This window comes from Macrosteles quadrilineatus, unplaced genomic scaffold (genome assembly GCF_028750875.1).
Source record: "Macrosteles quadrilineatus isolate MER2022 unplaced genomic scaffold, UCM_ALF_1.0 Scaffold_8__2_contigs__length_117827958, whole genome shotgun sequence".
NCBI classification, from domain to species: Eukaryota; Metazoa; Arthropoda; class Insecta; order Hemiptera; family Cicadellidae; genus Macrosteles; species Macrosteles quadrilineatus.
Genome location: NW_026542601.1, coordinates 80,820,261 through 81,108,618, shown reverse-complemented (window position 1 = coordinate 81,108,618; position 288,358 = coordinate 80,820,261). Strand labels below are relative to the sequence as shown.

The 288,358-nt window shown below is 34.7% G+C and overlaps 7 protein-coding genes across 10 annotated transcripts; 2 read left to right on the top strand and 5 right to left on the bottom strand.

Moving 5' to 3' along the window:
* Window positions 1-52,923: 52,923 nt before the first annotated feature.
* Window positions 52,924-53,931, top strand: LOC129000504 (uncharacterized protein K02A2.6-like). Its single transcript, XM_054427466.1, has one exon. The coding sequence runs from the start codon at window positions 52,924-52,926 to the stop codon at window positions 53,929-53,931; it is 1,008 nt and encodes a 335-aa protein (XP_054283441.1).
* A 12,440-nt stretch (window positions 53,932-66,371) lies between these two features.
* On the bottom strand, window positions 66,372-128,877 carry LOC128999711 (chitin synthase chs-2-like). 2 transcript variants are annotated; one of them, XM_054426353.1, is made up of 23 exons: window positions 128,737-128,877; window positions 107,104-107,212; window positions 94,297-94,541; window positions 93,540-93,833; window positions 92,890-93,117; window positions 92,079-92,278; window positions 91,285-91,432; window positions 90,932-91,134; window positions 90,018-90,206; window positions 89,163-89,427; window positions 88,341-88,603; window positions 87,930-88,140; window positions 85,535-85,735; window positions 75,814-76,040; window positions 75,466-75,633; window positions 74,735-75,040; window positions 73,757-74,010; window positions 73,068-73,255; window positions 72,684-72,844; window positions 71,480-71,656; window positions 68,675-68,842; window positions 68,110-68,362; window positions 66,372-67,408 (listed from the first exon to the last, which is right to left on the bottom strand). In XM_054426353.1, the coding sequence occupies exons 2-23, from the start codon at window positions 107,202-107,204 to the stop codon at window positions 67,116-67,118; spliced, it is 4,743 nt and encodes a 1,580-aa protein (XP_054282328.1). In that variant the 5' UTR covers window positions 107,205-107,212; window positions 128,737-128,877; the 3' UTR covers window positions 66,372-67,115. The 2 variants fall into 2 exon arrangements, with proteins under 2 accessions (XP_054282328.1, XP_054282327.1); XM_054426352.1 differs by lacking the exon at window positions 71,480-71,656 and adding an exon at window positions 72,064-72,240 and having other exon boundaries at window positions 128,737-128,876.
* Window positions 128,878-133,833: 4,956 nt separating this feature from the next.
* LOC128999881 (MPN domain-containing protein-like) lies at window positions 133,834-171,295 on the bottom strand. Its single transcript, XM_054426619.1, has 14 exons — window positions 171,103-171,295; window positions 167,672-167,746; window positions 150,985-151,058; window positions 149,456-149,572; window positions 148,393-148,539; window positions 147,083-147,218; window positions 146,129-146,261; window positions 144,094-144,263; window positions 143,501-143,621; window positions 142,280-142,407; window positions 141,436-141,596; window positions 138,937-139,029; window positions 138,450-138,696; window positions 133,834-137,669 (listed from the first exon to the last, which is right to left on the bottom strand). The coding sequence occupies exons 2-14, from the start codon at window positions 167,685-167,687 to the stop codon at window positions 137,533-137,535; spliced, it is 1,680 nt and encodes a 559-aa protein (XP_054282594.1). The 5' UTR covers window positions 167,688-167,746; window positions 171,103-171,295; the 3' UTR covers window positions 133,834-137,532.
* A 2,257-nt stretch (window positions 171,296-173,552) lies between these two features.
* LOC129001617 (defense protein l(2)34Fc-like) lies at window positions 173,553-176,064 on the top strand. The gene is made up of 4 exons (XM_054428979.1): window positions 173,553-173,590; window positions 174,356-174,662; window positions 175,326-175,417; window positions 175,686-176,064. The coding sequence occupies exons 2-4, from the start codon at window positions 174,357-174,359 to the stop codon at window positions 175,804-175,806; spliced, it is 519 nt and encodes a 172-aa protein (XP_054284954.1). The 5' UTR covers window positions 173,553-173,590; window position 174,356; the 3' UTR covers window positions 175,807-176,064.
* Window positions 176,065-178,485: 2,421 nt separating this feature from the next.
* LOC129001562 (mitochondrial import receptor subunit TOM20 homolog B-like) lies at window positions 178,486-193,557 on the bottom strand. The gene is made up of 4 exons (XM_054428892.1): window positions 193,229-193,557; window positions 183,836-183,939; window positions 182,772-182,945; window positions 178,486-179,519 (listed from the first exon to the last, which is right to left on the bottom strand). The coding sequence occupies exons 1-4, from the start codon at window positions 193,359-193,361 to the stop codon at window positions 179,460-179,462; spliced, it is 471 nt and encodes a 156-aa protein (XP_054284867.1). The 5' UTR covers window positions 193,362-193,557; the 3' UTR covers window positions 178,486-179,459.
* A 6,916-nt stretch (window positions 193,558-200,473) lies between these two features.
* On the bottom strand, window positions 200,474-206,714 carry LOC128999413 (uncharacterized). 3 transcript variants are annotated; one of them, XR_008491293.1, is made up of 3 exons: window positions 206,655-206,714; window positions 204,020-204,178; window positions 200,474-200,614 (listed from the first exon to the last, which is right to left on the bottom strand). XR_008491293.1 is itself a non-coding variant. In XM_054425920.1 (3 exons), the coding sequence occupies exons 1-3, from the start codon at window positions 204,096-204,098 to the stop codon at window positions 200,492-200,494; spliced, it is 366 nt and encodes a 121-aa protein (XP_054281895.1). In that variant the 5' UTR covers window positions 204,099-204,421; the 3' UTR covers window positions 200,474-200,491. The 3 variants fall into 3 exon arrangements, 1 of the variants encoding a protein (XP_054281895.1); XR_008491292.1 differs by lacking the exon at window positions 206,655-206,714 and adding an exon at window positions 205,686-205,823; XM_054425920.1 differs by lacking the exon at window positions 206,655-206,714 and adding an exon at window positions 203,150-203,313 and having other exon boundaries at window positions 204,020-204,421.
* A 13,714-nt stretch (window positions 206,715-220,428) lies between these two features.
* Window positions 220,429-269,402, bottom strand: LOC128999412 (piwi-like protein Siwi). Its single transcript, XM_054425918.1, has 18 exons — window positions 269,284-269,402; window positions 263,679-263,812; window positions 245,366-245,489; window positions 240,174-240,272; window positions 239,319-239,548; window positions 237,766-237,951; window positions 237,085-237,255; window positions 236,632-236,784; window positions 234,815-235,096; window positions 233,280-233,457; window positions 232,137-232,257; window positions 231,610-231,764; window positions 230,117-230,244; window positions 227,050-227,218; window positions 225,046-225,167; window positions 223,967-224,109; window positions 223,482-223,629; window positions 220,429-220,918 (listed from the first exon to the last, which is right to left on the bottom strand). Exons 2-18 carry the CDS (start codon window positions 263,808-263,810, stop codon window positions 220,802-220,804), a joined length of 2,658 nt encoding a protein of 885 aa, XP_054281893.1. The 5' UTR covers window positions 263,811-263,812; window positions 269,284-269,402; the 3' UTR covers window positions 220,429-220,801.
* Between the last annotated feature and the right edge of the window lie 18,956 nt (window positions 269,403-288,358).

Here is a 288,358-nt window from a genome sequence, read left to right as displayed (position 1 = left end):
TCTGCTATGCGATGTTATAAGGGTTCAGAAGTTCAAAAATATGCTATGCCATTAGGTTACCAATGTATTTAACAACATTAGATTGTTCAAGGTCTCAACAATTACGAAAATTTCAATTTTGAAGAACAACTTGTATTATAATGCCTCAAAGAATATATTTTACCTTAGATTACAAATTATACTCCTCAAGACCGATTACAAAGAAATCCGTACCAAGTTTCTGGTGACACCAAACAATTTACTCAACTACAACCATGTTTCAAGTATTGAAGCCGGAATTTCATTAATATCTGTCAGCTCATTTCCAATAAATAACAAGGTTTTCCTCTCATATTGCAGCGCCCTCCACCGTTGATCGATATAGCTATATTGGTGAAGTATATTGCCATTTTTGAACTTTTGTTGATTTAGGGGGAGAAGTGTAGTGTCCTTAATGGTTCATGCGCAGACCAAGATATTTTAATGGTCCTATCATACAACATGTCACTTCCGATTTCTTAAAGAATCATATGACAAACCAAAATAAAGCTTAGTGAGAGTAGATTTGTCAAAAATTATTAGTATGGACGAATTTATAAAGGGCTCTGCCTCACAGGCCGATTTCCAAAGGGCTACGTCTGACATGCTTCCAAAGTTTAAATTATTACTAGTTGTTCTGCCCGTGCTTCGCTACGGGGTGAGAATACAGAAAAGAATAATTCGGTTTTACTTTGAGATACTATAATATACTATAAGGAACAGTTACAACACACTTACCAGGAAACATATAGGCAAAATCTCAATCCTGCTTATTGATTATTTAAATGAAGATCTCTCAATGTATTACAATACTATCATTTTATATAGTGTATAGCATTTAAAATATATATGCTAAAGTATAATTCATTGACCACATGGCACCAAGAAACAATTCTCCTTGTAAACAAATTAAATTAAATAGCAGAACAGCATTTCTGACAACAGCTGGAGATTAATAACAATGTTTGTTTCCCATGTTAATCTTATGGAGAAATATGAAACTTTAAAGGGCCCCAGGGCCTCATTCTTTAATTATTTAGCTAAAAAGAAAGTTTCCTGCACAACTTCACGTTACGCTCTTTCCAATGACACCAAAAACATGTCAATCGGTTCAGTAGTTTAGGAGGAGTAATTGTCACAAAAAACTTGCTTGCGTATTAAATAAGTACTAGTGTACATGTTGCTCGAAATCGAGCAATTGCTAATAAAAACTGTAGTTATTTATAAAGAAATAACTTGTTTAAAAACTAATAACAGCCATAATTTCCGATGATTTTAAAAGAGTCGACTAAAAGATTATTAACTAATGGAAATCCTCATAATTTACACAACAGTCCTACTCCAGTTTAAAGGGTTAATTTATAGCTATCAAACTGCCCATGGACGGGAAAAGGTAAGCTTACAATTTAAGTCAACGTAAACAGGCTGTCAGCTTTTAAAATGTACCGTACCTAAGTTATTTAGCCAATTTGTAGACAATAAGGTGTAGGCTACATTAAACTCTATAGAACTGAGTTAGGTAAAAACTGGCAGAACTCTGAAATGGTGTTATTTATCATAGGCATACTCATGGCAAATCCTTAAAATGAAAAATGCATTAATTAATAACTTATATCAATTAATACAAACTAACATCTAAAACTATACACATTTTTAATACAACAGATAATTTACACATTAACTGTTTACAATTAACATATATTCTTCTTCTCATTTTTTATTTTTCCTTCGCAACAGGAAAAATGTGTTTTATAATCATCGAAATAAATTTTTAATAAATAATCTATTAAAGTTTAAGATTAAATAAACCCAAGGCCCTACCACATAGTTGTTTTATTTTGACAGTTTTGGTTGTTTTTATTTAAATGTCAAAGCAAATGTAAACATTGTGAATTTTCTCATGCTTCCATGGAGACAATCTATACTATTATATAAAAATCCAATGGTGTCTGTCTGTATGTGTGTTACTAATAGGTGAAAAAATTACTGAACCAACTGGGCTTAAATTTTACAAAAATATAGCAACCATATCAAGGACCATTACAGGACTATTCACGTTTCGATACTGACTGTAGGCTTTGCCCCTTTGGCTTTAAAAGTTCTGAGGTGAACATTTTAATAGTAAATATTGATTGGTCTCCATGGCTGCGATGAGAACACTAACAATGTTTGTTTACATTTGATTTGACATTTAAATGTAAACAAGAATAACTGCTAAACTGCATATTTCACAATTTCAGACAGCTGATACAAAGAAATTAAATATAATATTTTTTATAACCGTGAGGTAGGTTTATTTCAATCTAACCTTTTATCATGGATTATTTATTCTAAAACTATGTAAATGATTGTAGAAAAAAAGATTCTATAACCGATGCTGTATCAACTCCGGCTCTGCTTTGGATTTTTTAAAGCGTCTAAGTTATGAAAATAATGTTATTGATATGTTTTCATGGAAACAGTATGCAAATTACAATGAATGGATGTTTTGTATGAATTTGGAGGCTACTTTAAATAAATTCTAACTGCTTAACATGTGTTAGATTAACTTAACATAACTTGCACATCACATTGTTTTTTATATGTATATTTAGGTAAATTAAGTTTTTTTTTGTTTTTTTTACAGCATTTATTTCTGGTTCAATGTAGACAAGGTAAATTAAGTTATTGTGTTTTGCTAAATGTTTAAATTAAACTAAAGAATATCATCAATAACTAAATTGTATATCGTTGATTTTTGTTCTCTAAAATCTGTTGTATGTGTGTAACTATATTTAATTATCAAATGGTCATACAAAATACTCTTATTTTATCTTAACATAGCTTTCAGTTCACATTTACTTTATTTGATACATTTATTATTTTTGTTTTGCCACACCACTTATTAAATTAAACCAATTAAAATATAATAAAACTAAGCAGTACACAGTGTTCTTTTGTTTCTAAAATCAATGAAATATCTGTTACTATGTTTACTTAATGGTAAGTGTGAAAATGTAAAGGCAATGGACAATGGAACTGATTAAAAGAACTGGTTTGTATATTAAGTTGTTTGTTGATATTTTTGTAGAGTAGAATCAGAGATGCAATGAAACGTATACTGTATTTGCTATTACATTTTTTAGTCCTTGATGCTTTTATAACCATATTAGTTTTGTCTGCTGTCTTTAATACTAAATTATTTGTTTAGATTTTTATAGTACCTATAGATATAGCTTTTTTAATATTTCAAAAGACTGTATTTTTAAGGCACAGCAATATTTCTAAAGTTTATAACAGCTGACTTAGTTTTGCTAATGATTTATTGTGAGTGACGAAACTGAAGATGGATGGATTTGTAATTTAATATAAAGAAGAGTGAAATTAAAAAAATGTTCATTTAAATTTAATAATTAGTATTTTTGCAACTTCAAAATTAAAATTTAAAATGTCAATAATAAATTAAAAGATATTTAATTAAGGGAGATGAAGGTAAATCATGTATGTCAAAGTTTTACTCAAAGATTTGGTCAGTTTTTCTCATATCAGCCTACACAAGATTTAAAATTAATCAAAACCAAAATGGTGATATCCAATTCTTACCAGATTTAAAAGTCATAGCTTAAACGTTTCTATTAAGGCCATAAAAGTTGAATTTTGCTTTTAAAAGCGTTGGCGGATGTGTAACTGGTAGGCTATGCAACAGATGTAAAGATTAAAATGTTTCTATTTTGTGTCCTCTTCCCGTTGCAAAGCACGGGTACAACAGCTAGTTATTAATATTTAATTTCTAACAACAGCTGGAGTTTCAAAACAATGTTTGTTTCCCATGTTAATCTTATGGAGAAATATTAAACTTTAAAGGGCCCCAGGGCCTCACTCTCTAATTATTTACCTAAAAAGAAAGTTTCCTGCACAACTTTACGTTACGCTCTTTCCAATGACACCAAAAACATGTCAATCGGTTCAGTAGTTTCGGAGGAGTAATTGTCACAAAAATCCTGCTTGCGTATTAAATAAGTATAGACTAGTGTCCCTGTTGCTCGAATTCGAGCAATTGCTATGTATTACATGCATTATTTTAAAACGAACAACAGTCATAATTTATAGTAAGATTCGACTCAATGGAAATACTTAAGATCTACATAACAGATCGATATAATCAACATTTCTTGTAATTATCTTATCATTTTCCAAAAGCTGATCTTGTTTTTTTAGTGTTTTCTACAAATAGCCTAACTCATTAGTTAATAATCCATTTCAACCAATTCAGTAAATGTTTGTAGCAAGCTATTAAATTAGCAAACTTGTTGACTGTCTACAATTAACATACGTTCTTCTTATCACTTTCAATTTCTGACAACAGCTGGAGTTTCATAACAATTTTTGTTTCCTATGTTAATCTATATAAATAAAATTAGAGTTTTGTCTGTACTTTGCTCAGAATTATATACTTTTAGGTTATTTTTACGTTTTATACATTAAAGAAGCAGAAACGAGTCGTATCTCTATTTCTGTCTGTCTGTCTGTATGTCTGTCTTTCCCTTTGTCTGTAACACTCAAGATGGCATTTTACGCAATCTTCTCCGTGAAAACCAGAGTACCTATCAAGATCCAAGTCATTTTAGTGTATTCACTGGTTTGGCGAGAGTGTCTTTAGTGATTTAAATATAGCCTCACTACTTTGTAAATAAAATTACGGACGTTCAAAAATGCAGTTTTGTGCGATTTTTGTCAAATTTTCGTTCAATTTTTATCACATAATCGTCTATGAAATAACGAACAGCTGTTCGGATCAAGATTATTTTTTCTAGCTGTCAATGATATGTTTACAAATGTTGTTTACAAATACCGCAACCATTTCGAATCACGTTTTGAAAGCAAATCCCAAACAAGTGAGATTAAAAACGTTTTTCTTACATAACGGATTTAATTAATCGCAAGTGCAATAATATAGTCTAATAGTGTAACCGTAAATGAAATTAAATAACTAGACATCGTCCAAATCGGAACCAGAAATTCTTTGAGTATAAAATGTTTCTTGAGTTTTGACAACCAGAAAGAATGCCTTGAATCAGTGTTGTATAGGGCTGGACACTGAAATGATCGTCGCCAATAGCTTACAAAAAAGGTTTCCACTCATTGACGGCGCTTCAATGGTGGTTGTGTAAAGTGTAAAGTAAAAAATCACAACTGCAGTGGGTGATTGTAACAGAGGTTTAACAGAGGAAGTGCTAAACTCGCTTTTCCAATGTGTCACTTTCTGTTTCTACTCACCGTGTGATGCAATCGCTGGACCATACAGCCAATAGGCCCATAGCTCATATCTTGGGTACGTAAGCCTACATATTTATTCATAACAACCTTTTTGACGACGATCCTTGATACCGGTACTTTTCCATAGAATACATGGCCTACCTACTTAAGAAATATAATTACAAATGACCTAAACCCCAACATTGTGTGATTTTCGTCACATTTCCTTCTAATGTTAATAGATATACTAATCATTGTTTAGAGAATGCGTAATCTATTAAATAACAAAAAGTTGTTTGGGTAAGGTTGTTTTTTTTTTCAAACTGACACCGATAAGTTTACGCTATAACTTTTTACGAGAAAATCCAAAAGCAAGAGATCAATAACCTCTGGACTAGATATTGATGTATTTAATTGGTCGGATGTACTATAGTTCTTAGGTAGGTTCTTACGTAGGTACTGGTTCTTTTTCTTAGAACCGTTGGTAGCTGCTAGAAACATTTTTACGAAGGTACCAACACATCACTGTAGTTTACAAATTAGTTATCGTTGGTGTTGCACCTTATTTATTAGAGCCGTCCGTATTCAATTTAAGTGATGTCTTAACTCTGTATAAGTTTTGCTTTTTCTGTCTGGATTCCAAATCTTAGCTTACCCGGTATGCTAAGAAAATGATAACCTATTTGAGTAAAACATTTGTTGGGCAAACCATCATGAATTGTTTACGCCTTTATATTGTTTATGTATCAATAGTTCGTGGCCTTTTTTGGATTGTTGTGTGTATGTCTGTTGGTAACGCATTAATGTCCTTATTTCTCAGTGTTTCACGGAATGGACAAGAGCACCTCTGATACTGAAAATGTCAACCGGAATAAAGTGTTAAATGGTGAGGTTGAGTTAGTACTTTAAATACGTTTAAGTTAACCGATGTGGAAAGTAACTTTCAATTATAGGCCTACTTTAGGGCTACGCTTCATGGATCTATAAAACATTTTTTAGTTTAATCATTGGACATATGGACCATAACGATCCGGGTGACATTTAATTGCGAAGCATTTATTTTGGCTTGAACTGTCAGATACTGTATTTGCGAAGGTTTATATATAATAGTTTTGCCAGCATATCTGCAAATATGCAAACTAACTGCTGTTCTTAATCTTAATATAAGAAGGTTTCAACTGACTACTATAAGATCCCCGTGCGTAGAACGGGCACACAGCTAGTCTTACGGAAAAATACGAAACTTTAAAGGGCCCCAGGGCCTCACTCTATAATTATTTCCCTAAAAAGAAAGTTTCCTGCACAACTTCACGTTACGCTCTTTCCAATGACACCAAAAACACGTCAATCGGTCAAGTAGTTTTGGAGGAGTAATTGTCACAAAAAAACTGCTTGCGTATTAAATAAGTATATTAATAGATAGATTTTTAGCTATTTACCTTACAAGTGTAGTAAGAGCGTTTTTACATCACGTAGGTGAATGTTGCGCAACGAGCGGAAGCGAGTTGCATAATTTACCGAAGTGATGTAAACACGCTCTTGCGTAACGTGTAACGTACAAGATTTTACCTGACTGACAAAATATACAGGAGGTTACGAACAATATTTTTCATTATCCATTTCACTCATCGTCTAACAGTAACGTTCATTTACAAACAAAAGCTAGGTTATGAAAATTCTTCAAAACATAACAATAAAATTCAAGCGCACAGCTGATTTCTAGCGTTGAACGTCGTTGGCTCCATAGAGGTATATTTTTTAAGTTAAGCACTCAATTTTATTTAAATGGGTTTCATTACATCACCGAGTGAGTTTTTTTCAACTTTACATCACTCGAGAAGTAACGAAGTTATATACATCACGCTTGGGATAGGGAAGTTTAACATGGCGGGTTAGGTAAAATTATTTAATGAAACAGTTGGTCAATGTAATTAACTGGTTTTTGTTTATTTACTCGAAAAATATGTTTCTGATGCTTTATTTAAATTGAGGAAATGTGTGCGTTATTTAGTTAGAGGGTTATGTTTGGTTAAAGAAAGGTTATAGGCCTATAAGTTTCTTTAGAGTATTGTAATGATATTGATCACAGTTTTATTAATCTATTTAATAAGCTACGTGTAAAAAAATTAAGAATTGTGGTAAAACATCTCATTCATGAAGCATAAATATGAAGTAAATTGATGTTATTGCTACACTAAGGTATGTTGTCATATCAAAAGTAGGGGTTTGAAAGTAAGTAGGTGTACACTTTTAAATCAGTTTATTTTTTCAAATTAAATCATAGAGTTGCTGTATTTTAAACAAACATCAGCACCACTTATTCACTGTAATGGCTGCATAGACCACATTTTCTTCCCGTTGCAAAGAACAGGGTATATCAGCTTGCACAGTCATAGTTCCAGAGCTATCTATGGGTGGATTTTCGATCTGTTGTCAAAAACAACCAAATGAAAATATCGATCGATAAATTGATTATTCGATATATTGATTATTTCATTCGATATATCGTTTGGTTATCCAACCATACAATTATATAAAAATATCGATCGATATTTTCATTCGGTTGTTTTAGACAACATATGAAAGTTTACCCCTATCTATGTTCTTACTTGAATTTGAGCTAAGTACAAGAGTCTAAAACTGTGTGACCTATTGCCAAATGACTTGGTTTGTAACTCGTTGTTTACTATGTAATTTATTTTTTTTTTATTTAAACCCCAAATTGTTGACAATTTATAAAACACTTTGTGTTTGTGTTAAACTGCAATTTTTTTATTAATCTAATTACTGTATTTCTGTTATTTTCAGGAGTTAATTACAATGTGGTACTAGTAGTATATGTACTTAATGTAGTGCTAAGGGTTTATACAGGGTTAGTAAAAAGTGTGGAGACCCCCTGTTATTTTTTTAACGGCTCATACTAGAAAAACTAAACTCGGCACACAATTATGGCATGTTATGAAGTACTTTTTGGGCATAGCTGCCACTTGGTGTTCATCCCCAAAATGGGGGATTTTGGGGGAAACTAAAAAAATTTCAAACACAAAGACCCAACGAGTGACCCCTCATTTTGAAGGTCCTGGTAAAAGAAAACCAACAACGCAAATTAGAGGTCTCTATCTCAGTTCAGTACAAAATGGCAGCCAATTGAAATTCTCATAAGTTCCCAAACCCAAAATGGGGGATTTTGGGGGAAACTCAAAAATTTTAAATGATAAGCCCCATCGAGTGACCCCTCATTTTGAAGGTCATAATAAAATAAAACGAACAACGCAAACTATAGGTATCTATCTTAACACAGTAAAATATGGCAGCCAATTGAATATAAAATTGTAAGTTATTTCCGATTTCTAAAGATTTCAATCAGCTTCCATTTTTTACTGGATTGAGATAGAAACCTCTAGTTTTCGTTGTTAGTTTTCTTTTACCAGGACCTTCAAAATGAGGGGTCACTCAATGGGGCTCATCGTTTAAAACTTTTGAGTTTTCCCCAAAATCCCCCATTTTGGGTTTGGTAAGCAAGTGGCTATTAGGCTTAAAAAGTACTTCATTACATGCCAAAAAGGTGTGTATAGTTTAGTTACCCTATAGTGAGCCGCTACAAAATTTACAGCGGGTTTCCAGACTTGGAAAGCCGTAAGATAAATTTAACTTCTGAGAATTTCAATCAGCTGCCATTTGTTACTGGATTGAGATAAAGACCTATAGTTTGCGTTGTTGGTTTTCTTTTACCAGGACCTTCAAAATGAGGGGTCACTCAATGGGTTTTTGTATTTGAAATTTTTGAGTTTCCCCCAAAATCCCCCATTTTGGGGATGTACACCAAGTGACGGTTATGCCCAAAAAATATTTCATAACATGTTATAAAGGTGTGCCGAGTTTAGTTTTTCTAGTATGGGCCGTTAAAAAAATAACAGGGGGTCTCCACACTTTTTACTAACCCTGTATAGCAAATTGCACGTAGGCCTACTGTGTAGTTTTAGAATTGGAATAATTAACTTTTTAAACGTACTCCTAAAATAATTACTATTAAATTAAATTTATGTCTGGATCAAATGAATAAGTAATAATCAGAAATGCATATTCCATATTCATATTCCATTGTAAAATGTGTTTAGAAAAACATCCTTTGATGATAGTTATTTCACAAAACAAAGCTCACTGGAAACAATACAGAGTGTGTGATTGCAAGCTGAGAGTAATAATGACAAATTTAGAAGTGTCATAAAATGTTTCATATACTGAACTTGATTTTGTGTCCTGAAAATATGTTTTTATTAAGCAATTTACGTTCGATTTATGGAATATCAAGGCAGGATTATTAGCAAATTTCACAAACCACTGATCTTAAAGCGTCTTGCTTAAAACGGGAAAATGTCCAATAGTTTGTACCATTAGTTTGTATGACAGGCCTGTTAGTTTTTTAAATGTTACCTATGTTTTTTGTTTCAATGTTCGTGTGTGTTATGTGTTTGGACTTAAACGACGCTATTTCAGCCGAGATTTCGTGTCTGACTATGACATTGCGATGCCGAAACCAACGCTGATACACCATTTGAGCTGGATTGACGAAGGAATAAGTCAAATAATTGTCTCAGAAAATTAAATATTTTAAACATATTTGATTCAATAATTCCCTTTTTTTTAGTTGAGAACAGCTGTACATAAAAATTCTTATGAACTCCTAAGAATAATTGTCCTTGTATAGATAAATGGTAATTAAGATCCAAAAACCATTTTTGGCCAGAATTATTTATTTATAGTATTGTTTTATGTTTATAAATCTATCTAACTAGTGTACCTTTTGCTCGAATTCGAGCAATTGCGAAGCATTACAGGCGACTCACGAAGATTATGGAAATACTCACGATCTACACAACAGTTAGATAATCTTTTGTAAATATCTTATCTTTTCTCAAAAAACTGATCTTGTTTTTTAGTGTTTCTACAAATTTTTCCCTCTCATAGCTGCATTAGGTTGTCTAACGATTATAAATGAAAAAAATAAAAAATTTCTTTTCTTCTACTTGGTTGTGTTCTATGACTTTTTCTTTGTTTCCATGGTTTGCAAATCGGTTATTTCAATGATTGCTCAAGAAATGTAGCATATTGTTAATTCAGTTTTATTTTTAGCCTATTTCAAATTGTCCAGGATTTCTCGTTTTATTCCATTGTAATAATTTCACCAACCCAAGTTTCGTCTACAGATGCAATACGCCAAAGAATATCACCTACGTACAATCTCCAAGAAGTGGTAAAAAAAGGCAGAAACCAAGCCATACAATAGATATAAGTTAACTCCTTAAGAAATAATTTTAAGAGTTGCTGTGATATTAGGATTTTCCACTGATTTGGTAATAGAACATTATATTGCAAAACATGACACGATGCAGAATAAAATCGATTTTAAAATCAGAAAAACCCATTGAAAATACTTGTACTTCATTCAATAAATCACAATTTTAAATATTAACAGCTGTTTAATTAAAAAGTAGTGTAGAATTATGCATATGGTAAACAAATTTGAAGAGGCAACTTTAAAGGCTTCTGGGGCAGAGCCCCAAGGGAATTTACCTCGTTCCTCTTTTGATGGCTCATCTATAGACCAAGACCTTTCTTTAGAGACCCCTACCAAGTTTCTACGCCCAGCCGTTCTCTCAAATTAGCTGGGACAAAGACCCAGTTTTTCCTCCATAAGAATAACATGGGATGGGAATTCAAAGGCCACTGGGGCAGAGCCCCAAGGGAATTTACCACGTTTCTCTTTTGATGGCTCATCTACAGACCAAGACCTTTCTTTAGACACCTCTACCGAGTTTCTACGCCCAGCCGTTCTCTCAATTTAGCTATGACAAAGAAAAACAGTTTCAAATTAATATATAGATGATTGCTGCTTTACAAACCATAGTAAGTTTTCCAATTCCTGGTCAAACGTTCACGCAAAACTATGTTTCGACTATAACGAAAGTATTTAACAAGTAGTAGATCTAAAATAATAAATTGGCTTGAAAATTACTATGATCGCATTTGTATTAAACTGACTGCCTAATATTTTATGCATCGACAAACACATATAAATTCAGACTTATAACTTATGCATAAATCATATATGTTACTAGATTAATTATTGGGAGGTATACATGTATTTTATATTCTTTAAGTCTACAAAATCGAAGCAAATTACTTCGGTTTAAATTTCATTCCTCTCCTCTTATGAATACGGCCAAAAATATCAAACATTCCCAGAATACGTTGGATTACAAAGCAAATGCAAATCGATTTTATATCATCTATGCTGTAACTGTAGCTTCAGGGATTGTGATTATTATTTAACGTTGATAGCTAGCTGGAAGCTAAACCCAGCTTTGTGTGGAGAGGCTTAGCCTTTGTGTTCTTGGGTCACTCACGCTTCAAACTACATATACATTTGTATTTATTGTGCTACGCACCATAAAGCTTTCTATAGACTTTTCATTAACTTAGGCCTACAAAATTCCTATGGCTATTAAGTTAGCCCACATTGAACTCAAAGTCATTTCTTTCTTAATAAAGATAATTCCTAATTTGTGTTTTATTTCTGTCTAATAAGGTAAGTCTTTGTCTTAATCTTATAATTATGAATTATTTTAAGAATAAATAGATTTGATAAGTTACAATATAAATTTATTAATGAAATACAAATATTAGATAAGTTATTGGTTGAATTAGCTACAGGGTAAGTTAACAATGGTAAATTTTCAAAATGGTGGGGTTTCAAAGTGGATGAAAAGATTCTCTAGGCTTAGGCCTATATTGGGTTGGTTTCTTCTTAAGTACTAATTAATATTCAAATAGATGACCTCTTAATCTTAGGGAGGGGTGGTCGTGCCGGTTCGAATGATATATTAGGCTTCTTTAAAATGCAAATAATTTAATTTAGTTGTTGTTCTGAAATAAGTTAAGCTAGGTTCATGATGCTATTAATATAATAATGTTAATGTCCAAAGAAAGATTCCAAATGGTTTCACTGAATTTAATGAAATAAAATAGAATTTGAAGATTAAATTTTGAATAAAAGTTCAATTTGAAATATATATATCTTGATGAGTTAAGTTAATTTGGCCTAGTAGGCTATGCTGATTAAATGTACAATGAAGATTAAATTTGTCCTTAGTTAAATAAGATGGATGATGGTTACCAAATTTGGAGTGACTGTCTTCTTATAAATTGGTACTCTTCAATGCACTTGTCCAATACTTTTGGATGATGAGAAATTTAAATTTTAGGTTTTACTTTGGGATTATGAATTTTAGTTTAAATTAAACACAATTTCCAATAGAATGATGTTCACACTGTGAAGAGTTGGCAGGATCTGGGGAGAGGCAATGGTAGAAGCTCAGGAAGTCCATGTCCATTGTTGAAGTGATGTACAGCTGGTTAATTTACATGAATGACACTTGCCACAGTAATTTTGATTTTCTTTGGATAATTTTGAAAAATGATACTATATTTAAGATATTATTATTATATTGCAATTTTCTTACAATTCTATATTATTCTAAATAAATGATTATTGTTGGTTTTTGATGAGTACTTAATAGGTATGGAGAGAATTTGCATAAATATTATATTGTAACATGAAATAGGATGATGTTTCTGTGGGGTGATGGGATATTATATAACATTTAACAAAATTGGATAAAATAACACATTAACAAGGAGAAACATATTAAATAACTGATAATACATTATCAGGGCATTAACAGACATTATGAGAGAAAATATATAAAATAATAGAGAAATTAATGTTAATGATGAATGAATAACATGTAATATTACAATTGCAAATGAAAAGAGGATTTAAAATCTTTTTATTGATTAAAAATCAAAAATCGCGCGTGTGTCTATGCTCTAGGAGGTGTTCGCAGAATCGTCCACAATACTGAGTTGAGTTATCTGGACATTATTTTATTTTGCCATTGACCCTCACCATCTAGCTTCATTATTGTTTTATACAATTTTAAATTGAGACAATATTTGTTTGGAAATAATTGTTATTGGAGTGATTACAATCTATATATTAATAGGCAAGCATGTTTCTTTAAAACCTTTTTTCTCAGCTCGTGTGCATCGTAGGGAAAATCTACGCATACCGTTAGAAAGCTATTTTCCTGTAGGTGTGCAGAATCCCTTTATAAATTTAAATAGGCTCAAAGATAAGCGCAAAAAATGAGTTTAAAAATTTGAAAAAAATTACATGGATCTTATGCGTTGCCATGCTGGTGACGAAATAACAACGAAATATAAACAGAAAATCAAAACAAATGGAAGAAACTCCAATCACATGTTTTATTTACAGTGTGGGGTGAAACATTAACATAAGTGAGTACATTACATATTTTTGGTCGAGTTTCGACCACTGGACATTACTCGTAGTTATAAATAGTTTCGAGAGAAGAGAAGTAAAAAAAAAACCCAGTGATATGTCCTTTAAGAGGCATCCTAAGCTTAAAACCTCTAGGATGCTGTATCTACTTTTTCTCTAACCAAATGATACAGTTCCAAGTAAGAATAAAGTAAAATCCGAAACAGATTCGGTTTCTATCATTTTGGTTACTGATACAAGATTAACTATGTGCGATGGTAAGTGTATAAATGGAAACACGAACGTTATAGCATTGATTGTACGATTAATTTTGATGAATATGAGCATTTTTTACAAAACCCGTTATATTAAACGTTGATTATCGACTTTTGTGTGTCCAGACCGAGCATTTAAATGCTCATCGGTCGTTCCATTGGAAATCCCGGGTTGAAAATAGCCCATAGACGTGGATCTAACAACGCCAAAAACTGTTCTCAATTAATGGAGTGTTATAAAAATCTACAGTAAAATAAAATGTTCCGTCATAACCTGATTTATATTTTAAATTATTTGCATTAAGCTTGTAGCTTGCAGGTGGCACATTTTACAACCTTAGCCTAGCATATGGTGGGGCATAAAGGTTCAAACGGTTCATAAAAAATCTAAAAATGTTTGAATTTGGAATTTTATATAGTTAATTTGAATGTTTTCTGGTATATAGTTCAGCTGAAAGATACAATTTAGTAATCACAAAATTTGCAATCATGCGAGTGTTTAAATTTAATTCTTCTATTCGTATATCATTCTAATAAGTCTTTGCAACAAATTATAAAAAGGTGGTATTTAATTCAAAATAATTCATTTACAAAATAATCATTCATATGTACCATATTAGCCGAACCATTAATTTAGTAATGATGATGGACGTAATCCTTGTTGTTGGTCTAGTGGAATTATTTGCACATGAACAGACTAAATCTAACGTTACTAGGATGAAAGCTGGGATCGACTTATGATGGTCGCCACTGAATAAATCATACAGCTACTTGTGATTACCTGATAAAAATTACATCCTTATATATAATACGTGAAGGCGATTTCTACGAAACACTACGGATCTTTACAAATGATGTGTCAAAATTAAGTTTTTTTGTGTAGACGGCCCCTTTTACCAATTCCTGTAAAAGTCCTCGGGCTTTGCCCCACAGGCCGTCAAAATCCCAATGTATTTCTTATGGATAAAATTTACTAACCCAGCTGATTAATAAATCTTACTTCAGTAGTGAAATTTTGTCGAGTGTCAAGATATTTTGCGTCATGTGTACATGTTAGTTGAATACAAACAAACACATGGTTTAATATAAAAAAAATATTTGGTTAGATACAAATAAATACCAGAATTCAATTTCTTGGTTAAATAAAATGCCACGAGCAGCAAGAGTAAGTTTTGAAAACCGTAGAAGACGAAGTACGTGATTAGTGCGTGATCTTCAACCAGAGTTTGCGTTGGACGAGATAGTGAAGATCATCATATCTTCTCTGCGTTCTCTCCCCGTGGCGGTACGGGCAGAACATCTAGTAACCATCTACAGGGTGAGTGTCTACTAAGTGCATTAATTTTTACCAGTTATCCTACTCACTAAAAGGAACAAAAGATGTCAAACAAAAATTCCCCAACCCCACACGTTAAGCTTTCATAGCCAAATATGTGTATTAAAATTACTTGTAGTAGCTTGACTAAAACTAGCATAGAAATCAAACAAATACACCTACAGCCTTATAATCTACACCAATGAAAAGAGCGTAAAATTTCCTACAAAATGATAACAACACCTTTAAAACATACAACCATATTTTTATTTTTTTTTTAGTTGGAAAGAAATTCCTAAATTTGATGTTTTTATGGTCAAAAATGGGAAAACCCAGTTTTTACGCCATAAAACCACCCATAAACCCTAGTTCCCATGGTCCGATCATATGGTTCGCGAACTCGTTTTAATAAATGTAGGTTTACACGTTTACCTATAGGCCTAACAAATTTCATCAAGATCGGATCATGCTTAAAAAATATATATGAATTTGAACGGACGGTGTTTTTTGGCCTTTAGGGACCTCAAAACGAAAAAGTAAATCGGTCCCGGGTCCAGATCTTACCATGAGTACTACGGTAATAGCGTATTCCCTATATGGAAAATTCACTAAAATAAGGGATAGCAAAAATTAACAATAATATCAAATCAGGTGCTTCAAAACTACTATAGGCCCATTAGAAAGCTTTACTCTGACATTTTGATATATTTTAGCTAATGTTCAATTCTAACCGCTAGGCTATAGCCAATAGGCTATAGTCTATATATTGACTAATTTGCATGGTTCAAATAAGCTTATTATGAGGGGAAAAAAGGTTTTTTTCAAATAGAAAAAGAATGGAATTACAATTCAAATGAAACCGCACTGACCCGAGCAATAGCATTGGTCTCATTGTTGTCTCTTGGGTCCATCTATTGCCATCTTACTTCCCTTGTCTCTAAATATAAATTTTATTCTTTATTTCAACTATTCAAGGTTCTTGTTGTATTAAAAACCATATATTCCTTCAGTGTAGAATATTTTATATTAGAATATTCTTGGTATAAATTTTGTACTAGAGGTCGTCGAGTGGTCGAAGACTTGACCAAAAATATGTAATGTACAGGCTTTTCTATTTTCACCACACGCTGTAAACAAAACATGGAATTGGAATTTCTTTCAGTCCCTCTTAGCTTACCTTAGTAAAATGACTGGTAAAAATCTATCTTTTTGAAAATATGTCATAGGTTTTCTGGTTAACATTAAATATAGTATATACCCAATTTTTAGGCGTAAAAAAAGTTAAAACACAAATACCACGTCATTGCATTTGCATTCTATAAACCCACCTAATATTAGCAAAATAATCTTCAATAAATAAAATCCTAGTTTTAAAATTCACGCTAGATAATAGAATCATTATTAATGCAATTTTTGTGTACATTGCTGTATGTCCGCAACAAACAAAATCAAGTGCACTATGCGTTAGGCCGTTAGCAGTAGTTGTATAGGATCAACCGTAACAACAAGTCTTGTTTGTCGTAAACTGGCGAGTGAGCGACTAACCAACAAATTGGTTCGTACAGATAAACTACGTAACAACAACAACAACAGCTGTCCATTATAGGGTTAGTTCAGTTGGAAAACGAACCATGGCTGGAAACGAGGTTTAGTGCCCTTCAGTAGAATATATAACACAAAGGATGTGCAGCGTTAGTGTTACTGAAACGTAATTAAAACAAGATAATAATGTGTGATACAAATCAAATGAACCTACACTGTTCAATGGTAATTTGGTTAGAAAAATTATCTGAGAAATTTATATTATTACTGACTACTATTTAAAATGTTCGTACAGTATTTAATATTCTAGGGAATTTATGGACACTATACCTACTCCCTATGTTTCACACAGATTTTAATGATATTGGTGTTGTTCAGTATACTTCAATGATATCCACCACTTGAAAAGTTAAAATAGCATGTCGACGACATTAAAGTAACGACTGTTACAAAAACGTTAGTTTTCGTCTCTTTTCGTCTATGGTTGCACAAGGCTACTTAAAAAGCAGACTTCAACACCTCTCGTTTCAGGGGAAATTTAACAGATGGCAAATTCAACAAAGGTTCAACGGTAACCTAATGGAATAAGAATAACATTCCTTGCAGAGGCAAGTGATAAACTTCAATGACGACTTTGTTAAAGCGATCAAATAAAATGATCAATTGATCAAAGCGTTTGCAAAGTGAAATCGTTAGCCATCAAATTGATTGTAACCAGACTGCAAAATGGTGATTAGAGTTTTTCATGCGGGTGGATTGAAGTAAGTTACCCTTTATCATTTCAAATGCACCGAATTCGTATAAAGAAACTTACAAACCGTGATACATTACTATTTTTCACTCTAAACGACTGCAAAATGAACACCGTAAAGGTAAAAATTCAAACTAGCTTATGATCAAATTATTTAACAAGAAGAGATAATTAATTTTATTACCAGGGGCTTTGAATAAAAATACTGTTGGTTAAATATATTTCAACTAATCAGAAAACCATAAAAGGGCAGTGGTATCTGTATGTGAACTAAAAACAGTGTTATCTGCATGTGAAAATACTTGTTGTAAACTAACATCTTAGTTTTTCCTCAGCAGCTTAACACACTTTTAGACTTGCCTAACCCTTTAACTTTTTATTTGCCAACAAGTAAAATAACTATCCACGTGTGTTTAAGTTAACTTTACAGTCGGAGGTGACAAAATAGAGTATACAATCTTCTTCACGAGGAGTTTTAGTCAATTTCTGAAATTTATAATTGGACAGCAAATATCTAAAAGAGCACGTCATTGAAATGATTCTAAATTGTCATATTAAAAAAATGTTACACTATATTCACGCCCGAAAAAGATTATAACGGTTAGGTTTTTTTCCTTGTATCGCTGCATGAAAACTCATAACCCCTTTATTTATTAAATCACCCTTGTAAAAAGTAAGAAACTCAATAAATTGTGTGAAGATATATCCATAAAGAAGTAACCCTTAGTGATCATTTTTTCTCCTGTAGTGTGACGTACTTAATACATATGTACAGTCATTTTTCCCCATAAGAGACAACTAATTTTACGTTTTTAATACCTTCGTAATGTATTTTATTATTATAATAACCATTTAACTTTCTTCTTATTAAATCTATATTAAAGTTATTTTTATTTACTGTAATTGTTTATTATGTTTTTTTTTTAACAGACGAAACATTTTGATTCTTTTGAACCCAGGACACCTCACGGTCCATAGAGCCTTTTTTGGAATACGTTCAGAATGGTAGTTCAGGACCACAAACATAGATGTTTGTACAACATTTGTACAACAGACATGTATGTTTGTAGTTCTGATGGTAGTTATGCCCCAAACGCAAAACGCTACCCAATAATTTAACAATTTTCATTCCCCCACTTACAGTTGTTGCAACTTTCAGGGATGGTCAATGGAATCGAGGGAGAGAGAATGACGAGTATGTGGGGGGGGGGGTGGTGAAGAGGGAGGCACATTGCAAACGGATGTAAATAAATCCTTGCAATTTCCGGCCTTATATCAAATATTGAAAGGTTTCCGTTTTGTCTTTCATTTTCATTCTCGATTGCTTTGTTTCTGGTCCATTCCACAGTCGGTTCCACAATAGTTCAAATTATAAAAGTATAATCAATGGTTTTCTTGAAAACTACACACTGGTGTAAGCAATGGGTTACTATTTCGCAAAATATATCAAATTTGTGTATATGTTTCAAATCAGTTCTGTATGATTTCAAAAGATTATGTTTGCTCAATGTTTATCAATCACTAAACAAATATTATTAAGAGTCCCCACTAAAATGTACGTTAGGTCGAATTCAAAATGCATCTTAGTGAGTTTTTAGTGATTTGTATCTAACTTATGATAATGTATGGATTTATATTATTTTTATTTTTACAGTATGACTGATCTCAAATTGTTTAACGTGTTTTATGACTAAGTTACAAAAGATCCTGAATTACATTTGTATTTACAGCAATAAAAATTAATTACCTCTGTACTTGGCATATTTAAAAATCAACTTTCTTTTGGTCCTAATATCTTTGCCTCTTAAAAATGCACTTACTAAGTACAACATTGTATTATGACACATACTACTAGCTATTTCAGATTAAATAAAACCTACTAGTATTTGAAGAGAATAAATTTTTAAGTGGGATAAAATCGGACAATTTAATTCGTGTTCAAGGAGTAATAGATATCATGTTTCCGAGTATTTCAATGTGGATCAAGATAAAGGTTTTAGGTTAAAAGATATAGTGATCTAAAAGGAATGTAATACAACTGATTTCAAGTTCTTCAGTAATTGGTATCTCGCTTTTTCAGAAGCCAATACACTTTTAAAGTAATGCAGTGATCGTGATAGCTTCGAAACCCAAGCACATTTTGAGAAAGAGGGGAATATTAAAGCTGTCTCTATGATGGAATACAAGTAAATAAGTAAATTTGGTGGAAATACTTTATGTGAAAGCCAATTTATATCGAGAAGGAGTTGTGTGTTTTTTAATATATAGGCCTATACTATATAGTTTGTGTACTTATTGGGATATAAATTCAGTCGTTGGTAGTCAATATTACTAAATTTAATTGGATATTTATCAGACACCGTATATTATTTAAAGTACGTTTAAACGCGAGTTTTGCCCTGAAAGTTGCTACTTTGTTTTGTATTAAATTGTGTCACAACTAAAGTTTCATTAAACTCTAAAACTATTCTCCATTGACAAAACTTTACAACGAGTGCTATTTAAGTTCTGTAAAACAACTGTAATTTAAAAATTTCAGGCACGATAACTTACAAGGTTTTTATTTAGAATGGAAATTCACAAAAGTGTTGTTTGTGCTTTACTAAGCTAAGTATGCCAAAAAGAGGAATTCATCAAATAAAATATGCGGAAAATTCCATCTACTATGCTTAAACTGAATTTCAAAATTAATGCTTAAAGTGTTTCCATCCAAAAAAATATTAGTTTAGTAAATATTACAGATTTATTTTCCTACTGACAGACACGCTTTGGTTTATAATCAGGAGCATACCAGGTGGCCAGGCCTTATGAAGCTCCTTGCGTATAAACATAATACTAAGCCTAAGTTATGGGGTAGCTTGGGAAACTTACTAGCACCACAGTGGTATTATGAAATCTTGTCCTATTTTGTTACTGAAATTTGTTTGCAATTTGTTGGTTAGGAAAAATACATAAGTTGTTTTGAATAGAAATCAAGTAATTTATGAGGTTTAGTTTATTATTTACAATGATTAATTACAATTGTTCAAGTGTGTAGCAATTGTATTGTAAATTCATTATCATTATCTTTTGAGATGGCAACGCTACCTATGTGCGTATGTAAACTTTGTCATGTTAAATGGATTTTTTACATTTAATATACACGCTTCATAGTGTAATAATGAAATATATCAAACGGATTATGCTATCACTTCAATATGATACCATTGGAACAGAACCGAATGAGTTAGGTGATAGTTCTTACTACTTCTTACTATTTCCACTCAAGTGTGCAAACTCAATGAAAATAGACAACATTTTGAGCTAGCTTAATACTGATTTGTTGTAGACAAATTGGTACGACATATAAGCGAATTACTCAAAAATGTTATATAGCTAGTGATATTTGTATCACATGTCATACCAAAAGCCGATAACCGGCCGAATTTAAAATCGGCTTAACCGATTGTTGGTAATCGGGTGATCGAAACTGTCGGTATCACAAACATATGGAATGATTCCTATGTCAAACTCCTTACAATTTCCTGTATGTTTGCAGCGAGATCCTATATAGCCTGTGTGAAACTGGCAAAATATGTTCAAAGAAATACACGTAGCGGTCGAGATCCTAAATCTACATTACAGGATCACAGTAACTGTTATCAAAGAGTTTATGGGACTATTGGGCATGGAATCGAAAATACCACGGTCTCCAAAAACACCAAATCGTCCAATAACTGAAATTTGCTTAATTTAACATTAGTTTTGCATATCTAAAACTTATTCTGTATCAAGTTCAAAAGTACAAGAACGGAGTATCGAACAGAAACTCAAAATACAGTTTCACAAAATGTAAATCAAACAAATTTATCTCATACGAGTTAGAAAAAAATTATTTAAATCGAATCCATTGACAAACATCAACAATAGTTTTATCGGATTGTTACATTGATGAGACAAAAAAGTGTCATAGACCTACAATGTGAGAAAACTTAAAATGATCTAAAATTATACCTTATTTCCTACAGTTAGTAACCTAAAGTAAACTTCTTTCACCTACTACAAGATGTTTACTAGCTATAAATGGTAAAGAAAAAATTACTTAAAATGTGTTTTTAATGGCATAAAAACGAACAATACAAAAATCCATCACGTATTTGGTTCTTCGTTGATGCTTAGAATATCAATCGAAAAATAAAATAACTTAACTTTGAATCCATAAAAACTATTCATTTCGGTACGGTATTGAAATGAGTATAATTTTTGCGATAATACTAAAACATGTTAGTAGAACACAGAAATAATTAAAAATATACCAAGACTTATCAAGTTGGTTAATAGTGCACAATAAACATAAAAAAAAAACACTGTGGTTGCAATTCCATAGAAAGTGAACGGCATAGTCGATTGAAAAAGTTTAATAGTTGGGTTTCACCAACAGAATAAAAATATTAAACATCAGCGAAAAACATCAGATAAAGTTTACTTATTTGTGTCTGAGCTCCAAGGAGTGTTGTTCCAGTTTAGTAAGGGTTTTAGATTTTATCAACCAGTTGAGGTCGAGATAAGAAGAGTGGAGAGGCGCAAGGGACACTTGGGGCGTATCTTTCCCCAGTGTTTTGATCATTGATGTCCTTTCCTTTGCATCAATTTCAAAACAAAGAACACTTTTATTTTGTGTTCAAAACATAGTATTTTTTACTTTCTCCCTTAACACATGTATGGAGAAAGGATTCTTTTCGTCAAAATTTTCGAGTTTGAGTTTTGAGTGGATATATCGGTTTTGGGTCCCCCTGAACCTAAACAAGTTTTTCGAAGTGACATCTGTCCGTGTGTGTGCCTGTTAAGTGTCTGTAAGTGTGCATGTGTAGTCCATACCACATCTGTAGTCGGATTTTGATGAAATTTGGTATGCAAGTACTAATCAATAATATCTTCAGGCATTTGTTTTCAATTTTTTTTTAAATTTGGATTTTTTAATGGTGATTATAATTTAATGTATAGAGAGATTGTTATATGAATATTTTGCATTCAGACTAATGTAGACTAACTACTTGTGACTAAACTATCAGTCAGATTTTTAAACAAAATTGTTTTGATATTTCATGTAGAGATACTGTACCACAATATCTTTAGGATCAAATATTATGGAATAATCCAGCAGTTTGAACCAACAAAAAGAAAATTTAAATTTATTTGAAACTCCTCAGACAATTTTTATTACAACCGAATAAAACAACAATAGCTTGTATTAATATACGATTAAAAGATCAATATTTCAGTTTTATTTATTTTTATATAAGAAATTCCATGCTTTACACATAAATATGAAAGGCTATTCTTATAATATGAGTTTGAGAAAGAGTAAACATGTGCTAGTGTTACTGGTCATTAATTAATGAGCCTAGGGCAAAATTATCATATGGGCTCAGTGGTAAAGCGGCAAACATAATCTGTTTGTTTTTTTGCAGTTTAAATTTCAGCATGGACGTCTCTTTAAGCATTTTTTTCCTTGTAAAATATTTTATTTGTTCTTTTGAAAATAGTTTAAATGTATCTTTCATGTCATGAAATATCCGGTTTGAAGATAATTGTTGTTCAATACACAATGGACACGGTGGAATAGTGGGTTAACAAGTAGTTTAATATACATTATCATCGCAATTAGCGTTGTTTCTTTTGAATTACTAGTGTTATAAAAAACTTGTAAAAAGAATTTCGTCGTCATTTAGGCTTAGGATTGAAAAGTAGAGAGTTGTCTGAAGACTTGTTAAACGGATTACACTGTGTAATTTAAGGCTAAAACTAATATTTTGATAGTTTACTCTAGATTTTTTACCTCTTGATGCAAATGATAATGCAGGATTGATAGTGCATTTAGTACTATATTTAATTCAAAACTCTGACAATTATTTCAACAAACCGCCGAATCATTAGTTTTACTTTCACAATAAATTTTACCGGTGCTGACACGCGTATGATAAATGTATTTTTCATCCCTTGCGAATTCCAACTGATAAATTATGAGACCCTGGAATTGGAATTTCGTGGAAGAGGAACAGGTGGATTCGGGATGTATCCAAAAGTACGGACGTTTATCGATCAGCTGATACACACTCCCTCCAAACTTCCACGCACAGCTGATTGATTCTCTAAGGACACATCATCAAATACATTAAAATTTCAATAATTTCAATTTCAATTTCAAATTTCAATACATTAAATTCAAACATCTTAAATATATACTGTGTAGAATACAGTAAAATATTTTTTCCATTTATATTTTTTACAAAACAAATCACTTTGCCGGAATAAAAGGTGTCCAATATTTCAACCTTGCATTTTTTTCGGAAGCCTAATGAAAGGATTTAGGTGTAGGGACCCGTACCATCTTCACTATATCACTATATCAAAGCTGCTTTGTCGCTATATCAGGAAACACCTGTGATATATCGAGACTTTGATATCACAAACGACCTCTCAGATCATCACCTCTCCTCGAGCATTTCCGGACTTTATCACACATCAACTGCCTCTACTTTCTCTCTTTTCCTCACCTTCCCTGTTTGATAAAACTGATATGCTGTGTACTTATTGCTTGAAACTCACTAAAAAGTCACAATATTGTCAAAAAATATTACAATGTTATCAAAAATTTAACTTGTTAGTTTAGACAATCTACCAATGTTGATAACACCTTAAGACACGATTGCAGTGGTATACCACTGCAATTTGTTAGTGTTAGTGTTATTGTAATTTGACAATACGAAACAAATCTCTAGTCTGGGTAGCCGAGTGGTTTTGGAAGCCTTCAAATCTTAAGTTTTCTGGCTCAATCCAAGGCGTAGTCGTTTTTTGACTAGATACGATTTTCATTTGGCTATCAAAATTGATGATGCCATCCAACAAAATAATAATCCCTTCCCTTAAAAAAATACTACTGGTGTTGAAAATCACAAATTAAACACACACAAAATTCTGTGTTACATGAGAACCCAAACCAATTGATACACAGCTGCATGAGTTTTTCATTTCCAAACTGAGTGATCTGAAACATTTTATTCCTCTAACATTTTTAGTCTAGTTGAAGAACTTCGTGAGAAATATCCCTGTATTGTAGACAAGACTCTGTTGCTCTTGCAGCTGGGCTTTAGAATGATGAGTCTCTTGGGACAAATCAGTTGTGGTCTACTCGATAGCATGGTCCAGAGGCGGTTTATCATTCTATACCCTGTATGATGGGCAGATGTGGTACAACCGTAAAAATCTAAATTTTAACACCTTTATTTCTTAAAATAAAAATTTCATTAATCTGTGTATTTCAATTCGATGTTTGTATCAAAGTATTGATCGAAGTATTTTATCAAAGAATTGTTTGAATGAATATACTACACGAATACTGTATACCCTTTTTATACACACTAATTGATCTAAGTAAATTTTTAGTTATTGAAAATCTTAAAGCCGTTGATGCACTATTCAGGGACACAATAGTAACATAATAATCAGCGTAACAGTGAACAAAATGACGTAAAGCTCGTACACGCTTGTTGCATATTAATAGACCAACTTTTAGTTTTAATGTATCGCATTCTTTGGTATGATCTTTACTTTACTGTAGCAAACTAACAATAGGTAAGAACTTTATTACATTCGTACCAACTACCAACTACAAATGGGTTATTTACTATTTGAATGTAGTATAGTTCGTTGGCTTTGACGTTGCTACGCTATAAGCTTACTGCTATATGACGTCACTACGCTATGAGGTCTCTTCTTTATAACGTCACTACAGTATGAGATCATTGCTTTATGACGTCACTACGCTATGAGATCACTGCTTTATGACGTCACTACGCCATGAGCCTACTACCTTATGACGTCACTACGCTATGAAATCACTGCTTTATGACGTCACTATGCTATGATATCTCTGCTTTTCGTCGTCAATATGCTAGAAACATACTGCTTTATGACGTCACTAAACTATGAGCTTACTAATTTATGACGTCACTATGCTATGAGCTTACTGCCTTATGACGTCACTACGCAATGAGATCACTGCTTTATGACGTCACTACGCTATGAGCACACTGCTTTGCGATGTCACTACACTATGAGCTCACTACATTATGACGTCACTACGCTATTAGCTTACTGCTTTATGACGTCACTACGCTATGAGCTTACTGCTTTATGACGTTACTACACTATGAGATTACTGCTTTACGACGACACTAAGCTATGAGGTTACTGCGCTTTAATATTACGTTGCACTAACTCACTAACATTACAGCACCATGACGTTGCTTCGCTAAGAATTCCTTCTTTAAAAGACTCCCTATGGAAATACTGCGCTGTGATATTAGGCTACGTCCCTATTTCATTAACGTGCTATGACGTCTATTACATTAGGCGTACAAGGATAGACGCTATTTCCAACCCCGCTGTAAGTTCGGCTGTCAAAAGTTGTGACAAGTTTAGCTTGTGGCTTAATCTACATGCGGCAAGTTTTAACGAGTTCCGCCACAACTAACTCGCTCAGTCCTTCCCAGAATTGGAATTTAAATATCAAACATTACAGGCAGTCTGGTAATATCTAAATATAATTTGCAGGAATCAAATAAGTAAATAATTACAAAACAAATAATTTATAAATAAAAAACCTTTTTTAAATAAAACGTTTTTAAACGCACTAAAAAGTAGAAAATAATTTTTAAATATGTAGAGAGAATAAATACTTGTAAGATTTAAAACGAAAAACGTGGGGTGCATGCAATTGATAACAATACATTAGTTCAATAGGTGAAGGTAATTGTAAATTATCTATTGCATGCACCCCACGTTTTCCGTTTTTAAATCTTACAAGTATTTATTCTCTCTACATATTTATAAATTATTTTCTACTGTTTGTTTAAAAACGTTTTATTTAAAAAAGTTTTTTATTTATAAATTATTTTCTATTTTTTAGTTTTTAATGTGTGAGGATGTTAAATCTATTTCAAGCATCTATATCAGATTAAGACAGAGGAATGTGGGAAATCTAAGGTTTATTTGAGATTCTTTTCATATAATTATGTATTAGATTGAATGTATGACCTACCTACTACAGTAACTATAAATACAGTACTGCTATTTAATTTATTGTTCACTTTATAGAATACTAAATAAATAACAAATGACCTTATTAACAAACACCTTTATATCTGCAATCAGATTGTTTATCTTAATTTTGAAATGTTTGTTTGTATAAAGAATCTCTTGGGAGCATAACCTGTACCTCTTAACCTCTGCTCTTCGAACTGTCAAATTTAAGTATTTACAGCTGACTTAGGGCCTAAATAATTGATATATTTACATTCTTACAAAATGTAAACATGGAAAATATGGAAGCCAGTGGGGCGTAGCCCAAGGGAAATATGAAAATTAAATGATTTAATATTGCATTGTCATCCATTTGTGAGCTATATTTCAAGTTTCAAGTCTCTAGCTCATCGGGAAGTTAGTATAAAATTGATTTCAAAATTTGTACCGGACAAGAAAGTGAGCTAATAAAAACGTTTTAAAATAATTATCACTTTGTTAAGATATTAATGTTATTTATCGAACTATGAGACTGCCCGCCGTGTCCGAGAGTTTTAAGGTTTCCTAATATATTTTATAACTCCGCTCTTTTTTTATCAGTCATAGAATAAATAAGTCAATGTAGTGTTTTCTTAATATCTCTTTTAGAATATCTTCCGACTAGAGTAGTTTTTACAGTGAGATTCAAAAGCCGATCTAAACTCTATTTCAAATAATGATTTAAGAAATAAATCTTAAAAACAACTTACAATGAAACGCCGTTCGTTCAACTTGTCGCGAACCAGCCCTATTCGATCACGGGGCTTTGGGTAAGATGTGCTTATGTCCTCAACAATCCGCTTTCAACACATTGATTCCAACTCTTCAAACATTCTAAAATGTATTTCACCATTCGAACAAACTTACAAATAATTTTATTATGTTCTATATTTTATTCTACACTTATCCAATGCATAAAGGCTTAACTGAATAAGAAGATTTTTATTTAGCAATAGCTTCTTGATCAGCATTGGAGAGTATTGTAATTTAATTGTTGTGGATTACAGTACTTATAAAGGGATAAACCTTGTACACAACAGTTTGATAAGAAGCCTCGTCCTAATGGTTTGATAAGTAGCCAAGCCCTGTTTTATGCCCACAGCCCACTCACCACAATCCCAGATATTGTTTTTAGGTCGACCACAACAACCTTACTCATCTGGTTGTCTCTCTAACAGACTTCCTCGATAATGTCTTTCAGGTATGCATCTCATTGTTATACAGAAATGTGAGGGTTAAAATTACATTATTTACCACAGTATAGGTATGCACTACAAATTTAAATTCGATATTTAATGTTATAATTTGAACACACGCACACAAATAATTTAAAACATGGAAATGACATATTTTTACTCCAGCAGGCTTTACGATTGAAATATTGTAGTAATTTTACAACAATAAATGAATAATTCTACTCTTATGCAAAATTATCCTTAGAAAACATAACAACGTTAAATGTATTAACTGTGTATGTGTTGCTGGATATTATGTATACCACAACAATTAGGACACCGTTAAGCTCTATGCAATGTGATAAGGTTGTGGTAATGCGATATTGTATTAGTACTGAGAGATATTGTATTAGTAGGAGATTGCAAAACCACAGAGGATATCAAAATTAGGTTGACCGAGGCTAGATTCATGCGGTCAAAATTTGTGTTTCTATAGACAACTTCAACTGGATTTGGATATAATAGCAGTCTCAAAACTCTTCGTCAATTAAAATTCACTTTAGGATGTAAATAGATTTAAATTGGTACTAGCAATAATATACTTTAATATGAAAGAACAACTTATAACTTGACGTTATGTAAGAAAAATCATATTACAACAGACCCCAATCATCATAACGCTAAATGCTGGAAATATGAAGTTAAACTAAGCAGTTTGTTACGGTGGCCAACACTACCTTATAGTACTGTAAATTCCTAACGGTAAGAAAACCAGGTTTCATCTCTTGAAAGCAATAAAGCTTTTTTCATATATTATACATTGTTTATAACCCCTGGTTTACGTTCACCGTGCTTCTTTTTCTGTTTTCCTTCCTCCCTTATTTTCTTCTCCCCTTTCCCTATCCTCTCTTCTTTGTTTTTAATTTCAAAACTCCCAAGTAAACCCCACAATAAACGCTTAACACAGAACATATTGGGGTCCATAACAAATCAAATGTTTTATTCAGAGGCAGAGATGTTTACAACCGGAGAGAGGCGAGCCGAATCAACTCAACGGTTAGTTGTACTAATTACAAAGAAGCGGAACTAACTGGGAGTCTATAAATTTACTTTATACAGAGACACAGACACATTTAGAGACAGAATCAGAACTAGAGACTGAGGTTCCGGATCAGAGATTTACCACAATGCAAGTCCTAGTCCAAACATGTGTCGAGCTGTACAAGACTTGTTCAGTTGTTCTTTAACAATTGCTATTGTTTAAAACCGTTTGCCATGTAATCCAAACTTGTGCAATTTAATGTGAGTCCATTCATAATCTCCAATTTTAAAAGTAAAGCTTTTGTTGTGATAAAACTATGTCAACAAGTGAGCATATAACCCATGGTATGGTTAATTTACTAAGTATATTATATAAAGTCGATAAAATAAAAACATTTTTGAGTTTAGAGGACTAGTTCCTGCACACAAAATATCCTGGGTTAAATTTCTTCATTTTTTATAATAAATCATTTACATTGTTTTAATATAAATTGTGCCAGGAACCATTGAATGAAAATAACAATGAGATGTTTTGGACAAGTAACATAAGGCAATCTCAATGAATCATGGCGGCCAGCTGTAGGCGATTATACAGATAATAAATATCTGAAACAGTTCGGGCTGTAAATAACTTGTGCAGACTTATGCCTACCCGACCCGTTTGATGTTCATTCGTATAACTAGTATAACATATTTAGAAACATAACTAATTTACATGTGAGCTTTATAAAACAAATAATATAAATTGGCTGATTTTTATGAGTTAGCATCTTGTCAAATCAATATACATATATTATAGGCTATTAGAAACACGCAATTTTACCATTTGTACACTTTTAGCCTTGTAACAGTATAATTAGACTTGTTATCTATGACAAACTGATTATTTCAAATAATAAAATATTTATTTTATCTATATACGTAGTTTGTATTTCTTACTTCATTCAAAAACGTGAAACACGATCGCTCCGCTCAACTGCCTTCACTGTTCTGAAAGCAATCCTGGTAAGCATTAAAAATTAAAAGTGGATTTTTCTGTTAGTGAAATGTTTTTAGGTTTAACAATTCAGTTGTCACAGATATTTTGGATGAATGGGTCAGTACCATAAAGATTAGAAAAGTAGAACAATGTTTTTTTCCTACAGTTACCTAACAATGTACATGTTCTCTCACTGATTTGAGAAAGCAAAGTGTCCAATTCGCTCATCAGTGAGACAATGTTAACATTGTCTCACTCTAATTACTTTGTCTCACTCCAGATTTGCAACGTGAAGGCACGAAATAGTGAGCGCGTAACATGCATGCAACGTCGTATGCGCGCGAAATACGTTGGCAGCACTGGCTGTAAATCAGCTTGTCAGCTGTTGTACTGTTGTATTTGTCACTTCACATTAAATGTTATATTAAAAGTTCACTTCTGTGTAAAAGTAGGTTATGTTTCTTCACCAATTTATTTGTTTTATGGTAACTGTAGGAAAAGTATAATGTGCAACTCGAGTTCAAAGTACAATTGCTTTTCTCACTAGTTGCACAAATAACTATTTCTAGTTTAAGACAATTATCAACGTGTTTACGATAAGGAGAGACGAAAAAGTAAATATCAACTGTCAACTAATATATAAAATATGTATAATTTCATGAGTTACTAAACTGAAGAGTTAACTAACAAACTATTAATTTAATAGCTTTATTCTACTACAATAAAAAATCCTTCACCATAGCAAACCTGCAGACTAAACGAATTTCCAAGGGTTATTTGAAATAACAATAGTATATTTCATAACAAGAGTGGAAAGTGAGTTATTACCGTACGTATTTGAGAGCACGTTTAATATTGTCGAGAATATGTAATGGCCCACATTCGTGTTTTGAACGTTGCTTTTTTCTGCACTACAATGAATAACAATTTCCTTAATAAAATTAAACGTTGGATATTTCTTTTATTAAAGTTAAGAACATTACAAAACACAGCATTTTTTAGGTTAAGATTTCAATGTAAAGTTAACATTTACATTGTACAGTTTTGGTTGTTGCAAATTGAAACAGTTGATGAAACAAAGACAAGTGTTTGTTTGTTTACGTCGGAAAAAAAAATAGAGTAAATATTACTATTGCATTGTAAACATTATTTTAAACAATGTAATTATGATTTTCGCATGTGATAAACAGAACGAAAACAGATCATTTTACAGTAGTGTAGCGAAAATGTATACTGTATCTATATCAATACTTATTTAATACCCAAGCAGGTTTTTTGTGACAATTACTCTTCTGAAACTACTGAACTGATTGACATGTTTTTAGTGTCATTGGAAAGAGCGTAACATGTGTAAGTTGTGCGGGAAACTTTATTTTTAGAGAAATAATTAGAGAGTGAGGACCTGGGGCCCTTTAAAGTTTCGTATTTCTCCATAAGATTAACATGGGAAACAAACATTGTTATGAAACTCCAGCTGTTGTCAGAAATTAAAAGTGAGAAGAAGAACATATTTTAATTGTAAACAGTCAATAAGTTTGCTTATTTAACAGTTTGCTACACACATTTTACTAATTTGGTTGAAATGAAATATTTACTATATGAATTTAGGTTGGCATACATATTACAATGGCAAAAAGTGAGAGAGCCTAGATAATTTGATATACTAAAAATAAAACTGAATTAACACTGTGATGCATTTCTTAGTAATCATTGAAAGAGCCGATTTGCAAACTATGGAAACATAGGAAAGTCATAGAATACCACCAAGGAGAAGAAATAGAAATAATGTGTTTTTTAAATTTATAATCGTTATTATGGACAACCTAATAAGGCTATGAGTAAGGCTATTTGTAGAAAACACTAAAAAACAAGATCAGTTTTTGAAAAATGATAAGATTTTTACAAGAAATGTTGATTATATCGATCTGTTATGTACATCTTGAGTATTTCCATAATCTTTGAGTAGAATCTTTTTGAGTCATCAGAAAATAAGACTGTGTTCCTACAAGAGAAATTCACTGAACGAAAACAGTATCATGTTATCAGGGATATTATGCTAAATCGTTGTACTTAGACTATTTCGCTAATCAAGTTGATGCAAAGTAAAACGTATTAGCATGCTGATGAGGTGTGGTCGTGTATAATCATAGCAATGAACCCATGTGGAGTACATAGCTTTAAACATGATTGAAACGGAATTAAAACAACTGAAAGTGGAATTGCATTATACTGTATATTATATGGTGTTCTGCTAGCACCCATGGTGTAATAATAATGATTTCTATATTTTCGTAAATATTCTCCTTTATTTATACTCTTCTAAATAATTCTCTTCTAGATTCTCTTCCATATTATATGTATTTCTATAATCTCTTATATTTTTGACGCACTTAGGAAAGCATTTCCTAAAAAACTGTAGTTCAGACTAGCAGCCTACGTCACTTCGTGACTTCAAAATCCGTGGTTTTTATATATATATTTGATAAGGATGAAAACTATTATGCCTCATTATATCCCTATTATTTGCATTGCGAGCCCTATTATTTCCATTGAGTACACCATCTCTTCGAGGCATCTTAGAAAAAGTACAAATACTAACAAAACATACTATGAAAACACAAAAACTAACGTAAGTCATTTTCTTCCTTACATTTTACACAACAAACACTAAAATATATTACTTGAATTCCCTAAAACATCAATACAGCATTATATGAAGACACAAAATTCTCTCATAACACAGTATCTAACGTAGGTAATTTTCATGTTAACATTTTATGCAACTGACATTGCAACATTTTACTTGAATCTTGAATTCACTGAAACATCACCTACAACAGATAACCCCAATTTCGTATGGATGTAAACAAAATTGTATCAATGCCATCTGATTTGATGTAAACAAATGTAAACTTGAAAAAGTTTAGATGATTGACAACAGAATTCAGAACAAACTATGACATTTTAAAAGCCTATAGGACGAAGGGCTTTCACGGGATATCATCCAAACCCGCAAAAGGCACATCTAGAGGATAGCTTTAAATTGATACCAAATATGTCTATAAAAATAAATAATTAGAGGTTGATTCACTGCATACAAAAATCCAAAAAATTCTTTTGTTGAACCCGTAAATTGAAAATACACAATGCCTTTTTCTCAATCCTTGAACCTCATCAGTCCAAACTTGTACTGTAAAGTAACAAAATAATGCTCTTAACTGAATTTTTTTCAATTTCAAGAACTGAATTGAAAAGGTTAGTTTAAAAAACTGTAGTAGGTAAACAAGATTAAGCAATCGCAAAGCGAAATGAGAACTATACATGTATATCTCTGAGGATCGTATAAAGGTAGGCTGCTGTGTAACCATATCAAAGTATTATCACAGACTACAGTCGGTAAAGTAGATCTTTTACGCTCGGAAATGTTAAGTTGACGATTTAAGGTCCCTATAAACCTCGGGCTTGCCGATCTCACAAAAGCAATCTACTTTTGATGTTATCATTCGATTTTACAATTCTGCGTTATCGGTTGATCTAAGTGTTTCCTTTAAAGTTGGTAGTAATGTTTACGACATTTGTTCATCGGGATTAACCTCCTTACACAGTTTATAACTGATTGTTTTAGGCCACAATGCAGGAGAATATAACCCACAGTTTTTGGTGTCTACTTCATTTCATCTTTGTTTGGGAACTTATATCTGAGGTTTCAGCGTCCATATGTTAGGATCAGACGTCTTTCCTTGTAATCTTGCAATACATCCATCAATCTAAGTAATCATGGTTGTCAAAACCGAATGGAAACCAATCAGTTGGCAAACAAACAGTAGGAGAATTATTTGAAAATTTTGGAGGTGCGTGGAAAGATACCTTCAAATTCTAAGTGTTAAATTTGAATAAATTTGAACCACAGTAATACAAAATATTCTTGTAGTAAAATATCCTTCTGCACGCCCAAATCTAAACTTCTAAAATGTATACTAGCAACCTGCGCCACTTCGTCTTCAAAATCCGTGATTTGATAAGAGTGAAAACGATTATTTCTCATCTTATCCCTATTATTTGCATTGCAAGCCCTATTATTTTCATTGCGTGCGCGATCTCTTCGAGGTATCTTAGAAAATTACAAATAATAATGAAACATACTATGAAAATATAAAATCAAACGTATGTCCATTACCTTGTTTACATTTTAAACAAATAACGTTAATATTTTACTTGAATTCCATAAAAAATCAATAAAACATATTACAATGAAAACCCAAAATCCTATCTCGATACAAAATCTAACCTGAGTAATTTTCTTCTTTACATTTTATACAAATAACATTACAACATTTTACTTGAATTCACTTAAACATCACCAACTACAGATAACCAATTAATTTTCGTATGGATGCAAGGAAACTGTTGCTTTGATGTAACAAAATTGTATCATGGCTATCTGTTTTGATGTGAACAAATGTAAACTTGAAAAAGTTCAGATGATTGACAACAAAATCCAACACAAACTATGAAATTTAAAAGCCTATAGGACGAAGGGCTTTCACGGGATATCATCCAAACCCGCAAAAGGCACATCTAGAGGATAAGAGCTTAAAATTGATACCCAATATGCCTGTAAAAATAAATATTTAGGGGTTGATTTTCTGCATATTTAAAATTTATTACAATTTTCAGAATTTACAGTATGAATTTCCAACACCTTCAAATTATGTATATTAAATTTTATAACTTTTGAGCCATAAAAAACAAAATATTCTTTAAGTATTCTATCCTTTTACACACCCAAATCTAAACTGCTATGTATATCGTTACGAATTTCGTGACTTTTATACAATTTGTTGTACATTTATTGTAAATTTTTTGTAAATTGTTTATTGTATTTTGTTGTATTGCTGTTGTAAAATTTTTTTTATAATAATGCGAGGATAAATTGATTGTTGTTGTAGATTCGTCTAAAGTAATTTCTAGAAATATGAGCAAATGAATGCCGTTATATACTTAGACTTTTAAAAATAGTGTTACAAGCGGTTAAAATTTAGTTGGATTTACTTGAAGAAAATCTTGATTTAAAATCTTAATGAAATCCTGGGCCAAGGGGAATTGCAAGATATCGACTGGTCCGAACAAATAACCTCCAGGCTTGTGTCTAGCTCTCCTTCCAGCTAACATCTCCGCAGAAACCAATTAAAGAGTTACAACCGGTGTAGATACTTGTGGTCACGTTATTATCTTTTGGTTAACCTTTAACCTTAGCGTATTTTACGCATTTAAGAAAATAACAATTTACAATAAATTAACCGTATTGTAGAATTTCAAATAGTTGAAAAAATATGAGATTTTAACGTGACTTTAACACATTTTTTTATTTAAGAGATAATGTTTAGATCATTGCCACTTTATGATTTATGGTAGACCTTTTCTTGTTTTTGACACGAGTAGTACCCATTCTCTATGAATAGTTGTAATAGATTTATTATTTGTTAAAGCAAGAAATAGTAACATCCCACTCATGTTAAATAATTTATTCCAGCTCTGCATTAATTAGTTTTCACAGTATAATGTATGTAAGTTATATTGTGTTGCATACTAAATTTTAACAACTCAGAAACAATTATTTTTGTACCAGTTATTTTAACATGCACCAACACGTCATGTTTGCCTAGAAACACATGTTGAGCCTAAAATGCACAAAGCTGATGCAAATTATTTGCACCGTGTGTCATGTATCTCTGTTTAACATGACAGGTGTCTGGTTAACAATAAATCATAACATGTATATTTTTGGACAACAAACACTTTTAATTACAAAACACGACGTCATATATTTTCTTAATTTTTTTATTTTTAATGAATTTCCCTATAGGGAAGTAGCTATTACCGTAGGTCTCATGGTAAGACCTAGGCCCGGGACCGATTTACTTTTTTCATTTTTTATGTATTTTCTAAACGAATGTATCTTGTATTGTACAATGGAGACAATAAATTAAGACAATTTGTGATTAGAAGAAATGTGGGACTCTCACATAGGTGATAAAAAGTTGAATTCAATCGTTTTCTATATGTAAACCCCTATAATCTAGTATAATATAATTTTGAATCCAGAAGGGTTTAATTTCTTATAAATATCACAAAGGGTAAGCCTAGGATGAAATATTAAACTGTTCTTATAGAGTGCGCATGCAGTAAAAATAAAAAGTTTACAAGTAAAACTTAAAATAACATTATTACTAGACCAATAACATTGTTAAAATTGCATTTTATTGAAGATGATAGTGCAATTCCAATTTATGACAGGGGTATATTATTTTTATTTATGAGTTCCGGAGTTGTGATTTAATTTAGAATCCCAGCCATTAACTGTGCCACGTCTTATATAATTAGAGTGCCACATGTAATATTGTACCATGAATATAATTATTTTAGTCTACATCAAGAAAAGCATTTTTTATCAGAAAAAGCGAGGATTGGCCAACCAGCCGTGGATTTCAAGATTAGATTTTTTTTTATCGATTGTACATAAGACGACTCTATTAGTTGTTTTTTGGTCCTATGTTATATGTCATGCGTTGAGCTCAAACACCCCAGTTTAGGTGGGTTTTAATTTTTAATTCAACGAGATTTTGTGGAATGACCAGTATTAAAGTGTTTTATCATTAGGCTTGGTTATTTAATATCTTCTAATAACTTAAAATATTAAGATTGACATTGAAATAATAGATTAAAAATAATTACTAAATGGGTGTCATATTTTCAATATTGTATAAAATACTCTAATAATCTATCAAATCTAACTCGTAAGAAAGTACAAAATAAGGACACAAAGAATGTTGAAATATTTCCTAAAAAATGTTCAGTCATAAATCAAATACAAGAATATTAGTTTACCAATGAAAGTTAATTAGAAATAAATCATTTATTTTAGCTTTGTTCAAAAATACAAAATGAATATAAAAGGTATATTGAAGCTTGGTAAGAAACATGTGGCACTTTGCAAGAAACCCAAACACAACGGGTATCGATGTATTTGAGCCATATATCTCCAGATGATCTTCAGCCATGCAGGACGTGACTCTGGGTTGATAGCTACAAAGATGGACGTTTTACATCACTGGACTCAACAAGACACAGTGGTCTGTTCTGAAGATAAAAGTTTAGTAGAGCACACAACTATACAGTCTACTCAGGGCCGTGGGTTCGGGTAGAAATTCTCTTTTTTCATCAGTTTTATTAAACAATTGTTTTGTATTAGTTAGAGATACAGAGATATAGTTAGATAATCTAGAGAAATGTTTACCTAGTAAATCTAGTTCAAAGATTTTTGACGCGTGATTTACACATTGACGCTAACAAAATATTTATTTTTCTTACTCCGGCTTCAAGAAGATATAGTGCACACTCAATATGGCTACTTTAATTTTCTGGGAATAAATGTTTCAAAACAAGTTTGGTAATTTCCAACATTTTTTATTTATATTCAAAATTTACTATCAATAACATTATCGTAAGCAATAGCTTTGAAACAGTCAGCCTACAATAAAAGGGTGTTCCTTAAGTAAGTAACAAATATTTAAAAATACGTTTAATGGGTGAAATAAAACATAATCCATTCTTGGTTAACATTTTTCCAAAAGCACCTCATCAGCGAGAAATCCACCACTTTTGTATGTTTTTTATAAATAAAAACTAAAGCTAAAAATTATTTAAAATGTCAAGAACACTTTTATTTTATTTAAAATTTCCCATCAAACAACACAAAGCTAAAACAGTATGTTTAATAAACTGAGAAATCACCATTTAGGTGCAACAGTAAGTGCTGCTTTTTTAACGTATATACAACCTAGTGTAGATGAAACGAGCGTACTTTATTGTGTTTTGTGACGAAAATCTGTAGTGCGGAATAGCGAAACAAGCGTGGTTGAGGTATATTAAGCGCGAGTGCGCCAAAATACTATTTAGTCTGTTATAACCAGAGCCAAAAACCCGCTGATAGAACAGACAGTTAGCTGTGTGAAACAGCAATATCTATGTTTTAATATAACCAGGAATATCTGCACTCTACCAACTTAATTGTATAATATCTAAAAATTACTAGTTATGGAACTAACTATAATGTGAAATATGAAGGCATTACTAGTAATATAAACCACGCCACGTGTGCAGAATTGCCTAAAACACCTGTTGTTGCTGTAGCTACAGGTAGTGCATTTGTTACAATGGTCCGGTGCAGACTGCCAAAAGTAAATTAAACCTTTTATAAGCACTAATATAAACTAAAAAATTCTACTTAAATGAATATTTTAAATTACATAGGGGACGATGTTATGCTGGATCCTTCTTTCAATGATTTTTTATACTGTAATATCATCAATTACAGCCACTAATACGAGTAGATTTCTTTATATATTTAATTTATTTATATCCTTATTTATTAATCCAAAATTGGTTGGAGAGTTTTTTTTACGGAGAGTAAATAAAAATATGTTTAAATAATAGTTGAACCTCAGAGTAATAAAACAAAACATATAGTTACAAAAGGCTCGAACTCGCATTGTGACATTTATAATTCGGCTTATATTTCTCCAGCAGATTATTTAGCTGCAGAAGAAGTTTATTGTGCTCTTATCGTGTCTAATAACATCCAAACACAGAAACCTTGCCTAAAATGGCACCTATCTTGACAAATTATTTGTAGTGGCCTATATTACGGACATTGGCCCGTTAGGTTGTTAACATGATTGAAAATAACACGACATTTTGTCTGTAAAAAAATGCACAAAGAGTAAATACTATTTAAGCAGCTACTGTCATGACAGAAAGGTTCCTCAGAGAAAGGTTGACAGAGGTGTTCCTTTTAAACTAGATCACATCATCCTTACGTAACAGCTAATTTACAGTACGTTTGCATTTTTGAAATGCCGCATTGCAATGTCATTTGCATTATTTGTTGCCAATGAAGGCGCAAAACCATACAAACGAGGAGGTCCCTACCAAGAATAAAAGCCAACTTCACTTCAAGCTACACCTAACTTTCCGTAGATGAATTAGTGTAAGCCTTGACAGTAACCATCGATTTCGACGGGTTTCACCTAGTGTAATATATTTATCTAGCAAATATTTTTTCACGGCATTAATTCTTTTAGTTTCGTGCCGGGTGAATTCGTTTTGGTAAATGGAAACTCTTCTCTTACTTTACATAAGATGTAATGGGACAAATATAGGCATAACCTTGTGAGTTCTTATATTATAAGTGAAAGGTGCGATTTGCAGTTATAGTGAGTTTTGGATCTGGATAACACAGCCTGAGTACTAATGTGCATTGAAGGAATGACATACGTGAAAATAATGTAAGTAAAGGCTCCATAAAACATTCATAAACGTACAGCAAAGAGTGTAATATACTATTCAGATAATTCCAAATAGTAGTTTAGTTAATTTTAAACGAAGTTCTTATTTTAACCGCTAGTTGCACTGAAGGTACAACTTTCAGTTGTCAGAGATATTACAATAGACAATGATGTTATGGACAAAAAGATTGTTGTTATGGTAAAAAGATTACCATTATATATGTAAACCATAAAACACATTATATATCGAGAACGTCAACATTGAAACGTATTGAAACGTGAAAATAACGTCTTTTAAGGGCACAAAAACCATAATTATAGGATAGAGTGAAGTTGATGGACTATTAAATATTTTAGAATTAACTATGCAATGTTATTTAACCGATTTATGGAAATAAACTTTTTTTATATGACGTCAAATACAAATGTATACCAAACATTGCTATACTGTAAAAGTCTATCACTCAAAATAATTCTAAAAATAAGCTCCAGAGACTTCTGAATCCGTTTACAAATTTTTCGTATTTGTGTGAGTAAATTTTGAACTGTAATTTTAACAATTACTTTTACTTAGAATATTTGAACTTAAAATATAATTATTTGTAGGCTTAAAACAAAACGCATTGGTTTTATACTATTGTTGGTAGTGGTAATCCAATGTTTTGCAATATGATGCTGTTTTTGCGTTAAATTAAGATGTACTCGTCAAATTTATGGGATGACAGGAAACTATTTCTAATTTTATTGTTTGTGTCTTGGGCTAACCGTTGGCATGAAAAAGCAGAGTGTGTGTACAAAGGAGGGAATACTGGCTGAAATGGAAGAACAAATAATCAAGATACGTACAGATTGAGAACGCATTCGAATTTAAGTAACTGTGGGCCCAAGTCCTGGTTGTGTTAGTTTGGAGGTAAGTAAGTTTTGTCAATACAATTATTTCGCCATTTTTTAGTAGATTTTAATGTTAATGGTACATGTTATCGTTATAGATGTATAATATTATCTCCGAAATTATTCGGCCTTGAAATATTTTTTTTTTTAATCTGTAAAACCCTAGTGTCAGCAATTGCCTGGAAACATACTGTACACATTGCAACTTCCAGAGATATAGAGATACCTTTGTGGTCCAAGAGACGAGAAACAGTATAAACGTCGAGGTATCTATACATGCGTGGGTTCGATTTATGTACATACATGTGCAATGCAAATAGCATACTAATGTATCAGAAAAGCAGTTCCCGGTTCGGTTGGAAGTTGATAGCATTAGTAAGTTAAATAGGGAATACACACAACATAAGAACATAAGGACATAAGAATTGACACTGTGGGAACAAGTCCTGGCGGAGTTGGTGCAGTCCTTTGATTTTGTTTTCACTTTAAAAATCATAATTACGAGCAATGTTGCTGTAATCTGGGGGGGGGGGTATTTCTGCGATCTTAGGATGATCACAGAATCTGCTGTGATCGCGGAAGATGGCTACAATGTTTCTGCGAACGCTTTCCCTATATTTCGTTGGTTTCGAGTTTAAGTTATTTAGACATATGACTAATGAAATTAAATATACAAGCTTGGACCCAAAGGATGAATTTACTCGTAATCGTCTTGTACTGTTGACTCACAAGATTGGTAGTGGGGAGTGGTGATCGATTTTTAATGCTTTCCTCTATTTCAAGGTCAATGAACCACTAATTCAATTTAGACCATTTTGAGAGGAAAGTTAAAAATGTATGCGAGATACAAAGATAGATTAAAAATAAGAGTTTGTATTTTGTATTATACTTATGTACACATTTCACACAGTTATTACAGCGTGTCACGAAGGCTTATTTTAAAATATATTCACCTAGCCTTGTTACCTTTGTCAATAGTTCAGCAACTGTATATACAGAGATTCACTCCAACAATACCAGATAACAGCTGCATAAACTTTGAGATCGAACAAAGGTTGTGTTATCAATGCAGGTGAAACGCAAACCATATTACCATTGAGATGGGATTTGGATTATGTGTTATTTCACAGATATATTCACGCCTTCTATCGTGAGGAATTTATATAGTTATAGAATTTATATTTATACGTTAAAATTTATTGATCATGTGCAGATGAAGTTATATTGATATTTGTACTGATGTTGATACTGATATTGGGTATTGTTATTGGTATTGATATTGATATTGGTATTGGTATTGGTATTGGTATTGATATTAGTATTGGTATTGGTATTGATTAGTATTAATATTGGTATTAGTATTGGTATTGGTATTGGTATTGGTATTGGTATTGGTATTTGTATTGATATTGGTATTGCGTATTGTTATTGGTATTGGGTATTGTTATTGTTATTGTTATTGGTATTGGTATTGATATTGGTATTGATATTTATTCTGATATTGGTATTGATATTAATACTGATATTGGTATTGATATTGATATTGGTACTGATATTGGTAAGATTTCACAAGTATTTAAAGATAATGAAGTTTTATATTTGTTATAAATCCATATCATATTACAATCTAATAAACAAATAAAATCAAATAAGTTAAAAAAAAACAGTACTCTAATACTAAGTTTTATTCTCTATTTAATTTCATTAAAAACTAATAACAATTTAGCACGAATCAAGCAATAATAAAATCCAATAAAAGGTTGTCACCAGAGCTAATCGCTCTAGCGGAGCCAGCGGAATCAGTAAAGGTCGTGATATTTGATTTTCAACAAAAGCTGCTTCGCCAATCCTCACTTTTATATCGCAGTTATTAAAATTCCTCCATGCGTCTGTATAGAAGACTTGAGTAGTTTTTAAAGTCCCTGTAACTGCCCTGTATGGTTTTTGTTCTAACTTCTACTTTTAAACTAGTTTATACAAAATAGCTAACGTGATCAAGTCAATGTACTTGTATTACTACCTATAGTACATGTACCATAAACTTGTATTTATCTTACTATTTATAACTTTTATTCTATCTATTTTAAGAAACTAACAAAATACAGTATACAATTTTGTTCACGATTGAAAGTCACCATAAAACCCTTGTTACAGATCGAACATAGTGCACAATTTACTTTTGATGACGTCATTCTATTTTATCGCTGCTCCACACTCTCCGTATTGTTCATCTAAATTTTGATTCCCATCATTTCATTTTGTGATTGACTGGAACAGTCCACTATCTCAATTCCAGGAATAAGAGTTTTGAGTGTTTTAGTGAGATTTCAATGAGTTTGAGCTTCGGTTTATCAATTTAGTCACATTATATGTAATAGTTTTGACGTTTCATATTTTACATTAATCAAACAAAGATACATTTTTAAATTTTTGTTTTCACTCGTGCTAAATCGCATATTGTATACAAGGTGAACCAAAGTTGTAAGTATTAATGTCCCGTAAAACTTTAAGAGATTCAAACTTGTTCTGATCTTTATTTATTATTGATTGTATTAATAACATATCTGTTTGCATTTAATTTGGATCCAGATGAGGACCAGATTAGATCAAGCTCTTTTTTAGAGTGAAATTAACCTCCATAGTATATATAACTTATTTTACCATCGCAATATTTTCTTTAAGAAAATGAAGTCAGCAGCAAGAAATTTGTTGAATTAAAATTTTTTTAACAAGCCCCTTACAGCCTATGGTACTATTCTTTTTACTAAAAGTCAACAATATCTCAAAATAAAAAATTAACATTGCATACCAATTAACTTATTCATAAACTGTCTGGGCCATAAAACCAATCCTTACGGGCACGTTTCAAATAAACTTTAAAATCTCGTCAAAACGTTTTAAGTTGATTAACATGGTAATTTAAAAATTTTGCTGCTTAGTGAAGTACCAAGTCATAATATGAGTGTGGTTCTATATAAACTACCAGACAAGGGTTTAGTGTAACAGCAGGGACTACTTGCAAGTTTCAGTGATCTGTTTAGCTATAAACCCAGAGGCACGTCCTGCATATCTAAGGATCATCTTCAGAGTTATTGTTTGACTAGATCGACAATACCGTCTTGATTCGGCTCTATTTAAAGCTGGGAATCGAACATGTTGGAACCCTGTTCGAATAGGTTAAAATGTCGATATAGTGAAAACATTTCTGAATAAAAATTTAATGAATGGATGTACAGTACTGTTATTGAGACATGCGCGTGGTTCTTACAACGGTGTAGAAATGATCTACCTGATATCATTGTATATATAACACTATATAAAATGCTGATATGGTTTTCGTAACAGTCATCGGAGAAATTAATTTTTTAGTACAAATCTTGTAATAAATCGCCAAAATACAGTTAATTGATCAGAAGAAATTCATTGGTTTAAGAAAATAGATTATTTGTTCACATCTTGTTTCTTTTTTTGCGTTAATGAAAAGTCAATGAAGGGTTTCTCTATATTAAACAAAAATAGCTTATTTAAACATTCTTGCTTCTAAGACTGATAAATCTGAATAAATAAAGGTTACCACACCTTATCTGTCTTCAGTCTTAGTGATTGGATTACTAGTTTCGGGTAGAGCGACCCCGTGTTAAATTGGTCAGAGTTTGGTTCTGACAAACATCTTCATTCCAAAGAAGAAGGAAATTACCGTACAAGTATAATCAACAAACTAAAGTATTTTATTCATTTTTAAGTGTGAAATACACTAAATGGACATCTGGATACAATGAATATGTAGGGCGCAAAGCGGGTTGAATCTACTTGAAGGATTAGGGGTGATTTTCCCACCTCCTGCGAAGAGGCTTTTGGACGAGTTGTTGAATTTTGCGCTCAAACTAGTACATACGAGGTTTTACGTTTGGTGGTATAAGAATAATCCTGTTTTGATACTGGTTGAGTTTAATTTAAACTGCATCGATTTTAAATCTAATCACTCTGCAGGGAGAATAATTTAAATGCAACTATGTGAAATTTCCAGGACTTACATATAAAGGTTTTAACATTTTGAAACTGTAATCAAAGTCGAAGAGATCAACCATTTAGTTTTTTCTAAACGATTTTACTTACTTTTGCCAGAAGGTGTCCAGAAATGTAGTTAGTTCATGCTGTACATGTTTCGAGCTACTTACAACTCATCTTCAGCAGCATTCTTGTATTTAAAATATCAGATTGTTTACACACAAGACTACAAGATCGCGCCACTCATCCTACACTCATCTCCATTCGTACTTAGCTTAAAATACGTACTTTGTATGGTCGCTATTTAACCTATAGTAAAAATATTAAAGGTGCCAAGCCAAGGCTGATTAATTTAAAACATTTAGTTACGCATCACAGAGGTAATTAAAATTTAAACCCTGACGATTTGACCAAACACATTTGTTTAGGATACTTATATGTCTGAAAAACAAATCTGCGGTAGTGTATTTGTCAAAACTTCCACAGCAGATTTTGCATTAATGGCCTTTGTTGGCTACTTATCATTGAAATGCTTTGATGCTTCGGCCAGCTGTCATTAATGCTGATGTCATTACAAACTGTAGTCTGGCCACGTGCGTCGGACAATTAGAGATGTTCCTGTTTAAAATGTTTAACTGTTGCCCTTGCATTGCATCATTAACATACGGTTTGTCAAAATAAAATGTTTGTCCTTATAAATGTTATAAAATATTCGGATAGTTAATCAATCGAGGGACTGCATAAATGTGTGGAATTTAAATTACAATGTACTTAATTTGTTTACTCTAGTTGCGACAGTTTAAGGTGTGTTTTTATTCATGATTCATCTATACTATTATATAAAAATCTAATGGTGTCTGTCTGTATGTGCGTTACTAATAGGTGCAAAAACTACTGAACCAACTAAGCTTAAATTTTACAAAAATATAGTTAACATACCAAGGACCATTATAGGACTATTCACATTTCGATACTGACCGTAGGCTTTGCCCCTTTGGCTTTTACAGTTCTGAGGTGAGGATTTTAAAAGTAAATATTGATTGGTCTCCATGACTGCGATCATAACACTAACAATGTTTGTTTACATTTTTCTCCAATTCAATGTAAACAAGAAGAACTGCTAAATTGCATATTTCACAATTTTAGACAGCTGATACAAAGAAGTTAAATATAATATTTTCCATAACTATGAGGTAGGTTTATTTTAATCTAACCTTTTATCATGGATTATTTATTCTAAAACTGTCAATGATTATAGAAAAAAAATTCTATAACCGTTGCTGTATCAACTCCGGCTCTGCTTTGGATTTTTCGTCTCAGTTATGAAAATAATGTTATTGATATGTTTTCATGGAAACAGTATGAAAATTACAATCCCTATAGATGTTTTGTATGAATTTGGAGGCTATTTTAAATAAATTTGAACTGCTTAACATGTGTTAGATTAACTTAACATAACTTGCACATCACATTGTTTTTTATATGTATATTTAGGTAAATTTAGTTTTTGTGTTTTGCTAAAACTATGCTTAAATTAAACTAAAGAATATCATCAATAACAAAATTGTACGTCATTGATTTTGGGTTCTAAAATCTGTTGTATATGTGTAACTATATTAAATTATCAAATGGTAATACAAAATACTCTTATTTATCTTAACATAGCTTTCAGTTCACATTTACTTTATTTGATAAATTTATTATTTGTGTTTTGCCACACCACTGATTAAATTAAACCAAGGAAAATATCATAAAACTAAGCAGTACACAGTGTTCTTTTGTTTATAAAATCAATAAAATATCTGTTACTACGTTTACATAATGGTAAGTGTGAAAATGTAAAGGCAATGGATGATGGAACTGATTAAAAGAACTGGTTTGTAAGTTGTTTGTTGATATTTTTGTAGAGTAGAATCCACTGTAGAATCAGAGATGCAATGAAACATATACTGTATTTGCTATTACATTTTTAGTCCTCGACGCTTTGATAATCATATTAGTTTTGTCTGCTGTCTTTAGTGCTAAATTATTTGTTTAAAATTTTTTATGGTATAGATATAGTTTCTTTAATATTTCAAAAGACTGTATTGATAAGGCACAAGAATATTTCTAAAGTTTATAACAGCTGACTTAGTTTGGCTGATGATTTATTGTGAATGAAGAAACTGAAGATTGAAGGATTTGTTATTTAATATGAAGAAGAGTGAAATTAAAAAAAAAGTCCATTTAAATTTAATAATAAGTATTTATGCAACTTCAAAATTGAAATTTATAATGCCAATTATAAATAAAAAGATATGTAATTAAGGGAGATGAAGGTAAATGTGCAAATAAATACTTTTACTTTGACTTTGACTTAAATCGTATGTGAAAGTTTAATTCGAAAATTTGGTCAGTTTTTCTCATATCAGCCTACACAAGATTTAAAATTAATCAAAACCAAAATGGTGGTATCCACTACTTACGAGATTTAAAAATCATAACGTAATCCTTTCTATTAAGGCCATAAAAGTTTAATTTTGTTTCTAAATGCTTTGGCGGATGTGTAATTATTATATGCAACAGATGTAAAGATTAAAATGTTTCTATTTTGTGTCCTCTTCCCGTTGCAAAGCACGGGTACAACAGCTAGTAATTAAATAAATATATTATTTACTCTCTAATACATCAATAGGCAAGTATGTTTCTTTAAACCTTTTTTTCGTTGCATATATCGTAAAGAATTCAGATAGTTGATAAATCGAGGGACATATAAATGTGTGGAATTTAAATTACAATGTACTTAATTTGTTTACTTTAGTGGACAGTTTAAGCTGTGTTTTTATTCAAAGGATTCAAAAATAAATAAATTTATTATTTACTATCTATATACAGTATTAAATAGGCAAGTATGTTTTTTTTAACCTTTATTCTCAGCTCGTGTATATTGCAGGGAAAATCTACGCATATTGAGAAAGATATTTTCCTGTAGATGTGAAGAAACTCTTTTATAAATTAAAATAGGCTAAAAAATAAGCACACAAATTTAAAATTATAAACAATTTACATAATATGCCTTATGGGTTGCCATGCTGGTGACGAAATAACAACGAAATATAAAAAAAAAAGTGGAAGAAATTCGTTATTAATAACGTTAATTCTTATTCAAAACACGTCGAGTTAATCAGTAATTGCATATAAAGTATCTGGAAAATGAAACTTCAATAGTTTAAGTTACGGAGGAACGTGACAATGAAATGAAACGTGACAATTACAATGACATTGGTCTTCTTTGATGATGGAATTGACACTCGATACCCACAATCACCCGTGATAAGTTAACAAGAAAATAAACTCGTTTTGGCATTATTAAAATTAAATTAAAAGAAAGATTTTTGGAAAATGTTACTAATTTATTTCTTATTATTTGAAAAGCTATTTTAATAGCTTATTATAAAGCTATTATATAGACTCTATCATATCACGGTTAACATTCCTTTGTCAATGGTATGGGATGCTCTTGTGTGAAAGCTCCACAAGCTTTTAGCACACATTCATTCACTCCTTTTTTGACATTCCTGTTTTGCCTTTGCTATATCAGTTAATCACAGCTGAACAGTACTCCCTAGGGAGAAAATAACTGCTTAGACCCGCAAAGCATGTCTAACTGCTGTATTTTTACCATACTTGTTAATTAAAAGCTTAAACTGTTAATTGTAAGACTTATTGTCATTAGGACAGTTTAGCAACTCCGATTTTAAAAAGAGCAATACCTTACTATGGATCAAACGCAAAGAATATTAATTACTTAAAACAACATTCAGCTTCAATCTACGAGATGCGTTGTTTATGACTGGAGCTTTCATTTTAATGAACACTCAGATATCTTCTTCCAAGACATCACAACTTTTCAAGCTAACTATACACTAAAGATGAGTTTGTTCTTAGAGTTTAGTAACTTATCAAAATCAAATTGATTAACGAATTTCCATAGTGATAGAGAACAGTGATAGATCCGATATAGAGACATTTCTACTCGTTTGAAGACTAAAAAGTAGTATAAATACAATGAACTTTTTTTGTAAAAACTTACCTTTAACGTATTGTATTTTTCACCATTTGAAACTGTGGTTAATACTACGCAAAAGAGAAGAATAATTTCCATACACAGTTTTAAATTAATTAATTGTACCTACTTATTTAATACAGTCAACATTGTTTTAATATAGTGTTAGGATTTAATTACTACTGCGTAAAGTGATATAGGCAAAGTCTTATCGCTATACAGATCTACAGAAAATTTAATTTTTAGTTTCACACAAGTTTTCCACTTTTTTTAAACAACGCAAATAGGTATGAATTGAAGCATAACCCTATTGAAATGTAATGATGGTCAGTTATTGATAGGGATACAATGTCAGTAGCTACGTATAACTAATTACTTAACTTCGCCGTGATATTGGGGTCAGTTAGGTTCGGTCTGGATATTGTAATAATATCCATTAGAGGGATCAATCTCCATCTATCAGGACGGAGACCCTTTTAAGTCATTTCCCGGGGGAGGGAATTATGGGAGGGGAGGGAATTATAGGAGGGAAGGTAGTGAAAGTTTGTCGTCTAAGATTTTTTTTAAACATCATTGGCATTAAAAAAGTAATACATGAATTGGGTCTTTTGTACCCTTTTTATACCTTTTATACCCCTCGTATATACGAGACTCGTATACCCCCCTCATCAGTAACTTCTGGATGATAGTCTAATTATGGTTATTATAATTTGGTAAGTTGTTTTTTTCACATAAAGTAAGCCATGCTGTACTATATTTTCTCACTATCGAACCATCGAACTTTTGATTACAGACGAGCAATATACGCAAAAAACTAAACATCTGATTCAACGTTCGTCGAAATCCTTCCACGTGAATTTACAGTGTAAACGCTCAATTAGTTTACATGTGTTTGGGTTAATGTTAAAAGTCCCCAATGGGAGGGACCGTAAACAAGTGATAAATCCCGGTCAGAACAATAACCGTTTGATATTGCACATGTGGCTCGTCCATCTGACAATCGGCGACATAACGACCAGATAGCGGCGTATCGACAACGTTCTGTGCCCCATGTTATGTCCCATCGTACTTCGACAATTCAAGCGTCTAATTTTAACGCGTTGAGCTTTTTATTCATTTCGGGAACAGTTTCTCAGCTGCAAGCATTAAAATTTATGTTCTTGGATATGGGTAGTAGTTAACCTCTTTTTACTTAAACTCAAGAGTGAAGTTGATGTCAATTGTTCTCAGAACAGTTTAAACATTTTTGATCCGAAGAACTTATTTTATTTACAAACAGTAAACTACACTACCCCCCCCCCCCCCCCCCACCTCCAAACTATACACTTGGCAATATAGGAGTTCCCCTGAAAGCCGCATAATTTTTTTTGTTCAAGGACACTCACATACCACCATTGTACAAGCAAATTATCATTTTCCTGATTGGATTTTACTGAATTGCCTAAGACAATAAAATGTGTTGTAAGCTAGCAGCTGTGTATGGAATAAATAGATTTGTCAAATTTGATTAAATCTAACAATAAACAAGCAAACTCAAAAGTGTTCTTATTCTCTATGAAAATAACATGGGAATTCCAGATAACAATTGAATCAAATAATACCATAACAATTAAAGAATTTTACAATAAATGATTTTTTTTGCAAACGTCACACTTTCTACTATCCTACGTCATTTCAAATGTCCTTCCAGTAAGAAAAAATACACATTTCACTTACGTTTTATGTTCTATGTTCTATGTTCTATGATGCAATAAGATGTGTTTGGTTTATCATAATTATTGTACTTTCCATAACTGCCAAATATATCGGAATGACTGATAATATATAACACCTGTTAGATAGTTAAATGTATAAGTAATTAATACATCAGCTGATTTATTATTATTAAGTTTGTTAGTAAATATTCTGCTTAGGTTGATGTGTTTAAGAATTCAATAAAATGGTTCTTTTATATTTTGAATATCATTTAGTGTAATTCTATATTGGCGACGATGAGTAAACGAACCAAAAGAAGAAATAGTTATTTCAATGAAGAAGATGAGTATGCAACTAAAGAAGACGCATTGCAATCAAAGATAGAGAAGTTCAAATGTCAAAGCTATGATGAGTCTAGTAGGTGGGATGATTATGAAGCACATTTTCTATTGTTATGCAAGGTAAAAGGATTGGGAGAAGATTCTCAGAGAGCAGAGGATGCTCGAAGGGATCTTTTACTTGCCTATGTGGGTCCTGCACCATTAAGAAAAGTTTCAAACTTTCTGCTGCCTTTAAAAGTACATCAGGCTACGTGGGCAGAACTAGTTAATGGTTTCAGGTCAGTATACAAAGCTAGTAAAACTATATTTTCAGCTAGAATGGAATTTGAAAAAAGTAGGCCTATCAGAGAAAATAGTGAAAGTCTTTCAGAATTTGTAATACGTTTGAAAAATTTAGCAGATTTTTGTAAGTATGAGAACAAGTTTGATGAAAGAATAAGAGACAGATTTGCTGGAGGTATAAATTTTCCAGAGTTTGAAGTAGAAATTAGACAACGATGGCCTGATGGGGTAAAAGAAAATGGTGACAAGTTAACATCTGAAGATGTTTTTGAACTGGCCATTTCAATGGAAATAGCTCGTCATGAGATATTCAAGAATAATGATAAAGAGTTGGAAGTATCACAAGTAAGAAGAAACAATAAGGAGTTTAAAAGAGAAGTGAAATACAATGAAAAGACAAATCATCCATGTAGTAGATGTGGAACAAAGCATGAATTTGGTAAATGTCCAGCCTATCAACAAAAGTGTTTAAATTGTAAAAAAATAGGACATTTTGCAAAGGTATGTCGGCAAAAACGAGTGAATAATTTACATGAAAAGTCAGAAGATGAAGAATCTGAATCGGACTCACATGACATGAGGATAAACGATGTTAAAAAGGAAAGAAGACATATTTGTAAAGCACGAATTCATTTAAAGTTAAATAAGGTAGCTACAAACATGGAATTTGACTCTGGAGCTTGGGCCTCAATGATAGGTAAGCCTCTTTGGGAGAAAATTGGTTCACCAAGACTTGATAAGACTAATTCAAAATATGTGGCATATGGAAACAATATTTTAGATATACTTGGTGAATGTTATGTCAATGTTACAGTAGGTGATGAGAAACGTAGATTAAAAGTAGCAGTAGTAAATGGAAATGAGAAACCGCTGTTTGGTTTACCATGGATATTAGCCTTTAATATGAACCTCCCTCCTGATGTTACTATTAGTAAAGTAAAATGTAAGCAGAATCATAATCAATATAAGATGGATGATGTGAGGGTTAAGGAAGTACTAAAAGAATTTGAAGATGTGTTCTCTGAAGGGCATGGGAAAATCAAGGGTTATAATGCACGAATTCACGTTCGAGAAGATGCAAACCCTCAACATTTTTTAGCACGCAGGGTTCCGTTTCCCTTGAAAAAAAAACGAATTGAGAATGAACTTACAAGACTTGTAAATGAGGATATCATTGAAGAGGTAGATCCTGCTGCTACACCTATTCCCTGGGCTACCCCAACAGTTAATGTAGAGAAGAATGATGGTTCAATAAGAATTTGTGGAGATTTCCGAGTCACTTTGAATCAAAATTTGGTCCCAGAAAATGCAATTATTCCGACATTTGAGGAACTAACAAACAAAGTTGCAGGCGGACAAGAGTTTTCCAAGATAGACCTACGAGATGCATACCTACAAATGGAGGTTGCAGAAGAACACCAAAAGTATTTAGTAATAGCAACGCATAGTGGTTACTATAAATACAAACGTTTACCTTTTGGGATATCATCTAGTCCAGGTATTTTCCAAAGATATATGGAAAGACTCTTAGCTGGGATACCACAGGTTGGAGTTCTTCTGGACGATATTATAATAACTGGAAGGAATAAAAACGAGCATTTACGAAATTTGAGAGAAGTTTTGAAACGAATGAAAGAAGCTGGTATAAAAGCAAAGTCTAGTAAATGCAAATTTTTTGAAGAGTCGGTGACTTACTTGGGACATACAATCGACCGGAATGGAATACATCCTACTGAAGAAAAAATAAAAGCCATTCGAGAAGCACGGTCACCTACTAATGTCAAGGAACTCCGATCATTTTTAGGTTCTATTAACTACTATGAACGATTTATTCCGGGACTTCATGCCATTTGCAGTGATCTCCATAAGCTGACTGGGACTAAATCGCAATGGAAATGGTCCGAACAAGAAGAGGGGACATTTAAAAGAGTAAAAGAAATTCTATCAAGTAAAGACACAGTAGTGCCATACGAAGAAATGAGACCATTGGTAATGGTCTGTGATGCATCAGAAAATGGATTGGGAAGTGTACTAATGCACAGATATGAAGATGGATTAGAAAGACCAATTGCTTTTGCCAGTCGTACACTATTGCCCGCTGAAAAACAATATTCAAATATCGACAGAGAAGCGCTAGCTATTATGTTTGGACTCAGGAAATTTCATCAATATGTATATGGTCGGAAGTTTACTTTAGTAACCGACCACAAACCTCTACAACGGATATTTGGAAATATACGAGATCTTCCAAAAGTTGTAAATAGCCGTTTAGTGAGGTGGGCTCTCCAGTTGAATCAATACAACTATGACATAGAGTACAGAAAAGGAGAAGATAATGGGTGTGCTGATGTTCTATCAAGACTTCCGATTGAAGAAGATCAACCTGAGGAGGCTCACATTGGCTTTTTGAATGTTGATAAGGATGTTAACTCTATCATGTCTTATGACCTCTTGAAACAAATTCATTTACAGATAAAGCAATTAAAATGGCAAAAAACTTTGTATTGAGAAATACATGGCCCCCTGTTGTTCCTGAAATGTTGAAGTCATACAAACAGAGGAAAGATGAATTGAGTGTTGAAGATGACATATTATTGTGGTTTGGAAGAATTGTAGTTCCAGAATGCATGAGAACTGATGTTCTGAAGATATTGCACACAGGACATCCTGGTATTGTATCAATGAGGTCTGTAGCACGGCACTATGTATGGTGGCCCAACATGGATAAAGATATCGAAGTTTATATCAAAAGGTGCACATCTTGTCAAGAGAATCGAGATAATGTGGAAGAAGTACCATTATATCCTTGGAATGTACCTGATAGAGTTTGGGAAAGGGTACACATTGATCTGGCAGGGCCAGTCAACGGATCTATGTGGTTGGTAGGTATTGATGCTTTGTCAAAGTGGGCAGAAGTGGACTGTCTCAAGACAACAAACTCTTCAACAATCATTCAACGATTGAGATCTTGGTTTAGTCGATATGGAATACCAAGTGAAATTGTGACAGACAATGGACCTCAATTTGTATCAAAGGAAATGGAAACATTTTTTGAGAAAAATTCTATCAACCACATAAAAACAACTCCCTACCATCCTAAAAGTAATGGACTTGTGGAAAGACTAATTCGGACTTTGAAAAGACGGTTCTACACAACAAAGCAGGATGTTGGAGATGGAATGCTAGCTCTTCAAAATGTTCTTTTTAGCTACAGAAACTCGCCTCAGAAAACAACTGGTAGGGCTCCTGCAGAATTGTTTCTCGGTCGTAGACTACCAACAATTTTTGACAATATGAAACCTAATCTTAGGAAAAAGATGGAGATGAAGCTTTGGAAAGAACAAGGGAGGGACAACAAAAAAGTTCGAATTTTTGAAGAGGGAGAAGATGTGTGGATTAAGAATGAACATGGAAATGGTTGGTCAGCTGGAATGGTGAAAAATAAAAATGGACTGTACTCATATGATGTACTTTGTGGAGGTATTATAAAAAGGAAACATGCGGACCAGATGAGACAAAGAATGGGAGCTTTTGAATCCGTGTAAAAAGAAAGAGGGGAAAAGTGTTAGATAGTTAAATATACAATGTAGATAATATAATTAGAAATTAGTAGCCTACTTCTGGACAAGCCTTGACAATTACCGTGGATAAAAGTGGACTTCTATAAGCCTAGGTAATTAATTTATTTACTTATTATTATGGTTGTAACTGGACGTATGTATAGCCCGTGGCTTGGCAATCAAATAACAGTATTTATACAGGATAGGCTACTGTTATCAACATTTGAAATTACTGAATTGTTACCAAATTACTTGTTCACAAAATGCAGATTCCATTTTCAGCCGAGCCATTAAAATGAGGATTTGCCGAACAATTATTAATATTACAGAATAGTATTTAATGATATACAACCTTCACATTTCATAAATTACATGTTAGTTTTGCTATGGTCAAAGGTCCAAATCCAAATGTTCCTTTCATTTGGTTTTTATGTAGTAATTTTCTAGAATCATTGACTTTATATAAAGACAATGCTAGAATACCGTAGATGGCTTGTTAATACCATAATGCAAGCATTTTTGTAATCGTTTCCCCGTTTAACCAACTATTCCAAAAGATAAAAATTATATGGTGCAACACAAATAAACAACCCGATCACCTACCTATAACCTACACTTTACCTTCCTAATCTAACCTTACTTCAAAACACTAATACTCATAAACCACGAATACTCATAAACCCCGACCTACCTTCCCCACATGCCGAAATTAGATCAGTGTTCAATCTGCGTTTTATTAATAAGTGTAATAACTTTTTGCACCGTCGATGTAATTCAACATAATATAACCTGTGAGGTATTATCGGATTAAATATCGATTTCGATGCGGTTCGATATATCGCTTATTAGATTCTTATTTCTAACATTGGCTGTTTCTAAATTCTAATCAGCTGGCAACACAAATAGGTTCCCAAGAAAGTAGTCACCGCGGTCCGTATCCCTCCGCTCCTTGTTTATGCTCCGCGCCTTGAGAAAGTAGTTCTGTATATTTTCTCAATTTTCAGTGAATTCCGCGCCTTGAAAAAATGCTTTAACGGCATTTTCTTGTTTATTAAAATCATAGGAATGGTTTAAAAACGTTTAAAAGAAAAGTCTAGAAAGTTAAGAAATACCTTATGATTCTCTTGTTTACATTTTTCTTGTAAACAAAAAGCTGTCATATGGCTACTTTAGACCCATAAGCCTAATGTAAAAAATTGGAAATTTTAAGTTTGTTTTAAATTGCATCAGTATTATCTAATTGAAATTTGCTTGTTTAAAAACCATCTCACTATTAGTCTAAGTAATTTTGTTAAGTTTGGCTGAAATGCGTTCAGCCGTTATTGAGTGATGTTTCTCTATTTGTTGCATTGAAGTTGATCCCAAAGAGCTACGCTCGCTTCGCTCGCTCCGCTCAATAAGTAATTAATACATCAGCTGATTTATTATTATTAAGTTTGTTAGTAAATATTCTGCTTAGGTTGATGTGTTTAAGAATTCAATAAAATGGTTCTTTTATATTTTGAATATCATTTAGTGTAATTCTATAACACCTTTGTCAAGTTTAGAAAACGGCGAAATATAATCTTTACTAGTTAACCGCCCGTGCTCCGCCACGGGAATATTGTCAGCAATAAAAGAAATAATAATTAACAAATAATGTTTATCTTTTTATTTTATTTATGTGTTGTTTGATTTTTTACATGAAAAATAAATGATAGTTTGCCTGTATAAACTATTTTATGTTAATCAAACCGATATATTATTTTAACCAAATGAACTTTTTATATTAATTCGAGTTTCATTTGAAAAAGTAAATAGTATACGAACTGGGCAATGCTGATAACCTAATAAGCAGCTATTTATGCTATTTAGATAATTTGCTTAAGTATATTCCTATATTCGTAGTTTTTTTTCATTACATTTGTTGTATGGAATAAAGATAGTCACTTAGCCTACATGTAAATCACGCATCAGCAGTTGGTCGCATTTCACTAATCTTTGACCCATACTGTGAGTAAAAGCTGTGTTTACGTCGTATATATAAAGTTGGGCATACTTTGTTCAATGTTAGAGGGTATTAACGGTCCAATTTGATGGAAAAGGAGTCGTGGATTTTAAAACTATGTAGACTACCACTACCAGAAAGATGTTGATTCAAGTGAGACTTGGAACTGGCCATTTCAAATGCAGATTTGTATTATATTTTACTCAAATAGTTTTTTGTCTCTTTTGACCCTTAATACTTTTTTTATAGTCGCTGTTGATAAGATTTTCCATAAACTCAAAATGTTGATAAGGAGATCATTTTACCTTCCCCTTGTGACAACATAAGGAAAAAATATTTGTGTCCCAGTTAGTCTGTTCTGACTCAAAATTCATGGATTTGTAGTACTGACAAATCCAATCTAACGACCCCAATCCAAAAAAATTGGTATTTTTTAGAAGGGACCTTCAGAGCACATTTAACACCATCACTGCTCTTTACCTTTTTAGTTTGATGGTTCTCTACATGTTTTTTTTCGTTCTGTATGTCTCTCTACGCCCGGTTAATGATTACCTTTTCTTTTTCTTTTTGTACTTTTCACATCCTGGGGTTAATGATAAAGTTTTATAACGCTCTAATGACGCGAGTCAACATTGCCATTAAACATCAAGTCAGATACTTCTTCGCCAGAACCGAAATCGTAAGTCACAGTTTCTGAAGCAACTTCCCTGTGTAGGCCTACTCGAAAAAAATGTAGTTAGGGTATAGTTCACTGATAAATTGTAGTTCCAAATATCCCAGCGTACTCGCCATCTCGAGAAGGTAAAATTTGGACGTCGAACACTGATCTTGAGTAAGATTAATCACTTACGATAAAATGTTTCTATGTTTAACAATCATTAGCAATTATCTGTACAACTTGCAAGTGGATTTCCCTATGATTGTTCTGGTGGCTATAGAGAATAAATTATATTGATCAAAACAATAAGTTTCCGTCCCCTACTATGGGTATTATTTCACATTCCATACTCAAACTTAAACTCATTTACCACTTTCCTTCAGATCACTTTGCAGGAAAACTAAAACATTTTTGTGTCCCAGTTATTCTGTTCTGACTCGAAATTCATAGATTTGAAGTAGTGACAAATCCAATATAACGACCCCAATTCAAAAGAGTTGGTATTTTTTTGTAGGGACTTCCAGAGCACATTTAACACCAACACTGCTCTTTACCTTTTTAGTTCGATGGTTCTCTAATTTTGTTCGGTATGTCTCTTTACGCCCGGTTGATGATTACCTTTTCTTTTTCTTTTTGTACTTTTCACACCCTGGGGTTCATGATAAAGTTTTATGACGCTATAATGACCCGAGTCAACATTGCCACTAAACATCAAGTCACATACTTCTTCGCAAGAACCGAATGGTAAGTCACAGTTTCTCAAGCAACTTCCCTGTGTATTTGAAAAAAATCACTGATATGTATTGCAGTATTGCATTATGTATTTATGTATTGAAGTCCCACGTATCCCAGCGTACTCGCCATCTCGAGAAGGTAAAGTTTGGTACCACTGAACGTCTAACACTGATCTTGGAGTAAGATTCGTCACATACTATAAAATGTTTGTATGTTCCCCACTCATTAGCAATTATATGTACAATTTGCAAGCGGATTTCCCCATGATTATTCTGGTGGCCATAGAGAATAAATTATATTGATCAAAACAATAAGTTTCCGTTCCCTACTATGGGTATTATTTCACATTCCATACTCAAACTTAAACTCAATTACCACTTTCCTTCGGATCAATTTGCAGGAAAACTGAAACATTTCAAAAATAAGTTAACAAACACTTTCCGTGATCAAAATCGTGTGTTTATAAACAGAAACTCCAAGTTTTAATAATTGCATACTCTGAGGTTATAAAAATAATGTCTGACAAACATTAAACAGCTGACGAATAATTTATAAACTGTGTATTATATTCTTCAATAAGAATTGTATTGACTCGACCTTTAAAGGGCTGTAGGTCGTAGCCCTTAGAAAAAACGTAAATTCTAATGAAGTTCGGCAAATCTATGCATTATCCCCTTTAATTTGAGACATAAATCTTGTAGATCGGTCGAGTAATTGCTGAGAAAACAGTATTTTATACTGATTTACACATGAGTCAAATAGATCAGCTATTGCCTTCTAATGAATAAAACTACGTTTTCAATATTACGCACGAATAAATTAAAACTGCTGAGTGCTTCAGGAAATTTTTATTTACATAATAACGTAAAATATCTAATTTATTTCTTAACACATTTTGTATTTTCCGATTTTCACTTGGACTAACATTCATTTTTTTACAGGTATGATAAACAATGAATTAACAAAATTGTTTTGCTTGGTGGTTTTTATTTATATCAACATCAAAAGTAAACCTCATGAAATGGTTCGATGACTTATGACGTGCAGTTTTTTTTTTTTTTTTTTTTTATTGAATAGGATGAAAGAAAATTTTACCTTTTATAGTAACATATAAAAGGTTTATAGTATAACACTGCATGTAATATTCTCTATTAACAATAATGGAATTTCCAGTCAATTAATTATCATCATTGTTCAAAGTACCTATGACATGGACATATATTGGACACGAACACTACCTGCATTTGCAATTAGGTTTATTATTCTATACTGTCCCGTAATTGAATTCTGATTCACTACATATAAACAGTTGGTGAAGCTGAAGAGTTTTAATCGCTGTCAATAAAAATGTCCATTGTATTGTTTCCAAAATGTTTAAAATTAAAATTCTTATCGAAAATAACTTTGGTGTAATAGGTTTGCGTTTAGCCTCATACTGATGGACTTAATAGCTTCATCATTGTAGGCCTAACTAAATTAGATATTAAGTAAATCATTCCCTCCGTATTTAATTAAGGAAAAACGACACAAACTTGGGGTATTTTCGTCGAAGATGGGGCTCAATATCCTGCAGGTCGGCTCTAATTAACATTTTAAATTACCAATTTCCTCAGGATTGATTTAATAGAAAATCCCAGCCCAACTTGATCGATTCAGTGATATTTAAATCCAGAGATTAGGTTACATTCATAAATGTTAGGTTCATTGTTATATTAAAAATGTAATTGACCAAGTAAGTATACATGCAGTAACTCCTGAGCATAAGAATTAGAAATGTTAAGATTTAGTATTTTGGTTAATAAGTTAATAAGTTGTTTCTTATTGATAACATAAAACATTCCGTGTAGCAACAAATAAATATTCCTATTACAATAATTATTTTTTACGTTATTCAATTTTTATTTAGATACTTTTGTTACATAATTTTAAACTAATATGAATGTTATTTTTCTAACATATTCTGGGGTGTAGTTGAATTTGTATTTAAGCTTATCAAAAGAATCACGAACACTGATTTCAATTAATTAATTCCGACTGAAACTTCATACATGAATTATTTAACTTCATATATGTGAAGATACACAGATCAAATTCCTCAAATGATGTAAATTAATATAATTAAGCCGGGTACGATTATATTAGGACCGCAGGTCAAACAAACTATTTTAATTTGTCTAATCAACAAACACAATTGATTGAGAACCACTGATTCAGAGGAAACGTTTACAAAAATGTGTGTTTTAGCATTTTCCACAGGAAATATCTCCAAAGTATTTATTCGTGATGACTTTTGTACTTAAATTTTAATTACTGCATGTGATTTAATTGCAGGTTAAATAGATAATCATAGATTTTCCTTGTCATATGATGTGTCATGTGCCAAGGTGGAAATATTCAAGCCAAATAAATATTGATAAATATTTGTATTTAATGTTTATTAAATATATTTTTTTTATATGCCTTCCTAATCTTATCACACATTGTATATTGGTCAAAATAGGTAATAAACTTCGTCTGGCTTACATTTCTTTATATTTCTTGAATAAATTTATTCAACTTCATTATCATTTTATAGCCCTCCTTCTTTTCCAAATGCTTTCTTTTCCTGCATGAATTTACCTGGGGGTTTCTTTCCATATTAAATAAGGAAGGATTTTTTATACGACAAATATTTGTTCAAAAATTTTGATTAGGTTATATCAACAAAATAAGACCAAGGTTTGGAAAATGTCACAAGCTACCAACAAACAGATTTAGCCGCAATAATTTTAGCCTTAATCCGGTCCACATGGTTACTGAATGTGTCTTGTATTTACACTTAGCGCACATGCAATATTACAACGTTAAATAAGAGATGTAAGGGTATTTAGGTCTTACTTGGAAGATACCCTACTCTATGTGCTATTTAGGTTCTTATAATTGTATGATATTTTTGTTTTGTATTTGTATTTGTTTTGTATTGTTTTGTTGATTTTCGTTAGGAAGTTCATGGTTGAATCTGCTAGACATTTGATTAGAATAATTATTGTTGAAATTGTGATTTAAAAAAAAAAACATTTCATATCGAAAATCTCTCGGTATAGGCAAACCTCCGAGAAAAAAACTAACCTCTCCGAGGGGGGGGAGGAGCCCTATTGAGGTATAGGGCTTCTCAAATTTATTGATATCAAATATTTAAGAAAAAATAACTTACTACTTAAATTAACAAAATTCATTTAAGAGAAACTTACACAGAAAGAATTTCAATTTGTACTTAACAAACTCATTAAACACACAATGTAGTCATAATCAACAGTGGGGTTTCTCTGTCCTTGAAAATCCTTGATATTTTCTTCGTTATATCAATAAAAGCCAAATTTCTGAAATATCGTAGTGGTTAAAATGTATCGTTTTTTATAACTATAAAAACACTTTAAAATGGCTTTGTACAGTATAACAAATAACAGCAAAAAGCTACAAAATTAGTTGTTCAATTATACAAACCAAATAAATCACTCTTATCAAATCCAGATATAAATATTCCTCTATAAATTTACTCTAACAATTGGGTGCTTGTCTTGCAGACAATGTGTCCATTATGCTAATTTAGCTGTGGGCCAAGAATGCACCCTAGTTATGGCTGCTGTAATTCCAAACAGATAAATCTATTATAAATCCACTCCAATGCAGATGTGCCAGGGAGAGCCAAGATAGTGCTGAGAGCATTGATAATTATGATGTTTTTAGTCCACTTACCAGACCAGGTTCAGCATCTGCTTCTAGTCTAAGATGATTGTATTTTTGGAAACCAATTCCAAGAGGCAAAAGGGAATAAATATGTAGTTGAATGTGTGTATCTGTCTAAACATGTAGTGCTAAATGTTGACCTCTTATTTGTATCATAATTTTAAAGCATATGGGTTTGCTAAGTTTGTGCTGCTTTTGGACACTTTCAAAGGACAAAATTACACATTTTAACTTTTTATTTGTTTGTTTAGCAATTTGTTAAATACTGTTGTTTTGATGATATTCATATAATCTCTAATGTATTAACATTTAGGTGTTAGATTTTAGTCTTCAATTAAAATTATCCGTTGCAAATTTTTATATGTATTTAGTTTATACATATACTTTAATACAGTATCCTACATTTAAATTGTGTATCATTGAAATGTTTCTTTAAGTTCTTAATTTTTCACTGTTATCTACATCAACAAGCTATACAAAATAAAGATCCCTTTCTCGTAAAGACCAAGTCTAAGAATATTTTTGATTTTATTGTATAAAGTAGATAATACCAGCTCTGGGACTATTGATATTTCAAATAGACTGACACAGAAGCAGTCAAGCCAAAGGCTGCCCTTTGATGCAAACAAAAACAGTGTCAGAATATATAATATCCTCTTCTTTGCTTCAGTTTCCTTTTGAAGACAAAGCTGTGTTTTTTAATTTGTTTCCTTTTTCACCATTTTACTTAATTCACAATGTAATGCAACACCTTATCAATTTCAGAAACTTTAAAAAAATAATTCAAAATATCTCGAAATTCTGAGGTTTAAAATTAAAAATTCACTGAACAGAAAATACTGCCTTTTGAAAAATTAACATACACACTATATAATATGTATGATAGCATACTTTATATTAGGAAGGCATTACACAAAAATATATATAGGAAAAAGTGGTGAAGTTTTTGTCAATTTGAAGTTTTACTAAATTTGAAACACATAAAAGAAACTCTTGCAAACAACTCAAATAGACTATATTAGATGAGTCCCCTATATTTTTGCCTTATATTTCTCAAGACTCTCAGTTGGCTTTTCGAGTGGAAGCAACTTAAGTTTTTGATGGGATTTAGCTTCCAGGTTCTAAAATATTCTACCGGGACCGAGTTTTTAGATTATTGGTGTCACTCTAACTACCTCCAACTAACGTTTTCTAATAACTTCCACTTTCATGTATTTCATCAACATAGAAAAGCCCATAAACAGTGAAGGATTAGTAGTAGTCATGGGAGAACACCGAACCCTGCAGCAAACCTTCTTTGGGTTGCTTAAAAGTATTTTAATTGCAGAAAAAATGAAATATTGAATTATAAGTGACCACTAAGGAGAGGTTCAGTATATCGTTGCAAAGCTTATGCAAGAGATTTTGCATCCTGTATGGTATATGGTCTGTATGGTAGAAGCTGCCTCCTAACCCTCAGTCTATTTGGGACTGGCCCAGGCCTTTGACCGGAGCCCTACGACACCCTGTCAGCTGCTTTACTTAGTCACATTTTTTTCAGTCACTTTTAGCGAATTTCCCTATAGGGAAGTAGCTATTACCGTAGGTGGCACGGTAAGACCTAGACCCGGGATCGATTTACTTTTTCATTTTGATGTCCCCAGAGGCCAAAAACACCATTCGTTCAAATTTTTATATATGTATATATATATATATATATATATACGTCCGTGAACGCGATAACTTGAGTAATTTTGGTCCGATTTTGATGAAATTTGGTTTAAAGGTGTAAAGCGGGATAAACTTGAATGAGTTCGCGAACCAGCATGATCGGACCATGGGAACGGGGCTTTACGGGGGATTTTATGGGGTAAAAATTGATTTTTCTCACTTTTGACCCTCAAAACACAAAATTTCCCAATTTCTCTTTAGACTTTTTTAAAGAGCTTAAAAAAAAAATAATTTAGTATATAAAAGTATTTTTGTTCGGTTATTAGTAACGGAGAAAATTAAAAAAGTTGTAAATTTAAAATTCCCATGTTATTCTTAGTACCTGGGGACCGAGCTTTGCTCGGAGAAAATCATTAGTTCACTCTGAAAGCAGTCTTAGTATCGGAGATACATAAATCTGTTCCCAAACTCCACACGGCTCGCCTTTACAACGTCCTACACCATTTCCTACGTCATGGACCTGTTTCCCTCCATTCCCACAGCACTTTAAGATTGTAGATACCTTAATCTAATCGTTATTAACAGTTCCCACACTCCGGACAGCTCGCCTTGACTACTTCCTTCACCACTTCCAACGTAGCGGACCTGTTTTTCTCCCTTCCCATAGCATTTCAGAATTGCAGATACGTTAATCTAATCGTCATAAACAGTTCCCACACTCCATACTAATCGCCTTTACTACTTCCTTCACCACTTCCTACGTCGCAAACATGTTTCCCTCCCTTCCCATTGCATTTAAAGATTGCAGATACATTAATCTAATCGTCATAAACAGTTCCCACACTCCGGACAGCTCGCCTTGACTACTTCCTTCACCACATCCTACGTCGCGGACCTGTTTCCCTCCCTTCCCATTGCATTTAAAGATTGCAGATACCTTAATCTAATCGTCATAAACAGTTCCCACACTCCGGACAACTCGCCTTGACTACTTCCGTCACCACTTCCTACGTCGCGGACCTGTTTCCCTCCCTTCCCATAGCATTTTAGGATAGCCCATACCCTTATCTAATCGTCATAAACAGTTCCCACACTCCGGACAGCTCGCCTTGACTACTTCCTTCACCACTTCCTACGTCACGGACCTGTTTCCCTCCCTTCCCATAGCATTTTAGGATTGCAGATACCCTAATCTTATCGTCATAAACAGTCCCCACACTCCGGACTGCTCGCATTTACTACTTCCTTCATCACTTCCTACGTCACGGACCTGTTTCCCTCTATTCCCATAGCATTTTATGATTGCCTTTACTACTTCCTTCACTACTTCCTACGTCACGGACCTGTTTCCTTCCCTTCCCATAGCATTTTAGGATTGCAGATACCTTAATGTATTCGTCATAAACAGATCCTAGACTTCGCACTGCTACCCTTGACTACAATGTCTCGAGTAATCTTAAGTATAATCAATCTTTGGTATAATCTTTGCTCAATATTAACAAGTGATGTTTTTCCTTTTGTACTGTATTTGTAATTTGCTAGTATACTGTGGGTAGTTGGTTTATTATGAACACGTGCTACAACTTCAAGTCTTTTGTTTACCTTTTCCTTGTTATTTAATTCAACCAACATGGTTACTTATCAACCCATAAGACTAATGTTAAAAAAATGTGACTTTCAGTTTCGTTTTTCTACGTAATTAGATTTTTGTTAGCAGTTCTAACTGCATGAAACTTGTTTTTAGGCCAAAAATAAACTATTTACAAGATTTGAAGAAAATCGTCGGAGCCGTTTTTGAGATCTTTCTGCAAGCAAGCAAGCAAGCAAGCATACATACAAGCAAACATTGCTCGTATTAGAGTATAGGATAGAGAATATTGTCAAATGTTGTAGTTTGCTTGTTTATGGATATATTTTGATCAAACTTGGCAAATTTATTTATTTTGTACTAAACTATCAATATTTTACTCAAAAACACACTTTATTAGTTTCCTTGTAGCAGTAAACCTAGGTACTCGTTAAACCTAATGTCATTAAAATAAATTTAACTGAAAATCAATTCAGGCAAATGGAAATTCGCTTAGTCGGCAGGTTTGCTGCGGCGGGGGTATTTATGTAAGTCATAATTTCCCAAATTAAAAAAATGAGAAATGATGACTTGGGTAAAAAAATTACTGAAGCTACTGGGAAAGCTAAAAGGTGACTATTTAGGACCAGGGGGGCAAAGTTTGGGATTATGGCCTGGACCGGTCCGGGTAGACAAATGGTTAGGAGACAGACACCTTCGATCTTACAGACTATAGTTGAAATATAACTTGCTCAGCTGTAATGCTGGAACTAAGAATATGATGGACTAGGTTGTATATTAAACCTCTTCAACAGCTTGTGGTAGACACTTGATGGGCTATCAGACAAATGTGCTCAAGTAGATGTGGCTCCATCCCAGGCTTCAAAAGAGCTAATAGGCCTATTTTGGATGTTTTAAAAGTACACTTGACATATAACTGGTTTTCAATCTGATATTAAATAAACAGTATCAGCAATCTGACACATACTTTCTCCCATTCGCTTGTCAACAACCTTTATCATGAGTAAGCGATGGGAGTAACTGTGATATTTAAAGGGAAAATCACAAAAGTTGCAATAGCTTTTGAACCGTAGAGTAATGGCGGGTTGCACTATATTTTGTTAAGAATTAAGGACCACAACAGTCAAATTTCAATAAGAACGGGGTTCCAAAAAATCGAAGCACATATAGCCACTTTCTAGTTTATATTGAGTGAAAGTTCTTGCGATCCCTAATGGTGAATACTGATTATTTACACCATTTAGACCATTAGAATTTAATTTGTTTATTTAATACAATAACTTACAATGTTGTATTTTTGTGATTGATAACGACAATGTGTTAATATTGTGTAAAGATAGTGTTCACGACATGAGTAGAAAATTTAAGGTACGAGCCTTCTACCAGTGTCGTTAACACTATTTACGCGAGTTGTGTATACTACTTTACCTAGGACAGTGTTTTAATTACAAAAAAATACTACTCATAGCTTCTAAGAGAGGTTATGATTTTGTTTATTAATTACCACTCATTAATTACCACTGAGAGTGATGCAACAAAACACTAATTGCACCACTCAACCATTAAATTGTCCTGAACAGCTGATTAGTGGAAGTTCGAATCATTACAATTTTACTTCTTCTATTCCAATCCTTGAAGCTCATTGCTCCACTCGTGTTGTTTTATGAGTAAAACTATGCTGTTATGTGAAACTTTTCAATTCTAAGAACTGAACTGAAACGGCTACTTAAAAAAAACGTTGTAGAAAATTATTTTTCCATCAAGGATGTCATTCCATGCTGTGTCCAGTATATTACTTCCACTGCTTAAACCATTAGTATTCAACTAGACCTCCGAGAGCGCGGGGGTTTAAACATTACAGCAGTTAAAAGAGGGCAGACCTGACAATGGGAAGGGTCCTTTAATTGACATTTTAATTTTCTTAATACAAAAGTGTTTCAATGTTATAATCTCTTCTTTTAATCAACTTATTTTGTGTTAGTATATTTATATGCACAAGCCTTAACAGTACATAACCAGTTATTTCTAACAAAGATTATAACCAGTTTAAAACAAAGGCATCTATTAAATTACAAACAATATAAAAATATCACAATTTTATTCAGTGTACAATTGATTTGACCAACCATAACACTAAAATATATTTTTGTAATCTACAGTATAATTAACATAATTTATCATAAAACTAAGTTACTTTAAAGTATCGCACAAAAGGTCATGGAAAATACAACAAATATTGAGCAAACAGGTATCCAAAACCTATCTATAGTATTAAGTAGAAAAATACAACTAATTGAATCTTTGTTATGATATACATTTTGCTTTTCATAGTAACATCTAGAAGATAAATGAGTATTATTTAGTTAACACTATAAGGAATTAAAATGTTCTATAAAATAATCACAACCGACCTAGAAAGTTGTAACATAATATAACAAAACAAGGTAAGGCAGTTAAATGCTACAGGCAGTATTCATTGGCAGGTTCGTGTTACGAAGTAGGCAATTCTTAGGAGTTAAACATTTTTGGAAACATAAACTATTCCAAATTTTTAAATACATTTTAAAAAAAACTAAAAATTGTAACTTTATAAAATTTTGTTTAGGATTTAGTTTGGCTGAGTAAAATAAAATTATGTTTTCCCCTTGAAAAATATTATGTTATTTCCCTATGGAATACCTTTTGAACTTAAACATGTATTATTCTTTGTGCTACACTTTATGCTGTTTGACAGCTTCAGTCGTCAATTTGAGTGTTTTGGACTATAGTAGTCTGACACTTTTTGTTCTGTTTGTTTCATAGACCTAGTTAGGTGTATGTCTTGTTCACATATGGCTGTTGGCTCTCTCAAGCTCTGCCCAATTTCTCTTCACATTTTGCATCATGAGAGACCCTTGGTCGTCGTCAGGCTCGTAAGCAGGATTTGGATGTCCTTCGAAGAGGTCCTTTACGCTCACCCCAGCGTTCGATATCCTCTGTGTCCTGGTCACTGCATTGTTTGCTCCTAAAGTCTGCATCTGCGATTTCCGTCTCTCGTTTTGCAGAGATCTTCTTCTCACCTCCAACGCCTCCCGGACTTCACGACGCATTGTCAGTTTGCGCCCCAGGATAGGTGTACCTAGAAAGAAAAAAATGTTGTAACTAAGGTTGTTACTGTACTTTTTTATCAAAGATCTTTTAAGAGAATTAGATTAAGTGTGTGTATATTATTCAATTATTTATTTAGCTTTACCTGAAGAATTCACCTCTTTGAAAATTCACATGAGCTTGGAATGCTAAAAATAGAAACAATAGATTTCAGAGATATTAAAAGATAAAAATAATTCAAAAGGGTTTGTAGTAGAAGAGTGCTAAATCAGATATTTTTACAGTGCGGAAATATGTGTTTATAGCACTAAATTATGTGTGTTGACAGAGTGGGGTCAAGTGTTTACAGTGCTGTGTTATAAGTGTTTACAGTTCTTAGTCATAAGTATTTATATTGCTGAACCAAGCACATTGGCAAATAACCAAATAAATGTAAAGGTAAATTAGGACCTTCAGAAACTAAGTTTGCCCGTTCGTTCATTTTTGAGTGGAATTTATTCTTTAATTTGTTTGTCACAATGTATTGTGAACTTAAGTTAACTTAGTGTTTACTTGTAGTGTTTTCAGTGCTGGGAAACATTTAAATTGTTTTGGATAGCTATAGCGCTTAAGTCCTTAAAATTATGATTGTTCACAAAATAACAGTAACAGTCAATTAAGTTTATGTAGTTTTCTAAGCCTAAGAACTAAGTAATAAAACTATTAAAACACACCATCTTCCTTATCACAAACCTGGGTTTTCCTCGCCCTCTTCCATTTTCATCTGAAGGAAGCGCTTCCTGAAAGCAACATCCAGAGTCCCGATTGTTCGGGTCTTCTGCCGCTGCTTCTCGATGTTGTAGATGGTTCTTCGCCGTCCGACACGGTCTGCGCTGGAGCCAGAGTCGTTTTCGTAGTCTCCATTGATACCTTTCAGCCGTTGTAAGTGTCGGACGATGTCAACTGCTTGTTTGTCCAGTAGTTTATCATTAGACATCTCCTCAACCTGTATATTTAATTTGTTAGTTCCAATGTTTATTGCCATTAAACACTTGTTTGGAATTTGTAATTTACCGATGATGTATTTGTAAAAAAATTATATACTCTTGTGAATATTTCTGTAATCTACAAAATACAACAGAAAGAAGCTATGTTTACCGTGTAGTGTGGCCAAAAAGATAATTAAAATAATTTATCATAAACAAATAATTACTTTTAGACAGGAGTAATAAAACTTCAAATCAGGTAAAAACAATGTCAACTCTGAGCATAAAACAGATTAATAAGTCATTCATATTCTAGGTTTTCATTGACTTACCTTCTTGTTGCAACACCAGTTCAGTTCCGTAGATGCCAGAATATGTGAGATGGTTCCGAATCTATGGAACAACATAGCCGTGAACTGGATCACCAAAATGAGTGCAAAGAAGAACACAAACACCAGACCGATTGGCTCAAGCTGAAGGTATTCTTTGGAGATCAGTACCTGTACAATAAATCATGTTAAAAGTTAGTCTTTAAAAAAAAAAAAATTACCTACGACCTGAAAGGAGGAAAAGAGTGTTAGCTCTTTCATAAAATGTAATATTGATTACCGGTACTAATAGAGATTACAAAAATACATCATACTTTTGTTCAGTTTAAAATTCAGTTCATAATCATTCCTTGGCTTTTCCTTTTACACCTTTTTTATTAAAATTACAAAATAGATCAAATAAAAGCTTTATCTGGAGCTATGTAAAAAATGCAAGCTTTAATTTTATTGTTCTGATTATACATTTTCAAACTATCACATTACATTGTCATTCCATATAACTTGCAACACGAGTTACTACCTCATGTATATAAATCATTTTCAGATGTTACTTTTAAATAAAAAAACTCACATAGTTCTTTAAACTCATAAAAATAACTATAGTACAAGACACAAAAGCTGGTTAACTTTTGCTTGACACAGAAGAGTTAAGTGATGACATATACGGAAATAACACGTGTTATTGTGCCTCAGAGAAACACTTTTTTGTGCTGATCATGCGAAGAGAGTTATTTAGTTCCAGATCGGGAGGGTCGAGTTATTTTGTAGCTTTGAGGCAACAGCAACACAAGAACCGAGGTTTGGTCCTTGGAGTAACTGTTGGGGAAACTTCAGAGAGATTAGAGTCAGAAATGGGACAATGATGATGAATGAAATGAAATGTAGAGAGATTAAAAGACTATGAATCTCTATGCTCCACTAAAAATAGAAAATTAAATTGTTTGACTTATGAGATGCAATATTTTGTCTTCAAGATATTCTAGTTTGAGAGTAAGAAACTATTTCACCTTAATTATTTGTAACAGTTCCCACTTTTTTATGTTTGAATAATGTATAAAAAATTACCTTATAATATTATAGTTTATTAAAGAAGCAATCCCCAACTAAAAAAGGTAATCCTCTAAGCCTTTTTCATTTGCGCTAAAACCATTATGTTAGAATATAATGCATCCCAGTTGTTTCTTGCCCAGACATTATTACATGCGGTTTTAGAAAGTTATCGAGTTATTTGTCAGTAATCAATAGCATTTTTTAAGTATGTTTATTTATGTTTTTTTTAGTGTTCTTTGTGAATTTGAAATAAATTTATAAAAAATATTACATTAATTACTGTGTATTTTTTTTTAATTCTACATAAAAAGTTAATTTACTTTTAATTATTTCATTTATTTTATAAAACTTCCACTTATTATTGATGACTTTAACCAAATATATGTTCAATACATTGGAAGCACTTATATTTTTTAATATATATTTTTACTATGCAGTAAATATTATAAGCTATTTTTTACCTCTGGATTTTGTTGATGCCTTTATACAACCTATTTTAATCTTTGGGCCTATATACAACACTGAACTACGTGTTTCTACTTTGTACAAAGTTACTTTAAAGGAATTCCCATCTAAAACAACCTGTACCACAGGAAGTATTAATGTGGACACATCTATTCTATGAGGAAACAAATGTACAGAAGACGTGAAATGAAATGTGAGAAGGAAGATAGAAAGAGTGTTAAAAGAAAAGTGATAAACGTTGTAACCAGTTGCAGGTTGAGGTAAGGACGCATACTGCTGGGCGGTGCCTTATTTAAGGACATATAAATTGTTCAACAAGAAAGAATGGTCAATGTTAATTTTTTTTGTGACTAAATTTATTATAAAAATAATATTTTTAATTAATAAATGACAATTAATATCGATAAGGCTATGATTCCTCAAAAAGGTAAAAATGAAAGAAAATAAGTTTTTAAATTTCAGCAATGAGTTTTAAAATATATAATACTTTCTTAGCACTAAATTTAGCAATACAGTACACTCTTGATTATCCAAGACAATTTAAGATGTGTTAAGCTGTTTTATTTATTGTTTTCCTTATTAAACACTGTTTTATTTTTTTTTTACATTCCACGAAAATACCATTTATTGATCATTTTGTATTCACTATTAAAATATACTTTACAAGTCTTTGTCTTCATAATGTGGTACCCTAACCTCAAAATCTAAGAGACCTCCGTGTTATCCGAGATTCTCGGTAACCGAGGTAGTGTGATTCCCAACAACCTCGGTTAATCGGGAGTGTGCTGTAGTTTCTACTGATCAAAACAAAAGAGGTTAATTATTTTGATAAAATTGAATACAATTTGTTGTTGTAGTATTGACAAAAAACTATAGTAATTTAATTAGTAGTTGTATGAGCTAATTCTTTGTACTTAAATTTATCTTCCCTAATAAGAAATGCTTTAAAATTTAATAATCAGGTTTTGTTACCTGTTTAACTTTTATTTTGGTTTTGTGTGGATTATGAGTTTAATCATTTTTTTAGAGCAATATCAGGAACTAATTGAGAAAAGTTCAAATTTTAATCATGGTTTGGGTTTATAATTTATGTTTAACCTTTTTAAAATCTCTGATTAAAGTGTTTCATGGTGATGGTTGAAATTAGCGTGAACTATGAATTTCCAGTTCCCGCCTCATTTGATGACACCCGAGCCCAGCAGTACACATCACGTGAGGTATGTTACATGGGGAAGGTTCCATTTCCAGTCCCCGACAGTTCCAGTTCCATGCGTTTCACCCTGAGTTCGATACCTCTGCCGTATCCTCAACGTAAGTGATATTTGTCTTGACCCCAAAAGGCCACTGCACATGAATCTGGTCCTTATTGAGTTGCAGCAAAAACACGATTAGCACAAATAAAGCGTTCATCATGAAGAAGGCAAACACCGAAGTGTTCCTCAACTCGATTAGATCGGCAGCAATCCTAGCCTGGAAACATTACACGTGATGGGTTAGGTTATGTTGTACCCACGGACGTTCTGTGTGTGGCTAGAAGAAATGTTAGGAAATGTTAGGAAGTGTTTGTATTTAATGATGTATTGTTTGCACAGTATTTATAATTTCAGGGTGTTTTTTTTTAATTCCCACAAAAAGGTGGGATTGAGTTTAAGTACAATAACAGTCATTTTCTACTCGAGCAAAATTCTGTAGTTAATATACAACAAAAGAGGATTATATTTCGGTAGAGTAGGATTGGTTGTAATTTGAAAATGTAATTTAAGGGTTTTTCTATTTAAGAGAATGGTTGGAGGGATCAGAACCATCAAAACATTTCCTCGTATCTTCAGGCTTTTCCCACAGAACGCCCGTTGCCTTATCTTTAACCAACCTCTTACCTCTTGTGTTGTCTCATCATAGGTTATGTTAGTCTTGACTCCGAACGGCCACTTGACGTGCAAACTATCCTTGTTCAGTTGGAGCAAGAAAACGATCATGACAAACAAAGCATTTATCATGAAGAATCCAAACACTGAAGAGTTGCGAAGTTCTATCAAATCGGCGGCAATACGAGCCTAAAAAAGTCGCCGGCATTCGCCGATTTATCAGTTGATTTGTGTTCACTCTTTACCATTTTATTAATTTTCAGTTTGTGACAAATGACTATGATTATTTATGATTTATTTTTCTTCTATGATCCATCTAGAGAACATGATGAGGATATGATCCATCTTTTGAAATTTTCTAAGACCATGGTATTTTTCTTTCATTACAATAAAAATATTTCTTAACCCTGCAGCCTTTGAATTTAGGAATATGTTACTCCTAAATAAAATGTTCGATTAATTTTTGTAAGGGGTTTCATTAGATACTTTGAACATTGAGTGGGAAAATTATATATTAAAAAATATTAGTAATGCAAGAGTTGTGAAGAACATTTTGAAATAAAATCTTTGGTTGCATGTTATTCAAAAAGTATATTGGTCATAAACAATACCTTAAGGGTTAGTATACATACCTTTTCATTTTTGTCTTCATCAATAGGGAATAAATACTTTTCCAAAAGTTCTTTCCAAAACTGGTTTTCCCCAGCTGAGAGAAACGCCACAGGACCTTTCTTCAGATCCTTGTCTTCGATCCAGTACGGGTTTATTTCATCGTTTCTCTCGATTTTTGGTTCTGCAAAACATGAGTTCGGTGAACAAATAATACTGATGAAAAATTACTTGTAAAAGTACCTCATTTACACTGACAGTGCTACAGAAGACATTTTTTTTAAAGAGTGGTTACAGACAAACTTAAATTAGAAAGAGAATATAATTACAATAATCTGGGTAAGTTGAGGAAAAAGATGTCGTTCCTCCACATTGTTGAACATTACAAGATATTCATACACCCTCACCTCCAGTGGAGCCAGTAGAGCCGGTGTCTGATTCATCGTCATGAAGCTGATCTTCTTCAGCCGGGTCCTCAGCCAACGCTCCCATTCCGTGACCGTGACCATGTCCGTGACCGTGACTATGGTCACGACTGGAAGCTGAGGTTGTCCTTCGACGACTGACCACTACGTGACCATGCGGATCCACCACTCTAAAGTCACAAGTCACAAAGTTAAAGTTAATATACTTACTTAGATTAACGAATATTCTTTTATTTTTGTTAAAAAATTATTATGGTTTATGTAAAATTTGTTTGTCTCAGAAGAAAAAGAATGAGTACAGTAAAGTTTTGCACTAACACATTAAATAAAATGGGTCAGTTCTGTTAGTTTTAGTTAACTAATAAATTGTGTAAAATTTTGTTTCACTTTGGAGGGATCAGATCAAATTTCATACGGCGTTTGTTGAGCATTGGATACTAAAAGCAAAATACTTAGCTGAAATAAATCAAACTTGCTAAGCCAACTCAACAGACATGACAAGATAGTACCAAAACCCCTTAGTCAGTCATTTCACTTAAATTATTTGGACTTCATTGTGAATCTCTGTACAAGTAGAATTTTCTGACAAATAATAGAATAGATTAGGTAGGGTAAGTAAAGGTAATAAGTTGGATTACAAATAACAAAATACTGTCAACACTATTACTTACTTTTCAATGGATTCCAGCCTCTTTCCAAGAGTGTCCAAAGACTCTGCTATTCTCAAGAGCTGTTGCTTCTCATCAACAGGTTTAGGATACGTACAGAACATGCACTTGAACAAGCCAGCAAACGACAGCTCAAACGATCCTTCCTCCTCTTTGTCATCTGTTGGGTTGGAGTTGTCTTGCAAGAAGCCAAGCAGTGTCTTCCGTTTTGCTCTTCTTTTGGCCTCTTCCATTTCTTTCTTCTCTTCTTCAAGTTCCTACATTTTTAAAAGTTTGTGAAATTACAAACTGTTTGTAAAGTGCTATTTTGTTCACTCACATTTAGCATAATTGTTATTCTTATAAAATACTAACTAATAAAGCATGATACTTTCTTATATTTTATTAAAGGAAAAAATTTACTAGATTACTCTCTATAATTTTGTTATTGCGATGAAAAAAATATATATTTACACTTCTGTCTTTATATGTATTTTTACCATTGATTCGTCAATAAGGTCGATAGGATTTACGGCAAAAGTTTAAAAGCAATAATGTGAATATGATAAAATAACATTATAATTACCACCCTCACTGAAGCGAGGTTGTCACGAAGCCAGTTTACTAGTAGGTTACCAACCTCAGGTAACTTAAAATACACAACAAGAGGCAGGTAACCTGCCTGCTCTACTGGCCTGGCCTTATGTAAAGGTGCCAAGTGTTTCTAACAGTGAGGTTTAATAACAACCAGTGAGTAACTAACGTTTTATGGATTATATTGTGGCCCTTAAAATGGGGCTGTAATTTGTATTGATGGATGATAAAGTGAGTGACTTTCTGAAAACTGAGAACTCTCTGGAGATTGAAACTTCATTTACCAAAGTATCAAAGACCAAGTGATGAAAGTCACGTTATTGAAACTACAAACTAGATACTTCACTGACCCAGCAACTCCCCAAGCCCCGTCACCAGAAGCGATCAGTCTATCGGAACAATCCATACCTTCTTGGTCTTCTTGACCTGGACCTCACGGGTTCCCCAGGTGACAACATTCAGGTTGATGATAGAGTACAGGATCAACAGGAGGTACATGGCAGGAATGGACAGGAAGTAAATCAGGATGGGAAGGATACACTTGAACTCCTGAGGATGCAAGATGGCCGCTATGATGAAGGAACCCATCATACAAGAGAGGAAGATGGCTGAAGGACTTCCGGCACCGTCCTCTCCCAACTGCAAGGCTGTACCCACGAATACTGCCATCATGATCAAGGCATACGCTGTTGATAGGATTTGGGCTACTAGTAGCTGAAACACCAACAGTCATCGTTTTTTAATTTCTTATAAAATAAATTCTTCAACTAGGTGGTTAAAAAAATTACTTACCCAAAACTGATTGGTGGATTTACATATTAAGGCTGACGGTGCATACTTGAATAACAATTTAGACATACACAACGTTCTTTGATTCTGATTAGACCTATCCAACACTGTGACTACAGTGGCCAGCAGTTTAAAACTGAACTCCTGTAGGGATGTGTCGTAAATATTTTAGTCATGCAAGTTGAGTGTATTTTAAGAGGGGGGAATACAATATGACTTGACTACCTTCACCTTAATCAGAAGGCTACATATCTAAAAAATTAAATTAGAAGATAAAATAAAAGTTATTCTTTAGAATCTGAGAAATCCTTAATATATTAACACGACATATTTATTCTTTAGGACCTCACCTGTATATTGGATTTGCATGTGAAGCACACCAGCATGAAGAACATGATGGGAACAATATTGTAGTAGAAACTGGTCCAGTTGTCAATACGGAAAGCAGCCACAAAAGCTCCCACCAACATAAGGAATATGGTTCCTGGGCCAAGGATGGTACCACCCATCAACATAACCTGAAAAATTACGTATTGTTAGTTTACAAATTGATGGCCAAAAGTAGATGCTTCTGTCTGATGAATTTGGATAGTATATTAAAGTAGTGTTGACGGATCATATAACGAGAACATCTGGTCACAATAGGAGTTAATATGTTTCTAATATAGACATTTGTAAAAGTTCGGTAAAAGACTCACCTGGTAAGAGATGTATGGAAGAGAGATGTTGTCATTGATTTTAATGGTCTTTTTGTAGTCCATGAGAAGGTCCATGATGTTAGCCATGGTGGAAGGCACCCAGCGACGTCTCTGATTGAAGAACTCATTGAAGCCCTCAGGACAATGAGTGTAAGCATCACTGGCAGCTGAGTACTCTACTCTGTAGCCTCTTTGGAGCAGCAGCGTACAAAGCCATCGATCTTCCCCTGTTGAGGAAAATATAACAGATCTAGTCTTTCCTTAGATAAAACATAACCTCAGAGTGAAATACATTGTTACATAATTCAAGCAAATTTCAACATAGGCCTACCAAGTATTCAAAGTTTCAAAGTTTAAGATTCATTAACACCTCTATCACATGAGATTCCGGTCAAGACAATAAAAAACATCAACTACTTGTCACCATAGACCTGAGGATAGTGATGTATAATTACAGTATATAAGCATAGACAAACAGAATAAATATAGACCGTTGAAACATGACTGAGTTCCCAGACCCCAAAATGGTACGTGGAACTTTTACCAAGATTCTGTGCTCATGAGAGATCTGCAGGTGTTCAAAAAAATACAACTGAAAAGTGATTAACATCTTTAATTACCAACTCAATTAAAAATATTAACAAATATGCGCCCTTAAACAACAGCGAAATAATATATACAAATTGGTACAAGGCTTAGAATGTAAATCAATACCAGTGTTAGGCCTAAATCATTTACCAAAACATTTAAAACATTTATGTATATATAAACTTTACCAAAAGTTGAAGTTCAAGTTTAAGTTTAAGGACCAAGCTGGTAACTAGAAGAAAATCCTTACTTTAAGTTAGGTTAGGCCTACTCGGAAAAGGTTTAGGACAATGATAAATTTAAAAATATGAATCTTAAAAGGCAAGAAATTGAAAATATTACATAAAACAGACGTTGAATTGAAATGACCTTACAATGAAATCATTTAAAAATAGTATTTGACCAAAATATCAATAACAAGTTGCGTTTAAGGAAAAACGTTCGAACAACCTTACAGTTCAAAATTACACTCAACATTGACATGAAAATATTTAAATAGCAACATAAGACAATTATACACAAATATACACTAACATCAGAATAGAATTTTAATTTAAACAGTAAGAAATAGAATTTTTAAAATGGCAAAAATTGTGGGGAAGAATTTAGTACTGGCGTGAACCGAAATGAAATTTAGAACAATTGGGCCGAAAGTTTCCCCGTTAGAACAGAAATTTTTTGCCTATTACTAACATAACATGGTACATACACAAAATAATGAAATAACAAGGAAATGTGACACCCTACTAAATACATGAATTCTTGTAGCCTTTTTAAAAAAAACTCGTAGACCCGTGATATAAATAATGTATTCTTGTTGACTTTTGTTAGTTCCAGTTCCACAACTCAACTCGCAGCGATAGAGAAATAAAATCATTTAATTTGAAACAGTAAAAAACACAAGGGGATTTATAGTCTGTAGTTTAGTCCAGAAATAAGAAGTAGGCCTAGTTAGGGAAACACTAAGCTCAATTTGCTAGGCTACAGAGTTTAAGAAATTGAAACGGTAAAAGTTTAAATTGGGGAAAAACTTGATATAAATGAACTGTTCTTGAAGGTAGGCTGAATGCAAACGTTGGAATAATAATGATAACATGGAGTAGATAGCACCTGGTTTGTAGAGGTGAAGAAGGCCAAAGTTCTCGTAGAATGTTTCTGGGTGAAGTCCTTCCGCTGCGAGTTGGTTGTGGTTAGGCCTGGTTTAGTCCGGGGGCGAAGCCCTCGTCTTGCTCCGAACTAGGTCAGGATCAGGAGGCATGATGTGTCCGCTGCTGTCGGTCCAGTACAGGAACCCTGGCTTGGTGTCAAAAACAAATTTAAAATTGCATTTTATGAAGGTCGAACAAAATGAACTTGGAAAATCTTCTTTCTTGAGTCTCCATAGTGCCGGTAAAATTTGGAACGTCAATCTAGGTGGACGATTTCAAAGAGAGAGAGCGTCTCCAAGCAAATCGGAGAAGAAGGGGAGTAAAGACAAAGTGGACTCGCCCACGGCCTTTGGCGAGCGTCGGCGTACAGAGCTTCTGCCGCAATATGTACTATAAGAAATACTCTCCTTTCTCAAACTGAGCCGACTGACACGGCTCAACCTCCCACCCCAAAGGAGACATCAGGCTCAAAATTTTCAAACAGGTAACAAGTGATAACTGAAGTTTCATAATGTTTTCCAGAATAGGTGAACTGGGGTTATCAGCGCTGATAGATGTTTGTATAGAATAGAGAGAGATGTAGAAAACTTCAGAGAGAACGTAGTCTTGAGGGTGATCAGTCCTAAGACACACTATTCTTATTTACTTTCACTTCCTGAATCAAACATCGCATCCCCGGTGTAGGGCTTTAAATGTGAAATATGAGCCTTCCTAAACTTCTCTTCGGTAGTGGGGTCGACCAGCATAGCAGTAACAGGTGACAAAAATTTAGAAATTCTTAGAGGTCCAGTCCACCTATAGCACAGTTTTCCAGCACGTTTCTCCACTGCTGAACTAAGGGGATGGGCTAAGCAAAAAACAAGTTGTCCAATCTTGAAAGGGTTCTCTTTTCTTCCTTGGTTATATCGATCCCGCTGTCTCTCGTGGGCTCGCTTTAAATTCCGTCTAGCGGCTGACCACAGGTTTTTGACATCCGGGGTTGGTATGGAGGGTAACAAATCAGTGATTTTCCAAACATTTGACAAAGGGTTATTTGGTTTGAATCCAAACATGAGTTCAAAAGGTACCGCCTTATGGCCTTCATGGAGAGCAGTGTTGAAAGCTAGTTGTAGCCATCGTAGGTTCTGATCCCAGGTGTCTTGCTGTTCTGCGTGATACGCAATGAGCGCTGACTTCAAATTTCTGTTAAATCTTTCTGCATGAGAGGGCTGGGGGTAATATGGAGAAGTGGTAAAATGGTGTATTCCCTGACCGAAACACATCCTCTTGAATAAATGGGACCTGAACTGAGGTCCGTTGTCGGAAACCAATTTCATAGGATTACCAAAATGTTGAAACAAACGAGTTTGTAGAATTTCTATGGTGAGTCGGGCTGTAGCTTTCCTCATGGGGAATAACCACTCAAATTTCGTAAATGCATCGACTGCTACAAGAAGAGTAGTATTTCCAGTCTTGCTACGAGGAAAAGGTCCAACATAGTCGATAAATATCTTTTCCATGGGTCTTTCAGCAACTTCCGAAGCTAGTAGGCCTAGTCTGGTATTCTGCGCAGGCTTACTAAGAGAGCAAAGATTGCAGTTCCTAACCCTGTTAGCGATATCTCGGTCCATACCCTTCCATATATATTCCTGGCGAATCTTGGAAATAGTTTTTAATATTCCAAGATGTCCTCCCACTGGTGATTGGTGGAAATATGAGAAAACCATTGGGATGAGATGGCTTGGCAAAACAACTTTAGGACTTCGATTTCCCCTCTGAGGGCGGCAACAAACAACTCCCTTGGACAATAAATACGGTGGATAAACTTCTCCATTTTCAAGCCTATTTAGGATTTCCACAATTTCTGGATCTTCTTGTTGATGTTTTTGAAGTGCAGTGAAAGCTAAAGGGAAATCAGAGAGTAACATATTGCAGGTAATAGTTGTATTTTGAGAATCACCTTTCTCCTGAATAAACATGCGAGACAAGGCATCAGCCACTACATTTTGCGTTCCTCTAATGTGCTGTACTTTGAATTTGAGTGCGGACAGTTTTACGACCCATCTGCCTATCTTTCCTAATTGACGGGGATGAGCAAGTAACCAAGAAAGTGCTTGATTGTCCGTTTCGAGAAGAAATTCTGAGTGTTCCAAATACCTACGAAATTTATCAACGGCAAAAACAACAGCCAAACATTCCAATTCATATATCGAAGACGCCTTCTTCTCTTGAGGGCTTAGTGTCCTAGAAGCGAAAGCAATTGGTTGTCTAGTGCCATCCACTTCTTGTTGGAGTACGGCACCGAGTGCCTGAGATGAAGCATCAGTTTGAAGGATGAAAGGTTGTGAAAAATCCGGTACCTTTAACACTGGTGGAGACATGATAGCTTCCTTAAGTGCACAAAATGACGATTCCTGCTCCTTGCCCCAAATAAATTTTGCTCCTTTTTTCCTTAAAGAATTCAGAGGTACTGATAAATCTGCAACATTTGGAATAAATTTTCTGTAGAATCCCACCATTCCAAGAAATCTTGCGATGCCCTTAGCGTCTCGTGGTTTAGGGAAATCTCTAATTCCTTGAGTCCGAGCGGGGTCAATGCTCACACCTTTGGCAGAAACCAAATGACCTAAGAAGGATATCTCTTCACGGGCGAATTGCACCTTTTCCGGATTAACAGTTAGTCCGGCTTTACGCAACCTCTTCAAAACTTCTTCAATATGTAGTACATGTTCCTCCCAGGTTTCACTATAAACTAACAAGTCATCTAAATAGTTGAAAAGGAATTTAAATTTAAGGTCATGAAAGATTATGTCAAGTAGACGTGTAAGTGCTTGAGCGCCTACAGCCAAACCCATGGGTACTCGAGTGTACTGATATAAGTTCCAAGGTACACAGAAACTGGTGATGTGTCGAGACTGTTTAGCCAGTGGAATTTGATGATAGGCCGAGTTCAGATCAAAAATGGTGAAATATCGAGCTTTACTGAACCAGTCGAAAGCACTGTGTAGATCAGGTAACGGAACGGAATCAATTTCGATACAGGCATTCACCTTTCTAAAGTCGATCACCATGCGTGATTTACCCCCAGTTTTAGGAACAAGGAACGCTGGACTAGCGTATCCAGACGAGGATGGCTCAATAACACCTTGTCGTAACATTTCATCGACCTTCTGTCGCAATAACTCCATCTTGGGTGGGGCAAAACGGTAAGGATGAGACCGCACAATTTTATCAGAAGTCAATCGTATAGTGTACTCCAAAACGTTGGTTAAACCCAATTTACCAGTAAGAACATCTGGGTACTGATCGCACAACAAAGAAAGTGTCTGTCTTCTATCATCGCTCAGATGTGACAATGGTTCTTTAGTTCTCTCCTCCTTAATTTCACAATCCACTTCGAAAACCTGAGTAGCCTCCACCGCATTTGCAGCCAACTTAACAAACCGTTCCTTGTCAAAATTGAAATACCCCTTACTCCGACTAAGGTCAACAACCAATTGAGTATGTGAAATAAAATCCGCTCCCAGGATGCAATCCACTCCCAATTTTTCAGAGACCAGAAAAGTCCATAGCCATGAAAATCCTTCTATTTTGACATTACAAAGAATCTGAGTTTTAATAGGTAATATTTCCTTTGAAGCCGTTAAACATTGTAGATTGATGGTCTCAGTTGATTTTATTTTATTTTGATTTAATAACTGATTATAAAGTTCCAGTGATAATAGACTTCGAGCGGATCCAGAGTCCAGAAGTGCTCCACAACGGTATTCACCAAAATTAACCAGAACATAAGGACAGTGACCAGGTGACACTCTAATACCTTGCTTAGCAAGTTGAGTAACGAAACAACTGCTTTTACTTTCTCCGAGGCTTTTGCGGAGGGGCGGTTTTATTTCTCCTTCTCCCCCCCGCTCTGTTCGTTTTTTGAAACTTCACGGGGTTCCTGTCGAGGCTGCATAAACATGCTGTTTTGAGTGGCTCTACAATATCTTCGGGTGTGACCCTTCCTGCCACATCCGTAACAAGTAAAAACAGTACGTGGCCTATCTGTATTGTGTGAAGGATTTGCTTCCATACTCATAAGTGGTAAACTTTTCAAATTTTCTCGGACCCGCATATCTGAACCGCCCGGGGCACAAGAACTTCTCAACCCGTCAGTATAGGCAACGTTTCGTGATGTGATGCTCAACTCATCCAGTTCAATGAAGGATGACGGTCGCCTCGAAAAAACCAAACGAGAACGTTCTTCGGCTGTTAAACCTCCCAGAATGACTTCAACTATTCCCGTCTCTCCCAATTTAACCCGAAGCAGTCGAGCAACATGTTTAAGATCAGCAGCAAAACTAGCCAGACTCTCCCTTGGACGTTGTAATCGGTAAAATTTCTCCTGTATCAATTGTTGAAGTAGCCTACCCGGCACAAAATAATCCAAAACTTCTTGGTGGAAATCATCAAACGATCGGGTAGCTTCGATACATGACAGTACTCTCTCAGTCAAAGGGCTGCGACAATAGGGGTACACCAGTTTTAGCAGTGTGGAGTCATCCACACCAGGGAATTCTCTCAGACGGAGTAGGGAACTAAGGAAATTCAACAGTTGCGGTACTTCGAGTCCATCGGTAACGGGGAGCTTCTCCATAACCTGGCTGACTGGGTTCGGAAGCCTAGAATATTGTGGCGCTATCATGGTTCCAGGGAGTTTGGAAGTAGCCTGCACAGTCTGTGATGATGGCTGTGAATTTCCAGATACAGCACTGTGAATTTTATTACAAGGACTGGAAGTATTAGTTACATTCGTAGCAGGAGTTTGCGACTCATCCTTCTCGTTAATCACTATTTCGTCTGGAGTCTGGATCTCCTGACTACCGCCACTAGCAACATTGACAGTAGGTTGTTCCAACTCCTTGTTCCCGGTGGCAGTTCTGGGCTTGGGATTTAATAAAAAGCACAAGTGCTCACGGACTTGTTGAAGCACAAGAGTTACAGTAACTTCGCTATCCTCTCCAACAGCCTGAACAGGATCTATGGCATTTAGCCGTCTTTCAAGATGTTCAAGACGAACTCTCAAGCGCTGAACAGCATTGGAACCCAGATCAGGATAATCGCCCAAGTCCTTCACACCTAAAGTTAATTCCTCAGCAAGCTCCTTACAAAATTCCCATTCTTCACCGGGATCATTCTTCACAGCAGAGGTAGGGGGCTTGTTGGCCTTTATGAGTCCCCTGAGTTGACGTCTCAAATCAGCTACCTTCAAAGCCGGGGTCTCACCTCGCAAGGCAACTTCAAACTGGAGTTCCTTTTTCAGCAGAAAATCGGGGTTTAAATTACTCATCTCGACAAAATTTGAATACAAACAACAAACACGACAGCAAAATTTTTTTTTACAATTAACAATTCACCAAAAAACACCATTGCCAGGGCTCCTAACCAAAACGCGAACAAAACGGGACAATCAATGACGGGCCTACGTGAAAACAACTCGAAACATTTTTTTAAATCTACACAAGGAAATACAAAACACAATGAAATGACAAAACAACAAATGAGACAAATTCCAACAAGTTTTTCATGTTGATACCCAGGAACACACAGTTCAGAAAATTTCAAAATCCAGCGGCCATGACCTGAAAACAATTTGAATCACCTTCAGACCCCCAAGAACACAGAAATATTAAAATGCTAACAAACACTCTAAATTACTGAGCCATTTGAAAAAAAAAAAACCACGCTCTGCTACCAAATGAAACATGACTGAGTTCCCAGACCCCAAAATGGTACGTGGAACTTTTACCAAGATTCTGTGCTCATGAGAGATCTGCAGGTGTTCAAAAAAATACAACTGAAAAGTGATTAACATCTTTAATTACCAACTCAATTAAAAATATTAACAAATATGCGCCCTTAAACAACAGCGAAATAATATATACAAATTGGTACAAGGCTTAGAATGTAAATCAATACCAGTGTTAGGCCTAAATCATTTACCAAAACATTTAAAACATTTATGTATATATAAACTTTACCAAAAGTTGAAGTTCAAGTTTAAGTTTAAGGACCAAGCTGGTAACTAGAAGAAAATCCTTACTTTAAGTTAGGTTAGGCCTACTCGGAAAAGGTTTAGGACAATGATAAATTTAAAAATATGAATCTTAAAAGGCAAGAAATTGAAAATATTACATAAAACAGACGTTGAATTGAAATGACCTTACAATGAAATCATTTAAAAATAGTATTTGACCAAAATATCAATAACAAGTTGCGTTTAAGGAAAAACGTTCGAACAACCTTACAGTTCAAAATTACACTCAACATTGACATGAAAATATTTAAATAGCAACATAAGACAATTATACACAAATATACACTAACATCAGAATAGAATTTTAATTTAAACAGTAAGAAATAGAATTTTTAAAATGGCAAAAATTGTGGGGAAGAATTTAGTACTGGCGTGAACCGAAATGAAATTTAGAACAATTGGGCCGAAAGTTTCCCCGTTAGAACAGAAATTTTTTGCCTATTACTAACATAACATGGTACATACACAAAATAATGAAATAACAAGGAAATGTGACACCCTACTAAATACATGAATTCTTGTAGCCTTTTTAAAAAAAACTCGTAGACCCGTGATATAAATAATGTATTCTTGTTGACTTTTGTTAGTTCCAGTTCCACAACTCAACTCGCAGCGATAGAGAAATAAAATCATTTAATTTGAAACAGTAAAAAACACAAGGGGATTTATAGTCTGTAGTTTAGTCCAGAAATAAGAAGTAGGCCTAGTTAGGGAAACACTAAGCTCAATTTGCTAGGCTACAGAGTTTAAGAAATTGAAACGGTAAAAGTTTAAATTGGGGAAAAACTTGATATAAATGAACTGTTCTTGAAGGTAGGCTGAATGCAAACGTTGGAATAATAATGATAACATGGAGTAGATAGCACCTGGTTTGTAGAGGTGAAGAAGGCCAAAGTTCTCGTAGAATGTTTCTGGGTGAAGTCCTTCCGCTGCGAGTTGGTTGTGGTTAGGCCTGGTTTAGTCCGGGGGCGAAGCCCTCGTCTTGCTCCGAACTAGGTCAGGATCAGGAGGCATGATGTGTCCGCTGCTGTCGGTCCAGTACAGGAACCCTGGCTTGGTGTCAAAAACAAATTTAAAATTGCATTTTATGAAGGTCGAACAAAATGAACTTGGAAAATCTTCTTTCTTGAGTCTCCATAGTGCCGGTAAAATTTGGAACGTCAATCTAGGTGGACGATTTCAAAGAGAGAGAGCGTCTCCAAGCAAATCGGAGAAGAAGGGGAGTAAAGACAAAGTGGACTCGCCCACGGCCTTTGGCGAGCGTCGGCGTACAGAGCTTCTGCCGCAATATGTACTATAAGAAATACTCTCCTTTCTCAAACTGAGCCGACTGACACGGCTCACCGTCAGCTGTGCTGCGGTTAGCATAAGTTCTGACGTCCACCGCTAGGTTTGCCGTGTAGTTACGGCACACACCGCTGCAGAGTCTGCTGGTCGCATACGGCTCCTGCGCTCCTCGCCTGCAGCGGTGTGCGCTGTAACTACACGGCATTGATCCTAGCGGTGGGCGCCGGAACCTTCCTTTGACAGTCTATATTTATTCTATTGGTCTATGATATAAGTCACACAGGCAAGCCAGTAGTGACTCCAGAGATTAAGGCATCAGCTGGTCTTGAATCAGAAATTTCTGGCTTAATAGCCCCAAGATACCACTAGTGAGCAGCAGTGTCCAGTAAGTTATGAATCACAAAATATCTAAACCAAATCCAAATGACCAAAACCAAATAAAATGAGACATCTTGAAGGTGATGAAACTACCATGGATATTTATAATTGCTCTCATATAAGTTCAGATACTTAAAAAATGTTTGTGGGATTTAGACATGAAAATGAAGGTTTTTCTCTCAAACATTTTTAAACCCTCGTATTCAAAGGAAATCCAGTAATTTACCAACTAAACAAAGTTCAATCAACATTTCCAACAAACCTTGATCGTACTGCACGTAGTGGCGAGCCTGGTCAGACTGAGTTGTGTATCGTCTCATCACATTGTCGTCCATCAGAGCCTTTCCTCTGAACAGAGAGAAGCATCCAGGACTACACAAGACGCAGCCTATCATGTGTTCAGTGGCCTTCTGCAGCCAATGACCAATGGCGTACTCGAACATCTGGTACCACACCATCAGACCTGTGCGGACATTGAGTGGTTACTTACTGTATAACTATTTGGGATGGGGATGCGCAACTAACCTATGAACGAAAGATGATGGCGCTTGGTGTAGTTTTGTTGCTAAGTTCAGCTCTTTCTGCAGACAAAACCACTTTGTTAAAAGACTTGTTCAAGAACACCTTGGCCCATTTTAGAGCGATCAAAATGATAATTTGTTTGGATTGAACGAGTGGTTTTCTCAGGGCCGATTTACCGAATAGGCACGGTAGGCACGTGCCTAGGGCGCGAGGCAATTGGCTTTTTTGGGGGGCGTCAAAAATTTGGAAATTTAAAAAAAATTCGTGGTAGTATTTGCATGATATTGCGGTAAACTTCTGATAACCACTCGCGGCCGTGTAGGCATGGTAATCGTCTCCCGCGTTTGCGGCAAGATTCTTACTATTTTCTGCAGTCAGGTTGTTTGGACATAAAATTATTGTCTTCCATGATCGAGGCAATATAAGAACGTATCCCGCAGTCGTGAGGAGATTATTATCATCTACCGCAAATGAGGCAAAATTCTGATATTTTCCCACGGTTGTGAGGACATTATCCTCGTCTTGCCTGATCGCGGTCAAATTCTGACCACCCCCGCGGCCGTGAAGACATCATATCGTCCCCGTCGGTCGTTTGGACATAGTAGTCGCCTCCCGCAAAATGGTAATCATCTCCCTCGGACATATGGAGATAATCGTCTTCGGCTAATGAGGTAAAATTCTGATCTTTTCCTGCGGTCATTTGGACATTATCATCGTCTTCCGTGATCGCGGCAATATTCTGATCATCCCTCGTGGCCGTGTAGAAATAGTTATTATATCTCCCGCGGTCCTGTAGATATCGTACGTATCCCGCAGTCGTGAATCCATGGCAATCGTCTCCAGCGATTGCGGCAAAATTTTAATCTTGTCCTGCAGTTTTGTGGAGATCATCATCGTCTTCCGCGATCGCGGCAAAGTTCTTGAGGTTTCCCGCGGTCGTGTGGACATCAATCGTCTTCCGTGATTGTGGTAATATTCTGATCATCCGTTGCGCCTCTGTAGATAGTAGATACCATCATCGTCTTCTGGGATCGCGGAAAATTCTGATCATCCCTCGCGGCCGTGTTTAGACATTTATTATTGTCTCCCGCGGTCATGGGAACGTCACTGTTGTCATGCGCGATCACGGAAACGTCACTGTTGTCATGAGCGATCACGGTAAATTGAAATCTCCAGGTAGAAATACAAAATTCACGGTTCAAAGATCTCCCGCATGATTCCCGGATTTCCCGGTCGGTGTACACCCTGTTATATATATATATTGCAAAGGGGCGCTACTATTAGACGTGCCTAGGGCGCTGACAGGGTCAAAAACGGGCCTGGGTTTTCTGATTACTTTAACTCTTATTTAAGGTTACCTATGGTTAAGAGCATGATGGGTTAGCCTCTGGATCGTAAATTGCAATATAAAAATGGTTTATTTTACCTTTTTGCGTCGAACGATCCGTGTGTAGTTAGTACAACCATCTCGAAGCTTCTTCTGGGTCATGACGCAACCAACGAACTATACTACGTAGTATAGTTCGTTGGACGCAACATCCATCGGCGCCTGTCTCGTGTGTTCGTTACTTGGCCAAGTTCGTAAATTCGTGTTTTTTAAATGTTTTTCGTATATTATGTGTATATAGACATATTTATTTCGACAAGTTCATCTATTAATGAATGCTGTTTTATCTAACGTTCTGCCAACAACCTGATGATGTACCCTAGTGGTATGAAACAGCTGTAGTTGTACTAACTACACACGGATCGTTCGACGCAAAAAGGTAAAATAAACCATTTTTATATGGTTAAGAGGTTTTATTCATTGAAGCGGTAGAGCTGGATTCTTTGGTGGAACACAGTGAAAAAGCCATTCAAAGCCATTCAAGGAAGATTCCATGTCATACATCAGATACTTAATATAAATAATAATGTAAGTATTAATGTAATACATTTTGTGTAGATTTTACCCTGCCAGTATTTTTCTAGCTGAGTTGATGAAACATTTAACAGAATTTTAAGTATTCTCAGAATGTGTAGAATTTTTTTTACTTTTAATTTATGTTTTTTTCTGTGACAGTGCTTCTACTAATTTTCTCCTAAAAGGCAATTCATGGGAACATCCTCTAATAATCTTAGACGAACTACATTACCTGAGCCAACAGGGTGAATACGGCCACAAGCTGCTCCTAGGTTCCTATTCTTCTTCATCAAGTCAATAAGCAGTCGCACAGCATGAGGTTGGAAGTCAATGTCTCCATCAAGAGTCAACAAGTAGGTGTTCTCTGCGATCACCTCTTTGCGCTCCACCGAGATTGGCAGTTCCATCAGTCGATGACCGAGCAGGTAGTACATGTACATCACCTGCAAACAATTGTCCTCGTCAAAACAAGATGAATTTTTTCCTAAAACAAAATTCATTTTTAAAATGCAAATCTCCAAATTTGTTATTTAAATCATGTTCAGTTTTCTATGCATTAAAATAAATTGGAACATCATTGTCAACCAAAAGTGTCCACAAAAAACATAAACCCAAAAATTGTACATACACCTTAACTAATTACCTGACTCCAGCGTTTCCTATGTCTGATTTTACTCTTGTCCTTAAGGTGGCAGATCATTTTGGTCTTTCCTGGTAAGGTCCAAACCAGACGTCCTCCGTACGGTGTCGGATACTTGGTGGGAGCTCGGATACGGATGTTAGTCTCGTGAACATGTGACGCTGCGTCATCAATGGTCGACACCAACAGTTTTACGAACCTGTTCACTTGCGACCAGTCATCGTTGACGTCACTGATCTCAAAGGCATCGTCAAAGAACAGATGTGCTAAAAAAGTGCATACAATTTTTAAATAGATATTAAGTACCCATGTTTTTTATGTTTTAATTTTCTGAAGAACATCTTACTGGTTTCGGTGTTAATAGGGAGTAATTGGTAGCCTAGCTCTTCTAGAATTCCTTTATTTATTTCATATCTTAATTAACTTGTTTGTGTCCAGAATGAAAATCCCTGGTTTTTACTTTACATGACTGTAACTGAGCGTTCCTTAAACTAGATCAAAGTTCATGATAATAGTACAGTATTACCTCGTTTTTACATATTTTCATTATGTTATTTATATTAATCTGAGTACCCAACAATGCATAAATTTATAAAAATCTATTCAAAAATTTCAGCATGTAATCAAATTAGTGTGTACTCAAAGAAGGGCGTTCAAAGTGTGGTCAAATTATCTCGGATCTAAAGCTACTTCCTGCTTCACCTGAAAAAGGAAATTTTGAAAATATTCTTCAAGCATTTAGACTCTTAAATAGACATATAACATTAATTTATAATCAATTTAGAGTCGTTTGATCATTTAGAGGCCAAAATTTATGTTATTTACTCTCAAACTCGTAGTAGTCAGGGTCCACCACCCGCAGATATTTCTGAGCGACTCGTCTCGCACACTGGTCCTCGTCCAGTCTCATGATACTCTTCAACATCTCCATCATCTCGTCACGAGTCTCGTGCCACATGGTCGCGCAGGCATAGATCCGAGTGATTGAGTCGGACTTCTTGACAGTTCGTGGTGTCGTGCTGCTGTTATCAGTGTGGACTGAGATTGTCTCGTAATACTCATCAGGGTCTTTCTCTCTGTCCGCTAGTTCCTAAAAGAGGAAAGGAGGTTTAGTAGGTTTTGTCCCAATTAGAGTTTCAGAAACACTTACTAGAATCATTCATTACATCGTTAATCGGTAGCTTTTAACAGTACTTCCTTATGGCGCAAGTTGTCAGCTAGAATTCTCTCCCCTTTCAGTTTTTTTAAAGTTGAATGTTTCTAAATGTAAACCCCCTATACATAGAAGGGAGGAAGAGGGTAATTCGGTACCATCTGTGTTGTCAGCTAGTTCTAACCCTTCTACTATCCCTATCTCTTTTAGCAAGTTTGGTAATACTGTACTTCCAAATTAATGCATACATATTTTAGATGTTGATAAGTCTGCTATGGTATCACAACTTAATTTTCTCTCTAACAAACCTGTTTGGCAACTAAAAACTATAGGGATGTCCCAACATACATGTTCATTAAACTAGTGCAAACAACTATGTGTTTCAAGTTTAACCGAGAATATACTTGTATGTCGGTTTGTTAGGCAGTCAACAAATGGGTCACTCCATTTAACAAGTACATCTATAGTATTCGCTATAAGATTTATAAACATATTTTCACTACAAAGTCACAATTTTCCAACACTACCTCAGTTTTGACATCATTGCCATCGTCCTTTCTCCTGTTAAGACCGAGAGATTGGTCGATGAGCAGAGAGTTGTACATCGGCAGAACAAACAACTTCTCGGTGCTGGCGAGACGTTCAATCTTGGGAGTCCAGATGTGAAGAGTGATCCACGTCTGAGACAGCAGCCACAGCAACCAGACCCATGCATGCTGTTGGGGATAAATGTATTGTGTTTATTCAAATAATCAACAGAAAATATCAAAATAGTTGTGTGTCAAAAAGTAAACACAAAACTCTACAGTTTCGTTTAGGCTTTAAAATGTAAAGATAAGATATTGAAAAAAACTGTAACAAAAAGTAGAGGGATCTCTTTAAAATCGAAATGAGGTTGCTGGTCGGAATCCAAGCAAGCTTGCTTCTGGACTTGGATGACATTTCTCTTTGGACTATCAATTAACAACGCTATCTAACAAAAGAAAGGCGTTAAATAGTAACGAGACCAGGTTTTTCAATTTCACCGTTCCCTTGGAGCAAATTTAAAGCTTGTCAATGGTGTGAAATCACACCAAATTCAATTTCGAAAGTGATTAATTCAGTAGTTTTTACATCCTCTTCTGGGGGAGGAAAAATGTCAGTAGTTGAAGGGTTGGTTCAGGCTGTTCTAGGGGTTAGGTAAGGTAAGAGTGCTGACACATGTTAGGGCCGACTATATTAAAGCAAAAATTGGGAATTACATATTAGCTGCACAGGGTAGTATGGGTAGCAAGGGCATGGACTTCTAGTTCCCTCTGGTGGTGCCCGTAATGGGTATTTTTGGATTGAGTGTTGATGTTTTTTAGTGTGGTCATTGCTGTTAATTTTATTAGTTTTTCAGTGAAATTGGTACCCTCCCTCACAGTTTTGAAGATAATATTTAAATTCTACCACCACTTACCTGTTTTGATATGAAGTCATTCAGGAAATACACAGGAGGAGACTCAAAGAACAGGTAGTCGGGGATGGTGTTGTGGAAGAAGCACGGGTCGTCATGACGCAACCCACACATGGCGATGAGCAGTGACAGCGTAACCGGGATTGTGAGGTTCACTGGGAAAGCGTAGCTGAAGCCCTGGATCACAATCTTACACGCAAACTTACCTGAAAAACAAACAAGAATTAGGGGTATCTAAAACATGGGTTGCACCACTAGGCTTGACAAGCACAATGTGTATGCATTAAATAAAATAATAAGCGTAATTGTATTTATTTTATGGAATTAGCAGGCATAGGCAAGAGCTATGGACTCACCAAAGATGTAGCACAGGTAGGCAGAAATGATGTGCATCAGTAGCACATACAGAGCCGTGTTGTATTGAGCTTCTATGTCAATGACTTCACCGGTGGGTGTGACATCAGCCAAGTCTGGTAAACTGGTCCCTCCAAACACTGGCTTGATCTGGGTAAAATAAAGACATTGTTATCCAAACGTTTTAAAACCATGTATATACGAATGAGCCAAACCAGCTGTATACCAGAATGTACCATACATACATCATCACAATCAATCTGTAGGAAACTTGAGCATCACCTGAGTAAAGCACTAAGGTGTTAATAGGTAAAACTCATTTTAAAAGTGTTGAAAAAGTTTGATTAAAGTGAGTGACAGGGAAAAATATTAGGTTGTACAGTAAATTATTCATTACTGCACAATATAAATAGTTTTTTTTTTTCTCGTGTTTTTTTTTTCAATCAATCAAGAAATTTATTCACACAATAATTACCAATACATAGGATACAAAAGTGCAAAAACCACAAATGATTTGTCTACACTAAAAATATTGTTTCTTATTTACCATACAGTTTTGTCAGTTTGAATCAGTAGCATGCAGTTTTATGAGTTCTTAAATTGTCTCTTGTGTCTTGTGTCTTAAATTGTTGTTATAGGCCAATGTAGGCCATAAGTCTACATATCTTGCTCACAAAATATTCTAATCAATTATCATACTATGATAGGTTTTTTAAACTACCCTATTATAGATAGGATAGCTTAAAAACAAAAATTGAAACCAATTCGCTTAATAATAAAAAAAGTCTTATTTTACCTCAGTAATCCTGATTTTGTGAGCAGAGAATCCAGCAGAAAAGGATGAGAAGAACTTAGAGATACTCTCCCCTCTGTATGCCACAGCTACAACGGTCAGAAAGAAGAAACTGAGGATCTTCCAGATAGAGATGAAGATGTAGGTGAAGTACCTGGTGCGCTTCAGTCTGTCCTTTATACGCCAGAAAGGTTTTGTGAACACTGTGAACAAAGACATAATTAGGTTATGACTGGAATTTTACATGGATTGATATTTGTATTTAATGGTTGCCGGATCAATCCTGAGAAAAGTCAGTACCTTTATGATGGTTCGAAACTGGACCCAGCTGTTCCTGATCATTGGGCTTTAAATAAATGATCCTGACTAATGAAATAGCTGATAGTCAGTAACAAAGCTGCACAGATCATCCCACACCATTATACACTCATCCTTCACTCATATTTGGGTTAAAATACACACATAGGTTCCCATCTAAAAGATTGATAATTGATGTATATACTAAATCACAAATTTATATTCATAATTGGTTGTTACCACTGACTAATGAATACTCAAGGTCTATCAATAGTCAAAGATTTGACTATTTGTCTTTGACGTAAACTCATGAATCAGCAAAACTAAATTTACACTGACAAATTTCAAAAGTACAATAAACTTTGATTATATGAAAAAATATCGTACGACAACAATCATATGGGTTTGGACCTCTTTCCCAGAAAGCGTTTGTCCAACACTCTTTCAACTCCACAAAAAACTTTCACCGCTGTAGACAAAAACAAAAAATAAATAATATTATAAGTTATGGACGCACCAACGACGCTGTTTTTGCCGATGAAGTTCTCCCACCAACCACAGGATATGCAGGCCAATGAGATAGGGATGATCCACAAGTTAGGGTGTTGTCCTCCCTCGAGTAGAGGCCACATGACGAAGCCTGTGGCCTGCGCTGCGATGGCTACTATGTCTACAATGGCCTTCATGTAAACCTCCGTCTTCTCTGAGCGAGACGTACAGCCCTTGGTGTTGCGGGAGAGAAGACCTGTAGAGCATTTGAGATTTGTGAACAAGGAAATTGTGAAATGGATATGCTGAAAAAGGAAAATATTATCTTCTACAATATGAGAGGGTTTTAAATTTTACTGAAGAGTGACACTGTACGTTTGTAGTGACTCATAAGTAACAAAAAATACAACTGTGATACAGTAAATATGCATAGTCTAATATTTTATTTTAAAAGTTTCTAAGAACCTGACATCACACTGGAAATACGTACACATTTCATCAGTGTGAGAGATCACACATCATTACTTTATTGAGCTGAACACTTTCCTATCAAAGCATTTATTCTTTACAAAATTAACTTAGTGCTTTTTGTGTTAAGAAGTTTTTAACTTTCCTATTTTGAGAACTCAAATAGTTAACATTTAGTGTAAGTATTCTTCAAATCCATCTATGACTCACTCAGCACAGCAGGCACAAAACAGACACAGTTGGTCAGCATGGCTCCCTTGATGGCGTCCAACTCCGGGAGAATGACAAAGATCAGCATTGCCAACCCAACAGTGTGGAGTGTCTCCATGATGAAGACAAAGAGGAAGTCGCCGAAGGGAGGCTTCCTCCAGGATTTGAAAAAGCATATCCTGAGGGACCTCAGGAGAGTCCCGACTTCCGGGACCATGAAGGCGAACAGAAGACACCATGTCCAGGCTACCCTCTCCTCTGGAGGGAGGTTGACTACAAACTGTTTGTCTCGTCCTGGAATACCATGGAAATCATCAATTGGATGTTTGACGATTAAGTTTTGGAAATCAAAAAGTAAAGTTTGAAAAGTGTAAACTGTTTACAATCATTAGATTTTATCACTTACACAGTAAAAGGGTAGGTATACTACGGTATAACTGACTCAATTTTTGATCATGAATTGAGCTACCATTACACTTTATATTTCAACAGTTTGGGAATTGGAGCTCAGCAGACATAATAACATATGCATCAGAGTTCCTGGATTATAAAATCACTGCAGGAAACTTCCTACAGAACTTAAAGTGGAATGTCCTAGGGAATCTCATAGCTGGCCTCTAGTTAACTGGAGATACTACGTTCAGAGCAGGATAGTTCTCTGCTCGGGAGAAAGAGATCAATAATTGACCTATGGAACATGTACAGTACACAACATGACCTGAATTTCCTCATGAAGAAATACACAAAATAAACAAACCTAAGTCTTTGTTGCAATATGGAACAACACGGTCTGGCCTCAGCTGTGAGGTCATGAAGAAGACAGATCCCTTGGCGATGACTCCACATCCCAGTACGATGACAAAGGTGACGAGATAAGCGATGACCTTCAGGATCTTGACAGTGAACTCCAGACAGACCTGGGACTCCATGGAGCCACTGTCCGACTTGGGCGGAAGGTCTCGGAAAACGTCCCATCCTTTGGTCTCCTGCACCGTTCGCGTGCTGGAACAAGAGTAAGGAGGTTAATAGTGGAAAAGAATTTTGAAAACAGCTGGGATTGCAGTAAAGACTGCATGATTGATTATTGGTCTACTTGGTAAGTAGAAGCTTTTTGTCTAGCATTCGCTGAAGTTTCTGTTTTAGACAGCTTTTAGGACCCACTTGCAGATATGTTGTACAAACAGGTTTGCAGCTGAGTTTGGCTGAGCTCTTTTGCATCTTGAAACATAATGCTTTCTAAGACTGGATTAGACAAAAATCGTTAAATTGAATATCACATACAACTTAGGCAGCCTTCGCACTAAAGTGATACTGTAACTTATTGTTGCAGTCAGATCTAACAGGTCTGATCATGGTAGGCCTAAATGTCTTCACTTTCATTGTTGATGCTAATTTCTTCAAACACCAACTGCAGATAGCGTTTTTGACACTATACGAAAGCTATAATGATGCACAAGTGGTAACTCTGATTCTTCAAATACCTAGATTGGTTTATATAAAGTTATGAGCATCAGAGACCATTTGTAGTAATCCAAAACTTGATAAGGATATGTATGGGCAAATATCAAAGGTTATGAATAATTATCTGTATAGGCCTACCATACGACCTAGAATAATTTAATCTTGTAAGGAAATTTTCAGGACAAAAACCAACCAAACTTTATCTACTGATTTTTTGTGATTTTAAAAATGACGTTCAAACAGGTTTACAAAAAGTGGATGGTTTGCTATCAACGATACTACATTTTAAGGGTGATCTACATTTTACATTAGCACGAGAGCTGTTTGCTATTCAGCCAGCTGTGTTGTTACAGTTAATGTTACTTTCACGTGGCCCTTCACCTACCCCCCCCCCCTCCTCACTCCTCGCCTTCGCCATGTTACACAACTAGTCTTGACATTAAACGTAGTGTATCACAGTTATAAACCTTCGTCGCTTCGTCATACCTTTATATATACCTTGCCGCAAACTGACTTCCCACACCAAAGTAAATGTTAATTTGTTAATAATGACGATCATCATTGACGATTAAATCTGTGAGGATTTTTATTTGACTAAACTCCATTATATTGTACAAATAACTTTTGATTGCTATTAAATTGAAATATTTGGGAACTGCCCGACCCCTGATTTTCTGTATTATCTAACGTCTTTTTGCCTCAGTGAAGGTTCTAGGACCTTGTCAAGGAGGGGGGATGATGGGGGTTTCACCAGTACAGGGACGGGGGTCCTCCTCCGGAAAATTAGCTATTTGTAAAGTCATTTTTAACATCTCGAACTGTGTCCAAAAAAACCTCCGTTAAGCTTTTTGACGACATGCATGTTTAAATTTATGTTTCAAGGCTCTTTGGGGGGTGGTTAAGCCCTATAGCCCCCCCCCCCTTGGAACCGCCACTAAGCTAATAACAAATTCAATCTGGGTTCAAAATTGATCCCGCTAGGAATCGAACCAGCTACCTTCGGATTTGAAGGCTAAGAAGTACTGTAACAACTGATGACGTCACACGCTTGTTATATCTACGAAAAAACTAGTGGTTTACTAGTAATAGAATAATATGAATAAATGAAAGGACGAAGAAAGAATGGCAATGTGTTACTGAAAGTCCCATGAGCTAAATATAATCGAAATATTAGAGCACACTAGGAAATTCAAAGTTACCATTGGGTAAATCTTATTTTTGAAGACTTGTGGACTTCAAGTATGTTCAGAAGTGTACGGTAATCTGTATATGATAGATGTTGTGAGAAAGTCAATCCGTTTGAGCCGCATATAAACGATGGACCTAGCAGACAGCATTCCGGGACTTGCTCAACGGAGGTTGCTCAATATGAAGTCATCGTAGCTGGTCTTGGGCTCATGAAATGTTTGACCCCTCTTCTGTAAAACACCAATTGAATCATACACTTCTCTGATTGGGGGGGAGGTCCTGTTAGTTTAGCGTTTTTGGGAAATTTTACTGACCAGCACGACTAATTTCCCCGTGTAAAATATGTTAGAACACTCACAGCTTCAAGAAGTTGACTCAAAATTCTAACTTTCGATTGCCTTTGCTATTCCAGTAAGTATTGTACTTGGAACCTAAGCATCAAATCCTACAAAACGACGGTTATGAATGCAAATATCCTAATTTTTATTTTGAAATCAAAAAGATACATATTTGCAATGTAAACCACCACCGTTGAATCTAAAGCTCCTTGCTAATTCTCATAACCCAATAAACTTATACCGAAAGTACATTTATTATGCAACTTTACCAAAATTAATAATATACGAGTGTTGTTATATCCGTGCTTCGCAACGGGAGAAGGACGGGAAAGAGAATTATGTTGTCATTTAGATCTACTTTATTACATGGTTAGCCTACACATATATTATTTATTTTAAAAACTAAACTTAATATTACTAATTTTACTTTCAATTTAGATTAGATGTTTACATTATCTAGGCAATCATCTAGGCTCTGTTGTGTGTTTTAAAATACTGTAACTATGGTGTAATTTCAAAAGATCAAGTTATTTGTGTAGGCCTACTCACTTTCAAACCCCGACTTATATGTAAGGTCAATGGATTAGAAGAAACGAACCACATAACTTATTGTGTAAATTAAAATGAAAACTATGAGAAAAAAACTCAACAGAACTTGACTTTCACTATTTTTCTTTAACCAAACATAACTCTCTTAATAACTTAACTACTAAAACACACACTTTTTCACAATGTAAATAAAGGACCATAACAAATCCTTTCAAGTTAATAAACAAACCGCTATTTCGATTAATCGATCAGCTGTTTCATAAACTTCGAAAGCATGCAAGATTACGATTTCGTGATGCAAGATGTAGCCCTTTGAGAATCGGTCTGTGGGGCAGAGACTTTAAGGAATTTGTCCATACTAATAATTTTCGACCTAACTAAATATTATGGCTTCATTTTCATTTTCTTGCCTGTTATTTGGTTGGAAGCCCTAAACGACTGCCACAAATTTTATTGTATGACTTTAGTAATATGCTAGATGTCTGTAAACGGTTATTTTTACGGTTATTATCTTTTAAGAGTAGACCTAAATTACCAAATACTTCTGTAAAAATGACAGTGGTCTCGGTATCCTACCTTATTCCAACCAAGATTTTCACTCCAACCTCCCAGTTTCTCCTGAACTTTAAACACTCTCGCTCTGATCTTATCAATCGTAATTGAACGGTAAAAAGTTCAATGACCATTTGCAGTCGTTATTTTAATCTAGCAGATTTCACAGTTCGGGAGTCCATCTCGTCTATGATTATCTTTCGACTCGCGGAAAGAGAAAGCGGAACCGATCCGAAAATGTGAATTGCCTGGTATTAAACGGGGACTATATAGCTTAGATAGCGAAAAACTATAACTTCGATTAGTAACTCCACATTCGTACAGGTAGCTTATAAATTTAAATTAATTAGTTTAGTAAACGTGTTATAATATAATTTAACAGGAAATATTTTATAATTAGGTTTCAAGCAACATAAGCCAATCTCAGACCAACAGAAGTGCTTTTTTTTACACAGATTAATCTGTGAAGTTTGTCTGTGTTTATTTGGCACAACTGTTGCGAGACACCCTGTAAGATTCGTGTTACAAGAGGAGTGGCTGTAAGGAACAGTTCCAATGGACGGATTTGGCCTTGGCTGAGTCTGGCTCGGGTTACAAGTCCTACAAGACAGATTCTGCAAGCAAAATTTTGCCACCAAATCTCCGCCGGTTACAGATTTGGTGGAAAACGTCATTCGCCTGTTGGGTCTGATGATGATGGAATAATTTGGAGTTACCAATCGAAATCGATCATCACTTACCATCTTATGTATTTACCATCTTTTGTGAGTAAACAGTATAACTTTTGAATAAATAGGCGGCAAACAGCTGTTTTCTGGACTAATTTAATGCGTGGAAAGTATAATAAAACAGTGTAGTGTGACGAAAAAAATTTATGGTAGGTTATGATCACATGGTGATGAAGATAATTTATTGCACACCCTGTGTATATCACAGGGTGTTCCTTAGACAGGCTGTTACCTAATACTCTAATTGTAACACTGTCTCTCCTTCCAGACTAACCAGCTCAGAGTTGTGCAACTTGCGACACTTCTTGCTCTTGTTAAATAACACACTTCTCGCATTGTCTCTGAAGAGAAACACAGCTGATTCTTCTGCCTAGGCGAGGGAGTGAATAATCAAACACAGGGATATAAATTGAATTAACTATCAATTCTTGGAGACAGCGGCGCACGATTTTGTGTGTATTTTAACCTTAATATGAATGCAATGTGTGGGGTGAATCTTTTATTCAATAGTCAATTAGTAGAATGGAGTGAGAAGATGGGTGTAGCATTAATGACTAGGATCAGCTGGTTCACAAGTCAGGAAAACTTTAAAAACTGCTGATCAAGGAGCCTCTCCAAATGATAAAAAAGCTATTGACTTTTCTCAGGGTCATATTGGTATTCGAGTACTAAAGCACTACAACGTAAAGTTAAACACAATAATAAAAATAACGTTAAAAATTATTTGGGGCAGTTAAATCATGATCCTACATAAATTACTGGACAGGATTTAAGAAAGAAATTAATTTGTTTGGCATTTTCAAAGAGTAAAATATATAGCTAACTCTGCGCATGCATGTTACCTTTCCAAAAGAAAGGGAAGTGTGTGACTGCCATAGGGTTTGTGGAAGGGGGAGAGGAGATCTGGTGAACTGGATCAGCGAGAAAGCGTATAGTATGTAGAGCCAGTCTGTGTAACACTTGCATAACATGGCTATAGTAGAGGCAATGGCAATACATCTAGAGCTGGTTACTGCAAGGCTTACTGGTGATAATCAAATCGGCTGACGCAAATAATTCATTGGATTTTGGATGCTGAAATAGATTGTAGCCAGTATTTTTCTTCAATTAGATAATAGTTTAATGATATGGGCACACTGCTGTCAAATTGGTTATCGCTTGGTTATTAAATTGTTATATTCAGAAGAAATAAATAATTGACATTAGCACACTCTATCGGTGGCTTTCACGTCCATTTTCATCCTACGTGGCTTCAGCTTTTACATGGGAAATGGATGTACTTCCATCAATAGTCAAAGAAATTTAGAGATTTCATTTTAGCTTAAACCAATGTTTTCAGACATTCTACTCCAACAAAGTGTACTGTAAGTGTAACAGTATAGCAATGCATGGTAAGCAAGTATTGAGTGTTTGTAGAGTTCTGGAGTTCATTGTATGTACCGCAAATGTGCCGGGCTGTATACTAGTGAAAGTGTACGAGTACTATAGATCACAAGGTGTGTCCACAGTTGTGTGACAAATCGAGTTATCTGCACACGATAAAAAAATAAAATGTTGTTAAAACAAGTAAGTGGAACTTATAGAAGCAACAGTTATTTAAATACTTTGTGTAACCCGATATTCTATGAATCGTGTACCGTAGATTGATGTTTCTCGCCGGATTACGGTAATATCTGAATTGGAACTACCCGCATTTGAAATTTTTGTATAATAAACCCATGCGGGATATTTAGATTATTTTATCTTCGGGGACCACGAAGATAAAATGTGCCATTGATTTCTCTTCGTAGGCTCTGAAAATAAACTAGTGTATAATTGGTATTTTGATTGAAAGTAACCCGGTAAAACACGTCAGAAAGACTTGTTTTATTTCCCTCCTTGCCATTGTGGGCTGTAAAATGAATTACTAGCGTGGTTTTACATGTTATGGGGTTACACTATCGCATATTTCCAACTTTAGACTCTCCCTAGTGCTACACTTCCTACCCTCCCACCTTCCACTTCCTGGCTGCCCCGTGGCACCCCTTGACCTTTGCCCAGGGCTCCGCCCCGGCCCCCGGCTCGGGCGTGCCCAAGGACGCCCGGTGTTCCGCTAAGCTCCATATCTTGACCCTCGCACCGCCAACGCAGCAATGGACTATGGAAATGCTAGTTTGCAAACCGCTACTATAAGTAGAAGCTAGAGTCAATTTCTACACACGGTAGTTTTGTTCCAAAAAGGATAAAACTGCACACATTGAACTGTAGGGTACTGTTTCGTAAGATACATTTGAATAAGGAGGCAGAAACGGATTTCTACATCTTTGTTGATAGAAACCATTTTCCATTCTCTCGCCGGAAAGACGGGTTTAGATCATCCATATTTAGGTAAGTTCTTGAGAAAACAAAGGGAGGTATTTAGCAGCGGAAAAAATATTTATATTGGTAGCTGTGGAACAAAGGGAGGGAAAAAATAAGTACAACAGTGTATTTTTAGTTGAAAAACTCGAGATGTATGAAAGAACCGATTCGGATAATGTGACGGAATTAAGTAATTAATTAATCATCCCATTCCCAATTAAACTTAGAAATGTTGATTTGCCATGACGAAACCACCATAGTCTAGAGTTATATCGTTTATAGTTTTCACTCAGAGCCTGAATATATAAGCAAAACTTAAAAAAATATAGTAGATACTGGGGGACCAGTATGAAACGTTTGATTTTATCGTCACCATTTTACAGAACGCTAAAGCCTGACTATTATTTTATGAAAGCCCTTCACAAAATGAAAGCCCTTCACAAAATATGAGGAAATGCAACATAGGGTTGACGCAAAATTAAAAAAAACACTAACGTTCAAGGAATTCGCTGAGTCTTGTGTGATTGTGAGCAAGATTGCGGCTAACTGTGTAATATATCTTCCCACAATGGTAACGCCGAAGGAATTCTGAAACTTCGGCCTTGTGAAGTTGAACTTCGCAATTCCGTTTGACTCAACGGTCTAGATACCGGGTGTCCTCAACCTTCCCCCCCCCTCCCCCACAACATGGCGTCTGATTGGTTAACAAAGGCCTGATATCACGACAAAGTGGGTGCGACACGACGGAGGTGGTGAAATATATCTGGCGTCTGACGTTGCAAAGTCGGATTCAATGGACAAATTGTGTACTTTGGAATCAGACGATTTAGCATTAACTTTGTACTGTACAGCCATCTTCTGGCGTTTTCTGGTGGATGGGACTCAACAAACACTCTCAACTAGAGGTATTAGACCCCTCTTGGAACGCATCTCTATATTTACAAGAGGTTTCACTTAAAAGATGTACCACCGCTTTTGGCTGATAAGAGGCTTTGTGCTGATCTACGTTATTACGTATTAGAACCTTCCTGCAGAATAGAGATGCTGTATTGTATTGTATGAAAGATTTAGGGAAAAACCTAGTGAATCAACGCGTATTACACAGGTCGACCGTTAAAGTCTCCAGATTAAGTATTAACTAAGCACTGTACCAGTACGTCTTTCAGTGTCACGTCTGCAAATAATTTATAGTTATGCCTGATTGAAAGATGTGCATGACTAGATTAACTTTACAATTAAAATATAATTAAAAACTGGATAAACTGGAATAATTTTATAAAAATAATTTCTAGACTCGATGGAGTCTAGAAATTATTTTTATAAAATTATTCCAGTTGAATGAAGTTGAATGAACCAGTTTATTTATTTATCAACTTATGTTTCTCTGCTGATAAGTTGATAAATAAACTAGGATTGCTTTCAGAGCGGTGAAAGCCAGTTGAGCGGAGAAAACTTGTTTTAATATTTGTGTAACTAACTAAATAAAAAAAACAATATATGTACTAATGCTTGTTTTATTGATTAAAATTATAATAAAAAAGTATAGATAATTTACCTCTTGACTACATCTTGTTGTGATTCAGATAGGCTACCTCTTGCAAAAGTAGATTAAATTATAATCAACGAGATTTTCTTGTTTATTAAAATCATAGGAATGGTTTAAACGTTTAAAAGAAAAGTATAGAAAGTTCAGAAATAGGCTACCTTATGATTCTCTTGTTTACATTTTTCTTGTAAACAAAAAACTGTTATAACTACTTTAGTCCCATAAGCCTAATGTTAAAATTTTGAAATTTTAAGTTCGTTTTAAATTGCATAATATTATCTAATAAAAATTAGTTTGTTTACAAACCATCTCATTATTAGTCTAAGTAGTCTTGTTAAGTTTGGCTGAAATGTGTTCAGCCGTTATTGAGTGATGGTGTTATATTGTTTTTATTGAAGTTGATCCCATAGAGCTTAACCAACTATTCCATTCCAAAAGATAAAAATTATATGGTGCAACACAAATAAACAACCCGATTACCTACCTAGCCTATAGCCTACACTTTACTTTCCTAATCTAACCTTACTTCAAAACACTTAATGTAGTCACGAATACTCATAAACCCCGACCTACCTCCCCACATGCCTAAATTAGATCAGTGTTCAATCTGCGTTTTATCAATAAGTGTAATAACTTACTGTACCGTCGATGTAATTCAACATAATATAACCTATGAGGTATTATCGGATTAAATACTGATTTCGATGCGGTTCGATATATCGCTTATTAAATCCTGATTTCTAACATTGGCTGTTTCTAATCAGCTGGCAACACAAATAGGTTCCCAAGAAAGTAGTCACCGATCCGTATCCCTCCGCTCCTTGTTTATTCTCCGCGCATTGAGAAAGTAGTTCCGTATATTTTCTCGATATTCAGTGAATTCCGCGCCTTAAAAAAATGTTTTAACGGCATTTTCTCGTTCATTAAAATCATAGGAATGGTTTAAAAACGTTTAAAAGAAAAGTATAGAAAGTTCAGAAATACCTTATGATTCTCTTGTTTACATTTTTCTTGTAAACAAAAAAACTGTCATAGCTACTTTAGTCCCATAAGCCTAATGTTAAAAATTTGAAATTTTAAGTTCGTTTTAAATTGCATTAGCATTATCTAATTGAAATTTGTTTGTTTACAAACCATCTCATTATTAGTCTAAGTAGTCTTGTTAAGTTTGGCTGAAATGTGTTCAGCCGTTATTGAGTGATGGTGTTATATTGTTTGCATTGAAGTTGATCCCAAAGAGCTTCGCTCGCTTCGCTCGCTCCGCTCAATAAACTGGTTCATTCAACTTAATTGTTAGAAACTGCTAAAAAACTGTTATTAACTACTTTAGCCTATTAATAAAATAGTGACGTTCAAATTGGAATTTTCCAGTTACGGAGAAGAAACATACGTGTTATTCTAATTTTCATCCTTATCTATCAAATTCAAAAGCATTAAACAGTCTAGAGCATCTTCTAGCAGCGTATGGCGTCGAACCTCTACTACCAAGGCATTGTGTGATCCAATTAATCCAGGACTAAGGAGACAAAGCCTGTAAGAGTGACTCCTTCAAGGCCGCAAGATGGCCTCGCTCCTTCCCGTTACAGGAGACTATAGTAGGCGCCAAATATCCTGGACACTTACGAACATCTAACCAAATACTTGCAAAAAAAGTAGGAGTGGGCATAATTTGTTCATACGTTTACATCTTAGATTTGTTACAATAAAATGTCACATTTCGTCTTTAAATTATTTAATTAATTTGTCTCGATTATTTTCGCAGTATACTACAATAAACCTAAGGCCAAATCATAATACGCAAAAAATATTTATGTATAAGCAAATGTTCCAATTTTTGTTGATTCCAGGCTTCCTTTAAAGGGGTTTGCTCAACTGTATAGATTTCCCAAGCAGAATACTTTGTAAATATACATTTTGTTTTATATTGATCCACATTCAAAATAAAGGGCTTAAATCTATACTAATCTATTACACCCTAAAATGGCGGTATAATCCCTAACTAGCATCTCTAATCAAGAATGATATATGTAGTGTTTGTGTGACTAAAGATAGGGAATAATTACTTCCCAAAATGGTTTTTAGAAAAGGGTTTAGTTCAATATATGGTTTGTTCATGTAGCAATTTCACGAGTAGTTATAACCAACTGAATGGACTGAAGAATGACAGTTATTTTCTCCGTGACGTTTATATACGTTTAGTGCAAATTTTCAACAATTTGAGGAGCATGGTGGGTTGAAAAACAATTAATAGCGCGAAACAGATGCCTTTCGTGCCAAATTCATACTTGCCAATCCAAGTAGTGCATGTAAGTACTTAAAGACTGCCTGTTACTATTTCATTAGCTTTCCATGTATTAAGATAGTTTGTCAAAATATATTTTGAAGTTGTACATCTACTCATAAACTAGTAAAACGACTGGTTATTGCTCCGTTGTAAGACAACGTGTGAATTAAAGCACAGCTTCTATCTCAGGGAAATGTTTGGGAACTAAGACAAGGCTGAGGAATGCCCTCAATATGTTTAAGATCAGGTCGTCTATGGTTTTGGTTCAAGGTCATTAAGTGTAGATATTTTTAATTAATACAATAATAGTACTCCAACACATAGTTTAAAATAACATATACGTTTGTCTACCGATCACTAATTAATGACAAACATTGGTTTAGGAACTAGATGTCAAACCATCCCTATATTCTGGATTGATAACATTTAGGTTATAGACATTTACGTATACGTTATTACCACAAAACGTAGCCATATTTTGTTAGAGAATAACCAAAGATCCTATATGCATAACTCCCCTCAAACCACTCACTTGTTTATAATGGAAAAGCATATAAAATATACAGCAGAAAATAATTCAATGTAAATGTTTTATAACTTAAATTAAATAATGAATTGAAAAATATTATAACGACCACTTAAACATTTTCGTAAATTTTAAGTTCGGTTTATTAAATGTGTTTTGTCTAGAATAATACAGGTTTATTGCAATTATTTTTCATGCAGGTGACATGGTTTGACTTTATTTGATGTGTTATCAACGGATGATTTCATAAATCATACCAGCCAAGTTTCCTATCTCAAATACTTTTACACATCAGATAAGTCACTTTCCTTACCAGGTAAATCATTCAGTATCCAAAGGCAAATAAAAATATTTGAAATACAGATGCGATTGTACAAGAGAAAATTCAAATATTGTTTTATAGCAATGTGTGATCTTATCTCCGAACATTAACCAGCCCGGCTGTGTTATATATTCTGCATAGGTTGTGTAACAAGACAACGAGGCAGTGTTATGTATGTTGTGCCGGAGACCCGCCCACCGCTGGCCTTTGACCTTATGCCCACGCTGTTGGGGGAGTGACCTCTGCTAACTGCTTAGGCTTGGTCGATACTTGCTCGAAATCGAGCATAGCCCTAGTTAAACCTGTGCCTTTTCTGTATTTAGCAACAATTGAATAGCGCGACGACAAATGACAACTGTGTACAAAATAGGATCGGACCAGCGAACTTCAGAGTTAGAGGTGATCGAATTTTCCTTCCTTTGCATACTAGGACACTAAGCTGCTAATGTGGATCTGGAGGGTCGCTACACTATCACATATACTTAATCATTGATGATTAACAGGATTTGAACCTTTAACCTCTCACTAAGACCAGCTCGCTGTCCAAGGTGATCAATATAAACATTTGACAATCAAGACTTTGAGTTATGTTAGTCTCTATCTGATGCTGTCAAAAACTATTACAGACCACTCCTTTGGGAAATCCAGTATAAGGAACATGTTCACTGTGAAAAACTGTTTTACTACAAAATCCTGTAGAGTTTGTAGAAGGATTATGCTGTTTTAGGGACTGACTTTATTTGGAATTCCAATGAAATTTGTTTTACTTTACTTTCGGGTGACACCAAGACAACTCAAATCTGTAGAAAACAATCCAAAGGAGCAACGACTTATGGTAAAAGTGCACAACAATAAATTTAGGTTGGACAGAGAGACTTATCACTACAGCTAATCATCCAGAAACATCATTTTAATTAGGAGAAAACCCCGAGAAGAAATTTTTGTGAAACTGTGTACAAGTAGCTATTCATCTTTGTATTCAGATGAAGACTACTATGGTCGGAAGTTGTCCGCCATTGTATCCACGCTCCAGTTCCGGTTTCCTGTGTCCTTCCACGATTATCGAAATGTGAGGACCGAGGACCTTGTGCCCATCTCTGTCTAGCCTTGGAGAGAGAGAGGATTCCAGCCTCTCGCCGGGTCCCACAACAGTCATCATTGCATTACGTCTATTGCGAATGTTGCCTCATTAGTTCGTCCTTCTATACCGTGAAACATTGTGTCCTCGCATGGTTCGGACTTGTTTATCACAGTTGGATAATTTATGCGAATGCTATTCATAACGGTGTGTAGTTTTTACGAGTCTTTCTGGAGCAGGAAGAGAAGTTTTTCGTGAAGAGAAATAGGCCTAAATGTTTTTGGGGAAAAAATAATCTAGTCAGTGTGAACTTACTAGATGGTGTTACAGTGACAAATCTGTTAACCATGCGTTATAATTCTTCGTCTTCATCGTGACAAGCCATTAATTAGTAGGTACACGTCTGTTAAATCTTTTTGGTTCCTTCATGTTGCATATTAACATTACAAAAGTGATATTCGTCCTTGTCTTGGGCCAAAACATCCCTGAAGGTGCATTTCCATTTCGTCCCATGCATAAGAGGGTGAGTATACAATATACAGCCTGGTATAAATACCTCGAGGTCAATTGAATTTTTTTACATAATCCTATGACTACTAGATTTCTACTCTTCAGCCTAAAGTCTAGAGTGTACAGTTTGTAGTTTGTTTACCTTCCACCATAGAGATCGTGGGTGAGAGGTGAGCTCTCGTCGTCAGAGAAGTTGTCGTCACTGCCCTGCTCGTTCAGCAGGTGAGGGCGAAGCCCCGTCATCGCCGTGCCTGCAACAGGAACAACAGAGTGTAAAAACAGCGCCTGGAAAGTCCGACTGATCCGAGTGTTCTTGTAGGCAAACAAGGAATTGATGTTATTTCTCAAAGTCAATTTATTCGGTTGACAGATGCGATCATTGAGAAATTTATGGGTTTTTGCAAGGTCTTCAAGCAGGACAGTCTGTTTTTGCGAGAAAAAATACACTATGTCCTTTAAAATTTGAAGGAATGTGTCTTATCAAAGTTACGGGTAAATCCATAAATCTGATCACTAAATATCAATTTCCTAATTTTATACAGTATTACCGTTTTCTGTTTTCTTTATTTGTGGCAGAAATTCTCTGATCACGTGATAGTGATTTACCAAACCTTCACTGCCTTACCGGTACTGTAATATATCCGGCCACGCCTTATAACCAGAGAAATACAAGTACTTGTATGTCTCAAGGCCCAAGTGTCAACCTCCACCAACAAAATCCTTTAGTCCTTGAAAGTTAATGTTTTGCAGTTTTGGAATTCATTTGAAGAAAACGTCAATAATATTTCAATTAGGCTCCAAAATAATGTTTTACCTACAAATAGTTTATGGTAATTATTATTTACTAGTATACCTGTTGCTCGAAATCGAGCAATTGTCAAGTAACGGTATTATACAGAAGTTATTTTAAAACTACAGTAATAACAGTCATAATTTTCGATCAGTTTAAAAGACCCGACTAAATGCTTATGTAATAAATTGAAATACTCACGCTATTTAATAGCGCTTTGAAATAATAAACGCTTCTTGTAAAAATATTTTAGCATTTTTTGGACCCGGCCTTATTTTTTTAGTGTTTTCTACAAATGTTTCCCGACCTAAAGCTGTTTCCAGTAATCATTTTTGCATGTATTAATTTGATCTGACTTTAGTTAGGTTTACTTTACCAATGTGAAAACATGATGTGTATATTCTTCATGGTTTTGTTTTACTTCCAAAATAAGTTGCTTAGTATAACTGGCAAAAAATATATCTCCCCAAGTGATTGTGTTCCTTACTGTGAGACCAGGCCTCTCCTCTACTCTTCTCATTCGTATAAGATTTCCTATTAATTGTCTCCACCTCCTGTTTTCAATATTTCTCCTTTAAACTCAAGAAATTTTCTGTTCTTCCAACAAAACTGATTGACTGTTTAGATGTCTATAACCTCCCAAATATTAAAAACATCAATATTTACTCCCAAAAAGCTGGTGAGATTATTTTTATATACAGCTGTTTTTGTCGTTGAATTTGTTTTCAACGTAATTCTTATGGGAAAATTGCGGCCTTTGAGAGCGTATCGTGCCCTTAAGGGTAAGAGTTTTTAAATTCTAAAACCTTTATGCAAAACTACGAAGTGAGACGAATTATTTCACACCTCAGACGTTAAAATCGGTCCAGAAATAACGGAGGAGTTTTGTTCACAAAAAACAGCCCTCACGTACGTAAGACGTATAAAAGGTTGACAATAAGACGCAATAATGTCTTAGAAGCTTACAGATTTTTTAAATTTTTTAACTTAGGCCACCTATAATAAATAACCTTACATTTCAATATTTAGCTTATCACCTTTGTCAACACACTTACTGTTTTGTTTTAAATTGATCGGAGGGAGTGAGTTAGTTATACGTGTCTTAAATTAAAGAAGTGGGTAGACTAAACCCAACTTTCGTTTTGTCCTCAATATTAATTTCCAAATAAGGCCAAATCATTAGCAGTACTCTGAACAGCAACTCGGATCAACGGGATCAACCCACTCACATGCTTTACGTAAATTATGTCATTGATAGATCAAATTAATCTTTAAGAGCGTAGAATGTCACTACACCTCTTATTTTCCCTAGTTGTCTTTAAGTCCAGCTGTTTGTTAACACAGAATGAAAGGCCTTATTGTTCCGAGGTTCCCAAGTTTCGCTACAGAAATCATCCGTTCCCACCTAATTCCTCCATGCCCCAGTTCCCACAGTTCCTCGTCCCAAACTACAAAACAACTACAGGACATTCTGGTTACTTGAAGTGATAGTAAAATACTGCTGTAGTTCATGTTGTTGTGAAAGGGACCCAAGAAAAAATCCGTTTGTAGTTAGTTATCGATTATAGTCATCACTTTTAAATCATTGAAGGTTACATTTAGAATTTCAAACCGTAGGCTAAACATAATTTGTTGTATATAAAGCGACAAAAATTATTAGTCTATATTCACTATGGAATTATCTTTTTTCTTGACTTTGTTTCGGACAAAAGTATTTCACAATAATTTATTATGAATCCAAAAAGAATATGATTATATGTAATGTGATGCAAGGACATGCACAACTAACACTTTTATCATAATGAATTAGTATTGATGCCTCCTAGAATATTTTCTGTCTGGCAACCTATTAGTATTTTCTACATATTTATACTATTTTCTACATAGCTAGCTAGTTATCAACCTATAATCTAAATTACAAACGAAAGTGCGTGTTCATGATATGCTTTCTAACGTAGTTTATCATCATTATAACGCACAATGAAGTTGGAACACTGTTAATTGTGGCTAATGCGTTACGTAGTTAACTGATAATTTGAATACTAATCGTAGATTCTAACTCATTATCAAATCTTCACTCACCACAGTTTTCATCACTTAAGTGAGCACCATTTTCATTCGCCAACGTTTTGCAGGATCATTTTTTTAAGAGGTTGGCAACCTCTTTTAACTTTGTATTTGCCCGTCCACATAGATTAACTGCCCGTGCGTGGAACGTAGTATTAATAGTCAAAGAACGTATCCAGCAAAGCAAGGAGTGAGCCGGTACAGTACAAAGGTGAACTGTACTGATAAAATGTTTTCGGCAGTGATCAGGATCCGAACCCACGACAACACTGCCTTGGGACCGTCGTCCGTGACGCTACCGACTCACCTAAATTGAATTGAAAACACGGAGACAATTAAAATACAGTAAATAACAAATACTCAGTGCCAAAAATACTGCTCGGCTGATAAAAACATCCATAGTCCTAGGTATAGCTTATTTTCTAGCATTAGAAACATGATAATAGTAAAAAGGAAAATCAAGCTTCTTGTTCAAATGTTTATTGCGGACATTTTCCATCACGATGGCAAAAAACAATACACAACGTTTCGGGATCTGGAACCTGATCCCGTCCTCAGGTAAAAAAAAAACTTAACCAACACATTACAACTAACAATACACAAACGCCTAACCTAAGTTGGAGTACACTACAGAGAATACGTAAATGTGAGGTAACTGAAATTGTTTTGAATACTGTACGGACGAAAACCATAAAATCGTTTATGATAAACACAGACATCATGAGGAAATGCCATTTCGTCTTGAAGTTGAAGATATGTTAATAATGCAGTGAAAGCATGAAATGCCAACTGAAGTTTTACACATCAGCCCATGTATTACTGTTCGACGTTTCCTGGAGAACCGACAATTCAACACAGATATTTGCAGTGTTTGAATAAACTTGCATAACAAGCGCATAAGCGTGACTCGTGTCCAATGCATTTCATGCGCTATGATAAGGAGGTTCTCTCTATCAGGGTGCGTGCAAACTAGGTCCGTTCTATATTATGCTAGGAACTGGTACATTTGTTTTTTTAATTGGACATAGATGTAAACGATTGGTTGATATGGAATGATATTGTATAGGAATAGACTGTCAACGTTAGTTTTTATATACATTTTGATTATAACATAATCAACATTCTGTGTAAAAATAAGATTTTATTTGTTTTATTCTATACCCATAATAACATTGCAACAGGTTTATTATTTATTACAACTTATTTGATAGCCTATACTAATCTTTTAGTAGTTAAATTATTTGGTTTTGTAACTGAATAAATTAAATAACTTACAGTTTGAAATGAATTAATATGGCTTTACCAATAAAAATTAAACAGTATGAAACTTCTGTGAAACAGGGAATTTATATGGAAATGCAGTGAAATTGTGGAAATGTAGCCTGAGGTCAAGCTGTTGGTTTTAGGTAACGTATTCTATTGTACTGTATAGCAAAACTGTGATATTATTTTCAAAATTAGTACCGTACTAGCCCAAGCTTCACTTTTAAATTAATTAAGGACTAATTAAGGTGCAAAAAGATGATAGAGAAGATTTTTTCGATCAAGTACTTAACAATTATTATTACACTAATAAATAATTGTTACCCTGCAAAATAACTCTCCTCTTTTGCAAATAGTTTATTCAGTAGGACAACGCTTAATCCAGCTAACGCACATTCAATCTATCTTATAATCTGCAAAGGTACGTTTATGCAACTAAACTTATCATTTATTTATACTACACACATTATTGTTTTGCCTCGTGTTTGTGACAGGAGATATGTCTGTATGTGTGTTTTACCCATAGTTCTATCAGGGACCACTCTGTTTTGGCGCGAGTCCACAGTCAGCTGTTTATTATTCATATTGGACCGATAAGCGCGTTGGAGGAAATATCATCAATCAAACAAGTGGTGAGAAAGTTAAGTGGTATAACTGATCCGCTACTTGGGCAACTGTTGTATAATATAGAGTATTTGGATTAACGTGCTTAAGTTTTGTAATTCCTATATTATGTAAAAACCTTAAAATAGATTGTCTGAATCACTGCTTGCTTGCGCTGAAGATATACCCGAAACACGACAAACACACCCTCTCTTAAACCACACAGAACTGAAATAACAACGTGTATATCATACTTCATACTTAATATTATAAATGTGAAATGTTGTGTGTTTGTTTGAAGTTCAATCACGCATTAACCACTGGTCGGATTGGGTTGACATTTGGTATGATTATAGCTCACATTCCCGAAAAACATATAGACATATTCTAATCTCTTCAACTACACAAGTTGGTTCTATGATATTCAATAGCATTAAAAAGTCATAAGGTTTACCGACAGAGTGCAGCACTATAAATCTGTTTTGCATTTATGACAACAGCTAAAATAATTTGAACAAAGCAGCAACAAAAAGCTGTGAAACTTTACTTTTTTTCTATTGTTTAGGTGCAGAACATTATGGTAGATGCTACACTATAGTATAGAGTTAATTAAAAAAAAACAATTTTCTTAAACCGTGTCCTCTCCCATTGCAAACGAGCATAAGCATAACTGCAATAAGCATTTTATACTCATACGCCAACCCCATACGAAGGACTACTCTGCTATTCATATATATATTTCTGCTTTATAACAGCAAATTCCGTAAACTGTTGTACAGAAGTGCATTTAAACCGTTGTATTATATTTTACTCTTGGATCATTTCACAAAAGTTCAATAGAATAATGTTCTATATTGATGGGATGGCTAAGTAATTAATTATGTTACTTCTTTGACTATTGATGCTATTGCATGATTTGACTATGACGACAGGTTTCTTTTACTGTTGATTTTGTCAAATTCACATTATTTACTACGCCATGAGACGGATTCTTCCATTTGGCTAATAGCCAAATCAGAATGCAATCAATAAAATAACGTGGAGCCTGGACTGTTTAAGAAAACCCTTTTAAAATGTCATCTTTTTTAACCTGTCATCTTTGTTAGTCTCAACTAGATTTCAGCAATGTTTTCTAATTTAAAATTCGGACACCGTTCTAATTAGTTAAACAGGTCAGTCGGGAGAAAGCAGAACCGAGGCAACTACGCCGCGCGGAAAACACCGCTTCCCAAGTAATGGAAATCTGTCCGAACTCGTAACTTACAACTACTGACCAATACTGCTGGGTGTGTACTTAGGTAATGTAAATAGAATCAACATACTATTCAGCATTGTTCAGTATTCTGAAGTGTTTTACCGATTCCATCACTTAGCCCTATCTTTGAGAAAACTAAGATTCCTCAAGATTCTCTGGTATTCACTAATGAAACAACGGCTCAGAAAATCTATTTAGGTCATGAAAATGGCCAATAAGACTGTAAAATCAGAGTTTTCAAGAGTTACCATAATTTAACCAACGATGGATCTAGCATTTCAAACTCCTGCGTTGTCAAGCAGAATTGATCTTAAGTTGATAGGATATATAACTTCTTTAAAAATACGTCTAACAACACTTGAAATATATAGTCCATTTATTCTGTGGACTCACAAGACGTGGGTCTGATGATGATCGGCGTGTCCAATCGAAGTCGATCACCACTTGCAATCTTTTAAAGTCTTCACCTTCTTGTGAGTCACCAGTAAAATTTTTTGTCATTAGACGTATTTTTATTTACTTTATGTTGTTCCTTGAACCAAAGCAATTCAAGCTAGCAAAGAGGGCAACAACCCACTGTCAGGCAAATCTTAGAGTACCTATAATAAACTACAAAAGACAATGTTCTTTTGTTTGTGATTTGGAACCCTCCTCAAGTATGGCCAATCTAAAAAAAAGTAATTGACTCTTACAAGAAAATCTCCCTCCACATAAAACCACCAAAATCTTACAGAAACGTTGTCTTACCATCTCTGAGCCTATCGAAATAGTCCATCCTAGGCCCCAGGAGTCTCCTAAACGTCATAGACATTTTTAGATCATTCAACACTAACACTAACACTCACACCAACACTTCACCAGACTAACCACTCCTCCAGCTCATGAGAGTGTGTTCTGCAGCTTCTAGTTATGACTGACGTCGTGTGCTCTACTAGACCAACGGCCGAATCGGAAACACCGGATTGGATAATTAGAGTGTGATGTAAACAAACTTACAATCCTCACGCGATCTGGACGATACGGACGGTCCGGTGCGGCAACGTCCGGAAATATGGACATTCTTTAACTCTCGCAACATCAGTGGCCAATGGGATTGTTTGAGGTTCCGAAATCTTAAATTCTTCAATGTTAAATTGCGTTATTTCGATGGTAATTATTTTAACTCCCTTGACTATAAGCACCACAAACTTTGGCCCTTTCGAGATAGGGTAGATGCAATTAATGTCGATTGTCATTTTTTGAAAATTCTCATAATGATACCATGTCAATAAGGGCATTTAGTTATTCGGTGGGTCAAAGGAACACCACGAAGGAACTACACATGTTAGAATTTTCGCTGTTTGCAGTTTTCTCCTGAAGTTTTTCTAAACGGCTCAGTTAATTTAAAGTTTTTAAATAATTTTTTATTTATAAATCGTCAATTTTCTTAAAAACATTGTTAGCAGATATTTTCTTAATTTTTGTCCATTGGTTCAATCCAACCTACTGTATTTATGGCATCAGCAAACCTCTATCTTCGAAGTTTATTTACTTTTAGAGTTATGATTGATTACCTTTAAAACAATGCCATCATAATTGTATGCAATGTTCGTATTTTCCCCAAAACAGAGCTTCAATGCACATTTCCTGTACCACGTTTTCATCAGCTGGTCTGGCGACAACCTTGAATCACAATGGACAATACATCTTACTTCACCTCCCATCCCACATAGAGGATCTTATCTTTTAATCGCTGACAAACCACTTGCCAAATTCGTGGACAATTTATGTGTCCCGTGTTACAGTCCGTAAGAGCTATTTTCATTTATGGTGAAATCTTTTGGGACATTTTCAGTTTAAGTACTCTTGTATGGGAATTGTGTCATGTTTTGAGGAAGGATTACAGACGTTAATACACGGGGGTTTCATTAGTACATCATCGGATTATCCTCATGAAAAGGAACAAAAAAGTTGTTCTAAACGACTGTCTGATTCTTAACCGCTTAGCTGTAATCACGTAGGTTATCTGTGTGTCAATCTAACTTATCATTTTTATATTTTTCTTTGTTGTAGCTGAAAATCATAGAACATATTAAATATGTTTAAAATCCTAAAATCCGCAATTTGAGCCAAACAAATTTAACAACAAATTTAAAACAATGTAAAATGGGCCTTCTTGTTTCTTTGATGAATGAACTTTCGAAATCTTCAGCCATTTCATCCCGAAACACCCTGTATTTCTTCAGCACAAACACGTATATTTACGAGGTTGGTGACCGCTCACACACACGCACGGACGTTCACGCGCGCCCACGTACAAGTCACATGACCTTTCTACCATCTAGGAATGCTTATCAACTGCTGAAGAACAAAGTCGGGATAGCTGTGACACTAACCAACAGTGTTGGAAGGTTGGACATTACAAATTGATGCTAGTTGAATTTATTTTGTTTTGAATCTAAACTCACTATTCAATCATGTATGAATTCGAGCAACGAGTATGCTTGTTGCTTGTGACATATTAGTAACCAACATACACCCATGACTATGAACGAGTTTTGGAAGGCTTTCTCCGCGCCTGCCACGTTTTCGTCACTGTCACTCCTCTAGTTCTCTACTTTCTCTGACATTAACTTCTTTGTCTGCACGATTCAAACTACACTCCTTTTTACATGCACATTAGTATGACCCAGCTATTCCATACTGTATGAAGCCATTAGTAATGGATTTAATTGGTTGAAAGTTATGAGGTATATCACTAAGAGATTGTACAACGGGAAGAGTAAAGGTTACATTGTCAAATGAACTATCAAAAACATATCATATGTCAAATCTTTGACTGAATCTCTATGAATTTACGAACGTATACAAAGCTGTATCCTAAGACCTGCAAGTGTGCATTTCGTGTTCGGTTGGTGGGGGTTAGTGAGTTTGAAAGTAAACAGTCTTCGAACAACTCGACCTTCTGAGGTTCTGTTTTGACATAGTTTGTGGAGAACCAAATGTCAAGATGGTTACAGACTCACGGTCAGACACAAGAGACTTGGCCCACCAAGCTGTAACAGTCTTTAAACTAGTCATTCTTTCCTTGTCGGGGTGAAGTTTGTTAATTTACTTCATCATCTATTTATTAGCAGGCAAAACGAAAACTAAATCGTACTGCATCCGAGATCCTGATGGTAAAGAATATTGTTTATAAATAACAATTATATGTCTCTTAGTGAGACTAAATTTGACAGTTACAGAGGAAACAGTTTAAATTTCAATTGTTAGAAATAATAAGTGGTTATTTTTCTTTGAGATAGGTCTTCAGTGGTAAGAGGTCGTCTGATTTGAAGAAAGAGGTGTTCACAAGAGTTTTCGTGGTGTAACTAAAGACAAAAGGAGTCTAATGATTATGGAAATACTGAATAAAACTGTACATGTCAAAACATGTTTGATAGGTTGCCCCTCAAACTTATACAAGTAATAACTGATTGCCTAGGCACATATGTTTATAAAATTACAGAAACTGGTGAAATTCTCATTTAGTGTTTATTATAGGAGTTTGAGTAACACCCTTGAATAACTAATGAATATAGGCTATCTATAAATCCTAACATCATAAGTACAAATAATTAATTATAAATTGCTTAAATGAGATAAATGTTATAGTGATTAATATTTTATCATTTCATCAACGTGTTATCCTTAGTTTTATTTTCTACATAATCCAGCTTAAATACTCTTCTTGTTTATGTAATAGAATTGACTAAAAATACCATATAAATATTTCGCTAAAAGGTCGCTAGACAGATTTACCTTTAGATAAAGGTGGAAAATATGTTATGTATGACACCCTAGTACGATTATCAACAAGTATCCATAACAAGTTAATGGATAAATATTTGCTATAGTTTTCCTTAAATAGATGTGGTATCGTGTTTGTCAGAAATACCAACCTATTTACAGTTTAACAGATACAGAAAGTAGCGTTCAAAATTCTATAGTAGTAAAAAACTATAGTCCACTTTTATCATTAAAAAGTCTAGTCTTGTTACTTGATTTGATTTATATATAAGAAGTTTGTAAACAGGTGGTACAAAAATAGTTTAAAGAAGAATCATTAGTGATGCCTATCAACTTGCTAGTTTCGATGATACGTTGATTATCTTACACATCCCACTTTCACTCGAATAACTCAAGTGCATTTGAATTGCTAATTTGAACGAATCAAAAGTTTCAGAAGATTTAATTTGAGAGAGTGAGTTCAAAAGCATCAATCCGTTATTCAACAATAGTGTTTTATTTTGTTATGATAGAATTTAAGTGTACAGAACATTAGGTCAAGTTATGGTTTGTTTTTATTTCATGCAACTCTACACTGACCAATTATTTCTAAAAATGATTAGTTTAAAAGTAAATAGCTTTATTAAGTTTACATTTTAAACAATAACAAATCAGAGTACATGGGTGGTTGTTTTCACGTATATGTGTTATAGAAAAAATAGTGTTGTCTAACTTAAAGTCATTGTAGCTATGTTGGCCTTTCAATGGATTAATATTATATTAGAAATAATATAGCCTAGTAAAAATCTAGGGACCTAGTTGCTAAGAGTAATACATAATTGCTGAATTTCTTCCAAGCGTCGCAAGGTTTATTTCCGCAACGAGTAAGGGGTTATTGGGCTTACAGCTAGAAGAAAACAATAACATGTCATAACAAAATACAAACTTGATACCGAATTTATTTCCAAAATTTCCTATCAAACAGGCACGATGATAACAAGCGGAACTCCTATTCTTCTTACTCCTTCCCAGAGAAAAACAACTAATTATAAGAAGCTTCCGGCAATGAAAGTGAAATCTCTCAAGCGACTTGGCGACGAAACAAAGCGTTCAGAACAGGAGTTTATTTCTTGTTGCAAACTGTATTGTATAGAAATCGTTTTGGACCGCTTGCTGCACGAAAAGTTTATAACTTGATAAAAAAATAAAGCTATATTCTGTTAAAAATACTTAAATTATATCAGGAGTATAACTGAACGAAATGGATGTTTGCTTGACAACTGTAAAATACCACTATGTACGAAATCAAGACAGGATTGACTCTCGAAAGTGGGCGTCCTTCGGCACATTCCGTGCTCTGTCTAGACCGGGGAACGGTGGTCCACTGAGGGAACAGACTAGGAACAGTGGACCATGAGAATGATAACATACAGATACAGAACTCAAGTCAAACCAGGTGCAGTGGAAACAAAAAATATAACACAGATTATAACGTTAAATCTGTAGCTGTCCTCTTTGAAAATTACGAGATCTATGCAAAAACTGTACTTTTCTCTATTCTTGTAGGTAATTTATCAGTGTCGGTGTCAAAAAATTCCCTTTCACGAAACCTCCTGAATTAATTTTGCACATACTATATGTCGACATGTTTAAATAAACCTTAGAATACGACAACACCAAACATTACTAAGACGGGCTTAGGCGTCCATCTAACTGTTCTATAAGGGGGGCTGGGGCCTGGAGGGTAAGGAATAACCCCCAATAAAAAAGGGGTTCAGGGGGTTTTTCACCACAAAATGCTTGAAACTGATACAAAATGGTTGATTTCACACATTTTTGTAACTGAATTTGCTTTGTGTTGTGCATTTAGCTATATTGAGTTTTTGAATAGTTTTTAAATAAAAAAAATGTTAGCACAAGTTTTTATAGAGGGGGCTTGGGCCCATCTTGCCCATATTGATGGAACACGCACCTGGATTCTAAGACAGTACTATTATCAGGTTTGATATGTGCAATTACAGTCCGAGAAAGTCTAGGTATTTACGAGTAAAGCTTAGCAATTAATAGATATTTTACTGACGCACCGTTGTCTTAGACAGTATACCGATTAGATAGACGCTACAATGAAAGTTGACCATTAAAATAGTTGAGGACAAATGAAGTAAGAGAAAGGTGCACTTTGTATGCTGCACACGACGAAATAGCATTTTTGTTTGATTTTATCACTCCTTTAACTGTAAATAGGAAAGGTGTAGGGTTAGGAATGCAAAAGATCTTCGATATTGGCTAATACCATCTGAGCCTTAGCTTGGCTTTGGTTAATAATTCAAATGAATCCTCGGAGCATTTTCAGTGTACATTTAAAATCCAGAAATCACCCACAGCATCACCTTTAAATGTATAAGTAAAACTGATAATGGGGGATAATACACAGTAAAACAATATTGAAGTAGTGCCTATAAGTTTGTTCAAAATGGATAGTCATGTATTTATGACATTAATACGAAAATTTGCCATCTGCTTGACAAACCGACACCTTTAAATACATATTTGTATGAACCGCGGAACCGCAACGATGGATCTACAGGTGTTTATTTGGCGGGTAAAGCGAAGATCTGGCGGGAAAAGTGTGTCAGGGTGATTCTGATGGGCGGATGTTGAACACATTAGATGGTAATCACAACGTTCGGACCTCAGGACTAAGAAGCTGAGGATCTGAGAGTATTAAATGTAGAAAATTGGCGTTGAAATTGTCAAATCCATCTAATCGTATTGATGACGGAAAAGGTATTTTTAACCACGTAATTCAAACTTTGATGTCATTTGTTTATATCTTGGATCTCCAAGGAAATAAATCGTAGTTTACAACTGCAGTTACCATTATAGTTACATTCGTAACGCTCAAAGCGATCGTAATCTTCGATGGAAATTATCCCGAGGCAGACTAGCGTATAAGCCGATGCAATTTATTATTCAAGACTAAGTTGTTTATTTTGATGTTGTGAAGCAGCGGCCGTTTGGTGACTAACTTATATTTAAAGAGGTAATTTAGGGTATCCAGAGACAAAAACTAGGGCTTCTTCGACGATTTGGCGAAAACCTATGAAAAGGCACAGAAATGTAACTACGCACCGTAGTTTTCCGCTAAACAATACCAGTTTTATTCAATTGGTAAGTATGGGGATATTTAAGAATATTTTAGTTTTTGTCACTAAAACAGTTACAGTACACAACTTATCAATATTTACTAGTTTTTAAAGTAGCTTGGTATTTCAACTAATTTGTGAAGACCTGAAACAGTATAACTATGTAAACAGCACCCTGTAATTTTCCGCTAAACAATACCAGTTGTATTCTGTTAAGAATTAATTAAATGAAATTAACGTAGTTAAATATAGTACGATATTTATGTTAAAAACAAGCGTAAAAGATGAGTGAAAATGTAAAAGTCCACAATCATTACATTTGTCACATTTTGGAACAATGTGTGTACATTATGGTAAATCAAGATTTTGTCTATGGCTGTGTATACATTGAATTTATCGGAAAGAGGAAAAGGAGATGGAAACGGGGGGGGGGGAAGATGTTAGCGCAATTTTTGTACGCAGTGGTCCGTGAAGATGCTGTGAGGACATTGCTTCAGCATCTCCAAAGACTTCACTGATGATCGCAGTGCAAAAGCTTTATATATGTTTAATTTTAATGTTGTTGATAAACTATGTCCATACTCGACATGATTTGGACTAAATATCAATCACTACCACTATCAACCCAAACAGCCGATTCAATTCATAAAACGTGTATGTCTAATTTGAGGCTGGATGCAATACGTGTATGATTGAACAATTATACTTATGCCACTTTTCATAATGAACTGTATATTTAACTAGAGTTTTACTGTACTTGGAGTATAAAACTGTTAGGAAAAGATAATTAACCAATTTAGCTTCAAATGCTGATTTACCAGGGGGCGGGCATTAATTGCGCCAACTGACCACAGTCAGGTAGTCGGGTATTCCTAAATTACGCCAATTACTCCAGGGAACCACCCGATACATTAATTATCGGCTGGCAGCCATCTGACTGTATAGTTGAGTAGGTTAGGTTGGGATAGATTATGATGGGTTAGGTTAGGTTAGGATGGGTTAGGTTAGGATAGGTTATGATAGGTTAGGTTAGGATTGGTTAGGTTAGGATGACACGTTAACATTCCTTCTGCCGACAACTCACCCCTACCTGGCTTGGGCTTGGCGCAACTAAGGAACATTTTTTGGGACCCTTTGAGGGCTTGGCGCAATTAATGTACCACTACTCCAAGAAAATGTCAAAACCCATGAGATGCCTTACAGGTACTTTGGAAGTTGAATCATGAATCTAGATTGTATTATTAAGCGCGTCAACATTTAAGCGATTTTGAATAGACAATACTTGACTATTGGATTAATACTGTATTAATAGTCAAATATACAGTAAATGATCTACGCGTTTCCAACCACAAGCAACGCCTTGGGATTGTGTCCAACAGGTAGAAATTGATTTAACGAAAGTTCAGTATAACTGGAGACAGTTAGGGGAATGTGTCAGTGGGGCAGTGAGAGTGGGTCGAGTATATTTCGAGTACGAGGGGCAGGGGAAAGGGGGAGGGGACCGGGGACCAGTTGTGGACGATCGAGAAAGTGGTTGAACAGGTGGAGTACGTAGCTCTACATTCTGACCAACCAACGAGCGAATGACATTTTCAAAACAATTTGATTCAATGACACTATTAAAGTATAGTAGATAATACAAAGATAATACAATTATCTTGAAAATGACGTAAATTTTGAAATTTGGGAGTGAAAATGGATTAAGATTATTTGGACGTCGACACGGGACCAGGATGAAAAGTATTGCGGTGAGGTTGAGTAATAAATGAATGAGACAACATAGATTCTAACAATAACAAAATGTGTCCTTCGTTTCTCAAACTCAATCTGGCAACTTTTATACCGTATAATACAAGAAAATGAAGAAAAATTAAATGACCTATTTAGAAATACAATGGTAGCCAAATACCGATACCAGATACCAATGGCGAAAAACACACTAATAATAATAGCAAGCAATACATTTATTTGTTTAGTTGTTCAGAGGTAAAAAAGCATGATGGTCCAACGATTAGAACAACAAATTGTACAAGTATCTATATTTTGATCCATGAACAATCATCAAGGACGCAGTGCAAAGACACACAACAATTTTACGCTGAAGTTTGGAGCATGATACTGAATACGGTGCTTGTTAGGCATAGTTGTAGCCATGTTCAGCATTGTTTTGTTGACAAGGAATTTGTCAACACACACAAACTACCAGTTAAGATACCAGTTAACGAAAGAAGTAATAAATAAATCAAATTAGTCAATATATATATATGGATTTTCCATCCACTGTGAAATATGAAAAACTGACGATGAAAGGGTATTTAAATGTAAATGCAACGGACAAATGGCATATCTATGATTCATCAAAACCGGACTTTAAAAGGTCAGTCTGATGAACCGGAATATGACGGTACTTGGTCATCAATCATCAATACTTGTGTAATGCTGTCAACTTATCTCACTTGAGTGGGGCCACAGTACTTACTCAGATGATGGGTTAACATACATACATATACAAGATGAACAACTTAACTGTGCCACACAATTGATATCTCAGAATCTTTTAGATTTGGAGAAAACATTGAAAGGATCACTTTGGGCTGTTCAACTATTTTCTCATGACATTTAAAAATCTAAATTCCACATTTTTCATAAATAGCAGCCATTTTCCAACACGGTGGCTAACTTGAACATTTTTCATGGAACAAGATGTTTTTAGGTTTGTTTTAGAATGTAAATACAATTTTAAAACGTGTTTATTCTTGACAATTTTAAAACGTTTTTGTGTTTGGCCTTTTTCACTAAATCCAATTGTTTGGATATAGACCTGGGTAAAAGTGACTTGTGTACATTCTGCACCATGTAGCTCCTAACGATTAAATTTGGAGAGAAAATGCTAAGACTAAATAAGCCTATCTACATTCTATAAATAATATAAATATATTATTTAGGAATATGAATTTTACTTTTTCAAAAATGGCCGCCATTTTGCAATACCGTTAGGGCTAACTTTTAAGAATGTCTCACGGAACACTATGCATTAATTGTATGATATTTTTATGACCAGGTTTTAGGTCCTCAATTGCAATATCACTCATCTTTAGTTTATGTAAATCAATTATTATAACATTATAGTTTGAACAGGTCCGGTAGGAAGTGACTAACAGATATAATAAGGTCACTTAGAATACGGTTTTTATTTTTTTATATCACCTTAAAACCAATTTTTACTTTTCCCACTCCTGCTGTGGAGTAAATCATAGTTCAAGGCACATCTCGAATGCCATTCTTCATGCCATTTCAACGCTACAAAGTCTCAAAATAGAACCAAAAGTACGAATCTTTCCGGATTACTGTCGTACAGTTCCGTGACGTATTCCATTAGGACGTTAAGTAGAGCTGTCGGACCATTAGACGACGTGATAAGTGTTTTATATAACACATTGTCGAAATCCCCATCAGTGCGAGGGCGATCACAGTCGTGGCCTTCCTCGTGCCTTTCTCCACAATACAACAGACCGTTCAAAGAAAAATGTTGAAAGGAACGTGGTATGATGTAACTTTTCAGAAGAAAGGTTTGATGTGATAGGAGATTTGGTTAATCACTCTAATTGATAAACGATTTTTACTACGCAATATATGGGAGTCGTTATTTTCTTAAGTCTTCGTTGTAATGCCGACAGGTCTGGTACGACTGAACTTTTCGTTCTAGTGTCTTTTAGTCAAAGAACATCATTAAAACTGCATCATTCTCCTTAAAAAGTTTTATCAATTTAGTCTTTGAAGAATTAAGTCTTTTCAACTTTTAATGTTTCTGACTTTTATTTATAAAATGTATTCAACTCTCCAATCTACCCCTAGCAATACAGGTGTCCCCCTGAACTAATGCATTTAAAATGGTGTCCAGGGGCACTTCCATATAGCTGTATAGACTGGAAAATTTGCTGGGTCGTTGCTACGCTCACAAGGAAGTCAAGTTGGGCCGTAGGCAGCGCATGACAGTTAATTAAGTCTGAGGCCATCACCAGTAGAATAGCTGACCGAGCGCGGCGCCGATTGAAAATAATCGACGAAATTGAGTCTCCTTCTTTGTCGGCGTGGCTATTGAAAGGTCTATGACCACTAGGTGGCGCGTTAGATCACCTGTAGAGTATGGAACGTGTGGAATTGAGTTTTTGTTTGCCATTTTAAAACTTCTATTGCATCGATTTTGTTGTTTCCAAATAATGTGGAGCAAAATATATAACATGTGTTAAACGGCCACAAATAATCTTCTACGGCTTGACATAACGTAACGTAAAAATTCGGGATGTAGTCATTAACTCATCACTGTACAGCCCGCTGACGTTTCGTCCTCGTTGCAGTGGCCATCTTCAGTGCAGTTGACGCGGTTCTATAGCAAACACATCGATGGTGTTGTGAAACTTTAGCAAGACCAAATCAGTTCAAAGAGAACACGTATTTGAGAGATTACACCTTTTTACACCAAAAGATTGAAGCTGGTAGAATAGATTAAAACATTTGTTTGTATTGAGAGTTGGCGCGTTTTGTCAACAATTATCATAATATAGGAAAAAACTTTACAATTCAGAACCCTTGGAGTGTTTTTAAATAAAAGGAATTCAGACGACCTACAAAACCTTTTCCTTTAATCTTAATCAGCTCGATTGAGGGGCCTTTAGCTGGTGTTATATTTTGGATTAACTTACTGTAGGATTTAGTATTACTTATTCTTAACACAGTACAGCTACGTTACGTTATACTTACACATAAAATGTTCACCTCTTCAACACCTTACACTCAGTCTATTATATTATTATGCCTAGTTTTACTACGTTTTCTCCCAGTTCACACAAGTATCCAAATTTTCTATTCTAAAACTAATTTTTAGTGAACACACAAACAGTAAGCAAAAATGTAGAAAGCTCGCTAACACTGTTAGGAGAGGTGCGACTCACAATAAATCTACTTATCCCTTAAAATTCCACCTGAGGCAACCCCAGACCCCCCCCCCTCCACCGTTCATTAGGTAGTCTGTCGCACCAAGCTCTTCCTCAGATGAACTCATCTTTTTAACATCAGACTTGGCCAAGATTAGAAAACCTATATTCACAATAATGTCTCCTAGGCTAATGTCACAGGTGGATTCTGCTGTATCCTACTTTTTCGTCCGACATACTACTAATTAGACCTCTAAGGGTTGAGAATTTTCACACTGAAAATAGCTTCCAAAGACAACTAAGCAGTGTGAGATCCTTAGTGACCCACAGATCTGTCTACAGTCATTGACTACTACAATTCCGAGTATAATCAATGCTACAGTCTAGCTGACAGACAGCTCCATTTCTCTCCCACACTACTCGAGGTCAGAGTTGCGCCATTGTAGACAGTGTATAGGTGTCTGCTGTGGCTGTATCTAGTGCAAGAACTGTTACTCCACCAGCTCCACCCTGTTGGCCAACCGCCCGCTCTCCCGAGTCCTGACGAAGGTCGAGGAGCGGCGACCTTGGAGTGACGTGCTCCCGGATAGACCATGGACCGACGGAGAACTCGGGGGGTAAAGTCTATGGGTGATTTGAGATGTCCATAATTCATTTGAGATGGGGACGCCACCTATGTGCGTATTTTAACCCAAGAGTGAAGGATGAGTGTAGAATGGATCTGTGTAGTTTTGTTACCTAAGATCAGCTGTTTCATCATTCAGGACCATTTATTGAAAACCCAATGATCAAGGACAGCTGGGTCCAGTTTCGAACCGTCAAAAAGTTACACACTTTTCTCAGGATCGAACCGGAGACCTTTTGATTACTAGCGAGCACTGTAACAACTTAGCTAAACTATTGAAGGGCTAATACGGGAGTATACCCAATTTGTGTAGAGAAGAACAGAGAATCCCGTCGGAAGACGCGGTGATCGAAAATCTATGGACTCTGGCAACCATCACGAAAGTTTGCGTTTCGAGTTTTCCGTTTAACTAGTTCATCTACGCACCCTTTATGTATCGTTGGCGTAGTCATACATGAATCAAATCAATGGGAAATAAAAACATTTCAATATATTTTATGACATCCTCAACTCAACATTTTTTTTTAGAACTCATCTAAAAGTCTAAACCTACAAACGAGTTGGACCAAGACCTCTTTACTGTGATATAAGTTCAGTCACGTTTACAATGATGTTCATTGAAGCAATCCACTACATTATTTGTTGTTAAGCTTGTTTTAAATTACATGGTTAGAATATGTTTTTAAAAATCGTGTTTTTAAATTGTTCAAAGCAAGAAATCTCGTTAATCTATATTTAAAGGGGAGCGACTGGTTGTTATGGGTTTTTGAAGGACAGACATTTAAATCTCACAGATCAATGGCTTTAGCAATGTAATAATGTGGTGAACCGGTGGTTCCGAGCCCACTTCACTGCTATTGCTAAGCTGTAAATCCACTTGGCTAGAAAACGAGAAGGACACTCTTAAGAGGAGAACGTTTCCTGTATGATTGAAATCTCTGCAATTAAACCATACGATAATCATAATATAATTAAAACATTATACTGTAAAATTAAAACTTAAGGGTTTTCTTTAGTAACAAATTATTTACAATATAACCACCACCCACCGAATATGGTATGCTATACAAAACGTATAACAAATAGTAAAACAGTAATCCAGTTACTGTAAAAATTGTTAATACACCACTCAAGGACTGACAACAACAAAATGTGATAGTATTTTAGTGAGAGCTAAAACGACACAGTGCATAAACTAGTTCAAAGTGTTTAGTGTTATTTTCTGAACAGATATTGTTTTAGCGTTATTGTCAAACAACTGTAAAAAGTAACTATGACTCAAAAAATTCCAAACCGATATCCTTTAACAGTGAATCAGCCTGAATTAAGAAACCGCTAGAAAAATCGGGAATTACAAACGTGATGACGAGAACTCATCCAAGGACATTTGACTTCGCCTTTCATTTCTGTAGTGACGGTTTTATTAGGGATTAAAGAGAGCTTCGAGAAGATTTTTTTTAATATGTCTTTAAAAACAAATAGCCTTAAATACATTTTCCAATATATTTATTCCCATACTGTATTATATTTTGTAAGTAACATGAACCGAACCCATAGGTGCCTAGTACTTAAATAGCTGAAATATGCTTAAGTAGTTAAAATCACGTTTAGTTTTATAAAATATGTTTCTACTTGCAACATGTATACAGTAAGTAAACAATTAAATATTTGTGTAAAATTAAATAGGACTATAAAAAAATCAAAGGACTTTATTATTCTTCTATCCACATACATGTTTCAAAATTTGAATAGTGTGCTTATACGATATTATTTACATTCAAGAGAATATCATCAAGCGGTACGGCAATATGGTAGTAAAAATAAACAAAAACACGAATAAATAAAATCCCCAAGGCTAACAACGAGTAAAATATAACTACTTTCTGAACTTCAGTAAAACCGACCGTTCAAGTTTCTTGTGCCTCATTTTAATCACCTAGTGAGCAAAATATCCGTATCCGGTCTTGGAAGACCATATGTACGAATTGTACATCAACTACGGTTAATTAATTAGTATTTTTTAGATTACATGGATAAAACGTTTGACAATTATCTTGACCACGTGGGGATCTAGGAGGATTAAGGGGATATAGTAAATGAGGTGGTTGAAAACCATGTCTGCAATGTTAACTATAATTAACTTGCTAACGGTAAATTGTAAACAAATTAAGCCCCTTCTTTATTTTGCGATTACAGAGATCAACCAACATTTATTAAAATCAATACCATTAGATGTACTTGTAACTTATTTTAAAACGTTTGCTAAAATGCAAAATACTAATTTTTAACTATAACTTACTCTAGTCAACCTGGTAGCACAATGATAGTTTAGGTTATACACTTATGATCCGAAGGTTACATGTTTAATTTTGAGAACTATTTTTATGGGTCAAGATTATAGAAAGATTTTCTTAAGCAGTGACAAAGCTGTCATTTCGAGCATTCACAATAATTCTTCACTCATTCTTCAACGTTGTACAGTGAAAATTATTTATACAAACGTAACATATGTTGATACACTTTTTGTTAACCACTTCGTGGTTTCGCGGGTTTGTGCCACGGCGGCTGCCTGGTTGAATCGAACTGGAGTGGTTACACAACCATATTGACCAACCACCGAGGTTTATTGTAATTCCAATTGTTACTTTCACATTCTTATTGGTCACCAACCAATCAAGGTGTTGAAGGTTTTACCGCTACCTCGGTGTTGACTTAATCACTTTTCGAGGTCGGTTTTTATGGATATCAATTAGGCCTAACCTTACTGAATAGTTTTTTATTAATTTTAATTGAAAATTCGTTCCCAAAATATATTTGTGGATTAGCAAAATTCAGCGTAGCAGCAGCAGTCATAATTAGAGATTACGGATATGGAAAACAACAATGACTCACGATTATTTTCTTTAAGCTACGTTTAAAACTGATAACATACGATTCGTAAATTTACTGTACAACTTTATTCATACAATTTTGGAAATAATTCATAAAAATGTTATTGTTTTTATATATTAATAGAATGTGTAATTTTATTATCCATATACATTAAGTTTCTTCAAATTCAATTGTTAGGTTGGGAAAACAATATAAAACTTGACATATGCCTGTTCTTTTACAAGAAGTAAGTTAAACTAAAAAACTCATAAAAAAAATAGCAAAAAATAAAATTTTTACCATTTTCATTCTTAAATATGTTTATAGTTAATCTAAACTGAATTAAATTATAATTGCATTAAATATCCAAATCCATCCTAAATATTTACTTTTTTACACCAAAAAAACTGTACCCTACCAATCCACCATCAAAATCTAATCTATGACGTAAAATTGAACAAAAATTTGTCTTACCTTATATTAAACAACTAGCGTCAGGAACAGTATCCAAATTTGTATCTAAACATAGTGACACATCACACACTTAACATAACCTCAAAGAAGATAACACTAAGGACGTGTCAGGAGCGCGAGTCGGCCGCGACTAGACACTTTGATCCGCGGGCAAGAAAGCAACAATCTGATTGGTTGATAGCGAGTGACGTCACGTCTTCCCTCTCACTCTTCACTTTCCTTTTGCTCCTTGTTCCTCCAACTGCTGTCCTACGAAACCTTGGGACGGCTTACTCAGGAAATTGGCGTTGTAGCATTACGTTGTGAGATGAATGAGGATCCGGAAATTCTTCACCTTCCTTAAAACAGCTGGTTAAATGCAACTTGAAAATGTATGTGGAAAAAACATATTAAAGTTGTTTTTGCTTCATGTAACTAGACGTTTCTCTACTATTGTGTATTTTAATGATATAGGAATTTCATAATTTTTCTGTTAAATAGGTTTAGGTCACAACCCTAGTCATGATCCAGTAGAGAAAGCAACATTGTTTTGTTACTGTGATATTTTAATGATTAATGCCAAAATTTGTTGTTGTTGCATGATTTCTTGTAGGTAATATGTTTGTGTCACCCGATGATGATACACTTGAATTGAATTGAACTGAATGCATTTTGCTACCTTGCCCTTGAGTGGCATCTTCAGGGGTATTCTTCCTACAACTCAGGCTACAACAACAACAAAGGTAAATCTAATAGCCTATATAATTAAGATTCTTGAATCTGGGATGAAAAATATAATTCCTACTGAATCTAGGAATAGCTCAAGTTTTGGACGTTTTGGTGGTGACATGCCCAGTAATTAGTCCTATTGTTTATATTATTTGCCTGTCTGAGGAAACCCGTTTCTAAGGGTGAGCTTACCCCCTCTTTTTATTTTTGCTTGCCACCAGACTTACAACACACTCTTGAGAGGGGTTCTTCTGTCCATCTCCTACGATGTTTTTCAGTGGCCCAAGACGTGATGGAGGTGCACGCATACTTACATGACATGCCACAGCTAGAAAGGACGGAGATAAAGCAAAGTTGCCCCCCTAAGCATTGTTTGCCAGTCTGTGAGCAACCTCTTACCTTTTAAGCCATAGTGACCAGACAACCGAGGAAGAGTAAGATCGTAATTTCTCCTTCCCAACTCTGACACAGAGGCAAGACAATACAACACAAGCTTGGAGTTGAATTCTTAGAAATTTCGAGTTTTCAAATTTTCCTGACTGTCAGAGTACCGGTAGATAGAGAATCATTTTGCCCCTGATCTCCTTAATGAGATTTTCACAAGCGCAAACGAAAATGGTGGTGACCTCCACGAGGTAAACTGTGGGGTACACTGCCATAGAAAGGCTGATATCAGTTCTTTCCTGTTCCTAAAGCATATCCGCACCTGTCCTTCTAGTCTTAATACTTAAAATCCCTTTTTTAAATACTTTTCATTGAAATGGCGACCATACCTTGGGCCCATCGGTGTAGCAATACACATCACTTGCAGAGATGAGCCTCTTTTCGTCAAACCATTCTTCCCTTGTTTAGTATACATACCCTTAAATTGATTGCCAAAGGAGAATATTTTTTGGACATGTAATTTGATAGCATATCCAGTACTTTTTATTTGTGTTTCTTCAAGTATCTCGACTCATTCTTGAACATACTATATTTTTAACCATCCCAACTATTTATATTTTTTCTGTAATAAACAAGAGGTTAAATGACCTCATTTCGTCTAAGTAATCCTGAAATCGTCTGTATGACAACTGGTTACGACATCTATGGCATCATTGTCAAGCTGAACGCAAAATCTACCACTCTTAAGATGTCGGCATAAATCTTAAAAATCACGTAGCACATACAAATGAACAAAAAAAAAAGCGATAAAATGCATGGTCATTCAACTTTTCAACACCGTACTACACTGCGGCGGGTGCAGGGTGTAAGTCTAGACTGGTAAAAAATATAGTATAGTTTAACTGACTAATCCTAAACTCAAAACGATATTATAGTAAAGAATGTTTGTATATTCTTCCAACCCACAACTCTTCAAAGAGACCACGAAATAACCAACCACCAACTAAAAGCTGCGTCTGAGAACCAGGACAAATATTTAAAATCACTTTGCAGGATCCTCGTAGAGAGCCAAAGCAAAAAAAGCACTTCTTCGTCTCTGGTCAGGGCCTGATTAAGGGTCTAGTCGCCAGTAGGCTGACGTTTTTCGCGCCCCCTCCTCCTTTCCACTACCCCTCCTCTCCGCTACCACTTTCAAAATTTCAAAGAATGAATACTAATACTGAATTCAAAATTTAAAATGGTCAAAGGCATTCAGTTTATTTAAAAACAAAAGAAAACTGATCATAAATTAATAATTAATGCATGGTTTGATTAGGAACTTTTAAAGTAGTAACAAATCGGTTGTTCAAGGAATGTAAAACTTTTTTATTTAAAATAATGTATTTATTTTACATTTTATGATTTTATTAAACATTTGATTGTATTAAATCAAAAGTAGACCTAACCTAAAATATCAAAAAAACAAACAATAATATGCGTACTTTCTAAATTAACTCTGTTAACCACCTAGGACTAAACCAATTTTATTAGGACCTTAAGATGGAATTACTTAGTTTACAGCATTTATCTGTATTTATCTGCAACAAAAAGTATCGTTAAATGTTTTTACAAATCAATTATTACTATAAACTAGCTGTAACCCACGGATTTCACCCCGTTTGACTTCATAAGTATTAATAAAACTATTGATTGGTTAAGTTAAGCTGAAATAAACAAATAAGTACAGCTGAGGTATTTTTTAACATTAGGTATATGGAAAGTTACCTTTAGAAAGGAATTACGACCTTAAAGGGCAATTTATGAAATAATGGATAGTTTTGTGCAAGGTTTCTCGTCATTACGAATATTTTAAATATATACTATAATGGGGGTATGACTTGTAGTTTTCTCAAAAGTTCATCGGTACTTTGGGCTTTATATAGGGATATAATGATTATGAAAATCTGCCGAACGCACCCTTCCCCACCTCCTTCCCTATCTGCGCGAATCCTTTTTTGGAATAAAACATCTTTTACGCCCCCGGTCCCAACTTTAAGTCTTAGCTGTCTGGCGCCCCCCTAAAACACTTGGCTGACTGGCGCCCTAGGCTCCAGCCTAATTAGCCTAATGGGTAATCAGGCCCTGTCTCTGGTTAACTCTGCGGATAAATGAGACTTAATATCACTGACTTTAGTGAGATATTTGTAAACTAAATTAAATAGATCCATGACCGTATTTAGCCATTTATCACTCATCATTCACTCTATCATCACTCTAACTCCAATCCTCTTTTTCTTGGCTTTTAGTATCGTACAATAGCAAAGAGACACTTTTTAAGGCTTATAGCAACAATAGATATCGTGATTTACTCTTTACTGTAATTCTCAAAGGAATCACAGTGTGTAAAGAGAATTATCCATTGTCTATTTCACAACTCCTCCACACACTCATTCTAGCTTCCTCAGGGAGAAAGACATTTCAAGTCTCAAAAAGCACAATGTATAATGGACAACCTAGGGAGGCTGAATTTCCTTATGGTAAATGGAATTCCCCCTGATTCTTTTCTGCGTGAAAAGACTTCCTGATAGTTGGGGATGAACACAGCTCTACCCAGGGTTGCCAGCTTAGGTTAGAGAAAAATTTGTACATGTCCCCCCTCCCCACTGGATTAACATAGGCCTAAATACGGGCATAAGGAACCAAAATCGGGACAGGTGGCAACCCTGGCTCCATCATATTTGCTCTGAGATGGGTAAATAATAGGATAGATGTTCTGAGTTAGGCTTGTTGAACAAATCTAAGGTTCTTGGTCTCATGGTAGACAGAGGTCTGAATTTGTCAGCATGTAACACATGTGTCAATGCCATGCAGTCCCTGAGGTCCCGGGTTCAAATTCCACCAATCACCAGTGGATTTTATCAAAGAGATAACGCCACAACCTCTAGACCAATCCTGAAGTAACTAAAAAAACAATCCGGGGCTACAGGCTTCACTTCTCAAAACTTTCTTTCTTCTTTACAGTTTGAGAGAAAATTTTCTTTTATTTCAGACCCTAAACGTTTAATAGGCACCATTTCCACTAAAATATTCATCATTATTTAGTAGATTCTCCAGTGTTATTTTTTTATAATAATTATGTTTGCTTGTAGTTAGAAACCGCTGTTAATTGTTGAATCAAAGGTATAATATACAAATAATTACTTATAAAACTTATTGAGCGGAGCGAGCGAAGCGAGCGTAGCTCTTTGGGATCAACTTCAATGCAACAAATAAAGCAACATCACTCAATAACGGCTGAACACATTTCAGCTAAACTTAACAAGATTACTTAGACTAATAGTGAGATGGTTAATAAACAAACAAATTTCAATTAGATAATGGTAATGCAATTAAAAACGAACTTAAAATCTCCAAATTTTAACATTAGGCTTATGGGACTAAAGTAGCCATATGACAGTTTTTTGTTTACAAGAAAAATGTAAACAAGAGACCCATAAGGTATTTCTGAACTTTCTAGACTTTTCTTTTAAACGTTTTTAAACCATTCCTATGATTTTAATAAACAAGAAAATGCCGTTAAAACATTTTTTTAAGGCGCGGAATTCACTGAAAATCGATCAAATATACGGAAATACTTTCTCAATGCGCGGAGCATAAACAAGGAGCGGAGGGATACGGACCAGTGACTACTTTCTTGGGAACCTATTTGTGTTGCCAGCTGATTAGAAACAGCCAATGTTAGAAATCAGAATTTAATAAGCGATATATCAAACTGCATCGAAATCGATATTTAATCCGATAATACATCACTGGTTATATTATGTTGAATTACTTACATCGACGGTGCAGAAAGTTATTACACTTATTAATAAAACGCATATTGAACACTGATCTAATTTAGGCATGTGGGGAAGGTAGGTCGGGGTTTATGAGTATTCGTTATACATTCAGTGTTTTTTGAAGTAAGGTTAGATTAGGGAGGTAAAGTGTAGGTTATAGGTAGGTGATCGAGTTGTTTATTTGTGTTGCACCATATAATTTTTATCTTTTGGAATAGTTGGTAAAAACAACAAGATGTAGTAAAAACAAATCTGAATTATTATAATTTTAATCAATAAAACCAGCATTAGTACATCTATTGACTTTTTTACATTTAGTTACTTATACAAATATCAAATCACGTTTGTTCCGCTCAACTGGCTTTCACCTCTCTGAAAGCAACCCTAGTTTATTTACTTTTATACAAAGTTGTTAACATTACTGAACTTAAAAAAGTATAAAACTAAGTAACAAGAATATTCTTCTGCAAAAAAACTTCAAAAAGTATTCTTTGTTTATTCATATACTCACACAAAACACAATTTTTAAACTAGACAAAATAAAATGTTTGTTTGAGATAGAATGTTAAAAATGATTTTAAAACATTTTAAATAATACTGATTGTTTAGTATAAATAATGTTAAAACCATTAACTATTTTATCCTAACAATTTCGCTAACATTTAGAGCAGCCAAAAACGCCTATAGAAAGGATGGTGGGGATATAAATGTTCCATTTACATAAGGAACAAACAAAAGACAATTATATTTAACCAATCACAGTTAAGGATTACATTTGTATCAACTAACATTGAAAGTACCAGAAATGTTGAAACTAACATTTACTACAATCTATTTTGTGAGTTTGCTCATTAATCATTAATACTTTGTACATTATTTACGGTACTTAAAAGATATATCACAATCTCAAATCCTAAAATTAAAATTAAAACACACGCATGAGTAATAATAACAGTCTTAGTAAGTTAAGCAACACTGATCAAAAGTAATAGGCCTAGCATGTTAATAAATCAGTGGTGATTCTTAAAGGACAAAAAGTTAGTGTTTTTCAAATAGAAATATGTCACAGAATTAAGTCACGCTAAGATTTTGATTGATTTGCAAATAAAAAAATGACAGAAAACTTAACAAACTTCAAGTAATTCTCAATGCGAAACATTTCTTTTGCAAAAGAAAATATCTACAAATTTTATTTTTTTCCAAACAACATTTCCTCTGGTAATGCAAAAAAATTGGCATTCAACAGACAATTAAAGAAAACTAGTGCACCTGTTGCTCGAATTCGAGCAATTGCAAAGTATTACAGGTGTTATTTCAAAACGAATAACAGTCGTATTTTCCGATTACGGTCAACTCGAATGTAATCAATCACTTCACTCCAGTTATCGAAACTGAAAACGAACTCACACTGAAAAAGAACTCTCGTCAGTGTATCATGTGTTTACTATGAACAGCTGTAATTAATACAAATTATTTGTCTGTATAGGTAAACAAAATCTTTTCTTCATAAGAAATACATTGGTGTTTTGATGGCCTGTGGGGCAAAGCCCAAGGACTCTTATTACATGAATTAGTGAAAGGGGGCATCTTCACAAAAAATACTTAATTTTGACACATCGTTTGTAAAAATATGTCCATTATTAACAGAGGAGTAGTGTTTCGTAGAAATCGCCTTCACATATTATGTATAAGGATGTCATGCGTTTCATAATGTTACAGTATCTTAACCAACGAGCAATACTACTGAAACAAGTGAAGTGAAATACTGCTGAAACGTGTATTGGGTCACAGATTTGTGCCTAAATCTGACGATGTCTGAAGTTGGGTAAGAACACGCTACAGGTACTGGCAGGCAATATACCGTAGTGTCTTCTTAGACAATCTAAAAAACCTGTATGATTCTCATATTAACTTATTACATTTTACAAAAAGAAAAAAATGTTGTAAATCTGTTGATACAATGGTGTTTTTCTTAACTATTCTAAATTACTTGTTGTTACTGGTTGTTAAATTACTATAAACATGCATCTATCATCATTATAACATTTTTTATTTTATGCCTACGTTTAATGTCATTGTTATAAGCGCCCCTTTAAAAACAATTGATAATAATGTTTACGTAGTTAAATTCGTATCAGGTAGCTTGAGCAAATAACCCCCGACCTCAAATAAATCCTCACTTTTTTTAATTATCTACCGTTAGATTTAAAATCAGCTTGTTGTGTGTGTTCTACGGTCAGAGATATCGGTATTGAGTACACGACTAAGACAGTTAAATTTCAACCTTTTCCATTCACTTGCCAACCAATTACTCCACAGAGACAATAACATTCCTTATAACTGAAATTCACTTGAAAGCGCAATACAGGGTTATGGACAGGGTGTGTTCCAGTAGTATAGTTGTTGATCTGAACTCTTTGATCCACCAGTAAGTTATTAAACCAGCACAATAGAGTCTAGTACACCAGTCCAAGTATTAGTTTTTTTTTTAAATTCACAGTACGTAAAAAATGATGACTTGCAACACCAATTTTGTGCGTTTGAATAGTTTATAAGAATTTATGAGAAAAAATATATAATTACCTAAATCATTGCTTTACATAACTTCTTTGATAAAATACCTGCAAGAGAAGAGAAACAATCGTTAGTTTGTGAAATGTGTTTCACTCCTTTTAGAGCTATTTAGAAGCCATATCTTCACAACCAGCATGAAATTGAAATCTAACACCTACAACAATTATTCATGATTCATAATAAGATGAAATTTAACTAAATAATCAAGTATTAGTGATGTTCTTATTATAAGCTCTATAACCCGTAACTGGCCTTTACCATTTAATCTTGAAAGAAGACTTCAGTATCCAAAAGTCAATAATTTCGTTAATCGTTTTAGTATCAAAATTAAAATACGTAATTACTTTCAATTGACAAGACCATTAACAAAAGTTCCAAGTTTGTTTAATTGGTACAGTTGATATTCAATGTACTATAAACAGTTTGAGTGAAGCTCTTATACTACTGTACACCCCTGCTTTTGTTTTCCACATACTCCTCCGTAACAGCTGAAGCGATTCGCATTAAATTTAGCACTGTCATAGTAACCAACCATGGGAAGATATAAATCTGAAGCGGTACAAATCAGACTACTCGGCTTTCCCCTACGTGAATTTAAACTTTTAGAAATTTAACATAGGCCCTATCGGTTGATCACATCACATTTGTGAACCAGGTACAGCATTGACTTTGGATACTGCAAGTAGACATTCCCTTTATGTAAACTCTAGCCCATTGGGAACAATCAATTCATAGTTACATTTCCCTATGCTTGCTCTGCTCAATTTTGCAAGCAGACAACTGCATTGTACTTCTAGTTATAGCCTAAATTAAGCTGACCTCTTCAAAAGTTTTTACAAAAAAAGTTTCAATAGATTCCAAAACAAAATTGTGCAAAATTCAACACAATGGTCTTCTTTGAATTAAGTTAATTTAAATTTGGTAATGGTTAGTTTACAATGTTTAAGAGACTATTGCGGACATTTTCCATCACTATAAGTGAAAATAAGTGTTTGGGATCTGGAATCTGATCCCGGCCTCCAGTGAGAAATTAATTACATTTAAAAATAAAATGAAAACAAAAGCATTTAAAAAAAAGTATGACAGTAAAACAACTAATACATAGGTACATGACAGTAGTAAGAAGGTAGTGTGCAAGTAAGTTATTCATTTTTGTCATGAAAACTTTGTTTTTTTAATCTATGGAAAATGTCCACAACGACCTCTAAGATAACTATATAGTCTTAAGTCCCAGATCTTTAGTTTCCTGGTGTAAGTGTTAACCTTCAGCAGACGATGAGGCTATTCACGGGCTGAACAGGTTGAGCCAGTCTCAGGAGTGGCCACTGGTCAGAGTGTAGTTCTTGTCGAGTAGTTTGCTGGGGGAGGGATACTTGAGCAGACTAGGGGGTAGTGGTGTGGGGAACAGAGCGGAGAGGCCCATCAAAGAAGCTGGCGTGGGGAACTTGCCTGGAACATAACAAAAACTTAGTGTAAACCAAAAAGCAAATGTTTATGTGTTTTTGTTAGTGAAGTGTCAGAGCTGAACCTCGAATCCACTAAATCCTGTGAAAGATTTGAAATTGTGAGATTCCACGACCGAATTTGAGAATTGGATCTCAAATCTCATATTTAGTTACAACTGTCATTTATCCGTGCTACCACAGCCTGTGCGTTAATTAATGGTGATAATAATAAATAAACCAAAAACTAGGACATTTTCTACATATTTAATTTTTTTAAGCATTAAAACAATAATTTGGGGATTTTTGCGACGCTATAATCTCAAGAATGCTCTTGATTATTGCTGTAATTTTAAGAGATTGTGAAAGTTGATTTTTGGCAATTTTGGTGTGAACACACCATTTATCAGGGGTGTAAGGTAAGTTGAATGAGTATTATGCACCTCAAGCCGGACCTGAGTCTATGGCACAGAAAACAACTATTAACACATTAGCTACCAACTATACTCATCCCTCAGTTATAGAGAAGTGTGACGGTCGGTAGGAAACGTGTTAACACATTAGCTACCAAGTATACTCATCCCTCAGTTACAGAGGAGTGTGACGGTTGGTATGGAACGTGTTAACTAGAGCTAACACATCATTAATATTTCACTTTGCTGACAATATTTTTAACCGGGATGGATTTCAGAAGTAAATTTAAGAATTGTAGATTTAAAAAAAGTTGAAGGCCAACCTATCTTTATAAACAAAATCTATTAAATATGTTTTCACATGTTACATTTACCTGCACTGAACAGAGCGTTGGCAATTTCCGCACTAAACAGGCTGGCTCCGGCTTTTGGTATGTTGAGACCAAGAGCAGAGGCGGATGAGGTAGCGGAGGACGTAGAAGGAGAGGGGGTGGGGGACGGAGAGGCGGGCACAGAGGGGGGAGATGTCTCTCCTGTACTGCCCGGCATGACCAGCTCACTCAGATACGCCCACAGCTTGCCATCACTCTGGTCTCGTGGGAACTTGGACGTCAGTGTCGTCTAGAAAATAAAATATACGTCAAAATTAAAAGCTAAGAAAAAGATTCAATTAATTGTTCAGGTGAGTTGATGTCACTACTTTTGATCAGTTCACTGTATTGGCTCACTCCTTGCTTTGCTGGATACGTTCCACAGTCAAAAGAAACAGCCATTCTCTTATATAAAAATTCCTACCGATTATGATAACCATTGTAGCAGTAAGAAAACAATATTGCAATTGTAAGAGTTACACACACTTACCTTCAGTTTGTCCAGGTAAGTTACGTTTCCTTTGTATTTTTCCCCAAATTTGACAACATCTGGATCGCCTTTGTAGTAATCCGCACATTTTTTCTAGAAAAAATGTTTAGGTTTAGTATCCTACTAATATTATAAATGAGAAAGTTTGGATGTATAGATGTATGGATGTATGTATGTTTGTGACAAGTAAACACAAAAAATACTGGTCCGATTGGGCTGAAATTTGGCATGATGATAGCTCACATTTCCGATTAACATATAGGCATATTCTTATCTCAATAATCCTTTTGGGCTCCGCCCCAGTGGCTCTGCAGTTCCCCATGTTAACCTTATGAGTATTCATATTTAAAGGGAATTAAAGAATTTAGCCAGCTGTTTCAACTAAAAGAGTTGGTTCTATGATATGCAAAAGCATTACAAATTTATAAGATTTACCAACAGGTTGCAGCACTATTATTTTTTTCATTATTTATGAAAACAGCTAATTTGAACTAAGCAGCAACAAAAAACTGTGATACACAATGAGAACTGTCAAAGTAGGATTGTTTACAGTTATGTGTTTTAGATTTCATGAATCTCTTATATTAATACGTGAGGGCTGTTTTTTGTGAACAAAACTCCTCCGTTATTTCTTGACTGTTTTGAACGTTTGATGTGTCAAATAATTCGTCTCAGTTCGTAGTTTTGCATAAAGGTTTTAGAATTTTAAAACTCTTACCCTTAAGGGCATGAGACGCTCTCAAAGGTCGCATTTTCCCCCATAAGAATTACATTGAAAACAAATTTAATAAAAACAAAAACAGCTGTACGGTATATAAAAAGGCACTCATCAGCTTTTTGGAGTTGTTGAAATATTGAAATATTGATGTTTGTAATATTTAAGAGGTTATAGACAAATCTTAACAGTCACAGTCAATCAGTTTTGTTGGAAGAACAGTCTCTTATATTAATACGTGAGGGCTGTTTTTTGTGAACAAAACTCCTCCGTTATTTCTGGACCGTTTTTAACGTTTGATGTGTCAAATAATTCGTCTCAGTTCGTAGTTTTGCATAAAGGTTTTAGAATTTTAAAACTCTTACCCTTAAGGGCATGAGACGCTCTCAAAGGTCGCATTTTCCCCCATAAGAATTACATTGAAAACAAATTTAAAAACAAAAACAGCTAAACCCATCAGCTTTTTGGAGTTGTTGAAATATTGAAATATTGATGTTTGTAATATTTAAGAGGTTATAGACAAATCTTAACAGTCACAGTCAATCAGTTTTGTTGGAAGAACAGACAATTTCTTGAGTTCAAAGGAGAAATATTGAAAACAAGAGGAGGAGACAATTAATAGGAAATCTTATATGTATGAGAAGAGTAGAGGAGAGGCCTGCTCTCAGAGTAAGGAATCCAGGTACACATTCACTTAGGGAGATGAATAATTTTTGCCAGTTATGCTAAGCAACTTATTTTGGAAGTAAAAAAAACTATGAAGAATATACACATCATGTTATCACAGTTGTAAAGTAAACCTACCTAAAGTCAGATCAAATAAATACACGCAAGAAATGTTTACTGGTACCAGCTTTAAGTTGGGAAACATTTGTAGAAAACACTAAAAAATAAGGCCGGGTCCAAAAAATGCGAAAATATTTTTACAAAAAGCGTTTATTATTTCAAAAGGAGTTCAATTTATTATTAAATAGCGTGAGTATTTCAATCAGTTACATAAGCATTTAGTCGAGTCTTTCAAACTCATCGATAATTATGACTGCCATTACTGTAGTTTTAAAATATCTTCTGTATAATACCGGTACTTGAAAATTGCTTGATTTAGAGCAACAGGTACACTAGTAATTTATGATATTTTGTGAATTTTTAATAATCTGTCTTTCTCTATTGTGTAGGTGAAGTAGTAGAACATAATGGCTATGGTAGATGTGTAATACTATCGCATACCGTAATTTTGAGGAAGCAAATTTTCTCAAACCGTGTTTTCTCACATCGCAAACGCAAAGATCGGGTATAACTGCAATAAGCATTTTATACTTATTTGCCAACCCCGTACGAAGGACGGGTACTCTGCTAGTTTTTTCATATTTTAAGAACTAAAGTCAACACCAACATACTGATGGTCTATACGTATTTAGGAATACTTAATACTTGATGTACTTGAATAGAGTATGCTCAAGATGTGTTCTTAAGTAAATATCAAATTCAATATAGTTTGATACTCATTGCTATCAGTACTCATTTCTTCTATGTTGAAATTTACATTTGTAAATATTTTATTTTACATCTGTTCTATTCATTGTTTTCTTTGTTATTATAATTTACAGTCCACTTAAAAGCTTTCTTAGACAAACAAAATTTTGTCGACACTATTTTTACCAAGAGTACATGAACAAAACACGAAAAACTAGATTGGTACATTTAATTAACAAATTGTATAAAAAATAAAATGTTAACAATTATTAGTGTGTTTTCGCAGGGAAATTGATGTAGTTGTATGTTACCATCTCATTGAGAGTGTCCTGGGTGAGATACTGGTCCTGAATCACACTGTAACTCATCAACATCGGCTTGCCGTACTCGTGAGGTTTGTTCTCAGGGGGTGGAGCGACCCAATAGCTGACCACAGTAGACTCCAGACTGAGGCTGTCCTTGTTGTAGGGTGCTGTGACAGACACAGACTGTTAGGATTTAAAACTGAGAACTCAGTAGATGAAGTATATATATGATAAATGTTTATACTAACTGACATGTTAGATTAAGCATTTGGTTAAGATTACATTAGAAACACCATTACAGTAGAGTCCCAGTTATTTGAGCTTGTTGTTGGTAAGACATTACACCAAGGGCAATTACATCGGCACAATCACTTTTGCCACCCGTGCAAGTACTTATGGATACTTTAAGGCTTAAAACATCTGCACTTGACTGTACTTTCTGATTGTTTTCTTTGTGTTGCACGTGTTACAGTTTGTGAACTCTCATTTGCATTTGCCTCTGCAATTTAGTTTAGTTGCCGTGTAAGGGTATATATAAATACTTAGGCTGAATGCTATGGTATTGTTTTTTCTCATATTTTCATTTACGTAGTTTTTCTTACATTTTTTATATTAATTTCTATGATGATTCCAGTAGAGAAACCAACTTAAAGCCTTGAATAGGTTGAAAACAAAATATCTTCATTATATTATGATTTTTAGCATGTTTACTGAGACGATCTTTAAGGGTATCCAACCTATCCGCGCCAAGTTTAATCGAGACTCTACTGAATTATTAAGCAACACTATGAAACTTTCACTCAAAGCAACGAACTATTTCTGTAATGGATGACGATGGTATTCGACTCACAACATATGACTCCCACGCAGGGAGTGTAGCTGGCGTCATTCCCCCCTCTCATGATGATCTCATAATCCAGCTGAGTGTCAATGTCTCGCAGGGTGGGGGTAGCAGGAGACGAGGGGTGACTGTGATACCTGCCAACAACCACGTCAACTAAACTCTTCATAGAAACACATTCTGTTTGGAAATACAGTAGAACTCCGATTATCCGAATCAATAGGGACCAGACCCCATTCGGATAATCCAAAATTCGGATAATCGGAGTTTTACCGGAATTCCGGGAATTTTAAAGAAAAATCCTCATTTTCGGTACTAAGTGAACTTTTAATTAATAATAATTTAAATCAGAACATTTGTACAGTTTACAATGCTCATAGTACAAGAGTTCTATACAAGTTATTAAGTCAATCAATAGTGTTCCATTAAAGTCCAAAATTGGCTAAATGTGTTTAATAACAATTCTTTGATATTTTGCAAAACTTATTACTATAGCTTTACGTTTTTAAAATTGTTGAAATAAGCGATTCGGATAATTGGAGATTCGGTTAATTGGAGTTCGGATAATTGGAGTTCTACTGTATCATGAAAAGACAACAGAACAAAGTAAACCAGAATCTCCCTAAAGACGTCCCAATCAGAACCACCTATTAGGAAAAAAGGTTGCTTTATTCCAATTTAGAACAAAGCTAATATACCTGAAATTGTAACCTGGATATGCAAATGATCTGGAACTAGGAAAATGGGTGTGCTTTTGATGAAAATGTCTGTGGATTAAACACATTTTTTAAGAATTTGGAAATTCAGAATAGTTACTAATAGCCTACGTCCAGCGATTATTAAGTCTAGCCAACTCTCTATTAAGGTTAAGTTTAATTGGAAATGGTTTATTGCCTGAACAACATTTTGTTGGTTTCTCCATTTAAAATCTGTTAGGTGCAAGGGGAAGTTGTTGATCCAGGATGACCTTCTGATGGATGGATGTTCTATATATGTCTGATATATATGGCGCACCAAACATTCTAGTCTGTACATCTAACACTGGATGTTTCCATTTTATTTGTGTTTGAATATTTGACAGAATGTTTGTTTTCCCTTTTAGTGCTGAAGGTAAAAACGTTCAAACCACTTTTTTTTAGACATTGAGAAACTCCCCTTGTTAATTAATGAGTGCATATTCCAATTCAAACGTTACAGAGAAACACTGTATTCATCAGCTGTGTTACGTACCAGCCCACCAGAGTCAGCCGCCGAGCCTCCATCGCCTTCTGTATCTCTTGTTCTACCAGAGGAGCCATCTCTCTGTCGCTGAGGCGTGACCTGCACGGGAACACATGTGTGATGGCCAGATCTGTAACAAAACACTAACAGTAGATTCACATCAAGTGCTTCAACTTCAGAGATTCTCAACCAGTTCCTAGTCTTATGGTTGTGTATTTATTGCAGATATAATAAACCTCAGATTATTCCGATCATAAAACTAATGCATTGTACAATAATTAACTATCGATCGGTTCATTTTCAACCAATTTTTAAACCTCAATTGAACCATTAAGCTTATTTAATCTGTTAACTAACTGTATGTCTAACAGGGTTCAATCTCAAACATTAAATGAAAGCTTGCATACTTTTTGTAAAGTTGATAAGGGTCAGAAGCTGAGGTCGGCTACAGGCAGAATCGCTGTAACATCAAAGCGCATCAAAACAGATCACAGGATGAGAACACATAGGTAAGCAGCAGTAGCAATACTAAGGCGATATTGTGAGTGTTGTGTGAAGTACAGAGATTACTTAGGCAACGTCTGCTCTTACAATAAACTCACTATGTGCATTGACGTCCCAGTGGCCGGCCAGGTAGCCTACGACCTCCGAGGTAGTGAGGTGACAGTGGAAGTCCATCACTAGAGCTGCGTTGGTCGACATAGACACTAGGAAGGGCTGGATCTTGCCCATCACTGAGAATGGCACACTCTCCACCAGGGTATTGGGATCACTAAACATGTTCATCAGGTGTTAAACACTAATAACCAACACAAGTATACGTCTCATACCATTGCAAAATCTGAACCTTGTTTTTCACGTCTACACACTGGGCGCTAGTGTCGACAAAATTTTGTTTCTATTATTTTAAGGAAAGTTGTATGATTATTACAAGTTATTGTTTATGATTATTTTATTCGGTTGACCGAGGTTTTAAATAATTTAAATAACAAGAAACAAATTTTCAACAAAAACACGATCCTAGCGGCATCGAACGATGCCAACAATAAAATTTTCAGCTGATGCATAAGGATGACAAATCTACCAAGTTAGTATGTTTAATCCATGCAAATACTCAACAGTTGCAAAAAAAAACTTCCTACATCGGCATGCAGAGTTCTTGAGATAAATACACATAGCTCAAATCGAGAGATTTAAAAAATTACCTAAGGGTCAATGAAATCATAGAGAACATAGGCTATATTTAAATTTCAATACGAAAATCTCAATAACCTTCACTCAATAGATAAGCAGATTGCATCCATACCAATGTTGTGTTTAACTACTAATAATTATGGTACAATACCTCGTCAAGTAATCCAAATTTCTGATGTTAGGTTAACAACCTAATCTACAAGTTTTGCCGTAAATGCGGCATCGTCAGGGTTACAACAAATTAGACATCGATGTCACACGCACACAATAAATACACGAAACGCACATTTAATTTACTTGACATTGATAGGCCTATCACAAGACGCGGACGGACCCGATGCAGGTAGTAGACTGCAGTATCAGACTCCTTCCTCGTTGTCCTCGTTATCAGTACGACAAAGTTCAGGTGGCCGGTTATTTTGGTTTATTAGCACATTGAAAATAGAGTGTGCATGGAACTACAGTATTTTGTTGGGGATATGTGCACTGGCGGTGTTGTCATGGTATAATTTGTAGATTTCAAATTCCTCTAGTGTGTTACTACCTTTACTGCATGCATGTAGCACCTCTAAATCATTGGTGTTTCAGTTGGGTTTAAATTGATTACTGAGGTTTAATTGATAACTAATTAATCTACAAGTTGCCATCTTTTGATTTTGGAAATGACCAATTTGTAACGCATTTGCTATTTGCTATTATTTTTTGTGAAAACAAATTTTTGATGTCTAACTACAGCTTAATGTTGACCAGGGTCTAAGCCAAAGTGAAGAATGAATGAATGAATGAATGAATCCTTTTTATTTCATTACAGAACATCATTTACAATGGTACAAACAACAATTACTGAAATGTAATCCCCAAATGGGCTAATGCCTGTGGTTGGGGATTGAGTCCATCATCCGCACAATAAAACAATAAATTTAGGCTACTTTTAAAAATGGAAAGTAATATACATTGTACACAGAATTTTGTTTACAAGAAAAGATAAATAATAAAAAAACTAGTTTCTGAGGTAAATATATACAAAACGATACAGTGTGAAACATGAATGCACGCATATATCACGCGTTCAGTTTGCGCGTTAAATATAGGAAATGCCTTTTATATATATAGATTACCATTAGAAATAACACATAATTTGAAATGCCTGAGACTTGGCACATACATTCCACACACAAAGCCCTAACACATTCACACAGACCACTCATACCTGCACAAACTCACAAAAGAAACACACTCACCACAACATACATTCACAGCCACTACCTTCCATAGTACCCGCCCCGGGACCCACAGGCGGCTGGTAGCTCTTGTTAAAAAAGCCGTCACTGCACTGTCCCTGTGGTCCAGCCTAGCGGGGTACCCATGGCAGACCACACACACACCCACCCCAAACTCACGCACACACACAACACACACAACATACACGCACAAGACACTCACTGCAGAGTAGATCGGTTGCCGAGCATGTTGTGTTTGACCACCGGCCTCACCAGAGTCAGCTGAGGGGTAGGGGTAGCCGCTGGAGTGGGGGGAAGGATGGTGGAAGCTGGTGGCTTCAGCTCCATTTCTTCGTCTGTAACCAGAGTGGTGATAAATAAGTTGATACACAACTACTACATATTTTAGCAGTGCTTTAGTGCCCAGAATTTAGTGCGCTAGTACTAAAACCTACTGCCAATAACACCTCTGGCCCATCCTCCAGTATACCTAAAATTCTTCTACAAGGTTAATTGTGTCATTGCACAATACAAAGTAATGAATGAAATACAGTAGACCCACTCAGCCACTCAATGCAAACTGTATAGTGAAGCTTTAATACAGGTGATAAAATGTTGTATATGCTATGTAGATTACCTTCTTGCTTTGTTCCACACACCTCTATTCGCAAAACAAATAATATGGAGAGCCTATAAATAGGTCTAGTAATAAAAAAACAGACGCAACCTGAGTTGATAAGATAACGGATTTACAACTACTGCACTGACCACCACCAGTCTGGACTGAAATTCTGCCAGTTTAGTTAGTGTTGTCTGTTATTCTAACTAATCAGTTACCGTAAATGTGTCGTGTTTGTGTGTTTATCAAATTCAAATGTTTACTTTTACGTCTATTAAATGTGACGACCTTCATATGAAGAGAGAAAAACATCCTGTGTACTGCCTGATGAAGGAGCTGAAACTTTTTGCGTCTACAATTTAATGGATTGCCTAAGAAAAGATACTTAAACATTCTATTATTTGGCAATTTGAAGGCTTTAACAAGTTAAATGTATTCAAATCTTGGCATTATTGATAGTAGAATGGTACCTATTCATATCACAGAATGGTCATATTTTAAGTGTCTTCCTAAGTAAATATGTACCTATGTAACTTTTCGTACTTTCGTAAATCCTACCTGCGTCTGAGTGGTGATCGTTGTCCTTATTTTTGTTTTCAGGCTGCGGTTCGTTTTCTTTATTTTTTGTAAAAGGTTTCTTCTTAAAGAAATATTCGTTCTTGCATGCATCAAGTTTTCTTCCTTTATATTTCACCTGTAAGTGAGGTTTCATAAACTACAACTGGCATTAAAACTGTAATAGTATCCATATTCAGTCTTTTATTAAAAGAATAATTTACACATAGTTTCCAACATATTCCTTGTATATTGGATTTTTCCCTACTTGACCCATTAAATTTGTAGCCAGTTTTAGAAAAGCTAAATCTAGACATTTGCATGGGCGGATGGGCATCTATCACTATGGGCTAGGGAGCGCACAAACCCCTCCCCCCAAACCCCCATAAGACCCCACATGGTAAAAACATAAAAGTTTAATTGACAAAACAAATTAAGGGACAAAGACTTGTAACATTAACCGTTTCCTACCTAAATTTAGCCCATTTTCTGGGGGAGGACCCTCCGGAACTTCCTCTTTACTGGGGGGTTATAACTCCCGACCCCCTTCTGGAAAAGTAATATGGACACCCATGGACACTTGTAAAAGCATGGTGTTGAAAAAGCTCCCTGCCTTGTCAGGGTGCCCACAAACAATTTGTCATTAATTTCCATGACTTTCCATGACTATCCATGACCATTTACCATTACTCCATGACTCACGAACTTTACACGCAAATTATAATATAACATACACACACAAATAATACTGCCTGGACATGTTATTTTGCAGAAAATACTGAAATATGTAATAACAGATAACAATGGAGTACAATAGGTACAACAGTGAACTAAAAGAAACCGAAAACTCATAGAATAATACAACTGTAATAAATTGAATTGTCGAACATTTGTGAAAAATCCTGAAAAATGCTACAACAGTCTGGGTTACGGCTGACTAGAGCATTGAATGGTCCCCTCAAATCCATCCATAATTGGAAATTTCCATGACTTTCCATGACTTCTTGCCTATTTCCCTGACTTTCAATGACCAAAATTTTTTTCCATGACTATCCCTGACTTTCCAGAATGTGGACACCCTGCTTGTGTACTCTTTATGGTCACGTTTGAGGAGTTTGCCCCTTCTTTTGGTGTCTCTGTCTTTCTTTACACATTCCACACCAGTCATTGTCTAACTAATCAAAGAACATTTTACAAAATCTTGAGGCCAAGCATGAATTTAATATTTTTTAAATCCAGTTCTCTCACAAAAAACCAAGGAAGAATATTTTATTCAGTTAAAAAAACAATTGCATAACTGTGTTTCCACTTACAGAAGCCCATCCGCAACCAGACTTTTTGTCCGGGTTGATGATGCGTTTGCAATGTATCGCCCACGCACTCGGAGACGCAAATATCAAGTCCGTTTCGACTGATCTTATCTTCCCATCTGGCAGGAGATCACCCATAAATCTCTGCCCCTGCAATACAAACACTGTGAGTATTTATTTGTCTGTGTATAACTTATTCTGTGAGTAATTTTTGCATTGGGGCGGCCATGTGGTGAGTGATTCCGTTGATTTGTCCTGGAAATAAGACAAATGTTAAGGATGAAGGACTTTTCCGCTCTGAAACATTGTATGAGACAAAAGAGATGAAAAATATGACAAAAATGCATTATGAAGTACATAATAATCTAGGAATATTACAAATATTCAGATGAAATAAATTAGCTTAAGGATTAACAAAAATCTTTGTTTATTTTACGTCTAGACACAATTGGGGTTCATCGTACATTTTCAATCCTTAAACAATGTTTACAATTTAATTTTTGTAAACAAAAATATAATAAAAAAAATACAATACAATCAACTCAAACAATTGAAATCACATTAATAAGTTTAAAACAGGATCTTAGTTAATTTTAGTCTTAATATAATTGAAAACTAAAACAGCAAAATCAATTATACATATAACATTACACTTTTACAGTATTATAAAATACATGCGTTATTTTTTCAAGTAAATTTGGACAATCACATCGCAAAAAATCTTGTTAGTAAACAATCATTCTATGTAAAACATTAAACAAATGTGAAACTGACAAAGCTGCGGTGAATTATTAAAAATCATAGCATTAGACTGATGACGATTAACAAGCAAAGCCGATTAAAAAGAATACAACTGACACATCGTTACTTACATCGTCTGGTTTCTGAAAAGTTGAGAAACAAAACTGGAGTATTAGTAGCACAAACTGCATTAGTACTCGGGTACAATTCCACCTTCAGGTCCATCACAAGAAACATCGAGAATTAAAAACACCAAACACCGAAAACCAAGGTGAAACCATGCGAAAAGAAATGTGAGAAAGAGCCAGGTTGAGACGAAGCTCACCAAGTATTCTATCGACATGACTTGATCACCGGGGTGTAGAATCCCAGCGGCCAGGAGTTTCTGTAGAGTGACTGATCGACCGACAGTCGTAGAGGTGGAAGAGTCTGGCACTTCCTCCTAGGCGATAAGTTTGTCATTATGATATATTACGGTGTAATTTAGGAGTTAAACAGGCTATGAGACAGTTAAATGATCCGACTCATCAAGCTTGGATCATAGAATAAATCATATGAAAATTTCCAGATTTTTAGTCAGTAAATAAATTAATTTTACCTAAGGTATTTAAATTACTTTAGCTTCATTAGCTCTAAAACGCAATGCATTTTTAATTCCTATTGATTTGCAAAGTGTTATTAAAAGTATATAACTTTATTTTCACTTACTTAACTAGCTCTTAAATAATCAAGAGTGTTTAAAAAGGAGAACATTTATAATTTTATGAGTAAAATTATGAAAATAACAAGGGCTCATAAAACTTAAGTTTGGATTTTGCAAGTAAAATATGTTTCTGAGAAATCTAAATCTAAATATTTATGTTTTTTTAAGGAAGTATTATAATAAGACCGGGAAAATAGGACAGATCATCAAGAACGACAAAATGTACATCTTAGAAAGATTTGCTAAGATAAAGTCTCTGAAACCAAATGACCAATGCATTTTGCACGGTGGGGCCACCATTTGCTTGACAATGTCTGATTGCATTTTATGTTAAATAGAACAATAAAAAACTCTTTGTCACCAAGTTACGATGGTTGTCAGTGAACTAAAGTCTCCTCCATTGAGCAACGGCCAGGTAAGTACTCTTTATTTTATCCACAACTATTCTAGATAATTCCCACTGTTATGCGTTAGGCAGATAGTCTAGTCTTCGTAGCCAAAAACAATGTTAAGGAAAATCTACGCTCCTACCAAGAATTAATCTTTTCTGTGATTATATTTCTATGTTTTAAAGCAACAACCGCTAGTGAAATCTATTGGCTGTTGACAGATGTGAAGGAGTTAAAATGTTTGAATGATCAAACAAAGGTAGGGGGAAGTCGGAGGTGGTCGTAAACATTCACCCAATGGGTACAATGTTTTGCACATTCCTGCCGCGATTGTTAGTCTCGTTTGAAGAAGAGGCCAATATTAAAGGGAACTTTGCTGGTAGATCACTGTTTGACTGAACAAAAGAATGTAAAACCGATAGGGGAGGTATCTAAAAGATATAAACAAATTGTAAACCCAACAAAAGTGGTCTCTTGTCAAGCAAATGGTATGAATCTATCATCCTTTAGTGCAGATGCTAAAAATCTAAGAAAATTATTCACATTACAACAAACAACATCTCTAGCTACCTTAAAAATTAATTTAACATCACATTTCCAAACTTAAGGCAGCCAAACATGCTGGTAATATGACATAGATAAGACAAAGATTATCTGACTGGAACCATTAATCATTTGCATTTTGTACCACCAAAAGTTCATAATTTGAAAGAACAAACTTTCTTAAAAGGCACAATTTAGGCTGAAACAAAAAAGTTGCACCTCTTCCATAGCTTCTTCTTCCTCTTCATTGATTTCTGGCTCATCTTCCTGGTCTTCACCTTGACGTGGAGATGCTACAAAAGAGTCATGTTCAATATTGCCAACATTGGACCACAAAAACATCATAACCATAACCGCCCACATGGCAAATACAAATGTTGGCTGCATGAAACAAAACATATTCTGTATCATTTACTAAAAGTACACTAGGAACCGTAAATGGCAAAAGAAGACTTTGACTTCTCAAACTATTGTAAAATCAGAAGCCTATTTTAAGCCTGTTTCGTGTTTGAGACGTTTGAACGCCAGTGTTGACTACACTACGTATGTGTTTTTCTCTTATTTAGGGCTTATAAAATAGTTAGGTCCTACTCTTTAATTAAGATACCATAAAACCATGGTTTATAAATAGATTGTATTAGGCCTATTTGGTTAACATACAGTAGTTCTAAAACTGTTGACAAAACGCCCCCCCCCCCTTTAAATTAACATGACAGAATGGACTTTAAAATTCAGATATGGATGATAAATCTATTATAATGATCTTTCTTTAATAAACAAATACAGTAGGTACACATAAAAATACTATCTGACAAAGTACAAAGAATGCCTGTTGTAGTCTCACTAAAATTGTAGAAAAGATTAGAAAGATTGGCCTTCACACACTGTATATTGAGCAGGGTGGAATTTTGTACATTAATTTTTACACTGCCAACTGCCAAATATTGAATTTAGTAAGTTGTAGGCCTATAAGTGTGTGAAGTAGCTTTAGCAGTGCACGGAGGTGAAGTGCGTGTGTTTAGTACAGTAGATTCTCAGTGTTGGGGAAGCTACTTTTAAAATGTAGCTAACTACAACTACTGCTACATTTCCAAAAAAGTAGCTTAGCTACAGCTACAGCTACAGTTCCGAAAATGTAGCTAGCTACAACTACAGCTACAATGAAATGTAGCTACAGCTACAATTTTAGCTACTTTTCCAAAGACGTTACTTTTTATTCCACGCACATTAGGTAAATGTAAAATTAATTGCAACTACATTTTTATTGAACAAACATTTAAAAAAGAAATGTCAGTATTGTATCTAACATTACTTGGAAAACAAATTATTCCTAGATTGTATTTAATTTGTTGGCATAAACCTAACATTACAACAACAGAACCAAATAGTTGGGTGTCCCATCACATTTAGTACTTATTTTGAAATATTGCATTATTTTTAAGCATCTTATATGTAAATTTCATTAAGTTCAAAGGACTTACAACCAAACTATATTTTAAAAGCTCATTTTATTTCTTTAATATAGATTCATTTATAGATGTCTTATATAAACAATTAAGACCAATAAAACTTTAAAACGATTATTTAAAAATACTTTTTTGTGTTACAGAGCCTAGCCTACTGAAATTGGAGTTTATTGCATTTCTTTACTTTTAATGTTAAAAACGACATTGCTATAACTTTTAACCATAGTGATAAGTTACTTGTTCTATGAATAACACTTTTCAATGTCAAGAAATCGTCCTTTATTGTCAATATGCATAGGGCAAATTGTGCTTCAACCTAGTTGGTACAGAAAACAGTATTCAGCAACTTATCCTGAAATCGTCTTTTAATTTAAACATGTTGAAATTTGTTAAGTAAAAATAACATGTAGGCCTACTTGGCTATGTAACAAGTTGGCAATAGTAGGCTTGTTATTGCAAGGACTAAACAGATATATTCATAATAATTGAACTTGGGACTTGGTATTCGTCTTAAACCATAGCATAGCCTAGGAATAGTCCTACAAGAGCTGTTAGCAGGAGCAAACTATGCTATTTTTACTTTCTCCCCCTATACCATAGTATATGGAGAAAGTATTGTTTTCGTCAAAATTTTCGAGTTTGAGTTTTGAGTGGATATATTCGTTTTGGGTCCCCCTGGACCTAAAAAAGTGGTTTTCGAAGTGATGTCTGTGTGTGTGTGTGTGTGTGTGTGTGTGTGTGTGTGTGTTTGTATTCACCGAATAGTGGCATCCTTCACAGGCACACGGCCGTACTGTGGCACCTTCAAAAATTGTGGCACCTTTTTCAGGGTGCCACAGCTAATTCGATTATTTTCGAGGTTTTCCAGCATTATTACGTCGTTTAAACATCGCATGCCACAATTGAGTATTTTTGAACTCGTTGATGTGAGTTTAAGTAGCGCAGGTACACACCGAATTGTGGAACACGAAACCATACAGGTAGCTAGCGCGCCTCGCGCCGTCCGCCGGAACTATAAAATGCTACGTTGCCAATTCTCACGCCAGCCTACACTCGAAATAGTGGCACCATGCCACAATTCAGTATATATCAACAGTGTGTGGACAGGATGCCACTTAATGAGCTGTAGAGCTTGAGCAGTGTGTAGAACAGTGCAACAAGCAACTAATAAACTAATAATACTATACTGCCACGTACTATAAAACAATTTAAGTACCATAAATAATATACTTTTGCTCCGAGTGGTGAACAATGTTTTACATTACAAATAATTTGTGTAGTAAATAATAATTTAAATTGATTTACCTAACCCGCCATGTTAAACTTCCCTATCCCAAGCGTGATGTATACAACTTCCTTACTTCTCGAGTGATGTAAAGTATCAAAAACTCACTCGGTGATGTAAATAAACCCATTTAAATAACATTGAGTGCTTAACTTAAAAAAATAACTCTATGGAGCCAACGATGTTCAACGCTAGAAATCAGCTGTGCGCTTGAATGTTATTATTATGCTTTAAAGTATTTTCCTACCTAACCTAGCTTTTGTTAGTAAAAGAACGTTACTGATAGAAGATGAGTGAAATGGATAATGAAAAATATTGTACGTAAACCCATGTTTATTGTCGGGTCAGGTAAAATCTTGTACGTTACACGTTACGCAAGAGCGTGCTGTTTACATCACTTAGGTGAATTATGCAACTCGCTTCCGCTCGTTGCACAACATTCACCTGCGTGAAGTAAAAACGCTCTTACTACACTTGTAATGTAAATAGTTATTACGCAACCATTAAAAAATTGATTTTTGTTTACAAACATAAATTGGTAACGTAGTTATTTTGTATCAATTGAATTTGTACACTGAAACGATAACAATGTTTGAGGTTAGAACGCTATATAAGTTGTCCTAGACTGTTTTTTTTTTTTTTTATCTTACAAACTATTTCGTGCTGATACATCTATTTTTTTTTAACATTTTAGTCATGTTGACAAAATATTTTGCAATTACATTTCTGAATCAGTAAAGGTAGATTTCGATGCATCATTGCTGAAAGTTATGTTTTGCTTCTCACTCTCAGAGTATTCCAAAGACATCTAATGTTTCAATCCATTTTCAAATGTTATATGAGGTAAACATATAACCGAATCAATTAAAGTACTTAAATTAAAATACATATTATTATCAACACGTATAATCTAGTTCAGATTATAATATCATCTCACAATCATATTTGTAAAACCTACTGTGGTGTTTTAACCAGTCCCCACTAACAAAAGCATAAAATGAAAGGTCCTAAAGAGGTTAACATTGAGTCATAACAAAAGTAGTTTAAAAGTTGTAACCGTGATACTGTAAATAATTTGATATTGTTAGATATTATACGATCGTTTTACAATTTTGTCAATCTATATGTTACTTTCATACAAATGTATTTTTATTATTCAATGTTTTGTTTTGTAGAACCTTTAGTATTCTCAACTTTATCAATAACTAGTAGAATACCCGACCTTCGTACGGGGTTGGCATATAAGTAGAACATGATCATTGCAGTGATGGGAGAGGAAACGGTCTAAGAAATTATGGTCTTTTAATTTATACGGTATCCTATAGTGTGGCACACATATACCTATAATAAAAGAATGTGTTTAATGGTATGCACTGTAAACGAAAACCTATCACAATAGTTCCAAACATGTTAATAGGGCAATTTTCTAAGATGTTTTAGTGAAATTATAATCAGGCAAACGGGAATTGGCTCAGTCTATAGGTTTGCTGGGGCAGGGGGATTATATTACTGTTTACAAACAAATAAATCAAAAGAATATGCCCCATAATTTAGGATAAGGGCCTAGGTTGATAGGGCAATATAGAATGTTGATTATTTCCTATATCCATTGAATGATTTATTTTAAAATGAATTATTATAAAAATAAATAAATAATATTACAACATTTCACAAATATTATAACAGACTCAGTATAGTTAAATCATAAACAAATGAAGTACTGTAACTTAAACAATCCTATAATAATGAAATTACATTAACATATGGTTTGACAGCTCCTTTAGGTAATGTTAAATAAATTCAGGCTAGTGACATCATTATTTTAAATTTATAATCCTTACCCTCTCTGTTCTAATATTCGTGCAGTATTTAATAAGGTTTGAACCAGCTGTGTTGAATTGAGAAATCAAAATCAATTTGACAGTTAGTTCTGCTTGTTTACATTTTTAAACTTACTAGGTTTGTTCTTTGTTACCATGGATACCATCAATCAATATTTACTTTTAAATCTCTCATCTAAGATTTTTGAAAGCCCACGGGGCAAAGCCCTAGGTGAATATCGAAGCGGTAATAGTTCTATATGTATCCTAGGAGCTGTAGCTTCATTTGTGTGCAATTTGAGCATAGTCGGATCAGTATTTTTTGAGATTAGCTCATACAAACACACACACAGACACCCCCTCTTCTTTATAATAGTATAGAACTAGCTGTGTACCCGTTCTACGCACGGGGATCTTATAATATTCAGTTGAAACCTTCTTATATAAAGAACAGCAGTTGGTTTGCATATTTTAAGATATGCTGGCCAAACTATTATACATAGCTTCATTTTATGTTGTTTTTTGTTGTTCCGGATCGGTATGACAATCAATAAAAGGTTAAATTACCTCTGTGTCTGCCGGTCGATCCTATAACGGTAGGCTTACTTTTATTTTTACTATCTGATCTCGTTTGCATGGCTCAATCACGTCCTGGTTGAAGTTCGTTCGCTACGCTCACTCACCTGTATGTTGGAGCTCGTTCGCTGCGCTCACTTTCCTTCAGGTTAGCTCGTTCGCTACGCTCACTTGCCTTCAGGTTAGCTCGTTCGCTACGCTCACTCGCCTCCAGGTTGCAAATTAGCTGTTGTCATAAATGTAAAAGAAATAATAGTGCTAGTGCTGCACCCTGTTGGTAATCCTTGTAACTTTAATGCTATTGAACATCACAGAACAGAACCAACTTGTTTAATTGAAACAGCTGTTAAGATTCAATAATTTCATTTCTCATAAGGTTAACATGGGCTTCCAGAAATTCCACGTCAAAAATCGACAAAAACTTGATTTTCAAGGGTTTACTGTTAAATATCTAACTGTCTCATATTCGATGAAATACGTCTAAAACCATCTCATATATGTATAGTATTTGGAAAATAAGTTTCAGGCGGGACAGTGCTATAGTTATTGAGGAGTAGTTGTAATAAAGTGCGTATTTTAGCGTTACCAAGAGAATGACAGATAGACAGACAGACAGACAGACAGACAGACAGACAGAAATTGAGATAAGGTTTGATTCGGTTTCTCTGACCTATGAAATGTAAAAATAACCAAAAAGTTCATTATTCTAAGCAATGTACAGACAAAACTCTAATTTTATTTATATAGATAGAATAGAATAGAATATAGAATAGAATAGATAGATAGATAAACCTATTTCAACGTACAATATCAGTTTTAGGAAATTCCTAGTAAGGTTGTTAGAAGTATATTGGCATCCGTGAAGTTTGTGTAATGTTTTTTAAAATCACTGTGGAGTATATTTAACTTCACTTATTATTTATTTAATATGTTTCTACTTCTTGAAATTCTCAGCTAACTGGGAGGCGGAGCAAACAGTTTGTTCTAAAATGAACTTGAAAATTTTAAACAATCTTTTTCTGTTGGTTTACTTAAAGTATATAATGTTCTACTATGAATGCAAATCTTTAATATAGTCTAAATTTCCAGTCCCACCCTCAAAAACTATGATATTTAACAGTTGAATCTTTATAACGTATAAACACAATATTTTTAATCGGTCATCAAACTGATTCTTGAATTAGTAGTTGCAAGAGTACGCAAAACTGCAGAGAGTCCTTGAAAATGCTTGTGCAATGATATAGTTTTAAATAATAAAAGAAACCCTTCAAAAAATTGTATTAACAGGACCAGAGGACCAATATGCACATGGTATTTCATTTGTATAAGGCAAAAAGTTCAAATCATATTAACTTATGATTGCCAATAGATTTTGGGTTTCCTTAAAACAATTATATAAAACTGTCTGCAAATGTCAATAAAACTGATTTTATAAGAAATTGTAGATTCTTCTGTTGCTCTGTAGGCGACCATTTTGGTCAAACAAGGAAGTCCAAACTTATATCTTAGTTTGAACAACGTCATCTTGATTTTACATTGCTCAAGATACATAATCGACACATAGGCTTTCAAAAAAAATAAGTAAAGAAAGTAACTAGTGATGGACCGCGCAGACATAGGAACAGTCTAGACTTGCCCAGCTTGCCTCTTACTGACGTTTTCCAAACGAATATAGAAGTTAGATCTACATTCTTCATTTTAGGCTTGAAATAAATTTGTTTGTGGGTAAGAGCGAATGAGTAAGCATGAACAATAACCCTTCTCTCCGACACGCTACCATACCACAGCATCTTACTAGCAGAGCTCAAGGTCATTGACGTAATTGTAATGAACTAAATTTAGACTTCCACCCCCCAATGTCACCAATGGGCCCTAAAGGTTGGTATGTAACAATTCATGACGGTTGAACAATGGCCTTTAAAATACGCTTTTAATTTGTTTCCTAGCGTTTACCGTATCTTAGAAAAAGTTAGTTAACAATAATTACAAAAACTTGTTGGGTGAAAGAAAAATTATAAAAAGCTACAAATTAATTTATAATATATGTATCTATATCGTATTAAAGTGTGTTAAAGGTTTAGCGTTTGGTTTACAATGTAAAAATTTTCAAAGTCACAAGATGGTTTCTGAAACTCTTTATACAACTCTCCTTTATAAAAATTAAAAAAAAATATTATCCAAGAAATTGAGCTCTTTAGCCACAAAATCCACCGTTTTTTTACTTACCTGACGAAGAAATAAAAACAGTAGCAGCCGACGAACTTTGTTATGTCATATTTAAAAACTCATTTAAAAGTACCGACTTTATTTCAAGATTTAAAATAGAAAATATTAACTTTTGAGCTTTTAATTAGAACCAATAGTGTCCTAGACTAATTGACATCTTTCACACGAAGTGTCAACGATTTACCTTTAGTCTAAATGTCAAGTTATTTTGAAGCTGGACATTGAGTTTTGGTGCCGTTTTCATTGGCATCTACCACTTCTAACCTGCACTAAGATGGCGGACCTGGCTTCAACTGCTTGTATGTTAGATATATAGATGTGCTCCATCTATTGGTCTTATGTGATCGTTGATTTAAACTAACGGAATTCTGATGAAAATTTGATCATGAATTATTAGCAGTTTTGCAGGATGATTAACAATAGTTTTTTTTTTTTTTTTTTTTATTTAAATTGCTTGTTAGTTGGCAACAAATCTTAGAGATGTGTATACATTTTTTAGGACAAAATTGAATTAGCAGATGCCATGGTAAAGAAGCGTACTAGAAAAAGTTACTGTCGCCTCATCCAATTTTTACAGCAGTCAGCTGTTGACATGCTAGGCGAGCAACCGCGACAGTGAGGACGGGGAACAGCTGATTTCATGTTCCTAGTTGGCAAATTGTCTGCTAGCTACTAACGTACACATGCATAAAGCTAAGTTTACACTAGCATGTAGCAGTGGCGCCACTAAATCGCGCCAGTTTTAGTGTCATGACACTAGCGGTTTACACACAAAAGGGAGTGTTCAAGCCATGCCACTGTTAATGGCGCCATTTTCATGGAGTTTTTTGCACAGAAATGGTTGGTTTTATTTTGTAGCTGTTGTCTGATTACCTTCAAAATGTCCGATTACATTGAGAGTGTTCGGAATGTGTTAGGAACAGTGATTGATGTGGTTAGTGAAGAGTTATTGGAGGAAGCACGTGACATTGTGAGTCGGATTAAACCACAAAAATTTCACTGTATAAAATTAAACAAAGATTATACTAATTAACACCGAAAAACACACGTTTATACAGAGATCAAGCTAGGTAAACAAATAAAAATGGAGCTAGACGTCCGTTACTAGCACTGGCACTGTGGTTTACACGGGTCACCGGAAGTAACCCGTCAGTACAGATGGCGCGTCAGTCGCTACTGGCGCCACTAATATTTGTCAAAACATATATTTGTGGCGTCACTCCAGTTGGCTCGCCACTGCGCCTCTCCACTAAAAATGGCGCGTCATTAGGGGTTTACACGGTCCATTTTTGGCGCCACTTTGAAGCCAGTAAAAGTGGCGCCACTGCTACATGCTAGTGTAAACTTAGCTTAAGCCATCAGCGGTAGCACCAGTATAGCCTCAATGAATATATAAACACTTGTGTTAAGGTTTAAATACAGTAGTCAATGTTATTACTGAATTTGATACTATACATATTGTTACTAATATATGAAATGGAGAAAAACGTTACCTTAAAAATACAAAATTTCCCAATTTATATCCAGACCTTTTTAAATAGCTTAGAAAACAAATAATTTAGTATATCAAAGTGTTTTTGTACGGTTATTGGTAACAGGACAAATTCAAAAATTGTAAATTTAAAATTCCCTTGTTATTCATATAAAGAATATTGTAAAATGTTGTAGTTTGCTTGTTTATGGATATATTTTTATCAAACTTGGCAAATTTATTCAAACAATTACAAAACTATTTGGATCATGAACGGTACTCTAGTTTTCCCAAGGTAGGGCACGTGAATTGGAATTTTTGCGTTACAGGCACAATGACAGTAAGAATCAAACAAACGTACAGATATATACACAAGACTCGTTTCGGCTATCTTATTATATACAACGTAGAAATAACCAAACACTTCATGAGTCTACGCAATGTACAGACAAAACAGTAAAGACTTTATAATCTTATAACTAACTATCTGCCCATGCTTCGCAACGGGGTGAGAATCTTTGGGTCTCTAATTCCACCGTAAAAAAATAGTATATTTCGTACCTAGGGCCTAAAGTGAGGTTTTGCCGACTCGATATCGGGTTTTAAGTTCGGGACGAAGTTGAGAACGTAAAACGATCGAGAGCTGCAAACCCATTTTGGCTCGTGGTACGAGCGGTTTTTTTTACCCAAGTATGTTTTGCAATATAACGTCCCTCTTATTTATGTGAAATATTTTGAGGAATCAGCAAAATCAAAAATAACAATAAATAGTTGTCTAGGCAGCTGTGACAAAAAACAAGTCTATTGCAATGCCATGGATACAGCTTGTGCATTTAATATACATTAATGTTTTAAGTAAATAGGCGAACAAGTGATTTTGCGGCCCTAGGGATGTAAACCCCTGCTCGGTCCCCATATGACGATGACAGCTGGCATGGCCAGCAAAACGTAACTTTCAGCCACCAATATAAACCAGCTAAATGTATGTAAAACAGCTAAAAACATCATAGTGAGGTGAAAAATTCGTTACGCATACTTTTACATTACCATGAATTAATTATATGCATACAGAAAAAACGGAGTCATACTTATTGCGTATTTTAATGTAAACTAGTGGCTTGTAGGGACATAGTCCCTAAAAAGCTACGGAAAAGGAATTATTGTTGGAATATTTAAACAAACTCAGAATCAAATTATCTATATGTCAGGATAGGCCTAGATATCCCACTACAACACATCTTTTGTGCAAAAAAAAAACAAAACAGTTTGTTGTTTGTCTTTGTTTGCTTTTGTTGATAACGTTATGTTCAATAAAGAATTTGAATGATTCCTGAGTTTAACTGCTAAAGGCAGCAAACATGTTTATGAATAAATATTGGTTTATTAAGGTAGCTTTGGTTTTTTTGTTAATGCTGATAACAAGGCTTCCCCGATTGAAATACAGTATTGGAAATTGTCTTCGTCAAATAAGAAAAGGCAAAAAATGGTGTGTTGAGATACCCTACCCAGTTATTATTTCTAAGTCTATGCTCATTTTGTAAAGGTTTAACAAAATTATTCTTAAGTAAAGGCATCCCGTTGACAGAACTTGGAACTAAATTTGTTTGTGATCAACATTAAAAAACCGCTATTAGCCTAGTGTAAGTATGTGGTGTTGATCCTCCTAAAGGTGCGATTGATTTACATATTCTACAAAAAAAGGGCCTAGTCAACGTCTAATTACCAACTATTTTGCGGCTAGTTAGGGTTCCATTACCCAGTTATCGAAACTAATCACGACATAAATATTTTTGGTTCGTTTAAATACCTGTACGAACCTACTTCATCTCTATTCCCAAATTGTTTTCTAAGAGTAACCGTTGAGGTTATTCCACTTCATACAAAATATTGATTAAACACTATAATAAATCTCAAATATAAATGTTAGTAAATTAAAAAAAAAATTGGAATAAATCTTTTACATATGTTTTGAAATAAAAACAAAGAAGATCTTCTTTTAATCTTGAATCGTTTCTTAAATCTTGAAAACAATTTATTTCAACTTTGACATAACTAAAAAGTCTTGATTATTAAAGGTAACGTTATCCCTTTATATAGTATACATTACATTGCAGAATTGACTGGCAAATGAGTAATCCAAATGTAAGAATCAAGAATCAAGAATCAAGAATCAAGAATCAAGATCGTTATTGTCATTGACCTTTTACAAGGAATAGACATAGTCAACAATAGAAATAAAAACTAAAGCTATAAAATACAGTGGGTTCTAAATTAAAAATTAATATTAACATCAGAAACTAAGTACTCTGTTATACAGTAATATGGATTTTGGATGAGCCACTCAAACATTTTAGACTTAAACCTATTAAAAGGAACCTGTTTTGCTGCCAGACCTAATTTATTAAAAAACCGTATGCAATTTATTTTATGGCAGTTATCTGTTTTGGCCAATCTATGAGCAGGGATATCTAGATTGGATTTGCCTCTTGTATTGTAAGAGTGTATACTCTCTCTACAAGTGAATTGATGAAGATTGGCTTTAGTGTAGAGGAGTATGTGAAAAATATACAAATTTACAACGGTCATAATTTTAAGGTCTATAAAAAGAAGTCGACAGCTATCCACAGGGCCAGCCCCACAGATTGTTCGTATGACTTTTTTTTGTAATAAAAGAATTTCATGGGTGTGGGGGGAGTGTCCCCATAGTATAATCCCGTAAGAAATATGAGATTGAAAAAAACCAAAATAAGTAATCCGAAGGTATTCATTACTAACAAAATCTCTGAGTTTCCAAATTAGATAATTTACTCTGGAAATTTTTTTACAAGTGATTTCTATGTGCTCTTGCCAATTTAATTTTGAATCAATTTGGAAGCCTAATAATTTTACAGATTTTAATTCATTGTCAAGTGGGGATAGACTCAAAAGAATTTTCTGTGTTTTTTCTTGATTACATGTCAATTTATTTGAAGAAAACCAATTTAGTGCTGATGTTATTGATTCATTAGTAATTAAATCAAGCTCATGGATATCTCTATTTGTTGCAATCAAAGTTGTGTCATCAGCATATACAATAGTGTCTACATCAACATTCCTCGGCAGGTCATTTATCGAGATTAAAAACAAGAAGGGTCCCAAAACCGAGCCCTGTGGAACACCTACTTCAACCAATCTTAAGTTAGACTGACTGCCTCCAACAGATACATACTGCTTTCTATTAGTTAAATAGGATTTTAAAATTTTTAAAGTTTCACCTGTAATACCATAAAATTCAAGTTTTTTGAATAAAATATCAAAAGGTACAGAGTCAAAAGCTTTTGTAAGATCAAATAAAGTTAATGAAACAGTTTCTTTATTTTCAAATGCATTTAAAGATTTATTAATTACTTCTAAGACAGCTGCAGTTGTTGATTTACCCTCTCGAAATCCAAACTGTGAATTTGTCAATAAATTATTATTTTCAAAATATTCATTCATTTGTTTATGCATGAGACATTCAAAAATTTTGGAAAAGATTGGCACTATTGAAATAGGGCGATAATTACTAGGAAGATTTTTATCACCTTTTTTATATACTGGAATAATTTTAGAAATTTTGAGAAGGTCAGAGAAATAACCAATTTTCAAACATTTACTAATACAAAAAGCCAGAGGCTCACTTATAAAATGAATTATTTGTTTGATGCTATAATTTGAAAACCAGTAATGATCCATAGCTTTTGAATTTGAGAAATAAGCTACAACATTGTTAACCTCTTGCCATGATACCTCCCTCCATTGGAAATGTAATTGTCCTATAGGGGGAGTCCCCAGCAACTCATGCGCAGGTGTGTTGGTGAGAGGGATTTCATTTTCTAGCTCATTAACACATTCAATAAAATAGTTATTGAGATTGTCAGCATCCAAAACCTCCGACTTAGTTGATGTAGGAGAATATTCATGCGATATAACTTCCCAAGCAGCCTTGCACCTGTTGGGGGCCTTATCAATATATCTTTCAAAAGCTTGCTTTTTGGCTAATTTTATTTCACGATTGTAGGCCTTTTTACAATCAATATAGGTTCTATAGGCATTTTCCAAATTATTTGATTTATGTTTGAGTAAGCTCTTATAAACAGAAAAACAAAGAAGCATTTTTTCCCTAAGTTTCCTTAACTTTTCATTATACCAATTAAGTTTTCCTTTCTTATGTCTATTGTTTTGTTTGCACTTAACTAATGGGGAACTAAAATGCCACAAAGATACTAATCTCTTAAAAAATTCATCAAATAGTAATTGCTCATTTATTTTACCCATTTTATAGTCCATTATCATTTCCCATTTCTCTTGTACCAATTGATCAACAAAGTGTTTAATATTACTTTCATTTTGCCTTCGTATTATTTGTTTTGTTCCTTCTTTTGAGTTGTTACATTGTTTTATAGTTTTCTGTAAAAAATCTAATATTAAAGGTTCATGGTCTGCAAAACAACCTCCTACTGTATTTATGTTATATAAATCTGATGAAAAGTTTACAATTATATTATCTATGCATGATTTTCCTCTTGTAGGTTTTTTATTTGTACAAACTAAATTTAGACTTCGTAACAGATTGACAAATTCAATAGATGTCTTCTTTTCCATTTTTATCATTTCTATGTTAAAATCACCTGCAATGGCTACAAATTTAAATGACTTTATCAGCTTTTTCACAGCAAGCTCAAAATTTTCCAGAAACAAACCAATATCACCACTAGGGGATCTGTAAACACTTAAAACTATAAGATCATAATCAATTATTTTAATACAGCTAAATTCACAATGAAGCTCAATGCAAAATAAGCTAACATCTATTTTGGTGAAGGTTAACCCTTCTCTTAAAAATATTCCTACCCCACCATTTTTTATACTTTTCCTACACATGATATCTGCAGCAATAAAATCTTTAGGAACAAAGAATTCAACTTCCCGCTCCTCTAACCAATGTTCAGACAGACAAATTACATGCACTTGCTCTATGGCACAAAAGTGTTCTAATTCTAACATTTTGTTCCTAATAGACTGGATATTAACCTGTAAAATTTTTAAGTATTCTTGATTTTCATTGTTATTTGTTTTAGCATTATTATTTACAGTAAAATCAAAATCATCCATAATTGCAGCTACCGGTAATATGTTATTTATTTTGTTATTTCTAAAAAAACTTCATCGATTTGTTCACCTAACATAGTACTATTTACAGTGGTATTTTCTACATTAATTTGACATTTAGATTTACAGATTTCCTTAATATTTACACTTGGGCTGTAAATATTAAGGAAATCTGTAAATCTAAATGTCAAATTAATGTAGAAAATACCACTGTAAATAGTACTATGTTAGGTGAACAAATCGATGAAGTTTTTTTGAAGTTTTTGAAGCTTACTTGCTAATGATAAAATCACGATCAGCTGGATTGAAGTAAACAAAAATCAGCAGTAAATGCCTTCTAATGCTATTCTTATGGAGAACATTGTACGTTATATCTAATTTTGTGTTAAGATTTTGGGAATTTCACTACTTTTCCCGCCGTCACGGGATAAAGACCTTTAATTTGAGCCCTCTCACGTCGTTCTACGACTTCCCAGTCGCCCACAATTTTGACGCAAAGAATCGGCTTACGTAATTAATATATAGATTCCCATGAAACTGATGATTTACCCAGCACATTAAGGCCTTTATTCCAAGTATCTCAGTTCGTAAACCATACATACAATGTGACGATAAAATATCAACAAAATAGCATGTAGTTTTATGTAATCCTCACGACATTTCATTTGGTCCATTGACTTTAAATCCAATAATTGTAAAAATTATTGGAGCTTTGAAAAAAACTTCATATAAAATCCTTACACTAATAAAAGACGACGTCATGAGCGCGGGAAATGAGCTACAGCGGCTAGGGCATAGCCACATGAATACAGAACGGAATGAAGGAACTAGAACGGAGAACTGGCAACAGCGCACGCGAGAAGTAGGGGGGGCGCACACACCGCTCAAGCACTACAACGCATTAGTGGCATCCTGTCCACACACTGTTGATATATACCGATTTGTGGCATGGTGCCACAATTTAAAAACTGGAATGTTAGATGTTAAAATGGAGTGTTCATTAAAAATATCGATGCAGACATGTTTCTACCACCATCCTTCATCCACTGGTGGCCGCAGGTTGAAAGATGCCACAATTAGGTGTTTGCGAGTATTCGGTAAAACCCCGTATGTGTGTGTGTGTCTGTGTGTCTGGATGTGTACAGAGCTAGAGACCACACCTGTGGTCCGATTTCGATGAAATTTGGTATGTAGGTTCTAATCCATGGTATCTCCAGGCGTTTTTTTCATTTTTTTGAAATTTTGATTTTTAATGGGAATTTTCCCATAAAAACCCATAAAAAACCGGAAAAAACAGATTTTCTCGAAAACGGCCCGAACGATTTTGATAAAAATTTAGTATGTTGTAGCCCTTTAAATTCTGAATAAAATGGTACAAACCCCATATCTGTAAAAATTACGGTTCAAAAGTTATGGTCAAATATGTTATTTTCCCATAAAAACCCCATAAAACAACAAAAAATTGGATTTTAGAAAAACATCCGGTTTTGATTTAACATAGTATGTTATACTCCTTACAGTTTTGATAGTTTTTTTTTAATTTTTTGGAAATTTTTATTTTTAATGGGGGATTTTCCTATAAAAACCCCATAAAATAACGAAAAAATATGATTTTCCCAAAAATGGCCCGAACAATTTTGATAAAAATTTAGTATGTTATAGTCCTTTATATTCTGAACAAAATGGTACAAATCACATTTCTGTAAAAATTACGGTTCAAAAGTTATTGTAAATTATGTCATTTTACCATAAAACCCCCTTAAAATAACAGAAAAATCGGATTACCTCAAAATTGGCCCGAATGATTTTGAAAAAAAATTTAGCATGTTATAATCCTTTAAATTCTGAACAAAATTTTACAAATCTCATTTGCGTATACAGTTATCTACTCTCACCACTTACACATGATAAAGGTTTTTGACAATTTCATGATGTTTCATAAGTTTTTGACAAACTTATGGGAGAAAGTATGTGTCAGAATGCTGATACCGTTTATTTTCAATGTAAGTTTCATGTTATATGGAGATTTTTTCATTACAATTATCATGTAGTCTAGGCATATCTTAAATCTCATCAGGTAATTTCCTCTTTGTTAATTTAGTAAACTAAACCTTTGAAAAATCTTCGTAATCTAACCAAGGAAGGGCTTGTGATGATGAACCACAATCAACAGCTGAAGCAAAGGTTGATAGAGCTTTCTCATTATTTTAAGGTTTAGTGTTGGTTTCCATTAAAACCCAAGTTGAAACACTATCGATATAATAAAGAAACTAAATTGATTACTAATTTCCCTGTCAATCACTTGCAAGCATTCAATAGCTTCTCTTGTCACCGGTAACGTTTAAACGTCGTCTGCATCTAGCGATTTTATTTTATCTGATAGTAATCATAGAGTAGTAAATTAAGGAAATGAGAGCCAAAATGTGGATAACACTCATTTACTGGCCTCCATGTCCACACAGTGTTGTAATAGGGAATGAAACGGCTGCTACCAGCTGTATAAAGCCAAGAAAGTAGGCCTAATTTTTTTAGAAAATCTCAGTTTGAAAGAGGTTGTTTCACGTAAGGTTGAGGTTATGATAAAGATCACTATCTCAAACAATGCTAATGTAGCGAGAAAAGTAGCTAAAATTCCGCTACAACTACTTTAAAAATGTAGCTAGCTACAGCTAAAGCTACAAAATCATATAAGTAGCGAAGCTACAGCTAACGCTACAAAAAAAGTAGCACGCTACTGTAGCGTTGCTATACTGTAGCGTCGCTACTTGTAGAGCGCTACTTCCCAACACTGTAGATTCTCATATCAGTTTTTAAAAAAGGTGACAATTTCAAAAAGTGAAAACAAAACTGACATTAACCTCTTTATTAAAATTAAATAGCATATGCCCTCATTTGAGTTAAACCGTGGACAAAATTAACTGACACAACTTACTCATTTTATTTTTCATGAAGCACTTTTCAACCTTCTTGAAAGAATTTTTTTTTCTGGATCAACAAATAAGGAATCCTGAAAAAAACACACTTTTAATCTTAAATAATTGAACACAGCTACAGTGATTGATTTAGGCTACAGTTTTTGAAATTTTCTGCCTTAAACTGTCACAACAATGCTTTAAAGTACATAATTGTTTTTAGCTCTACAAGATGGTTGTAATGAGAATTGGACATTTTCAATTTGTAAAATCACATAATTTGATTACCCTAAAAACAACCCCAGGTTTTCGATGGTCCGCAGACCGCAAACTCATTCAACTTCATATCACCTTACACATTCAGGCCAAATTTCATCAAAATCAAACCAAATTACCTACTCGAGTTATCAAGTTCACAGACACACATGTACATTTCATGTTGTAAAGGATCTGATGATGGTATAACAATACTGTATACCGAAACGTGTAATCCTGTTGGATGTTCGAGGACCACTATCCACTATCCAGGCAGTCTGCAGGTATTGTAAAGCCTCGTTCACACGGGGCGAGTTTACACGCTTACTCGCTCGAAAGCTGGCGAGTTGGCGTCTAAAGTAGCGGCAGCGTCAACTTTTTCCAGAGCTTTTTTACAAGCAGCTTTTGAGTGAGTACATCGTTCACACTGAGCTATTTTACTAGCTGTGTGTAAAAAATCCGGCTTGTAGCTTGTAAACTTCCCCTTCTTATTTTGACACGTATATACATCCATACAAATTTTTACGAATTTGGTGTTTTTGATCTCTGGGGACATCAAAATTAAAAAGGATGAGAGTAGAATGAAGTGTGATTCCTTGTGTAGCCTTGTTACTGACTAAGACCAGCTGTTTCATTAGTCAGGATCATTTATTAAAAGCTCAAATGACCAAGGACAGCTGGTTTCAGTTTCAAACTATGCCACACTGTGCTTTTTGTTGCGCCAAGAACATCGTACTGGCGACTGACATCAAGCGTTTGATTCACAAAGGTGGCCTGCCACAGCCCACCCATTTTGCGCATGCCAAGGTTAATGTTTCCTTCCTTGCTGCACGGAAAGACAAAACTTGGTAATTTTGACTCCAATTGGACGTTTAAATTGTTTAGTTATCTTGAATGGTGGCCTACCGATGGTATATTATTGAATAGTATTGAATGATACCGTACCTTTGAATAGTGGGCTATCAATGCACGTTTAAAATCCCGGCATTCATTTTCGGACACCCTGACTTCTAAATACACATAGTGAGCATATATACTTAAAATATATTATTGATGGCCCATTCAGTCATGTGGTTGGGTTGGTCTTTTTACTCTTTTTGTTCCTATATTAACTTAATAGTATCTTCGGATATTGGAACAGAAATTGTATGGATCGTAAACATAAACAAATTAAGTTACTGGCCCGAAGGTAAACATGTATGTAATAATATTTAACCCTAGCAGTGGCCAATGTTAGAAGTGGGGAATGGCCAACCCATTTGGGCGATTTTGCAGACCTTTTTTTGAAAATTTGTAACAATTCAACCGTACAAGTAAACCTAGTCAACCTCATATTCATTTTGTTCGGAAAGAACCGGAGGATCTAGAAATAGTAATATAATAATGATTTAGATAGTGTATTTTTTCGGTAAAGTGAATAAAATATAAAAATCTTTTTTTTTTATTTCAAAAGCGGTTTCCGTATTTTTTTTTCTACGGATTTTTAATGGGAAATTCATTATATACATTTTGTAGACAATCTAATTCCCTATATAGAAAATATAACATGTTAAGAAAATATATTTTTTTAATAAGTTTTTGGGGCGAAATATAACAAACGGAGAACCGAAAAAATTAAAAACCGTACAGTGTTTAGTTTGTGTTGTAAAAAGTGATATAATATATGTGTATACTAATAATGATATATACATGTTTGTAAAGCTAATGAAGTAAGGAATCAAAAAAAGTCATAAAGTTGATGGTAAAAATATTTTTTATTTATAAATAAAATAATGTTTTTGTATTTTAACGATTTTGTGAGAAAAAAAATCATAGTATTTAGTAGGCCCTATAAAACTTTTGTACCAAATGTTTTTACTTCAACCCAACATAAACATCTTGTAGTGTATTTCAATTACCTACATAAAAATGTATAACATGTTGGGTAAAAATTTTTGTTTTTACGTGCTAGGGGCATAATAATAATATAAATAAACGGAAAACCTCAAAATACAACCAAAAGAAACTATCACAAGCTACATTTCTTCCTCTTAAAAATGAAATATTATATAATAATAACTTACACTGTAGGCCTATGTAATTTGTATTTTCCATACAGTCACCTGACGACGGTTGGCCATTTGTAAGAAATTTCAAAAACAGCTGTTTTCATAAAATCGTACCGGTTGCCCAATCAATATTTAGTTCTAAAATATCACTACCACAATGAAGATAAAATCAATGGCTATCCAGTGGTACCACCCGCAACATCCCAAGACGTAAATTACCCGAGCAGGGTAATGCCAAACAAGACGTGTTTTGCCAGTTCCCAAGGGTCGGCTGCTGCTAAAGTCGTGCCGCGCCAAAAATTCATTTGATTTCTAATCGTCGTGACATTGTTATATACCTGCTACAGGGTTTGTTTATGTAATAAAACGAAAGTTCAGAATGTGATCTTTCGAATGGTATATATATTATTCTCATCTGAGTTGATTATAAGTGTTTTTTTTTTTACCGTTAAAATAATTTCGGCCCATACCGTCACCAGACGACGGCTGGCCATTCTAAGCATCAACGTCAAACCGCCACCAGACGACGGTTGGCCACTGCTAGGGTTAAATGGAACTGTAAAAACACATTATAACCTAAACTTTACCTTCCTAATCTAACCTACCTTCAAAGGACTTAATGCAGTCACCAATTCACATACAGCACGACCTACCACCCTGACATGCCTAAATAAGAACTACAAGTAATTAGTCCACCAGTCCATCTATATCTCCATAATGTGACGAAATTCCTATTATAGAGAACATTAAGTTATTTGACTACAGAATCACTTGAAATGTTATCCATCCTATCTCGTTTATTGTAATGTTAAGCATGTTTTTACGGCGATATCTTGAGAAATATTTATCAGCGGTGAAAAATAATGGTATATTTGGATTCAGGAGGTAAAAAACTATAAAGTAAGATATCAAAATTAACAATTCGTTTGGAGGCACCTATACGGAATAAATACCAAAAAAAGACCAGTTAGTAGGCCTATTTGGCCTAGGCCTAGCCTTGAATCAATGAACCCTGTACTGCTGAAGTTGTGTCTTATATCAAAACGAAATATCAAATCATTATAAAATTCTTGATTACTTTGTATGTAAGGATCTCAAGATATGCCTGTATGTACTATTATAGAGCTTGATTATAGGCCTAGTCTTACCTGAATTTTCCTAGGATTGAGATAGTGACAGCGTATGATTCTATAGCTGGTTGGATACAAGATAAATACACACTTTGTGTTGATTCATATAACTTTGCCTAGTTCATACAGTCAGTAGTAAAGGGTAATTAATTCTTACAGTCCTTTCCTTTCCCTTTGACAGTTTAGATGACAGGAGAAAATTACGGACAGCTTACTAGTACTACAGTGACAGTGTTTGTGTACTGCTTTTTTTGTTATGTATTTTGTTTTGTTTAGTTGTCTCTTGTCTCTAGTTCGTCTGTTGAAGTCGAAGCGCAGCGAAAGTGAAGCAGTGAACTTGAACCACTTGAAGTGAAGCTGTCTCGATCACCGACCACAAAACAGACGCTCGCTATCCATCCCACAGAGCTAAAATTATAACTGGAGGTAGCACTGCCATGGCAGAAGTCTGTCAAAAGCGAGTCGCTGATTTTGTTAGGTTGGTATAGCAGTAAGTTTTCTTACCATATAGCAATAACATGGCTTCTTATAACTAGGTTGTATAGCAGTGAGTTTTTTTGTCATAGCAATAACATGGCTTCTTATGGACACCCACCTCACGCAAACATGGCGGCTGGCGACACGCATCTTTGACATTCAGTGCTACCTCCAGTTAGAATTATAGCTCAGTGATCCATCCCGATCCATCCACATTCATCTCTATAGCCCCGTTCACACGAGGCGAGTTAGTTTAAGCCCCGTTCACACGGGGCGAGTTTACAAGCTACACTCCGGCTTTTTAACACGCAGCTAGTAAAATAGCTCAGTGTGAACGACGTACTCGCTCAAAAGCTGCTTGTAAAAAAGATCTGGAAAAAGTTGACGCTGCCGCTACTTTACACGCCAACTCGCCAGCTTTTGAGCGAGTAGGTGTGTAAAGTAGCCCAGTGTGAACGCAGTTGCTTGTGCTTGTGCGCATGTTATGTACTCAAAGATGTTGGAGGATTTGGTTCAAGCCAGCTACTGAGCGAGTGGAAAAGCATCGTGTGAACGACTACAAGTGCTCTCGCCAACGTCTTTCTACACGTCTGCGAGTGGACAAGGTCCGTGTGAACGAATACAAGCACACTCGCCAACTCGCCGGCTTCTTACACGCTGGCGAGTAGCTTGTAAACTCGCACCGTGTGAACGAGGCTTTATGCTCGCTACACACATGATACTATATGGGAGCGTCGTGTAGGAGTGGTGGGAGCGCGTCAAGGGTCAAGGTGCCACCACGACAAATTGCCATCAAAAAGAAGAAGGTTTAATCCTATTTACTTCTCGTATTGTAAGAGTGGATGTCGCTCCTGAGCGCCCACCTCCTCCTTAGTTTTGACGAGGGTCTGATAGATAAAAAGATTATAAACTGTCATGAGGGATTCAGCCTTGCTCACAGTGATCCAGCCCCGGATCCAGGCACTTGGCCCCTGCTACTATTCTTATAGCCTTTTTTTTAGAAGTAGGACCCTCTCAACTCCAGGAGCGGCACCCCAAAGTCCTCCATATTATGTGATCGTGTTCTGGAAAAAGGCCACATTCACGCAGTCCTTAAACAATCTTTTGATACACAGTGCCTTAACTTACGAAGTAAGTGACCATTTACCTAGTCTTGCCAGTCGGCTACAATAGTCAATATGGCTGTTCCAATATCTAGCTTAAAGTCTAGGTAAATGCCTAAAAGCTTTACACTCGTCACCTCATGCTCAATTTTTCGGAGACTGAAAACGAAAACAATAGATTGGGTTTTATCTCGATTTAAAAAGAGATAGTTTGGCCGGAACCAGGTACAGTACATGCAACATTTAGAGATTGATTTAAAGCTAAGTTCAACTCGACAGCACTCTATAGCTTCGACAACCTGCGGAACGCCATGGGTTAGGTTTCTGATACTTGAGCTTTTACCATTTAGGGACACCAGCTGCCCACGCTCGGCCAGATAGAACCTCAGAAAGTCAAGGCTTTTTGCATTCAAGCCATGGAAACTTTAACCTTTTCTAATTAAATGTCAATGCCATGGTAAATAGTGTCAAAGGCCTTGCTGAAAAAATTTATCAATTTAATTTCAAATTTATCAATGTACCTCCAAACCTTTTTAAAGAGCTTAAAAAACTTGTATCAAATTGTTTTTGTGTGGTTATTGGTAAGGGAGAAAATTCAAAAAAATTGTAAATATAAAATTCTTATGTTATTCTTATGGAGAATATTGTAAAATGTTCTAGTTAGCTTGTTTAGGTAGGTACCTATGTTTTGACCAAACTTGGCAAATGTATTTATTTTATACTAGGCTATTAATATTTTACAAAGAATCACACTTTATTAGTTTTCTTGCCAAATACTCCCAATGCCAATGCATTGAAACTATTATGATGATGGAGGTGTAAGCTTAAGAGATTAATAAATTGTAGCAGTCTTATCATTAAATCATTCTGTGTATAGCTTATCAGTTAACAAATGATACTTGTGATGAATCACTCCCCTGTTCAGTGTAAGTAGTCAATATTTTTAGTTTGATCATTATTGTTTATTTGAACAAGATTAGCTCATATTGTATTTTAACCTGCTTGATGAAAATAATGCTCATTTTTTATTCTCTCTGTAAAGTCCCTTTTAAATAACAATTTGTACAGAACCTCTACGGAAGTATATAGTATAGATCTGAGAATAAATAATTAATAAATAAAAGGCTATTTTACCTTAATTCTGTTAGATGATTACGGGGGTTGAGACATAGCTGTCTTTGCTATGTTTGACATCTCCCACATTTGTGGCAAAATCAAGAACATTTCCCACTCATAGTGAGGATAAAACCTTATTGGCTTTGCTCCATGTTATCTTAGTAGCTTGGCGTTGAAGTTTCTATGATTGTTATATGGATACCTGTTTACCATGTGTTCCTACTACAGTACTACATAGCCTTGCTTGGATGCAGAGTGGTTGCCATAAGAACACCAGTACAGAGAAGTAAGGTAGGTACAGAGGTAAAACATTCAGTGATGTCTGGCACTAGTCACTGGTGTCTAGGGCATAGTCCAACACCACCTCCTAGCTCTCATGTACAGTACTACAAAACTCACGGTGGAGGAAGACACTATGCCCTGTGCGATAGGAATTTCTCCATGATTGCTGCTTGAGCTCTTCTTTGCTCGTCACAAGTATATTTCTGGCACAACCTACTAGAGCTAAAAGCACAAGGTACGTAGTCCCATAAGCATGTTTTCTTGTGTTCATATATAGCCTGGTTTGGTTTCAGAATGGTGGTGGGATGGTTTCTGTTCCTGATTGCTACGGTGGCCGCAGAACCTCCGGATGCTTGTGAGACAATGGACCCCAGTCATGGAGGAACTCCCCAGAAATCTCCCCCTCCCTACCAGTTCTACCTACACAGCGACGTTATTCCTAACCGTCTCTCTGCGCATTTTGCAATCAAATCTGCCAATCCAGATGTGCAGTTTTCTGGGTTTATGGTCCAGGCTAGGGATGACACTGGTAAACCAATCGGAGAGTTTGACACCGGCTGTGTGGACATTAGAGTCATGACTTGCTTTGGCGTGTTTGCTGTAAGTATTATACAAAGTAGTAAATTCCATAGCACAAAAATTAAATAAATAAGTAATTTGTTACGTTTGACTAGGGGGACTATGGTAAATACATCAAATATGGTGATAACACACATTTCCTATAAAAAGAAATGCGTCTGGAGGAAAATTCCGTAGTGTCATCTATTAGGGGTTAACAACATTGCAACTTGAAATATCCATAGCATCAATTTTAGGTAGGCTTTTGAAAGGAAACATCAAGCTATTGAAATGCTCAAATTTCAAAGCATCACACCTGCATGGTTTGTCACTTTAAGAATACCCCTTTGTAAGTTTGGCTTTAAAATTATTGAGTTCCTAATTTTGTATACTGTTTAGACCAATATGTGATTTAGATAAATTCAATTAGTAGTACATATTTTTTAACTTTTAGGCTACCTATTCAAAGTTAAAAAAATAGCTATTATAAATATATTGAATTGTGCTATACGTTGACAAAATACGATACAAACGGTCAACAGTATATCCTGTATGTAAGTTGTATTTGACGGTTTCGAGTTCTTTCACAGTGAACTTGTATTTGAGCTAGTGTGTTTAACACATGCACTTGCTAGGATTTTATTCTGTTTAAAAAAATTATTTATGAAACTAACGAGAGTGAAATAAGCATTTTTGATTTTTTAGAATACTGCCATACACCTTGATTCTGAGCCTAAAACAGAAGCTCATATGCGCTGGCTTCCGGATATTGACTTTGTTGGCAACGTCACCTTTTTGTGAGTACAAAAATATTGTGTGTGTGCAACAATTTCAAGATTAACTAATTGAACAAAATTAAATCATAACATAATAAACAGTGAGCCTGGATTGTATAACCTTCACAAAATAGGTTATTATAATCACTTGAAAAGTTTCAATAAATTTTCATTTTAATCTCTACCTAGTCTACTACCAATTTTCTCTCAAATAATTTGAGTTGCTTCTACTAAAATTCTCACTAGCGTAAATAAAAAAAAACATTAATTTTTATTTATTTATTTATAGCACTACAGTTGCCCAATCCAGGCAAGTTTACTGGGTCCGTCATCCTGCAAGAAAACTACAAGTAATTCAAGAAGACTCACCAAGACGGCAAACACCAACCACAAATCCCACACAGCCTTAGTTACGTTGTTATAAACATCAAACTCAACAGCACCCAAAGATTTAAATCAATAATTAAACTAATGCACTACTTTTTATGTAATGTACTAAGAAATCAATTATGGAAAACAGGCAAAAACTGTCAAAAATTAAATCCATTGTTATATTCCCTAAGTTGTAAGTTTTGTAAGCTAACATATTTTTTTATATTTGTACAACTTTAACCAGATTGTTCACCTTTTACATGACGTCTTAAAATGTGAAATGTAATGTTCATTAAAGTAGGAATTTTTAATTACTTTAGTGATGTGTGTTTGTATTTGCCTTTTCACATTGAAAATCTAATTTATCACAGGCCTAAATTAATTTATATCCAACATATTTTGTTGTTTGTTTAATAATTCTTTTTTTTATTACCCTATACCAACTTAAACAAAATTTTTTACTGAAAATAAACGGTAACAGCAATCTGAAACATGCTTTTTCCCATTAGCTTGGCAACAACCTTTAATATGAGTAAGCGGAGGGAGTGACTATAATTTATAAGGGAAATCACAAAAGTTGCAACAACTTTTGAACTGTAATTTTTACAGCAATTGGGGTGTTGCAATATTTTGTTTAAAATGATAAGGACCATACAAATTTTCATCAAACCTTAATTAATTTTTTTTATTAAAATTGTTTGGGCCATTTTTGAGAAAATCTGATTTTCTCTTTTAATTTATGGGTTTATTTTATATAGTGATGTAGGAGTATTGTTCGTTCATGTATAAGTCAAATACTAACTCACTAACTGTATACTTTTATGAAATTGATTTCACATCCAGTTTATTTAAAGGTAGGCCCTGCATTTCTGGTTAATTAATATTATTGAAGTACAATAGGTTATTAGGTTACCGTTACCAGTTTAAATGCAATTTGTTTTCGTAAGCTGTTTTAGTTATTTGGCTTTCTATTATTCCTTATTAACATAGATATTTTATAGAATATTATCATTTTTTAGTTAGTGTTATTTCCAGGGTAGACCCATTTACAGACATTTTTATTAGGTTAAATAAAATAGCAGCCATACACTCCTTTCACACTATACGTTTTTGCTCGTGCGGTTATTAGTCGTATTTGTTGTATCGCATTGGAGCTTATAGCCCCTTTCACATTATACGATTACCAACCGTGTACGATTTTCACCCGTAGGTGCACCGTAGCGACCGTAGGTGCACCGTAGCGACCGTAGGTGCACACGGTTGGTATCCGACTCCCGCACGAGTCGTGCTACTGCTAGTGGACCATGTGACCATATGGGCCTTTTCACACTACACGGTTGTTAGTCGTGCGGGAGCCCTCCTCGAGTGCAGTTCGCCGCGTTTTTGCTATATAGTTTTTATTTCGTTTTTCAGTTTAATTGTTTGGTTATTGAGTTTAATTACCTGTGCGCACTGTATAGTATTCAGTTGTTGTAATTAGTTTCAGTTGTCTTAATATAGTTCAAATGGATGCAATAGACCTTGAAGTTTTAATTTCACTTGTTGAATCAAATGTTTAGTTTTATGGGTTAAAACATTGGACGTTTACAAAGATAGAATTGCTACAAGAAAAGCCTGGGAAGAAGTGTGCATACGACATAAGAAAATAGTTAAAAAACTTGGCTTCATCGTTCCTCAAATCTTCGAATAATGTATTAAACACACCCACTTCCTCACGTTTTACATTTATGGGATGTACCCAGTGCAGACGGCCGCGTTTATTTCTTTTCCTGCGTCTGTAAATAATTAGCGCAGCAATAATTTTCTCCCGATCCATACTCCACAAAACTTTCCACTGAAGTATCAATGAACTCTGTACTGGTGGAGTGGGGGGTTTCGATTTATTACTCGTACGATTACAAATCGTATAGTGTGAAAGCAATAGACCCACGACCGTCTGCCCGCACGATTAACACTCGTACGAGCGAAAACGTATAGTGTGAAAGGAGCGTTAGAAACAAGTTTAAATAAATATAAATTGTATGTGTGTTTGTATTACAAATTTAAGCCTTATTTTGTTTATCCATTGACAAACGTGAATGATGGTAGGCTTTTGTTAATTTATAAAAATAAGCAGTTCCCTCCCACCACATATGAACATCAGCTGCTACTGATAGGAGGAATATAAAGACACTGTTCCGATAAATGATGACAATCATTTAAAAAACAATTACAATGTAACAATAAAAAAGTGGCTATAAAACCTGAAACTAGCCTAACACATGACCCTGACATACACTATTAAACTAAGTAGTTTGTTGCGATATGGTATATGGCCAATCTTTGTCTCAAATACCAATGAAAAGATTATGTAAAGAGGAATAGTAATGGCAACGGAAAAGTGCCTGTGCAGCCTTAAAACAGGGTCCAAATACTTAAATAGCATCACCCTGGGTGGACATCCAGAGAGTGAAATTTTGTTTCAAGGAAATACAACGTGACTTTGCACATGACTTCGTTTGGGACAAAACAAATTGTTGAAGGCGGCATCTTGCCTATTTTCTAAGTGCTTGGGCATTCAATTGGTTATTTATTTCTATCCTCCAATGATGATCCCTAAGGTTTACAGCTATATTTCACAAGTAATGCATTTATTTCACAATTTTAAAGTTTACCGAACCAAGTGTGGGCAAAACAGCTACCGTAACTTAAACTTAAAAGGGTAATTTAAAGACATGTTCAAAATAAATCATTCTATATTGAGCTACAGACACAAAATATCGGAATTCCAACTAGGCAAGCTTTATTTTCAAAATATACACTTTCATACACCTTACAGTTGGAATAACAAGTTCAACGATCAAGGCCTAGAAATACAATCCTTTTCTGCACAGCTTTAACGAGTAACAAATGCAAGAATGTACTTAGATGCAAAGACTCTTTGGAACTTACTTATAGCTAGAGAAGGAACTTGCGCAAGAAAAAAAAGCTCAAGCAAACAATCAATATTTAAATCAAATGTTCCTCTGTCACTATTCGAAAATATTCAAATTAAAGCCCTATGCATTTTACAATTATTGTATTTTTCCTGATTTTGGTGCTATAAAAATAAATTTATAGACAAATTTACAAACCATCAAGAATATTTTTTTGTAACAACATTCACATTTGTACAAGCAGACACATTCTAAGACCTGAGAGCAGAATTTTCAAGACATAAAGACCCAAGAATGTAAGTAAGAATGTCTGACTTCAGCAACAATACATTAAATGTAAACTCAAGCAGTTTAAATATTTGGTATAAGTTATACCTACATAGAATATTGTGATCATACCTACTTAAATTCTAGTTAATGAACAGGTGTTAAGCATTTACAAGGTTCAAGTCTAACAGCTTTAGGTTTAACATTTATCCATTAACAGATATAAATATTGAATAATACAACTGAAGAAACAAAACTCACTTTGAGGATAAATTGATGTCAAAATTCAAATCAAAGGAATTAAACGACAACTATTGATACTATACTATCCTTACACAATTTACAAACAAAATTATCATTTGATAATGTGTTTAGTTGAAAATAAATACCTTATCACTGATGTTTTTAACTCAGCCTGTAATGCCAAAAACATTCAAAAGAAGAATACTAAAGAGAAATAAGAGTCTAAAGACATTGAATGATCTGACTACGTGGAGAGGTTGTTTAGATTAGTCAACGCCATCATCAACTACGGTGGCAGTAGAGGCAGTTGATTGCGCCATGAATCTCTGCAAAAAATATGAGCATTTTTATATAAATACAACTATTTTCCATAATATATAGAAGTAAAATTTTGTATTTTTACAGTTATCATGGTAAGTTTAGTTGCAGGTGCTTTACATAATCACTTTCAATTGTGAAGCCTTCAGAAGCCATATACTGTACATGTGTACCTATGCCTATACGTAAGATGACACTCAAAACTAGAGGTTTTTGAGACACTAGTGTTCCTGTTGCTCGAATTCGAGCAATTTCTAAGTATTACTGGCGTTATTTTAAAACGAATAAGTCATAATTTTTTATGACTTTAAAAGGTTCAACTCAAAGATTATGGAAATACTCAAGATGTACCTAACAGATCGATATAATCAACATTTCTTGTAAAATCTTATCATTTTTTAAAGCTGATCTTGTTTTTTAGCGTTTTCTACAAATAGCCTTACTCATAGCCGCATTAGGTTGTCCATAATAACGATTATAAATTTTTAAAAAAAACATGATTTATATTTCTTCTCCTTGGTGGTGTTCTATGACTTTCCTATGTTACCATAGTTTGCAAATCGGCTCTTTCAATGATTACTAAGAAATGCAGCACAGTGTTAATTGAGTTTTCCTTTTAGTATATCAATTTATCCATCAGGCTCTCTAGCTTTTTTCCATTGTAATATTTACGCCAACGCAAATTTAAATAGTAAATATTTCATTTCTACCAAGTCAGTAAATGTTTGTAGCAAACTGTTAAATTAGCAAACTTATGGTCTGTTTACAATAAACATATGTTCTTCTTCTCACTTTTAATTTCTGACAACAGATGGAGTTTTATAATAATTTTTGTTTCCCTTGTTAATCTTATGGAGAAATACAAAACTTTATAGGGCCCCAGGGCCTCACTCTCAAATTATTTCCCTAGAAAGAAAGTTTCCTGCACAACTTCACGTTACGCTCTTTCTAACGACACCAAAAACATGTCAATCGGTTCAGTAGTTTCGGAGGAGTAATTGTCACAAAAAACCTGCTTGCGTATTAAACAAGTATATAGATAGATTCTTATGCTTAAGAAATTTGAAACCGTTAAAACAATTGTTTTTACTTTTTGGTCCTAACTTTCTTTGGTAAAAATAATTTTTTGGTTTTTTCAATATTAACGTGAGTTAATATTTCACGGTCATCCCAAATACGTTGATTTGTTTCACGCAAAAGCCCCAACTAACGTCATATGGAGAGGATGACCATAGTTCTCAACCCCGACGCCAGGGATCTATATCAAAGGGTCGCCATAGAACTCCTTGAAATACATTAAAACATTTTCCCAGTTTTCCTGGAAGCAAAATCTGGTATTCCCGTTACCTAGTGCACGTTTTTACTAAGAGTCTGCGGGACCCTGATATTTTAAGATTGGGTCGGGTTAACAGTTGGCCGGAGTATCAGTACGGATCAAGCTCGGGTCGAGTCAAATACATAATTCCGCAACCACGGAATGTATTTCTGAAGGAGCATGATCAAAAATTCACAATTTTGCCAAGCTTGTGGGAGACGATCACTGTGACAACAAAAGACTTTTAGTTTTTTGCCCAAAGTCTAATATGTTCACGACTTTACTGTGACCAATATGGTCACGATTTCAAAGTAGAGGTGGGCATTATGAAAAACGTAGTAGGATAAATAATACTATTACTGAAGATTCACCTATTAATTTGGTAATAGATTACTGAGAATACCCTATTATTTTTGTAACATCTTCTGAGCTTTTAGAACAAGCTAGTAAAGAAATGCTCATCATGTACCTATAGTGAGCGCTTAGTAACAGTTTATTGATAATAAAGTCTGAATAGTCATACGTTCAGTATCATTGATGTCCAATTGCTTTTATGGCAATTAATGGTTTATTAATTTCTTCAATTAAATATAAAATTTTTAGTGATGGTGGATAATACTATTATTTTTGTAACATCCGAGCAAGTGAAATAACGCTGCCATAATCCTATTAATTAATAACTAGAGCTATGTAATAGTTTGTTTTTGTAACAAGTGAAATAACGATCCTATAACCCTATTTATTAATAGCGAGCCTCACAAAATAATATATACCTTAGGTAATAGCTTACTGAGATGGACTCATTATTTTTTTCTGTGGTTGGGGGATTAATGACAGTGCATTGCCACTGATACAATGAAATGTCAAGTAATAAAACTAGACCAAAAAGACCAAGGGAGCCGCGCTCCTAATGAGTAATTGATTGGATCGTTGAATGTAAACAGTGTCTTGCTGGCTTCCTTTGTTGATGTTAGTGTCTGTCCAGTACAAGTACTCTTCACTATGTGTTTTGATAAATAACAATATGATTGACAAAACGATTTCATTACATGCAGACAATTTTATTAACAGTCTCGCAGTTAATAATTATATTCTATTTTCGTTCTTATGACGAACAGATAATGTAAAAATTATAAGGGCTTAATAAGCTTGTAAAAGGAAGTAAATTAACAAAAGAAAGCCCTACGATAGAGAGGGAACGACCGGCTGAAATGTACTGGCAGGGGAAATAATAGGTGACAAAAATAGTAGTATTATCTCACCTATTACCACCTATTACCGAAAAGCTATAAACATCCCTGACTATTACTGAAAAGTAAGGGTATTTCTCAACTCTATTTCAATGTGACGCAGAAGATTAAGATGTGGCCTCGGAAGATGTTCTCGATTTTACAGTAGCCAAAATACGTTCAAGATTTCAAAGTAACCGCAGATGGTGTTCATGATTTTTACATAACCTCGGAATATGTTCTTGATTTTACTGTGACTTTGGAAGACGTTAAAAATTTCACTGTGACAACAGACAATGTTCACGACTTTTCTGGGACTGAAGAAGAGGTTCATATTGTCACTGTAATAACAGACAATATTCACGATGTAACTGAGACCGCAGAAGATATTCTTGATTGTACCGTGACAATGGAAGATATTCTCAAATTCGCAGTGAACGCAGAATAATCTTTAAATAGTTTTCCCAGTAAAATTTCAAAATTCCTACATAATTCCCGATACAACAAATTAACGATTCCCAGTAAAATTTCAAAATTCCCACATAATTCCCGATACAACAAATTAATTATTCCTGGTTTACTTAAATCTCAGTCTGTGGCCACCCTTAGACCAGTGTAATAAATTAGTCAATTAATTATTTATGACTGCAGCGACTACTTAGGTAAGTATTTTGAACTGATTATAAATGGCCTGTTCAATTTGCTGTGTCTCCTACCTGGCCGGCAGCCGGTAGTCTGAGCAGCAACAGCTGGAACACATGCGGAGGAAGCGTCTGCTGCAATACTTGCAACAGCTGATTAGGCTGGCCACAGACTGCGACTGCGTTGCTCAGGTGTTCAACTCCCCCTTCTTCGTCCCCAGCTCCCAGCAACTCCTCTCCCTTCTGAACCTGCATCAAACATGCACAGTTGTTACTAACTGAACAAACACAGTAAACTTCCTCTAATTCGACACGTCTTTCAAACTAAAGCTATTCTTTGGAGTTAGGCTATGTAGAACTTAACATTTTGTTGGATTTTATGTAAACTAAAAAGCAAATTAATGTTTGAGGTATACGAGATGGTTCTACTATGAATCAAACTTCCATGAATCTAGTAGATTTAAATCTTGCTGAGTTGTATAATAAACGTTTAAGCATACAGCAAGTCAATTATTGTTTTATTTAGATTTTAACTTATAATCATCCTATGATTTGAAATAATTATTAATCTAACATGTACCTAATCCTCACCCTAGATTATGTCGGTGTGGAGAAACTTAGGTTACCGGTAAAGTAATTTTTAGATTTAGTTAAGAAATTAAACTAAAATAATTATTATTCTGCTTGAATCTATAATATTGGCATAGGCTACTTAAAACGTTTTAGGGGTCTTAGAAAATATTATAATGTAAAGAGAGATTTCCCAAAAAGGAAGGAGGTGTGTAAGCCTAAATTATAATAAAGAACAGGGGTCAAAAGCGTAGCTTTGGAAGAACTGGCTATAATTCATGTTTTTAAAAGCTTTCAATAACAGTGTGAAAAGTCGTGTGTCATTAAATATTATCCAGGCCTATACTGTATAAAAAACTGAAACATTACCTTGAACAAAATTTATTTTATCGATGAATTTATTTAGGAGTGAAAATTTTATAATACCGTAATAACTATTATTGAATGAATGCATATTTAAAACCCCAAACATATTATATTTGTTTACTTTACTAGGCCATGGAGTATCTAGACAATGGTCAAGAAAATAAACCACTAAGTTACAAGTTCAAGTTTTAAAGTTTACTTACCTCCTGAAGGAAAAACATTTGCACCGCTTCGTGATCTTTGAGATCAGGAATTTTTGTTTTGCCATTCTTTGCATTCAATGCAGCTTCTCTTTTCGCTGTTCTTCCTGTAACCAGTTATTGTTATAGTTTATGCATAAGCTTAATATAATGAAAATCAAGCAAGATCTTGCTGATTTATATGAGGTGAGTTATATCCAATAATAAGAAAGAAGAGGACTCAAAAGAGATTTGCGCACACACGTTCCAGCAAGATGCCCCAAATACCGAGCCAAGCACCCCTCATGGTTCTCTCACAAAATGAAATTAATGATAAAAAATGAAGAAAAACTTTGCAACCGTTTAAAAAAATATCATATGAATCATCTTCGAGATCAGTTCAAATAATTACATTCTGAAAAAAATGCAATAAAAACTGATTATGATGCATATATCACAAATATAAAATTAACTTGTCTAATAACCCACAATCATTTTGGGGTGTTATAAAGAAGTTGAGAGCAAGTGATAAAGGTCCAGGATGCAACATGAAGATAAGGAAATTGAGGGAAATGATAAGATAGATGAGGTTCTGGCTAATTACTTTCAATCTGTTTACCAACCCAACCTTGTAAGCCAAGGCGCTCTGCTCAAAAGTTTTTGAGGATATAAATTCATTGATAATCTGAGATTGTTGAAGTAGAAGTTTTAAAGCTTTGAAAAAACTAAAATAAAAAACATCATTAGGTGCAGATAACATTTCTCCTTATTTATTAATGTTTAAAAAATCTTGTATGGGGTTTAAAAATCTTGTGCTGATGTTTAAGTGAAACCACTTCACTTAATTTTCAATCTCTCATTGAAGAATAACTGTTTTCCAGACATTTTGGAAGATTGTAAAAGTACAGTAGTAGTAGCAATTCCAAAAAAAGTGTTCAAAATTATATAAGAAAATTGCAGTTATATCTTCTCCAGCTATGATCTTTGAGAGAATGTTCCTACAACAGATTGCTCGGACATGTATCAAGTATCATCACTCCTCATCAACTTGGGAGGTTTTCCTGGTCCATCAATTAATTCAAATATAATACATTTTTTCAGTAACTTACATTATAAATTCTATTGATCAGAACATTAAAGGTTGATTGTGTGTACGCCGATTAAAAAAAAACATTTGATAGAGTTAATCACTTAGTGTTTCTGTCTAAGCTTCATTACTATAGTCTATATGAAAACAAATTGTAGGCCTACCCCAAGTTTCAAATTTAGGGCCTTAACTATTCATAGTCTGTATAAATTATATAACCAGAAATGTAAAACATAGTAAAATTTTGATGTACGCTGAGTCGCTGACTATTTAAAAATTTAAAAAATATTATCAACATCTTGGATTTTTAACAGCTAGCCTACAAACTGATATTGATGAACTAATTGCTTGGAGTAAAAACAATACATTAATTATTTCATGTTAAAAATTTGCTGTTATAGCCAAACTATTGTGAACTTTCCTTATAAAATGTATGTGTGAATCGGATGGGTGTTGTCTTATGTAGAAAGTCAGTGTTTAAAGATCTTGGTGTTATTTTTTATGGTAAATTTCTATTTGCACAACATGTGATTGATATGATGAATATTATATGTCTTTGTTTTAACAGTCCATATATGTAATCCCATCATATGTTAATTCTCATTGTTGCATTCATTCATCACAAATCACCTCTCTACAAACATGTAGGCCTACCCTCTTTCTCTCTCATAAATTAAACTTCTTTATACCAAAACCGTGTATTTTTCCTCTTATATTATAGGCCCTAACTACACCGCTCATTTTTGGTCCTCTCGAGCTGCGGATTAGGCTATATGAACATTATTGTGACTTTTTCTCAAGAAGTTTATTTAAATGGCTTGGTTAACATATTACATCCAACGTGAAGCCGCCATGCCAAGGACAATACCGCATTGTCATAGTACGTGGATTAGCCGTCCGGCAGTTACTGTCATAACCTAACCAACCAAATTTGCTGATAATGAAAATATCTAATGAAGGTTAAATTCATCTGTTCATTAAACAAAATAATAAATGCTTTGGCATTTATAAATTACCGTATGTATTTATTATTTTAAAATTATTGGCATTTATGCTTTAGAATTTTTGAACTATAACAAAAGAGGTAGGCCTACAGTTAAGAAGAAATGGCATTCAAAGCAAAATCTTTGACAAAAAGTTAACTTAAAGTTTCCGTTGGGATTCGAACCAGGGACCTTTTGCATATCAGCCGAGCACTCTATCCAATACACCACGAACACCGATGGCTATAGAACGTATTGTTGTGGTAATGGCGTTCCGGGCCCCCACAACCCAGCGATGTCACTGCCGGACCCCTAATCCACATCCGGTTACCATCCGTGTATCTTCTGTGTATTTGAATAGGCCTAGCTATTTAATTGAAAATCAGGTCAAATCAGGCAAATGGAAATTCGCTTAGTCTGCAGGTTTGCTGTGGTGGGGGTATTTAGCTAATTATCAATTAAAAAATAAACTGTTAAGTTAAAAACCTAACCTAAATAACCAAACTTTCTGATGATGAAAAACACAAATGAAGGTTTAACTTATAATCGAATAGATAGGCTAGGGAGACGGACAACGGCCCAGATCTTTGTTTGGGTTGATCCCCTGATTGATGGCCTGAGGGTAGTGGTCACCGGAGGAGGGGTGGGGAATCGAGAATTCTGAATCCCACCGAAGGCGTTAAACTTTTTGTCAAAGATTTCGCTTAGAATGTGATTACTTCTTAACTGTACATCTTTTGTTAGAATTTATAATTTTATGATCAGAACTATTTTTGATTAGGAAACCTTTATTCGATTTTTTCATAATCAGCAAGTTTGGTTGGTTTGTTTAGGTTATGATAGTTTAATTTTATAATTACAAAATTAAAAATAGCCTAGAATTTTAGGCATATGTAATTTTACTTTATGTAAGTTTTACAGAACTATTTTTTTTATTAGTAAACCTTCATTCGTTTTTTCATTATCAGCAAGTTTGGTTAGTTCGGTTAGGTTATGATAGTTAAATTTAATTTAATTAAAGTTACCCTACAAACGATACGTTTGACAAGACAGGGACGGTGATAGAGCTAACAATTTGCCGCAAACAGTTCGGCTATGCACGGTATGATGCGAAGCGTTCGACACCAACCTAGAACTGACAGGTCAACCGACCGTGATTAAGAGGATTACAGCCTCAGTCAAGTGCCTACACCCGATAGGCTAGGCCTATTCTCAATCGATATTAGGGTAGCCCACAATACTGAAACTGTAGGTAAGTAGGCTCAGTGGCGGTTCCAAGGTGGGGGCTACAGGGGCTAAAGCCCCCCCCCCCCCTTGGACCATGGAAAAATAAATTTAAACGCACATTTCATCCTTAAAATACGCAATCCCATAAAACAGACATCAATGTAATTTTTATTTAACTTAAAAGCGATGGCAGGAGTAGTATTAAGTCCCACATAGATAAACTTTGTGGACACTATCATAACGAATAAAATAATATTACGCTATGGAAAGTTGTAAGCATCATCAAATTTTTACAGCAGTCAGCTGTTGACATGCTAGGGCAAAGGCAAGCGCCGAGCGCGCGAGTGAGGACGGGGAAACAGCTGATTTCCTGATGTTCCATAGTTAGTTTTGTCAAATTGTCTGCTTGTCACTAACTTTACACAGGCATCAATCAGCCATCAGCGGTAGCACCTGTAGCCTATTACCATTGACTATATATATAAACACTAGTGTTAAAGTTTATATAGTCAATGCTATTACTGAATTTGATACTATACATATTGTGACAGATCTATGAAATGGAGAAAAACGTAAAGTTAAAAAACGTGTGTACTTGCTTGCATGACATATATAACAGGTGAAATGGGAGGTTTTATGACAATTTGGCACAGTTCTAGCCGTTAGAAATGGCTTTATAAAGTCACTAAACGGCTTTTAGGAGATGGATTCGTAGTCTAGGCCTACAGTAGGCCTATGTTGTGAAATTCATGAATGCAAGTTCGTCATAGTTTGAGTTTAAAATGTCTACTTGCTCATGACAAAGACAAATAACAGGTGAAATGAGAGGTTTTTGGACAGTTGGACACAGATATAGACATTAATAATGGCTTTAGAAAGTCAGTAAACAGTTTTTATAGGAGGATATGGCCGTAGCCTACAATATGTTTTGAGATTTATGAATGTAATGGTCATAATTAGTTTTAAAAATGTCTACTTATTCATGACAAATAAATAGGGAAATGGGAGGTTTTGCAAATAGTTCTAGACTTTAAAACTGGCTGTAGAAATTTAGGAGGGTATGGCCAAAGTCTACAGTGTGTTTTGAAATTCATGAATGCAATCGTCATAGTTTAATTTTTAAATGTCTATTTGCTCATGACAAACAACAAGTGAAATGGGAATTTATGGACAATTGGGCACGGTTTGAGGTGTTAAAAATGGCTTTAGAAAGTCATCAAACGGCTTTGAAAATTCCAAATTTTCTTGACAAGGTCCTAGAACCGCCACTGAGTAGTCTACCATAAAAATTTAAGACACCTATGCTAAGTTAGACATTTAACCCTCGAGCTGGCATGCGCCCGATATCGGGCGATTTACGCCGCGGCTGAAATGGCAGCGCCCGAAGTCACGGAAATCGCCGATTTTAGCACGAAAATTAAACTAATATCACTTAATATAGTATTTATTCGGTTCAGAAATGAATAATCTATCGATTGATGTGCATTTCAACTATTTGGTTGCCTTTGGGAAAACGGTAATTATATCGACCTCCGGACCTCACGCGAAATTAAAAATTTTTTTTTTTCAAAATGGTCGAAATTTCACGCTGATTTCAAAAATGATTGTCGGTTTTTTCGGAAACGTCCCGTTTTCCCGGAAAATGGGAAAAACGGGAAAAATATTTTTTGCTCAAAACCCATGTTGTGGGTACTCAAATTGTGCGGAATTTCATCCTGAACAAGAATATGTAGTCGATCGCTTTTAAGTAAAACATCACCGGACAGGTGAACTAACCTAACATAGCCTAACTTAGGTTTAGGTTAGGTTAGGTTAAGTTAGGTTAGGTTAGGTTGGTTTAGGTTAGGTTGAGTTCCTAGGTTAGTTTTGGTTAGGTTAGGTTTGGTTGGGTTAGGTTAGGTTAAGTTAGGTTAGGTTGAGTTTTGTTAAGTTAGGTCAGGTTAAGTTAGGTTGGGTTAGGTTAATTTACTTACAATACTCATGTTATTGATATACTAACCCAACCTAACCTAACTTACGTACTTAGGTTAGGTAAGGTTAGGTTAAGTTTGGTTAGGTTAGGTTAGCTTAGGTTAGTTTAGGTTAGTTTACTAGCCTAACCTAAACTAACCTATCCTAAACTAACCGAAGTTTGTAAGTTAGGTTAGGTTGGGTTAGTTTGTCAATAACATGAGTATTGTAAGTAAACTAACCTAACCCAACCAAACCTAACCTAACCTAACCAAACTTAACCTAACCTAACCAAACTTAACCTAACCTAACCTATCAAAACTCAATCTAACCTAAACCTAACTTAACCCAACCTAACCTAACTTAACCTAAACCTAAGTTAGGTTATGTTAGGTTAGTTCACCTGTCCGGTGATGTTTTACTTAAAAGCGATCGACTACATATTCTTGTTCAGGATGAAATTCCGCACAATTTGAGTACCCACAACATGGGTTTTGAGCAAAAAAAATTCCCCATGTTCCCGTTTTTCTGTGATATTTTACTTAATAGTGGTCCGATCGTAATACAGTTTACATATTCTTGTTCAGGAGGAAATTCCGCATAATTTGAGTACCCACAACATGGGTTTTGAGCAAAAAATATTTTTCCCGTTTTTCCCATTTTCCGGGAAAACGGGACGTTTCCGACAAAAAACGACAATCATTTTTGAAATCAGCGTGAAATTTCGACCATTTTGAAAAAAAAAATTTTAATTTCGCGTGAGGTCCGGAGGTCGATATAATTACCGGGAAAACTTAAAACTCTATGAAAATAACGCATCAGCTGACGACATTGTCATAATGTCATAATGACGCAATCGCTTGTTACCGGCGTCTGTTCTGTTGTTGTTGTTGTTTATTTCGCGTTGTGTTTGGTTAATTTCGGTGTTACAAGTTTAATTTTTTATTGAAATGTGAGTTTATTTCACTTCAAGATGTCTGATCGTAACTACCGTGACCGATCTAGTGAATTACGAGAGTTGATCTATGACCCAATTCTAAGTGGCGAGGAGACTAGTGATAGTGAACCTGACGAAAATACTCCAAGTGACAATCCCCTAACTTCTAGTGATGATGAACCTATGTTCATAACCGACTTTTCTTCTGGTAGCTCGGATAACTATGTGCCCAATGAGGAGGAAATATCAGATTGGACTAGGGAACATGATACAGATTTCGAACCTCAGGTAAGAAATGAAGAGCCAGTTAGGCCTGACTCACCTATTGTGCCTGGCCTAGTCCTAATGAACCTGCTGTGCCTGCTGACAATATGTTGCCTAATATTCCTAGGCCTTTACCAATTTCTAATGACCCAAGATGGGTGTTAGTTTACCCCCCCAGAAGAAGAAAAGGTTGCAGACTTTTTGGTAAGGGAGGGATGCACTGGAATTCAGAACTGTCCCCCGCGTAACTCTACACCTTTAGCTTATTTATTTTTATTTTTTACTCAGACCATATGGAGGATGATTGTACGTGAAACTAATAAGTATGCTGCAATAAACATTGAAAATGCTATTGATTCAGGAAGGATGCGTAGGCACAGACGATTGAGATCTTGGTTTGACGTCACGGTGAAAGAAATTAAAAAGTTCATTGCAATTATGTTGAATATGGGTCTAATTCATAAGCAAAATATTGAATCCTATTGGGACACTTCTAAAACTCAAAGAACACCTTTCTTTCCTGAGATGATGTCATTGAAAAGATTCCAGCTCATCAGTTCTATGCTGCATTGCAACTGTGAACCAGCGATTCCTCGCGGACAACCTGATTTCGACCCTTGGCACAAAATTAGGCCATATATAGACGAATTAAATGGTAAGTTTAAGCAATTTTTGTGCCAAAACAGCCTATCTGCATAGATGAAAGCATAGTGGGGATGAAGAACAGATGTATTTATATACAATATATGCCTAACAAGAGGCACAACAGGTTTGGCATAAAAAAATTCGAAATTTGTGACAGCGAAACCTCTTACGTCCTCCATTCGGAACTGTACAGCGGTAAGGACTTTATGTCAGATGGAGATGACCCCTTAGCACAGAAGGTGGTTTTGGATTTACTTACAAAATGTAATCTCCTCGGTAAAGGGTACCATTTATTTACCGATAATTGGTACACTAAAATCCCTCTGGCACAAGCACTTTTAGATCAAAACACCTACCTGACAGGCACTGTTAGAAAGAAATCAAAGGGCTTATCTAAAAATCTGCTGCAGAGGAAACTTCAAGTAAGAGGGACTGTCTACTTTAGGAAAAATAACATCCTTCTTGTTGGATTTAAAGAAAAGAAAACCCGTAAACCAGTTTATTGTCTGACAACGGCGTGCCAAGCCGAAACCAAGCTTGTCAGGAGCAAAGGTGGAAGAGAGGCTGTAAAGCCTGTACTTATTGCCAAGTACAATGCTCACATGGGAGGGGTTGATACCAAGGATAAGACCATGTATCACTACTCTTGTGACAGGCCAACTAGACGCTACTGGAAAAAAGTGTTCGCAAATTTTCTAGATATGGCGCTTCACAATGTGTACATTTTGTACAAAGCCAACACCGACCGAGAACACATGAAAAATCACAGGGACTTTCTGATGAACATCATAGAGGATTTGTCCACTGACCAAGCCCAGCCTGATAATGTACCAGGTCCAGGTGGTGATGTCCTTGGACCTCGAGACATGAGTTGACCAAACTACCTGGAGAGAACAATCGCCTGTGTGTGGTGTGTCTGGACAAAAATATAAAAAGAAAGACCACCTATTGGTGTCCTGGCTGTAATGGGGGAATTCACCAGAATTGTTATCACCTTCTAGACCACTATTACAGGCCTACAAAAAAGGGCAGGAAGAGAAGGCATTCTAGTGATTCGGAGTGAAGAGAGTGATGAGTGACGTAACCGATACGTGTACATGTGTAAATAAACTTATGTAAATAGTGTGTATATGAAATTCCAAAAACAAACAGTGGCTTTTCTACAGGCAACCATTCCTGGGATTATCTAGGTATGTAATATAACTTGAGTATTTTATAAATTATTTCTTGTATGAAGTTAGACCTGAACGTTTTGCTTCAAGTATTCGTGCAGGTTGTACAACGAATGTGTATATAGTAATAAAAACCGTTATAAGTATTTTTTTTTTTAGGAACATAGGCTACATGTTCTATATATCATTCTCTTCCTCATGAAATTGTGCACAATTTGTATATTTTGAAAAATTATTTTCAGTTTATTGGTTTGAGTTATTGAACGGAATATATATGCATATAACTTAAATTTTAAAAAAATTCTGCTAAGTAAATATACAATTTTTTTTGTAAATCAAAATTTCATAGTCTAGGCCTATATAAAATTTATATAATATTATTCCTTGTTTTATGCTGGAAAAAAAGATATATAATATAATATATTTACAATCTTATTTACTGTTTAAAAAATGTGTTATAAAAAATGTTGCGCGACCCATTAAAACCCTTGCCACCACAGCATAAAAAGACCGCCAGCTTGAGGGTTAACTTACAAATAGGCTATAGGTAGGTAACTTTGGTCTAAGCCTATGATGGAGTCAGATTAACTTACCTATCAATTTTGTAAAAAAATTAAACTAAACTAACTTAGGTTTTACAAAAATAACTCAAGCCTAGGCTAAATAACTTATGCTACTTTAGGTAGCCTTAGATATTGAGCCCAGGATTGCCACCTTTGGTGAGGAAAAAATCGGGACATTGCCCTCCTCCCTCCAGGATTAACATACAATTAAAAACGGGCATTAAGGAACCAAAATCAGGACTGTCCCAGCAGAATCGGGACGGGTGGCAACCATGTTTGGGCCTGACATGGATTTCAGCGATAAAGCTAGAAAATTTAAGTACACATAGAGGCCTAACCTTATGATGTAGGCATACTTAGGCCTAGGCCTGTGTTTGGGTTTTAATAACTCAGGATTTTCCTATACCAGTATGGAAGCTTTACAACAATTACTAGAGGGGTTTAACTCCCTAAATTGGTATCAACTTTTCAAGAGGCCAATTAGATATTAGGAGGTCTACAATGTCGCCAAGGTAACTTAGCCTATGATAGCTTAAATAAATAATATTTTATTTTAAGGCCTAGGCTAGGTTCTAATCTTGTTACTTACTTTCTTTAAGTTTCTTCTTGAAGTTGGGGTCACTTCTTCTTTTCCGGTCAAAATATATACAATATCCAATAAAAAGAGTTGCAGAAGCTCCTGCTGCAAGGCCAAGTGCAGCTTTCAACGAAATCATTGTCATTTTCTACAGTTTTTTACTCAGACTTCAGACCTTCTAGCTGGTAAAAAGGAAAACTGTGATATTAAACACTGTTCCAAAATTCAGAAAAAATCAAATCTAGTTAATACAATAACAATTTATAACATTTAAATACATCGTCGAAAATATCACCACACGCTAAGCGTAGTCTGAAAGTCCAAAAGGGGGTGTTTGTTCGACGAACACTGTTCGTGTTGTTAATCGTGTTGTTGGATTGGATTGGATTGGACTTGACTTGATAGGAGACCTTGCCGTCAGGGTACGATGCCATAGCTTATAATGTCATAGCTTATAATTGCGAATATGTTGCATAGCTTATAATCTTGAAAATGTGGCATAGCTTATAATGGAAAATTTAAATTGTTCCATAGCTTATAATCGTAGAAATGTGGCATAGCTTATAACGGTTTTCTTAAAATGTGGCATAACTTATAATGGTATAGCTCAAATGTGCTGCAGCTTATAATATCTCATTTGTTCTATAGCTTATAATTTTAAAAACGTGGCATAGCTTATAACGCGCGGGAATTACGTCATAGCGGATGGGACAGCTGATCGATCCTGAGTAGACAAAAAAATTATCGTGCAATGGTCCTCAAATTATCGTATGGACTAGCAGCCGCTACTCGGCAATAAGAAGTTGCGTTAAGTGCAGCCAACGTAGCAAAACCAAAAGTATTTCAATTTTTTTCTACTCCTGGACGACATATGTAATAGATGTAGCCTATATATGAAATGGTTTTTTGTTGAATAATAGAATAACTTTTTGTATCTGCTGTTTTACTTTAATTACGTAAGCTGAAATATATTATCATAAGCTTGATGTTGCTCGTGTTGCTTATTTATGCTATGCATGATAACTATTGTATAATATTTATTTTGTAATATTGTGTAATACCGGTGTAAAAATACTTTTTCATAGATAAAACCGTAGACTATGCAACATAAGTAGACTTCTCATCCCATTGTTGATTTTGAAGCTTGTTTTTCGTGTCTAGTTCATGTATGTCGACACTGATCGCTAGTGTAAACGAAATATTGTTTCTATTATATTAGGGTAATTAATTTTAAGATTTGTGCTTTACGGTTTGGTTAGATAACTAGGAGACCAGTTATTTTTTATGATTAGATAGTTTTATTTGGTCAAATTAGTTTTAAATAACTGAAATAACAATCAAGAAACATATTGTAAAAAAAACACAACCTCTACAGTCGGCATAGAATATCAATAAAATTGCCTTCAGCTTTTCAACAAGGATGACAAATCTTCCAAGGGGCTTAATGTTTGATTTATGATCAAAACATATTTAGTAGATTTGTCATACTTATGGAACAGCTTAAGCCCAAATTATTGTAGTTTTATTTCTGTACGGTGCAATGTAGATTATAGAGGTCATGTTTTGTTTACAATTTGTTTATTATTATTTTACTGTTTACGCCTTCATTTAGCCAAATAAAACGATCTTCTCATGTAGCGGTCAGTGTCACAGGACAAGAACTAAAGTAGACACAAAAACCGAGATTTAAAATTTACAGTCAGAATTCTGTGTTTAAATTTAGAGTTTAGCAGATGTTCAGCATGTGACCTCTGTTAAGCTCTTGGGTATTTGCATTGATACAAAACTGACTTGGAGCCCTCATATAACCTTGGTTTGCAGTAAAATTTCCAGAGTTATCTTCCTCTTGAGAAGTCTAAAAAGTTGTCTAAATAAAAACTGTCTAAAAAAAGCCTATGTAGCTTTTTTTCAAGGAGTTCTTTTGTATGGGCTCAGACTCTGGGGTGGGTCTGCTGAAACTAATGATGTACTGCTAATAAAAAAAGAGCTGTAAGAATCCTAGCAAACCTGAGTATGATGCCCCTTTCAGACATCTCTTTGTAAATGAGGAAATCATGACTGTTTGTAGTTTGTATGTTTTTGTTTCAGTTGTGCATGTAAAAAATGATCTCCAGTCACTTATTTGTAGGGGTTATTATCATATGTACAGCATACAGCACAATTGAAGCCATAGAAAAACATGACATTTGCAAATTTTCCATACAATCTGTTTTGGAGTGTTGTGCAGTTGAAGCCTCACTAGCTAAACCTGTCTTGGTAGTGTGTATATACAGACCACCACACAATGATACAACAACTTTAAAGAAATTCTTTTAATATTCTAAATTCTTTGCTTTCTCATATTGTTAAAAAATATTCTAAGTAGGCTACAGTATATTTTTATGTGGAGATTTTAATTTTGATTTGTTCAAAAAAGAACCTCACACAGTGCATTTCAAATCCCTGATGGAATCTTACAGCATGTTTGCTATTATTTTACAACCCACTAGGATTACTAATGTTTCTAAAACCTGTATAGATAACGTGTTTACTAATGTAGCTTTAGACAGTTGTCAAACTTTAGTTGTAGATACTGACATCTCTGACCACACTTATCAGATTTTATCAACTAATATTAATTATAAAGTAAATAAAAAAAAAAAAACTGAAACCAAAAAGCGATGTTTTAAGAAAGAAAACATGTTAAAATTTCAAGATTCAATCAGTAATGAAAATTGGGATTCTTTATACTGCGCTAAAATCTCTGATCCTAACACTGCTTATAAACATTTTCTTGGTACTATATTCATGTATCATTATGAATTGGCATTTCCCTTGGTAAAGACAAAGAGCAAGGAGATAACAACAAAAAGCTGGCTAACAAAAGGCATTATAATAGCAAGTAGGAAAAAGAGAGAACTACATAAGTTGAGCAAATTATCAAATGATGTCAACTTTATCCAATATGTTAGATCTTATAAACTAATTTAAAAAAAGGTTGTACAGTGTGCTAAAATGAAGTTTAATAATAAAAGAATTAGTTGTGCAGAGAACAAAACTACAGTTGCTTGGTCAATTGTCAAGGAGGAAACTGGTAACAGGAAGCAGGATTTTAATTTTAATTTAAACGGAATCCAGAAATCAAATAAAATAATAAAAGACCCAAAAGTAATTGCAGACCTTTTTAATGATTTTTTCTTGCACACCAGTGAACAGCTTAATCTAATGGGAAATATGGATAAAGTGAATAAATATTTAACTAATGCTGGTACAAATTGTACTGACTTCTTAGATTGTTTTAAATTAACTACATCAAGTGAGATTAGGTCCATAATTAGTGAATTGAAAAATTCCAGATCCTCAGGATGGAATGGCATTCCCTCTTTAATTTTAAAAATTTGTAAAAACAGCATTGTTGAACCTTTGTCATACATCATCAACATATCTATTAATAAAGGCATATTTCCAGATTTACTGAAATATAGTATTGTTCGTCCAATCTACAAAAAAGGAGATAAAACACAGCTTGAGAATTTCAGACCAATATCCTTATTGCCAGTTTTCTCCAAGGTTTATGAAAAATTAATCTGTAATAGACTAGTACAGGGCATAAAATAACATGTTAAGTGTCGCCCAGTGCTGAGATTTTGTCGCCCAGTGGCTATGGGTGGTGCCGGCATATTTTTTTTAAATGATTCACATTTTAAATGTATCGGAATTTAAAAAAATAACATTAAGTAAATATTTTAGAGTATTGAGCTAGATTTTGGCCCAAGAGGTTGTGAAGGGAGCCTTGGCCTGTTACAACGTTCTAGAATACCTACGTAATTAAGTGAGATTATATGGACTATTTACAAGCAAATATAATCGAAAAGTGCATTACAAGATATGTAGAAATGTGTGATTTTCACTTAAATTTATGCAAACATTTTCGGGGGGGCCTCGGAACCCCATTTTTGATTGGGGGTATTCCATACCCCCCAGCAAGTCCGGCGTCACTGTCGCCCAGTGGAAATCACTTAAAATATGCTCTGGACTAGTATCATATCTTGAAACCATCAATATTCCTTGTAGTAATCAGTTTGGATTTAAAAGGGGTTGTAACACTTCAGATGCTCTCTTTGAGGTCTTGAATTACATAGCAAGTGCCGTTGATGGATCACAGTATGCGATTGGCATTTTCTGTGATTTGTCAAGGGCATTTGACTGTGTCAATCACAATATTTTATTGCACAAACTTCAGTTTTATGGAATTAGACAAAAAGCTTATGATTTGGTGGAGTCGTACTTGTTGGGTAGAAAACAAAAAGTTCAACTGAATTACTCTTAACTATTAAGGCTTCAAAAATGTCACTGAAGGTGTTTCCCAGGGTTCAATAATGGGTCCGTTGTTGTTTCTTATTTATGTTGATGACCTCTTGAAACAAAATCTTAAGTCAAAATTGGTAATGTATGCTGATGATACTACTGCAGTATTAAAAAATAAAAACCCTGATATTTTAGAAATTGAAATTAAAAATGATCTTGATCTTATGACTGAATGGTTTCTGGCCAATAATCTTAAACTTAACAGAAATAAAACATATTGTGTGAACTTCCATTCTAATAGCATAAAAAGTAGACAGATTGACTATAACCCATTAGAAGACACATTAAGTAAAATTCAATCTTGCAACCTTTTAGGAATAAAATTAGACTCAACTCTAACATGGTCTGATCATATAAATCAATTGGAATCTAAGCTTAATGCAGCATTTCACGTTACTTTAGTGCTTTCAAAATTAATAGATGAAAAAAACTCAGATAATGGTATACTTTGCATATGTGGACTCTAACATTGGCTATGGTATTGAGTTCTGGGGAAATGCCACTGACAGTAAAAAAATATTTAAAATACAAAAGAGAATTATAAGAGTTATTGCACAAGTTAATCCAAGAACATCTTGTAGAAATTCATTTAAAAGAATGAAGATTTTACCTGTGCCCTCTTTGTATATATTCAACACTTTAATCTTTGTCAAAAAACATTTTTCTATTTATGAAGAAAAAAGAAGTAACTCCCAATACAGCTTTAGGCCCATGAGCTCTGTGTTGCAGTACCCCACACATAAATCTGCTGCTTATGAAAAGAGTACTTTTTATATGGGTCTCAAACTGTATAATAAGCTTCCTTTATCACTGAGAGAGGTAGAATCATTTAAAAAGTTCCTGTTACACTTACTGTCTTACCTGTTAGACAATTGTTGTTACAGAATTGAGGATTTTTTATTAGTCTGATTGTAGTAAACATAACTTATAGAAATTGATATAACTTATTTGTAAACTTTGATAACAACCTAACTTATTTTATACTTGTTTTTCAATACTGTTAATAATTTATTCTATTATGTTTATTACTATATTTATTATTATGTTGCTTTTATTCTATACTATTATTATATTTTGACAATTTACCTGCCTGCGTGCAGAAGCACTCCTTAGGCGTTATGTGATGTATTTTAATAAATAAATCACTGACTATGTATCAATACCAATTAATTATATCAAAATGGATACAAAATGTACTTATTAGTATCTGAATCTGAAAACATGTGCTCAAGAACAGGAAATGACAAAACATAAAATAAAATGTAACGGCTTGTACGACCCACTAAGAGTAGGTAATTATAACACTAATACAATAAATAATATATAGTTACTTACTTACTAGGTTGTCAGACACAAAACACTTGGAATCAGAGAGAATACGGATGAGTTTTTTTCCAAAATGCGGACAAATTGAATTTTGGTTGAACTAAGACGTGAAATTTTGGGAGCGGTATGTATAAGTTGGTGAGGATGAAACGAGTTTTTCCTAACTTAATTTAATTCCAAACGCGTGGCAATTATATCCCTGCGGGATATAGGCTTTAGGGTTTGTTGAAAATTAAATTTTTGCCAACTAACACAGCAAACTACAAATTGATTTGCACGACTCCACTTAACAACTCACCCCACGCATAGGATGGTTGGAGACACACTGGTCACTGAGACAGACCCTTGGCTAGAAGCTTTCCCCACCACGTCGTAGGGCCGTTGGGTAAGTCGCCTATGTCTAATCAGCTGAAAACTTCGGAAAAGTTTCGGTTTCGAGATTCGATCACAAAGTTTCAAGATTCAAAAGTTTCGAAATTGAAGATTTTGGCAGTTTTATTTTTGAAACTACTGACATTTTTTTGTGCCGTTGTTATTGTTTTTTAGCCTTAAATTTATTTTTAAGTAAATTTTATTCTGAACTTCAAAAGGTATCTTAAATACTATAACTGGTACAATTCAGTTTCACATCAATATTTACTAAATGCAAAAACAAATATTGACCACTAAATGTTCTAATTAATTTAATATTCATGTTTATGTTGGTGTTAGAAGTTTAATTATTTGGTTTGTTAGTTATTGTTTATAAAAAATTATTTTTGGGATTTAAGATTATCAGTCACATTCACATATTTATGTTTTGTCATGGTCAGGAATTGATCTCTTTCAGTTTTGATTGCATACTTAACATTTTATGATTATGTGTATTTTTTGTAACCTTGACCTTTGTAACCAGCTAAGTAAAAAAGTTTCGCGTTTAGGTTTTGAGATTCGAGATTCGGGATTTGATTTTTTTAAAGTTTCGGTTTCGGTTTTGAGATTCAAAATTTCTGGTTTAGACCATCACTATTGCATCACATTCGGTACAAAAGAATGAAATTTAAATTTTGCTTGTCGCTTGTTTTGGGGGACACACCAAGCCTTAGTTGCAACCCAAACTTGAGCATAAATGGGGCCTAAGGTAAATATCAGGGGTATCCCTAGGGTTGGCAGCGCCCGGAGCAAACATGGTTGTGGCGCCCCCTCCCCACCAGTAATAATAGTCGCATTCACATATTTTAATCGATTTTATGTATAGATAATGAGAAAATAGTTATAAATGAACATAATATTTGTATTAGCAAGCCTATTCTTTAAATATAATAATCTTAAAATTTGGTTGTCCGGATGCAGATAAACTCCTAGGGAGGAATTTGGAAATCCATTAGCCTATGTCTTACTGGGATAATTATGAAGTACTTATTTAAGGACTGGTGGTCTTGGTTGTGTTACTTACTTTTTTAAAAGGTGAAAATCAATATGATTAGGCTCAATAATGGAGTGTATTTTAATATTTCATCAAGAATAATAGGCGAGCAGCATTAAACATTTTGGTTTATAAAATATTTCTTAGATAAGGGTAGGGACCTTAATAAAACACAACAATGAATCATAATAGGTAGTCTATAAATTGGAGAAAGTTTTACTGTTTAAAAAATACTTCTTACAACACAATTGAAATAAATAAAGATTATAAGGCGAAGTTAATAGCTGAGCAACCCTTCTGCATTCTTCTGTCATGATATCCTGAAACAAATAAACAATAACTCAAAATTGTTATCAGAACTAAATAGAGAAAGGGGTGTCTTGTTAGCTTGGTGGTTAATTTACGTCCTGGACTTTGCTGCAAGTGAAATTGAGATCGACTTAAAGGATCCTTGCACAAGGTGAGAGGATTCAACATAATTTTTCCATGGATATTGCACACACTTGCCCAGCACAGCACAAACCTGCTAACAGCAGGCTACTATTAAAATTAAAGTAAAGTAAAGTACTGTAGAACCAAATCAGATTACGCTCTTGTGTCCACCATAGCACTATAGAACACCAAAGAGCACTAAACGGTTTTCATAGTCTTTTATCAATTAAGAATTAAATGTATCCATTCAAATACATACAAATTATAACCCAGTGAATGATTGAAATACATGTCATGATGAAACCATACAGCGGTAGCCCAAGTACGGCTTCATCATATAAAATCATATGCTAGTTGGTCTGACCATACTGGGCAGGAGTAGAGTGGCCAGCTGTGCTGCGGTTAGCGTATATTCTGGCGCCGACCGCCAGGGGTAATGTGTAGTTACGGCGCACACCGCTGCAGCATCAAGCGCTAGCGACCGTTTCCATAACAACTTGGTAGTTGGGAGTAGTGTTGCCAACTTTGGAGGAATCCCCCAGAATTGGAGTTTATTGACTTATTTAATATTAAGCAATAAATTAATTTAAATGCCATATTTTATTGTATTTTTTTTAAACATATATTTGTTATACTTTTGTAGTTTCATTACAATGATTCAAAGTTTTTCTTTATTAATCCATAATTTTAGGAAGTGGTTTATTGGAAGGTTTTGTTTTATATTTGCAAGGTCAAAGTTAAATTTAACCAGGATGTCTAGTAGTCGGGGAAAACGGGAAAGTCAGGTATTAGTATTGAATTTCAAAATGGTCTGGAAAAGTTGGGATTTAGTCTTTATTTTGATATCAAAGTCGGTAAATTTCATGATTTACCGCTACTCAATCGCGCTAGACAACGATCACGTTTCCGTGATGGCGCAAGACGATGATGTGTCTACACGACCGCGGGAGATGTTCTTAAACCGTGACTGTGCTAGACGACGTTTTCGTGACCACGGACCACGGGAAAAATGATCACGTCTTTTCTGCGATCCCGCAAGACGATTGTATATACGGCCGCTGAAGATGTTCACAATTTTGCCGCAATCGAGGACGACGATGACGTTTCGTGATCATGGCATTCAATGATGATGTCTACACAGCCGCGGTAGATGTTCATGATTTTGACGCGATTGCAGAAGACGACAATAGCGATTAGTAATCATTTCGTTTGCAAGAGTGGTAGTGCTGGTAACAGCTGGCGAGTAGTCGACGACGACACTGAATCGAATACCGATAACTGATATCGAATGGCAAAAAGCTCTAGCGGCAGATCGCAAAACCTTTCTTTGACAGTCTATATTTACTCTATTGTCTATGACTATAGTATTACTCATCTACCATAGCCATAATGTTCTACCACTTCACCCAAACAAAAGAAAAAAATTAATTATTAAAGATTCACAAAATATCACAAATTATTCGTGAAATTAAAAACATAAACATAACTGTAAACAGACAGTTATCATTGTGTATCACAGTTTTTTGTTGCTGCTTAGTTCAAATTAGCTGCTTTCATAAATGAAAAAAAAAAATAATAGTGCTGCATCCTGTTGGTAAATCTTATAACTTTTAATGCCTTTGCATATCATAGAACCAACCTTTTTAGTTGAAACAGCTGACTAAATTCTTTAATTCCATTTAAATATGAGTACTCATAAGGTTAACATGGGAAACTCTAGAGCCACTAAGGCGGAGCCCAAAAGGATTTTTGAGATACAAATATGCCTATACCTATGTTAATCGTGAATGTGAGCTATCATCATGCCAAATTTGAGCCCAATCCATCCAGTAATTAACACGTGATTGAACTTCAAACACACAAACGAACAAACAAACACACAAACTTTCACATTTACAACATTAGTAAGATAGTAGCCTTTCTCATTTCACATGATCTGACAAGCACGGTGTCTCATCAAACTAGTATGATCGTTTTTGTTCAAGCTCCTACATATGAGCAATCGATGTATCTAAGGTTTAATGGGTGTTGGGGAAAAATAACTAATTTAATTCTGTGCTGGTATTAACATTTTTTTACCACAAAAAGATGTGAAACTACTTTATTGTTACCAGTTGTGTGGGGGCAATAAACTATAAACAAATAACTTGATCTTTCCACATATTTAGACTGGTGTAGTTGTACAGCGTAAGTCTCCGGTTCCGAAGATAACGGATTCACATCCTGGAAATCACCATGACAATTTGATAGATGGCCACCCTGTGCGTTGCTCCTCATGAACGTTGGTGCGGCCATCTTTAAATGCCCTTACCCACCTGCGTAGGTACCATTCCGCCACTCATAATTTTCTCCCCATACACTTCACTAATCTGTCAATGAATTTAAATGGCTTTCACACCTTTAGCACTTAAAAATCTAATTACCGGTACAGCGCAAACTTCACAGGCGACGGCAGTCTCAATTGGCGGCACCGTTTTGAATGCTCTAAACCGGATGTAAACACAGCCGATTTGTGGCGAATTTCCAGCGCAGGCTTGCCAATACATCCACATACACAGCACAAATGTCCAAAATGCCAATCGCAGCACTGAAACGGAGAAATTTAAAAACAGTACTTACTTAAATAACATGCCTTGTATTATTCTGTCACCATAGGTAACTCTGAAACTTGAACAGTGCTGTAAGTTGATTAAAGTGTATTTTTTTCCAAATATAAAAACTTAACCGCCACAGCACATCATAAGTTAACACGATGACTGCTGAAAACAACGTACAGGCGCTCCCCAGTGGCGGGCGAAGCCCCGGCACGCAACCGAATCAGCGAACGCAATTGGCATTCAAATATTTCAGACTGACGAATCACAAAAGAGCAGTGGTGACTATGCTGCGTTACCCCGAGAGTGGATGTAGTTCACTGAAACACCCAAAGGTAGCAGCACTGCACGGATCCGTATCCAGTGTCTTTGTAATGTGGGTTGAAGAGAAAAAATCCCCGAAACCGGGACAAAAGCATTACCAGACAGGATTTTACGGGAAATTTTAGTACCAACCTACACCAAAGTAAAGCTCGCATTCTAAGCTGGCAGGCTGGCAACGATTATAACGTCTCCGTCTGAGGCTAAGCTCACACTGACTCAATATATTTCTGTTGGTCTGGTGCCGACTTTTGTCGGCGCGCGCCACATTGAAGTGCTAGCGACGCCGACTAGAGTCGGCGTTAGCAGTCAACGTGTTAATGTTAAACAAGGACTGAAAATGCGTTTTAATCATATTGATAACTAAGCCAAACTTACTTATCTTTATTGCTTTCGATTCTTTTCCAAGAAAATTTCTCTCCTTCTTATTTGGCCCCAAATAAGCAGACAACTTCATCAATATAGTTTACATGTGAAGTACTCTCATACATTAACACCAAACATTTGCAATGCTCCAAGCTTTACAAGAAAATTTACCTGGAACAAAAATAGGCAGTGTACATCATTCAGGCCTACTTCTTGTTAAAAGTAAAAACAGAATATAGAACTATAGCTCAAGGTAGGGCATATTTTCTTTGTACAAATATTTGGATTGGTAGATAAAAACTTAAAAACTCGAAGGCCACTGGTTCTCTCGGACCCAAGTGTCATTACCCAGGTGGAACTAATAGTGTGTTTTTTATTAAAACATTAATAGCTTAGTATAAAATAAAGCTTTCAAGTTTGATTTATAAAAATAAATATAGCCTATATATATATAAAGTTTAAAATATAAATTAAGCTTTTTGTTGGTCGCAAAACATAAACAAATAAAAAGTAGAAGAAGGTAGCTTCAGCTTCTAATGTTATTCTTATGGGACAAATTTAAAAATGTATTTTGAGGGTTTTATAATTACTACTGAACGGAATCGTCTAAATTTTATGGTGTCTTTCCATTGGTGTCATAATTAAGATTCGTGCAATTTTTTAATACTATAGGTGCAACGGTTAGCTTTAGTTTTTTATGCGAACACTTCCACACACACACAGTTAAGCGGACAACTAATCCACGACTCCACTATACACAACACGATACATAGATGACATATTATTTTTTTTTAATTTCTTTAGAAAGGTCTAGAGAATAATTGATAAATTTTGTGTTTTAAGGGTAAAAAATGAGAAAACCACATTTTTTGGCCTAGGCCCCTTCTCTGCATAGAACTCATTAAAACCCGGTCCCATGGCCCGATCATGCTAGTTCGCGAACTCATTCAGATTTATCCCGCCTTACACCTTCAAACCGAATTTTCATTTGATTTTAGGTTATGAAAGAAACATAATACAAGGATATTTGCCTTTGCCAATTACAATCAATTGTAAGTATGGTGGGCTAATATTAAACAAGTTGACCCATAGGCCTACTTGCCTAATTTGTAATTTTATTCATGTACTCAGGTATGTGTCACAATTTCATTTTCTTAGGTAGCCTACATGTTTTTTTGCCATAAGTTAACTGCATGGTTTGCTGCCTTGTTTACTGTGTGAAATTAACCTAACTTAAGTTTTGTGACGTTGCCTATTGTAAGTTATTTTATAGACTACTAACTTAAATTTCCATTCATACTTGGCTTAAAATACCTAATATGTATCGTCGCCATTTCATTGAATAGTATTAACAGTATTGATGGTAGAATAAGTTAAAGGGTACAGTTTCTTAACTGGGCTACGCTAATTTTGTTGAAACTATCGATTCGATTAGTAAACCTAAATGCGATTTTTTCACCATCAGCAAGTTTGGTTGGTTAAGTTAGGTTATGATAATTTAATTTTATAATAAACTTAGATAGGTATATTTTAAAATATCTATTATTAATCAATATTTTTAATTCAATACTGTAGTTCAATAAAATATATTAGGCCCTAACTTAAGTTAGCGTAGCCCAGTTAAGAAACTGTAGGCCTACCCAAGTTAAATCTCTTGGCTCAGTATTATCACGCTTACCATTTCTAAGGTTACACAAATGATACAAACTTGATAGCCTACTTATATCGAATATAGGCCTACTCGAATACTTAATACTCATTCAAATGAGTGTAGGACGTAAACTTAAGGGCTGCACTTTACTTTACGTCCTACACTCATTCGAATGAAAATATCGATCGATATATCGATTATTAAGTAGATAAGTTATATCATTTGGTTAGTTAGGTAAGGTTAACCTAACTTAACTAACCAAACGATATATCGAATGAAACAATCTAATAATCGATATTTTCATTCGAATGAGTGTAGGACGTAAAATAAAGTGCAGCCGTTGAATACATTCACTGATATTTTTATTAAGTTAATTGTTTAGGCCTGTCACAGGAAATCTGTAACTTGAGTCACAGCTACCTTAAGCTTAAGTAGGCTAGGCAACTGTACCTACTAACTTAACCTAATAACACTCAAGCAAATAATAGCCTACTGCATTTTGTTACTTTGAATAACAAGGCCTAGAATCAAGAATCAAGAATCAAGAAGTTTATTGGCCATTAAATACAATGTACAGGAATACATTAGCGTACAATAGGCTTCGTCAAATAGTTTTAATACAAAAAATCTTAAGTTTCTAGTCTAAGTCTGAAATGTACATTTAAGGTATTCTTCAATGCTATAAAATGCTTTTTGTTTCAGCCAGTTTGAGATAGTTTCTTTGAATTTTACAAGAGGTAGATTTCTTACAACTAATGGTAACTTGTTAAATAACAAAAATTGCTGGTAACTGTGACTTCTAAATGATTTGTGAAGGCGAATGTAAGGTGTTACAAGATTATGTTTGTTTCTCGTGCTGTGTTCATGTTGATTACATTGTTCACTAAAATTAACTATATTTTCCTTAACATAAACCAGATTACATGGTAACGTCATTATTTTAAGACTAATAAAACTATTATTATAGGAACAGGATTGGATTAAAACACAACTTACTGAATTTCAACACCTCAATAGTTTTGCGATTGCGTTATGGAATTTTTTGATGTTTACAATTTATTAATAATTATTGTTCCTCTTCTTTATCTTCTGTCAACACCAGCCGGACTATTGACAAAATTCATTAATTTTCAATGCCGTTATCCTTCACTTCATTTTCATATCTTTTAACTTCTCACCATAAATATTTCTTGCATTTTCATTGTCATATAGCATGTAATTGTTGCCATTTCTCGTATAAAAATGAAAAATCGTTTAAAACATTTAAATAAATAAATGTTTAGGTTATAAATTACGATATCGCAGTTGTCAGTACGGTCAATTACAATAATTATCGTATCCTACCATAAAATATCGTATATATGGTAGACCTGACTGAAGCGAGCAGCTGATGCCATTCCCACAATGCAACATTCTCTTCAATTATAAGCTATGCCCCAAAATCAGGATTATAAGGTATGACTCAAAATCAGGATTATAAGCTATAGAACAGAATCGGAATTATAAGCTGCGCCACTATTTGACCATTATAAGTTGTGAAACTGAAAATGTGTCATACCTTATAACGTTTTAGAGAAATTGTGGCATAGCTTATAATTTTTCGTGAAAGTGTGGCATAGCTTATAACTGATTATAAGCTATGCCACATTTTCAACATTATAAGCTATGGAACAAATTCACGATTATAAGCTATGACATTATAAGCTATGACACCCCACGGCCGTCAGACCGTCACCGCCCTTTTTTTCGTCTATCTAGAAACGGGACAAAGGGGACAGCGGAATTTGAAATCGGAACAACGCTTCCCCCACTACTGCGCTGTGCCGAACGCTTCCGAATCTTACCGAGCAGTGCCGAACTTAAACGTCAAATTCAATGCTGTCTGTCGCGTGGTCGCGTGGTGTACTTAATCGTTTTGGCTTGTCTTGTCAACAATGCATGTATGCCAGTGCTCAGTTTTGTGATAAGAATTTTGTTAATCGGTGGGTTTTGTCTCGACACCTTCGTGAAATACACGAATTCATTGAGGGGGAAAAGTATAAGTATAAGTAAAAAATAAGTACTCATACTGTGAGTACTTATTTAGGCTACCTACGATACAAAACCAATGATAGATTTTAAGGTACAATAAAAGAACGTGTTAAATGGTTTGCACTGTAAACAAAAAAACTATCACAACAGTTACAAACCGAAAAATAGAAACAAATAGGAAAATTGAAATAAATATGAAGAATAGGGTAATTTTTTTAACATATTTTATCGAAATTATAATCAGGTAAATGGAAATTCACTAAGTCTATAAATTTGCTGCGGAAGGGGGATTATATTGCTGTTTACACAAAAATAAAAATAAACCTCATAAAACTCAGGATAATGGCTTGGCAATGATTATAGAATCTTAATTATTTCCTATATCCATGAATGATTTCTTTTACAACGAATTATTGCCTGTAAAATATTATTACAGCATTTCACAAATATTAGAACAGAATCAGTATAATAGATCATAAACATAAACAAATGGTGTAACTGATGAAATTATATTAACATATTGTTTGACAGCTCCATTTAAGCAATGTAATCTTTGATTTAAGTAATGTTAAATAATGTTTACATTCGGGCTAGTGACATCATTATTTTAAATTTATAATCCTTACCCTCTCTGTTTTAATATTCGTGCAGTATTTAATATGTTTGAACCAGCTGTGTGGAGTGGAATTGTGAAATCAAAACTCATTTGACAGTTAGTTCTGCTTGTTTATATTTTTAAACTTTGTAGGTTTGTTCTTTGTTACCATGGATATACCATCAATCAATATTTACTTTTAAATCTCTCACCTCAAATTTTTGAAAGCCCACTGGGCAGAGCCCTAGGACAATATCGAAGCGGGAATAGTTTTATATGTACCCTCGGAACTGTAGCTTCAAGTGTGTGCAATTTGAGCCCAGTCGGTTCAGTAGTTTTTGCGTTATTGAGTAGCAGACAGACACACAAACACACACCATCTCATTTTTATATATTAGTATAGATAATACATTTTAATAATTTTTCCCCCAATTTTAATTTAATTTATATAAATGTCATCATATTTACTTATCGTTTAATTTCAAACAGATTGTAAATAAAACTTTGCAAAAAAATATATTTAATAATTTGTAATCATTAGGTAATAATCAACCATCAATTATAAATTAAATGAAATTGTAACAGCTGACACATTCTTATTTTCTAAGTTAAAGTTCTTGTTCTTCACATTTTTTTACTTGCCTTGAATTTTCATAATTTGAGTATTTACTTGAACAGAAGTGAATAAGCATGAGTATTTACTTGTACTTCTAAAAAAGCCTTTCCAATGAAGTATATACCCTCATAAACCTATAAATTTGGTGTGAATAACCACCAGCAAATACTTGCCTAAAGAGTAAATACTTGTTTTTCAACTAATTATCAATAACCCATGCTTGTTTAAATTTACTTGTTGATAAATGCATGTAACACATTCAGTATAGTCTAATACACTTATTTAAATTATGTGTGACTCTAGTAATTTCCGCAAAATAATGCTTGGGTAATTGAAGATGGAACCTTTGTGGTATTCCTTCGTTATGTTCAAGCTATTTTGTTAATGAAAATCCATCCACAAGTCTCAATAATGCAAAACCTTCACATTTTACATGTTTAAATGAAGGCCTTAGACCTTCAACAATATATATATTTATCTATATTTATTTATTTAATATATATATATACTTGTACTGTATAATGTTTACTTTAAAATGGAGTACATACTTGCAAGTATACCCTCATCTCCGATAGATCAGTGAGTATACCATCTTATTTAGGAAGTATTTACTTGCAAGTAAAGAGTCGCTTTTATTCACAAGAGATTACTTGAACGACGAATACTCGCAAGTATTTACTCACAAGTAAATACTTGCTGTACTTGTATTCACTCGGCCCAGTGGTATGCTAGTGAAATCTTTTACTGAAATAAAAGTTTTTGAACTTGAACACACACACTGACATCCCAGATATTTTCACAGAGATACTGGTACCTACAAACATAAACGTAGACCCATGCTGAGTAACTTGTGACACTGACAAACAAACAAAATAAACAAGTAGGCCTATAGAAAATTCACAATAAGATATTTCTCATTTAAAATAGCCAAATTTTTGTGTTCATTTTGTTGTTACAGTTTCCAAGATGAAGAAAATATGTTGTAAATAAATGTAAATATTATTTGTGTGTGTGAGTGTGTATCAATATATGTGTTAAATTGTTACATTTTAAGAAAAATCTATTTTGAAGACCAGGAATTTTAACACGAGGTATGTTACTAGTTTTAAAATGTTCACAGCTGAAAATAGGCCTACCTGTTAGCTATAATTTAGAACGACATGGAATTAAACTTTTTCTTTCTATACTTTTGTTATTTAAACAGTGTAAACAACAATTAATAATATTTAGGATTTTTATGTAATTCATCTTTATTTGGACTTATATAGTTTTTTGTAATTTTTTATAATTATTCTAGAAATAATTTTCAATTAACATATTTAGACTTATATCCTATACTCTAATACGAGCAATGTTTGCTTGTATGTATGTATGTATGTATGTATGTATGTATGCTTGCTTGCACAAAGATCTCGAAAACGGTTCCGACGATTTTCTTCAAATGTTGTAAATAGTTTAATTCTGGCCTAAAAACGAGTTTACTGCAGTTAGAACTGCCAACAAAAATCTAATTACGTAGAAAAATGAAACTGAAAATCACATTTTTTTAACATTAGTCTTATGGGTTGCTAGGTAACCTTGTTGGCTGAATTAAATAACAAGGAAAAAGTAAACAAAAAACTTGAAGTTGTAGCATGTGTTCATAATAAGCCAACTACCCACAGTATACTAGCAAATTACAAATACAGTACAAAAGGAAAAACATCATTTAGCAAAGATTATACTGAAAATTACTCGATACATTGTAGTCAAGGGTAGCAGTGAGAAGTCTGGGATCTGTTTATGACGATTAGATAAGGGTATGGGCAATCCTAAAATGCTATGGGAAGGGAGGGAAACAGGTCCGTGACGTAGGAAGTGGTGAAGGAAGTAGTCAAGGCGAGTAGTCCGGAGCGTGGGAACTGTTCATGACGATTAGATAAGGGTGTGGGCAATCCTAAAATGCTATGGGAAGGGAGGGAAACAGGTCCGTGACGAAGGAAGGTGTTAAGGAAGTAGTCAAGGCGAGCTGTCCGGAGTGTGGGAACTGTTTATGATGATTGGATAAGGGTATGGGCAATCCTAAAATGCTATGGGAAGGGAGGGAAACAGGTCCGTGATGTAGGAAGTGATGAAGGAAGTAGTAAAGGCGAGCAGTCCGGAGTGTGGGGACTGTTTATTACGATAAGATCAGGGTATCAGCGATCCTAAAATGCTATGGGGAGGGAGGGAAACAGGTCCGCGACGTAGGAAGTGGTGAAGGAAGTAGTCAAGGCGAGTAGTCCGGAGTGTGGGAACTGTTTATGACGATTAGATTAAGGTATCTGCAATTCTAAAATGCTATGGGAAGGAAGGAAAACAGGTCCGCGACGTAGGAAGGTGTTAAGGAAGTAGTCAAGGCAAGCTGTCCGGAGTGTGGGAACTGTTTATAACGATTAGATTAAGGTTCCTACAATCCTAAAATGCTATGGGAAGGGAGGAAAACAGGTCCGCGACGTAGGAAGTGGTGAAGGAAGTAGTCAAGGCGAGTAGTCCGGAGCGTGGGAACTGTTTATGACGATTAGATAAGGGTATGGGCAATCCTAAAATGCTATGGGAAGGGAGGGAAACAGGTCCGTGACGAAGGAAGTGGTGAAGGAAGTAGTCAAGGTGAGCTGTCTGGAGCGTGGGAACTGTTTATGATGATTGGATTAAGGTATTTGCAATCCAAAAATGCTATGGAAAGGGAGGAAAACAGGTCCGCGACGTTGGAAGTGGTGAAGGAAGTAGTCAAGGCGAGTAGTCCGGAGTGTGGGAACTGTTTATGACGATTAGATTAAGGTTTCTACAATCCTAAAATGCTATGGGAAGGGAGGAAAACAGGTCCGCGACGTAGGAAGTGGTGAAGGATGTAGTCAAAGGCGAGCTGTCCGGAGTGTGGGAACTGTTTATGACGATTAGATTAAGGTATCTATAATCCTAAAATGCTATGGGAAGGGAGGAAAACAGGTCCGCGACGTAGGAAGTGGCGAAGGAAGTAGTCAAGGCGAGCTGTCCGTAGTGTGGGAACTGTTTATGACGATTAGATTAAGGTTTCTGCAATTCTGAAATGCTATGGGAAGGGAGAAAAACAGGTCCGCTACGTTGGAAGTGGTGAAGGAAGTAGTCAAGGCGATTAGTATGGAGTGTGGGAACTGTTTATGACGATTAGATTAACGTATCTGCAATTCTGAAATGCTATGGGAAGGGAGAAAAACAGGTCCGCTACGTTGGAAGTGGTGAAGGAAGTAGTCAAGGCGAGCTGTCTGGAGTGTGGGAACTGTTAATAACGATTAGATTAAGGTATCTACAATCTTAAAGTGCTATGGGAATGGAGGGAAACAGGTCCATGACGTAGGAAATGGTGTAGGACGTAGTAAAGGCGAGCCGTGTGGAGTTTGGGAATGGATCTATGTGTCTCCAATACAGTACTTAGACTGCTTTCAGAGTGGACTAATGATTTTCCCCGAGCAAAGCTCGGTCCCCAGGTACTTTAACATTAAACGGCTACTGTACTTTGTTCCCGCGTAATTTAAAACAGGCTCGGTGATGACAGAAACCCGCGATCAGATGTTCAGTTCGGATTTCAATTCCGCTGTCCCGTTTCTAGACAGACGAAGGTGGGCGGTGACGGTCTGACGGCAAGGTCTCGTGACTTGATTGGTTCGGTTGACAACCGACGGACGGTTGTTTCTGTTGGATAGCGCTGGGTTCACAACGATATGGTAGGCATACGGTTAAGTATCGATCTTCGTAGTATGAAAACAGCTACTATCGAATATCGTAAATCGATTGGCTTCCATAGCGCCAACCAACCAACCAAAACGTAAACAAACCAGTTTAGCTGCTAACTCATGTTTTCCAATTTTTATTTTATTAATAAAAATGTCATCGTATTTAATTATTAATTGTTTAATGTAAAACAGATTGTAAATAAACTTTGTTAAAAAAAAACCAAACCAACCAACACCGACACTCGACAGACAGAAGAGAGAAGACAAGAGATTACAAAAACTACTAGCACTAGCCTAAAAGGAGAGGAAAATATTTGATTAAATTTATTCTAACATTGTTCCTTTTTATCAGTTTCATGGTGCATAGTGCATTATTATGGAGGAAATATGCAAAGGTCATCTAAACGCTTTTAAAAGTAAGGGGGTGGTAATTTATCTGGCGTTAATTGCGCAAGTTACTGGAATATTAATTTTAAAATTCCTCCGTAATTTAAGTTCTTATATATTTATCATGCTGGTTATCAGCCTTACTGTAATTGGATAATAAACATTTTCATTGGCAAATTTTATGCCAGGTTCAGATATTATGTTGTACTTATTTATTTGCATTCACTCTCACTGTAATATTGTGAATAAAATTATGGCCTTCCGTCGTCAAGGCCACATTATGACGTTTGACGACAGACATAGGAGCTATATAGGAGCAGCTGCAGCAGAAGGCACCAAGGCAATAGTTTACTATTACTATTCCACCATGAGTATGAGACAGCCGGTGCGGTGAGCCAGAGAGCCGATGCCGATACTAAAAGTCGATGTCTGTCATCCGGTAGAAAACAAGCTCGATATTTAACCGAATGCCTACCATATCGTTGTGAACCCAGCGCTATCCGTTTCGGATTGGTTTGTTGGTTGAATTGAAAGTTGAAGAATGAGAAGAAGAAGAAGACTATACAAAGAAGGAAGGGGACTAAAGACTAAAGAAAGAAGGAGGAGGGAGAGCGACTGAGGAAAGAGGGACTAGGGAGGTGGCTAGGAACGACAGATAGAGATTGTTGATTATACCAGGAGAACGAGGGGAGAAAGAGTAACGAACGAAACGAATCGTAAAGAAAATGCAAAAGAACGACCAACATGCAACAGTGTGAGTGAATGTGACAGTAAACTAGGAAAGACTAATTTGTTGTATAAATGCCCACTGAGTACATACACGGCCGCCTTTAACTCCAGGCCGCGGCCTTCGAACTGGCAACGTTGCAAGTGGTGTTGTAACAGCTGTTTTGTTTGGAAGCAGCTAATGGTATTTTGTGTATTTACGAAAGCTTGGTTACTGGACTATGACAATATTGACTCCGCTTAAAAATGTACAGATATAGATTTTAATTAATATTGTTTCGGTTTTCAAATCTGTATGTTTTATTTTCAATATTTTAATAAATTTATGTTCATAAATTTAAATCAATGAAGTGCGAATTAATGAGCTGATGTCACCTGTCCGCCATGTTATCTTATAGGACGTCCGTCACTGAACAACGCCACTTGCGATGTTGCCAATTCTACCAGGCCGCGGCCTGTATTTAAAGGCGGCCGTGGTACATATGTATGGTAAGTAAGAAATGGATCAAATAGAGCTGTCCCATTCCGACATACAATGACATAACTAATCCTTAAAAACCTAATTTAATATTACCATAGACAAAACCATAGACTAACCAACACAAGGGAGTTTGTTTTATCCTATGATTAAACCATATAAAACATATTACGCCCTTAGTAAGTTTCCCATCCTTTATGGAACAGCTGAAGCCAATTGTATCGTTAATTCTGTGGTTCTGTCCTGTGCATCATAGAGGTCGTGATCTGTTTACAATGTTATTTCAGTCATTTAAAACCCCGTTTGAACAAATAAAACGATATAACCATAAATAATAGCTCATCCTCTATTTATATAAACAAACAATAAAGCACAAAAATAACGAATTTAACTCTAAAATAAAGCAATGGAAACAATTAAAATGTCGTCGACACGTTTTGTTAATGTTTCGAAGCTTAAGGACCAGGAAACCCATACCTTATCTGGTTTTAGGAGGAATGGCAGTGCTGAACTTGGACAATTTCATTTATAATTACATCTGCTTACCTTCTGGATTTGCTCTCAAAGGATCCACCTAAACACTCTAGTGGTGTAGGTGGAATCAGTATGCATGTCCTAAAATATTGTAGAGAGGAAGTGGCAGCTCCTCTTACCAACATGGTAAATCTTTCACTGACATCTGGAATTTTCCCTCAGAATTGCAAAACTGCAAAAATAAAACAAATTTTTTAGGACAGACAGACAGAACTGACCCGGGGAATTATCGTTCAATCTCTCTCCTACCAGCTGTTTTAAAATTGATTGAGAAAGTTGTTTCGGAGCAACTTAGCAACTTCTTGGAAAAAAATAACATATTGTGTGATAGACAATAATATGGTTTCAGACGCAACAAATCAACAAAATTGGCACTCTCTGATTTCATCAACGGTATAGATGCAATGGAGGCTGGAGAAACAGTGGTTGGTTGTTTTGCTGATCTCTCTAAAGCCTTCGATTGTGTCAAACCTGCGATTCTATTGACAAAATTGGCATCAATTGGAATTTCAGGATTTGCGCTGAATAAGTGGCTCACATCCTATTTGAGCAACCAATTCCAAAAGTCACTGAGATTAAAAAAAAACCCAAATTCAAACACTGAAAGAATTTTATCGACAAAAAAACTGATCTCCAATGGCGTCCCCCAGGGATCTGTCCTTGGACCTCTCCTTTTCCTAGTCTACATCAATAACATAACAGATACAGTTCCGCAGGACAGCGTCTACCTTTTTGTGGATGATGCGACATTTTTCGTAAGGGGGACTGATGACGCGGCCCTGGAGGCAGAATCTAATCAAAAGAGCAAATGATCTGGCACACTTTTTTCTTTAAACAAACTCAAATTAAATTAACAGAAAACAGGATACCGGTACATGTGTATCCAAACTACAAACAACAATTTAAAAAATAACAGGACTCCGAACATATTTATTGGAGAGGATCAAATCCAAATTTCAAAAACTGCCGACGTTTTGGGAGTGAGATTGGATGATAAATTGAGCTGGGATGCACAAATAAAAAAAAAAAACTGGAGGGGTCATTGGCTCGAGGGGTCTTTGTTCTTCGAAGAATAAGGACCTTCGGAAACCTGGCTCTCTCTAAACTTGTGTATTTTGGCCTAATAGAACAACACATTTCGTATTCAATCATCCTATGGGGAGCTGTGAAAAAGAATATTGAGCAGATCTTTGTTTGGCAGAACAAGGCAGTTAGAGCAATCTTGGGTATGCCGCCTCGGACCACTCGGACCAGCTGCAAAAATGTTTTTAAAGAACTTGGATTTCTCACAGTCCCTTCACTTTTCATCTTTGAATCAGTTTGCTATATAAAATCACAGAACATTAAACCAACTTCTACAAATCACACTTACAACACCCGAACAAAGGGCACACATGCAGTCCAACATAAACTCACAACATTTGAACACAAACCAGATTACATAGGAATGAATTGTACCAGGCCCTACCAAAAAATTACTTAAAATTCGGAGTTTAACAAAATTCAAATTAGAATTGAAAAAAAATATCTAGTGGAGTTAAGTTTTCATGACATAGACAGTTACCTTAACGGTGACAAAAAATAGTATTTAAGTTTGGTTTTTCTTTGTATTAACCCTGACCTGTCCTTAAGGCAAATGACTACGGACGGAGAGTTCATGTATCATGTATCATGTATGTATCATTAGCCACCAGTGTCACCGGACATAAACTAGACCATAGATTGGTTAGTCTATGACTAGACCATGGCCACCGTTTACTTTAGGACGCGGCCTGTGGTAGAATTGGCGACGTCGCAAGTAGTGTGTCTAGCGCCAGACGTCCCATAGATAACATGGCAGACTGGTGACACCAGCTTATTAATTCACGTATTATTAATTTAAATTAAATTTATGAACATAAATTTATTACAAGATTTAAAATAAAACATACAGAATTGAAAGCCAAAACAATATAAATTTATAATCTATTTCCGTACATTTAAAATTGGAGTCAATATTTTCATAGCCCAGTATTACCAAGCTTTCGTATTCTTAAATGTACACAAATACCATTAACATGTCTCCAAACAAAACAGCTGTTAAAACCCTACTTGCGACATTGCGACTTCGTAGGCCACGGCCTGTAGTTAAAGGTGGCCGGAATTAGACACGAAAAACGAGCTTTAACATTTACAATGGGATGGGAAGTCTTCTTGTGTTGGTTAGTCTATGGTATTACTCCGTCACTAGATTCTAAAGTGACTCCCTCCGACCTAAGCTGCAGTTTAACTGAAACTGAATGAAATGAGCGAGGGTAAAGAAGATACATTTTTAGTCTTTAGCCACGGCCACCTTTAACTACAGGCCACCCCAAGGCCTGGTAGAATGGGCAACGTCGCAAGTATGGTTTTGTTTAGTGACAGACGACCCATAAGATAACATGGCAGACATGTAACATCAGCTCATTAATTCACACTTTACTGATTTAAATCTAATTTTATGAACATCAATTTATTGAAACTATTGTACCTGTTGCTCGAATACGAGCAATCGCTAAGTATTACAGGCGTTATTTTAAAACGAATAACAGTCATAGTTTCTGATGACTTTAAAAGATTCGACTCGGAAATACTCGGAAATAGTATTTCCGACTATGGAAGTACTCGGTGAATATTTCATTTCAACCAAGTCAGTAAATTTTTGTAGTAAACTCCTCGTTCCCACTACCACCCCTGGCTTAAGTCTGGACTTGTTTGCCAGGCCAATTCACCGTAAAAATCTTCTTTCTTTTTAGGCTTCAGCGACTTTTAAAATCCTTGTCCAGACAGACACATAATGTGTCCAAAAGCCTAAAAGCACGACTCCTTTCCCCATGCCATAACGCCCTGAGCGATAGGGATCATTATGATAGATTCGCTCTAACCTTTCCTCTCCCCTTCATGGGCAAGTTTTCATTCCTTTTCTTTCTTGGTTTTTGTTTGTTTCTTTTTTTAAATTTAAAAGCCTGTATGTATCCCTGGTTATTCCTATTTCCCTAACTACTTTTCTAAACGTATCAACTGTTTCCTTACCACTCATCATGTTTTATTTTCCATCTCTAGACCTCTCTTATCCAAGACTTATTTCTGTTCTCCAATTTGTCTCCTGAAGTGAAAAATTTACTAGGTGGCGTTCGCAGATGCATCCATAAAATTGAGTGGAGTCATCAAGGGTTCATATTATCATAGACAAAAAGAATTAAATATTATATTGTTTTTGTCATGCTGCAGTAAAAACAGTCATTGGTGCATGCGTTGTGGGTCTAAAGTAGCATTTTTATTCTTTAGGGAATAAAATTTTAAGCCTCTACGGAGTAAAACTCAGCACTCAGCTGTTGTCAACTCAGTTGTAAATTTCTATTGTAAACGATTGAATACGTATCGAAATATGTAACGATTCGTGCTTCATAATCATTTTAACCTTCAGTCTACAGTCTCTTCCCATAGCATTTTAGAATTGCAGATAGGCCTACATTAATCCATTCCCACACTCAACACTGTCCACCATTACTACTTCCTTCACCACCCCCTACGTCGTGGAGCTGTTTCCCTCTCTTCCCATAGCATTTTAGGAATGCAGATACATTAATGTAATTGCCAAACACAGTTCCCACACTCTGCACTGCAAGCCTTACTACTTCCTTCACCATTTCCTACGTCATAGACCTGTTTCCTTCCCTTCTCATAGCATTTAAGTATTAGATACATTTATCTAACTGCCCAAACGATTCCCTCACTCTGCAATGCCAGCCTTTACTACTTCCTTCACCACTTCCTACGTCGTGGGACCTGTTTCCTTCCCTTCTCATAGCATTTTAGGATTGAAGATACATTAATCTAACTGCCACGGATGGTTTTCACAATATGTTCATACTTTACTAATTCCTAGGCCACTTCCTACATCGTGTACCTGTTTTCATCACTTTCCATAGCATTTTAGTATTTTAGATACGTTAATCTAATTGCCACAAACATTGCCCACACTCCGCACTGCTAGCCTTTACTACTTCTTTCACCATTTTCTATGTCGTGGGCATGCTTCCATCCCTTCTCATAGCATTTCAGCATTGCAGATACTTTAATCTAACTGCTACCAGTTCTTAAACTCCACACTGCTCACCTTACTTCTTCCTTCACCTCTTCTCACGTCACAGACCTGTTTCCCTCTCTTCCCATAGCATTTTAAGATTGTAGGCTAGATACCAAGATCCTTAATCTAATCGTCATAAACAGTTCCCACCCTCCAAAAAACTCGCCTTTACTGCTTCCTTCATCACTTCCTACGTCACAGACCTGTTTACCTCCCTTCCCTTAGCATTATTGGAATGCAAATACCTTAATCTATTGGTCATAAACAGATCCCACACTCCAGGCAGCTCGCCTTGACTATTTCCTTCACCTCTTCCTACGTCGCGGACCCGTTTTCCTCCCTTCCCATAGAATTTTAGGAATGCAGATACCTTAAACTAATCGTCATAAACAGTGCCCACACTCCGGGCAGATCGCCTTGACTACTTCCTTCACCACTTCCTACGTCACGGACCTGTTTTCCTCTCTTCCCATAGAATTTTAGGAATGCAGATACCTACCTAAATCTAATCGTCTTGAACAGTTTATACACTCCAGACTGCTCACCTTTACTACTTCCTTCACCACTTCCTACGTCAAGGACCTCAAGCTAGTGTCTTCATTTGATTATATTTATGATCCATACTACCGTTTATGTTCTAATATCTGTGGAATAATGCTATCAGCTATTTATTTATCTACTGCATTCAAAAGGCAACAGCTGATCATATGGCTTTGTTTTTGTGTCAAATATTGCTTCCATAAGGATTACATTGAAACTTTGAGACCCAGTGGGGCGGATTCCTGAGAGACTTTTTTAACGCCATATAGATGTTGGCACTCACCGATATGGTCTTTATCACCATGCAAAATTTGAAAACAATTGATTCAGCCGTCTAGGAGGAGTTTGCGTTATGAAATGCATAAAAGTCGACGTATAAGAGCTTCGCTCGCTCCGCTCAATAAATACGTGACTCGTGGTTTTTATTTCTCCACATCGACATACTTCCTCCTCCACCAGGTGAAATCTCCAAAAATTCGCCTTGAAATTTTCCACGTCCTGTGACAAACTGCATTTCATAATAGCCCATCTCCCAATCTTGTTCCAGTCTCTTCCTGATGTTAGCTATATATCCTTTACCTTTAAAACGTTAACATAAAACACTCTGCTCCCAACGCATTTGCCACTCATCTAATATCTCCTCTCTTCTGTTTCAGATGTAAAATTTCGCGCAGGTCGCTTTCTATCCAGCCGACCTATAGTATAAAATAAGTTAGGTTATTAGCAAAATTTACATAGTTATATCAATGCCGAGAAGTTTATCAGACTGATAAAAATTCCTCAATGCTGTAAAAACAATTATCTAACAGGCAAGACAGTAAGTGTAACCAAACTTCAACGATTCCACCTCTTTCAGAGGTAAAGGAAGCTTAATATATAGTTTGAGACCCATATAAAAAGTAACCTCTTCTGCTTAGCAATTTTCAAATATATTGAGGCGTGTAATCTTCTCTCCTTAGGGCTGTTTTGAGAACTGAGTGCACAACCAGAAAGTTCCATAAGGAAAGTAAATAACAACTGGACGTTTAAACAAAATACTTTATTATGTTGAACCTCTTAAACAGATGTAGAAAAATACACAAACAAAACATACTTAGGACCTATATTAAGGTCTAATAATGAACATATTTACAAACTTGTTCTTCAAAAGAGAACATAAAAATAAAATGTTTACATGGTAAAATCTTGCCAACTCAACATTACTTATGCACCATCACCATCTATATGCTGCAGTAATGGTCAAAACTTACAAAAAAACTGAAGTCTTCTGTTAACGGTAAAAAAACATTCATTCCTGAGTAAAAATCCTTAAGAGTTAAAAACACTTGAAAAATGTCATTCCCTGAGTTGCATTTTTTGTCTATGGCACTTAATAAGGCACATTGGCTTTATGTTATTTACAAAAAGAACAGAAGCTCCTCAAGACTTGGATTAGGAGCCCGATGTAGAGATTGACTGACAAGAAACGCCAACTTATGGGCGTACTGGACAGGTGCTGGCACTCTAACTGTACCCTGAAACATAAAACAGTTCCTGAGCAAACTAGTATTGTAATTCAACAGTAACATTGCCAGTGTGGGCTTACTGGGCAGTGGCTGGAACCTACAACGCAGCACAAAAATGACTAGGTTATCACAACAAGTCTTCTTTATAAGAGTGTTGATTTAGTCATACAATGATCAAAACCAACACTTTCCCATTAATTGTTCATACAGTTTAGAACATAAAGAAATACACAGTCAACGTTAGTTATCTGACCTGCGTAATCAAACAACTTTGAGAGAGATTCACGTTGAGGGACATTGGAAATATTGAAAACAAACTAGTTATCACTCTTTACTCTTTAGTAAGTTGTTGTATTACATGCACATGTTGAACAATAACTGTTACTCAATCAAGGGGGCTGAAGAAAAAATAAAATTCTTATTTTAAATCAATTTTAAGTAAGAGTGTATAATTATTTCAGTAGTACTGCAAGCTTATTGTGAGGGATAAGTTGCTTTGATAGCCTTAATACCAAACAGCAATCGTTGGAATGGAGGCACACATTACTGGAAATACATTAGCTCAACTCCCAAATTGTGTTGCGGTGTAACCTAAAGTTCAAAAGTAAAATTATATAAAGACTAAGAAGATGCTAATTCCCAACACAAGTCAGTGTTCCCGTATCAAACTGTAGATCAATGTTTGTGAAACTGCAGGGCGTTATTCTTGGAAGCGCAGCAAAATATGGAAACAAACCACTCTCTTCTCCGAAAAAATTTCCACTTTTAGATCAAAATTGTGAGAGAGAACAAAAGAGATAACTTGTGTTATTCATTGTGACTCCTGACATAAACAACATTCATGTATCTTTTAATGCAATATACATACAGGGTGAGTTTTAATTGTCCCCCCCCCCAACTTTTTTCTACATTTTTTAAAATATCAATCCCAGACTACTTCCAAACATTGTTGGGTACTAAGTACTTCATTTTGACAAGGTGGTCATTTCCGGCCGCCATCTTGGATCCGCCATATTGGATGCAAAATATTTTTTTCAAATGTAAAGGTGGGTATGTGACCCATTATTTTGAACTAAATTTTTACCCGGATTACAATGCCACAGACCGTTTTTAAAAATCTTGATCCATTCTAAAGTTATGAGGCCTTTTTAAAACTTTATTTTTAGCCCATTTTAACATTGTGCATGTACAAACTAAGACCATAATCTCAAAATAGTGCTAGATAAAGATAAGTATACACTACCAGTCATTGTCGACCTACTTTCACTTGGTTATGACTGATAACTTTTTTTCGGCCGCCATCTTGGATCCGCCATTTTGAAATGTGATCAATTATTTTAAATATGAAGGGGGTGTTGTGACCCATCATTTCGAACTACTTTTTTAAGCTGAACCAAATTTCATGATCCGTTTTTCATTTTCACATTTTGATTTTGAAATATTGACATTTTTAACAAAAAAGTTGCAATATTTCATAAATATAACTTGATAACAAAAAACGGATTGCGGAGTTGAGTTTAGCTTAAAAAAGTAGTTTGAAATGATGGGTCACAACACCCCCTTCATATTTAAAATAACTGATCACATTTCAAAATGGCAGATCCAAGATGGCGGCCGAAAAAAATACATCCGTCATAACCAAGTGAAAATAGGTCGACATTGACTGGTAGTGGTTACTTATCTTTATCAAGCACTATTTTGAGATTTTGATCTTAGATTGTTAATGCACAATGTTAAAATCGGCTAAAAATAAAGTTGTAAAAAGGCCTCATAACTTTGGAATGGATCAAGATTTTTAAAAACGGTTTGTGGCATTGTAATCAAGGTAAAAATCTAGTTCGAAATAATGGGTCACAACCTCACCTTTACTTTTGAAAAAAATATTTTGCATCCAATCTGGCGGATCCAAGATGGCGGCCGGAAATGACCACCTTGTCAAAATGAAGTACTTACTACTCAACAATGTTTGGAAGTGATCTGGGATTGATATTTGAAAAGATGTAGAAAAAAGTTGGGGGGGGGGGCAATTAAAACTCACCCTGTATGTGAATTGCCATAGTTTAGTAGAGTTTTGTGTTAAGATACTCTTTCCTGTTTAATAGGATGTTATGGATTAATGTTACATATCTGGATAACCTTAACCCTACTTTACAATGGTTGATCGGAAGTTGAGTGTGTTAATCAGGAGTAAACAACCTACACTGTGAATGATAAAATTTTATAAAATTTCCCAAACTGTAATAATTTAGGCCTACACAAGAATTTCCTATCATCTAAATGTCATAGGCCAGTGATCACCAATACAATTTTATGGAGGTCCATTCCAAGTTTCTATAAAACTGTCACGGTCAAGTTTCTGGGGTCTGGGGTCCCCCGGAAGAAATTTCAAAATTTCACTTAAAATGGTGTGATTTAAGCCTATTTGCACATGTTAATTGTAACATTTTTTTGGGTTTTTTTTTAACATTGATGATAAAGGATTGACAAACAAAACAATCCCTCAAACTAAGTTAAAAAAAAACAAAAAAAAAAAACACCTGTGTCTAGTATGAATTGATTCAAATATACTTACACTCCAATTGTAATATGTATGAGTCATTTTGAAGGTAAGCCTCTGCATTTTATCAGGGTCCAAACCAATAGTGTCATGGATGACATTATAGCTGGTAGGACTCACAGTTCCCTGATTGACATACTGCGAAACGATGAAAAAATCGTATCTGAAATGGTAAAACTTATATCAGTAATTATTCAAGAGTTCAAGTTTTAAAAATAAACTTTCTTTTGTAATTAGAAACAAATACCAACATGCAAATTCATAAAAATTTTACGATGCAATTTTTAAAGAGATAAAAACAGTAAGCATAATCATTTATGAGCCTGATAATCAATTTTTGATAATGACGGTCAAATGAATAATCAAAACTCGTTCTTGTATTCCAATTATTAAAATTCCAACAGTCTAGAACAGGATCTAACAGGCCAATTTAAAACCAAAGAAAAGAAGCTACAACTGTACAGAGAATTTAATTTACACAGTACGTTTACATAACTCACCGCTCTGGTAGAGTGATCACATCGTCGACGACAGTCCCTGGCCTGGGATTCCCCCTTTCACTAAATAGACGAGTGTTGATACGTTTTGAAACAACAATGAAAGCCAGCTTTGGTGCTTGGCCAATCACTTCACTGATGGCGCGCTGCAAGCAAAAACATAAAGTCAGTTTGCACCAATTGATATCTGAAGAAAACTTATTGCAAAGAGACTACTGTGCCAAAAGTTTTGAAATGTTTTCAGTAATCAGAAAATAAAATATACAACATGTTATTAATGAATTATACAAAAAGTAAATACAAGTATGTCTAATAAACACTTGTGTATATTTGAGCATTGTTGTATTTCTAACGGTTAAACAGAAAAGTGTAAATTAAAATTTCCATGTTGTGGAGGAAACAAAATCTGCTTGTTTACATTTCAAACAAAATTGACAAATTTATTCATGTAATATATAAGTTATAAACAAAAAAAAAACCCTTTTTACATTTCCTGTAGCAGAAAACCTAAGTACTCATTAAAATTAATGTTTAAAAAGGAAATATAATATGTGACAAATTTAAGTGAATATTTCAGTGAAAATCCAGCCAGGTAAATGATAGTTAGATTATTCTGCAGGTTTGCTGAGGCAGGGTTTTGACATTCTGTTGGTTTTGATGATTATTTGAGTGTCCCTGTCCATATCGAAATTGATCAACACAACCATCATTCATGTGTATTATTACAGTCTTGTTCTCAAAGTCCAAGATATGTTTCAGTTTATTTGAATGTATTTCTTTACTTACTGTTATCAACTTGGTTAACTCAGATCTTAAAGAAAAGGAAAAAACACATCCCCAAAAGTTAATTTGCAACTCTTATACAACTCAATATTGTGCAACAACTGTTGTTTATTAAAGACAGTGTGTATTATCTGTAAGCTTGATCTAATTTTTTAACTTGAGTCTCCATTCTGTAGGTACTACTTCCTCTCCTGAGACGTGTGTGTGTAAAGCCTATGTTATTCCCATGATAGCCCCAATACGCAACAATTCTAATCATGATATTAAATTTGAAATAAATAGTCAAAGATAATACTTACTTGAATGTTTACAACCTCGTGTTCGAACACGTAAGGGATTTGTCCATCTCCCACTCCATCTCTGTAGATGAGAATATGTGATGGGAATGTGCCGTTGTGTTTTTTATAAGACTCGAGGGCCTCTGAAAATTTATACATAATTAGTTCTAGGTAACAGTAATATGCAAGTGAATGTCCAGTATGATAACCACCTGTCATACTCAAGTGCCACTGGAAAACCACTGCTACAGTAGAACCACTGATATCCGGTCCCTTCCGAAAGCCAATTAAAATGTTGTTCTCACATCTTACATACCGCAAGAGTAGATGAAAGCACTTGTCTTTGCGAATTGATCTTTCTCACAATTAAATTGATCTGTTTGTTTACATTTGACTGTTTCACTACTCAGTTGAGTTAGTAGGCCTAGCATTCATTTCCTACTACTGGAACGTTAGTTATTAATAAATAATAATCAATATTATCTTCTTCCGTTCCAAATGATTGTAGTTATTTACAACGCGTTTTGTCAGCACAGTGACATCCTCAGGTATCCGCTATCGCTTCGTCTTGAATATATGAACATAAAACAGTCATTGCACAATACACAAACACACATTTAATACATTTAAAGACCGGTCGGTGTTGTCGTCGCGGTGGCCACAACTCACGTACGCACATGACTAATTCTGGGCGACGACTGCAGGATGGAGCGTTGAACAGCTCTACCCCCTTTATTTCGGTTAACCGGGGTTCTAATGTGTAGAAGTATTGTAAGTAAGAATAACCTCAGCATCTGACAGGCCATGGTAGGTTTAGTTAGTTGATTATAATTCCTGTATTCAAAGAGTATCAGTTATTGTTGAATAACCTTAGTTTACTTGTCTAGAGTCAAGCCAGCAACAGTAGGTTGGATTAACCTGCCAAATCGTTATCTAGTCAGGGACTTGGTCTCGTGGTGGCCAGATATGAGAGGTTCTATTGTATGTAGTCCATACATTTAAAATAAATAATAAAATTTAGGATTCTAATTTTCAAGAACATTAGATCCTATTGTTGGATACAAGTAATGTTCCTAGTCCTAAACCAATTCATGAACTTTTTGTTTTCAATTAGTTTTATTGTTTGTTGTTACTTCAATACCTGTACAGTAGAACCCCTCATATCCGGCCACCACGGGACCAAGCCCCTGGCTGGATAGCGATTTGGCCGGATAAACCAACCTACTACAAAAATGAAAATGATTCATACCGATAATAATATTCAATCAAAACATGCTGTCAAGAGTATCATTTAAGTCTATTCTAGGATTATTTTTTGAAGAATTAACATGTTTGTACAAATAAAAAAAATTATTTGTAGGCTAAAGTTGTTAAAAAACCTGAAATTAAGATTTCAGGTAACAAAAACTATTAAACGATGGAGGTAAAAGTTACATTAAATCAGACTTGAAGATTTTTAGGACCTTAATAGTAAATACAATTCTACTCAACTTTCTTATCCTTTTTGTGAAATAAATACAAAGATTAATTTCCCAACCCCCAACTTTTTAGAGGTTAGGCCTAGTTCAACTGAGTTTAGTGACACAGAAAAATGTATTGAAACAAACAGATAAATAGTTCAGATAAATAGTTTAGCTCAAACAAGTTGCAAAGACTAGTGCTTGCATCTAAACGTCTGTAAGCTTTGAGAAAAACATTTTGATATTGGCTTCCTGGAAGTGGCCGGATAAACAGAGGACCGGAAAAACAAAGGCCGGATATCAGGGGTTCTACTGTAAGGACATGTTGGATAACACGCCATTCACAAAATTTACGCAAAGCAATTCCATCCCCAACCCACCCTACTGTTTTAAAACAACACTTAAAGAGATGAGATAAATTTTGATAAAAACAAACAATTTCCCTCGACTACCAACAACAGACATTAGTAATTGTGTGGTTGAGATGAGATAAATTTAAATAAAAACAAACAATTTCCCTCGACTACCAACAACAGATGATAGTAATGTGTGGTTGAATACTTACTAACGATGTTCAGAGCAAGGTCATTTGAAAGTTCTTCACCCGTAGAGTGGTGGGATACTGCAGAAAAGTATCTAGACATTGGTTTGTTAAGTGATGCCACCATGGCTCCAAATGATTTGCCTTTCTGCTTTGAATCATGGCAAACGTCGAACCCAATTGTCATCAAACCCTGATAAACAATTTAATATGAAATAAATGAGTTAATTGTGCACTGTATTTAAACTCAACTGGATAGTCACTGCTAAGAATGTTGGTATGGGACAAGGATGTCTTTTTATATTATTCCTGGTGTAGTAAAGTTTACATATTTTATATTCTATATTGGTTGATTATTTTATGAGTCAGGATAAATTGTCAAAGATGTCATAAAATGATAAATTACATTATACAAAGGACACCTTCTTATATGGGTAAAAGATTTTTCAACAATTTGCCTGGGTACTACAAATCAATAATAGGATTAGTATCTTTTAAAGAACATTTTTTTGAATTTTCGTTGGAAAAAATTATTATAGTATAGATCAGTTTCTCGAAGCCAAATCAATGTGAATTGTTTGTTTTGTTACTATGTATTTATTTTTACCAATAAGCTAGTTTATTTTAGTATAGTTTGACAGGTCGCTGGAATTTTATCCCCCTGGAATTTTACCCCCTGGCCCTGGGCAAAGCTGACGTTACTATGACGTAGTAACCTAAGTGGCCAAAAGTTTGTTCGCGGCCAGAATTTTACCCCCGCAGATTTGGAAGTCTAATGGAAATAGCCAGAGCGTGATTAATTAGATTAGCAATAAAAACCGGAATTTTACCCCTGGATTTTTACCCCCCGGCCGATTTTACATATTGAATGATTGATTTTCTTATTTCTATTTTTCATTAATTGAAAAGATTTCATTATTTAGTAGCCTATCTTTATTTTTTTATTTTGCAATCTCAACTAAGTAAACAGAATTTGCTGTTTAATTTTGATGTTCAGGATTTGCGTTTGGGGCCAACTGTTGGTTAATAAGTATGTAACTCGAACTGAGTAGCTCATTTAAATGATAATTTGGTGAGCATTTCTTCGTAAAGAAATAATAAGGCATATTTTGTTTTTGTTACAATACAAATGAAAAACATTGTTTTACCACAAACATTGGTTGTATAGGCTAATAAATCTTTAAAGAAATCTTAGAATCAATTACCATTTTGATGTTTGTTTATACGTCATATTAATTTAACAGTTTCAAAGATCAAATCCTGATACTCGAATCTCAAAATTAAAATTAAAAACCTGTTCGATTAGTTGATGTTACAAATAAATTAAGATAGCCTACTTAATAATAAAATGTTTACTATTAAATTAAAACAGAATGAAGATAATTAATCATTCTCACTAATTTATATATCTGGCCAGGGGGTAAAATTCCGGGGGGTAAAATTCCGGGGGTAAAAATCCGGGCCGTACACTCTAGGTTTTCATAATTTGATGTGTTCTGATTAAATTCACAACCGTGAAAATATATGTTTAATTCTGCGTTTAATCCATCGAGCTGATGTCGCGAAACTCGAAAGTTCACGGCCCGAATTTTACCCCCTGGTTTGTGACGTCACGTTTGCCCAGGGGGATAACAATCCGCTACCCTAGTTTGACAATGTCACCTGTTTTGTCTGGCTGTGCCAGAGCATTTAAAAAATTGTTTTGTGACAATAAAGATGACTATGATTTTATACAACGTTTATAAAGATGACTTTGACTTTATACAACGTTTATGATTTACAGTATTTTAAGTCACTATTTTAACTTCGCAAGAAGTGCATTATCTACGCATGAAAAATAATGAAAATTAATAATACCTCTCTTGTCATAACAGACACTATAATAAATACTATTACAACTGTGAGGCTGCGTGGTTGTCAAGCAAGTCTAACTTTTACAAGAATTATACTTCAGCTGAGATGAGCGTTGGTATTCGGGGTCGCGATCATCTTACATACTAGTTTGCCTCGCCGAAATCTGTCAGATTTGGGTTTATCTGTTCGTGACAAATTAATTGTGGGTTTGAGTTATTAAAGAGGTATTTAAGTGAATGTGTCTGTTAATGGTTGAAGAGTATTAATTTCCTTTAAAACTAATGTAAATAAAAAGGTAAAGATTATTCTTCAATTATTTCACCAGTGTTTTCGTTTTTAACTAAGCCGGTACTTAGGCCTAGAAAGACACCACAAACAATATAATGTCCTAGAAAAAATTGTTTCTAATTTAGGCCCAAAGATCCTGGTTTGTCTATACCTACACTCAAACCTGTAAGGGAATTAGTACACTATTTGAGAAAAGTCTCTGAAGTGCTTAGCCTGTATTGGGGATAAATATAATAGAGGGTCCTTAAGACACAAGAGGTTTTATCTAGCCATTACGTAAAGTAGGGTCTACTTGCTTGCAATATACTATGTCAAAATATTAAGTTTGTGTTTAATCTTGCATTGAAATGTTCTTATACGACCTGGAGTATTTGACAGACAATGCTCAGAAATTTGTGGGGCCAACCATAGATATAAATTATTATTGATACTGGTAAATAAAATATTTTTAAGATGAGGCATGAAACATTTTTTTGGTAAAATATCTAAAAAACCAAAAAAATACTCAAAATTTGAATTTTGATCCATATGACGATAAAGTAAACAAATCTGGGAAGGGAACTTTAGTGGAGACAAAGTTTCCAATTAAATATTTAGATTCCCCCTAACAATCTTACGGGAGAAACCCCAACTTTGATAAAAGATCCTGCCCAAATAAAGATTTCAAAAAATGAATTTACTCCAGTTGTAATCGGCTTAGCGTATTACATAAATAGAAGTCCCTGTCTAGTACAAAAAAATTCACAATTAAAAGTTCTCAATTTCAAGGTTGACTTAGTCACCTTGATTAAAGCTAATCTTTTTAAGGTAGCAAGTCAGAGTAAAAACCTGACCTTAAGTAGATCAATCCACAATATCTTGAGATAAGGGTTACAATTGTTTATGCATCTCACTAACAACAGTCCTTCACCATACAATACAATTTCATACTATTTTGTTGAATACTTACTCCCAATGGCATCTGAACTGACCAGGGGGCTCCCCCGATTTTACAATTTATTTGAATAGCAACTTTGGTAGCTATACTCATTACACCTTTCTTCCCCATATTCTTTGCCAACAGCACCTGGGTCGGAACTGTATAAACACAAATGTATTACTTTTGTTAGATATTTGAAGAAGACCAACAAGTTGAGTCAAAGTTCAATAATTACAATGAGGTGTTAGGCAATATATTTACATCCACTAACAATTACTAACACCATATTAAACTATATTATTTAAACAAATTTTCCATATAAGGAATAAGCTATTACCGCAGGTCTCATAGTAAGACCCAGACCCGGGACCAATATACATTTGCATCAAAAGGTCTCCAAAGGCAAAAAACCAACCCAACAACAAAATCTTGAATAAAAATCATCCCATTTTGATTGAATTCAGCACAAATGTACCAGTAATTTCAAACCAATATGATCGGACCATGGAAACAGGGTATAAATTAGTTTTTCCCATTCATGACCCCCATACAAAAAAAAATCTACTGCTTCATTCTTAGCTTTTTTTAGACATAAAAAAACAACAAATAATTGCATAGGCCTATGTTGAAACGTTATTGTACGCCATATGGTTATTTAATGGATATCAAATTTTTTATGCAATTTAGTTATTTATTTAGCTTGACCAACAAAAAGCTTTATTGACGTTTATTGAAGTTATTGGTGTGTAAAAACCAATATAAATATTCTATTTCATTAACTAAACCTAAACTTATTGATACTCAGAATAGGTGAGTTAAAATTATAATTGACGGATAAAACTTTATTGTTGCTAGCATTATTATTATTATATTAATTACTATTAGTAAGCAGAGGTTGGTTTGAAATTTAAAACAATTATAATGCCTTGCATTTGCCTATCCACATAGACTAAGCGCCCGTGCGTGGATCGTTTACAGCAAAGTAAGGAGTGAGCCGGGACAGTACAAAGATGAACTGTACTGATAAATGTTAGTGGCAGGGACCAGGATCCGAACCCACGACATCGCTGCCTTGGAGCCAAAGTCCGCAACGCTACCGACTGAGCCACCGTCTCATATAATTCACCTACACTCTGTCAATAACAAGATCTAAAAAATTTAATAGCAATAATTTACACCAATTCCTAACAAATTCACTGTTAGTCTCTAGTCAGCAATCAACAAGTAACGTGCCAGCTTGAAAACATTATGTTAAAATTAAACCATACACCACAACCATTTAGTGAGTCGGTGGCTCAGTTGGTAGCGTCGCGGACTTTGGGCCCAAGGCAGCGATGTCGTCGGTTCGGATCCTGGTCCCTGCCACTAACATTTATCAGTACAGTTCATCTTTGTACTGTCCCGGCTCACTCCTTACTTTGCTGTAAACGATCCACGCACGGGCGCTTAGTCTATGTGGACGGGCAAATGCAAGGTTAAAAGAGGCTGCCAACCTCTTAAAAAAATTATTACTTCACACTTACCAGCTCGATCAACCAGGGACTTTTTCTTAATGGCAGAATATCTGTCGGCCTTGTTTGACGTTAAAATGACAAAAATTAACTGAGGAGACATATTCGAAATGCAGTTGTCAATTGCATTGACATATGTCTGAGTTCTATCATCAGGAATTTCACATCTGAAAAAAATACAAACACTTGTAAGGGGTTGGTTCATACAGACAAAATAATTTTTTTATAATGACATTTGTTAAGCATTTTTGTAAGCATGTTTATTTTTTTTGTTTGAATATTAAATGTCTCTAAAAAGGAAAAATACTGGTATTATATTGAGATATTCTTGAAGATTTATCAGGAGTCAATCATTTCTTACATGAATGGTTTTTGCTTGGGTTTCTTTTGTTTTAGGCTTATATTTTTTTACATTCCTTACCTATAGCTTAATTTTTATATTTTAACTTATGGATTTGTGTTTTACCATAAACGGTACTAATATTCTCAATTGAATTTTTTTCTGTACCTAATTGTAAGTGTGCGTTTTTGTAACTTACGGGTCCGGATTGCTGATGGTAAATTTCATGCCACGCGCAGCTTGTTTCAGTATGTCAACAAAAGCGTAGGCATCATTGGCTGTTCGCGATGGGAAAATTATTGCCCATCTACTTAAACCACCTGCAATCAGACACAAATTGAAGGTAGGGTGATAAGCAGTGACAAGGTCTTGAGTGGTAAATATAAGTAAATTAGGCAATGTTTAGTGACGTTTCCAGATTACTAGAAGGTACCCGACCTCAGCAAATCTGCAAACTAAGCCAATATCCAAATACATGGAACGGATATTTATAAAAATATGTCCATAAACGTAAGCAGATTCATCCTCTATTTAAATAACATTAGGTTCAACGAGTCTTTAGGTTTGCTGCCACACAGGGAAGTTAAAAGAGTGGATTTTGATAGCTTGGTATTCTCAATGATAAAAATTGAACAGATACAGATTGGAGACCAGTAGGCCGGATTTGGTATAAGGCAGAACTGTTGAGAAGCTATTTAAATTGGTGAATAGATATCATAAGTGAACAAGAGACAGATTAGGTTGTTAAAGTTTTAAACACAGATACCACCACTATAACACAGGACAAAAAAAAGAAATAATCACAACTCACCAAGGATTAACATTTTACAAGTGAAAACTAACACCTTCGGGAAATAGATTTTTTATGTGTTTACAAAAAAGATTAAGTCCGATAATAATAGTGTAAATTTTAAGAGCATTTTTAAAGAATTCATAATAAACAAACCAATTTATTCTTTAGATTAGTTTTCCATCTTTATTAGCAACAGAACTAAAAGTAGCCTATGTATGATGACAATTAATTATTATTAAGGTTCGAATACTGATGTATTTTATTTTACTGGCATGAAAAAAAAGAACTTTGGATTTTATTAGCAGCTCCAGAAACTAATTTAACCTTTCAACAGAACTATGCTGGTAAACCCCAGAAATTTCCAATCACCGTTTGAGAAATATTAATGTCTGGATACATCTTCCTTACTATGAGTGAAGTGGTACTGCTAGTTCAACATATAGATCAAGACGTAACAAAGAACATCACAACAGGGTTTTTAATATTTACAAAATTCACAGCTTATTATTCACATCCAGGATGAGAAGGTAATTTAAGTGTATTACATACCAGGTGGCATTGAAAACATGGGATTAGACCGCAGATGTCTGGTCCAGTCGCACTCCTCTCCAGAAGGGACGGTCATATTATTACCCAGGACTATTCCTTCTGCAGGCAAAACACGGCCTGGGATGTCTACAAGCTGGTTGGCCAGTTTAAGGTTCCATTCCCGGAACTCCTTTTGCACCTGAAATAATTTTACATTATTATTGAAAAGTAAGAAATAAAAAAAAAGTTTAATGAGAATTTAGTTATTGGTGTGGTAAAATATTAAAAAAATAACTGTCAGTATAGTACAGCAACTATATGTTTAAGTGGTATGAAGTATGAAAAATTCTCATTTGTACAACTTTTGAATCATAAAATCCTTAATTGGTAGAGAATTTACCATTGAACACAAAACTGTTAAAATATCAGTTCAAATAACAAGATCTAAAGAACCAAAATTTAGCTTTAAGCATATTAGGGTAGTAAAACAAAATTGTAAGGAACGAGCAAGAACTTTTATAGTTCAAAATGCAAGCAATTACCCAATTTAAGTTACAACAGAGACTGGACATAGTTCTACTGAATAAATAGAAGATAACCAAATCTATGGAAGTTTTTATGTTACATCAACTTCTAAACAAAAATCTAAGAATTCCATCACAAAACAAAAACATAAGATGAAGGCTAGTTTTGTTGAAAAACATTTAGTTGACCTTAAAGAATATGGGTGTATTTTAAAGAATACACCTGCATACCTAATAATCTGGGAATTTAAAACTAAAATTGTGAATCCAGCGAAGTATTTTTTCACTGTTGGTAGTAGAATTAATATTCGAGATTCATATAGCGATTTAGGTAATTTACACACAGTTTTATGTGAATTATTTTGAAATGACTTCTTATATATAATAGGTTACGTACCTTGTTCCGTCTTCAGTCTTAACTTTGTCAATGGATGTCTTAACTAGTTTCGGGAACAAAGTCCCATTATCAAATCCTTATTTAAAACATCATGTTGAATATGGTCAAACATCCGACGCAAGTCTTCATCAATGCATACATGCAGGTTGACGACGCATAAAATTAACACATTTTACAAAAATAAAAGTTACAAATACATTTACGATAGGCCGGCCACATTGAATACGGGACAAACCGATGCAGGTTACACGGCGGACACGACAGAACTATCCAATGGAACTATCTAATGGATCCATTGGATAGTTCTGTCATGTCCGCCGTGTAACCTGCGTCGGTTTGTCCCGTATTCAATGTGGCCGGCCTATCGTAAATGTATTTGTAACTTTTATTTTTGTAAAATGTTTAAATTTTATGTGTTGTCATCCTGCATGTATGCATTGATGAAGACTTGCGTCGGATGTTTGACCATATTCAACATGATGTTTTAAATAAGGATTTGATAATGGGACTTTGTTCCCGAAACTAGTTAAGACATCCATTGACAAAGTTAAGACTGAAGACGGAACAAGCTATGTAACCTATTATATATTCGATTATCAGTCTTGGTGGCAAAGATGTTTAAAATGACTTCTTACCCGCTCCTCTCCACTCAGCCGCCTGTTCATTACGAGAAGACGGTCAATCCTTTCCTTAGGACCGATGCGCGTATGTTGTGACATTACTTTCATTAATTGAAAATTTGATCTCATATTGTCCGTTAGCCCTGTCATTCGACACAGCTCGGGTATCAGCAACACAACGGAGGGGTCTCCCCCAGCACCGGCGCCCTTCAGCTCCGCAGCTCGTCTGTCTCTTCCCTTGTTTTTGGAGACAAGAAGCGGTTGGTTTTGTGGGCTTCTTATCTGGATATTGTACCTCTGAAAGAAATGCAATAATTTTTTTCTAAAATGTTAATGCAGGTAACAAATTTAATTGCTGACGGCTACTACTATGACATTTTAGTATTGTATGGTTTATCTCAGAATAAGAAGTGGCTTGAAACGAATGATTGTTACAGAAAGAAGAGAGTTCCAGTGGAGGTAGACTATCAACTGTCCAAACAAATATTAGTGTTAAACCTATTGCTGAGTCAGTACAACCATAGGCTATCCAACACAAGTAGACTCTCAACTTATTTTAAATTTTGAATCTTGTTTTTTGTGTCTAGTTCATGTTGGTGACACTGATGTCGACAAAGTTTTGTTTCTATTATTTTAGGGTTGATTTCATAATGTATGCTTTACTGTTTGGTTATACTAGAGGACAAGATATTGTTTATGATCAGATCCGTCTTATTTGGTTAAACGAGGTTTTAAATTTCTGAAATGAAATAACAAGAAACAAATTAATAACTTATATTGGAGATGCAGTGCACCAGACGGAAAGGAAGTGAAGATATAGTCACATGTGCTTATAGCTGCACTTATCGTCTCTGCCTGCTAGCTGTGAAATAGTCTTCTATTGGCTAAGCCATTAAATATAGAAGCCAATTAGTCAAGTTAAAATACAGTAGAACCTCTTTAATCCGAACTAATTGGGACCAGGGGTAGTTCGGACTATTGAATGGTTCGGATTACAGAACATATTGTTGTTTTTACATAACAATATCTAGGGAAAAGTGAAAAATGTTTTATAAAGTAAAATACAGTGTTTATTTAATACAGTAGTAAACATAGGGAATAAACAGTACTGTGCATTACAATTGAAATAATTACAATGCGTATATCAATAAAAAATTACTGTACTGTGCATAGAGTACAGCAATGAGGCGTTCGGATTACAGGGGTTCGGATTAAAGAGGTTCTACTGTACTCAAAATAGCATAAGATGGAATCGCTTAAATAAATACATTAACTTGCAGAACCTATACATTAGACAGAAGATTTACTTTAAATTAATTTCGGGATCACGCACGATTCCCTTTAACTGTTTGTAAGTGGGTCATTACAATGGAGTAAATTTTGTCCTTCGTATTAGTGTACACTAGTATTAAGCCTCAAATAGTACACTATGTTGTGATATAGTACAATAATTTAACTCTCTGAATGCACATTATATCAAATACAAAACATGTCACAATCGCCCCAAAATCTTCGTTGCCTTGGAAGTTATATAACCTACAAGTACTTATCCACACATGTAAAGAATACAATGAACATGTTATTAGGTACCTAATGTTAAAAATCACTCGGAAACTAAAAGGCCCAAGCTTTCTTAACTCTTAACAGTATTTTTAATCATCAAAATATGAATTTACTTATTTTCATCTGGATATTTGGCATCCAGGTTAATATCCATAAATTCTATCAATTTTGCTAGCTGTCTGCTGTACTTGAAAAAAATTGTATTTGAATGACACAATAGATGGATTTACAAAAATTTCTCTAAAAAAAAAAAATTGAAAATAACTTACTTCTTTATAGTAGTTCATGTAAGATACTTGAGTTCCGCTTTTATCAAAAGTGGAAAGAGGGCTTTGTGACCAATCCACGTCTGTTATCACATATGTCTTGTTATTGTAATCAGTTAGAACAACTGTACCCACAACCGCTTTCGTAAACTCGGACTGAAAACAAACAAGAACAATATGCAAGTTATCCAAAATACTACAACTTTTAATGTAAATTCAACCTATTATGCATTGTAACTAACTACTATATTTTATCAAAGCTTGCTGTGAAACAAAATCATGTATAACAATGTTAAAGATTGTATACGTGAATAAAAACTACTTTTAGGAAACCTGGCATTAATTTATACAAATAGATTTTTCAATTATTTTGAAAAACATAAAATAACTTTCTGCAAACAAAATAGTGATATTTTTATCAAGGGCACTGTATAAAATACATGTAGGCCTACTCACTTTGAAATCCCGAGGATTTTCTCGGACGATGGAATTCAGCAGATCCCAACAAGTGTCAGTCCTCATAACCTTGTGTGTGATTTCTGCGCACATCAAAACCTCTCGTTCATGTTGCCTTATAGTGGTCTTGTAACCCGGCCACAGCTCAAGGTAATACTCTGGAATATCAACCTGAAATCAACATTATATTTAAATACTGAATTAAATGTAATTTTTAGTTTTTCATGCTTTTTTTTGAGATATGTAATATAATACCGTATCAAACACATGAGAAGACAAGAAAAAGCTTTATTGTACACAACACCTGAACAAATAAGTTACAAAAGTAATTCACAAGCTGGTAAACGGTCACTATCTAGGTTCTTCCATAAACAGGGACCTTAATATAATAGGGCAAATTAATCATCACATTAACGGCTATTTATATATGATTAGGCGTTTTTAAGGACTTGTGATAGGCCTACATACTGTAACTACGGCATGTCGGATTAACCCTGATTTTCAATTATGCGTGGCCCCCCCCATTACCCGGGATAGTCGAGGTTCTACTGTAATTGATTAAAATAAGACAAGACGTAGAAGAATGACACTGTAGGTATCACATTGTGGTGAGCTTTTATATAACAGATTACAAACTGTATATGATACGAACCAGAACATTACTTGAAAAATGCAACATACCTTGGCTTTGGGGTCATAGTAGTCCCGCTGAATGAGCTGAAGATCTAGAAGTTTTAAACACTTCCTCGTCAATATATTGAAAAATTGCAAATAGTGACTGTCACCACTGACCAAGTCACCAACTAGTCTTATTACGATTTGCACTTGAGAACCATCACTCTCTCGTTCAGAGAAAAACTCCACCTCCTGCAAACAAAAGATTGAAGACATACAGCTTTGGGCTCCGTACAAAAGGTACAAGGCCATAAGGTGTCTGTTCCATAATAAAAATACAAATTCTACATTTCAAGCATTATTAAAACTAGTTTATTTTTTAACATTGATCCAAAGAAAAAATTTTTTAATGCCTCATCTTAAAATAACCCCGCCGCAGCAAACCTGCAGACTAAGCGAATTTCCATTTGCCTGATTGGATTTACACTAAATTGTCTCACATTTATTCCCTATTTAAATAGAATCAGTTTAACACATACTTAGGTTTGCTGCAACAGGAAGGGTAAAAGTGTTTTTTTTTTATGTAAAATGTTAATAGTTATGTAAAATGCTAATAGTAGGAAAAAAACATTTTCAAAATTCGGGCAAAATATGTTAATAAACAAGCAAACTACATCAGTTTACTTATTCTCCATAAGAATAACATGAGAATTTTAAATTTACAATTTTTTGGAATTTTCTCCGTAACCATTAGGCGCATTATAACGCTTCAATGTCCTAAATTATTTGTTTTGTTTTTGCAATTTCTTTCCAAACAATTTTAATCTACAAAATTGTTTGGAAAGAAATTGCAAAATTTTATGTTTTTTGGGTCAAAAATGGGGAAAACCCATTTTTACCCCATAAAAGCCCTCATAAACCCCCGTTTCCATGGTCCGATCATGCTGATTCGCAAACTCGTTCGAATAAACGTAGGTTTACACATTTGTACCAAATTTCATCACAATCGGATCATTTTTGCTTGAGTTATCGCGCTAACGGACACACACACACACACATATATATATATATATATATATGAATTTGAACGGATGGTGTTTTTGGCCTCTAGGGACCTCAAACGAAAAAAAAAAAAATCGGTCCCGGGTCCAAGTCTTACCATGAGTACTACGGTATAGCTTATTCCCTATATGGGAAATTCGCTAAAATCAAACAGAAACAGCTCCTTTACAACAGTTGTTATACAGATTTCACAATCACAATTATCCCTGATCATTTACTTCCAAATGGGTCCTGCTAGTTTGTTACTACTGAATAGTATTGTAAAATTGGTTCTCAGTAGGCCTAGTCATTATCAAGGTCCAAGAATTGGTAGATTCCAAAATATACTAATGCTAATTTTTTTATTAAATAAAACTTCTTCATCAGCATTGTATGTGTTATTAAATTTACGGACAATCGACAATTAATTGATGTAGTCAGCACCCAACGTGTTAACCAGACATAATTGTAGAGTGACAAAATAAATCCCTAAGAGTTTGACTTTGAAACCATTTTGATAATATTATTATAGAAAATTTATACAAGTTTATAAATAGCATAGCGAAAGCAATACTTACATCTCCGACTTTTATCAAATTGCCAATCCTATGACTAGCGTACATGACAGTACCATCAAATATGTACTGTCCTCCGATGTTCTGATTTTGTACCCTCAATAATTTCTTGCGTTCAAACGAGGCATCGATTTCTGGCTTAAAATCCACACGGTACTGGTAGAGGCACCAGTCTGGTTTGTTAACCAAACTGAAGTAGTTGGCCTGCAATCTGACAGGCTGTCCACTAGTTCCTAAAACCAGACAAAACTTTGATTTATCACAAGGGAACCAGGTACAGAAAAATATCATACCATCTACAAATTTAAAAAAACCCAATTTTATTTAAAAAAAAAAAAAATCTTCATAATTTGGATGTTTATAGCTTAACTTCACATAACATTAAACTTGTTTTAAGATAGGTGTTGTTTTGAAAAGGGATTTTAAATTATGTTAGCGCCCCAAAGTAACATTTCTAAATAGGCTGAACTCTTAAAAAGCACTTTAACTTACAGGACATTCAATACCCACAAAACACATGTTTTGGGAATCTAACTGGGAAACAGCTCCATATACTCTGTTTTTCAAGTCAAGCATGTATTGTACTTACACTCAGTACAAACTGATTGATGAGTCAAGTAGCCTTTTTGAGGACAACTACTTGCCCAATTTTCTGTACTTGATTATCCTACCACTTAGTAAATAGGCAGGGACAGAGCGTGCTTATCAGGGTAATTTACTTGGCCAAAATTGTATTTACTTGAGCAATGTTTTAACTGTTTACAACAGCAGTTCTGAAACTAGACAAGAACTTCACAATGCCTCTTTACTCGGCCTCATACTTAACACAAATTAAGCAGATTTAAATTGTATATCTACCTTTTTTGGAAGTCAGATTTTCAGGTCGAGTTACAACATTACTTGCAAATATCTGGCGCTTACCGCGCATGTTTCCCCTTCCAACGGGGGCTCCATTGCCTGTAACAACAAAATAACAGTATTTGGTTAAACAACAATAGGGATGTGTCTAATCCGAATCCCAAATACTAAGAAAAGACGAGAATAAAGTTTTTTTTATAGAATTGCAAGGCATATATAGGCCTACTGTGACATTGCATTACCATAAAGGCTATTTATTTTGTTATGTATAGTACTGTGACATTGCCATTTGACTTTTTATGAACAGAGTATACTATCTAACAACAAATTTAAAATTAACCTACCTACAACAACAATAAATAACCAATAATGAATATTTGCTGTCCAAATAAAGTATACCGACCGGCCGTTTGATTTAGGTTAATAGATTAAAAGATGTAACCAATTTGTCTTCTGTATTTTTGCCATGTGTCAAAAGTAATTACGTAACTTCTTGAATATTAAGAACAACTATTGGAACCCTAGTTTAAGCTTCATCACGCCACTTTCATTAATTTAGTAAAAAATGTTTAAAGATTTTTTAATTATTTTTATCACATCATGTAGTGAACTAAAGTGTTAAAAGTATGTACTTTAGAAATAGTAAGTTAGAAATTGTAGGTATTATTTGATTTGATTATTAACTGGTAGCGGCTATTAAAATACAAAAAATATTTTGTCTCGGCTTGACTTACGGTAATAGCTACTTCCCTATAGGGAAATTAGCTAACAAGAAGATAAGATAATATGTCTTTCAATAGTGCTGCTATGCCTATGGAGTCTGGGGTGCAGCTATATTTAACAACAGGTTATAGCCTCTCTAGTCAAGAGAAACATTTGCACTATTTTCTGTTGGTCTGGATGCAATTGATTGCACAAAATACATGACAACGGATCAACAATTACCTGATAGCAGTTCTTAACACCATACTTTTAGTCTTTTGGGGTTTGGCTTATAGTTACTTTTAATTTATTCCTCATAGTGCTTAACACGTTGAGTGCGGGCATCATCAATAGATGATGTCCGACACTAGCACTGGTGGCGGACATCAGCTAAAGCTGACGTCATGCCACTCTCTCCACATTAGTTTAGTGTGAGCTCAGCCATTGCCGGGGAACGTTATAATCGTTGTCAGTCTGTAGCTTAGATTATAAGCTTTAGTCTGGTGTAGGTTGGTACTAAAATTTCCCGTAAAATCCCGTCTAGCAATACTTTTGTCCCGGTTTCGGCAATTTTCTCTTTTCAAGCCACTTTACAAAGACTGGCTACGAATCCAGGCAGTGCTGCTACCTTTGGGTGTTTCAGTGAACTACGTCCACTCTCGGGCTAACACAGCACAATCACCGCTGCTCTTTTTTTATTCGTCAGACTGAAATATTTGAATGCCAATAGCGTTCACTGATTCAGTTGCGCTGCGGGGCTTCGCCCGGGCCTCGCCGCCATTATCGAGCGCCTGTTTGAAGGTATTCCGCACTGATCGTGTTAACATGATTCAGGGTTAGTACTAAATTTGGAAAGTAAAATTCCCTGACTTTTCCACGTTTTTCAGACTGATGTTATACTTTTTCCAGGTATACAACAGTTGATATTGATTAAGAAATATTAGTAAAAATGTAAATATTTAACTACTACCAAATACAAAACTTGTTTAAACGATTGAAACAATCCTCCCCCGTACCAGGGGACTAACTATCGATATAAAAATGTGCATCAGTGCTTATGTCGTTCATTTTCCCATTCGTAATCACCCTGATGAAAACATATTTAGAGCAAAATGAAGCATCTGTAAAAAGGTAGCCTATAAGGAGAAATTCTTGAGTTTTCCATAATTCCCTGACTTTTCCAGGTTTTCAAGTTTGTCCCTGACCGTACCAACCCTGTAATAAAAAAAATACATTTTCTTAACATTACAGGCCGGCGCACACAGAGACAGACGGACTCGTGTAAACGGACTCCTCCTGGCGGAACGCAGACAATAGCTGACGGACCCTCCTTTACCTCGTGCTTTCATTACTTCGGTCCTGTGAAATGGTGTGTCAGTGTGTGGTATTCAAACGGAACCACAAGTGGTATTGAATGAAAATCCCTCACATATGGGTGTAATTCAGGGTGTCGTTAAATAAATTTTAAGGTCGGTTTCAAGGTTTCCCGGTTCAACATTTCCAGGACAAAACTTGCCACTCAAAAAAGAAAAACTTATTTAAACCTGCTAGTATATCACAACCCCTTCTGCAAGTTCCGATTACATTTATTTCCATGGCAGCCTCATCGACGATCATATGTTTTTATTGGGGCTAAATTTCAGATGATTTCCTGGGATTTCGGCAACTTCGGTAATTAATTACAGCGATCGTGGCAAAATCAGTAATGATTGGCCGCCATCGCGGTCACACCTGTCAAAATTTCTTGAAATTGGACATTCATAAACGTATCTTAAAATCACCGAAAATGTGTGATGATTTCTCAGGATTGCAGCAATTTCGTAATCATTACTTGCGATTTCTAAAACATCAGGATTACAGTAAAGTTGTATAGGTCTCATATGATTGCGGAAAAAATCGTGAAATCTGTTGCAATCACAGCAAATTACTGGATGATTTCTTGCCATCGCGGCAACACTCGTGACTATTTCTGTAACTGCGGCAAAATTCTTGATGATTTTTGTGTTGGCAGAAACGGCTATAATCATTTCTTGAGATCCTGGTAACTTAATACAGGGTGTATACTATTTTATTAAAGTGAAATTCCAGGTTTTTCCTGGTTTTTTGAAGTTTTTCCAGGTTCCCGCGTATTTGTTTGGTTACACTTAAACTATAATCAATTTAAGACTTGCAGCTTAGGTATACAATATAAACTTACATAAAATTTGTTTCAAAGTCCAGTGAGCTAGTGTTGAAAAAGTAATCCTTATTATAGTAATAATATTCATTATCATCATTACTTAAGGCCACGGAAACATCGTCTCTCTCGATATCAGCAAAATCATGAATATTATCTTCATTTTTTATGAACACATTTTCAACGGCGGCAAAATCCTGAATATTTCCTGCGGTCGTGTGGTCGCTTCCCACAGCGACGTAAACATCATCACAGTCTTACGTTATTATAGAAAAATACTGGACATCTCCCGTGGTATGTATACATTATCGCCGTCTCTCGCGATCACGGAAACGTAATCATCGTCATCCATGATCGCGGCAAAATCACGAAAATCCTCCGCGGCCATGTGAACATCATCACTGACTCCCACGGTCACGTAAATGTCATCGTCATTGACCGTGATCACGGCAAAATTACGAAAATGTTCAGAGGCCGTGTAGACACCACCATTGACTCCCGGGATCACGGGAACGTCATCTTTGACTTGCAAGATCTCGGCAAAATCACGAATATCTTCCGCGACCGTGTAGACATCATCATAGCCTCCCGCAGTCACGGAAACGTCATCGTCGTCGTCGTCCGCAATCTCGGCAAAATCATGATTTCCTGCGGCCGTGTAGACATCATCATTGCTTCCCGCGGTCACGGAAACGTCATCTTTGTCGTCCACGATCTCGCCAAAATAATGAATATTTCCCGTGGCAGTGTAAACATCATCGTTGATCTTGCGGTCACGGAAACGTCATCTTTGTCGTCCGCAATCTCGGCAAAATCATGAATATTTCCTGCGGCAGTGTTAACATCATCGTTGATCTCGCGATCACTGAAACGTCATCTTTGTCGTCCGCAATCTCGGCAAAATCATGAATATTTCCTGCGGCAGTGTAAACATCTTCGTTGATCTCGCGGTCACAGAAAGGTCATCGTCGTCGGCCGCAATCACGGCAAAATCGTGAGCATATCACGCGGCCGTGTGGAAATCATCATCGTCGTCTTTCGTGGTCACGGCAAATCACAAAAATCTTCCGCGGCCGTGTAGACATCATCATTGCCTCTCGCAGTTATGGAAACGTCATCGCCGTCGTCCGCAATCTCGGCAAAATCATGAATATTTCCTGCGGCCGTGTAGACATCATCATTGCTTCCCGCGGTCACGGAAACGTCATCATCGTCGTCCACAATCTCGCCAAAATAATGAATATTTCCCGTGGCAGTGTAAACATCATCGTTGATCTCGCGATCACTGAAACGTCATCGTCGTCGCCCGCAATCCCGGCAAGACGCATTTTACGACTACAATCTTCTACCGGGGCTAAAATAAAAATCCCGGAATCGGTCCAAAAATCCCGGCCTTTTCCCGTTTTTTTCCAGGTTTCTTCAAATTCAAGGTTATTTCCCGGTTCTCCCGGTTGGTATACACCCTGTAAATACTTCCCTCACCAATGTGACCCGGTCATCATAATTTACATACAATTCCCGGTTTCCAGGTTGGCTGGACACCCTGGAATGAAATCACAGCGCACCTAGTGGGCAGTGCAGAGAAGTAACAATGAAAAAGCCAACAATGAGTAGCAACACATGCGCATCAGATAAAATCCGCAAAGAATTTTTTTAAAGACAGGCAATTCCAAAAAATCCTCCATAATGTAGTTGTTTTTCTAAACCACGTTAGCTAATCAATAAAAGGTTACAGTACCTGCAGACTGCCTTGTGGGTTTTGTTAATCCAGTAGGATTACGTACGTTTCGGCAAATATATTGCCATCATCAGATCCAGAACTTCGAGGTCGAGACTCGGCAAGAGAGATGCTTGCATCATATTATATCCTGTTCGGTGTTTTAATAGTAGGCCTACATGTATTTAATGTTCGTTTTGTGTATGTGTTTTATTTTAAACTCTGACGGGACCATGTGTGTCGAAAAATCTAGATTTTAAGCTTCAAGTTCTGGATCTGATGATGGCAATATATTTGCCAAAACGTACGTAATCCTACTGGATTAACAAAACCCACAAGGCAGTCAGCAGGTGACCTTTTATTGACCAAAAAATCCATCCGCGAACTCAAGCGGACTCCAGCAGACGGACAAACTCATGTGTGCGTTGTCACATTTGTCAACATGGGGAGCGAATTTTAGTTAGTAGTTGACAAATGTGACAACGCACACATGAGTTTGTCCGTCTGCGTGAGCCAACCTGTCTCTGTGTGCGCCGGCCTTGACAATCCTTTCTTAAATATATTTCCTAGATGAACCTGAAAATGTAGTATATTTACCATTTCCATTGCCGCCGTTACCTCCCTCGGCTAGGGTAATACTGCCTAGCCGCTGAACTAAATTCGGATCTTCCGCAGGTCTCCCTGCACCTCTGTGCGTGGCGCGCCCGGAAACAGAAGGTACCTGCAATGTATATTCATATGTACCAGTATCCATAAAAATTTAGTTAACATTATCAACTGACCACATTAAGATTCCTTCTAGAATTGATCTAATAATAAGTACATTTAACCCTCCATCAGACGCTAAAGCGAAGATTTCTAGGGGTAAAATTTGTTTTGATTGAATGAGTTTGATTATTTGGTTGGCATTGTCCAATGGTGATGTTGTAGACATTAACAGAGGGGTCTTTAGGAATAACTGACATATTAATAATGGAATAACTGAGGCATTATTACATAGCCCAGACAAAACCGACACTTAGCGGGAATCGTCGTATCAAACTTTAAGCGATCGATGAAGGGTTCAAAACAAGTAAATAAGATATATAATATATATTACAAAAAAACCTACCTCAATACCAACAGACCAAGGGACATTAGCCCCTCCAAATCCCTACAGTATAAAACCATAACTTCACTCTGCCATTGTTATTTTATTTGTTATTCTTGTGTGATATACTAAATGAGATCAAAAAGAGCTTTAACATGTTTTATGAGCACCGGCGGGATTTTCGTTCGGTATGAGGCGGCAGCAATAATCCGTTACTGGGAAGTTGAGATTGGTTAAGATTTGTTATTTTTGGAATGGGTCAAAAACATTTTTTTTTTTATTTACGAAGGCTTTATTGGCTGGGCGTGTACCCAACTCACCTGCTCCCAAACCACCCAATCATCCCCATTCAAATCAAATCAAAATTTTCTTTATTCATTAAGTACACTTTGAGTACAGAATGGCGTCAATAAGTACTATTATAAACTATTAAGTACAAGTATATATAATACAATAATAAATTAAAATTATAAACACTGTAAGAAATTAAATTAACTGTTACAGACAACATATGCTCAAAAAAATTCATTAAAACTGTACAAAGGTTTAACAATAGTAAATGACTTCAATTTCTTTTTGAAGGACCCAAAATCAGTTATACATTTTATGTTGTCTGGTAATGAATTATAAAATTTGATGCCTGAATATGTTGGCTTCTTCTCATAAAACGTTAGCTTATGTCTATTAAAAAACAAAAAATATTCTTATTTCTAGTTTCATATCTGTGGTTTAAAACCTAGCATACAATGACTATTTTGATTTTTTTTAATCCACACAGAATCAGATCATAGATTAATTGTAAACTGTCATTATTCCTAAATTTGAAAAATGTTCTCTGGCTGACTCAAACCACGTTTCATTATTATTTTTTTGCTTTTTTGTAATATAAGTATCATGTTAAAATTTTCATTAGAAGTGTTACCAACAACACCGACAAACCAAAAGAGACATGAGAGTGAACAAAAGCAAAATAAACTGCTTTAAGGGTTTTAATATCACAAAATGGTGATAATTTTCTAAGGATGAAAATACGTGTTGACATTTTTTTACAAACTTGAGATACATGAGTGTTCCAGCTAAGAAGTCTATCAACAGTTAAACCAAAGAATTTTGTTTCCTTAACTTCATCAATAAAGGAATCATTAAGACAAACATTCTTTACCACAGACCCACTTTTCCTATTTGAAGCGGAAAAATTAATATATTTAGTTTTTTGTTTATTAAATAAAAGGTTTAGATCAGCTAAATGTTGTTGGATTGCATTGTTTTATAAAAGAACTAGCTGACCCGGCGAACTTCGTATCGCCTAAGTTATAGGTTTCCCCTAAGACAGACCGATGGAAAACCCGGCAGACGTTGTCTTGCCTTTGACTATTTATAATTTAAGTACCGTTACGTTTAATTTTCAAGATGATCTCGTTCGCATTGCTCAATCACGTCCTGGTTGAAGTTCGTTCGCTACGCTCACTCACCTTTGGGTTGGAGCTCGTTCGCTACGCTCACTCACCTTTAGGTTGGAGCTCGTTCGCTGCGCTCACTTGCCTTCAGGTTAGCTCGTTCGCTACGCTCACTCGCCTCCAGGTTGAAGTCCGTTCGCTACGCTCACTCACCTTTTGGTTGCAAATTAGCTGTTGTCATAAATGTAAAAGAAATAATAGTGCTGCACCCTGTTGGTAATCCTTGTAACTTTAATGCTATTGAACATCATAGAACAGAACCAACTTGTTTAATTGAAACAGCTGTTAAGATTCATTAATTCCATTTTCTCATAAGGTTAACATGGGAAACTCCAGAGCCACTGGGGCGGAGCCCTTTTAAGAATTTCGAAACGGGAAATAGTTTACGTCCGATTCGCATACCTACAGAATTTACACACCAAATTTCATAACGATCGGTGAAGTCGTTCCGGAGGAGTTTGCAGACAAACACTGTGACACGAGAATTTTATATATTAGATATATTTCTATATCATTTGCATGGTATCTGGATAGTTTTATATTTACATCATCTGCATATTAAGTGATTTTACTTTGATCACTGAAATTAGCTAAGCTATTGATGTAACATAAAAAGAATAAAGGTCCCAATATAGATCCTTGTGGTACACCATATTTCAACGGACTGTTACTGGAACGGCAAGATACAAGATGATTATATTTGTTTACCTATTTCAGTTCAACAAAAGTAGTTTGATTACACAAATAAGATTTGATCCAATCATAAGCTTTATTTTTTATTCAAAAAGTTGAAAGGATACTAGGGTGTCTACTACATTCTGGATAAAAAAGTCAGCGTGATTACAGAATAATATTCCTGATTTGTCAAACTGTATTTATCTTGTTCTTCATTGTAGTTGTTCCAGAGAGAAAAGTAAATAATAATAGACAAGAATTAAATTTCAAAATAGAAACTTATTGAAAGTAAACAAACATACTTTAGGTACAGATTTTATAGTGCAACAGAAAAACGCAATCATTGTCTCCTGCAGTAGCGACAAAATCCTAAATATCGCCATCGGTCACGGAAACATCATAACATAGCTTATTCGATCCAGATGGATTAATTTGGTATTATTCGCCCTGGCACAACGTTAGGCTCTCGACTACTTTTGAAAAAAAAATTCTGTAATGCATAATGAATATATTGTAACTCGGTTCTAGGTACAAAATCGGTATGGTAAGCGGCTGCCAGTAAGCACAGAGTAAGATTATTGTCTTTTCATCTGCAAAGTTAATATCGACACATAGCAATCATTAGTTTATCTTAGGCTCAATTACAATTTCTTAGTATATTTTACAGCTCTTTCAAAGAATCAAAATACCCAGGCCTAGGCCTAATTATTTAGGAGGGCCTATACAGGGTTGGTACTGATTTTGGAAAATGAAATTCCCTGACTTTTCCAGGTTTTCCAGACTGATATTATACTTTTTCCAGGTATACCATAAGACGATATCAAATAGTCAGAATCAAGAACTATTAGAAAAAATGTAGGCCTAAATAGTTTACTGGGTCATTTTCAAATTGAATGCAACTTTCAAGTTAAGAATGGATTAAATAAAAACTTTGCTAGAGCCCCTTTGTTTTTACAAACAACATTTCAACATAATATTAATAAACACTACCTAATAGAAATTTTTTCAGTTTATCCAGTAATTTATGATTTTTTACTGTTTTTTATTGGGTAATACCCTTAAAATGTCATGAGTGTTACTGTAATAAGATTATGGAAAAACTGTTTCTTTGAATAAAAAAATTTTATACTGGAACAACATGGTGTCATAAATAACTTACTAGACCTTATAATATATTGTTTTTAGAATTTTTTTATTTTATTTTTTGTTATTAACCTTTTATGTGTTGAAGTGTTACCTGACAGCAGAAAAGAAACTATATTTTTTTAATTTACTCAACATAACCAAGAAAATTTCAATCGATTATCAATGATTGTTGTTAGTGTGTATTGATATCTTTCCTTGATATAAACAAACGACTAAATGTACAAACTTAGAGTTTTCTATACTAGTTTTTATTATTTTTATATTCAGTAACATTCATGACTGTAGGTAACACTCATGACAATAAGTAACACTCCTGAATTATACATTGGGAATTCAATAAAATAAAGCCAGTTTTTAATTATAAAAGTGTATTTTCTAACAAAAAAAGTACATAGGCCTATATAAAAGTTTATATTCAGTTATATTATTTTTATATTCAGTAACATTCATGACTGTAGGTAACACTCCTGACTAATGTTACTATTCAATTATAAAAGTGGACTCTGGGTAAAGACCAGAATTTGGAGGTTAGGTTTACATTCATAGTACATCAACACTAAACAGCTGATATTAAGTAAACTTTTCTAAAGTATGCATATCACTTTAAAAAAATAGTAACACTCTTGACAATGAATTAAAATACTTATCATTATTAAAACGTTTTCTTGATGTATTCTGGTTTTCTTCTAACTTAAATCATAAACTTCCACATTGCTGGAAACTAGAAACAATATGGCTGCTTATTGCCAACAAAACAAAACAAAATTTCCCTTTTTTCCCTGTTTTCATTGGGTAACATTCCTGAAGTAACACTCAGGACCGATTGTGGGGGACAGTTGTTCAAAAATTGTTATAAAAAAATATATGCATATTAAAATTGAATTTTGCTATCAATGTTTCTTTATGGTTAAAATACTTCATTGTTAATAAGGTATTTACATTATATACTTGCTGCAAACAGCTTAATTAAAAGTTATATCGTTAAGTTCATGTTAAAGGACAGTAGTAAAACAATGACTTACCTAGATTCAAAATTTTATATAAAAGAAATTATGACTCAAAAATCAATGACAATTCAAAAGTGTGTTCTTATATATGTGTTTCTTCACTCAATACTTTTTTTTAACTAAAATTGTTAAGATATATATATTTTTTTAATCCTAAAATGTTTAGGACTGTAAAGTTGCATCCAGTTTGAAAATGACCCGACTCATAAAACCAATAAGAAAAGAATTAAACATCTGGAATCTGGAAAAGTAAGAGTACCAACTAACTTAACCTCACACTTTATGTTCTACTTGGCCTTGACTTGACACTGGCAGTCGATATTTTGCTTGCAATATCATCGGTTCATATCGGAAGAAACGTGTGATATTGGTAAAATAACTTCCATGCTTGTACCGGAGACAAAAAGTAGTACCAAACTAAACTATTAAATGTTTCAACTAACAGGATAAATATTTTTTTATAAACTACTACAAGTGCAGTTTTTTTTTAGTTTATTAAAGGTTGAATCAGTATTGGTATAAATTCAATGAGGAATTGTAGTATTGAAATTGAAACGATGAATGTAGGCCTATCCTTCCGCGCATCACGCTACTAACTAGCTCGGTGCGTTCAATTAAAGCCAGTAATCAGAGGGTGATGATAGAATGTCTGTCGATGTTCGATGTTTTTTATATCGATGGTAGGTTCACGATGTTTTTGTTACATCGATGTTTTCGTCAAACTTTGATGTTTTAGACCAAGTATTGAGACACAGATGCAAAATGTAGCATATCTGTAAAAAATGTAGTCTTTCAAGAGAAATTCCAGATTTTTTCCAAAATTCCCTGACTTTACCCGACCAACAAAATTCCCTGACTTTTCCAGGTTTTCCCTGACCGTACCAACCCTGCTATATAAACTGAGTAACAAACAATGAGGCAAAGTCACTAAAATATCATCATTCTAGTTCTAAAGATTTAGATTGCTTAAAGCATACAACGCAAGAAATAAAGGACGCGTTGCAGAAAGTCAACAGTGCCGGAAGGTCAAATAATTTATACCTGTGCCGCTAGGTCAAAAACTACAATGTTTGCAGTGTCTGTAGATCAAAAATCCTAGTAAGTCAAATAATACAGTCCGTGCTAAAAACGTAGTCTATGTCAAAGGTATTGACTTATTGGGAATTCGACCTAATGCAACAGCAGTTTTAATATAACGAAATAAGATAAAATATAAGTTCAGTTTCGCTGAGTCAACAGTGTCGGAAGGTCAAAAGTATAATCTGTTAAAAACAACGATAGTCCTCTCGACGCATGACTTCAATAATTTCGTGTTTTGGTGTACTTAAAGTTGTGCTAAAATTTTGAAAATTGGCACAGAGCTTCTTGGTTAGTCCTACTCGATGACTATTTTGTTGGAACTTTAAACTATTTACCGATCTAATTAATAAAAATTGATATGTATGGTGAAATAGTTTTAAATCGTGATTTCTAACATGAAAAAGTTAGCATGCGAGATTTTTGTTTGTTTTTGGGTTAGAGAGGTTTTGTCTGTGGCAAAGTTGTAGCCAAAAGTGTGATGCGTAAAATATATTTATTTTTTTTTTTTACAATCAGTGGTTCAATAGATAACTTGGGTTGAAGAGGACGGCAAATTTAGCATTTCGCAACGCATGGAAAGAACTACATCGTACGATACGACTGCTGAGTGGACTTTTAATTTACAGTTCTAAGGACAAGAAAAAGATGAATATACAGATCACCATATTATTCATATTATAGAGAAGAGATAGATATTCATATTATTTATAAAAAATCTTTCTGTATTACCAGCTTACACTTTTCACTTATATTAATAAGAATACATCATATACAGGGTGTTAAAAAAGAGCGGGGAGATACTTTACCTAGTAATTCCTTGGGTCAAAATAAACAGAAAATGAAGGATAACATTTTTTCCAAAATCGTTTCGTTAACCAGATATCCGCCATTTTATATTTTTTACATACAAATATTTATTTTTACACTTCTTCTAACCGATGTTTATGAAACTTGGTATGTATGTTAAGGTAGGAGAGACCCATGTTATTAAAAAGATTCATCTCGATTCACCTTAACATTTCAAAATTTAACACTTAACTACAATATAATATACTTTACCACACCACAATATTTACGTATCACCATAAATCTTTAATAAAATAAAACGTTCACATTTTTAAAATCCAAAGTAAATCAATATAATCTTTCTTTTTTGAAAAATATAGTAAAAAAAATATGGCGATGTTAAAATAACGACAGGCGAGTTTCGATCTGGGTGTTTCAGGTTTGAACCTAGGAGGATTTAACATTAATTAACATTAATGTTTAATCCTCCTAGGTTGGAACTGATTGAGAGGAATACATCAAACCGAAGGGAGAGGGATCACAAGTGCCAATTACAATTTGATGGATTTGACCAAAACCTTTTCTATTTCACTTATTTTCAGCTGTTAAATTTCAAACGATACGTTTTAGCTACATCACATGATTATCATCATCATCGTTTGAGTTTGGGTTTGCGGCAATGTATTTTTATGAATAAAACCTTTAATTTGATACCAAACTTGACCTCTGCTGCTATTAATTGACTGTATGGACTATTAATTAACAGCTGTGTCTAAGGATTATGTCCGCCTTAGTCCCTAATAGGACAACAAGATCGCTCCACTTATCACACACTCATCTCCATTCATATTTGGCTTAAAATGCATACATTTGTATGGTCGCCATTTCAAAAACAGGTAAAATAGTATTAAAATTATATAAGAATTTTGTCTTAGTCTTTGTGGTCCATCCCCCTTAAGGGATAAAAAAGTGATAATAGCTTAAGACAGTAGATATTTATGGCTATTATTGATATACCAAGTCTCACTACTTTATCTATATTGTTAAAAAAATATAGCCAATCCAGGACTTTTCAACCATACTGTATAACGCCAACACGAAATTTTTCCGTTGAACTCCTCCGCATTTCTTAGGCGATTTTGACCATTCATGTCTCAGAAAGAGCGTGTCACGTACATTTGCAAACCAACCTTACGTTTTTTAAATCCCTTGGGCTCAGCCCCAGTGGCTCTTAAAGAACCCATGTTATGCCTATGAAGAACATATTGATTTATTTATATTAGATCAGCTCAATTAATTGCTGTTATGCAATTCAAGGAAATAAAATCCTTATTACACTGATGAAATCGGGGAAGTTTTTAACTAAAAAAGATCCACTAATACGATTTTAATACTGTTTAAAGGTTCTTCCAAAGTATGGGAAATATTTTATTCGTTGAATGATCAACCATATTTGGTAACTAACGCAATTAATATCATTATTGTTTTTACACTTATTTACTCTTTAAACAATGTTAAATGCTCAAAATATGTATAATTTTACTCAATTTATCGCAGTTAGATGAATTAGCGTAAGCCTTGAAAGTAACCGTCGATTTCGACGGGTTTCACTTAGTATTTACTATTTCGCTTTGGGTTTGCTGGATAATTTAATCCATTTTACCAAACAATAAAAATTAATGGACAAAGTACGATATTTCATGAGCAATCATTGAAAGGACCTATTGAAGTCCTCATCAACCAAAAGAATGCCTACTAAAGCAAATAAAATTGAGACGAACATGTAGGCCCTAATGCACGAAATCAGGTGGTTCTTAAGTATGTGGAAAAATGTATCGCTATTCAAAAACAGACGGAAAACTTGTAAACATATTCGTGACAACGGGTGTAACATGGCTACATTATCAATGACAAACGTGGACAACCTTATACGAGTGTGAGTGAGTAAGTCCGAAAACAGAGTAAGTCCGAAAACAACTCTAAAAAACAATAAGCAATAAATTGCAAGAACCGTTGCTTATATCATTGGGTATACACGTATCTACTCCTACTGACGTGTATACTCAATGCTTATATCGAACTGTTAGGTATATGTACATCGTGAGTATTTCCATTAGTTGTTCTATTTAGTTCTGTGTCCGTTAGTATAATATTTTAGTTTACTCTTTTAAAGTCAGCGGAAATTGTAAGTGTTATCACCCTTGAAATAATGTTTGTGTAGTACTTTGCAATCCTACCAATGCTTATAGAATCATACGATAAGAATGTTCTGGTTAGAATATGTCGCATAGAGTGGTGACTACTGTATCTTTTTGGTTTCCTTGTAAAACAGGATCAACAGAGATTTTCTATCGACTTAAACAATACGATACTCCCAAATTGTTCATTGCAATAACAAAATATCACACAGTTTGATGAATATTTGTGTGTAAACCACATACAGTACACCTGTATTCTATCTATTTTACCTTTTATTTTTCCAAGACTTTATAGAAAATCACGCATTACGTGATCAGTGAAGAAAGGCTGTATCCCATGTGTTTTATAGGTAAAGAAGACAAGGGCGGTCCTAGACATATATTTTGGGGGGGTCACCGGGGGCCTGGGGGGTATGGAATACCCCCCAAAAAGGAGGGGGGTCCTGGGGTTCCCCACGGAAAAAATATATATAAATAAATATAGGCTATACAGGGTGATCAACTCAATGAGGCCACCATTGGGATATCGGAAACGGTAAGAATTAGAGAAAACTCAAAATGGGGGACATTCCTTTTATTTTTTGTGGCAGTTAAAAATATGATTTTAGTTTTTTTTTATTCAGTCACCATTTTCCAAAATGACGGCCAAATTTGAAATTTCTTATAGAACACCGGATAGAATAGGCAATTTAAAAACTTTTTTATCCCAAACATTTTTTCGATAAACCCATTCGTTTAGGATTTACAGCCTATGAAAAAATGACTTCCGGTGTACATTTTACATCATGTAGCTCCTAAACAAGTACGTTTATAGCAAAAATGCGAAGAGTAAAAAAGTCTTACAACTGCATCCACATACCAAAAAGACCATACAATTAATTAAAAATATGAATTAAATTATTTAAAAAATGGCGGCAAACTTAAAAAGTTAGTTTTATTATATAGTCTTTAAGGAATGTAGATGCAATTCTAAGACTAATTTACTTTTTGCAATTTTGCTCTAAACTTGCTCGTTTAGGAGCTACATGATGTAAAATGTACACCGGAAGTCATTTTTCCATAGGCTGTACTCCTAAACTAGTGGGTTTATCGAAAAAATGTCAAGGCTAAAAAGTTTTTAAATTGCATATTCTATCCGAAAACATGATAAAAAAACTAAAATCATATTTTTAACTGCCACAAAAAATAAAGGAATGTCCCCCATTTAAAGTTTTCTCTAATTCTTACCGTTTCCGATTTCCCAATGGTGGCCTCCTTGAGTTGATCACCCTGTATATGAATTTGAACGGATGGTGTTTTTGGTCTCTAGGGACCTCAAAACGAAAAATTAAATCGGGCCTGGGTCCAGGTGTTACCATAAGTACTACGGTAATAGCTTATTCCCTATATGGGAAATTCGCCAAAAACCTAATAGTTATATAGAACAATATTACATCCAACCAGCTGTTAGTTAAAACAAATTATATGGGACTAAAACAAATCGATGATTACAAAGATTCCTTTAAAAAATAATTTGAACATCCTACTATTTTACTATGCATATTTAATTAATCTGCCATCCTCATACCTAAGAATTGAATGTATCAATGGTCAGCATTACACATAGTACTGTATAAATAAGTCAACTCTCAATATTTGTTTCCAAATGCTGAATTTGTGTCACAAATGCTGAATGTTTACAGCTGTTATGTTAAGCAAATTATATTGTACTAAAAGCTAGCTTAGAAGGTTAGCGTCGGCTGGTAGACTTTTTAAAAATTAAAACTTAATTTCTAAAAAACTGGGACCCGTAATTATAATTATGGCTTTGACATTCCCTAGTTCTCAAAATTATCTTTCTTTCAACACAAAAATAATGAAAATCCGTCGACTGGTTGATTCAGAATGTGAAATAAACCCCATTTACGTTTTAATAATATATATGATAGTTTGGACAGGTTTCAACCCTTCCGAGGCGTAATATTTACACAGTTTATTTGTAGACTACATTATAACTCATAAAATAGTTCTAAAATTAAATGGATCTCCTTTTACAAGTGTATATAATAACCAGAAATTTTCAGATCGTCCTTGCGTGTATTTCATGCCACAAATTTTGACGAAAGGCTTTTTATTACATAAACTATACCTATTTACAGTGTTGACCAAACAGTTAGCAAGAAGCATTAATAGATAAGCTATATACCAAATATGATAATTTTAGCTCTATTCTAATTATGACAAAACACGAAGTAACTAAAAGCGAGTTTTGTTGGTGTAGTAAGCGTTGCAGGAGGTCTACTTTACACTGAATCGACGTTCACTTTTATTGCTTTTGATCTTCCGGCACTGTTGACTCAGCGAAACTAAACTTGTATTTTACCGTATTTCGTTATATTAAAACTGCTGTTGCATTAGGTCAAATTCCCAATAAGTCAATTGCTTTAACATAGACCACGTTTTTAGCTCGGACTGTACTATTTGACTTACTGGGACTTTTGATCTACAGACACTGCAAACATTGTAGTTTTTGACCTAGCGGCACAGGTATAAATTATTTGATCTTCCGGGACTGTTGACTTTAAGCAACATTTTTGAAATAAATATGGGAAATAAAAAAAATTGAAACCTGAACGCCAACAATGTACAAAGATACAGAAAATTCAATGACATAATTTGAAACCAAGTAGGCCTACGTAGTGATAAAAAATTAATGCAAACAACAATGCTTGTGGTTTTGTCAAGATAAAATATCCATAAAAAAGGGTTTAACATACAAAATAAGACTGTAGATTAGTTACATGTTTTATGTTTTATATGAAACAACCATAAACAGTTTTATGGCACTAGGCAATGGCCAGCGGCAAATTGAATCGTTAAGACCAGCCATTATAAAACTATTATTTCCATGATAAAATATGTTTGGGATCTAATAATGACTAGTGTCCCTGTTGCTCGAATTCGAGCAATTGCTAAGTATTACAGGCGTTATTTTATAACGAACTTCAACTAAGTCAGCAAATATTTGTAGCAAACTGTTTTATTAGCAAACTTATTGAATGTTTACAATTAACCTATGCTCTTCTTCTCACTTTTAATTTCTGACAACAGCTGGAGTTTCATAAATTTTTTTTCCCATGTTAATCTTATGGAGAAATAAGAAACTTTAAAGGGCTCCAGGGCCTCACTCTCTCATTATTTCCCTAAAAAGAAAGTTTCCTGCACAACTTCACGCTACGCTCTTTCCAATGACACCAAAAACATGTCAATCGGTTCAGAGGTTTCGGAGGAGTAATTGTCACAAAAACTTGCTTAAGTATAGATTAATCTAGTAATAAATAAAGAAGTTGTAAAGTAATAAAAGTGATAACTTTTATGAGCTAAGCTACTACTGAGTAATAAAATAATAAAAAATAGTAAAATAATAAAAGAAAATGTCAAAAAAAGTGTTAAATTTGGATCCAACTGTAGCATTATCATTGACTATAACAGAAAATAGTCTTCCCAAGTAATGTAAAAATTTGAAGCCAAAAAAGAGTGGTGCAATCTGTTGAGATGGTCACCAACTAGAGACAATATTCTGTGTTAAGCGATAAATCAAATCAGCTGTTTGCTATGATACTGCATTGATTTAAATTAATATTTAACCCAATACACTAGTAAACTCTGGTGAGATGGTCCTGAACTTCATCTATTTTCTTGGCTTCAAACTTTTATATCCCATGGGAAGGCATTATACACATTATCCCAACTTTCTGTTGATAGCATAGGGTACTAAAGAATTTTTTTATTGTCATCATTGTATTTTCTTTATGTGTTATATAACTATTTTTGGTTACATCAGCCCCTGGTCAATAAACTTCAAGAACTTGTGCATCGTAATCAGAGAGAGCGGTTATCAGCCCAAACACCTATAATTTATTCTGAGGGATGTTGGTAATTATATTGTCAATTGCAGTTGCAGAAGAGTGAAAATTTCAAAACGTACGTTTTCAGGAAAAGCACTTTGCAAATTTTTTCCCCTTTTTTCAAAACTTTTATTATTATTTTTATTTTATTAACATTTGAAGTTTCATAAAATGTCCATGGTAACGCAATATCTTTGGTAGTTTTTTTTTTTTTTAAAGAGCATCTTTAGTGGAAAAACACAAAATCCTGTCACGACCATAACGGACGTTTAAATGAATATTAAAAATGGTTAATATTATTTTTATAACTATGTTTTGCTATAAACTAATTTACTTTTATTATGACCATTATACAATAAAAAGGTCACTGAGCTTTTGGTATATTTGGTCTTCCTAGAAAAAAATAAAAAATCTCCAAAAATTGAAAATAAGCCAATAAAATCTTTTTAAGTTTGTATAACTCCGAAAAAAACTTACCTGAGACCCGAAAAATCGTTATGTTTGTATAGAGGTGTGCTTCTTTTGTGTATAAAACATTAAAATATGACGATATTTTAATTTTTGAAATTTTTTTAATTTTATAATAGAAATCATAAACGTGATGGTCAGGGACAAGCGGTACCGTCGTGAATTGTCTGGAATAATCTAAATCTTTCTAAACAATCCTTCAATTATACTGTTGGTTATAATAAAAATATGTGTTTCAATTGAACTAAACTGTTCAATTTACAATTATATTAAAGTTATTGTCACGACCAAACACACTATAATCCATAAGGCTGAATTGGTCGTGAAAAAACCCGCGATGGTCGTGAAACTTTGGTCGTGAAATTACGTGTTATTTGGCTCTGTTCTGGCGGTAGCCCTGCACCTCATGTTCGAGGATACAAAGTGGACTTCTAGGTTAATCTAGCAATTGAAATATCTAATAAACAAAAATTCTACTTCATCGAATGACTATGTATGGTCATGACACACCAAAATTACAAAAAACACAATCTTTCCTTTATTAATCTTGTAATTCCTCCTTTCGACTCGAAACGACCGGCACTACAATCCTGACGTACACCCCAAACTAGTCTCTAAAACCAACTGACTCCATCAACGCCAGGCTTGCCACTGTCGTGCTCCAAAGTTGAAAATTTTTCCCAAATGGTCGTGACGCCAAATCGAGGGACAGACTTATTTTGTCATGGTAGTCAGTTTGCAATGACAATAAAATTATAATATGCTCCTTTTATGTAAATTTAATAACCATTGATGACATAAAAATATGGTTTTATATATTTCGGCATGAATAATTAGTCTCAAAACAGCGTGATAGTTGGAAAATGTACCCTAGGGACAAGTCATGGTCGTGAATTTCGAGACTTTAAAAATACGAAAAAAATACCTAGAACATATTTAAAACTAAATAAATGTGTGTAACATGTTGCCCCCGTCCCAAAAAATATTAAAACACATAATAATAAACTACAAACGAGTATCTACGAAGTAAAAGGCCAGGGACATGAAAACGTACGTTTTTAAATTTTCACTCAGTAGTGTCACATATCCTAGTGGGAAAATCAACCATGTATCTAAAACCATGGCTTCTTAATTAGTAAATTCCCTTGTTACATTGTTGTTATATAAAATGTTTATGTTAAAATGTCCTGCCTTTATAATATAATCACATTTTTTATTAATACTTAAAACTAAAATATTCAATCTCTTTATAAAGTCAAAATCAGAACCAGGAGACCGATAGATCCCTATAACAATAAATGTGAATGAATTAAAGGTAAATTTAGCTGTACAGAACTCATAGTCCAGGACCTGACTAGGGTTCTGTGTGCATGTCGTGTATAGAGAATTTTGCTTTTGCATTTCAATATAGGTGTCTTAGGAAGTGTTTTCCACTCTGGTGTCAAGTTCGCACCTGGTACGTTTTCGAGCTATGACGTCATCAAAGTGGCGGCCATTGATTTTTTTAAATCGTATATTTCGCAAACTATTTGTCGGATCGGAATGAACTTTTTTTTGTTTGAAAGATAATTTTAAATGCTACCTGTTTTACATTTACACATTTGTTGTATGTTTAGTACATTCTTCGTAATTTTGCAAAAACCTGTATTTTTAAATATTTTTGAGTTATTTTTGTTTGTAACGTTTTATTGATACAATTTATCAAAAACCACCAATGAAAAAAGTTGTAGAACATTTAAAAAGCTTTACAAAAATACCAAATTCGATTGTTTTACTCAAAAGATTACGCCAAGAAACTAGATAAATCTCATAAAAACACCTTTGGCGCAAAAACGCCTATTAGTCCGGCATCTAGGGCAGTTCGCAAGTCTTATAAAGACAGTTTCGCCATTCAATGTTGATGTATGTGTCTAAATAAGTGTTTTCAACTCGGGTGTCACGTCTGCACCCATTGCAGTTTCCGGTTATGACGTCATTAAAATGGCGGAAAGGGCTATATTAAAAATAACGATATTTTACATACCATGTATTGGATCGGAATGAACTTTTTTTTGTTTGAAAGATAAGTTTACATGCTATCTTTCTTACATTTACACTTTTGTTTTATGTTTAGTACATATTTCGTAATTTTGCAAAAACCTATATTTTTAAACATTTTTGTGTTATTTTTGTCGATAACGTTTTATTGATACAATATATCAGAAATAACTTAAAGACAAAGTTGTAGCACGTTAAAAGAGCTTTACAAAAGTACCAAATTCGATATGCTTTACTCAAAAGATCACGTCAAGAAACTAGAAAATCGTACAAAACAACCTAATTTTGCGCAAAAACGCATATAAATCCGACATCGATGGCTGTGTACGAGTCATATATAGACAGTTTTACCATTCAATGTTGATGTATTTGTCTAAAGAAGTGTTTTTAACTCGGGTGTCACGTCTGGACCCACTGCAGTTTCCGGTTATGATGTCTTTAAAATTGCTACATGTTACGATTTCACCAGCTATTTTACTTAAAATAAGACCATTACCCTCTTTTATGCAAATAAAAGCACAACAAATCAATGTAATTAGTCCATAGGAATGTTTCCACTATATAAATACCCCCGGTGCAGCAATCCTGTCGACTAAGCAAATTTCCATTTGCCTGGATTGATTTTCAATTAATCTATTAAATTAACATTGTTTGAGTTGTTAATACAATGTTAATTTAATAGATTAATTGAAAATCAATCCAGGCAAATGGAAATTCGCTTAGTCGACAGGATTGCTGCACCGGGGGTATTTATATAGTGGAAACATTCCTATGGACTAATTACATTGATTTGTTGTGCTTTTATTTGCATAAAAGAGGGTAATGGTCTTATTTTAAGTAAAATAGCTGGTGAAATCGTAACATGTAGCAATTTTAAAGACATCATAACCGGAAACTGCAGTGGGTCCAGACGTGACACCCGAGTTAAAAACACTTCTTTAGACAAATACATCAACATTGAATGGTAAAACTGTCTATATATGACTCGTACACAGCCATCGATGTCGGATTTATATGCGTTTTTGCGCAAAATTAGGTTGTTTTGTACGATTTTCTAGTTTCTTGACGTGATCTTTTGAGTAAAGCATATCGAATTTGGTACTTTTGTAAAGCTCTTTTAACGTGCTACAACTTTGTCTTTAAGTTATTTCTGATATATTGTATCAATAAAACGTTATCGACAAAAATAACACAAAAATGTTTAAAAATATAGGTTTTTGCAAAATTACGAAATATGTACTAAACATAAAACAAAAGTGTAAATGTAAGAAAGATAGCATGTAAACTTATCTTTCAAACAAAAAAAAAGTTCATTCCGATCCGATACATGGTATGTAAAATATCGTTATTTTTAATATAGCCCTTTCCGCCATTTTAATGACGTCATAACCGGAAACTGCAATGGGTGCAGACGTGACACCCGAGTTGAAAACACTTATTTAGACACATACATCAACATTGAATGGCGAAACTGTCTTTATAAGACTTGCGAACTGCCCTAGATGCCGGACTAATAGGCGTTTTTGCGCCAAAATAGGTGTTTTTATGAGATTTATCTAGTTTCTTGGCGTAATCTTTTGAGTGAAACATATCGAATTTGGTATTTTTGTAAAGCTTTTTAAATGTTCTACAACTTTTTTCATTGGTGGTTTTTGATAAATTGTATCAATAAAACGTTACAAACAAAAATAACTCAAAAATATTTAAAAAATACAGGTTTTTGCAAAATTACGAAGAATGTACTAAACATACAACAAATGTGTAAATGTAAAACAGGTAGCATTTAAAATTATCTTTCAAACAAAAAAAAGTTCATTCCGATCCGACAAATAGTTTGCGAAATATACGATTTAAAAAAATCAATGGCCGCCATTTTGATGACGTCATAGCTCGAAAACGTACCAGGTGCGAACTTGACACCCGAGTGGAAAACACTTCCTAAGACACCTATATTGAAAAGCAAAAGCAAAATTCTCTATACACGACATGCACACAGAACCCTAGTCAGGTCCTGGACTATCAGATATCTTGTCTTCACATAAATCACTGACAAATAAATTTGTAACAAACTGTGAACTTTGAATATGATTCTTAGACATAATCATAACTCCTCCCCTGGCAGAGGATATCCTACAATAAGAGGCATTTATTGTGAAACCATCAATCTTAAAGCTAGTTATTTCATGGTCTTTAATATTATGCTCAGAGAGCTAAGGATAAACTTCAGACAATGTGACTTCCAACGATTCAAGTCTGTTTATAACATTTTGTATATTTTGATGAAAAATCTTTACTACATTGTGGTCAACTTTACCCAGATTATTGATAGAATTTTTTGGGGGGCCAAAACGTTTAAAACTATTTAGGTTATTGTTTAAATGATTACAAGTTTTTCCCAAAGTAAGATTAGGCAAATTAGCAGATTCATTACCGGTACCTTTGTCACCTTTATCAGATTTTGGATAAGAATACTGCCCATTATCAAACACATCAGTCATGTTAGGTAGGATTGGCCAGCAAACCGTAAATTTAAGTAACTTGCAAATTTATGGAGAAAGTGGCGCAAAATTGTTGTAACTATAAAATTTCTAAAAAAATGTTACATTAATGATATATTAATTAAAATTCACAGAAACCCCTCGAATAACACCATTTTCAAGCACATTTCCCAGTTTTTTCACGACGGTTAGAATTGACACACAATTCCCGATTTTCCTGGGATGCCTGGTCGCTGAAACCCTGAACCTAGTTTAACCAAATGAAACAAACTAAGCATAATCAATAGCTCTTTCTCTAGTTATATAACTAAAGAGTAAATCACAAATCATGAAATTAACCCTAAAATAATGTAAAAAAAATGTCTACTATTCTGGTTGTTCCTACTACATAATTTTCAAAGATAAGATTGGTTTTCATACTCGCGATTATTCGAGCCTCACTTATCCAACCACCCCTCGCTCGGGTAAACAAAAGACAACCTCATAGTCATAATGATTAAAATGACGAAAAAAGTTTATATTCAAGTGGAACAAAACTAATAACATTTAGAACTACTTGGATTATGGCTACAATATCTTACTTGTGCTGGTCTGGGGGCCATCCCTGGGGGAGGGCCAGCATGGGCTGGTTGAGGTGCCGGTGGAGCCTGTTGAGTTGGAGTCTTTGCTCGACCTCGGGCACGCCCCCCTCGGGCTGCTGCTCGATCTGCCATTGCTGAAAAAATAACACAACTGTTTATTAAAGAAAACGCCAAGTAAATTTTATATAACTTTAAAACTAAGAAAGGATTCACAGTTTATTCAGTCATATTGGCATATATCTTCTATGTCACTGATTAGGACTCAATGGTCTAAGGCCTCGCATAGGCAGTGATGTGGACCGGGGGTAAATACCTGATGAGAAGTTTAATAAATATTAGGTATTTACAGTAGTCGCATTTAGTCTGGGCCCGCAGCCGCGCTATGGCCCAGGGTGTAGGGGGGAGTGTTTATTGCTCATTTTTAAAAACATCTGGCCTACACGGCTCTGCGGTTGTTCAGCTGCTTTCATGGCTAGGCGTGGTGAAGGGGTGGGTGGAATGTACACAGGACGGCTAGTAGACGAAACCACAAGCACAGACTGCTTGCGCTTACTGTACCCAACGGTCATTTAAATAACCAAAATGATGGTATTTTTAATTTTTGACCCTTCAACAACACCTTATGATGCTTTAATGAAGTGTTGGGAAAATCCTAGCTTAGTTTCTGAAAATTGCTAGCTGCCAACGATACACAAAGAGTAAGTAGTGTTCGCACAACATCGAATGCCGCTCTGCCGAAGTGTCCGTGGCACCGAATCTCGGGTTGCCGAAGTGTTCGGGTGAAAACTGGATTAACACTTCATAATTTTTTTTAGAAATTGTTAGCGGAATGAGCTAGAAACTAATATAATATTGTTCGGAACAATATAGAGAATAGAATTATAGCAATAATAATCTTGTTGGCGATGTGTATAAAAAGATAAATGTCTTAGTCGGACAAAAAAATTTTTTCCCCTAAAGGGAGACGTTGGTATTACTGCCGATGACATCATGATAGCTGATGTAGTCATATATGAATATTCAGTTGTTGAGCTAGTGTTATTACGTTGCTTTAGAAGAAAAAATCTTTGTGATAGCCTATGTGTTAAGGTAAGGTTATAGGCCTAGTTCGGATTTTAGAAATCTTTAACAGTCTGTCCCGGTCAACCCCCCCCCCCCCCAGTCCAGGTCTAGCCAGTTTTACGGTACTTTTTTTATGCGGTATCTAATGTTTTTACCGACATTCTTGTCCTGAAACAGCGTAGCAGTAGCCTATGACTAGCAGTAGCTTACTGGACTTTCTAATGTTCTGTTCATTATTTTGCTGTAGGCTACAGTGTATTGTAATTTTTTGTTTGACTAAAAGATTGAAAAAGCTGTGATTTTAAACATTACAGTTTTTATTACTAAACCAAGGGTAAAGACATAACAGAATTATAATGATTGCGCAATAACCTACTAATTGTATTTTTATGATTTGCAATTTATTACATTTAACATCCATTGAGTTTTATTTGTTGGAAATAACTGTTTATGTCATTTTGGATTAACCGTGGTCTGTTCAAAATACAGTTTTACCAAGTTTTAATGTCAATAAACACGTTCCTCTGATAATCCGACCTTTTTGCTGTTCCGACCATGCTCCCGGTCCCATAGGGGAGGGATTAGCTTTCAGACATTTTAGTTGATAATAAGTTAGACCAATGTCTGGTAGGCATATTGTGAAGGTTTGGTTTTAGGCTTGGTTGGCAAGTAAAAGTTTAACTATTATTCAATAAATTAAGATCAATATTTCGGCTAATGGCAGGGTATGTTGCTATACTATCGATGCCAGTAAAATTACTTGAGTATTTCTTATCGATACTTTTATTGCGATACTGCTGGTATCGTATCGGTTTCGGTTGTCCAATGTTTACATGGTATCGATACCAGGTCAGTATCGTATCGTATTGGAAGGAATATCTGAGACAAAAGGCCACGCTCATGCCTATTGAGCGGTTTTGTTTTTCAAGGCTGGAGCAACAGTGACCCAAAAAAGAAACAGACTTTCACCCAAACATTTTTTTTTTCTATCTTGTCTAATGATGTGTGGTTTGAGTAATTTAATTATGATTCAATATTCATTCATAGAACTTTATATATACTTTTTAGTGTTTTAATTTAGGAGTTCACGTACTTAATAGGCCTGCTGATATAAATTATTGTACTAAATATTTTTTTTTATGTTACCGATTAACTTTAAAGTCTGAAAATGAGAAACCCTTGCCGACAGACCGCCACCGCCCACCACCACTGCTCGAGCGAACACCATTACCGCAACAATACGTTGTACAGCCATCGGTCTCGGTGGTGTAGTGGATAGCGCACCGGACTGATAATTCGAGGGTAGCCGGTTCGAAACTCACCAGAGGCATTAACTTTTTGACTAGATTTTTTTCATTATCAGCAAGTTTGGTTGGTTTGGTTAGGTTAATTTGTCCTGATATCTAAAAAAAAAAAGCTATTAAATATTTAGTAAACTTCGATTTTTGTAAAAAACGCGCGTTTCGCTCAAACAAAAATGGCCGCCAAAAAAAAATTTGAGAAAAAATTGTTTAACCCTAGGAGTGGCCAATGTTAGAAGTGGGGAATGGCCAACCCATTTTGGCGATTTTGCAGACCTTTTTTTGAAAATTCGTAAAAATTCAACCGTACAAGTAACTTAAACCTAGCCAACCTCATATTCATTTTGTTCGGAAAGAACAGGAGAATCTAGAAATAGTAATATCATAATGATTTAGACAGTGTATTTTATCGGTAAAGTGAAAAAAATAAAAAAAAATGAATTTTTTTTTTAAATTTCAAAAGCGGCCTCGGTATTTTTTTTCTACGGATTTTTTTATGGGAAATTCATTATATACATTTTGTAGACAATCTAATTCCCTACATAGAAATATATAACATGTTAGGAAAATATTTTTTTTTATAAGTTTTTGGGGTGAAATATAATGACAAACGGAGAACCGAAAAAATTGAAAACCGTACAGTGTTAGTTTATGTTGTAAAAAGTTCTATAATATATGTGTATACTAATAATGATATATACATGTTTGTAAAGCTAATGAAGTAAGGAATCAAAAAAAGTCATAAAGTTTATGGTAAAAATAATTTTTTACCTACTGTATAAACATACGTATATAAAATAATGTTTTTATATTTTAGCGATTTCTCGAGAAAAAAAATTCACAGTACTTAGTATACAACTTTTGTACCAAATTTTTTTACTTCAAACCAAGATAATAATCTTATAGTTTATTCAATTACCTACATAAAAATGTATAACATGTTAGAAATATTTTTTTTTGTAGGTACGTAATAGGGACATAATAATACAATAACCACAAAACAGCAAATAAGTGTAAACTATAGCCTACAGTGTTTGCTTGTGTTGTGAAACATTATGTAGGCTGATGATATGTAGCCTAGACATATTTGTAAAGCTAATGAAGTAAGGAATCCAAAAAAGTCATAAGTATGATGGTAATAAGTTATTTTCACCTATGATTATGTATCAATTTGAGAACGTTTTGAATTTTTTGCGCATTTCGAGAAAATGGAGTGTACAGTATTTAGTAGCCTATATAATTTTTTTACCAAATTTTTTACACCCAAACCAATATAAACATGTTGTAGTGTATTCATTTACCTTTATAAAAATGTATAAGACCTTGGGTAAATCATTATATAGCATATATAGCACCTCTGAATGTCAGAATCGTCATTTTTGGACATGATGCTAACCAAATACAGTAGTAGGCCTATTTAGTATAGGCTATAACTTTTTTACAAAATTTTTTACCCCCAAACCATTATAAACATGTTGTAGTGTATTCATTTACCTTTATAAAAATGTATAACACCTTGGGTATATCATTATATAGGTACAACAATCTCTGAATGTCAGAATCGTCATTTTAGGACATTTTAGGCTAACAAAATACAACCTTTTATGAACACTATTTCACACAATTCAGTAATATTTATGCATGAAGATTACTGTTATACACACAAACAACACTTCACTAACACTAACACTACGAACTAATAACATATTTAGTAATAAATCGCGGATAAAACTATTACCGGCAACAACACAAACAAACAATGGCAATACAAGACAGCTGACATACTGTAGCAGTATTGACTCACTTCCGTCGTCTACATGCGAGCATACAGAAATAACCCTGAGTGCAGGGCTGCCACTCTCTGAATCTAAATTTCTTCCTCTTCAAAATGATATACTATATGACTAGTAATAATAACTTTCACTGTATATAATTCGTATTTTCCATACTGTCACCAGACGACTGTTGGCCATTTGTTAGAAATTTCGAAAACAGCTGTTTTCATAAAATCGTACCGATTGTGCAATCAATATTTAGTTATAAATATCACTAAAAATGAAGATAAAATCAATGGCTATCCAGTGGTACCACCCGCAACATCCCAAGACGAAAATTACCCGAGCAGGGTAATGCCAAACAAGACGTGTTTTGCCAGTTCCCAAGTGTCGGCTGCAAAAGTCGTACCGCGCCAAAATTTCATTTGATTTCTAATCGTCGTGACATTGTTATATAGGCTACCTGCTACAGGGTTTGTTTATGCAATCAAATGAAAGTTCAGAATGTGATCTTTCGAATGGTATATATATTATTCTCATCTGAGTTGATTGTAAGTGTTTTTTTTACCGTTAAAAAGATTTCGGCCCATACCGTCACCAGACGACTTTGGCCATTCTAAGCATCAACGTCATACCGTCACCAGACGACGGTTGGCCACTGCTAGGGTTAGGCCTAACACTTGCATGTCAATTCTATTGATACAGTTAACATTTTTATGAAAGTTTCATGAAAATTAAAAATGTGAAGCAACAAAAAATACTTATTCATTCTGTATGATTTGTAAGTTTAATGGATTGACCCCATATTATCAGTTCCATATATTTGCTAGAAAAAAAGTCTGAAGCAAACGACTAAAATAGTCGTTTGGCCGTCCTAGGGTTAAATATTGATTTTTAATCAATAGCCTAAGTTTCTATAGGCTATTTATAATTTGATAGTTTCAATCGATAGGCTATTAGTGTAGCCTAGTTGAAACTGTACCCGAATCGAGATAATAAGGGTTCGCCACGAGAAGAGGAAAGAGCCTAGTGATGAGGCACACGCTTTCACAATTGCCTAGATAGGTCTAACACCTAGGCTAGGCCTAGGGCGCAAGTATGTAAGTAGGGCCTATAGGTTCCTAACTTACTTAGGCCTACAGCAATTTGAAGTAACTTAGGCTCCCTATTATTGTGCAAACATAGGCCTAGATCATCTAGGTCCCCTAGATCACCTAGGACACCATCATCACCTAGATCATACTCTGCTGATATGATATAGGCCTAATTTACTGTCCGCAAGTACAACCAAACGTCTATGACACGTTATTAAGTGACCTACTTTGAACTTATGGCCTAGCCCATCCGATGTGGTTAAGACGATCGAAATCCATTCAAGTAAATTATTATTATTTTAACCCCAAGTTTAAAGTATAAATAATCACGAACATGACTTAAACAGCAAGTTGTAATCTATTAGTTACTTACCTACTAAGTTAGATGCTAATGGGATGGGTTGAATTACGGTGACACACTATTGCTAAACGAGTAATCCGTTGAAGCGATAAGGAAACAAAATGGCGATTGACGATGGAGATGGACATGGAATGGAGATGGCGAATGGCGATAATGAAATTGTAATGTAACGCGTCGCTTGGAGTCTAGTCTACTCTACTTCCTCTCTCCAACTTCCTTTACTTCCGCTGAGATATTTTTTTCACAAGAGGGTTTTTTTGGGTTTTTTGTAGTTAAAGGTGGCCCTGGTTTTTTTATGATATCAAGTGAGCTTTGTCTCTCCAACTTCCTGAGATATTTTCCTCTCACAGCAACAACTCTGTTGGTGAGCCACGGCCGCTTTAACTCCCGCTTTAACACTGGAGTTAAAGGCGGCCGTGGATAGACGCTGATAAAATAGTTTATATGGCACTTGCCTTACAGACAGAGACTGCTCCTCATTTTAGCGAATTTCCCATATAGGGAATAAGCTATTACCGTTGGTAGGTTTCATACTTATGGTAAGACTTGGATCCTTGACCGATTTACTTTTTCATGTTTGATGTCCTTAAAAGCCAAAAGCAACATTCCGTTGAAATTCATTATATAAATATATATATATTTGTATATGTGTGTGTGTCCATACGCACGATAACTTGAGTAATTTTTGTCCGATTTTAATGAAATTTGGTTTAAAGGTGTAAGCGAGATAAACTTGAATGAGTTCGCGATCGGACCATGGGAACGGGGTTTTACAGGGGGTTTTATGGGGTAAAAATTGGGTTTTATCATTTTTGACCCCCAAAACACAAAATTTCCCAATTTATCTCTAAACCATATTAAAGAGCTTAAAAAACAAATAATTTAGTATATCAAAGTTTTTTGTACGGTTATTGGTAACGGAAAAAATTCAAAAAATTGTAAATAAAAAATTCTCTTGTTATTCTTATGGAGAATATTGAAAATGTTGTAGTTTGCTTGCTTATGGATATATTTTGATCAAATTTATTTATTCAATATTTATTTATTTATTTTATTTATTTATTTTTTTATTTTGGGCAAATTTATTTATTTTATACTAATGCTGTTAATATTTTACTTAAAAACACTTTATTAGTTTCAGTCTCCTTGTGGCAGCAAACCTAGGTACTCGTTAAACCTGATGTTATTTAAATAGTTTTAATTGAAAATCATTCAGATAAATAGAAATTCGCTTAGTCGGCAGGTTTGCTGCGGCGGGGGTATTTTAATAAGCTTTAGTTATATTATGTATATATATATATATACAGTATATATATATATATATATATATATATATATATATATATACATATTATTAATACGTCCCTGTATTCTCAGTACATTCTTCTACATGTTTTAAAAGACGCAGACATTAAAAAAGGTATTACAAAGGAGCTTTGTGGTAGATTTCTCTGAGGTTTACCGAAGGTGCCAATAACTGTAGCATTTACCCTAAACCGTTTTGGGCCACTTTCCCCCTGTACATAGTATATGGAGAAAGTATTGGTTTGTCAAAATTTTCGAGTTTGAGTGGCCATAAAGCATTTTGGCCCCCCTGAACAAAAAAATGGTTTTGAAGTGATGTCTGTGGATGTGTTAACAGAGCTACTTTCCCCCTGTACATAGTATATGGAGAAAGTATTGGTTTGTCAAAATTTTCGAGTTTGAGTGGCCATAAAGCATTTTGGCCCCCCTGAACAAAAAAATGGTTTTGAAGTGATGTCTGTGGATGTGTTAACAGAGCTACAGACCACACCTGTCGTCCAATATTGATGAAATTTGGTACGTAGATCAGGCTACTAAACCATTATATCTCCAGGCAATTATTTCATTTTTTCAAAATATTAATTATAATGGGGATTTTTCCATAAAACCCATAAAATTACGGAAAAATCTGGTTTCCTCGAAAACGACCTAACTATTTTGGTATAAATTGAGTATGTTATAGTTGTACATTTTGAACCAAATGGTACGGATGCTATTTCCTCAGAAAGTATGGTTCAAAAGTTTCCCATAAAATATTCGTATTTCCCATAAAATAACAAAATTTCGTACTTAAGGAAAAAAAGCCGGTTTTGTTTAAAAATGTATGTGTTGTTATGGTTTTTATAATTTATTCTAAACAAGAATAGTGAAACCCCCATTGGTAACAATTACTGTTCAAAGTTATTGCAAAACTGTTGTGATTTATCCCTATAGAATATCATTATTTTATAATTACACACACAAAAACACATGCACCACCGCTTACACATGAAAAAGGTTGTTCACAAGCTTATGGGAGAAAGTATGTGTAAGTTTGCTGATGCAATTATCTCTCACTGAGTGACAGGCAACTTAATACCATTGTCTGCCGCTTGCCGCGCTCCTCGTGTCTGGGCAAAAACACTATTCGTTCAAATATATATAAAAATATAATATATATATATATGTGAATGTGTGTCCGTGAAGGCGATAATTTGAGCAATTTTTTGTCGATTTTGATGAAATTTGGTTTCAAGGTGTAAGGCGGGATAAACCAGAATGAGTTCGCAAACCAGCATGATCGGAACGGGGTCTTACGGGGGGTTATGGGGTAAAAATTTGTTTTTAATTTTTGAACTTCGAAACACAACAAATTTTTAGACAAAAAGCCATTAAGAAAGTTTCGGTTGCAATTTTTTCCATGTTGCAGCACTGTTTTCTTAGACTATAGACTCTAGAGCTATATACAAATAATTAATATCGCAAGTGATTTTGTAATTTGGTTATACAGGTGTATCAGAATTCGTGTCGGATATTTTATGGTATTGTTCCTGGCTAAGAAACGAATCCAAATATCATATTTAAATTGACCAGAAGTCCTTAGTTACTCACACAGCCAGTGTGAGTGTTTTTCGCTTATTGTTTTCTAAAAAATGGTAAGGGATACGAAATTGAAACTTTGCAAAAACATTTATGACAACTAGACAAAGCTACAAAAAAATTATGAACATTTTCAAAATTCATAAAACAAAATGGCGACCATTTTAAATTTTGTTTCTTAAATTACTCAAAAACCGTTGAGTTTACAAAAAAAAATCGATTTTTAATTGAATTACTTTAAAAAAGTTATTCTTGTAAACTTTTTGTAAACTCAACGGTTTTTGAGTAATTTAAGAAACAAAATTTTAAATGGCCGCCATTTTGTTTTATAAGTTTTTAAAAATGTTAATCATTTTTTGTAGCTTTGTCTAGTTGTCATAAATGTTTTTTGCAAAGTTTCAATTTCGTATCCCTTACCATTTTTTAGAAAACAATTAATAGCCTATCGAAAAAACAAAATGGTGGCTGTGTGAGTAACTAAAGACTTCCGGTCAATTTAAATATGATATTTGGGAGTGAAAATTTAAAAACGTACGTTTTCAGGAAAAGCACTTCGCAAATTTTTTTCCCCTTTTTTCAAAACTTTTATTATTTTTTTTATTTCATTAACATTTGAAGTTTCATAAAATGTCCATGGTAACGCAATATGTTTGGTAGTTTCTTTTTAATAGAGCATCTTTAGTGGAAAAACAAAATCCTGTCACGACCATAACGGACGTTTAAATGCATATTAAAAATAGTTAATATTATTTTTATAACTATGTTTTGCTATAAACTAATTTACTTTTATGACCATCTATACTATTATAAAAAAGAGGTGGTTGCTGTACGTGTGTATGGGAAAAGTAAACTCGAAAAATACTGGTCGGATTGGGCTGAAATTTGGCATGATGATAGCTCACATTCCCGATTAACATATAGGCATATTCTTATTTCAAAAATCCTTTCGGGCTCCGCCCCAGTGGCTCTGGAGTTTCCCATGTAAACCTTATGAGAAATGGAATTATTGAATCTTAACAGCTGTTTCAATTAAACAAGTTGGTTCTGTTCTATGATGTTCAATAGCATTAAAGTTACAAGGATTACCAACAGGGTGCAGCACTATTATTTCTTTTACATTTATGACAACAGCTAATTCGCAACCAAAAGGTGAGTGAGCGTAGCGAACGAACTTCAACCTGGAGGCGAGTTAGCGTAGCGAACGAGCTAACCTGAAGGCAAGTGAGCGCAGCGAACGAGCTCAAACCTAAAGGTGAGTGAGCGTAGCGAACGAGCTCCAACCTAAATGTGAGTGAGCGTAGCGAACAAACTTCAACCAGGACGTGATTGAGCCATGCGAACGAGATAATCTTGAAAATTAAGAAGTTAAACGGGGCAAAGCCCGCGGGTTACAGCTAGTTATACAATAAAAAGGTCACTGAGCTTTTGGTATATTTGGTCTTTCTAGAAAAAAATCAAAACACTAAAATACCCCCGCCGCAGCAAACCTGCAGACTAAGCGAATTTCCATTTGACTGATTGGATTTACACTGAAATGTCTACTTAAAATTATAACATATTCTTGATTTAAATAGAATTAGTTTAACAAGTACTTAGGTTTGCTGCATCAGGGAGGGTAAAACTGTTTTTTTTTTTTGTAAAATTTGAATAGTTAGTAAAAAATAAAAACATTTTCCAAATTTGATCAAAATATGTTCACAAACAAGCAAACTACAACAGTTTACTTATTCTCCATAAGAATAACATGAGAATTTTAAATTTACAATTTTTTGGAATTTTCTCCGTGACCATTAGGCGCATAATAACACTTCAATATACTAAATTATTTGTTTTTTTAAGCTCTACAAAATGGTTTGGAAAGAAATTGCTAAATTTTATGTTTTTTGGGTCAAAAATGGGAAAAACCTATATTTACCCCATAAAACCCCCCGTAAACCCCCGTTCCCATGGTTCGCGAACTCGTTAGAATAAACGTACGTTTACACGTTTGTACCAAATTTCATCAAAATCGGATCATTTTTGCTCGAGTTATCGTGCTGACGGACACATATATATATATGAATTTGAACGGATGGTGTTTTTAGCCTCTAGGGACCTCAAAACGAAAAAAAAATCGGTCCCGCGTCCAGGTCTTACCATGAGTACTACGGTAATAGCTTATTCCCTATATGGGAAATTCGCTAAAAATTGAAAAAAAGCCAATAAAATCTTTTTAAGTTTGTATAACTCCGAAAAAACTTACCTGAGACCCAAAAAATCGTTATGTTTGTATAGAGGTGTGCTTCTTTTGTGTATAAAACATTGAAATATGACGATATTTTAATTTTTGAAATTTTTATGATAGAAATCATAAACGTGATGGTCAGGGACAAGCGGTACGGTCGTGAATTGTCTGGAATAATCTAAATCTTTCCAAACAATCCTTCAATTATCCTGTTAGATATAATAAAAATATGTGTTTCAATTGCACTAAACAGTTCAATTTACAGTTATATTAAAGTTATTGTCACGACCAAACACACTATAATCCATAAGGCTGGATTGGTCGTGAAAAAACCCGCGATGGTCGTGAAACTTTGGTCGTGAAATTACGAGTTATTTGGCTCTGTTCTGGCGGTAGCCCTGCACCTCATGTTTGAGGATACAAAGTGGACTTCTAGGTTAATCTATCAATTGAAATATCTTATAAACAAAAATTAACACCATGTCTACTTCATCGAATGACTACGTACGGTCATGGTCACACCAAAATTACAAAAAACACAATCTTTCCTTTATTAATCTTGTAATTCCTCCTTTCAACTCGAAACGACCGGCACTACAATCCTGACGTACACCCCGAACTAGTCTCTAAAACCAACTGACTCCATCGACGCCAGGCTTGCCACTGTCGTGCTCCAAAGTTGAAAATGTTTCCCAAATGGTCTTGCCCAGACAGCACACTTTCTCCTCAGGACATCCCACGGATATTGCGACAGGATATGCAAGATATCCCATAGTGGTCCTATGGTCAACCTGGGATATCCCAGGATATCCACAGGAATGCGTAATGTCCCCGCCCGGGGACATATGGGACTACTATGGGATGTCCCTGGGATAAAGTGTGGTCTGGGCCTGAACATAAAAAACACAAAATAATATAGATTTAGTATGAAAGGCTTAATTATAAGTTTAGTAAATTGATTAAATAGTTAATAAACACAAATTTTGAAGAAAAAAACGAGAAAAAAGTTTTCGGCCCAGACGGTCCTCGAACCTGGTACCTTCGCCTTATGAGCCTCTTACCTTACCTCCTGAGCTATCTGCGCTTGATGATTATGGGTATTTTCAAGTGGTTAAATGGTCGTAACACTTAAAATATTTTTGATACTACAGTATAAAATATGATTCTGTTAATCTGTTTAGGCCTCAAGTAGTTGAATTGTTTTTCTGGTAGTTGGAGAGGATACTGGTATTTGAATATAGATTATTTAATAACCATTACATTAGCACTGTTATAATTGATTGTTATATGATTAAAATTAGTTTTTGATTGTTTCATTAATTTAAAGTTAGAATTAAATTCACATTTCACACAACTATGATAGAACTCTGTAGGTTTTCCTGAACTCAGTGGTAGTAATATGTCAGTAAAGTTAAACTTTTAAAATAAATTATAAAACCTCAACATCTTAATGCGTGGGAATCTTATTTTTTGGAAAAAAAACAGACCAAAATTATTTGTTAAATAATGAAGACGGCCCAATTATAAATTCGGAATTGCTGAAAATAATTACATCAAGACCAACACTGTAATATAGGTATCCAAAATTCAAAAGATTAATTTTTCTAATATTATTTTTACTTTTCCAATATCCTTTAAATTATCTGTTTTAACTTTGTTTACAATTTATTTATTAAGTAAATATTTACTTTTTGTACTAGTGTAAACACAGCCTGGATGGAAACCTAGTCTCTGAAAGCGCTAGTGAAAAAAACAAATCTATATATATAATACGCTAAGCCGATTTTTGTAAACAGAACTCCTCCCACATTTTTGAACCGATTTTGATGATTAAAATGTCAAAACAATGGCCCTGATCTGTAGTTTTGCAAAGTGTTTTTAGTTTTTTAATACCTTTATTAGTTTGGCCAGGATCTTCCATCAAAGTTGGGTTTTCTCCCATAAGATTAACATGGGGGAATCTACATATTTAATTGAAACTTTGTCTCCACTAATTTGAGAGAACAGCTGGGCGTAGAAACTTGATAGTGGTGTCTAAAGAAAGGTCTTGGTCTCTAGATGAGTAGTTATCAAAAGATAAACGAAGTAAATTCGCTTAGGGCTCTGCCCCAGAAGCCTTTTAAGATCCCTCGACAGCTTTGTTTACATTTTGGCCATATAATACTTTTTAATGAAACAGCTGTTGATTTTTAAATTGTGTTTTAAACAAAACACATTTATTGGGAGTTATTGAGTTGTCCAGAAGAAGTATTTGCAATGTTATTTTATGATTTTAAAATTGATTTTCTTCTGTATCATGTCATATTTTGCAATATAACGTTTCATTACGAAATCAGTGGAAATTCCTTTTATCACAGAACTCTTACAATAATATCTTATTAAACTATCTAATATCTGTTGTACGGGTTGTTGTCTGCCTTTTTCACCACTTTTGCCTATATTTTATCATATTATTTTACAGATCATCATAGGTTCATGAGATTATTGTCATACACGTTTACATCATTGGAAAAATAGTCGAATGTGTAATACAATACAAAATAATACAAGTGCAGAAGGGCAAGTTTTCCATTTGAGCCGTGTCCATATTTTGTTAAATTAATAGTAGTTTACAGCAACTGGATAAAACATTTTACAATATTTATGTAGATGTAGAAATATGTGCTCGATTTAAAGTGTCATTAAGCTATAACTCTGCAATTTACTACAGACTTTTCAGAGAGGTTGCTATAAAGTATTCATTCATCATAGTGAACACATAATATAGATATGTATACAAATAAGAATTTGAACTCTTAGAGAGCCTTTTAATGTTAATAGAATAACGAAATGGGTTGTACAAGTTTACTAGCGCTACTCAGCAACAAAAACCATTTAATTTATCTCTAATATATATATTCTTAAAGTGCACTGAGCAGCAGCCTAAAAAATAATATGTAACTTACCCATATAGTTACAAAATGCTTGAACTCGCATTGTAACATTTATAATTCGGCTTATATTTCTCCAGCAGATTATTTATCTGCAGAAGAAGTTTATTGTGCTCTTATCATGTCTAATAAAATCCAAAGACAGAAACCTTGCCTAATATGGTACCTATCTTGAGAAATTATATGCAGTGGCCTATATTACCGACCGTGGCCCACTGGGTTGTTAACATGATTGAAAATAACACGACATTTCGACTATAACAAAGGCATAAAGAGTAAATACTATTTAAGCAGCTACTTAAAGTATATTCCACTAAACCTAACTTTCCGTAGATGATTTAGCATAAGCCTTGAGAGTAACCGTCGATTTCGACGGGTTTCACCTAGTTATTATATATTGGCCTTGTTGAACATTTAAATTTAGATATACAATTCATCAGTGGTAGTATTTTTTTTTCTTTAGTTTGTTACCGGGACGTTACGGGAAAAAAACAGGATATCCAGTGGATTTTGTACATGTCCCGGGATGTCGTAGTACATTCTGGGATATCCTATGGCATTCGTACATATCCCGGGACTTTACAGGATAGCCTGAGGTTAACTTACAAATCCTGGGACATTACGGTATATTGTAGGATATCCTGTGGATTTCATACTCGTCCCGGGATTTTGCGGGATATCCTCAGGATAGCGTACATATCCCGAGACATTCTCAGGACATATGGGACTACTATATGGGATGTCCCTGGGATAAAGTGTGCTGTCTGGGTGACGCCAAATCGAGGGACAGACTCAGGGCCGGTTCTAGGAATTTTTCAGAGTTAAGCGAACACCCGAATCAGCGCCACTTAGAATCCCCCTCACCACCCCACCCACAACCCATGAACATTACTTAACTCTATTTGTGACTTTTTTCCCAAAGATTTTGGGAAGAACTTTTTTATAAGTTTAGGTTAGAAGAATACTTGCAATAAAAGACTGTTTATTATTCCCAGGAATTTAACATTTTTACACTTTTACTCATCGTATAAACTTTAGCAAAACCAAGGCTACACTAAAAAAACAGGCCGTAATGCTCGTCAAGCATGACGTCACGATAGAAGACGGCAATGACGTAATGTTTGCCGTTTGTGATCAGCTGCTTGTTTTAATCTTTCCTTCGAAAATAAATAAATAAATACCTACGTCATTGCCGTCTTCTATCGTGACGTCATCCTTGACGAGCATCACGGCCTAAGTTAACAATTTATTTCTAAATGTGAAAACAATTTTTACGCCACACTACACTATTTTGACGAACTTCCCACACAAGGATTTAGTCCAGAAAACAGCTGTTTGCCGCCAGCTTAATCAAATGGGGTTTCATTGCGTACCACTGTATTGTAATGAGTTTTACCGGACACCAATCAGCTGATTACACTGAATTTGGGTGACAATGAGTGGTTATAAACATAAACATAACCTCTCTTAAAGGTTATGACTAGTGATTTTTAGTCCTTTAGTTGGTGGTAATATGTAAGGACTTGTACAGATTTGGTAGTATGGCGTAAACTATCGTACGTAACTTGTCCAAAATGTGTTAACCGGACTCGTATGGTAATCCCGTACTCGACCGTCTCGCACGGGAACGACCACACTCGTCCGGTAAACACTTATTTTCAGGACTAGTAACGTAATATACTATTACAGGATAACTTAGATACGATATAAGTTAAAGCCTATTACAATGAAAAACAGATGTAGATAGATGACAAGAGAGGAATTTTTAATTGAACACATTAAACATGAAGAAGACATGAAAAACCAAATTTATTACCTTGACAAAAAGAATACAAAATTATCAATTTGAACAGTTCAAAAGCTCAAAGCAGTTAAAAATTAATTTTCCTAGCTTTGATCTTGGCAAATTCTTTAATTGCAGAGTTGGTATCAATCTGGTTCAGAACATCAGAATGTGGTTCAGAACATGAGTCATGAAATGAAACCCACAGGCGCCGCGCTGTAGTACGCTGCCGACTGCCGACTCCGACTGCCGAGCGTCAGCTCACTACAAATCGAAACTACAAATGGCATTAAGTCCTTGAGTTGTAGTGCTGTACAAATATACGTTTTTTTCATATGCTGTTGGTACAAACAGAATAAATGCCTTATTGTGGTGCTTTAAATACTTGAACTCTGAGCAAAAATAAAAAAAAATACGTTGTTCACTAAAAAAAATTGTTCCGTTGGCGCCACGGCGCCAATTTTTCGTGGCGCCATATGCGGCCGCTTAGTTTGCGTATGGGTTAAACCGGCCCTGGACAGACTTATTTTGTCATGGTAGTCAGTTTGTAATGACAATAAAATTATAATATGCTCCTTTTTTGCAAGTTTAATAACCATTGATGACATAAAAATATGGCTTTATATATTTCGGCATGAATAATTATAGTCTAAAAACAGCGTGAAAGTTGGAAAATGTACCCTAGGGACACGTCATGGTCGTGAATTTCGAGACTTAACACATAATAATAAACTACAAATCCAGTATCTACGAAGTAAAAGGCCAGGGACATGAAAACGTACGTTTTTAAATTTTCACTCTTGGATTTGTTTCTTACCCAGGAACAATACCCTAAAATATCCGACTCGAATTCTGAAACACCCTGTATGGAGAAAATTCTAACCCTCCAAGTTCATACTGTACTTTATTACCCTCCCTGTAGCATTAACTGAGCAAACCTATGTACTCATTAAACCTAATATAATATAATAGGTTACGTACCTTATTCCGTCTTCAGTCTTAACTTAGTCAATGCTGGATGACTAGTTTCGGGAACAAAGTCCCATTATCAAATCCTTATTTAAAACATCAATTTAATATGGTCAAATATCCGACGTAAGTCTTCATCAATGTATACATGCAGGTTGACGACACATAAAGTTCACACTAGTCATCCAGCATTGACTAAGTTAAGACTGAAGACGGAATAAGGTACGTAACCTATTATATTATATTCAATTATCAGTCTTGGTGGCAAAGATGTTTAAACCTAATGTTATTGAGCGGAGCGAGCGAAGCTCTTATACGTCGACTCTTATGCATTTCGTAATACGCAAACTCCTCCTAGACGACTGAAACGATCGTTTTCAAATTTTGCATGGTGATTAAGGCCATATTATTCTCTGTATACACTAACTTGGCGTCTGAACCCTAGTCTACCTGCGGACGGACCGGGGCCGAAACCTTTCTCGCCCACTGTTGAGCAGCTGTTTCCATAATTAGTCTCCTAGTAGCACCTCCACTGCAATTATGAACTTTTTTGTGCGGGACGGAATTTTATTTTTTTTTTCTGCACAAGCAAAAAGTTCATGAAATTTTAAGAAAAATGATACTAAACTTGACCATATTCCGTTAAGTTAAGCTTACGTTTAAATTATTTTTTATCTGGTTGATGGTTGATATAATTGTATTTTAATATAATTTACCAAAATACCTAACAATGTTATTCATATTATAAATATGTCGAGTGGGGGGGGGGGGTAAAATATTCATATTATGCATACCGTTGATATTGTTATTTATATCTTTGAACTAACCCCCATGTCTTCCGGGAAATGAGTGATTCACGTCCTAAGACCTCTGACGATTCTGACGTGAGGGTATCGTCATTAGATTAATCGCGTATTGAAATGCTATTGATGAAATATGTATAATCTGCCGAAAAACTACGGTAGGCCCGTCGTAGGCCTACGCTTTATACAGAAATTTAATTAGCTTAAAAACATTTACTCAACCCATACACATAATTCTATGATTTTTTATCGACAATTGCCATATCCTTAGAAACATGATGATTGTATGATTATTTTAAGTTCCATTTGGCCCGTACAAAATGACGCAATTTTGACTTTTCATGCCAAATGCTACTTTCGCTCGCATTTACGATTAGTTTTTTTACCTTTTAACACATAACATTACGTATACTTAATGAAATGTACGGTTTAAAAGTGTTTCACGTTTACAATAGTCTTAAATGTGATTGGTTAGATCTACTCAAAGAAACATATGAATTAGGTTGTGACAAACTACATCACCTCAACACGTTTTACATGTTTTTACTTCTTAAACTTTATTCCCCTAACAATATTAGGAAATTTAAATAAATCACTATTCCTTTTTTGTGTTTGTAGATTCGCGATGCACGTCTGATTTAATTAAAGATAATTCATACATAACGATATTACAGTTTTATTTCTATCCCTTATAAAGTTGCTATTCCTCGTTAGCTACTGTACATATGCCTGTAGGTTCTACAAACGTAATAAGAATATGGTCAAGTTTGGTATCATTTTACTTATTTATTCATGGACTTTTTGCTCGTACAGATAAAAATGTAAAATTCCGCCCCGCACAAAAAAGTTAATAAGTGCATTGGGGGTGTGACTAGGTGACTAATTATGGAAACAGCTGCTCAAGAAGTGAGCGAGCAAGGGACGGTCCCGGCCCGGTCGCAGGTAGTCAAGGGTCCAGACGCCAAGTTAGTGTATACAGAGAATAGTCCAGTGCAATTAGCTCCAAAATGGCAAAATTTGGGAAATTCAAAAAAAAAGTTGAAACCTGTTGGAAATCATTTATTAAGGTCTCCTGAACCCACAGAAGAAAGTCCCAGAAAATCCCATGGGGACTTTTCCGCCATTTTGAAAAATAAGTCGGCCATGTTGGATTTATGCAAGCGTTTACGGAAATGGGCGTTACTAGTAAACTAATAGACTTAAAAACCTCCTGTTTGCATAAAAATGTCTTGTAAACTCCAGGCTAGATATTAAATATAAAAATTACCCTGCCGCAGCAACCCTGCAGACTAAGCGAATTTCCACTTGCCTGAATTTATTTTAAATTAAATATATTTAAATAATATTAGGTTTAACGAGTAGGGTACCTAAGTTTGCTGTTACAGGTAGCCTAATAAAATGTGTTTTTAGTAAAATATTAGTAGATTAATATGAAATAGATAAATTTTCCATGCTTAATCAATATATTTCCATAAACAAGCAAACTACAACATTTTAAAATATTCCCCATAAGAATGTCAAAGGAAATTTTAAATTTGCAGTTTTTTTTAATTATCTCCATAACCATTAACCGTACAAAAAAATTTTGGGATACTGAATTGTTTGTTTTTTTGTATGCTATTTAAATGTCCTAGAGAGAAATTAGAAAATTTTGTGTTTTGACGCAAAAAATTTTAAAAACAAATTTCTATCCCATAAAACCCCCTTGTTAAACCCTGTTCCCATAGTATGATCATGCTGGTTCGCGAAATCATTCAATTTTATCCCGCTTTACACCTTCACACCAAATTTTGTCAAAATCAAACAAAAATTACTCAAGGCTACTTCCCTATAAAGAAATTCACTAAAAATGTGTTACTTTATTTTTTATACTTTTAAAAAACTAACTTAAAACTTATTCATTTTTACATATTGTAACTAATAATTAGCATTTTTCACCAAGTATCCTTTTGGTTTGCTGTTATAAGGAAAACTTTTAATACAAATTTTAGAGAATAAAATGTTCTTTCAAATACACTAAAAGGGTTTACCTAAATATTTTAACCATCCTACTCAAGAACCAATAGAAGCATTCGATACATTTTCGCTCAAACGCTTGACGGCCCGGCCGTTTTCGTCACATTTCCCTTAAAGCTCCAAAGTTTTTGTTTGAACGTTGTGGATATAGTAGACTGGATCATTCACTAGTTAATATTACCACTAGATTAACAGGTCGTCAAGTTTATCTTCAGTAACTGGTAGTGTATTACCGCACCCAAATCCTGCACAGTGTCCGCACATATGAGAATAAGATAACGAGCTTCTTCGGCACAAACAATACTTCTCGCAATTGCCTTTGCAGTTGCAGAATATAAGATTAAGTAGATTTTGATGAGCAGGTTGTTGAAGAGTTGTCACAGGTATTAGACCCTGACTAGCACTTAGTTTCCAGCCCCAGTCCGTAGCTGGGAGATTAACACCTTTCCACTGCTGAATTTGATAATAAGCCCTCAGGGTGTATTGGAGGGCTGCTGCTTTGGTTGAGGGAATAGAGGCGAGGTTGAAATTTGCACTAAGTCTCTGCTTTGCTATCGTTCTTATGTACATGCGGTGCCTTGCAATGTTAAGGTCAGTTACTTCCCTACTGACACCATATATTTTGGCTATACTGACGGATTCCCGAAGTCCTGCATCGTTTTGGAGCTTCTTCTATGCGGTTTTTTTTTCCTTTGCTGAATATGGCATAGGTTGTATCGCAACCTGCGTGAATGCGTGTAGCAGGAAAAGAAAATATTGTAACTCACCTAAACCTTCTTGCAGTTTCCTAATATTATAAATGTGGTAAGGTTTGTTTCCTTTGGCAGGAATGAGCATGAATATGTTGCATCGAGTGAGAGTAATCAACAATACAAGAAGGTCTCTTTCTTGTACCACTAGTACCAAAGTCTTGGTTGGGGAAATATGCAGAGCTGTTGAAACAATGAGAGTGTCTGCGTTAGATGTAGCTTGTGAAACCTGGCATCCCACGTTTGTGAGGTGTACAGGAAATAGTGCAATAAATCTTGATTTGTTGGTGGGGTTAGCAGGGAACTCTTTTTGAAATTTTGGTATTACTAAATCATCCTCATTTTACTAATTTTTTACCCTCAAAACTCAAAATTTCCCAATTTCTCTCTAGACCTTTTTAAAGAGATTAAAAAACAAATAATTTAGTATATCAAAGTGTTTTTGTACGGTTAATGGTTATGGAGAAAATTCAAAAAGCTGCAAATTTTAACAAGGGGGTTTTATGGGACAGAAATTTGTTTTTAATATTTTTGACCGTCAAAACACAAAATTTCCTAATTTCTCTCTAGGACATTTAAATAGCGTACAAAAAACAAACAATTCAGTATCCCAAAATGTTTTTGTACGGTTAATGGTTATGGAGAAAATTAAAAAAAAAACAGCAAATTTAAAATTTCCTATGTTATTCTTGGAGAATTTTGTAAAATGTTGTAGTTGTTTATGGTAATATATTAATTAAACATGGAAAATTTATCTATTTTATATTAATCTACTAATATTTTACCAAAAACACATTTTATTAGGCTACCTGTAACAGCAAACTTAGGTACTCGTTAAACCTAATGTTATTTAAATAGATTTAATTTAAAATAAATTCAGGCAAATGGAAATTCGCTTAGTCTGCAGGTTTGCTGCGGCGGGGGTATTTTAATATGTAGCCTGGACTTTACAAGACATTTTTATGCAAACATGAGGTTTTTAAGTCAATTAGTTTACTAGTAACACCTATTTCCGTAAACGCTTGCATAAATCTAACATGGCCGACTTATTTTTCAAAATGGCGGAAAAGTCCCCATGGGATTTTCTGGGACTTTCTTCTGTGGGTTCAGGAGACCCCAAAAAATGATTTCCAACAGGTTTCAACCTTTTTTTTGAATTTCCTTACTCAAATGCTATTTACACTGGACTATATTGGTTAGTGCCAACATCTATATGGCGTTAAAAAAGTCTCTCAGGAATCCGCCCCAAAGTTCACCTGGGTCTCAAAGTTTCTATGTAATCCTTATGGAAGCAGTATTTGACACATAAACAAAGACATATGATTAGCTGTTGACTTTTGAATGCAGTAGATAAAGAAATAGCGGATAATATTATTCCACAGATATTAGAACAGAAACGGCATGGATCATAAATATAATCAAATGACGACACTAGCTTGAGGTCCGTGACGTATGAAGTGGTGAAGGAAGTAGTAAAGGTGAGCAGTCTGGAGTGTGGAAACTGTTTATGATAATTAGATTAAGGTATCTGCATTCCTAAAATTCTATTAGAGGGGAGGAAAACAGGTCCGTGACGTAGGAAGTGGTGAAGAAAGCAGTAAAGGCGAGCAGTCTGGAGTGTGGAAACTGTTTATGACGATTAGATTAAGGTATCTGCATTCCTAAAATTCTATAGGAAGGGAGGAAAACAGGCCAGCGACGTAGGAAGTGGTGAAGGAAGCAGTAAACCCGAGCAGTCTGGAGTGTGGAAACTGTTTATGACAATTAGATTAAGGTATCTGCATTCCAAAAATTCTATTGGAGGGGAGGAAAACAGGTCCGCGACGTAGGAAGTGGTGATGAAAGCAGTAAAGGCGAGCAGTCTGGAGTGTGGAAACTGTTAATGACGATTAGATTAAAGTACAGTATATGCATTCCTAAAATTCTATGAGAAGGGAGGAAAACAGGCCAGCGACGTAGGAAGTGGTGAAGGAAGCAGTAAACCCGAGCAGTCTGGAGTGTGGAAACTGTTTATGACGATTAGATTAAGGTATTTGCATTCCTAAAATTCTATGGGAAGGGAGGAAAACAGGTCCGCGACGTAGGAAGTGGTGAAGGAAGTAGTCAAGGCGAGCAGTCTGGAGTGTGGGAACTGTTTATGACGATTAGATTGAGGTATCTGCATTCCTAAAATTCTATAGGAAGGGAGGAAAACAGGTCCGAGTCGTAGGAAGTGGTAAAGGAAGTAGTTAAGGCGAGCTGTCCGGAGTTTGGGAACTGTTTATGACGAATAGATAAAGGTATATGCATTCCTTAAATTTTATAGGAAGGGAGGAAAACAGGTCTGCGACGTAGGAAGTGGTGAAGGAAGTTGTAAAGGCGAGCAGTCTGGAGTGTGTAAACTGTTTATGACGATTAGATTAAGGTATCTGCATTCCTAACATTCTATGGGAAGGGAGGAAAACAGGTCCGCGACGTAGGAAGTGGTGAAGGAAGTAGTAAAGGCGAGCAGTCTGGAGTGTGGAAACTGTTTATGACGATTAGATTAAGGTATCTGCATTCCTAAAATTCTATGGGAAGGGAGGAAAACAGGTCCGCGACGTAGGAAGTGGTGAAGGAAGTAGTCAAGGCGAGCTGTCCGGAGTGTGGGAACCGTTTATGACGATTAGATTGAGGTATCTGCATTCCTTAAATTTTATAGGAAGGGAGGAAAACAGGTCCGCGACGTAGGAAGTGGTGAAGGAAGTAGTAAAGGCGAGCTGTTCGGGGGGTGGGATCTGTTTGTGACCATTAGATTAAGGTATTTGCAATCCTGTGATGCTATGGGAAGGGAGGAAAACAGGTCCGCAACGTAGGAAGTGGTGAAGGAAGTAATCAAGGCGAGCTGTCCGGAGTGTGGGTACTGTTTAGGACGATTAGATTAAGGTAACTGCAATAAAAAATGCTACGGAAAGAGAGGGAAACAGGTCCGCGATGTAGGAAGTGGTAAAGGAAGTAGTAAAGGCGAGTTGTTCGGAGTGTGGGATCTGTTTATGACGATTAGATTTAGGAATCTACAATCTTAAAATTCTATGGGAGGAGAGGGAAACAGATCCGCGACGTAGGAAGAGCTGAAAGAAGTAGTAAGGTGAGCAGTGTGTGTGGAGAAACTGGAAACCGTTTGTAGCAGTTTAAATGTATCTGCAATGCTGAAATGCTTTGAGAAGGGATGGAAGCATTCCCACGACATAGGAAATGGTTAAAGAATTAAGTAGTAAAGGCTAGCAGTACGGAGTGTGGAAATGTTTGTGGCAATTAGATTAACGTATCTAAAATACTAAAATGCAATGGAAAGTGATGAACGTGGACCTGTGCACGAGGTAGGAAGTGGCTTAGGAAGTAGTAAAGTATGAGCATCAGCATAGTGTTAGATCCGTCTGTGGCAGTTAGATTAATGTATCTTCAATACTAAAATGCTATGAGAAGGGAAGGAAACAGGCCCCACGGAGTAGGAAGTGGTGAAGGAAGTAGTAAAGGCTGGCAGTGCAGAGTGCGGGAACCGTTTGGGCAGTTAGATAAATGAATCTGTAATACTTAAATGCTATGAGAAAGGAAGGAAACAGGTCTATGACGTAGTAAATGGTGAAGGAAGTAGTAAGGCTAGCAGTGCAGAGTGTGGGAACTGTCTTTGGCAATTACATTAATGTATCTGCAATCCTAAAATGCTATGGGAAGAGATGGAAACAGGTCCACGACGTAGGGTGTGGTGAAGGAAGTAGTAAAGCGGAGCTGTGTTGAGTTTGGGAATGGATTAATGCATCTGCAATGCTAAAATGCTACGGGAAGAGACTGTAGACTGTATGTTAAAATGATTACGAAGCACGAATCGATACATATTTTCGATACATGCAATCGTTTACAATCGAAATTTACAACTGAGTTGACAACACCTGATTTTTACTCCATAGAGGCTAAACACGATTTTTACTCCCTAAATATAAAAAAATGCTACTTTAGACCCGCAACGCATGCATTAAAAACTACTGTTTTTACTGCAGTATTACAAAAACAATATAATATGAAACCTTGATGACTCCGCTCAATTATGTGGATGCCTCTGCGAACGCCACCTAGTAGATTTAGATGAAAATAAAATCAGACAAATAGAATTTTGTTTAGTCTAAAGGTGCTTAGTCTGCAGAGGGTATTTTGACATTCAAGTTTTAGAATTCCAATAAAAAAAAAACAAAAAAACAACACCATTGACTTATTTCACAGGGAACATGAATTTATTGATTTAAAATGCAAATGCCATTTAAAAACGTCTTTTTCTTCTAAAACTACCCTAGTTGCAGTATGTTACACCTAGGAAAAGTGGCTTTGTATCCTGCAGCTCTCCTAATAGAGTAAATGTGTAGAATAATAAGATACACTGTATTAATAATGCATGAATAATGAGTCTTAATCTTTTATATTACGAAAAGACCATTTTAAGAATCTGTTAGTTTTCTTAAATTCAATTCTTACTAAATCTTTTAACCCTCTGGGTTACTTGTAAATGCAGAACAATTCTAATTATAATAAGCTTAGCAAATTTAGATTGATTAGAAACAAAGAAATAAAGGAAAGGAGAACATATTGCATACTCAACAGTTGTCTAATTAGTTTAGCTAAAAAATAAAATTCTAATACATTGGCAATCTGTCTAAATCTAAAGTCAGTGCTATTTTTAATGACCGGGTTAAAAAGTGAATTGCCAAAAATTACATGGG

Excerpts from the sequence above, each read along its gene's own strand:
- LOC129000504 (XM_054427466.1), top strand. The coding sequence starts at position 52,924 with ATGTTGAAGTCATACAAACAGAGGAAAGATGAATTGAGTGTTGAAGAT.
- LOC128999711 (XM_054426353.1), bottom strand. The coding sequence starts at position 107,204 with ATGACGGGGCTTCGCCCTCACCTGCTGAACGAGCAGGGCAGTGACGAC. Across the intron at positions 88,141-88,340 it reads ATAGGAAACGCTGGAGTCAG|GTGATGTACATGTACTACCT; the intron begins GTAATTAGTTAA and ends AATTGTTTGCAG. Across the intron at positions 85,736-87,929 it reads TATTCACCCTGTTGGCTCAG|GTCTGATGGTGTGGTACCAG; the intron begins GTAATGTAGTTC and ends ATGTCCGCACAG.
- LOC128999881 (XM_054426619.1), bottom strand. Across the intron at positions 148,540-149,455 it reads TCATGTCGATAGAATACTTG|GGGCAGAGATTTATGGGTGA; the intron begins GTGAGCTTCGTC and ends TTTGTATTGCAG. Across the intron at positions 143,622-144,093 it reads CTGGGACGTCAATGCACATA|ATCTGGCCATCACACATGTG; the intron begins GTGAGTTTATTG and ends GTTTTGTTACAG.
- LOC129001617 (XM_054428979.1), top strand. The coding sequence starts at position 174,357 with ATGGTGGTGGGATGGTTTCTGTTCCTGATTGCTACGGTGGCCGCAGAA. Across the intron at positions 174,663-175,325 it reads CTTGCTTTGGCGTGTTTGCT|AATACTGCCATACACCTTGA; the intron begins GTAAGTATTATA and ends TTGATTTTTTAG. Across the intron at positions 175,418-175,685 it reads GTTGGCAACGTCACCTTTTT|CACTACAGTTGCCCAATCCA; the intron begins GTGAGTACAAAA and ends ATTTATTTATAG.
- LOC129001562 (XM_054428892.1), bottom strand. The coding sequence starts at position 193,361 with ATGACAATGATTTCGTTGAAAGCTGCACTTGGCCTTGCAGCAGGAGCT. Across the intron at positions 182,946-183,835 it reads AAATGTTTTTCCTTCAGGAG|GTTCAGAAGGGAGAGGAGTT; the intron begins GTAAGTAAACTT and ends TGTTTGATGCAG. Across the intron at positions 179,520-182,771 it reads GACTACCGGCTGCCGGCCAG|AGATTCATGGCGCAATCAAC; the intron begins GTAGGAGACACA and ends TATTTTTTGCAG.
- LOC128999413 (XM_054425920.1), bottom strand. The coding sequence starts at position 204,098 with ATGAAGTTGTCTGCTTATTTGGGGCCAAATAAGAAGGAGAGAAATTTT. Across the intron at positions 203,314-204,019 it reads ATCGAAAGCAATAAAGATAA|TGCTGCGATTGGCATTTTGG; the intron begins GTAAGTTTGGCT and ends TCTCCGTTTCAG. Across the intron at positions 200,615-203,149 it reads GTGAAGTTTGCGCTGTACCG|GATATCATGACAGAAGAATG; the intron begins GTAATTAGATTT and ends TATTTGTTTCAG.
- LOC128999412 (XM_054425918.1), bottom strand. The coding sequence starts at position 263,810 with ATGGCAGATCGAGCAGCAGCCCGAGGGGGGCGTGCCCGAGGTCGAGCA. Across the intron at positions 237,256-237,765 it reads ACTATGACCCCAAAGCCAAG|GTTGATATTCCAGAGTATTA; the intron begins GTATGTTGCATT and ends TGTTGATTTCAG. Across the intron at positions 230,245-231,609 it reads GTCCCTGGTTGATCGAGCTG|TTCCGACCCAGGTGCTGTTG; the intron begins GTAAGTGTGAAG and ends GTGTTTATACAG.